Source organism: Mauremys reevesii, linkage group 16 (assembly GCF_016161935.1).
Source record: "Mauremys reevesii isolate NIE-2019 linkage group 16, ASM1616193v1, whole genome shotgun sequence".
NCBI classification, from domain to species: domain Eukaryota; kingdom Metazoa; phylum Chordata; order Testudines; family Geoemydidae; genus Mauremys; species Mauremys reevesii.
The window spans coordinates 8,730,944-9,015,497 of NC_052638.1; the positions used below are offsets into that span (position 1 = coordinate 8,730,944).

At 52.7% G+C, this 284,554-nt stretch overlaps 1 protein-coding gene and 9 long non-coding RNA genes across 26 annotated transcripts in view; 4 read left to right on the forward strand and 6 right to left on the reverse strand.

Annotated features, from left to right (window-relative positions):
• Positions 1 to 4,250, forward strand: part of LOC120384410 — an 18,433-nt gene extending 14,183 nt beyond the window's left edge. For both annotated transcript variants that reach the window (XR_005588870.1, XR_005588869.1), the window contains exon 3: positions 4,087 to 4,250. This is a non-coding gene — a long non-coding RNA (uncharacterized LOC120384410). The remainder of the gene's footprint in view (positions 1 to 4,086) is intronic.
• Positions 4,251 to 10,720: 6,470 nt separating this feature from the next.
• LOC120384412 lies at positions 10,721 to 11,434 on the forward strand. Its single transcript, XR_005588872.1, has 3 exons — positions 10,721 to 10,820; positions 10,959 to 11,025; positions 11,270 to 11,434. It is a non-coding gene; the product is annotated as an uncharacterized LOC120384412 (long non-coding RNA).
• Positions 11,435 to 61,847: 50,413 nt separating this feature from the next.
• On the reverse strand, positions 61,848 to 228,184 carry LOC120384367. The gene is made up of 8 exons (XM_039503036.1): positions 228,058 to 228,184; positions 226,614 to 226,704; positions 210,694 to 211,023; positions 203,569 to 203,892; positions 202,665 to 202,994; positions 63,122 to 63,232; positions 62,606 to 62,652; positions 61,848 to 62,011 (listed from the first exon to the last, which is right to left on the reverse strand). The coding sequence occupies exons 1-8, from the start codon at positions 228,058 to 228,060 to the stop codon at positions 61,853 to 61,855; spliced, it is 1,395 nt and encodes a 464-aa protein (XP_039358970.1). The 5' UTR covers positions 228,061 to 228,184; the 3' UTR covers positions 61,848 to 61,852.
• On the reverse strand, positions 107,736 to 114,073 carry LOC120384408. Its single transcript, XR_005588866.1, has 3 exons — positions 113,756 to 114,073; positions 109,207 to 109,396; positions 107,736 to 107,872 (listed from the first exon to the last, which is right to left on the reverse strand). It is a non-coding gene; the product is annotated as an uncharacterized LOC120384408 (long non-coding RNA).
• LOC120384382 lies at positions 117,164 to 121,222 on the reverse strand. 6 transcript variants are annotated; one of them, XR_005588814.1, is made up of 8 exons: positions 121,201 to 121,222; positions 119,906 to 120,270; positions 119,165 to 119,805; positions 118,805 to 118,894; positions 118,518 to 118,592; positions 118,168 to 118,283; positions 117,740 to 117,884; positions 117,164 to 117,521 (listed from the first exon to the last, which is right to left on the reverse strand). It is a non-coding gene; the product is annotated as an uncharacterized LOC120384382 (long non-coding RNA). The 6 variants fall into 6 exon arrangements; XR_005588813.1 differs by lacking the exon at positions 121,201 to 121,222 and adding an exon at positions 121,064 to 121,086; XR_005588811.1 differs by lacking the exon at positions 121,201 to 121,222 and adding an exon at positions 120,658 to 121,011 and having other exon boundaries at positions 119,016 to 119,805.
• Positions 176,860 to 186,296, forward strand: LOC120384404. The gene is made up of 3 exons (XR_005588859.1): positions 176,860 to 176,967; positions 180,862 to 181,008; positions 185,928 to 186,296. It is a non-coding gene; the product is annotated as an uncharacterized LOC120384404 (long non-coding RNA).
• Positions 184,878 to 188,577, reverse strand: LOC120384387. Its single transcript, XR_005588821.1, has 9 exons — positions 188,379 to 188,577; positions 187,623 to 187,989; positions 187,443 to 187,522; positions 186,879 to 187,051; positions 186,521 to 186,610; positions 186,235 to 186,308; positions 185,885 to 186,000; positions 185,454 to 185,596; positions 184,878 to 185,229 (listed from the first exon to the last, which is right to left on the reverse strand). It is a non-coding gene; the product is annotated as an uncharacterized LOC120384387 (long non-coding RNA).
• A 5,612-nt stretch (positions 228,185 to 233,796) lies between the features above and the next one.
• LOC120384411 lies at positions 233,797 to 235,287 on the forward strand. Its single transcript, XR_005588871.1, has 3 exons — positions 233,797 to 234,066; positions 234,816 to 234,882; positions 235,128 to 235,287. It is a non-coding gene; the product is annotated as an uncharacterized LOC120384411 (long non-coding RNA).
• Positions 235,288 to 244,690: 9,403 nt separating this feature from the next.
• On the reverse strand, positions 244,691 to 269,191 carry LOC120384381. 11 transcript variants are annotated; one of them, XR_005588800.1, is made up of 8 exons: positions 268,554 to 268,714; positions 267,827 to 268,191; positions 246,690 to 247,330; positions 246,328 to 246,417; positions 246,045 to 246,118; positions 245,697 to 245,812; positions 245,252 to 245,408; positions 244,691 to 245,042 (listed from the first exon to the last, which is right to left on the reverse strand). It is a non-coding gene; the product is annotated as an uncharacterized LOC120384381 (long non-coding RNA). The 11 variants fall into 11 exon arrangements; XR_005588799.1 differs by having other exon boundaries at positions 245,266 to 245,408; positions 268,554 to 268,713; XR_005588802.1 differs by lacking the exons at positions 244,691 to 245,042; positions 267,827 to 268,191; positions 268,554 to 268,714 and adding exons at positions 247,431 to 247,642; positions 247,705 to 247,795; positions 248,159 to 248,410 and having other exon boundaries at positions 245,049 to 245,408.
• LOC120384383 lies at positions 265,109 to 267,620 on the reverse strand. Its single transcript, XR_005588816.1, has 6 exons — positions 267,084 to 267,620; positions 266,726 to 266,815; positions 266,465 to 266,538; positions 266,115 to 266,230; positions 265,684 to 265,826; positions 265,109 to 265,460 (listed from the first exon to the last, which is right to left on the reverse strand). It is a non-coding gene; the product is annotated as an uncharacterized LOC120384383 (long non-coding RNA).
• Positions 269,192 to 284,554: the final 15,363 nt, after the last annotated feature.

Sequence of the window (284,554 nt, forward strand, 5' to 3'; positions counted from 1 at the left end):
GAAGCCATAATTTGCCCTAAACAGCTTTTACCATTGACTTTTACACACTCTATGAATTTTCCATTACCATTCCCATCCATAGCACTGGCACAATTTATGGGGCCACCCCCTACTGAACCCACAGTAACAGCATTGACATAAAAGGTGGCATTGTTGGGGTACATTTGGTTACCCCCAGACAACTGCTCAGAGTTATACAACATACCAACATTGTTACAAACTGGACTTTCAAGAGGATACAGTCTCTGCTGTTCTTCCATTGCTTGGAGTTGGAGTCTAGCTGTCTCCTGTTGCATCTGTCGAGTTTTCTCCTCAGCAGCCAGCAGCTCCAGACGCCTCTTACGAGCTTTTTCTTCTCTCTTAGCAACTTCTTTCTTTCTCTCATCAGCCTCTTTCTCCATTCGAATTTCTGCCAGTTCTTGCTCATAATCAAACTGCAGGCTGTCTCTCAAGGCTTGCAGTTTCCTTGCTTTTCCTGATGCTTTCTGTCTCATGGTCACTGATCTTTAACCAACAAAACTCTCAATCCCAAAGTTAAAATTTGGATAGCGTGGGGTTCTGACCCAAAGCTTAATTGACCTGGTTCTGTGGATCCAAGCACGACTACGCCACTGTGACGGAGCGATTCTGGCGGGACCCAACTGAGAGTGCCAAATCAGGACCAATTGCTTAAACAGGGCAGTAACAGCCCTAGGCTGGGGTTTTTCCACCTCTAAGGCAAGCCAAACCAGCCAGACAAAAGGGACTTTGGTCTCACCCCACTGGCTAACCACAAGTCACACAAGCAATTTCCTTAGACACTCCAGTCTCCCAGTATCACCACCAGTGCACTCGTCCTGGGGATAAATGGTTATGAAAACCAACACCCCAATAAAAGAAAAAGGTTCTCTCAATCTGGTATTGCAAATGACATTACAGAAGCGAAGAAGGTGCCAATATTCTTAACTGTTGTAGGGGCTAAAACCTACTCTCTGCTACGCAGCTTACTGCACCCTGTTAAGCCTGAGACTAAATCTTACAGTAACATTGTGGAAATCCTGGGGTCTCATTTCTCCCCAAAACCACTGGTAATTGCTGAAAGATATAGGTTCCACAAAAGAGACCAAAAGGAAGATGAAACAGTTGTACAATTTGTAGCCATTTTAAAAAAGCTAACAGAACACTGTGAATTTAAAGAGATGTTAAATGATGCCCTGCGTGACAGGTTAGTGTGTGGCCTCTGCAGTGAAGGTATACGGAAGCGCCTACTGACAGAGGCTCAGCTTACATTACAGAAGGCTGTTGATATTGCTGTCTCCATGGAACTGGCTACAAGGGAGGCACAATACATCGGTGCATCCCCTAGGGTGCAAAAAGTGTCACAAGAACTGACCCACAAAACGGTGCAGAGTCAAGAATGTTACCGCTGTGGTAAGCTGGGTCACCAGGCATCAGAATGCTGGTGTAAGGACCTGGTGTGTCAACACTGTGGCAAAAAGGGACACATTGAGTGTGCCTGTAAACAAAAGAAAAAGAGGCCTGTGGTCTGGCTGACAAAAAGAGGAACCTTGCATACCCTAGAGCAGACCCAGGATGATCAAGGTGACACCTCCTCACAAGAGGAAGTGCCACTGCATGTTTTGTCTTTGGCAGCGGGCTCACATGAATACTGGGTAACCCCCTTATTGGAGGGCAAACTATAGTACGCATGGAACTAGACACCGGTGCAGCTGTCTCGCTGGTTCCTGAGACTGTGTATAAGGAAAAGCTACAGCATCTTCCGCTTAAGGCAACAAAAACTGTTCTGAAGACGTATACAGGTGAAGCTGTGCCCATGTTGGGCACTATTGATGTTAAGGTGGAGCTCAATGGACAGGCAGCTAAATTGCCACTGTTTGTGGTGAGAGGTGACTACCCAGCCTTAATGGGTAGGTCTTGGCTTGGGAAGATTCAACTGAACTGGGCAGAAGTGCACCGGATGACTAAAGAAGAAACCAGTCTAACCCCTATTCTAAGGAAACATGCTGCTGTTTTTGGAGATGATTTTATGAAGGGAATCACTGTGACATTGAACATTAAACCTGACAGTCCACCAAAATATCTGAAAGCCCGAACTGTGCCATATGCCATCAGGCCAAAAGTTGAAGCAGACCTGGAGCGCCTGGTCACCAATGGAGTCCTAATACCAGTTACCCATAGCTCATGGGCCACTCCTATCGTTCCAATCGTGAAGAAAGATGGCTCTCTCCGGATTTGCGGTGATTTTAAAGTCACTGTCAACCCAGTGTTGTGTGCAGAGCAATACCCGCTTCCCCGCATCGATGACCTCTTCGCAGGCCTGGCTGGGGGACAAAAGTTCAGTAAGATTCATCACCTGCCCACAGCCAGCCCGTGTCACTCCCTGCCTCCAGCTAGCCCTGCCCCACGCCCCTATCTGCAGCCAGCCCCACATCCACTGGTGCCCTGCAGTTCCCAGGGCAGTAACCCTGCACACCTGCTTTAATGAGGGGGGGGGCAGGGAGCAGCTGGGACCCACACATGTGCACACCCTAGAGTGACCAGACAGCAAGTGTGAAAAATCGGGACGGGGGTGAGGGGTAATAGGAGCCTATATAAGAAAAAGACCCAAAAATTGAGACTGTCCCTGATCACCACCCACACATGTGAAACGGAGCTCATTTCTAGTTCAGCCCCATCTTTTTAAAAAAGAACTTTAGGTAGGGTTAAAATACATCTGTATTTTCCTGGACATGTCAGGCTTTTCGGTTCTTAATCACCTCCTGGGAAAATATGGACGTATGGTAACCCTATTGGTACAAAAAATACATGCTGTCGCACATCCCTTAAATCAGAACTTTTTATAGGGAACCCGTTGTTAAATCAGAACTTTTTATAGGGAACCTGTTGTTAAGATTTTGGCAGCTCATCACTGAGTGTATGTGAGGGGAAGACAGTCTCTCCCCAACAGTGGTGATGGCTGGGAGCTTGGAGCCTAAAGCAGGTGAACCAGGGAAGGGGGAAACTGCCCTGGCACGTTCTCCTTGTGCTTTGCACAAGCACAGGACCAGATCCTTCATCTTCAAGGTTACTATGGTTATGACCGGGGCTCTGTTTCTTGGCCCAGAGCCAAGTGTGGGGGTTCAGGGTGCTGTTTAGTGGCCTGTGATATCCAGAAGGTCAGATTAGATGATCTGTGGTCCCTTCTGGCCTTCAGTTCTAGGACTACAGCTCTAAATATGAGAATAAGTGTACACAGTGCTACCTATTTGACTCGATTGTTCTAACAGGTCCAGGGTGTAGGGTAGTAACTAAGCACGTGAGAGGGGTAATACACAACTTGTTTGTATCAGGGTATAAAAGAGGGGCCACAGAAGGTACATCTGGCCAAGGGGGGAGTCCCACTGCGGACTGAGCCGGTGTCTATGCAGAGTCTAGGGGGTGCTAGTACAAGTGCTTTGTCAACAACAAACATGGCCAAGTGCCTTTGCCACCGAATGAGTCTGTTGTGTTTCGGGCAGTTTGACTGAGGTCTGCTGGGGCAGCTACCTGGCCAGAGCCAGGACAACGTATGGGCCCACACAGCCAATGACAGGTGTCCTTTTATCAGAGCCCCCAGCGATCATGGAAGGGTGGAGTGATGGTTCTGGTATCTCCCATCTCCAGCTAACACTGAAATCCCTGCCTGGACTCCCCTGCACAGGAGGCGCTGGCTGTCAGTCCCCGGGTGGGTCTGCAGCGATCAGCCTAGACCACAAGATGGAGGACAGCACGGTGCCATGAAATGCAGCCAACAGGGTTAGTCCTGAGAGGGGCTGAGCACTTGCAGCTCTCACTGGTTTCAGAGGGAGATGCAGGAGCTCAGCACTGCTCAGAATTGGCCCATTGTGATGGAAGTGGAACATTCCACCGTAGGGATGGTAACCTAGACAAACAGAGGTGGGGACAGGCAGGGGGAACTAGGGATGTAAGTTTTCATAGGTGAGGGCTGCATAAATCCCACTCCATCCAAACCACAGGGAAAGGAGCGGTTCATGACCCATCAATTCTACCAAGAGGTAAGGAACTCTCCTCATAATGGAGAAATTAATAGATATGGTTTCTCTTCAGGTGAAAGAAATGCAGCTGATCTGATCTCCTGGGGATTGCAGATTATAAGCAGTCATATTACTGCAGAACAAACAAATGCATGTTGCCAGACCTGGAAAAATTTGCCTTCCTTATCTAGAATGGGAAGACAATCACTTATCACCATCAAGTTTCAAACCCACAATTCAGCAGACCACCACTCGCAAGGAGGTGAGCCTTTAAGATTCTCTTATTGCCAAATGTATCAGATCATGTAGAATCGTGTACATTTGTGGGCCTGCAAAACTGATCATAAGCAAACAAGTTACCTGTCAAATGCTGATCTCTACAGCCACAGCTGTGCTTTCCAGGAACTAGTTTGTGAAGCTGATTTGTCTTTTCAGGAGGAGAGTTACAGATGCTCAGGATTTGAGTACAAAGGAATAGGAATGGAGCTGAACAGATCCAACACCTGAAAGGACGATTGGATCTTGTAAGGGACGAAACCATGAAAAAGACCCTTCATTCAGTAAAGCAGCAGAATTGGCTCTGAGGAGAGGTAAGAAACATTTGGGAAGTCTAACAAATGACAGGTTTCAGAATGGTAGCTCCTTTAGGGACATGGGTATTTGGACAATAAAACTAGGACAAGGGCCAGATCCTCCTGGTGTAAATGAGCATGGCTCCATGAAAGACACTAGAAATACATAGATTTACAGCAGCTGAGGACCTGACCCAAACCTTTAACTGTGACATGGGTTTCAGCAAAGTGCTTGGAGAGTTTACTCTGACTCCAGGCCTGCAGCTGTGGTGCAAAGCGTGGTGGATCTAAGCATTCATTGCACAGTGGGTGAGGAAATTCCAGTTACTTCTGATTTATAGAGTGTCCCATCCACAGACACAATGATCGCAGAGGCAATGGTGCCTGGAACAGAATCAGGGGTTGGGGTAGGAGAGTGGAACATGCAGGAGACACGCAGGAGACAAGCTTCTGCACTGTGCAGCCAAGGCACCAGTTTGGGTCCTTCTTTTAACACCTATTTGTGTAGCTGTTGAAGCCATGTGTACTTCATAGGATCAGCTCAAATGATAGGACCCCTATTCATTTAGCACAAACATTTAGAAAGAGGGAGGAGAGAGAGAGATGAACAGTAGAAATAAAGTGTTCCTTAGTCTTGTTCACTCTTTTGTTGCTGCTAAAACCCCTGGGGAAGGGAAACCCTTCTGTTCCTCATGCTATGAGGGAGGAGGGGTCTAGGAATAAACCTACCCTCAACTTTGTTTAAAGAACCTCAAGGGACCTCAGCTTTTAAAGCCCCTTGCCCGAAGGGAAGGCAGGCAGTCTCCTGGCCATATCAAACCAAATTGACCAAAATGTAAGGTCACCCCACAATCTGCACCCACAACCTCCACTGTGAGTGCTAATGTACCACTGTGATCCTAGAGAAAGTTGTAGAGGAGGAGAATGGCCTCAAACTTGATTAGGACTGAGTCTTGGGAAGGTAGAGAAGAATTTATTAAGAGTGCTCAAGTGAATAGCACTGAATGTACAGGCTGGAGCCATGTGGCTTCGCAAGTCACTCAGGTTAAGGGAAGGGAAGAGGACAGACTTCCTGCCAAAAGTCTAAATATTTTAGCTTAGGCTGAATTTTCTGTAACTGTGCCCTAGCTAATGGATTTTAAGGGTGATGTTATTGTAGGCATCGGAAATTTGTTGCCCAGTGATATTTTAATAGGTAATAACATTTTTGCCATATTCATGCATATGAATGTTATAACCCGATCCCAGAGCAGATATGGATCAGATTCACCTGCTCTATCTGTGGTCAGCAGAGCTGGCTGCAGACGGGAGGGAAATGCCTTCAGTAGCATCCTGCCTTCTGAGGAGGAATTTGAAAATGCTGTGGTGCTTTGGGCTTCAGTGCAACTCAAAAGGAGTTTGTGAAAGTCCAACCAGCTGAGTCTTCTCTGGACCAAGCATTCATGTGGCAGCCTGTGACGGTGCTGCCCGTGGGAGCCAGCTGAGGTCACTCAATCAGGGTGAACTGCAAACCAAACGGGGCAGATAAACCCCAGAAGCTGGTGGTTATTCCAATACTTAGATTTACCAACCAGCACAAAACAGCTTCTACAGTACCTTACTGGTCACTTAGAAGTCCAAACCCCGCAGTTCCCTTAAAGTGCCCAGCCTCAGGCCTCCGTCCAGACACACCTGTCAGATATGATGATGATTCCTAAGAATCTTACTTCATCATATAAAAGAAAAGGTTCTTCCAATCCCAAAGGATCAGCCACATACCCAGGTCCAATTATAACTTAGATCTTACCCAAAATACACGCTATAGCCAATTCTTATTAACTAAGCTAAAATTTATTAAAAAAGAAAAGAGAGAGAGTGTTGGTTAAAAGATTAATCTACAGACAGACTTGAATTCAATTCTTGAGGTTCAGATACACAGCAGAGATGAGCTTGTAGTTGCCAAAAGTCCTTTTAGAAATAGTCCATAGGTTATAGTCCAATGTCCATATTCAGGGTGGCTCCAGTCAATGACTGGGGATCTCAATCCTTATGGCTTAAGGTCTCCCCCTCTTGAAACCCAAAGCAGATCTGAGATGAAGAAGGATCGTGTCCCAGGCTTTTTATACATTTCCAGCAGCCTTTCGGCCTGAGAAAACAATAGGCTCAACTCCTTCTCCCAAACATCCTGGCAATTGGCACAGAGTAATTTATCCATTAAACAGTTCAGATACAGGTTAGCACAACCTTCAAAGAGACACATAGACAATAACACTATTTCACTCAAGTATCATCATAAATGTTAATATTCCTTTTTTGATCTTTGAATTAAAACTATAGCAATAGACAAGACTTGTTTGCTGCCATCACAAGACCTGAGCAAACATCTCCCCTTCTACCTCTAACAATGCAGACTTGCATTTCAAAGCTCTAGTTATCTACATATCTTCCTAACCGTCCTCAAGGTTCACCCATGGGTCGGGTCAGTCTGTGAGTTAATTAACTCTTTCTGGCCCTGTCATCTTTCAATGAGATATTATATCACAGTCATAACGTCACACAGCCACATGTTCAAAATAAAGTGCAGTTCTCTGCATATGGAAGAATAGAGCTGAACTGTGTATCAGGGCTTACATACAAACTGCATCCCACAATGCTCTACGGGGTTAAATAACACAAGACTCGAAGCAGAGCATGGTGCTGATGGCACAAAGCCGTGGGGTAAAGACAATCAGCGCGGCTGGGCACCAGCAGCTCCTACTGGTTCCAGAGGGAGATGCAGGAGCTCAGCATGTGGCCAGTGACGGACAGAGGGACAGAGACTACCCTACAAAGACACAAATCAGACATTAGGAATGGAAATATACAAAAACCTGTAGGAGAACACTTCAACCTCCCTGGCCACACAATAGCAGATTTTAAGGTGGCTATCTTACAGCAAAAAAACTTTAGGACCAGACTCCAAAGAGAAACTGCTGAGCTCCAGTTCATCTGCAAATTTAACACCATCAGTTTAGGACTAAACAAAGACTGTGAATGGCTTGCCAATTACAGAACCAGTTTCTCCTCCCTTGGTTTTCACACCTCAGCTGCTGGAACAGGGCCCCATCCTCCCTGATTGATCTAACCTCGTTATCTCTAGCTTGCTTCTTGCTTGCTTATATATACACACCTGCCCCTGGAAATTTCCACTGCTTGCATCCAAAGAAGTGGGTATTCACCCACGAAAGCTCATGCTGCAAAACATCTGTTAGTCTATAAGGTGCCACAGGATTCTTTGTTGTGTATTTGGTTGTCATGGTTTTTGTTGCTATGGCAACTGAGTTAGATTATTATGGGTTAGCTCAACCGGTTTCAACTGGCTGAGTGAGCTCTCTGTATATCTGTAAATAAAATGGAGGTTTTGGTTAGCTGCCTGCTCTCTGGCCTCAAGTGATTGCTTCCTACACCGGCTGCCCCAAGGATTCAACAGCCTGGGTCTGAGTATGGGGACCAGGATGAAGGAGTAGAGTCTTCTGGGACCAACCTGCTTCCACTGCTAAAGAAGGGCATGAGAGGGAGAAAGGAGAATTGAATAAGGGAATTGAGCTGAGGTAAGTGGAAGGAGAGGCAAATGGCTAAGAGAAGGATTGTTAAGGGAGGGGAGGAGAGAAGTGGAAGGAATTAATTAAAAGAAACACCAGGGAACTGAGAAAGGGAAAGAGAAATAAAAGAGAAGACGCATGGAAGAGGAGAAGGAGAAAAGTGTCAGGGCAGAAGAGAAGGTGAAGATAAGAAAAAAGAGTGGAGAAAGACAAGAAGAGAAAGAAGGAGCACAGAAGAGGGGGTTGAGCATTTTGGGATTCAGCCCTGGCTGATGCTAAGGAAATCAGCTGATTGTCCTTGTTAAGATATGAACTAAGCAACCAGTTAGGACTATTAGGAGCTGAAAATGAGGATGCAGTCCAGTCAAGCCAAGCCACAGCATTCTTAGCAACGATGTTCAAAGCACGAAGACCTCCAGGAAGCTGAGTCATTTTGCAGTCCTCTGCAATACGTGTTGTGGTTTGAGGCTGCCCAAATTGACATAGGGACAGTCTCTAAAAAGCCACCAAAATTCCACTGCAACCACAAATTCCATGTCTGGTGTGAAACCAGTTCAGAAGGCTCCATTGCCTTCCTGGTAAATCAAACCCATGTTGATGTTGAGTGGGGTCTAAGACAAGAGAATTATTTGTCACTTTCTCTGCGGATCATGAAGCATGTCATGCATCCTCTACCGTAAATCCCTCTCCTGGTAAACTTATCCACAATGGGCGACGTGAGGGCAGACGACCATCTGGTGGATTAAACAAGCCTTTAATTAATGGTAGATGTGGCATATCAAGCAATTTCATCACAAGCTTTGCTGTGCTTTCCTATCTGGGAACACTGGACGGAGTAATACTGCAGAGAACCGGTACCCATGGCAGAGGAGTAGATTTAAGTGTGCCTGACATAATGCACATGGTGGAATTAAGTTGTACATCAGTCATGTTTGTGTGAGATGAGCGAGCCCACACTGGAGCTCAATACTCCGCTGCTGAGTAACAGGGTGCCAAGGCTGAAGTGAATAATGTTTGGGTGTCGGCGCCCCCTGTTGTTCTGGCCAGTTTTCCAAGCAGGTTCTTCCATGTTTTGACCTTAATCATTGTCTTTGTAAGATGATCATGGTGTATGAGAGTTCTATTGAATGTGACACCTAGATAGACAGGGTGTGGATCTTGCTTTATTCGCTGACCATTGAGAACTATGGTCAGCTTTCTGCCCACTTGTGCATGATGTAAGTGGAAGACACTCGACGCAGGCCTACTTCCATTTGGTATCAGGCACCACTGATGACAATAATTGGCCATAGCTGCCATGTTTGTGTTCCGAACACTCTCAAGTATGTCAAAGGTGTGTGACTGAGTGCTGAGGCATATGTTGTCCGCATAGACAAACTTGCGAGATCCAGCTTATGATAGGTCATTCGAATATAAGTTGAACAACGTTGGAGATAAAACTGATCCTTGAGGGAGGCTGATGTTTGCACATTTCAAAAAGAAATAGCTGAGAGCTCTCTCTTTGCAAGGGATTACTTTGCAACTGATCATATTTCTATTTTTTTCCTGATTTGACCATTGCAGTGTATTGTTTATCTGAAGCTCACAAAGAGGTTTGACACAGTTAAGAAAATATGAATGGAACTGATCATATCCACCGAGAGGGGATGGATGCACCTTCTCCTAGCACAGGAGTGGAAATCAGTGAATCTGTTTCTACTTTCAGGTGAAAGAAAGGCAGTGCTTACCAGTCAAGGGAGAAAGATTCCAAGACATGGCTGAATTTAAGAATGCAGTCAGGTAGGAAACGATAAGTGCAGATGCAAGAAAAGCATCTTATGACTCCAGTTTGGGAAAAGCCACTTCTACATCATTTATTAAACAATGTAGCTGGTTGCACCTCTGAAAATCACAGCCATGCAATGGAAAATCACTGACAAGGAGGTGAGCAGAGAAGAGCATGTGGAAGGCAAATGAAGCACATTTTGACTGATAGCTCTGCATAGCTAGTAAAACAAATAAAAATTATCTGAAACATTGATGTTTGCAGGTGATCATCACTGAAGATGTGAGGGGACCAGGTGACCACCCTTGCCAGGAGGAAATGAGTGAAAGTGACTGTCCTGGGGAAGAGGTAAGAAATGCCCAGGCTCAGAGCACCCACGTGGACATTAATGGACCTTATTAACTTGCAGGTAGAAGAACTGCTGCTGCTTCACTTGTCAAGGGAAGAATGTGAGAAGCAGGTGCAGACTTTGCTAACGCAATGTGCCTGGCCACCTGCTGAATACACAGAGGGGACAGAAGAGCATTCTGCAGCTATAGTCCTGGGAATGGAGAGCAACCCCCTGAGACAGTGCAGCCAGTTGCACTTTCCAGCTGTAAACATCCCTGCAGATCATGGGCCAAGGAGGTGAGTTTCAAGTTTCTCTTCTTACCAAATGAATCTTGTGCCAAAGCAGCAGTTGCAAACCCAGTCAGGAATAAATACCAAGTATTGATCATTCCAGCAGCAGATTGTACCTCTCCTGATAGGAGAGCAGAGGCTGTGGTGCTCTAGAAGGAATTAATGAAGCTGATCTGTCCATGTCGATAGGTGAGAAACACCATTTCTGTACCAGTCAAGTGGAAATGAATGGATCCTCTCCTACCTTCAGATGGGAGAGGCGCATCTGAACACTGAGGATATAAAAAACGTGAGTAAGCTCCTAGAAGAGCTGTGATGGTTCTTATTGAAAGGAAAAAAGTGAAATTAAGCACTGCTGCCAAGAGGTAAAGAACTCACCTTCTCTTGACTTTCAAGGTTAAGTTCCGGGATCTGGTTATTCTTTCAGATGAAAGAAATGAAATTCATCCTGCATGCCAGGAGAGAAATACTGCACGAGCAACCTGACTGGCCAGGTGAGTGACCCATTGCAAAGTGAAGAAAGCATTTTTCCTTGTAGATAAGGAATAGTTCAGGAACCTATGAAATCTGTTTGGAAGATTGCAGGTGACTGTACCTCTGGTCAACTCCCCACAGCCTCGGTGAATATTTCTATATTGGCTATTTGCCAAGGGAATAAGGTTGGGGAAAGCACCATAAAATGTAGGACACCCCAAGACTGATTATAAGTAATGCTGTGTCAAAAATTGATTGTTACAGCTGATGACACATCCCAAGATACATGAAGAGTTGAGGACCATAGCAAACAGGGATTCCTCTTTATCAGGAGGTAAGGAATATACAGTACCTGCGTATAGCATCCCAGTGCAAATCAAAGACTTTGGTTTTTCTTTCGGAGCCTATGTTATATGTCAAGAGGGGAATGCTGCCAACTAATTGAGAACAAAGCAATGTATGCAACCAGAGCTGCTGAGATGTAAGAGAAGCATCCCGTGAGTCTATTCATGGAAAAGGAGTGTAGCCACTTATCCCCAGGAAGTGTTAAATAACACAGCTGGTTGCATCTCTCCAAACAGCCACACTCAGACCGTTCCCGGCACAGAGGTGAGCATCTAAGGTTCCATTTTGCCACCTAAATTAAATGAAAAATGATCATTTCAGTGAAGAGCCCTCCAGACACCAAACAAATCTGTCAGATATTGATCGTTACAGCACATCGCACTTCTCCAGATGTCAGGAGAGCAGGGGGCTGTGCTTTTCAAGAAGCAGTTATGGAAACTGATCATCCCCTTTCGTGAGGTGAGAAATACACATTCTCAGAGAGTTCAAGTGACAATAATGGGTCTGGTCAGCCTTTCAGGTGGAAGAAATGCAGCTGAGCTGATCTTCCCAGACAGGAAGGCTTGGAAGTTGCAATCATGATAGCGATCCATTTTTGTTGACCAAAGAAAAAATGGAACTGGGTGCTGGCTCCAGGTCGGTAACATTGGTATTTAGACATCTCAGTAAATAAGAGGGCAACTGACCACAGTTGAGAGGTGAGCATTTGAACTGCTCTTGCCAGAGATTAGCTGTGCTACTGATTATATTTGTGCAGAATTGTTCATTGCACTTTCTTGTCCTTTAGAAGTGCAGGAAGAAGATTCATGAAGTGGATCATTCCTGTGACGAGGTAAGACATGCTCCATCTCATGGTAATAATCTAGAAGTCAGTGATTCTGGGTACATTTTCAGATTCTTCAGCCATTCAGAGGGGAATACGACAAAATCGATGACTGCCATTCTTGCGGAGATGTAAGGAAAGCCCCCCAAACCTGAAAATACCTTGTAATAATAAAGTATCTTTCAAATTCTGATCATTACAGCTGACTGGGCTTCAAGCTGTGGGAACAGTAGAAAGATTTATGCCAGGAAGATATACAAAAGGTAATTGTTCCTGTTGAGAGGTAAGAAATGCCTTGCAGCATTCCTTTGGAAATAAATGGATGAGACTATACTTTCAGGTACCAGAAATGCAGCTGATCTTCCCATTGGAGAGAAGAAATCTACAAGCAGTTGACAAACTGCACAGCTCAGCAAACTTCTGAAAAGAAATCAACTCAGTGACCGGATGGGGAGTAAGGAAAACAGGGACTTTCAACTGTAGTACAATGAAGCTGCTGGTGGATATGATGAGAAGGGATCTAGGATTAGCTGTTAGTGGATGAGTAATTGAGCTGTGTGACGGGTCTGGTACCCCAGCACCCCCTAGTGGCAGGGGCGAGCTGGGGGCCTAGAGCCACGCCACTCCCTTGTCCATCGGTCGGCCCCTGGTAGCCGGCGTATTACGGCCTAGCGGCCGGCATCCACAAACACAGCTACCCCTTCGGGCCGGGGTAGCGCGGCCAAGGGGCCGGCGTCCACAAAGACCCCCTTCGGGCCGGGGTAGCGCCGCCTAGGGGCCGGCGTCCACAAAGACCCCCTTCGGGCCGGGCTAGCGCCGCCTAGGGGCCGGCATCCACAAAGACCCCCTTCGGGGCGGGGTAGCGCCGCCTAGCGGCCGGCGTCCACAAAGACCCCCTTCGGGCCAGGGCAGCGCCGCCTAGCTGCCGGCGTCCACAAAGACCCCCTTCGGGCCGGGGCAGCGCCGCCTAGGGGCCGGCGTCCACAGACACCCCCTTCGGGCCGGGGCAGCGCCGCCTAGGGGCCGGCGTCCACAAAGACCCCCTTCGGGCCGGGGCAGCGCCGCCTAGGGGCCGGCATCCACAAAGACCCCCTTCGGGACGGGGCAGCGCTGCCTAGGAGCCGGCGTCCACAAAGACCCCCTTCGGGACGGGGCAGCGCCGCCTAGCGGCCGGGCGCCACAAAGGGCCGGGCGCCACAAAGACTCTTCGGGCCGGGTAGCGCCGCCAAGGGGCCGGGCGCCCACAGAGACCGCTTCGGGCCGGGTAGCGCCGCCAGGGGCCGGCGCCCACAGACACCCGCTGGCCGGGTAGCGCCGCCTAGGGCCGGCGCCCACAGACACCCCTTCGGCCGGGTAGCGCCGCCTAGGGGCCGGTGTCCACCGACACCCCCTTCGAGACGGGGTAGCGCCGGATAGGGGACGGCGTACACCGACACCCCCTTCGGGCCGGGGTAGCGCCGGATAGGGGCCGGTGTCCAGCGACACCCCCTTCGGGCCGGGGTAGCGCCGCCTAGGGGCCGGCGTCCACAAAGACCCCCTTCGGGCCGGGGTAGCGCCGCCAAGGGGCCGGCATCCAGAAAGACCCCCTTCGGGCCTGAGCAGCGCCGCCTAGAGGCCGGAGTCCACAGACACCCCCTTCGGGCCGGGGAAGCGCAGCCTAGGGGCCGGCGTCCACCGACACCCCCTTCGGGCCGGGGCAGCGCCGCCTAGGGGCCGGCGTCCACCGACACCCCCTTCGGGCCGGGGTAGCGCCGCCTAGGGGCCGGAGTCCACAGACACCCTTCGGCCGGGCAGCGCCGCCTAGGCCGGGCGTCCACAGACACTTCTTCGGCCGGGTAGCGCCGCCAGGGGCCGGCGCCCACAGACACCTCTTCGGCCGGGTAGCGCCGCTAGGCCGGCGCCCACAGACACCCTTCGGCCGGGTAGCGCCGCCTAGGGCCGGCGCCCACAGACACTCTTCGGCCGGGTAGCGCCGCCAGGGGCCGGCGCCCACAGACACCTTCGGCCGGGTAGCGCCGCCTAGGGGCCGGCGCCCACAGACACCCCCTTCGGGCCGGGGTAGCGCCGCCTAGGGGCCGGCGTCCACAAAGACCCCCTTCGAGCCGGGGAGCGCCGAGTAGGGTCCGGCGCCCACAAAGACCCCTTCGGCCGGGTAGCGCCGCCTAGGGGCCGGCGCCCACAGACACCCTTCGGCCGGGTAGCGCCGCCTAGGGGCCGGGCGCCCACAAAGACCCCTTCGGGCCGGGGTAGAGCCGCCAAGGGACCAGCGCCCACAAAGAGCCCTTCGGCCGGGTAGCGCCGCCAAGGCCGGCGCCCACCGACACCCTTCGGCCAGGGCAGTGCTACCTAGGGGCCGGCGTCCACAGACACCCGCTTCGGGCCGGGCCAGCGCCGCCTAGGGGCCGGCGTCCACAAAGACCCTCTTCGGGCCGGGGTAGCGCCGCCAAGGGGCCGGCGTCCACAAAGACCCCCTTCGGGCCGGGGTAGCGCCGCCTAGGGGCCGGCGTCCACCGACACCCCCTTCGGGCCGGGGTAGCGCCGCCAAGGGTCCGGCGTCCACAAAGACCCCCTTCGGGCCGGGGTAGCGCCGCCTAGGGGCCGGCGTCCACCGACACCCCATTCGGGCCGGGGTAGCGCCGCCAAGGGTCCGGCGTCCACAAAGACCCCCTTCGGGCCGTGGTAGCGCCGCCTAGGGGCCGGCGTCCACCGACACCCCCTTCGGGCCGGGGTAGCGCCGCCTAGGGGCCGACGTCCACCGACACCCCCTTCGGGCCGGGGTAGCGCCGGATAGGGGCCGGCGTCCACAGACACCCCCTTTGGGGCGGGGTAGCGCCGGATAGGGGCCGGCGTCCACATACACCCCCTTCGGGCCGGGGTAGCGCCGCCTAGGGGCCGGCGTCCACAGACACCCCCTTCGGGCCGGGGTAGCGCCGCCTAGGGGCCGGCGTCCACAAAGACCCCCCTTCGGGCCGGGGTAGCGCCAGCTAGGGGCCGGCGTCCACAAAGACCCCCTTCGGGCTGGGGTAGAGCCGCCAAGGGACCAACGTCCACAAAGACCCCCTTCATGCCGGGGTAACGCCGCCAAGGGACCGGCGTCCACAAAGACCCCCTTCGGGCCGGGGTAACGCCGCCAAGGGACCGGCGTCCACAAAGACCCCCTTCGGGCCGGGGCAGCACTGCCTAGGGGCCGGCGTCCACAGACACCCCCTTCGGGCCGGGGTAGCGCCGCCTAGGGGCCGGCGTCCACAGACACCCCCTTCGGGCCGGGGTAGCGCCGCCTAGGGGCCGGCGTCCACCGACACCCCCTTCGGGCCGGGGTAGCGCCGGATAGGGGCCGGCGTCCACCGACACCCCCTTCGGGCCGGGGTAGCGCCGGATAGGGGCCTGCGTCCAACGACACCCGTTTCGGGCCGGGGTAGCGCCGGATAGGGGCCGGCGTCCACCGACACACCCTTCGGGCCGGCGTAGCGCCGGATAGGGGCCGGCATCCACCGACATCCTCTTCGGGCCGGGTAGCGCCGCCAGGGGCCGGGCGCCCACAGACACCCCTTCGGCCGGGTAGCGCCAAGGGCCGGCGCCACAAAGACCCCTTCGGGCCGGGTAGCGCCGCCAGGGGCCGGCATCCACCGACCTCTTCGGGCCGGGTAGCGCCGCCAGCGCCCACAAAGACCCTCCGGCCGGGTAGCGCCGCCACGTGCCAGCGCCCACAAAGACCTCTTCGGCCGGGTAGCGCCGCCAAGGCACCGGGCGCCCACAAAGACCCCTTCGGGCCGGGTAGCGCCGCCAAGGGACCGGGCGCCCACAAAGACCTTCGGCCGGTGGTAACGCCGCCAAGGGGCCGGCGTCCACCGACACCCCCTTCGGGCCGGGGTAGCGCCGGATAGGGGCCGGCGTCCACCGACACCCCCTTCGGGCCGGGGCAGCGCTGCCTAGGGGCCGGCGTCCACAGACACCCCCTTCGGGCCGGGGCAGCGCCGCCTAGGGGCCGGCGTCCACAAAGACCCCCTTCGGGCCGGGGTAGCGCCGCCAAGGGGCCGGCGTCCACAAAGACCCCCTTCGGGCCGGGGTCGCGCCGCCAAGGGGCCGGGCGCCCACAAAGACCCCTTCGCCGGGTAGCGCCGCCAGGGGCCGGCCTCCACAAAGACCCCTTCGGGCCGGGTAGCGCCGCCTAGGGCCGGCGCCCACCGACACCCCTTCGGCCGGGTAGCGCCGCCAAGGGTCCGGCGCCCACAAAGACTCCTTCGGCCGGGTAGCGCCGCCTAGCCGGCGCCCACCGACACCCCATTCGGCCGGGTAGCGCCGCCAAGGGTCCGGCGCCCACAAAGACTTCTTCGGCCGGGTAGCGCCGCCAGGGGCCGGCGCCCACCGACACCCTTCGGGCCGGGTAGCGCCGCCAGGGGCCGGCGCCCACCGACACCCTTCTGGCCGGGTAGCGCCGCTTAGGGGCCGCGCCCACCGACACTTCTTCGGCCGGGTAGCGCCGCCAAGGACCAGCGCCCACAAAGACTTCTTCGGGCCGGGTAGCGCCGCCAAGGGACCGGCGCCCACACAGACCCTCTCCGGCCGGGGTAGCGCCGCCAAGGGGCCGGCGTCCACCGACACCCCCTTCGAGCCGGGGTAGCGCCGATAGGGGCCGGCGCCCACCGACACCTTCGCCGGGCAGTAGCGCCTAGGGGCCGGCGCCCACAGACACCCGCTGGCCGGGCCAGCGCCGCCTAGGGCCGGCGCCCACAAAGACCTCTTCGGCCGGGTAGCGCCGCCAAGGGGCCGGGCGCCCACAAAGACCCCTTCGGGCCGGGTAGCGCCGCCTAGGGGCCGGGCGCCCACCGACACCCTTTCGGGGCGCCGCCAAGGGGCCAGCGTCCACAAAGACACCTCTTCGGCCGGGTAGCGCCGCCAAGGGGCCGGGGACCACCGACACCCTTCTGGCCGGGTAGCGCCGATAGGGGCCGCGCCCACCGACACCCTTCGGGCCGGGTAGCGCCGGATAGGGGCCGCCTCCACCGACACCCCTTCGGCCGGGTAGCGCCGCCAGGGGCCGGCGCCCACCGACACCCCTTCGGGCCGGGGTAGCGCCGCCTAGTGGCCGGCGTCCACCGACACCCCCTTCGGGCCGGGGTAGCGCCGCCTAGGGGCAGAAGTCCACCGACACCCCATTCGTGCCGGGGTAGCGCCGCCAAGGGACCGGCGTCCACAAAGACCCCCTTCGGGCTGGGGTAACGCCGCCAAGGGACCGGCGTCCACCGACACTTCGGCCGGGTAGCGCCGATAGGGGCGGCGCCCACCGACACCCTTCGGGCCGGGTAGCGCTGCCAGGGGCGGCGCCCACCGACACCCCTTCGGGCGCGGTAGCGCCGCTAGGGCGGCGCCCACAAAGACCCCTTCGGGCGGGTAGCGCCGCCAAGGTGGCGCCCACAAAGACCCCTTCGGCCGGGTAGCGCGCCTAGGGCGGGCGCCCACAAAGACCCTTCGGGCGGTGTAGCGCCGCCAGGGGCCGCCTCCACAAAGACCCCCTTCGGGCGGGTAGCGCCGCCTAGGGCCGCGCCCACCGACACTCTTCGGGCCGGGTAGCGCCGATAGGGGCTGGCGCCCACCGACACCTTCGGGCCGGGTAGCGCCGCCTAGGGCCGCGCCCACCGACACCCCTTCGCCGGGTAGCGCCGCCAAGGGTCCGCGCCCACAAAGACCCCTTCGGGCCGGGTAGCGCCGCCTAGGGCCGGCGCCCACCGACACCCCTTCGGGCCGGGTAGCGCCGCCTAGGGGCCGGCGCCCACCGACACCCTTCTGGCCGGGTAGCGCCGATAGGGCCGCGCCCACCGACACCCTTCGGCCGGGTAGCGCCGATAGGCCGGCGCCCACCGACACCTTCGGGCCGGGTAGCGCCGATAGGGCCGGCGCCCACCGACACCTTCGGCCGGGTAGCGCCGCCAGGGGCCAGCGCCCACCGACACTTCTTCGGGCCGGGTAGCGCCGCCAGGGGCCGGCGCCCACCGACACCTCTTCGGGCCGGGTAGCGCCGATAGGCCGGCGTCCACAGACACCCGCTTCGGGCCGGGCCAGCGCCGCCAAGGGGCCGGCGTCCACCGACACCCCCTTCTGGCCGGGGTAGCGCCGCCAAGGGGCCGGCGTCCACAAAGACCCTTCGGCCGGGTAGCGCCGCCTAGGCCGGGCGCCACAAAGACGCCTTCGGCCGGGTAGCGCCGCCAGGGGCCGGCGCCCACAAAGACCCCTTCGGGCCGGGTAGCGCCGCCAGGGGCCGGCGCCCACCGACACCTTCGGGCCGGGTAGCGCCGATAGGGGCCGGCGCCCACCGACACTCTTCGGGCCGGGTAGCGCCGCCAGGGGCCGGCGCCCACCGACACCCCTTCGGGCCGGGTAGCGCCGCCAAGGGCCGGGCGCCACAAAGACGCCTTCGGCCGGGTAGCGCCGCTTAGGGGCCGGCGCCCACCGACACCCTTCGGGCCGGGTAGCGCCGCTAGGGGCCGGCGCCCACCGACACCTTCGGGCCGGGTAGCGCCGCCAGGGCCGGCGCCCACCGACACTCTTCGGGCCGGGTAGCGCCGCCAGGGGCCGGGCGCCCACCGACACTCTTCGGGCCGGGTAGCGCCGATAGGGGCCGGCGCCCACCGACACCCCTTCGGGCCGGGTAGCGCCGCCAGGGGCCGCGCCCACCGACACTCTTCGGGCCGGGGCAGCGCCGCCAAGGGGCCGGCCTCCACCGACACCCTTCGGGCCGGGGTAGCGCCGCCAAGGGGCCGGCGCCCACCGACACCCCTTCGGGCCGGGGTAGCGCCGCCTAGGGGCCGGGCGCCCACCGACACCTCTTCGGGCCGGGTAGCGCCGATAGGGCCGGCGCCCACCGACACCTTCGGGCCGGGTAGCGCCGATAGGGGCCGGCGCCCACCGACACCCTTCGGGCCGGGTAGCGCCGATAGGGGCCGGCGCCCACCGACACCCTTCGGCCGGGTAGCGCCGCCAAGGGGCCGGGCGCCCACCGACACCTTCGGGCCGGGTAGCGCCGCAAGGGCCGGGCGCACAAAGACACTCTTCGGCCGGGTAGCGCCAAGGGGCCGGCGTCCAGAAAGACCCGCTTCGGGCCGGGGTAGTGCCGCCAAGGGGCCGGCGTCCACCGACACCCCCTTCGGGCCGCGGCAGCGCCGCCTACTCTCCGGCGTCCACAAAGACCCTTCGGCCGGGTAGCGCCGCCAAGGCACCGGGCGCCCACAAAGACCCCTTCGGGCCGGGTAGCGCCGATAGGGGCCGGCGCCCACAAAGACCCTTCTTCGGGCCGGGTAGCGCCGCCAAGGGGCCGGGCGCCCACCGACACCCCTTCGGCCGGGTAGCGCCGCCAGGGGCCGGGCGCCCACAAAGACCCTCTTCGGGCCGGGTAGCGCCGCCTAGGGGCCGGCGCCCACCGACACCCTTCGGGCCGGGTAGCGCCGATAGGGGCCGGCGCCCACCGACACCTTCGGCCGGGTAGCGCCGATAGGGGCCGGCGCCCACCGACACCTCTTCGGGCCGGGTAGCGCCGATAGGGGCCGGCGCCCACCGACACCCTTCGGCCGGGTAGCGCCGCCAGGGGCCGCGCCCACCGACACTTCTTCGGCCGGGTAGCGCCGCCAAGGGGCCGGGCGCCCACCGGCACCTCTTCGGGCCGGGTAGCGCCGATAGGGGCCGGCGCCCACATACACTTCTTCGGCCGGGTAGCGCCGATAGGGGCCGGCGCCCACAGACCCCTTCGGGCCGGGTAGCGCCGCTTAGGGGCCGGGCGCCCACCGACACCCTTCGGCCGGGTAGCGCCGATAGGGGCCGGCGCCCACCGGCACTTCTTCGGCCGGGTAGCGCCGATAGGGGCCGGCGCCCACCGACACCTTCGGGCCGGGTAGCGCCGATAGGGGCCGGCGCCCACCGACACCCTTCGGCCGGGTAGCGCCGATAGGGGCCGGCGCCCACCGACACTCTTCGGGCCGGGTAGCGCCGCTTAGGCCGGCGCCCACAGACACTTCTTCGGGCCGGGTAGCGCCGCCAGGGGCCAGCGCCCACAAAGACCCTTCGGGCCGGGTAGCGCCGCCAAGGGGCCGGCGCCCACAAAGACCCCTTCGGCCGGGTAGCGCCGCCAAGGGGCCGGGCGCCCACAAAGACCCTTCGGGCCGGGTAGCGCCGCCAAGGGGCCGGCGCCCACCGACACTCTTCGGGCCGGGTAGCGCCGATAGGGGCCGGCGCCCACCGACACTCTTCGGGCCGGGTAGCGCCGCCTAGGCCGGGCGCCCACAGACACCCTTCGGCCGGGTAGCGCCGCCAGGGGCCGGCGCCCACAAAACCCCTTCGGCCGGGGTAGCGCCGCCAAGGGTCCGGCGTCCACAAAGACCCCCTTCGGGCCGGGGTAGCGCCGCCTAGGGGCCGGCGTCCACAAAGACCCCTTCGGCCGGGTAGCGCCGCCAGGGGCCGGCGCCCACAAAGACCCCTTCGGCCGGGTAGCGCCGCCTAGGGGCCGGCGTCCACCGACACCCCCTTCGGGCCGGGTAGCGCCGATAGGGCCGGCGCCCACCGACACTTCTTCGGCCGGGTAGCGCCGCCAGGGCCGCCCACAAACACTCTTCGGCCGGGTAGCGCCGCCTAGGGGCCGGGCGCCCACCGACACCTTCGGCCGGGTAGCGCCGCCTAGGGCCGGCGCCCACAAAGACCCTTCGGGCCGGGTAGCGCCGCCTAGGGGCCGGCGCCCACCGACACCCTTCGGGCCGGGTAGCGCCGCCAGGGGCCGGCGCCCACCGACACCCTTCGGCCGGGTAGCGCCGATAGGGCCGGGCGCCCACCGACACCTCTTCGGGCCGGGTAGCGCCGATAGGGGCCGGCGCCCACCGACACCCTTCGGGCCGGGTAGCGCCGCCAGGGGCCGGCGCCCACCGACACCTTCGGGCCGGGTAGCGCCGCCAGGGCCGGGCGCCCACCGACACCTTCGGGCCGGGGTAGCGCCGGATAGGGGCCGGCGCCCACCGACACCCCCTTCGGGCCGGGGTAGCGCCGCCAGGGGCCGGCGCCCACAGACACCTTCGGGCCGGGTAGCGCCGCCAGGGGCCGGCGCCCACAAACACCCTTCGCCGGGTAGCGCCGCCTAGGGGCCGGCGCCCACCGACACCCTTCGGGCCGGGTAGCGCCGCCTAGGGCCGGCGCCCACCGACACCCTTCGGGCCGGGTAGCGCCGCCAGGGGCCGGGCGCCCACCGACACCCTTCGGGCCGGGTAGCGCCGCCTAGGGGCCGGCGCCCACCGACCCCCTTCGGGCCGGGTAGCCGCCAAGGGGCCGGCGCCCACAAAGACCCTTCGGCCGGGTAGCGCCGATAGGGGCCGGCGTCAAAGACCCCTTCGGGCCGGGTAGCGCCGCCAAGGGGCCGGCGCCCACCGACACCCCTTCGGCCGGGTAGCGCCGATAGGCCGGGCGCCCACCGACACCCCTTCGGGCCGGGTAGCGCCGCCTAGGGGCCGGGCGCCCACAAAACCCCTTCGGGCCGGGTAGCGCCGCCAAGGGGCGCGCCCACAAAGACCCTTCGGGCCGGGTAGCGCCGCCAGGGGCCGGGCGCCCACAAAGACCCCTTTCGGCCGGGTAGCGCCGCCAGGGGCCGGCGCCACAAAGACCCCTTCGGGCCGGGTAGCGCCGCTAGGGGCCGGGCGCCCACCGACACTTCTTCGGGCCGGGTAGCGCCGATAGGGCCGGCGCCCACCGACACCCTTCGGCCGGGTAGCGCCGCCAGGGGCCGGCGCCCACCGACACTTCCGGCCGGGGTAGCGCCGCCAAGGGACCGGCGTCCACAACGACCCCCTTCGGGCCGGGGTAGCGCCAATAGGGGCCGGCGTCCACCGACACCCCCTTCGGGCCGGGGTAGCGCCGCCTAGGGGCCGGCACCCACCGACACCCCCTTCGGGCCGGGGTAGCGCCGCCAGGCCGGGCGCCCACAAAGACCTTCTTCGGGCCGGGTAGCGCCGCCAGGGGCCGGCGCCCACCGACACCTCTTCGGCCGGGTAGCGCCGCCAGGGGCCGGCGCCCACAAAGACCCTTCGGCCGGGTAGCGCCGATAGGGGCCGGCGCCCACCGACACCCTTCGGGCCGGGTAGCGCCGATAGGGGCCGCGCCCACCGACACTTCTTCGGGCCGGGTAGCGCCGCCTAGGGGCCGGCGCCCACCGGCCACTTCGGGCCGGGTAGCGCCGCCAGGCGCCGGCGCCCACAAAGACCCCTTCGGGCCGGGGTAGCGCCGCCAAGGGGCCGGCATCCACCGACACCCCCTTCGGGCCGGGGTACCGCCGGATAGGGGCCGGCGTCCACCGACACCCCCTTCGGGCCGGGGTAGCGCCGCCTAGGCGCCGGCGTCCACAAAGACCCCCTTCGGGCCGGGGTACCGCCGGATAGGGGCCGGCATCCACCGACACCCCCTTCGGGCCGGGGTAGCGCCGGATAGGGGCCGGCGTCCACCGACACCCCCTTCGGGCCGGGGTAGCGCCGCCTAGGCGCCGGCGTCCACAAAGACCTCCTTCGGGCCGGGTAGCGCCGATAGGGGCCGGCGCCCACCGACACCCCTTCGGGCCGGGTAGCGCCGCCAGGCGCCGGGCGCCACAAAGACCCCTTCGGGCCGGGTCGCGCCGGATAGGGGCCGGCGCCCACCGACACCCCCTTCGGGCCGGGTAGCGCCGCCACGGGGCGGCGTCCACCGACACCCCCTTCGGGCCGGGGTAGCGCCGCCAAGGGGCCGGCATCCACCGACACCCCCTTCGGGCCGGGGTAGCGCCGATAGGGCCGGCGCCCACCGACACTTCTTCGGCCGGGGTAGCGCCGGCTAGGCGCCGGCGTCCACACAGACCCCCTTCGGGCCGGGGTAGCGCCGGATAGGGGCCGGCATCCACCGACACCCCCTTCGGGCCGGGGTAGCGCCGGATAGGGGCCGGCGTCCACCGACACCCCCTTCGGGCCGGGGTAGCGCCGCCTAGGCGCCGGCGTCCACAAAGACCCCCTTCGGGCCGGGGTACCGCCGGATAGGGGCCGGCGTCCACCGACACCGCCTTCGGGCCGGGGTAGCGCCTGATAGGGGCCGGCGTCCACCGACACCCCCTTCGTGCCGGGGTAGCGCCGCCAAGGGGCCGGCGTCCACCGACACCCTTCGGCCGGGTAGCGCCGCCAGGCGCCGGGCGCCCACAAAGACCCCTTCGGGCCGGGTAGCGCCGATAGGGGCCGGCGCCCACCGGCACCTCTTCGGGCCGGGTAGCGCCGATAGGCGCCGGCGCCCACAAAGACCTTCGGGCCGGGTAGCGCCGATAGGGCCGGCGCCCACCGACACTTCTTCGGGCCGGGTAGCGCCGATAGGGCCGGGCGCCCACCGACACCCTTCGGCCGGGTAGCGCCGATAGGGGCCGGCATCCACCGGCCACCCCTTCGGGCCGGGTAGCGCCGATAGGGGCCGGCGCCCACCGACACCCCTTCGGCCGGGTAGCGCCGCCAGGCGCCGGGCGCCCAAAGACTTCTTCGGGCCGGGGTAGCGCCGGATAGGGGCCGGCGTCCACCGACACCCCCTTCGGGCCGGGGTAGCGCCGGATAGGGGCCGGCGTCCACCGACACCCCCTTCGGGCCGGGGTAGCGCCGCCAAGGGGCCGGCGTCCACCGACACCCCCTTCGGGCCGGGGTAGCGCCGCCAAGGGGCCGGCATCCACCGACACCCCCTTCGGGCCGGGGCAGCGCCGCCTAGGGGCCGGTGTCCACAGACACCCCCTTCGGGCCGGGGTAGCGCCGCCTAGGCGCCGGCGTCCACAAAGACCCTTCGCCGGGTACCGCCGATAGGGGCCGGCGCCCACCGACACTCTTCGGGCCGGGTAGCGCCGATAGGGGCCGGCGCCCACCGACACCCTTCGGGCCGGGTAGCGCCGCCGGGCGCCCACCGACACCCCTTCGGCCGGGTAGCGCCGCCAAGGGGCCGCGCCCACCGACACCCTTCGGCCGGGTAGCGCCGATAGGGCCGGCGCCCACCGACACTTCTTCGGGCCGGGTAGCGCCGCCAGGGGCCGGGCGCCCACCGACACCCTTCGGGCCGGGTAGCGCCGCCAGGGGCCGGCGCCCACCGACACCCTTCGGCCGGGTAGCGCCGCCAGGCGCCGGGCGCCCACAAAGACTCTTCGGCCGGGTAGCGCCGATAGGGGCCGGCGCCCACCGACACTTCTTCGGGCCGGGTAGCGCCGATAGGCCGGCGCCCACCGACACCCTTCGGCCGGGTAGCGCCGCCAAGGGGCCGGGCGCCCACCGGACACTCCTTCGGCCGGGTAGCGCCGCCAGGGGCCGGCGCCCACCGACACCCTTCGGGCCGGGTAGCGCCGCCAGGGGCCGGGCGCCCACCGACACCCTTCGGGCCGGGGTAGCGCCGGATAGGGGCCGGCGTCCACCGACACCCTCTTCGGGCCGGGGTAGCGCCGGATAGGGGCCGGCGTCCACCGACACCCCCTTCGGGCGGGGGGAGCGCCGCCTAGGCGCCGGGCGCCCACAGACACTTCTTCGGCCGGGTAGCGCCGCCAGGCGCCGGGCGCCCACAAAGACTTCTTCGGGCCGGGTAGCGCCGATAGGGGCCGCGCCCACCGACACCCTTCGGGCCGGGTAGCGCCGATAGGGGCCGGCGCCCACCGACACCCTTCGGCCGGGTAGCGCCGCTAGGCGCCGGCGCCCACAAAGACTTCTTCGGGCCGGGTAGCGCCGATAGGGGCCGGCGCCCACCGACACCTCTTCGGCCGGGTAGCGCCGCCAGGCGCCGGGCGCCCACAAAGACCCCTTCGGGCCGGGTAGCGCCGATAGGGGCCGGCGCCCACCGGCACCCCTTCGGCCGGGTAGCGCCGCCAGGCGCCGGGCGCCCACAAAGACCTCTTCGGGCCGGGTAGCGCCGATAGGGCCGGGCGCCCACCGACACCCCTTCGCCGGGTAGCGCCGATAGGGGCCGGCGCCCACCGACACTTCTTCGGCCGGGTAGCGCCGCCAAGGCCGGGCGCCCACCGACACTCTTCGGGCCGGGTAGCGCCGATAGGGGCCGGCGCCCACCGACACCCTTCGGCCGGGTAGCGCCGATAGGGGCCGGCGCCCACCGACACCCTTCGGGCCGGGTAGCGCCGCCAAGGGCCGGCATCCACCGGCCACCCTTCGGCCGGGTAGCGCCGATAGGGCCGGCGCCCACAGACACCTTCTTCGGCCGGGTAGCGCCGCCAGGCGCCGGCGCCCACAAAGACTCTTCGGGCCGGGTACCGCCGATAGGGGCCGGCGCCCACCGACACCTTCGGGCCGGGTAGCGCCGATAGGGCCGCGCCCACCGACACCCTTCGGGCCGGGTAGCGCCGCCAGGGGCCGGGCGCCCACAAAGACCCCTTCGGGCCGGGTAGCGCCGATAGGGGCCGGCGCCCACCGACACCCTTCGGCCGGGTAGCGCCGCCAGGCGCCGGGCGCCCACAAAGACTTCTTCGGGCCGGGTAGCGCCGATAGGGGCCGGCGCCCACCGACACTTCTTCGGGCCGGGTAGCGCCGATAGGGGCCGGCGCCCACCGACACCCTTCGGCCGGGTAGCGCCGCCAAGGCGCCGGGCGCCCACAAAGACCTTCTTCGGCCGGGTAGCGCCGATAGGGCCGGGCGCCCACCGACACTCTTCGGGCCGGGTAGCGCCGATAGGCCGGGCGCCCACCGACACCTCTTCGGGCCGGGTAGCGCCGCCAGGGGCCGGCGCCCACCGACACCCTTCGGCCGGGTAGCGCCGATAGGGCCGGCGCCCACCGACACCCTTCGGGCCGGGTAGCGCCGCCAAGGGGCCGCGCCCACCGACACCCCTTCGGCCGGGTAGCGCCGATAGGCCGGCGCCCACCGGCCACCCCTTCGGCCGGGTAGCGCCGCCAGGCGCCGGCGCCCACAAAGACTTCTTCGGGCCGGGTAGCGCCGATAGGGGCCGGCGCCCACCGACACCCCTTCGGGCCGGGTAGCGCCGCCAGGGCCGGCACACCCTTCGGCCGGGGTAGCGCCGCCAAGGGGCCGGCATCCACCGACACCCCCTTCGGCCGGGTAGCGCCGCTTAGGGGCCGCGCCCACCGACACTTCGGGCCGGGTAGCGCCGCCAGGCGCCGGCGCCCACAAAGACTTCTTCGGGCCGGGTAGCGCCGATAGGGGCCGGCGCCCACCGACACCCCTTCGGGCCGGGTAGCGCCGCCAAGGGCCGGCGCCACCGACACTCTTCGGGCCGGGTAGCGCCGATAGGGCCGGCGCCCACCGACACCCTTCGGGCCGGGTAGCGCCGCCAGGCGCCGGGCGCCCACAAAGACTTCTTCGGGCCGGGTAGCGCCGATAGGCCGGCGCCCACCGGCACCCCTTCGGCCGGGTAGCGCCGATAGGGGCCGGCGCCCACCGACACTCTTCGGGCCGGGTAGCGCCGCCAGGCGCCGGGCGCCCACAAAGACTCCTTCGGCCGGGTAGCGCCGATAGGGGCCGGCGCCCACCGACACCTTCGGCCGGGTAGCGCCGATAGCCGGGCGCCCACCGACACCTTCGGGCCGGGTAGCGCCGATAGGGGCCGGCGCCCACAAAGACCCTTCGGGCCGGGTAGCGCCGATAGGGGCCGGCGCCCACCGACACCCCTTCGGCCGGGTAGCGCCGCCAAGGGGCCGGGCGCCCACAAAGACTCTTCGGGCCGGGTAGCGCCGCATAGGGGCCGGCATCCACCGACACCCCTTCGGCCGGGTAGCGCCGATAGGGGCCGGCGCCCACCGACACTCTTCGGCCGGGTAGCGCCGCCAGGCGCCGGGCGCCCACAAAGACCTCTTCGGCCGGGTAGCGCCGATAGGGCCGGCGCCCACCGACACTCTTCGGGCCGGGTAGCGCCGATAGGGCCGGCGCCCACCGACACTTCTTCGGCCGGGTAGCGCCGATAGGCCGGGCGCCCACCGACACCCTTCGGCCGGGTAGCGCCGCCATAGGGGCCGCGCCCACCGGCACACCCTTCGGGCCGGGTAGCGCCGATAGGGGCCGGCGCCCACCGACACCCTTCGGCCGGGTAGCGCCGCCAGGCGCCGGGCGCCCACAAAGACCCTTCGGGCCGGGTACCGCCGATAGGGGCCGCGCCCACCGGCACCTCTTCGGGCCGGGTAGCGCCGATAGGGGCCGGGCGCCCACCGACACCTTCGGGCCGGGTAGCGCCGCCAAGGGGCCGGCGCCCACCGACACTTCTTCGGCCGGGTAGCGCGCCAGGGCCGGCGCCCACCGACCCTTCTTCGGGCCGCCGCAGGCCGCCGGCGCCCACCGACACCTTCGGGCCGGGTAGCGCCGATAGGGGCCGGCGCCCACCGACACTCTTCGGCCGGGTAGCGCCGCCAAGGGCCGGCGCCCACCGGCACCCTTCGGGCCGGGTAGCGCCGATAGGGGCCGGCGCCCACCGACACCCTTCGGCCGGGTAGCGCCGCCAGGGGCCGGGCGCCCACCGACACCCTTCGGCCGGGTAGCGCCGGATAGGCCGGCGCCCACCGACACCCCTTCGGGCCGGGTAGCGCCGATAGGGGCCGGCGCCCACCGACACCCTTCGGCCGGGTAGCGCCGCCAGGCGCCGGGCGCCCACAAAGACCCCTTCGGGCCGGGTAGCGCCGATAGGGGCCGCGCCCACCGACACTTCTTCGGGCCGGGTAGCGCCGATAGGCCGGGCGCCCACCGACACCCCTTCGGCCGGGTAGCGCCGCCAGGCGCCGGCGCCCACAAAGACTCTTCGGGCCGGGTAGCGCCGATAGGGCCGGCGCCCACCGACACCCCTTCGGGCCGGGTAGCGCCGATAGGGGCCGGGCGCCACCGGCCACCCCTTCGGGCCGGGTAGCGCCGATAGGGGCCGGCGCCCACCGACCCTTCGGGCCGGGTAGCGCCGCTTAGGGCCGGCGCCCACCGACACCTTCGGGCCGGGTAGCGCCGCCAGGGCCGCGCCCACCGACACCCTTCGGGCCGGGTAGCGCCGATAGGGGCCGGCATCCACCGACACCTCTTCGGCCGGGTAGCGCCGATAGGGGCCGCCCACCGGCACCCCTTCGGCCGGGTAGCGCCGCCAGGCGCCGGGCGCCCACAAAGACTCTTCGGGCCGGGTAGCGCCGATAGGGGCCGCGCCCACCGACACCCTTCGGGCCGGGTAGCGCCGATAGGGGCCGGCGCCCACCGACACCTTCGGGCCGGGTAGCGCCGATAGGGCCGGGCGCCCACCGGCACCCTTCGGCCGGGTAGCGCCGCCAGGGCCGGGCGCCCACAAAGACTCTTCGGGCCGGGTAGCGCCGATAGGGCCGGCGCCCACCGACACCTTCGGCCGGGTAGCGCCGCCATAGGGGCCGCGCCCACCGACACTTCTTCGGCCGGGTAGCGCCGATAGGGCCGGGCGCCCACCGACCCCTTCGGGCCGGGTAGCGCCGATAGGGGCCGGCGCCCACCGACACCCTTCGGGCCGGGTAGCGCCGATAGGGCCGGCGCCCACCGACACCCTTCGGGCCGGGTAGCGCCGATAGGGGCCGGCGCCCACCGACACTCTTCGGGCCGGGTAGCGCCGATAGGGGCCGGCGCCCACCGACACCCTTCGGCCGGGTAGCGCCGCCATAGGGGCCGGGCGCCCACCGACACTCTTCGGCCGGGTAGCGCCGATAGGGGCCGGCGCCCACCGACACCCTTCGGCCGGGTAGCGCCGATAGGGCCGGGCGCCCACCGACACCCTTCGGGCCGGGTAGCGCCGCCAAGGGGCCGGCGCCCACCGACACTTCTTCGGCCGGGTAGCGCCGCCAGGGGCCGGGCGTCCACAAAGACCCCTTCGGGCCGGGTAGCGCCGATAGGGGCCGGCGCCCACCGACACCTCTTCGGCCGGGTAGCGCCGATAGGGCCGGCGCCCACCGACACCCCTTCGGGCCGGGTAGCGCCGCCAGGGGCCGGCGCCCACCGACACTTCTTCGGGCCGGGTAGCGCCGATAGGGGCCGCATCCACCGACACCCTTCGGCCGGGTAGCGCCGATAGGGCCGGGCGCCCACCGGACACCCTTCGGCCGGGTAGCGCCGCCAGGCGCCGGGCGCCCACAAAGACTCTTCGCCGGGTAGCGCCGATAGGGGCCGGCGCCACCGGCACACCCTTCGGGCCGGGTAGCGCCGATAGGGCCGGGCGCCCACAAAGACCCTTCGGGCCGGGTAGCGCCGATAGGGGCCGGCGCCCACCGACACCCTTCGGGCCGGGTAGCGCCGATAGGGCCGGCGCCCACCGACACCCTCTTCGGCCGGGTAGCGCCGCCAGGGGCCGCGCCCACAAAGACACTTCGGGCCGGGTAGCGCCGCCAGGCGCCGGCGCCCACCGACACCCTTCGGCCGGGTAGCGCCGATAGGGGCCGGCGCCCACCGACACCCCTTCGGGCCGGGTAGCGCCGATAGGGCCGGGCGCCCACCGACACTCTTCGGCCGGGTAGCGCCGCCAAGGGGCCGGCGCCCACCGACACCCCTTCGGGCCGGGTAGCGCCGATAGGGGCCGGCGCCCACCGACACTTCTTCGGGCCGGGTAGCGCCGCCATAGGGGCCGGCGCCCACAGACACTCTTCGGCCGGGTAGCGCCGCCAGGCCGGGCGCCCACAAAGACTCTTCGGGCCGGGTAGCGCCGATAGGGGCCGGCGCCCACCGACACCTCTTCGGGCCGGGTAGCGCCGATAGGGGCCGGCGCCCACCGACACTTCTTCGGGCCGGGTAGCGCCGATAGGCCGGCGCCCACAAAGACTCTTCGGGCCGGGTAGCGCCGATAGGGGCCGGCGCCCACCGACACCCCTTCGGGCCGGGTAGCGCCGATAGGGCCGGGCGCCCACCGACACCCTTCGGGCCGGGTAGCGCCGATAGGGGCCGGCGCCCACAAAGACTTCTTCGGCCGGGTAGCGCCGATAGGGGCCGGCGCCCACCGACACTCTTCGGCCGGGTAGCGCCAAGGGGCCGGCGCCCACCGACACCCTTCGGGCCGGGTAGCGCCGATAGGGCCGGGCGCCCACCGACACTCTTCGGGCCGGGTAGCGCCGATAGGGCCGGGCGCCCACCGACACCCTTCGGGCCGGGTAGCGCCGATAGGGGCCGCGCCCACCGACACTTCTTCGGCCGGGTAGCGCCGATAGGGCCGGGCGCCCACCGACACTTCTTCGGGCCGGGTAGCGCCGATAGGCCGGCGCCCACCGACACTTCTTCGGGCCGGGTAGCGCCGATAGGGCCGGGCGCCCACCGACACTCTTCGGGCCGGGTAGCGCCGATAGGGCCGGCGCCCACCGACCCTTCGGGCCGGGTAGCGCCGATAGGGCCGGCGCCCACCGACACCCTTCGGGCCGGGTAGCGCCGATAGGGGCCGGCGCCCACCGGCACCCTTCGGCCGGGTAGCGCCGATAGGGGCCGGGCGCCCACCGACACTCTTCGGGCCGGGTAGCGCCGATAGGGGCCGGGCGCCCACAAAGACTTCTTCGGCCGGGTAGCGCCGATAGGCCGGGCGCCCACCGACACCCTTCGGGCCGGGTAGCGCCGATAGGGCCGGCGCCCACCGACACTTCTTCGGCCGGGTAGCGCCGCCAAGGCGCCGGCGCCCACCGACACCCTTCGGGCCGGGTAGCGCCGATAGGGGCCGGGCGCCCACCGACACCCTTCGGGCCGGGTAGCGCCGATAGGGGCCGGCGCCCACCGACACCCTTCGGGCCGGGTAGCGCCGATAGGGCCGGCGCCCACCGACACTCTTCGGCCGGGTAGCGCCGCCAGGCGCCGGGCGCCCACAAAGACACTTCTTCGGGCCGGGTAGCGCCGATAGGGGCCGGGCGCCCACCGACACCCCTTCGGGCCGGGTAGCGCCGATAGGGGCCGGCGCCCACCGACACCTTCTTCGGCCGGGTAGCGCCGCTTAGGGGCCGCGCCCACCGACACTTCTTCGGCCGGGTAGCGCCGCCAGGCGCCGGCGCCCACAAAGACTCCTTCGGGCCGGGTAGCGCCGATAGGGGCCGGCGCCCACCGACACCTCTTCGGGCCGGGTAGCGCCGATAGGGGCCGGCGCCCACCGACACCCTTCGGCCGGGTAGCGCCGCCAGGGGCCGGGCGCCCACCGACACCCTTCGGGCCGGGTAGCGCCGCCATAGGGGCCGGCGCCACCGGCACCCCTTCGGGCCGGGTAGCGCCGCTTAGGGGCCGGCGCCCACAGACCCCTTCGGCCGGGTAGCGCCGCCAGGCGCCGGGCGCCCACAAAGACTCTCCGGGCCGGGGTACCGCCGGATAGGGGCCGGCATCCACCGACACCCCCTTCGGGCCGGGGTAGCGCCGGATAGGGGCCGGCGTCCACCGACACCCCCTTCGGGCCGGGGTAGCGCAGCCTAGGCGCCGGCGTCCACAAAGAGCCTCTTCGGGCCGGGTAGCGCCGATAGGGGCCGGCGCCCACCGACACCCTTCGGGCCGGGTAGCGCTTCGGCCGGGTAGCGCCGATAGGGCCGCGCCCACCGACACTCTTCGGCCGGGTAGCGCCGCCAGGGGCCGGGCGCCCACAAAGACACCTTCGGCCGGGTAGCGCCGATAGGGGCCGGCGCCCACCGACACCCTTCGGGCCGGGTAGCGCCGATAGGGCCGGCGCCCACCGACACTTCTTCGGCCGGGTAGCGCCGCCAGGGCGCCGGGCGCCCACAAAGACACCTTCGGGCCGGGTAGCGCCGATAGGGGCCGGCGCCCACCGACACTCTTCGGGCCGGGTAGCGCCGATAGGGCCGCGCCCACCGACACCCTTCGGCCGGGTAGCGCCGCCAGGCGCCGGGCGCCCACAAAGACCCCTTCGGGCCGGGTAGCGCCGATAGGGGCCGGCGCCCACCGACACCCTTCGGGCCGGGTAGCGCCGATAGGCCGGGCGCCCACCGACACCCTTCGGCCGGGTAGCGCCGATAGGGGCCGGCATCCACCGACACCCTTCGGGCCGGGTAGCGCCGATAGGGGCCGGCGCCCACCGACACTTCTTCGGGCCGGGTAGCGCCGCCAGGCGCCGGGCGCCCACAAAGACTCTTCGGGCCGGGTAGCGCCGATAGGGGCCGGCGCCCACCGACACCTTCGGGCCGGGTAGCGCCGATAGGGGCCGGCGCCCACCGACACCCTTCGGCCGGGTAGCGCCGCCAAGGGGCCGGGCGCCCACCGACACTCTTCGGGCCGGGTAGCGCCGATAGGGGCCGCATCCACCGACACCCTTCGGCCGGGTAGCGCCGATAGGCCGGCGCCCACCGACACCCTTCGGCCGGGTAGCGCCGCCAGGCGCCGGCGCCCACAAAGACCTCTTCGGGCCGGGTAGCGCCGATAGGCCGGCGCCCACCGACACCCTTCGGGCCGGGTAGCGCCGATAGGGGCCGGGCGCCCACCGACACCCCTTCGGCCGGGTAGCGCCGCCAGGGGCCGGCGCCCACAAAGACTCTTCGGGCCGGGTAGCGCCGATAGGGGCCGCGCCCACCGACACCTCTTCGGCCGGGTAGCGCCGATAGGGGCCGCGCCCACCGACACCCCTTCGCCGGGTAGCGCCGATAGGGCCGGGCGCCCACCGACACTCTTCGGGCCGGGTAGCGCCGATAGGGGCCGGCGCCCACCGACACCTCTTCGGCCGGGTAGCGCCGATAGGGGCCGGGCGCCCACCGACACTTCTTCGGGCCGGGTAGCGCCGATAGGGGCCGGCGCCCACCGACACCCTTCGGCCGGGTAGCGCCGCCAAGGGGCCGGGCGCCCACCGACACCCTTCGGGCCGGGGTAGCGGCGGATAGGGGCCGGCATCCACCGACACCCCCTTCGGCCGGGGTAGCGCCGTCTAGGGGCCGGCGCCCACAGACACCTTCGGGCCGGGTAGCGCCGCCAGGCCGGGCGCCCACAAAGACTTCTTCGGCCGGGTAGCGCCGATAGGGGCCGGCGCCCACCGACACCCCTTCGGGCCGGGTAGCGCCGATAGGGGCCGGGCGCCCACCGACACCCTTCGGGCCGGGTAGCGCCGCCATAGGCCGCCCACCGACACCCTTCGGCCGGGTAGCGCCGATAGGGGCCGGCGCCCACCGACACCCTTCGGGCCGGGTAGCGCCGCCAGGGCCGGGCGCCCACAAAGACCTCTTCGGCCGGGTAGCCGCCATAGGGTCCGGCATCCACCGACACCCCCTTCGGGCCGGGGTAGCGCCGGATAGGGGCCGGCGCCCACCGACACCCCCTTCGGGCCGGGGTAGCGCCGCCTAGGCGCCGGCGTCCACAAAGACCCCCTTCGGGCCGGGGTACCGCCGGATAGGGGCCGGCGTCCACCGACACCGCCTTCGGGCCGGGGTAGCGCCTGATAGGGGCCGGCGTCCACCGACACCCCCTTCGTGCCGGGGTAGCGCCGCCAAGGGGCCGGCGTCCACCGACACTTCTTCGCCGGGTAGCGCCGCCATAGGGGCCGGCGCCCACCGACACCTTCGGCCGGGTAGCGCCGCCATAGGGGCCGGCGCCCACCGGACTTCTTCGGGCCGGGTAGCGCCGAAGGCCCGGCGCCCACCGGCCACCCTTCGGCCGGGTAGCGCCGATAGGGGCCGGCGCCCACCGACACTTCTTCGGCCGGGTAGCGCCGCCAGGCGCCGGGCGCCCACAAAGACCCCTTCGGGCCGGGTAGCGCCGATAGGGGCCGGCGCCCACCGACACCTCTTCGGCCGGGTAGCGCCGATAGGGCCGGCGCCCACCGACACCCCTTCGGGCCGGGTAGCGCCGATAGGGCCGGGCGCCCACCGACACTCTTCGGCCGGGTAGCGCCGCCAGGGGCCGGCGCCCACAAAGACCCTTCGGGCCGGGTAGCGCCGATAGGGGCCGGCGCCCACCGACACTTCTTCGGGCCGGGTAGCGCCGCCAGGCCGGGCGCCCACAAAGACTCTTCGGGCCGGGTAGCGCCGATAGGGCCGCGCCCACCGGACACCTTCGGGCCGGGTAGCGCCGCTTAGGGGCCGGCGCCCACCGACACCCCTTCGGCCGGGTAGCGCCGCCAGGCGCCGGGCGCCCACAAAGACCCTTCGGCCGGGTAGCGCCGGATAGGGGCCGGCATCCACCGGACACCTCTTCGGGCCGGGTAGCGCCGATAGGGGCCGGGCGCCCACCGACACTCTTCGGCCGGGTAGCGCCGCCAGGCGCCGGCGCCCACAAAGACCTCTTCGGGCCGGGTAGCGCCGATAGGGGCCGGCGCCCACCGACACCCTTCGGCCGGGTAGCGCCGATAGGGGCCGGCGCCCACCGACACCCCTTCGGCCGGGTAGCGCGCCGCCAGGCCGGGCGCCCACAAAGACCCTTCGGCCGGGTAGCGCCGATAGGGCCGGCGCCCACCGACACCCTTCGGGCCGGGTAGCGCCGATAGGGGCCGGCGCCCACCGACACCCCTTCGGGCCGGGTAGCGCCGCCAAGGGCGCCGGGCGCCCACAAAGACTTCTTCGCCGGGTAGCGCCGATAGGGGCCGGCGCCCACCGACACTTCTTCGGGCCGGGTAGCGCCGATAGGGGCCGCGCCCACCGGACACCCTTCGGGCCGGGTAGCGCCGCCAGGGGCCGGGCGCCCACAAAGACTCTTCGCCGGGTAGCGCCGCCAGGGGCCGGCGCCCACCGACACCCTTCGGGCCGGGTAGCGCCGATAGGCCGGCGCCCACCGACACTCTTCGGCCGGGTAGGGGCCGGGCGCCCACCGACACCCTTCGGCCGGGTAGCGCCAAGGGGCCGCGCCCACAAACACTCTTCGGCCGGGTAGCGCCGCTTAGGGCCGGGCGCCCACCGACACTTCTTCGGGCCGGGTAGCGCCGCCAGGGGCCGGCGCCCACAAAGACCCCTTCGGGCCGGGTAGCGCCGCCTAGGCCGGCGCCCACCGACACCCCTTCGGGCCGGGTAGCGCCGATAGGGGCCGGGCGCCCACCGACACCCTTCGGCCGGGTAGCGCCGATAGGGGCCGGCGCCCACCGACACTTCTTCGGGCCGGGTAGCGCCGCCAAGCCGGGCGCCCACAAAGACTCTTCGGGCCGGGTAGCGCGCCATAGGGGCCGCGCCCACCGACACCCCTTCGGGCCGGGGTAGCGCCGGATAGGGACCGGCGTCCACCGACACCCTTCGGGCCGGGTAGCGCCGCCATAGGGCCGGCGCCCACCGACTTCTTCGGGCCGGGTAGCGCCGATAGGGGCCGGCGCCACAAAGACACCCTTCGGCCGGGTAGCGCCGCCAAGGCCGGGCGCCCACCGACTCTTCGGGCCGGGTAGCGCCGCCAGGGGCCGGGCGCCCACCGACACCCCTTCGGGCCGGGTAGCGCCGATAGGGGCCGGCGCCCACCGACACCTTCGGCCGGGTAGCGCCGCCAAGGCCGGGCGCCCACAAAGACTCTTCGGCCGGGTAGCGCCGCCAAGGCCGGCGCCCACAAAGACCCTTCGGCCGGCCGGGTAGCGCCGCCAGGCCGGGCGCCCACAAAGACTCTTCGGGCCGGGTAGCGCCGCCTAGGGGCCGGCGCCCACCGACACTCTTCGGCCGGGTAGCGCCGATAGGGCCGGGCGCCCACCGACACCCTTCGGGCCGGGTAGCGCCCGATAGGGGCCGGCGCCCCCCTAGACCCCCTTCGCGCCGGGGTAGCGCCCCCACGGGCCCGGCGGCCACCGACACACCCTTCGGGCCGGGTAGCGCCGCCAAGGGGCCGCGCCCACAAAGACCTCTTCGGCCGGGTAGCGCCGATAGGGGCCGGGCGCCCACCGACACCTTCGGGCCGGGTAGCGCCGATAGGGGCCGGCGCCCACCGACACTTCTTCGGGCCGGGTAGCGCCGATAGGCCGGCGCCCACCGACACTTCTTCGGCCGGGTAGCGCCGCCAGGGGCCGGGCGCCCACAAAGACACCTTCGGCCGGGTAGCGCCGGCCGGGCCGGCGCCCACCGACCCCTTCGGGCCGGGTAGCGCCGCCAAGGGGCCGGGCGCCCACAGACACCCTTCGGGCCGGGTAGCGCCGCCAGGGGCCGGGCGCCCACAAAGACTCTTCGGGCCGGGTAGCGCTGATAGGGCCGGCGCCCACCGACACTCTTCGGGCCGGGTAGCGCCGATAGGGCCGGCGCCCACCGACACCCTTCGGCCGGGTAGCGCCGATAGGGCCGGCGCCCACCGGCACTTCTTCGGGCCGGGTAGCGCCGATAGGGCCGGGCGCCCACAAAGACCCCTTCGGGCCGGGTAGCGCCGCCAGGGGCCGGGCGCCCACCGACACCTCTTCGGGCCGGGTAGCGCCGATAGGGCCGGCGCCCACCGACACCTCTTCGGCCGGGTAGCGCCGCCAAGGGGCCGGCGCCCACAAAGACCCCTTCGGCCGGGTAGCGCCGCCAGGGGCCGCCCACAAAGACCCCTTCGGGCCGGGTAGCGCCGCCAGGGGCCGGCGCCCACCGACACCTCTTCGGGCCGGGTAGCGCCGGATAGGGCCGGCGCCCACCGACACTTCTTCGGCCGGGTAGCGCCGCCAAGGCCGGGCGCCCACAAAGACCCCTTCGGCCGGGTAGCGCCGCCATAGGGGCCGGCGCCCACCGACACCCTTCGGGCCGGGTAGCGCCGCCAGGGGCCGGCGCCCACCGACACCCCTTCGGCCGGGTAGCGCCGATAGGGCCGGCGCCCACCGACACTCTTCGGGCCGGGTAGCGCCGATAGGGGCCGGCGCCCACCGACACCCTTCGGCCGGGTAGCGCCGCCAGGGGCCGGCGCCCACAAAGACTTCTTCGGGCCGGGTAGCGCCGCCAGGGGCCGGCGCCCACCGACCCCTTCGGCCGGGTAGCGCGCCAGGGGCCGGCGCCCACCGACACCCTTCGGCCGGGTAGCGCCGCCAAGGGCCGGGCGCCCACAAAGACCCCTTCGGCCGGGTAGCGCCGCCAAGGGGCCGGGCGCCCACAAAGACCCCTTCGGGCCGGGTAGCGCCGCCAGGGGCCGGCGCCCACCGACACCCCTTCGGGCCGGGTAGCGCCGATAGGGGCCGGCGCCCACCGACACCCTTCGGGCCGGGTAGCGCCGCCATAGGGGCCGGGCGCCCACCGACACCCTTCGGGCCGGGTAGCGCCGATAGGGGCCGGCGCCCACCGACACTTCTTCGGCCGGGTAGCGCCGCCAGGGGCCGGCGCCCACAAAGACCCCTTCGGCCGGGTAGCGCCGCCAGGCCGGGCGCCCACAAAGACCCCTTCGGCCGGGTAGCGCCGCAAGGCCGGCGCCCACCGACACCCCTTCGGGCCGGGTAGCGCCGCCAGGGGCCGCGCCCACAAAGACCCCTTCGGCCGGGTAGCGCCGATAGGGCCGGCGCCCACCGACACCCTTCGGCCGGGTAGCGCCGCCAGGGGCCGGCGCCCACAAAGACCCTTCGGGCCGGGTAGCGCCGCCAGGGGCCGGCGCCCACAAAGACCCCTTCGGGCCGGGTAGCGCCGCCAAGGGGCCGGCGCCCACAAAGACCCTTCGGCCGGGTAGCGCCGCCAAGGGGCCGGGCGCCCACAAAGACCTTCTTCGGCCGGGTAGCGCCGCCAAGGGGCCGGCGCCCACAAAGACCCCTTCGGGCCGGGTAGCGCCGCCTAGGGGCCGGCGCCCACCGACACTTCTTCGGGCCGGGTAGCGCCGATAGGGCCGGCGCCCACCGACACCCTTCGGGCCGGGTAGCGCCGCCAGGGGCCGGGCGCCCACAAAGACTCTTCGGGCCGGGTAGCGCCGCCATAGGCCGGGCGCCCACCGACACTCTTCGGGCCGGGTAGCGCCGATAGGGGCCGGCGCCCACCGACACCTTCTTCGGCCGGGTAGCGCCGCCAAGGGCCGGGCGCCCACAAAGACCCCTTCGGCCGGGTAGCGCCGCCAAGGCCGGGCGCCCACCGACACTCTTCGGGCCGGGTAGCGCGCCGATAGGGCCGGCGCCCACCGACACCCCTTCGGCCGGGTAGCGCCGCCAAGGGGCCGGGCGCCCACAAAGACTCTTCGGCCGGGTAGCGCCGCCAAGGGGCCGGGCGCCCACCGACACCCTTCGGCCGGGTAGCGCCGATAGGGGCCGGCGCCCACCGACACCCCTTCGGCCGGGTAGCGCCGCCTAGGGGCCGCGCCCACCGACACCTCTTCGGGCCGGGTAGCGCCGCCAGGGGCCGCGCCCACAAAGACCCTTCGGGCCGGGTAGCGCCGCCAAGGCCGGGCGCCCACAAAGACCCCTTCGGGCCGGGTAGCGCCGCCAGGGCCGGCGCCCACAAAGACCCCTTCGGCCGGGTAGCGCCGCCTAGGGGCCGGCGCCCACCGACACTCTTCGGGCCGGGTAGCGCCGATAGGGGCCGCGCCCACCGACACCTTCGGGCCGGGTAGCGCCGATAGGGGCCGCGCCCACCGACACCCTTCGGGCCGGGTAGCGCCGCCAAGGGGCCGGCGCCCACCGACACTTCTTCGGGCCGGGTAGCGCCGCCAAGGGGCCGGGCGCCCACCGACACCCTTCGGCCGGGTAGCGCGCATAGGGGCCGCGCCCACCGACACTTCTTCGGGCCGGGTAGCGCCGATAGGGGCCGGCGCCCACCGACACCCCTTCGGGCCGGGTAGCGCCGATAGGGGCCGGCGCCCACAAAGACTTCTTCGGCCGGGTAGCGCCGCCAAGGCCGGCGCCCACAAAGACTCTTCGGCCGGGTAGCGCCGCCATAGGGGCCGGCGCCCACCGACACCTTCGGGCCGGGTAGCGCCGATAGGCCGGCGCCCACCGACACCCCTTCGGCCGGGTAGCGCCGCCAAGGGGCCGGGCGCCCACCGACACCCCTTCGGCCGGGTAGCGCCGCCAAGGCCGGGCGCCCACAAAGACCCTTCGGCCGGGTAGCGCCGATAGGGCCGGGCGCCCACCGACACCCTTCGGCCGGGTAGCGCCGCCAAGGGGCCGGGCGCCCACAAAGACCCCTTCGGGCCGGGTAGCGCCGATAGGGCCGGGCGCCCACAAAGACTTCTTCGGGCCGGGTAGCGCCGATAGGGGCCGGCGCCCACCGACACCCTTCGGGCCGGGTAGCGCCGATAGGCCGGGCGCCCACCGACACCCTTCGGCCGGGTAGCGCCGCCAGGGGCCGGCGCCCACAAAGACCCCTTCGGCCGGGTAGCGCCGATAGGGGCCGGCGCCCACACCGACACCTTCGGGCCGGGTAGCGCCGATAGGGCCGGCGCCCACCGACACTCTTCGGCCGGGTAGCGCCATAGGGGCCGGGCGCCACAAAGACCCCTTCGGCCGGGTAGCGCCGATAGGCCGGCGCCCACCGACACCCTTCGGCCGGGTAGCGCCGCCAGGGGCCGGCGCCCACCGACACCCTTCGGGCCGGGTAGCGCCGATAGGGGCCGGCGCCCACCGACACTTCTTCGCCGGGTAGCGCCAAGGGGCCGGGCGCCCACAAAGACCCCTTCGGCCGGGTAGCGCCGCTTAGGGCCGGCGCCCACCGACACTTCTTCGGCCGGGTAGCGCCGCCAAGGGGCCGGCGCCCACAAAGACCCTTCGGCCGGGTAGCGCCGCCAGGGGCCGGGCGCCCACAAAGACCTCTTCGGCCGGGTAGCGCCGATAGGGGCCGGCGCCCACCGACACCCTTCGGGCCGGGTAGCGCCGATAGGCCGGCGCCCACCGACACCTCTTCGGGCCGGGTAGCGCCGCCAAGGGGCCGGGCGCCCACAAAGACTCCTTCGGGCCGGGTAGCGCCGATAGGGGCCGGCGCCCACCGACACTCTTCGGGCCGGGTAGCGCCGATAGGGGCCGGCGCCCACCGACACTCTTCGGCCGGGTAGCGCCGCCAGGGCCGGGCGCCCACAAAGACACCCTTCGGCCGGGTAGCGCCGCCAGGGGCCGGGCGCCCACCGACACTCTTCGGGCCGGGTAGCGCCGATAGGGGCCGGCGCCCACCGACACCCTTCGGGCCGGGTAGCGCCGATAGGGGCCGCGCCCACCGACACCCCTTCGGCCGGGTAGCGCCGCCATAGGGGCCGGCGCCCACCGACACCCCTTCGGGCCGGGTAGCGCCGCCAGGGCCGGGCGCCCACCGACACCCTTCGGGCCGGGTAGCGCCGCCAAGGGGCCGGCGCCCACAAAGACCCCTTCGGGCCGGGTAGCGCCGCCAAGGCCGGGCGCCCACAAAGACTCCTTCGGGCCGGGTAGCGCCGCCAGGGGCCGGGCGCCCACAAAGACCCCTTCGGCCGGGTAGCGCCGCCATAGGGGCCGGCGCCCACCGACACCCCTTCGGGCCGGGTAGCGCCGATAGGGGCCGCGCCCACCGACACCTCTTCGGGCCGGGTAGCGCCATAGGGGCCGGGCGCCCACCGACACTTCGGGCCGGGTAGCGCCGATAGGGGCCGGCGCCCACCGACACCCCTTCGGCCGGGTAGCGCCGATAGGCCGGGCGCCCACAAAGACCCTTCGGGCCGGGTAGCGCCGATAGGCCGGCGCCCACCGACACTCTTCGGCCGGGTAGCGCCGATAGGGGCCGGCGCCCACCGACACCCTTCGGCCGGGTAGCGCCGCCAGGGGCCGGGCGCCCACAAAGACACTCCTTCGGGCCGGGTAGCGCGCCATAGGGGCCGGCGCCCACCGACACTCCTTCGGGCCGGGTAGCGCCGATAGGGGCCGGCGCCCACCGACACCCTTCGGGCCGGGTAGCGCCGCCAGGGCCGGCGCCCACAAAGACCCTTCGGCCGGGTAGCGCCGATAGGGCCGGCGCCCACCGACACCTTCGGCCGGGTAGCGCCGATAGGGCCGGGCGCCCACCGACACCCCTTCGGCCGGGTAGCGCCAAGGCGCCGGGCGCCCACAAAGACTCCTTCGGCCGGGTAGCGCCGCTTAGGGCCGGGCGCCCACCGACACCCTTCGGGCCGGGTAGCGCCGATAGGGGCCGGCGCCCACCGACACTCTTCGGCGGGTAGCCGCCAGGCGCCGGGCGCCCACAAAGACCCCTTCGGGCCGGGTAGCGCCGATAGGGGCCGGCGCCCACCGACACCCTTCGGGCCGGGTAGCGCCGCCAGGGGCCGGCGCCCACCGACACTCTTCGGCCGGGTAGCGCCGCCAAGGGGCCGGGCGCCCACAAAGACCCCTTCGGGCCGGGTAGCGCCAAGGGGCCGGGCGCCCACCGACACCCTTCGGGCCGGGTAGCGCCGATAGGGCCGGCGCCCACCGACACCCTTCGGCCGGGTAGCGCCGCCAGGGGCCGGGCGCCCACAAAGACTCTTCGGGCCGGGTAGCGCGATAGGGGCCGCGCCCACAAAGACCCTTCGGCCGGGTAGCGCCGCCATAGGGCCGGCGCCCACAAAGACCCCTTCGGCCGGGTAGCGCCGCCAAGGGGCCGGGCGCCCACAAAGACCCCTTCGGGCCGGGTAGCGCCGCCAAGGGGCCGGCGCCCACCGACACTTCTTCGGCCGGGTAGCGCCGCCAGGGGCCGGCGCCCACCGACACCTCTTCGGGCCGGGTAGCGCCGATAGGGCCGGGCGCCCACCGACACTCTTCGGCCGGGTAGCGCCGATAGGGGCCGGCGCCCACCGACACCCTTCGGGCCGGGTAGCGCCAAGGGGCCGGCGCCCACAAAGACCCCTTCGGGCCGGGTAGCGCCGCCAAGGGGCCGGGCGCCCACAAAGACTCCTTCGGCCGGGTAGCGCCGATAGGGGCCGGCGCCCACCGACACCCTTCGGGCCGGGTAGCGCCGATAGGCCGGCGCCCACCGACACCCCTTCGGCCGGGTAGCGCCGCCTAGGGCCGGCGCCCACCGACACCCTTCGGCCGGGTAGCGCCGCCAGGGGCCGGCGCCCACCGACACCCTTCGGGCCGGGTAGCGCCGCCAGGGCCGGGCGCCACCGACACCCTTCGGCCGGGTAGCGCCGCCAGGGCCGGGCGCCCACCGACCCCTTCGGCCGGGTAGCGCCGATAGGGGCCGGGCCCACCGACACCCTTCGGCCGGGTAGCGCCGATAGGGGCCGGGCGCCACAAAGACACCCTTCGGGCCGGGTAGCGCCGCCAAGGGGCCGGCGCCCACAAAGACTCTTCGGCCGGGTAGCGCCGATAGGGCCGGCGCCCACCGACACCCTTCGGCCGGGTAGCGCCGATAGGCCGGCGCCCACAAAGACACTCTTCGGGCCGGGTAGCGCCGATAGGCCGGCGCCCACCGACACCCTTCGGGCCGGGTAGCGCCGATAGGGGCCGGCGCCCACCGACACCCCTTCGGGCCGGGTAGCGCCGATAGGCCGGGCGCCCACCGGCACCCTTCGGGCCGGGTAGCGCCGCCATAGGGGCCGCGCCCACCGACACTTCTTCGGGCCGGGTAGCGCCGCCAGGGGCCGGCGCCCACAAAGACCCCTTCGGCCGGGTAGCGCCGCCAGGGCCGGCGCCCACAAAGACTCTTCGGGCCGGGTAGCGCCGCCAGGGGCCGGGCGCCCACAAAGACCTCTTCGGCCGGGTAGCGCCGATAGGGCCGGGCGCCCACCGACACCTTCGGCCGGGTAGCGCCGATAGGGGCCGGCGCCCACCGACACTTCTTCGGGCCGGGTAGCGCCGCCAAGGGGCCGGCGCCCACCGACACCTTCGGGCCGGGTAGCGCCGCCATAGGGGCCGGCGCCCACCGACACCCTTCGGCCGGGTAGCGCCGATAGGGGCCGGCGCCCACCGACACCTCTTCGGGCCGGGTAGCGCCGATAGGGGCCGGCGCCCACCGACACCCTTCGGCCGGGTAGCGCCGCTTAGGGGCCGGCGCCCACCGACACCCTTCGGGCCGGGTAGCGCCGCCAAGGGGCCGGGCGCCCACCGACACCCCTTCGGCCGGGTAGCGCCGATAGGGCCGGCGCCCACCGACACCCTTCGGGCCGGGTAGCGCCGATAGGGGCCGGGCGCCCACCGACACTTCTTCGGCCGGGTAGCGCCGCCAAGGGGCCGGCGCCCACAAAGACCCCTTCGGCCGGGTAGCGCCGCCCACGGCCCGGCGCCCACCGACACCCCCTTCGGGCCGGGGTAGCGCCGCCTACGGGCCGGCGTCCACCGACACCCCCTTCGGGCCGGGGTAGCGCCGGATAGCGGCCGGCGTCCACCGACACCCCCTTCGGGCCGGAGTAGCGCCGCCAAGGCCGGCGCCCACAAAGACTCTTCGGGCCGGGTAGCGATAGCCGCCGGCGCCCACAAAGACCCTTCGGCCGGGTAGCGCCGATAGGGCCGGGCGCCCACAAAGACCTCTTCGGCCGGGTAGCGCCGATAGGGGCCGGGCGCCCACCGGACACCCTTCGGGCCGGGTAGCGCCGATAGGGCCGCGCCCACCGGCACCCCTTCGGGCCGGGTAGCGCCGATAGGGGCCGGCGCCACCGACACTTCTTCGGCCGGGTAGCGCCGCCAGGGGCCGCGCCCACCGACACTCCTTCGGGCCGGGTAGCGCCGATAGGCCGGCGCCCACCGACACCTTCGGCCGGGTAGCGCCGCCAGGGGCCGGCGCCACAAAGACCCTTCGGGCCGGGTAGCGCCTAGGGGCCGGCGCCCACAAAGACCCTTCGGGCCGGGTAGCGCCGATAGGGGCCGCGCCCACCGACACCCTTCGGCCGGGTAGCGCCGATAGGGCCGGCGCCCACCGACACTTCTTCGGCCGGGTAGCGCCGCCAGGGGCCGGCGCCCACCGACACCCTTCGGCCGGGTAGCGCCGCCAAGGGGCCGCGCCCACCGACACCCTTCGGGCCGGGTAGCGCCGATAGGGGCCGGCGCCCACCGACACCCTTCGGCCGGGTAGCGCCGCCAAGGCCGGGCGCCCACAAAGACTTCTTCGGGCCGGGTAGCGCGCCATAGGGGCCGGCGCCCACCGGCACCCTTCGGGCCGGGTAGCGCCATAGGGGCCGGGCGCCCACAAAGACCCCTTCGGGCCGGGTAGCGCCGCAGGGGCCGGCGCCCACAAAGACTCTTCGGCCGGGTAGCGCCGATAGGGCCGCGCCCACCGACACTCTTCGGGCCGGGTAGCGCCGATAGGGGCCGCGCCCACCGACACCTTCGGCCGGGTAGCGCCGCCAAGGGGCCGGGCGCCCACAAAGACCCTTCGGGCCGGGTAGCGCCGCCAAGGGGCCGGCGCCCACAAAGACCCCCTTCGCCGGGTAGCGCCGCCATAGGGGCCGCCCACCGACACTCTTCGGCCGGGTAGCGCCGATAGGGCCGGGCGCCCACCGACACTCTTCGGCCGGGTAGCGCCGCCATAGGGGCCGGCGCCCACCGACACCCCTTCGGGCCGGGTAGCGCCGCTTAGGGCCGGGCGCCCACCGACACCTTCGGGCCGGGTAGCGCCGCTTAGGGGCCGGCGCCCACCGACACCCTTCGGGCCGGGTAGCGCCGCCAGGCCGGCGCCCACCGACACCCCTTCGGCCGGGTAGCGCCGATAGGGGCCGGCGCCCACCGACACTTCTTCGGGCCGGGTAGCGCCGCCAGGGGCCGGCGCCCACAAAGACCCCTTCGGCCGGGTAGCGCCGCCAGGGGCCGCGCCCACAAAGACCTCTTCGGGCCGGGTAGCGCCGATAGGGCCGGCGCCCACCGACACCCTTCGGCCGGGTAGCGCCGATAGGGGCCGGCGCCCACCGGCACACCTTCGGCCGGGTAGCGCCGCCAAGGCCGGGCGCCCACAAAGACCCCTTCGGCCGGGTAGCGCCAGGGGCCGGCGCCCAAAGACCCCTTCGGCCGGGTAGCGCCGGATAGGGCCGGCCCACCGACACCCTTCGGGCCGGGTAGCGCCGATAGGGGCCGGGCGCCCACCGACACCCTTCGGGCCGGGTAGCGCCGATAGGCCGGCGCCCACCGACACTCTTCGGGCCGGGTAGCGCCGATAGGGGCCGGCGCCCACCGACACCTCTTCGGGCCGGGTAGCGCCGATAGGGCCGGCGCCCACAAAGACCCTTCGGGCCGGGTAGCGCCGCTTAGGGGCCGGCGCCCACCGGCACCCTTCGGCCGGGTAGCGCCGATAGGCCGGGCGCCCACCGACACCTTCGGGCCGGGTAGCGCCGATAGGGCCGGCGCCCACCGACACCCTTCGGCCGGGTAGCGCCGCCAGGGCCGGCGCCCACCGACACCCTTCGGGCCGGGTAGCGCCGATAGGGGCCGGGCGCCCACCGACACCTTCGGGCCGGGTAGCGCCGCCAGGGCCGGGCGCCCACAAAGACTCTTCGGCCGGGTAGCGCCGCCAGGGGCCGGCGCCCACCGACACCCCTTCGGGCCGGGTAGCGCCGATAGGGGCCGCGCCCACCGACACCCTTCGGGCCGGGTAGCGCCGATAGGGGCCGGGCGCCCACCGACACCCCTTCGGGCCGGGTAGCGCCGATAGGGCCGGGCGCCCACCGACACCCTTCGGCCGGGTAGCGCCGATAGGGGCCGGCGCCCACCGACACCCCTTCGGCCGGGTAGCGCCGCCAGGCCGGGCGCCCACAAAGACCCTTCGGCCGGGTAGCGCCGATAGGGGCCGCGCCCACCGACACCCTTCGGGCCGGGTAGCGCCGATAGGGGCCGGCGCCCACCGACACTTCTTCGGCCGGGTAGCGCCGCCAGGGGCCGGGCGCCCACAAAGACCCCTTCGGGCCGGGTAGCGCCAAGGGGCCGGCGCCCACCGACACTTCTTCGGGCCGGGTAGCGCGATAGGGGCCGCGCCCACCGACACCCTTCGGGCCGGGGTAGCGCCCGATAGGGGCCGGGCGCCCACCGACACCCTTCGGGCCGGGTAGCGCCGATAGGCCGGCGCCCACCGACACCCTTCGGGCCGGGTAGCGCCGCCAGGCCGGGCCGCCCACCGACACCCCTTCGGGCCGGGTAGCGCCGATAGGGCCGGCGCCCACCGACACTTCTTCGGCCGGGTAGCGCCGCCAGGGGCCGGGCGCCACAAAGACACCTTCGGGCCGGGTAGCGCCGCCAAGGGCCGGCGCCCACAAAGACCCCTTCGGGCCGGGTAGCGCCGCCAAGGCCGGGCGCCACAAAGACTCTTCGGCCGGGTAGCGCCGCCAGGGGCCGGCGCCCACAAAGACCCTTCGGCCGGGTAGCGCCGCTAGGGGCCGGGCGCCCACCGGACACCTCTTCGGCCGGGTAGCGCCGCCTAGGCCGGGCGTCCACAAAGACCCTTCGGGCCGGGTAGCGCCGATAGGCCGGCGCCCACCGACACTCTTCGGCCGGGTAGCGCCGCTTAGGGGCCGGGCGCCCACCGACATCTCTTCGGGCCGGGTAGCGCCGCCAGGGGCCGGCGCCCACAAAGACCCTTCGGCCGGGTAGCGCCGCCTAGGGGCCGGGCGCCCACAAAGACACTTCGGCCGGGTAGCGCCGCCAGGGGCCGGGCGCCCACAAAGACTCCTTCGGGCCGGGTAGCGCCGATAGGGGCCGGCGCCCACAAAGACCCTTCGGCCGGGTAGCGCCGCCAGGGGCCGGGCGCCCACAAAGACTCTTCGGCCGGGTAGCGCCGCCAGGGGCCGGCGCCCACCGACACTCTTCGGGCCGGGTAGCGCCGATAGCGCCGGGCGCCCACCGACACTTCTTCGGCCGGGTAGCGCCGCCTAGGCCGGGCGCCCACCGACATCCTTCGGCCGGGCGGCGCCGCTAGGCCGGGCATCCACGGGCACCTTCGGGCAGGGCGGCGCCGCCAGCCGGGCGCCCACGGGCACCTCCGGGCGGGCGGCGCCGCCAGGCCGGGCGCCGCAGAGACCCGGGCGGGCGGGCGGTGCCGCTTAGGCCGGGCGCCGCGAGAGCCCGGGCGGGCGGCGGCGCGCCAGGCCGGGCGCCGCGAGAGCCCGGGCGGGCGGGCGGCGCCGCCAGGGGCGGCGCCGCGAGAGCCCGGGCGGGCGGCGCCGCCAGGGGCGGCGCCGCGAGAGCCCGGGCGGGCGGCGGCGCCGCCAAGGGGCCGGGCGCCGCGAGAGCCCGGGCGGGCGGGCGGCGCCGCCAAGGCCGGGCGCCGCGAGAGCCCGGGCGGGCGGGCGGCGCCGCGGCGCCGGGCGCCGCGAGAGCCCGGGCGGGCGGCGGCGCCGCCAAGGCCGCGCCGCGAGAGCCCGGGCGGGCGGGCGGGCGGCGCCGCCAAGGCCGGGCGCCGCGAGAGCTCTCGGGCGGCGGCGCTGGCGCTGCGCGCGAAAGCCTCCGGCGGGCGGCGCGGGCGCCGCTTAGCCGGGCGCCGCGAGAGCCCGGGCGGGGCGGCGGCGCCGCCAGGCCGGGCGCCGCGAGAGCCCGGGCGGGCGGCGGCGCGCTAGGCCGGGCGCCGCGAGAGTTTCTCGGGCGGGCGGCGCGCGCGCCGGGCGCCGCGGAGCCCGGGCGGGCGGGCGGCGCCGCTTAGGCCGGCGCCGCGAGAGCCCCGGGCGGGCGGCGGCGCCGCTTAGCCGGCGCCGCGAGAGGCCTCGGGCGGCGGCGCGCTTAGCCGGGCGCCATGAGAGTTTCTGGCGGGCGGCGCCGCCAAGGCCGGGCGCCGCGAGAGCCTCGGGCGGCGGCGCGCCAAGGCCGGGCGCCGCGAGAGCCTCCTCGGGCGGCGGCGCGCTTAGGCCGGCGCCGAGAGCTCCTCCGGGCGGGCGGCGCCGCCAGGGGCCGGGCGCCGCGAGACCTCTGGGGCGGGGTTTAAGAGGTGGGGTAGAGGGACTCAGGCCCGCCCTCTCCACCGAGCCCCGACCCAGGGCCCTGATTGTGGCAAGCTCTCCTTGCCCCCCGCTCGTCGGGGATCCGCCCGCAACACGCCGAGCGGTACTGCAGCTTTAAGGCTGTCAGTCCCGACAGTCACCCTGGGTCACTTCCTACCCTGTCTAGCCGGACCTCTGCGTTGTGGGAGCGGTTCCCCCGTAGGTCCCTCGCAGCAGGCGTCGCTCCCCGGGGTCTCCGGTACGTCCTCAGCTCGGCTGACGCCCCGGTCCAGGCTCACTGGCTCTCCTTCTGCAGGAGCTGACGGTCTGCGTCCTTCGCCCGGGTGGCCAGCCCAGACTGAGCAGACCTGCAGGCTTTTATACCAGTCTGCCAGTTGGAGCATGCCCAGCAGAGCTTCCTGGGCGTGGCTTCCTCTGCTAGCAAAGAAGGGTTAACCCCTTCTGTACCAGTGCGGGGCTGTCCCGCCCCGTTACACGCTGTTTCTAATTTTCCAGATGATAGTGGCCCAGCTGGCCATGAAAAGTAAAAAATGCTCCTGTTTTTACACTCTGGGTGCTGAACTATGCAGTTGGGTCTAACTCCGTCAGGTTATGGATCAGGGAAAACTGGCTGTTCTAACGGGGAAGCGCTGTAGCTGTCTCTGTCAGTTAGGTTTGCAGTGCATCTGCTTCTGCTGTGAATGGGGTTGAAACCCACCTGGCAAGAAAGACACAAAGGAGCTGGTTGTGAATAGAGAGAGAGGAACTGGAAGGAGAAGTTAGTGCAGGGGAAGAGGAAAGCCGTGTAAGAGGTTGTGTCTGTCCGGACTGATCAGTGGAGCTGGTTGTGACTGTCACAGGTCAGCACTATCTGGTTGTGTCTGTGTGTTAATGAAGGGGCTGATTGATACCTGTCTATGGAGGAAGAGCCTGTTGGACCCACCAAGGATAAAGCAGTGCAGCTGGTCAGAGCAGCCAGTAGGGAAACGATGCTGCTGCTGGCAGAACTGGTGAAGAAATAGCATTCACCTTGACAAGGCCGTTGGGGGATTCAAATTCGGATCTGTTCACCTGCTGGGGAAAAGAGAGCAGCTGGTTCTGTCTGCCAGGATGGAAGCAAGGAAGTGAGTTGTACCTTCTCAGAGGAAAGCACTGGAGACTGGCAAATAGTGGGACACAGACTGTATCTCAGGTGTGACTGGGGCAGGTGTGTAACCATAGCGACCAGTGGGTCCTTTCCCACCCTGGTCCTTGCTCGCATGCACAGGGTCAAACTGATCGCCATGGTTGGGGTCAGGAAGGAATTTTCCTCCAGGGCAGATTGGCCAGAGACCCTGGAGGTTTTTCGCCTTCCTCTGGGGCATCGAGCATGGACCAGCCCTTAGGGCCATTTAGAAACAGACAATAAAAAATAATAGAAAGTGAAATCTGTCACCTTTCATCATTGCCTCTGTGCTTCTTTAAAAAACAGCTGTTCTCCCCTCCCCCATACACATGACCCTTCCCCATCTCTCTGCACACAGGACCTTCCCTCCATGAGCAGTGCGTCACCCTCCCCCACCCCCTGCAATCACTTCAGCTCTCCCCACTTGTCTCCCTTGTTTTCTCTCCCTCTATTTATTCTATTTCCTCTTCCATTCCCCCCTTTCCTGGGGCTATTTCCATCAGATCTTTTCTTGTTTTTGTGTTTTTCTTTTTTCTGCTGTCTTTTGTTTTCCATCTTTTCTCTCTATTTACTCCCTGCAATGGGGAAGACTAGGCCAGAGGCCCCCTACTGGAGGCCTCAGGGTCCTGCCACATCCGTCCCAGGAAAGGAGCAGCGGAGCTAAGTCTTCCGAGCAGCCTAGAGAGACTGTACAGGGTGTGACCAATCAGGGAAAGGCTGCAGAAAGCAGCCAATCAGGGCTCAGGAGGGCCATATAAAAAGAGTTTCAGCTGCACAGTTAGTCTGTTCCTTGCTGCCGCTAGAGGAGTGTAGAGGGTTGGCTAAAGGGAATGGCTGCACCATGGACAACTCAGTGCTGGTTGGCAGTGAGGAAGAGCTACTGGGTCTGAATGTAGAAGAGCTCTGAGGTAAGGGTGAAGTACTGGTGAAGGCTGGGGCTGTGGAGAAGTGGCCCAGAGAAGTATCTGTGGTGTGTGGCTGCTGTTCTTAGGATCCCTGGGGTGGGACCTGGAGTAGTGGGTGGGCCTGGGTCCCCTCCCCTCCCATAAGCCACTGGGGAAGTAGGCTTATGGTTGAACTGTGATTGACATCCCCCCCCAGAAGGGGAACAGAACGGCTAAGAGTCCCAGCTGGGGCCAGAAGAGACCCAGTGGGTGAAAATGATTCCCTCCAGGGAGGGAGGACTTCCTGGGGATATGGCCTGATACTATTTGAAACCCGCAGACACACTTGACCAGGGGGTGCTCATGAGAGGTGGGTGCCCCCCTGTTATACTTTCCCTTCCCTCTTTCCCTTGCTGGTCTCTGGTTGCCTCCTCTTCTGGCCCAAAGCTTCCCAATCTCCTGCCCTGCTCCCTGGCTGTTTCTAATCAGCTCCAGGTGGTAACAAAGAAGGAAAATCAGATTCGGATACTGTATGAAGGAGTCTTCTAAAAACCCCTGTAGTAAAGGGATATTGACAAGCTCCCCACCAGGTGAAATGCCCCATAGTGCAGAGAGCTGGGCCAAGCCCTGTGCCCCAGGTGAACTTGCAAACCAGGGTTTAGCTCCCCACTGCTCACACACAGGCTGAGTTGTGCCCTGCACTGTAATGCAGAGGGGTGGCATTTCCCCTGGGTCTCTGTCACCCCCCTCAGACCCTACTGCAGTCAAACCCAGCCCCGCCCCTCAGACCCACTCAGAGGAAAGCTGGGTGACTGTGCCCAGCTGTGATGGGGAAGGAGCACAGGGTAAAGTTCTAGCCCCACTGAACTCAGTGGGGACGTTGCCGTTGCCTCCCATCGTGCTGGGATTTCACCCACAGCCTCGCTGCTCACAGGTCAGACAGAAGCATGGACACTCCTCTCAGTCCAATGCACCTGGGGGGTGTTTGTGTTAACCGAGAGATGAGCTGCTGTTGGAATGAGCTGCAGCTGGGAACGCCGGCAAAGTCTGACTAGGGGACTGGATGGTGGGGGTCAGCCAGGATCACATGATTGCAGGTGCTTGGAGAGACTCTCTATGGAGGTGGAGAGGGAGGTTGAGTCAGGTGCTTATCTAGGGGCGAGGTATCATGGTGGGAGGTAGGTTAGATCATGTCCAAATCCCACTGCCATTTGTCCTGCCTGCTCACTAATGTTCTCTGCCTGTTCCCATAAAGGTTCACAGGCAGCCTCTACCCATTCTCCTCCTAGTTATTTCTGTGTCACCAATTCGCCATTGTCTTCATGCCCAGATTTTCCTTTCCTTACAGCCAATGGGAAAGTTATAAACAAGGGAATATTGCAGCAGGACCCCTGTGGAGAGTTGGCTGGATGTGACCGAGTGAGCATCATATGAGTGCAAAGAAGCAAAACCCCACCAACATCCCCAGCAACTGTAGACAATAGACTACCCCGAACATGAGAAATAGGGCATGGTCCTGTGGCTCCAATTAACCACCGACCTTCTCAGAGGCTGCTGGTGCTGGGAGAGGTCTGGGGCCTATGTCAGACCCCACTCACACCACTGCTGGAAGCAAAAGCCGTGCTAAAGAGCTACAGATGGTACTAGCAGAGTGGCAGGAGCTGTACTAAAGACAGCTTCAGATCACTGTCTGGTCAAGTAACCCCTTGGAAAATAATGTACTGACTTTGGGGGAGCTTGGTGACCTCAGGGGAAAGGAGACAATAAGTGGGGAGGGGGTGATGATGATAAAACAGATACTACTGTGGTCCTGTCTAAAATAATTGTTACATTCTCTGGCTTTCCTGCCACTCTCTTCCCCCTACCCTTTCCCACTCCCAGTAAATCCTGTGGTGGTCAAAGTCACCCTGGCCCACCAGGCAGTCACTGACGCTGGGAATTTTTCCCCACAAAAAACTCTACTGAAAACCAACTGTTTTTGTTCTTTCTGTTTCACACTTTTTTAATGGACACTCTGAGCAGTTCACATCTCTGAGCTATTGTTTCTGCCTGCCTGCAGGCTCAGGATGACAGCTCTGCAGTAGGAAGGGCTTTTTCTGACACCACAAAGGCTAGAACTGTAGGCTGGGATTGTTGAAGGCTCCTGGGAGAACTGTGACCAGATGCCATCGGTGGCACTGTGGTGGCAGTGGCAGTGTTCAGTGTTGTCTGTTTCAGAAGTGAAATTGCAGTGAAGTCACCAACTGGGCCAAAGTAAATCCTAGGGCTGTGGAACAAAGGGCAGGAGGTGGCTGTCCTGCTCACAGAACTTCTTCCCATTCCCCATGGTGGCTCCTCTGCTTTTCTCCCCACACGCCTGCCCCTGCACATGCCAATGCAGTTTCTGAGTGTAACTGACCTGGGTTTCTCAGACTCACCATTGCTGCTTCTCCCTGGGACTAGAATGTGTTACAGTGGAATGACAACATCTCCTGTGATGCAATATTGGGGACAAGCTGCTGCTACACAGGACTGAGTCATTATTTCTTGGGACATGGTAGCTCTGGGGCAGGAGGGTCCCCTCTGAAATCCAGGTCTCAACCGGTGACTGACGTCAGCATAAGGAACACAAGCATCAAGGGAGGCAGGGCTCCCTATTGGTTAGGACTCCAGGATCCCGTTCCTGGCTCTCTGCTAGACTCTCTGTGGCTTTGGGCAAGTCACTTCTCCTTTCTGTGTCTCAGATTCTCCCATCTGTAAAATGGGGCTATTACTAGTGACCCCTCTGTGCCCCCTTAGTACACGGCTTTCCGCTCCTGTGACAGGACGTGGGGCTGGTGGGAGTGTTCTTAGCAGGGTTCACTTGTGCTGGGACCTCACTGTGCTATGAGCCCATTTTCACGTCAAATGCCCTCACGAATGGGCAGGTGGACATGGGGTGGGGCTTCTTTACACTACATGGAGACCCTGCTGGGAAGAGCAGTGACCCACCGAGCTGCCTTCAGGATCTTCAGTGGCTGGTCAAGTTGTGATCTTGGCTGCATGGCAGAACTTCCCAGGAGAGAACAGGAGCACTTGTGGCACCTTGGAGACTGGAGAGCGATTTTCAAAGAAATTCAGTTTGGGGAGAACCAAAGCAGAAACTTCCAGCTTCCAGGCTTCCCTCAGGGAAGGGTCTTGTCAATTCTTGTGAGCCCCTCCCCCACCTATCCCCGCTAGAGTGATCTCAGCTGTACGGGTGCTGTGTCGGGGCCCCTCACCAGAGTTCACTTCCCTCCACTGCAGCTTCAGCCAAGATCCCCCTCAATGATGCCTCTTGCTGGGAAGTCTCCTCAGTGCCCCCTCTTTGCAAAGCCCTCTGTGGAGAGGGTGACAGGACCCCTGAGCGGAGTTCTTGCCTCCAGGTAGGAGCCTTGTTCCCCTCAGTCTTGTTCTCTCCGTTCAGTGACATTATCTGACCAACTTGGGGCTCGTGTACAGTCCTGCTGAGGACCCAAAAGGTCATGGAGGGTTTCAGGTAGAAAGCTTGGGCAATGAGTTCTCCAGCCGTACGTCCCCTGTTTGCTGACAGAGGGTGGCAGAGTTCCTTCTCTGAGCAGGTTTCAGAGTAGCAGCCTTGTTAGTCTGTATCTGCAAAATGAACAGGAGCACTTGTGGCACCTTAGAGACGAACAAATTTATTTGAGCATAAGCTTTTGTGAGCTAAAACCCACTTCTGTGTGTTCCATTCTATGCATCCAGTGAACATATTTATACATACAGAGAACATGAAAAGGTGGGAGTAGCTATACCAACTGCAAGAGGCCAATCAATTGAGATGAGCTATCATCAGCAGGAGAGAGGGAAAAAGCTTTGAAGTGATAATCGAGATGACCCATAGAAGGTGTGAGGATATTTTAACATGAGGGGGAAATAGATTCAATTAGTGTAATGACCCAACCATTCCCAGTCTCTGTTCAGACCTAAGTTAATTGTATCTAATTTGCATATTCAAATTCAGCAGTCTCTCTTTGGAGTCTTTTTGAAGTTCTCTCTGTGGATGGAGTTCTGGGTAAACAGCTGGTGGAGCAGCTGTTGGCTGCTCTTTCCCCTCTTCATCAGTGGATGGAGGCGATGAGCCACGTAACAGCTGCGTGTCAGGCTGCCAGGCTCTCACATTGCCTGGGCTGGGAGCTGTGAGCTCTGCTACCAGCTCCAGAGTTCCAGTACCATGGTGACTGACACTAGTAAATCACAGACAACGTGGATGAGGCAGGTAATCTCTTACTGAACCAATTTTTCTGGCTTTCAAGCTCCACAGTCAGAGCTCTTCAGGTAACAAGAAGGTGGAAGGCTTGTCTCTTCCACCATCCGAACTTGGTTCAGTAAAAGATATTACCTCACGTATCTCGTCTGTGTCTCCTCCTGGGACCAACACAGCTACAACAACTCTCCTGAACTGGGCAAGTTAGAGTCTGTTACAGTGGCTGGATTGGTGCAGACAGCCTCAAAGAGAATTGTACAGGGACTTTTTGGGCTAGACCTGGTCAGAAAATGTTAAATTTTCTGCAAACTTTTAAAGGAATAAATGACTGTTTCTGTCAATTCTTTGGGGTTTTTATTTAAAAAGTCCCTAAACTTTTCAGTTTTCAAAAACTGATTTTTTTGGCTCTTGCAGTTCATTTTAAAATGCAACACCTCACTGACATTGTTTCCAAAATAACTTTCATCAGAAATGTTTTGAACAAAAGGTTTGACCAGCTCGACTGGAGATCAGGGTTCTCTCCTGCTTCATTTGAGCACAGGACCACTTGTAGCTTGGTGCTTGGTCTATTGTGAGGTCACTGGACCAGATCCACCAAGATATTTAGACTAAGTCCCAGCAGGGCCACCCAGAGGATTCAGGGGGCCTGGGGCAAAGCAATTTCAGGGGCCCCTTCCATAAAAAAAATTGCAATACTATATTCTCATGAGGGGGCCCCTGTGGGGCCCAGGGCAAATTGCCCCACTTGCTTTTCCCCACCCCCATGGGCAGCCCTGGGAAAAATAAACCTTCCGCATCTCGGCACAAACCCAGTTTTGAGAACTTCTTTACAAAGTATCACTGGTTCTCAGCATCAGCTAATGCTGAAAGGCACTAAAGCTCATTAAAGGGGTTGGACAAATATTTTCCGTCAACGTTTTTTGGATCAAAAACTAGAGGTTTTTAAAAAGCAGAAAAAAATCATGGACAATGTCTGCTTTCCTTCAAAATTTGTTGTGGTTTTTTTTAAATGAAAAGCTGAAATTAATCTGCCAAAACCTGAATATGGTTTGGGGTTTCAGAAGCGTGCGGCCAAATATTTGCTGCTTGCTGTGTTTGTTTAAAGAAACAATAAAAAATTTCTGCTTAAAAAAATCCAAAACTTTTGAACCACCTCAGCTTGCGACCAAACGTCTGAGCCCATCCAGTCAGATTTTTCCAGGTTTCTGATACTCTGCTGGCTTCCTTGACTCATATCTGTCTCCATAACTTTGGGTTCATTTAGGTTAGAACATAAGAACAGCCGTACTGGGTCAAACCAAAGGTCCATCCAGCCCAGTATCCTGTCTACCAACAATGGCCAATGCCAAGTGCCCCAGAGGGAGTGAACCTAACAGGTAATGATCAAGTGATCTCTCTCCTGCCATCCATCTCCACCCTCTGACAAACAGAGGCTAGGGACACCATTCCTTACCCATCCTGGCTAATAGCCATTAATGGACTTAACCTCCATGCATTTATCTGTTTCCTAGAGACTGGCTCCATGGGGGTCCCTCACAAACTGGAGATGGTTACTGTGGGTTTGTCTTTAGTATAGCTTATGTACATACTCCACGAACCGAGCATTTGAGCTTGTTCCAGAATCTGGGATGAGCCTATGTTGTGAAAACTGAAATGCTCAAAATAGCACATGCATGTGAATGGACACAGAGTGCTAAAATTAAATTAACCCAGGGGTTCTCAAACTGGGGGTTGGGACCCCTCAGGGGGTCAGGAGGTTATTACTGGGGGTTGCAAGCTGCCAGCCTCCACCTCAAACCTCACTTTGCCTCCAGCATTTATAATAGTGTTAAATTAAAAACACTTTTTTATATATTTATAAGGGGAGGTTGCACTCAGGCTAGCTATGTGAAAGGGGTCACCAGTACAAAAGTTTGAGAGCCACTGAATTAAGCCCTCTGAAGCCTCAGGGAATGCAGGGGATGGGGGTCTCCCTTGGTAGGGTTGGGAAGGAGGTAGGTGGTGTGGGATATTGCTCTTATGTGATTCCTCTTCCAGTGGCTAATATTAAATGAAGCCTACCCTCCCCTGACATGAATCTCCCTATGGCTCTGAAATTAAATACAGACTAGAATTTGGCATTTGAGAAGTGAAAGCGATGGTAGCCCTAATGGAAAAGCCTCAAACTGCTGAATGAGCTTTAGGGTAGGGAAGGCTGTGCCTCCCAAACAGTCTGGCTCTGCCCCCCGACTGCCCGCCCCCCTCAGAAGCCCCAACCCATCCTGCTCCTTGTCCCCTCCTTGTCCCCCAGAGACCAGCCCAGGACCCCACCCCTGCTCCCTGTCCCCTGACTGCCCTGACCTCTATCCACCCCCCCCCCCGCTGAGTTCTGTCAGACCCCCGCAATGCCCACGATCCAACCCCCCATTCCCTGTCCCCAGGACTCCCTGCCCTTTATCCAACCCCCCCAGCCCCTTACCCCTGGCTTCCCCCATACCTATGGAGCTTCAGCGCACCGCATCCAGGAGCGTCCCTGAACAGCTGTAGCTCCAGGCTGAGTGGAGGGAGCTCAGGCCCCACTGGAGCTTGCAGCCCCGCCCCCTTATCACACAGCTCTGAGCGGGGAGGAGCTCAGGCCCCACCGGAGCCACACTACAGCTGTTCAGGGATGGTCCTGGATGCACTGAGGCTCCGGGAGGGGGGTGGAAGTGGGGTCAGACCGGGGAGGGAGCCTCAGCTGTTCTCGTGGGAGCCCCTGTAGAGCCTGGGGCCTGGAGCAAATTGCCCCACATACCTCCCCTCCCCCTGGGCAGCCCTGGGCAGATGTCATCCTTTGCCTCCCTGCTGTGCCAAGATGCATCCAAATATGGCATCCCTGATCTCCCTTGCATGCTGGGAACCAGGGCCAGTGTGCACATGGGTGGGATCCGGCTGTCTGTACAGAGTTTATAAGCCTGACTTGTCCGGAGCCACTTTACCCTCACAAATGTTGTGGAGCGAGTGCCAGGCAAAGTTCCAACTGCCTTCAGTGAGATCAGGATTTCACCCATTATGCATCCAGGTCTGAGGCTTGGAGGGACAGGAGAAAGATCTATAATTCCAGGGTATTTGCTCAGATAGTTGAATCCATTTACCGTAGTGCCCAAAACTCCAGGAGTCAGTTTCCCCTGCCCCTGAGCTCTGCTTTTGTTCCATCTCCTTTTGGGCCGTCATCAGTACATGAACGGCAGATTGACAAGTAGCAGCAGCTGCTCAGGCCTGGTCTACACTACGCATTTATACTGAGTTTAGCAGCGTTAAACTGAATTAACCCTGCACCCGTCCACACAATGAAGCCCTTTATATCGATATAAAGGGCTCTTAAAACTGACTTCTATACTCCTCCCCGACAAGGGGAGTAGCGCTGAAATCGGTATTGCCATGTCAGATTAGGGTTAGTCTGGCCGCAATTCGATGGTATTGGCCTCCAGGCAGTATCCCACAGTGCACCATTGTGACTGCTCTGGAAAGCAATCTGAACTCGGATGCACTGGCCAGGTAGACAGGAAAAGCCCCGCAAACTTTGGAATTTCATTTCCTGTTTGCCCAGCATGGAGCTCTGATCAGCACGCGTGGCGATGCAGTCCCAAATCCAAAAAGAGCCCCAGCATGGACTGTACGGGAGATACTGGATCTGATCGCTGTATGGGGAGGCAAATCTGTTCTATTAGAACTCAGTTACAGAAGAGAAATGCCAAAGCATTTGAAAAAATCTCCAGGCACGGCAGGGACTCAGCACAGTGCTGCGTGACAAGCGTAACGGAAAGCCAAAGAATCAAATGGACGCTCACGGAGGGAGGGAGGGAGGGGGGACTGAGGACTCCAGCTATCCCACAGTCTCCGAAAAGCATTTGCATTCTTGGCTGAGCTCCCAATGCCTGATGAGTCAAAAACATTGTCCCAGCTGGTTCAGGGTATATGTTATCAATGTACCCCCCCCATCATCCCCCCATGAAAGAAAAGGGGAAAAATACTTTCTCTTCTTTTTTCAATGTCACCCTATGTCTACTGCATGCTGCTGGCAGACGGGGTGCTGCAGCGCTGAACAGCAGCACCCCTTCCCCTTCTTTTCCTGATGGCAGACGGTACAAAAGGCTTGAAAACGGTCCTCATCATCCTGTGAGTGCTCCTGGCTGGCCTCAGTGAGGTCGGCCGGGGGCGCCTGGGCAAAAATGGGAATGGCTCCCGGTCATTCCCGGCAGACAGTGCAAAAGGATTGAAATCCATCCTCATCATAGCAGCTGGAGGCTGAGCTCCATCAGCCTGCCCCGCTTTCGTGTCTAATGAAAGATTCTGTACTGCCTGGACTATCATAGCAGCGGGAGGCTGCCTCCCCATCATTTTATCTCACTAAAAAGTCAGTTTCTTATTCCTGCATTCTTTATTACTTCATCACACAAATGTGGGGACACTGCCACGGTAGCCCAGGAAGGGTGGGGGAGGAGGGAAGCAACAGGGGGAGGGGTTGTTGCAGGGGCACCCCCTAGAATGGCATGCAGCTCATCATTTCTGCGGGCTCTCTGGGGCTCTGACACGGAGCGGCTGTGCTCTCTGGTTCTCTAGTACACTTGCCCCATATTCTAGGCAGGAGTGATTCTATTTTTAGACAAAACATAAAGAAGGCAATGACCTGGGGAGTCATTCCCATTTTTGTCCATGCGCCCCTGGCCAGCCTCAGCGAGGCCAGCCAGGAGCACCCATGATAGCAGCAGACGGTACAAAGGAACTGATAACTGTCATCACCAATTGCAGATGATGCTATAGCTGGTAACCATCTCTGCTACCTTGCAAAGGCAAATGAATGCTGCTGTGTAGCAGTGCAGTACCGCGTCTGTCAGCAGCATCCAGTACACATACGGTGACAGTGACAAAAGGCTAAACAGGCTCCATGGTCGCTATGGCGTCTGCCAGGGCAATCCAGGGAAAAAGGGCGCGAAATGATTGTCTGTCGTTGCTTTCACGGAGGAAGGATTGAGTGACGACATTTACCCAGTATCACCCGCGACACTGTTTTGGGATCTCAACCCAGAATTCCAACGGGCGGGGGAGACTGGGGGAACTATGGGATAGCTACCCGCAGTGCAACGCCCCGGAAATCGACGCCAGCCTCGGTACATGGACGCACACCGCCGAATTACTGTGCTTAGTGTGGCCGCGTGCACTCGACTTTATACAATCTGTTTTACAAAACCAGTTTCTGTAAAATCAGAATAATCCTGTAGTGTCTAATTAGCTCTCTCTGAGGGTATGTCTACATCGCCCTAAAGTCTATATCTAAGCTTCAGCCCTGGCTGCATCGTCACTCTGAGCATCACCTCTGAGTCAGTTTTGTGCGTCCATCAGCAGCTGCTCCTGTCCCCCACCCTCCGCTCTTCCAGCTCCCGGCATCAACTGCCGCTGCAGGGTCCTAGTGCCCCCCAACCACTAGTGCCAGGGCAGGCTGACCCAGCCCCTGCCCTTCCGCCTCGGATGGACCCTGCCCTTTTCCAGCAGGACCCTCCACCAGCACACGGCCCCCCCACCTGCAGTCACCGCTCCTGCCCCACGCTGGGCAAGGGACGGCCCCCTCCCCCACGCCCAGTGAGGCTACAGTGAGAGGCAGCAGTAGGGGAGGAGGCACATACATGATGGCAGCCCCCCCACACACCCACCACAGGGGATTCCTTGACCTGAGAGGGGCCCTAGGAGCACGTGCAGTGACAGTGATGCGAGGTGAGAGTCCTCCTCTTTCCCCAGCCAGGGGCAGCCTGCCTGCACCCCAAACTCATCCCCCTACCCCACCCCTCTGCCCCAGCTCTGACCCCCCTCCTGCACCATGAACCCCTCATCCCCAGCCCCACCCCAGAGCCCTCACATTTTTACATTATATAATCGGCTTACAAGGCAGGAGTGTGTGGGGGTAGGACCCGTTCTGGGCACCACCAAAAATTACAAACCTGCCACCCCTGGTGCCAACTTGACCTAGGCATTTTCAAAACATGGTCCTGGGGGGGTGGATCCTGCTGAAGTCCCCTACAAGGCCTGTATCCTCATCCTCCTACTCCCAATAGATTACTGCTTGAACGAAGCCTATAGGGGAAATCACAAACATTTCTTCTTTTTACTTCTTCTACTGTATTTGCTGATCAGAGAATTAACCCAATAGGTTTTTTTAATGTTTATTTGCATGCAAAAATATTAGCAATTTAGCACTCAGAGCCCGTTGACATCTGTTCTCTAACAAAGAAAAGTGCAATTGAACAAATAACGTCAATCAAGTTTCATAAAATTGCTGGATAAGGAACAAAATGGCTCCATGGTCACAGCCTAAGCTATGTCGGTAAGAGAGAGAACGCGAATAGCCAACCAGCCTTAATTACAGCGGTAATATCACTGCACCGGTGTCAGTGCAAAGCAGAACCTGTGCCAGACGGGCAAAGCCTGCTCTCAAGCCTTCAGGCCCAGAGCCTCACAGGTTGTAGGTGCCTAACTCCCATTGATTTCTCTGGGCATTAGGTGCCTAAATACCTTTGAGGACCTGTGCTTAACGCCCTCCCAGTGCAGGGCGCTGCACGTGTAATGGGACAAGAGAGCTTGAGCCTGCCTTACTGCAAGAGCTGCTCTGCAGCCGTCGAGTTCCTCCTACCCAGCTACAGCAGCAAGTTGTACACTTAGCTACGTTCTCTCCTTTCACCGGAGTGCTACACAAACACGATGTCTCTGCCAGGGCCGGCTCCAGGGGTTTTGCTGCCCCAAGCAGCACCCCTCCCCCCCCCCAAAAGCCGCGACCGTGATCTGCGGTAATTCAGCGGGAGGTCCTTCGCTCCGAGCGGGAGTGAGGGACTTGCCGCCAAATACTTGAAAGTGCCGCCCCCCTCCGGAGTTGCCGCCCCAAGCACCTGCTCGATAAGCTGGTGCCAGGAGCCGGCCCTGGTCTCTGCCCACACGCGTACGCAGTGTTGCTGTAGCCACGTGGGTCCAAGGATATCAGTGAGACAAGGCGGGCGAGGTCTTGTCTTTTATTGGACTAAATTCTGTTGGTGAGAGACAAGCGTTAGAACTACACAGAGCTCCACTTCAGCCCGTGTTCCGGGGGAACCGTCCCGCTCTCTCAGCAGTCGAAGTTGGTCCAGTAAGACAATTGACTGATCCCTTAGAATCTGTGCTAACTGCTCCTGCTAAACTATCGGTTTGATCCTGTATTTTGCTGTGGCACTCGCAGTACCTTGCCCCGGCCTGAGGAAGAGCTCGGTGCAGCTGGAAAGCTCGTCTCTCTCACCAGCAGAAGTTGGTCCATATACGACCTCGCCCACTGGTACGTGGCCAAGCAGACAGTCAGTGCAAAGAGCAGCACCTCCTGGCACACTCGTTTAGGATCAATGCTACACACACTTCAGTAAAGGTGTTTGTTCTTCCCTGGCAATGAGTGCTGAGCCCAGCTCTGAACAGTCTCTGCCTCATTAACGTGCTGTGGAATGAGGATGTTCTCAGACGTGACTATCTGCCCACAGCCTGCTCCTTTTATACCCTGTGAACAGAGGCCATGTGCAGGGGTGCTGGGACTAGGGGTGCTGGGGGCATGGCAGCACCCCCTGGCTTGAAGTGGTTTCCATCACAAATGGGGTTTACAGTTTTGTTCAATGACTTTCAGCCTCCCCCCCACTAGACAAATTGTTCTGATGTCACTGATGACGTATGGGGGGTGGCATATGGGGTCACATGCCCCCCAGATTAGCTGCTTGGTTGTACTGAGCATGCTCAGTAACATCTGCTGAAGCCACTGCCCTCACTCTCTCTCTCTTTCTCCCCGCCACCCCCCCCCCCCCCCACGCCACTGTCAGCAGTTCCAGGTCATTTCAGCGATGACGAGGGTTGATATTTGTGTAAATGTTGTCGTCATCTGTCTCTATTGGCCGTATCTTCTCTTCTGTGTAAACCTCTTCCTCCGCTTGTGCGTCTCTTTCGTGGAAGTTAAAGTTAGCATAAATCGCATCGTCAGCTGGTGGAGGAGAAGACTGCAAAGCAAGAGGAAAATAAGTGAAGACCACTCGTTCCTTTCTGCTTTGCAAGGTCTAAAGTACATGGTTAGTGATGCCCATATCATACTATTATAATGCTAGACCATCTTCCACTGAGACAAGCACTGTAAAAGACTGTGCTGACTTTTTAGGCAGCTGTATTCTGAGTATGAAAGACCTCTAAAGTTCATGGAACAAATGCTGCATTCTCCAGTATTTTGAGGTTTCTGAAGCTGCATAAGATTCCCTCTTGCCTTGAACCTCCCAGTCCCACTGCCTAGAACCAATGCTGCATTCTCTGTTATCACTGAAGATCCTGTGCAATCACTAATTTATGTCCTCTTTATCTTTGCTCTAAGGATAATTAATTCTTGATTCCCCTCTAACTTTTTAAATGTCATACCACCCCGATCCTATTCAGGAACTAGTGCTGCATTTTGTGTTACTCTGAAGTTCTTGGAGCTGCAGTCTGTGAAAGGAGAACCGATTTCTTTATTACCTTGTGTTCCTGGAGTTGATGCTCAACACCCAGTTCCCCTATGCTCGAGAGAAAAATGAAATGAGGCTCTTATGATAAGCTCTCCAACTCACCATCTCCAGCTGATTCATCTCTGCCTCTGACCTGCTTTGAAGTGGTTCTGGAAAAAAAATGAAGTTGTGGCTAAGCTGGTTATTCTCTGATGAGCTTTGGGTCACTTAAATGAAGGAGTTAGTTGTCAGTCTAGTTAGTTCATAGCAGAGCAGTATCTACATCCCACACGTTCCCACCTGAGCAATTGCCAATAATTGGCGGCTTTGTTGGCAATCCAGCCAAAGGTGGAATAGACGTGGAGAGTGAATCCACCTTTCACACCTTGAGGTGCTTCCTCAGGTCAGGGAGGAGACATGGAATAGTCCTACCATTGCCCAGGCAGTATCTGTGCTTAGGTATGAGACTTCAGTAACTAAGGCTGCCAGTTCACCATCACTGCTGTACGTTCACTGGCAAAAATTCCCTGAATTACTCTTTATTCGGCTAAAGGAAGGACACAAAGAAGAATCTATCGGCATCCTATGAGCTCTCCTCATACAGAAATTGCTTACACTTATTGTCCAAGTAAATCTTACCTTTGGAGCACTGTCTCCATCTCCACAAAAGGATACTGAGCACCAGCAAGAAGACAAGTGTCCCAGCCACAGCTCCAAGAACAATGTAAACGCTCAGCTTTTGGTCATGTGCTGTTGAAAGAAACATTAATTCGCTGCTGTCCTACTAGACAGGGGCTACCGAGGCAGGGCAAGTTGAGTTATTGCACCTCTATCACCACGAGTTCTAGGGAAAGACAACATAGTTTGGGTCATGCATTACCACCTCTGCAGGAGTCCTGCTGGATGGGGGCAGGAGAAGATGCTGTGAGCTAGGTCACTAGACCACCACCACCCGACAAATCCAACGGCAGAACAGCTGACGGAGAAACAGCAAACTGGGTCACTGCTCCACCACTACTGGAAGAATAACCGACACCAACCTGGTGGATTCATTTGTCAGAAGATGATATTTGCAATGGGCTAGTCAGTTAGGATCAAGTAAGGACTAGCTTACACCCTCACCCAGAATCAAACTGGAACCTGTGCTGAGGTTCAACAAGATTTCCCTCATTTAAAAAAAAGACAGTGTTCTACAGTTATGGTCCAAAACACTGCAGCTTACAATAGTGGTGCTGCCGTGAGTGGGTTGTTAGGGCTGTCATCTAGACACGACTTGTTTTTGTCCAAGACTGAAAGCAGAATCAGCAATATACCGAGAGGCATTTCCGTCCCGCTCAAAACTGGGAAATACTGGGAATCTTCTTACGAGAGAGCCTGTCATGGTGAAACTGACTGTTCAATAGGGCACATCTATACTTAAAACACTGCATCAATAGGGATGAGAAGAGCTTCTGAACCTGGAGGTGCTTCTCTGAACCCTTTGTGATTCACCCATCACCAAGCCGCTCAGAGAATTCTGGTGGGCAGCAATGCTGTGCTGCTGAGCGAGGGACATCAGGGAAAGGGGAGGGTGGCAAGTACTTGGATGACCAAAAAAAAAAAAAGACGTGCCAGATCTGGAAAGCCACTGGGAATCACTGACTTCTCACTGCAAATCTCTCCATAACATTCCCTTCTCCTTCTGTTTGCCAGCAACTCCTGTGCCATCAATATCACCCCATGCAAAGTATTAGCATCTGCTCTTCCTTTCCTAGTCCTTATTCTTCCCTAGGAAATACAGTGAAGATCTGAGAGGACAATGCTGCTATTTACCATGGATGGTCACTCTGGTTCCATTGCCACCGCCATTTTTACCAAAGTCGCATCTGTAAATGGCTGGTGACTGGGGAGGTATTAAAATAAACGTCTCCCCCTCCAGTATTTTGTGTTCTTTTCCCAGCCTGGCCATTTAACATCCCCTGCTTCTCAGAGGTTAAAGTGATGCTTTCACTTAGTTCCATTCAGAGCTTTATGATGCCTGGCAAGACCAGCAAACCATCTCCCCAGACTCCCGAATCTTCACTCTGGAGAAGTTTCCTCCTGCAATATGGATCCTTATGTGAACCGGATCTGACATAAGAAGCAGCCCCAGGTTTCACCCATCCACAAATCAGATGGTAATTCATGTCTAACTACCCTGCTATCTCTCACAAATACCGTCCTGCAGGGCTCTAACTTGCAAGGAGTTTAGCGCTTCTAGGCAGGCATGGAGCACCCTCAGCTCCCACTGAAGGTGGAACTGAAGACACTCAACATCTTCCAGGAGATATGTGCTCTTGTTCTCACTCGCTCACCCCCATTTACCCAAGAAGATCACGTAGGAAATTCTGGCACTTACACTCGATGGTCACTTGGGTTCCTGTTCCATTCCCAGAGAGGTTCCTTGCTGTGATCCCCACCTCATACACGCAGGTTCCTGTATTAGATAAATCCACATTTTTCAAAGTCAGAGAGGCAAACCCATTGTCCAAATGCAGGATTATGATCACCTCACTCTCATTCACCAGCTGTTTCTTTAGTCCCTTGGTCCCATAGTTATACCATCGCACATACATGGGGCTGTGGTTATTGACTGTCTTGAATGTACAGTTAATGGTAAGTTGTGAGCCTTTTAAATCACTGACACTGGTTGGGGTTTGATTCACCATCAGGTCAGTAATTTCTGCAGAAAGAGAAACACAGATGATGGCATCTTCATTGAAAAACAGTTCCATGTGCCAGCAGACAAGGGCAGATGTACAAAATGAATCTCTCCAGTCCTGCTGTTTAGTTTCCCCTGCTTGTTAAGAGTTTAAACTGATGTTCTTTCGTTTGGCCCCATATCGAGCTGTATTGTGAATGTCAAGACTTTTCTGCTGTGTTTAGTGAGCAGGTAACCCCAGAAGCTTCAGTCTAGACAAACCTCCTCCAGCAGTGTGACTTCTTACCTGAACCTTGTGTACGCCTGACACGCCTGCCAAATTCCTCACATTCAAAACCTTCTTGAGACCTATTTCCCTCCACCAGCTTAACGCAGGGCAAGAGAGAGGGTGGCCAATTCTCCGTTACAGAAAAATGGAATTCATTGAAGGACATGAAATGGGCAGTTCTGAGAAGTGATGCACTTTTGCTGGCAATGGCAGGGGAGTGAGGATCGGGTGCAACCGTTACTCTGGGCAGGGCTGTGCTTACAGCGTAGCGAGAGAGTGTCAGCAAGTCTTTAGCACTGGTTTTACTGGTGGAAACTTCAGCAGCTCCAGGGCCAGGAGGCAGCTGAGCAGGGGTTTTGAGGATCTCCATGGCACCCAGATGTTGGATTGAAGGGCCTAAATCCCTGTGTGGATTTAGTCCTCTAATCTCTCTGTGTCTCCCTTCCCAATCTACTGTTAGCACGTCTGCCTGTTCTCCTCACTTTTGTCTGTCTTGTCTGTTTAGAGTGTAAATTCTTTGGCTCAGGGGCTCTTTCACTATGTCCATGTACAGTAGAGCTGACTGCAAATGTTCTGGCAAAACTTAGCTTAGACTGAAAATGCCAACGCGCTGAAGAGAACTGATTCACCAAATCTACTACAGATTTGAATCCACATTTGTGGATTTCCACCCCAACTTCGACAATCACCACCCAGCTATTAAACTCTCTGTGGAACACTCCCACACTAGCATCAACTTCCTGGACACCACCATCAGCTTCAGCAATGGAACCCTACAGACAACCCTAGACAAGAAACCCACAGATCACCACACCTCATGTCATAAACCCAGTAACCACCCCAAACAACCAAAAAAAAATCTGTAATCTACAGCCCAGCACTCATATAGCACAGAATATGCTCCTAGGAGAAAGTCTGGGATACACACCTTAATGCACTCAAAACCGCCTGCACCAAACAAGGACATCCTACTAGAGAAATATATTACATCATGGAATGGGTTGTCCAAATACCCTGAGAGAACATGCTTGAATACAGAAATAAAACCTCCTTTGACCACACATAAATTGCTACCTACCACACTACGCTGGAACCCCTACAGGGTATCACAAACAACTATGACCCATATGCGATGGGGACCACATCCTGAAACAAGTCTTTCCTGAACCCCCACTTCTGACCTTCAAACAACCCCCCAGCCTCTCCCAAGGCATCATGAGATGCAAGCTCCCCACAGACCAGGACACACCAATTCAAAGCAGCCCCAGATCCTGCCAGAACAACAGATGCAAAATCTGCAGACATAGATCCACTGCTACAATGATCAACACCCCCGACAACTCACCTTTCAAGATCCACGGATCCTACACAAGCCTATCACAACCTGTGGGGTACCTCATCCAGTGCACTAAATGCCCCAATAACGATGTGGCTGAAACTAGACAATCACTATGCTCTTGAATGAACTCACACAGGAAAATGATACAAGACATAACCACCCTGTCTCCTGTGGGGAACACGTCTCACAGGTCAGATACAGAGTGGTCCTCATCACTCAATCAGTTTCACACATACAGAATAGGAAGAGACTGTCTAGGAAGGAGCACGGCAGAAAGGGATCTAGGGGTTATCGTGGACCACAAGCTAAATATGAGTCAACAATGTGATGCTGTTGCAAAAAAAAGCAAATGTGATTCTGGGATGCATTAACAGGTGTGTTGTGAGCAAGACATGAGAAGTCATTCTTCCGCTCTACTCTGCACTAGTTAGGCCTCAGCTGGAGTATTGTGTCCAGTTCTGGGCACCGCATTTCAAGAAAGATGTGGAGAAATTGGAGAGGGTCCAGAGAAGAGCAACAAGAATGATTAAAGGTCTAGAGAACATGACCTACGAAGGAAGGCTGAAAGAACTGGGTTTGTTTAGTTTGGAAAAAAGAAGACTGAGAGGGGACATGATAGCAGTTTTCAGGTATCTAAAAGGGCATCATCAGGAGGAGGGAGAAAACTTGTTCACTGTAGCCTCTAAGGATAGAACAGGAACCAATGGGCTGAAACTGCAGCAAGGGAGGTTTAGGTTGGACATTAGGAAAAAGTTCCTAACTGTCAGGGTGGTTAAACACTGGAATAAATTGCCTAGGGAGGTTGTGGTATCTCCATCTCTGGAGATATTTAAGAGTAGGTTAGATAAATGTCTATCAGGGCTGGTCTAGACAGTATTCTGTCCTGCCATGAGGGCAGGGGACTGGACTTGACCTCTCGAGGTCCCTTCCAGTCCTAGAGTCTATGAATCATCCTCAAAGGAAGCCTGCACAACACTTTCTAAAGACGAGCCTGGGAGCTTAAATTCATAACTCTGCTAGACACTAAAAATCATGGACTGAACAGAGACACTGCATTTATGGCTTATTACAACAATCTGTAACCCCCTAACCCCCTCTTTTTGTCCTGTGACTGCAGAAGTGTTAACGGCCACCCTGCCTTGAATGGTCCCTTGAAATAGGTGTTGACTACTTATGCTAAATAAGCCATTCTACCTTGTAGTTACCGGTGACACTCAGAGTAAGGGCACATCTATACTTAAAACACTGCATCAGCCCAGCTGCACCACTGATGTAGTGATCATAACTAACTATGATGTAGATTTTTCACACCCCTGAGCAACGTAGTTATGGCGACATAGGTCTGTAGTGTAGACCAGACCTAAGTTTCCAAGAGCTGAAGAAGAGCCCTGTGTAAGCTTGAAAGCTTGTCTCTCTCTCTCTCTCTCTCTCACCGACAGAAGTTGATACAATAGATTGAAGATATTCCCTCACCCACCTGCTCTCTCAAGTTGCGTATAAGGGCTCACAAGTTTAGCCAATCAGAAACCTCCCCTCTCCCCCCATCTCAAAACAGTTTTTGAATATCTGTGGCTTGACCCTGCATTCCTTGTGCAGCCAAACCCCCCACAGCAATCAGTGCAATGCAGGATCAGGACCATTGTATGCACCACACAATGTCCCCCAGTTTTGCCCACAGCTCTGCCCTTTACACTTTGTGCTGCTCCACCTCCCCCAGCACCACCTGCCCCAGCTCCCTGGAACCAGGCCAGTGTCCTGAGCTCCCCCGGAGGGTTTTGTAGAACAGAGAAGGAAATGCTGGTATTTACCATTGATGGTCACTTGGGTTCCAGTCCCAGGATATATCACATCTTTTTCCCCAACCCCACATACGTAGGTTCCAGAATCAGTGACGTCGGGTTTCTTCACAGTGAGGGAAAAAGATCTCTTTCCTGTATCTGCTAATAATATGATTCGATCTGTTCCATTCACCTTGGCTGTTGCATTGTTTCTGGTTTTATTCCATGCAGCATACCACTTGATTGAATTATTGCTTGTGTTGAATGTACACTCGATGGTGAACTCTGACCCTTCCATTGCACAGATAGAGGGGGGTGTCTGATTCACCACAATGACAGCAGCAGTATTTTCTGCGGCTCCTGAAACACAAAGTTCAGTGTCACAATTTGAAATTATTGCAACAGGAGGAAGAATTAAATCAAACAAAATTGTTTGCAAATGATCCACTGCAGAATGTTTCCATTTCTCTACAAGGAAGCCAAGTGCACGAGCAGGAACTCCCTGCTGCAGGTCACGGTATGAAGTTCAGAGCGGTGAGTGGGGAGGGCTCAGACTGGGCAGTTTGCACAGGCCCTGCTGGCACTGTTAGCCGGCCTGCCCCACTGGCTCCAGCCTGCCGTACGGGCTCCATGGGGCCTCTCCCTAAGTGCCAGCCAGAGAGCACTGGGTGGCTCCTAGGGATCTAGAGAGGAGCCCAGATGCAGGGAATTGGGCCTGCAGGCCCCAAGGTGGAGTGTCTGCTCCAGGGAGGCAAATCTCAACAGCAATGGGCCAACCAAAGACTTGGGGGGAGGGTTCAAAGAAGGGAGATCGAGATGGGAGACAGGAGACAAAAGGAAGATGGAGGGGGAGAAGACTGAGGGAACGAGAGATCTGGGAGTGGAAAAGAGAGGATGGGCGAGAAAGAAAGTGACTGTGTGCAGAGCAGGGGAGAGGGATAGAAAGATGTAGGGCCCTAAGGAAGGGGAAGTAAAATAGACAAGAAAATGTGAGGAAAGTACGAGATGGAAGGAAAAGACAATGATCCTCGTTGTTGTTATTTATACTTTTTCCCATTGCACCTAGAGGCCTCAGCCACTGGTCCAGCCCCGTGTGTCAGGCCCGGTACGTACTGTCAGAGCCAGTCCCTGCCCTGAGGAGCTCACTGGCTCAGAGTGGGAGAAGAACAAGAGATACTGTAGAGGGGGAGTTTCCTTATTCCCTAGGCACAGGGGCCCCACCAGTCTCTTCCCAGTAGGGGGCCTGAGATGGGCCAGACAGAAAATTGGGGGGCTGAGCCCCCCATTGCCACAAGGCTCCACCCCTCTTTTTATCCCCTCTCCATGGCCAAGTCAGAGGCCGGGACCGGGCAGTGAAGGTGTTGGCTGCTGACAGCCAGTAAGAGCTGCTCTGGCAGGAGAACCTGGCTCCAGGGCCGGCAGATCCCTCGGGGAGCAGCAACCACAGGGGTGGGGCCCAGGAGCCTGGGCTGGAGTGGGTCAGTCTGGGCTGCTGTGGGGAGCCCTGGATCTACCACCTGCCCTGGGTGCTGCGCCCTGGCATGTGGGGATAGGGATCAGGGGCTGTTCTCGGGCACCCCAGTCCTCTGCCCAGGTGTATTTCTCTGCTGCTGCTGGAGCTGGGGCCCTCCCAGCAGCCTCTGCTCTCTCCACTCTGCCTTCAGAGCTGGGCAGCTGCAGAGTGGCAGCTGCTATAACAGGGCTAAGGCAAATTTTGGGGTGGTTATAGCCCTGGCAAGCGCTGCCCCCACCTGTGCACTAGACCACACTGTCTGCCCCTGCAATTATTATTATTTATAATTAAGCCGTGCTGCTAACGAGCACAACACTCTACAGAACAAAGAGCAGGACGATGTATTTCTGCCTTACAGAGCTGATGAAATACCTTCTATTCCATCAGTAACTAGGCAGGATGTAAACTAGCAATGTTACAGGTAAACTTTTTTTTATTCCGCGGGACTGGATAACTTGCACCCAAGAACATTAAAAGAATTGTCTGAGGAGCCTGCAGAACCATTTTGTTTTTAATAACTCTTAGCACAATGGGGATGTTCCAGAGGACAGGAACAAAAGCTAATGTTGTGCCAGTATTTTAAAAGGGTAAATGGGGTGACCTGGAAAACTATCAGCTGGTTAGTCTGACTTTAATCCCAGACAAACAAACTTGATATAGTTTTTTGATGACAAATTTGGTTGATAAAGGTAACTGTTGACATAACACTTAGGGCTTGTACACACTACCACTTACCGACCTAAGCACCGGTGTGGACAGCGCTATGTCGGCGGAAGAGCTTCTCCCACAGACACAGCTGCTGCCTCTCATGGAGGTGTATTTACAGTGCCAATGGGAGAGTGCTCTCCCCAGGGCCAGCTCCAGGCCCCAGCACGCCAAGTGCATGCTTGGGGCGGCATGCCACGGGGGGCTCTCTGCCGGTCACCGGGAGGGCGGCAGGCGGCTCCACTGGACCTCCCGCAGGCGTGCCTGCGGAGGGTCCGCTGGTCCCGCGGTTCCAGTGGACCTCCTGCAGGCATGCCTGCGGATGCTCCACCGGAGCCGCGGGACCAGCGGACCCTCCGCAGGCACGTCTGCGGGAGGTCCACCAGAGCCGTGGGACCGGTGACCGGCAGAGCGCCCCCCGCGGCGTGCCACCGTGCTTGGGGCAGCGAAATTGCTAGAGCCGCCCCTGGCTCTCCCAGTGGTATAGAGCATCTTCACCATACACGCTACATTAGTGCAGCAACATCTGGTGTTGACTAACCTTTAGACTTCGTGTGGCACCTTAGAGACTATCAAGAATTCTTAAAACTACACTACCCACCTGCTGAAGTAAAAAAACAGATTGACAGAGCCAGAAGAGTACCCAGAAGTCACCTATTACAAGACAGGCCCAACAAAGAAAATAACAGAACGCCATTAGCCATCCTCTTCAGCCCCAAACTAAAACCTCTCCAGCGCATTATCAAAGATCTACAACCTATCCTGAAGGACTATCCCTCACTCTCACAGATTTTGGGGGACAGACCTGTCCTTGCTTACAGACAGCCCCCCAACCTGAAGCAAATACTCACCAGCAACCACCCACCACACAACAAAAACACTAACCCAGGAACCTATCCTTGCAACAAAGCCCGTTGCCAACTCTGTCCACATATCTATTCAAGTGACACAATCATAGGACCAAATCACATCATTCACCTGCACATCTACCAACGATGGCACATATGCCATCATGTACCAGCAATGCCCTGCATAGAATCATAGAATCTCAGGGTTGGAAGGGACCTCAGGAGGTCATCTAGTCCAACCCCCTGCTCAAAGCAGGACCAACCCCAACGAAATCATCCCATCCAGGGCTTTGTCAAGCCTGACCTTAAAGACCTCTAAGGAAGGAGATTCCACCACCTCCCTAGGTAACACATTCCAGTTCCTCACCACCCTACTAGTGAAAAAGTTTTTCCTAATGTCCAACCTAAACCTCCCCCTCTGCAACTTGAGACCATTACTCCTTGTTCTTTCATCTTCTACCACTGAGAACAGTCTAGATCCATCCTCCTTGGAACCCCCTTTCAGGTAGTTGAAAGCAGCTATCAAATCCCCCCTCATTCTTCTCTTCTGCAGGCTAAACAATCCCAGTTCCCTCAGCCGCTCCTCATAAGTCATGTGCTCCAGCCCCCTAATCATTTTTGTTGCCCTCCACTGGACTCTCTCCAATTTATCCACATCCTTCTTGTAGTGTGGGGCCCAAAACTGGACACAGTACTCCAAATGAGGCCTCACCAGTGCTGAGTAGAGGGGAATGATCACATCCCTCAATCTGCTGGAAATGCCCCTACTTATACAACCCAAAATGCCATTAGCCTTCTTGGCAACAAGGGCACACTGCTGACTCATATTCAGCTTTTCATCCACCGTAACCCCTAGGTCCTTTTCTGCAGAACTGCTGCCCAGCCATTCGGTCCCTAGTCTGTAGCAGTGCATGGGATTCTTCTGTCCTAAGTGCAGGACTCTGCACTTGTCCTTGTTGAACCTCATCAGGTTTCTTTTGGCCCAATTCTCTAATTTGTCTAGGTCCCTCTGTATCCTATCCCTACCCTCCAGCGTATCAACCACTCCTCCCAGTTTAGTGTCATCTGCAAACTTGCTGAGGGTGCAGTCCACACCATCCTCCAGATCGTTAATGAAGATATTGAACAAAACCGGCCCCAGCACCGACCCTTGAGGCACTCCACTTGATACCGGCTGCCAACTAGACATGGAACCATTTATCACTACCTGTTGAGCCCGACCATCTAGCCATGTACATTGGCCAAACTGGACAGTCTCTGTGCAAAAGAATAAAAGGACACAAATCTGACATCAGGAATAAAAACATTCATAAACCAGTCGGAGAATACTTCAACCTCTCTGGCCATTCAGTAACAGATTTAAAGTTGGCAATTTTGCAACAGAAAAGCTTCAAAAACAGACTCCAATGAAAAACTGCTGAACTTGAATTAATATGCAAATTAGAAACTATCAACTTAGGCTTGAATAGAGACTAGGAATGGCTGAGCCATTACACACATTGAATCTATTTCCCCATGTTAAGTATCCTCACACCTCTTGTCAAACGGTCTGTAATGGGCCATCTTGATTATCACTACAAAAGTTTTTTCTCTTATTTAGTCTCTTAGAGTTGGTAGGACAACTTCTACCTTTTCATGCTTTCTGTATGTGTATATATGTCTCCTCACTATATGTTCCATTCTATGCATCTGATGAAGTGGGCTGTAGCCCATGAAAGCTTATGCTCAAATAAATTGGTTAGTCTCTGAGGTGCCACAAGTACTCCAGTTCTCTTTGCAGATACAGACTAACACGGCTGCTACTCTGAAACCTTAGACTTCTGTAAGGCCTTTGATATTCTGATTTCATATGGTGCTGTTCTAGTCCAGTTGCCTGCTCTCGTGGCAGGGCTAAGTATTATCTAGACCATCCCTGACAGGTGTTTGTCTAACCTGCTCTTAAAAATCTCCAGTGATGGTGATTCTACACCCTCCCTAGGCAATTTATTCCAGTGCTTAACCACCCTGACAGTTAGGAAGTTTTTCTTAATTTCCAACCTAAACTGCCCTTGCTGCAATTTAAGCCGATTGCTTCTTGTCCTATCCTCAGAGGTTAAGGAGAACAATTTTTCTCCCTCCTCCTTGTAACAACCTTTTATGTACTCGAAAACTGTTATCAGGTGTTCCCCCTGCCTCAGTCTTCTCTTCTCCAGACTAAACAAACCCAATTTTTTTCAAACTTCCCTCATAGGTCCAGTTTTCTCGACCGGTAATAATTTTTGTTGCTCTTCTCTGGACTTTATCTAATTTGTCCATATCTTTCCTGAAATGCAACGCCCAGAACTGGACACAATGCTCCAGCTGAGGCCTAATCAGCACGGAGTAGAGCGGAAGAATTACTTCTCGTGTCTTGCTTACAACACTCCGGCTAATACATCCCAGAATTATGTTTTCTTTTTTTTTTTTTGCAACAGTGTTGCACTGTTGACTCTCATTTAGTTTGTAATCCACTATGACCCCCAGATCCCTTTCCGCAGTGCTCCTTCCTAGGCAGTCATGTCCTGTTTTGTATGTGTGCAACTGATTGTTCCTTCCTAAGTGTCCTTATTGAATTTCATCCTATTTCTCCAGTTTGTCCACATCATTTTGAATTTTGATCCTATCCTCCAAAGCACTTGCAACCCCTTGCAGCTTGGTATCATCTGTAAACTTTATAAGTCTACTCTTGATGCCATTAGTTAAATCATTGATGAAGATATTGAACTGAACTGCACCCAGAACTGATCCCTGTGGGACCCCACTCGATGTGCCCTTGCACCTTGACTATGAACCACTGTTAACTACAGGGTTTTTTTCTCTCCTGCTGGTAATAGCTCACTTTAACTGATCACTCTTGTTAGAGTGTGTATGGTAACACCCACTGTTTCATGTTCTGTGTCTATATATATCTTCCTACTGTATTTTCCACTGCATGCATCCAATGAAGTGGGCTGTAGACCATGAAAGCTTATGCTCAAATAAATTTGTTAGTCTCTAAGGTGCCACAAATGCTCCTGTTCTTTTGGCAGATACAGACTAACACGGCTGCTACGCTGAAACCTGATAATAATTGCTCTCTGGGAGTGGATTTCCAATCAGTTATGTACCCGCCTTCTAGTAGCTTCATCTAGGTTGTATTTCCCTGGTTTGTTTATAAGAAGGTCATACGAGACAATATCAAAAGCCTTACTAAAGTCCAGATATACCAGCTCTACTGCTTCTCCCCTACTCACAAAGCTTGCTAACCTGTCAAAGAAAGCTATTGGGTTGGTTTGACAGGATTTGCTCTTGACAAATCTATGCTGACTGTTGTTTATCACCATATTATATTCTAGATATTTGCAAATAGAAACTGATTTTTAACCCTTAAACTCTTCAATATATAAAAAAATTGTTTGACAAGCGTGTGGTTCTAATCCAAAAACGCAGTTAACCTGTGGTAATGGGTATCCAGGCAGGACTACGCCACTGTGACCGGGGTCCCAGTGGGGAGCCAGCTGTGGTCACTCAATTAGGGTGAACTGCAAAGAATGGGGCAGCCTCAGCCGCAGCCGCGGTTTCAGCCCCCAACTCCTGCCCCCAACTCCCAGCCCTGCTCCTGGTTGCCAACCCAGCCACAGCCATGACTCTGCTCCCAGACACGGCCCCAGCCACAGCTCCGACCCCGGCCTAAGCTCCCAGCCCCGACTGCAGCTCGGCTCTCCGCTCCCTGCTGCGGCTCCCAACCACGGTTCCCGGAGAGGGCCCAGACACGTTCCATTACGGGGGAGGGGAGTGCAATGGGAAAAGTTTGGAGACCCGCCTTAGGGCGCTGGCAGGGGAAGTGGGATGGGAACCCAGGAGTTAGCTGCCAAAGGGGGCTGGGGCAAGGTGGAATCGTTCCCAATGGGGCTACTCAGCACGAGCAGGGGGGGCAGAATCTAGGGCAATCGTAAAACAGCTTCTTTACCAGCTTTGCTGACACAGCGGCCAACATCTCCACTGATTTGTTCCCACAGCCGGCAGTGGAGTTCTGCCAGCCGTGAATTCAGATCAGTCCATTGTTTTCTAAACTAGGCCCTGGTCTGTGCTACAAAAGCTTCGCTACTCTAACTACACCGGCAAACCCTCCTCGAGGAGACACAGCTCAGAGCAGGGGAACGGTGCTCTTGCTAGGATGCGTCCACCAGCTCCTTCAGCACAATAAGCTACCCTGGTCACAGCACTTTCCGGCTGGTAGAGCATCTACACTGGGGCTTTGGTTGATGCAGAACATCATAAAAATCACACCTCTCAGTGACAGCGCTGTGCCGGCAGGAGTTTCTAGTGTACACCTGGCATAAGAAGAAAATGCTGTAAATTGATTTTCAATGATGATGCTCAGATCAAAACCAATAACACAATCGTTACCTCTCTACGCCCTTTAATTCCACAGAAAGATTTGTTACAGTTCATCCCTCCTTCCGCCGAAACACTCGCTTCTCTGAAAGAGTCAAACCCCACAAACTCACCCATCCACGGAGACAGGAGAAGCAGCCAAAGCAGAGAGAGCCTTTCCAGCTGGGCTCTCATGTTCCTTAGAGAACCTTTCCCTGGGCAGCGCTGCCAGGAGCCTAACTGAGGAGGTGTCAGATCTGCTGCTAAAACAGCTGGTGCTCTTAGTTCTTGCAGCTCATTGGCTGAGGTAACCCCAGAGTCATTGCTGCACTCTCTCTCCCCGTCCCCCTTCTGTGCTGCCCCTTACGAACTCTCCTCTGCTCAACGGTATTTTTATCTGCTGATTCTTTGTTCCACGTATGAGTTTGCTGCCGGTATCCCCTGCCCAGTTCCCTATTCTGTAACACTGAATGTTCTCAGATCACATAGATCGTATCTGTAAAACTCTACACTAACCCGGCCTTCTCAAAGTTTGAAAGTATCAGACCAGCAATGGCCATGGCCCTGAATGTCCCTCGGCAAGGTCTGAGTCGTTTCTATTCCAGTTGTATCCTCTCGGACGGGGCATGGATCGGGGTCCAGAATAACAAATATACCATGTAAAATACAGGGGTCATTCCCAAAGAGTGGTGCAGTGGGGTTGTAGTACAAAGAGTGAGCAAAATGGAGGGGCTGTTTTAACTTTGCTTTGGAAAATCTCATCAGGTTCTATTCCCCTCTGCAAAACTAAACCCAAACCCAGCCATGGGTCACACCTGAGTCCTGTTTTATCTGAGCCCCCACAGATCAGGAAGGGTTTGGCTGGGCAGTTCTGCTGTTGGCCCATCAGTCCCTCATACTGACATGCTGCCTGCATATGGAAGGCCTTGGTAGCTGCAGTATTAAATCTGTGATTAAGAATGAAAATCCCTGATGCCTGATACATGCTGCCACATCCAGGAGATGGCAGACCCAGGTGCACAGATGTGATGTCCCTTCATACAAAATGATGCAACTTAACTCTGCACAGGAAATGACCCACACCTGGCAATCTAAGTTTAAAAAGAAGAGTGTGTTTTACTTAACCAGAAGAGCAGTGCAGCGTCCATTGATAATAAGCAATGCCCCAATGGAGGGTAAGCAAAGCAAGGAGCCACACCTGTGAAGGGAGGAAGAGAGCAGCTGTACCTGGTGTGATAAGGAATGTCCCTGGTGATTGTGTTTGGGAAGAAGGCAACACCGTTGGCCATACACGTCTAGGTGTGAGCAATGCAACAGGTCTCAGCTGGCACGAGGAGGCAAGGATGTATGTCACACCTGCCAAGAGGAAGGCAATGCAGCTGGGCAAAAGGAAATCTCATGGTCCTTCAGACAGACTAAGGCGAGATCTACACTAGTGGCTGTATTCCGTGTCTAGGCGAGTGGTTGTGCAATCACCCCCCATTGTCCCCCCAGAACCAAGTGTCTGCAGGCAAACAGAGAGCAAGGGAGCTAGGCCTCCTGAGGGGTGCGGTGTTCCTGCCTCCGGCAGTGGCCTGGACCCACTCCCATGCCAACTGGCAGCATAGACGAGGGTAAAGAGAGTGCACCAGGTCTCGAGTTTCAATCGTCCTCCAGCTCCCAATCCCACAATGCACTTTTCTGCCTGATCCTAACCCAATCTATAAAGGGCCGTGTCCCCCGTTTTCACCTGTAGACATGAACTGCGCTGAGCACATCAGAACAGCTTTCCGCTGCGCTCTTTGATCAGTACAGGTGAACATGGTTCCTGCTCCAAGAGCAGCCACCTGGCTCACAGGCCACGTGTGGGTGCTGCTGATCAGCGTGTGGCTGACTGCCCAGAGCAGCAGGAACATTCACCTGTATCAGGAATCTCCAGGGAGGCTGGAGCAGGTGGGCATTGAGCGTGCTGTGGAACACATCAAACACGAGGCTCCTGCAGCAGAGAGCAAAAGGCTCCAGCAGTTGCTACAGGAGAGCTCGTCATCATCCACGCCTCTTCTATGACGAGCTGGACCGGGTGCTATCAAGAGCTCCCAGTCCAGAGCTCACGACTCCATCCTCAGCCCTGTGGCCTCATTGGCTGACAGGATGCTGATGGGGGCCAGGGTGAGGAGGCAGCAGGAACTGCAGAGGATGCTCCAGAAGAGCCTGAGGAGGAGGAACATGTGATTCTGCACCGCTACCCAGAGAAGGTGATTGAGGAAGCCCCTCCACCCCCCACAACAAGCTCAAGGAGAACCTAGAACTGGTAAGTGTCAGTGGGACCCCCCCCCCCCACTCCCACCCCAATATCCCTCTCACTCTGATGCTACATTCCTGGTTGAAAACCAAACTCCACTTCAGTCCTTAAATGGCCCCTGAGCAAGACACAGCTAGAGATCAGTGATGTTATTGATTTACAATCAACCATTATTACACGTTTGGCAGAAGCTATCAAACAGATTATTAATGAACAATCCCAGTCCTGTGGCTGCACAGACTGGGTGAAGGGAGGGGGCGGGGTTAGAAGAGTTCCCGTTGAGAGTGGGACCGTTGTAGAAAACGTACAGTTGTTTGTCTAATAGCTGTTTCCTTTCACCTTTCATTTTCGGTGCTTCTCTTCTCCCCCCAATCTTACCATCCACTTACAAAGAGGGGCTGCACAGAACAGGGCTGGAGTCTGGGGGTTCGGTCCAGGGAGGGGAAGGGGACACTAGTTATCTGAGAAAAAGTTAGTCCCAGCAGTCCGCTCTCCCCTGGAAGATTTCAAAATTCTCCTACCCCTGTCCCTGGGGTCTGGCTTCTCCCCGCACTGAGCCATGCTGCACAAGTTCGGAAATGAGGGTGCGTAAGGGTTTTTTTTTGTTTTTTGGGGGGGATCCAAGAAGTGGGCGGGCAGAAAGGGAGAATCCACAGGACCTGGACACCAAATGATTTCGGGGACAACTAATGAGATAAAAGGAACAGGAATGAGGTCAAAGGGTCAAACGAAGGGCACCAGAGGCAAGACTGCTGGAGCTAGAGGAGGGCACATGTTGCTCCTGGCTGGCAAAGGGCACTGCAGCGCCCAGACAGCTCAGTGCTGGCAGGGCCTCGGGGAGCGAGAAAGGGCTCCTGGCTGGCTGCTGGGCCTGGACTTAGATCAGCTCTGAGGTGAGGGTGAAGCTTTGACAAAGTCTGGGGCCATGGGAAAGTGCCCAGGGAATTGAAATCCATGTAGTTAAAGGGACACGGGGGCACGTGGCTGCTCTTCTTAAGATCCCTGGACTGGAACCGAGAGTCGTGGGTGGGCCTGGGTCTCCCCTCCTCCTCCAATAGGCCACTGAGGAACTGCCTTACAATCAGACAGCGAGAAACCCCCAGAAGGGGAACTGAGCTACTTTGTGGCCCAGCTGGGGTCAGAGTAGAGCAAGAGCGCGAAACCTTTGCCTCCAGGGAGGAAGCCTTGGGGTCCGGCCTGATACCAGGGCTGGGACTATTTAAAGATCCCAGACACACCCAACCAGAAGGGGGCGCCCATGAGAGGTGGCTGCCACGCCGTTACACTCCGATGAACCCCTTCATGGAGCAGAAGGCTCACCATAGGGAAGGGGGCATTCCCCAATGGAGAGACTGATAGAACGGCTGAAACAAGTTTGGGGTCCATCTGCTATCGTGGCCACTGCACCTGTCTGAACCACCCCCTACTTTGGCCAATGCCCCAAAGGACCCAATCCCACACAGAGTGACCGGGAGGGTCTGCAGGACTCCCAGGACCACACCCTCCACTGGCACCCAAAACCCCTCACAGGGGGACCTTCATGAGCATCCATAAGGGGAACAACAAGCCTGTAGGAGTCCTGGAACCTCACCAGGTATCTGCCCCACAAACCGCATGCAGGAGACATCCCCATCTGTCTCCAAGATCAATTATTCCCCCGTTGTCATGGGGAGGGCAAGGAGGCAGAAGCAGAGACATTAACATTTGGCTGTTGTTCATGGATTCAGTCCCATTATGTTTTGTTGGTTTCCATCTCTTTCTGAAAATATTTTCTTTACGTGTTCCATGTAGTTCTTTTATTCAATGTTATCATTTCCTTGACCAGAGTGAGGTCCCTCCTTCCTAGCCATGATGAACATAAGATGTTTTCAGGCTCAGGATTGGGGCCCAGAATCCACAGCACATGAACTGGAATGGTGTAACGAGTTTGACACGAGTCTCATGAAAATTATTGTTTTTCTTACAGCCCCGGCTTCTGGAGTCAAGAGGATCTGTGTTGAGTTCAGCCTTCATTCTTAAAGAAAAAATAAGTTTCTGGCCCTCATGTGACCCTAGTGTACCCCAAAATTACTAACTTTTACATAATCTCATAGTTTTAAAGCCCATCTCATGAGTTTTGGTGAGCAGGACTCATGATTGTTGAATATTTGGGGTTGGCAATACTGTATCTTACTGCAAATGCTTTTCTGTCTGTCCCACACCCACTTCCCCTCCCCACATGGATTACAAAAGAGCCAAAGTCCCAAGAATGGGGAAAGTGCAGCTAGTGTGACGTGCTTACAGACCCCATCGTTATCTCCAAATGTAGCGGAACTCACAACACAGACAATGGGTAGAGAAATCTCTTTGCAGCTTGATTGATGTGCAGAAAAATGAAATGAAATTCAAGTACCAATACAGGCAGCTGCCACCACCCTGTGATTAAAAGACCCTTCCTAGCCCCACTTCCTAACCTTGACCAGTTTCAGTCTTAGTAGTAACTAGTGCTCCATAATAGCCACTAAGCGCACTTAGCACTGCCGACAAAGAACAGTTAGAAAAAATGGGTGCATGTCCCCACCCCCATTTCCCCGAAAGCAAATGGTGCTAAGGTGATTAAGAGTGACTGAGTACTGCTGATAAGAAGTGTGAACAGCTAAGAAAAAAGAATCGCACAATGATTGTACTACAACTCAGCCGCCATCCTCCACAGCCTAAAAAGGTGTTAACCCAGTGGAGTTGCCCTGTTAAAACTGTCTTTAATGTGTGAATTGTCACAGGAATGAACACGCTCCCAAAGCTCTGTAGCCCCCAGGTATGTGCCAATGTTCCCTCAGGAGCTCCTCCAGCAGCTGGACAGGGTGTGACGGTGTCCCCTTGGCACAGGCAAATGTCATGCAATCCTGTCTGTGTTCTGTGCACATCCAAACTTCTTGCTGAATGACCCGCCCTGGGAGCGAGTTATCAGTGACCCAGGGCTGTGGCAGAAGGAGGGTGCAGGTGGTGGTGGGGAGGGCCCAGGGCTGGGGCGGCAGGAGGAGTGTGTGGGGGGAATGGTGAGGGGGAAGGGGGAACCCAGAGCTGGGGCAGCAGGGGGTGTGTGCAGGGGGAAGAGACCAGGGCTGGGGCAGCAGGGGGATGCAGTGAGGAGCCCAGGGCTGGGTTGGGGGCAGCCAACATTTTTTTTGCTTGGGGCGGCAAAAAACCTAGAACCAGCCCTGCTGAAAGCAGAATCATCAATATACCGAGAGGCATTTCCATCCCGCTCAAAGTTGGGAAATACTGGAAATCTTCTTACGAGAGAGCCTGTCATGGTGAAACTGACTGTTCAATAGGGGTGAGAAGAGCTTCTGAACCGGGAGCTGCTTCTCCGAACCTCTGAACCCTTTGTGAGTCACCCATCGCCAAGTGGCTCAGAGAATTCTGGTGGGCAGCAATGCTGTGCTGCTGAGTGAGGGACATCAGGGAAAGGGGAGGGTTGCAAGTACTTGGATGACAAACAAACAAACAAAAGATGGTCAGGATCTGGAAAGCCACCGGGAATCACTGACTTCTCACTGGAAATCTCTCCTTAGCTTTGCCTTCTCCTTCTGTTTGCCAGCAACTCCTGTCCCATCAATATCATCCCATGCCAAGTATTGGCATTAGCTCTTCCTTTCCTCATCCTTATTCTTCCCTACGAAATACAGTGAAGATCTTAGAGGACAATGCTGCTATTTACCATGGATGGTCACTCTGGTTCCATTTCCACCGCCATTTTTACCAAAGTCACATCTGTAAATGGCTGTTGAGTGGGGAAGTATTAAAATAAACATCTCCCCCTCCAGTATTTTGTGTTCTTTTCCCAGCCTGGCCATTTAACATCCCCTGCTTCTCAGAGGTTAAAATGATGCTTTCACTTAGTTCCACTCATAGCTTTATGATGAGGGGACCAGGAAACCATCCCCTCACCTTTACATTTGGCTATAAAGGATCTAAAATGGAAACGGGGCAGGGGGGAGGCGGGCATGCGGCGCACTCAGGGGAGGAGGTGGAGGCGGAGCGGAGGCGGAGGTGAGCTGGGGCGGGGGGGGGGGTGCGGGTCAGGGACCTGACGGCGGGAGCACCCATGGAGTTGGCGCCTATGGTGGGCCCGACATGTTGGTTGAGGCTTCTAAGCACCATTGCGAAGCAAACACTAAATAATAACCCAGCATTTCCCAAACTGTGTTCCGCGGGACACTGGTGCTCCACACGATGGGAACAGGTGTTCCGTGAAAGAATCGTAATTTTAAAAAAGGGTTTTTAAATTTCATTTTGGCTCTTGCTCTTGATTTTTGTACTACTTTATATGCGCTTTCCAGTTAGAAATTGTTAGTTCAAGTTATTTTAAATGTGTATTTTTGCTTTGTTTTATAAAATAAAATATATAAGGTCTCACAGGCTTAGGCAATTAGAAACCTCCCCTCACACCCCATCTCAAAACAGCAGAGTCTTGTGGCACCTTATAGACTAACAGATGTTTTGGAGCATGAGCTTTCGTGGGTGAATACCCACTTTGTCGGATGCATGGTGGGGTGCATCCGACGAAGTGGGTATTCACCCACGAAAGCTCATGCTCCAAAACATCTGTTAGTCTATAAGGTGCCACAAGACTCATTGCTGCTTTTACAGATCCAGACTAACACAGCTCCCCCTCTGATACTTGATATCTCAAAATAGTTTTTGAATATCTGGGGCTTGACCCTGCATTCCTTGTGCAGCCAAACCCCCCACAGAAATCAGTGCAATGCAGGATCAGGACCATTGTACGCACCACAGAATGTCCCCCAGTTTTGCCCACAGCTCTGCCCTTTACACTTTGTGCTGCTCCATCTCCCCAAGAACCACCTGCCCCAGCTCCCTGGAACCAGGCCAGTGTCCTGAGCTCCCCTGGAGGGTTTTGTAGAACAGAGAAGGAAATGCTGGTATTTACCATCGATGGTCCCTTGGGTTCCAGTCCCAGGAGATTTCCCATCCCTATTCCCAACCCCGCATACGTAGGTTCCAGAATCAGTGACATTGGGTTTCTTCGCAGTGAGGGAAAGAGACCTCTTTTCTGGATCTGTTGGTAATATGATTTGATCTGTTCCATTGGACACCTTTCTGTTATATTGATTCTGGTTTTCTACGATTCAGCCAACCACTTGATTGCAGGGCCGGTGCAAGGATGTTTCACGGCCTAGGCGAAACTTCCACCTTGTGCCCTCCTCCATCCCCGATCCCACACCCTGAGGCGCCTTCCTCCCCCACCGCGGCAGCTCCCCCCTCCGCCCTGAGGTGCCCCCCCGCCCTGAGGCACCCCCCGCGCCCCAGCTCACCTCTGCTCCACCTTCACTTCTCCTGTCTCCCAGGTTTGCGGCGCCTAAGCTGATATGGTGTTTGTCTAACCTGCTCTTAAAAACCTCCTGTGATGGAGATTCCACAACCTCCCTAGGCAATTTATCCCAGTGCTTAACTGCCCTGGCAGTTGGAAAGTTTTTCCTAATGTCCAACTCAAACCTCCCTTGCTGTAATTTAAGCCCATTACTTCTTGTCCTATCCTCAGAGATAGAAGAACAATTTTTCTCCCTCCTCTTTGTAACAACCTTTTATGTACTTGAAAACTGTTATCATGTCCCCCCTCAGTCTTCTCTTCTCTAGATTAAACAAACCCATTTTTTTTTCAATTTCCCCTCATAGATCATGTTTTCTAGACCTTTAATCATTTTTGTTGCTCTTCTCTGAACTTGCTCCAGTTTGTCCACATCTTTCCTGAAATGTGGTGCCCAGAACTGGACATAATACTTCAGTTGAGGCCTAGTGGTGAAGAGCGGAAGAATTACTACTTGTGTCTTGCTCACAACACTCCTGCTAACACACCCCAGAATGATGTTTGCTTTTTTTGCAACAGCGTTACAATGTTGACTCATATTTAACTTGTGGTCCACTATGACCCCCCAGATCCCTTTCTGCAGTGCTCCTTCTTAGGCAGTCATTTTGTATGTGTGCAACTGATTGTTCCTTCCTACGTGGAGTACTTTGCATTTGTCCTTATTGAATTTCATCCTATTTACTTCAGATCATTTCCCCTGTTTGTCCAGACCATTTTGAATTTTAATCCTATCCTCCAAAGCACTTGCAACCCCTCCCACCTTGGTATCATCTGCAAACTATAAAAGTGTACTCTCCATGCCATTATAGAAAACATTGATGAAGATATTGAACAGAACTCGACCCAGAACTGATCCTTGCAGGACCCCACTCATTATGCCCTTCCAGCATGAATGTGAACCACTGATAACTACTCTCTGGGAATGATGTTCCAACCAGTTATGCACCCACCTTAAAATAGCTCCATCTAGGTTGTATTTCCCTGGTTTGTTTATGAGAAGGTCATGCGAGACAATATCAAAAGCCTTACTAAAGTCCAGTTATACCACATCTACTGCTTCTCCCCTATTCACAAGTCTCGGTAACCCATCAAAGAAAGCTATTAGGTTGGTTTAACATGATTTGTTCTTGACAAATCCATGCTGACTTTTACTTATCACCTTATTATCTTCTAGATGTTTGCAAATTGATTGCTTAATTATTTGCTCCATTATCTTTCTGGGTACTGAAGTTAAGCTGATTGGCCTGTAATTCCCCAAGTTGTCCTTATTCCCCTTTTTATAGATGGGCACTAGATTTGGTCTTTTCCAGTCCTCTGGAATCTCTCCCCTCTTCCATGACTTCCCCCAAGATAATTGCTAATGGCTCAGATAGCTCCTCAGTCAGCTCCTTGAATATTCTAGGATGTATTTCATCAGGCCCTGGTGACATGAAGGCATCTAACTTATCTAAGTAATTTTTGACTTGTTTTTTCCCTATTTTAGCCTCAGATTCTACCTAATTTTCACGAGCATTCACCTTGTGAGACGTCCAATCACTACTAATCTTTTTGGTGAAAACTGAAACCAAAAAGTCGTTTAGCACTTCTGCCGTTTCCACACTTTCTGTTACTGTTTTTCCCCTCTCATTGAGTAACGGGCCTATCCTGACCTTGGTCATCTTCTTGCTTCTAATGTGATTTAGCTCAAAGAAGTTCAAGACTTGATGCAATAATTACTAAGTGAAATTCTATGACTTGTGTTCTGCGGGAGGTCAGTGTAGATGTTCATAATGATCCCTCCCTGGCCTTAAAATCTATGAAAGCCTGAAACACAGGACATTATTCTGCTGCACCTTGTGCAGTCAGTTATACTGTCCAACGTGTGTGGCCTGGTCTACGCTTGGAGGGGGGTCAACCTAAGTTACACAACTTCAGCTACGAGAAAAGCGTAGCTGAAGTCCGACGTATCTTAGGTCGACTTACCTCACATCCTTACGGCGTGGGGTCGACTGCCGGCACTCCCCCGTCAACTCCACTTCTGCCTCTCACCGCAGGGGAGTACAGGAGTTGACGGCAGAGCAATCGGGGATCGATTTATTGCGTCTACACTAGATGTGATAAATCGATCCCTGATCGATCACTACCCGTCATGTAAAATTCAGCAATTCTGCTTTGTTTCCTTTTCACAGGTGCAAGTGATGACACAAGATGCAGGCTTGAGGGGAAGAGGGAGGGAGGGATGGTCAGGCACACGGTCCTTAAGAGAGACCATCAATTTTCACTAGCAGGTTAGATTCAAGGATCTTTTGTCCTTCCATTACCAACTTCTGCTTCTACATGGAATTAGATGTCCAGTCCACTAAGAGAATACAAGTCATTTCCAAAATATCTAGAGATGAGAGTTTACTTGCCATCCCCGTATTCTCGAGAGATTCACTGCACAACTGTCCTCATGCTCTGCAGATTCAGCTGTCCAGTCTTCCCTCTGAACCAGAGATATAGACTGTTTGTTTACTCAAAGAATCAACATGGAGACAGTCCTGTCCCAACACCATTGTCTCCCTGACAAGCTGGTTAATCTTAGATACGGTGTTTAAACATCCTAACAGTTTTTTTTCCATCTGAAATCTCCTCAAAGCTACCCACGGTGGATTTTTTCAAAGCAAATTCAGTGGATTCATTGTCATTTGAAAGACTTTGGCCACTAGGCACCAACACACTTTCCTCAGAAGAGAGACTGTTTACTATTAACAATGGCCCATTAAGAGTCAATGGAAACAATTGCTTTTCACCCCACTAGGCAGAGCTACTGACTTTTTACAGACTTCAAAGACTTCTTCTGTCTGCTCTACAAACAGAAAAGAGCTGGAGAAACAGTCCCCTCAAACAGACAAAGGGCTTGGGATATCCTTTCCCTTGTCCCTGCACACATGGCTGTTCACGGACCATTGCTTGGAGATTGAGGTAGCTCCCTTCATAGGCAAGTCATTACCCTTAACATACACAGGAAGATTTCCTTCACTGTCACAGTTCTCCACACTGGTAACAGGTAATGTCCAGGGATACTCACATTCCACTAACCTGGCCTTCCCAGACTGTCCAGTTAGACAGAGTCCCAACTGGAACCTTTAGGCCCGACTGGGAGGCAAATTGATAATAGTCAGAGCAGGGACACCTACAGTTAAGGATGCCGAAAGGTTTCCATTCTAACCCTTGACTTTTCAGTTGCTCAGAATTTTCCAACATTTTTGCTTATTGGGCTATTGCTTATCTGTGCAAAGGGGAAATTTTGGGGAAAGTTTAAGCCAAAACTAAGTTTTGATGATGAGAAATGTGAAGAAACACACTTTTCCCAGGATCAAACAAAAATTCAGTGCAATGTTTTCTTTAAAACCTCTGCAGCCAAAACACTTTGGGATAAACTGCCTCTGCAGCTGGTAGCTCTGGGGGTGATATAAAGGACCAAGGGCTCCCAGCCACAGCTGGAACCCCAGGGCCTTTAAATCTTGATTTAAAGGGCCTGGGTATTCAAAGACTTCGCCTCTTCCGGTTGAGGCCAATCCCCCGCTCAGGACTCCGGCGTAAGGTAAGTCCTTTAAGTTACTTTCACCCCTGGGTCCAGACATTCTCAGTGCAGTCAGCAGGCCCAGGGAAGCACTTGCAGAGGAAAGATTTCCTTCACTGTCACAATTCTCCACTCTGGTAACAGGTAAGGTACAGGGATACTCACGTTCCACTAACCTGGCCTTCCCAGACTGCTGATTAGACAAAGCCATCAGCTCAGAAGGCTGCCTTCCTCTCCCTGAACAGATAAACTGTTTCCACAAATAGTGTCTTATTACATCACTTTTACCTGGGTCAGGCTGACTTTCCCAAGCTTTACTAGCCAACAATTTATCACTCACCAAAACTACACCGCCTCCTTCCTCAGTTAGGGCTTTAACCTGATCACCAACTTTAATTTGCTCTAGAGAAACATCTTCCTGAGCCTTATTATCTAATGCCAGATTCGCTTCTGAGATACCAGACAGACACTCAGAAATGTCTTCCACGTATGCACAGCTTCTTGAATATTACTATTTCACTTGTGTCATCATAAATGTTAATATTCCTTTTTTGATCTTTGAATCAAACCCATAGCAATAGACAAGACTTGTCTGCTTACATCACAAGACCTGAGCAAACACCTCCCCTTCTATCTCTAACAATGCAGGCTTGTATTTCAAAGCTCTGTTCATTTACAGATCTTCCAAACAAGTCCTTAAAGTTTGGCTGGGGTCAGGTTAGTCTGTGAGTTAATTAACTCTTTCTGGCCCTATGTCACCTTTCATTGAGATATTATATTACACTCATAACATCACAGGGGCGCCCTGTCCATTGTCCAGGGCCGTGCACTCCAGTGTCTCTGCTCCATTCAGCACAAACCCCGTCTCGCAGGAGAAGGCGCAGGTGGAGTTATACGTGAAGTCTCCATGCCAGTGAGTGCAGTTTAATTGGCCCCCGCCCGGGGTGGCCAGCGCTGGGCACTTGACAGCTGCAGACAGTCAGAATACGAGCAAAGTAACGACAGTCAATGTAAGGACCCCCCTCTCGCCCTTGGAGGGGCCCTCTGCACCCAGCTCTCACCCTCACAGCAACCCCTTCCCTCCCCCCTCCCGCCCCCTGGAATTGCAAGAGTCCAGAGCTCCAGCCCTCCTCCCCCGTGTCACCTGTCACAGACAATCAGTGAGCCGCAGTTACCTGTGAGGGCAACCACCAGGTGCAGCCATGATAGTTGTAATAACGTTCCCCTAAATTACCAGTAGAGTGGCCTGCCAGCTACCCCTTTCCAGGCCTGGCTTCCATTGCCACCCACTTGGGCCATGGCAACCACCCGTTCCCACAGGTGGGAGAAGTGCTGGCCCTGGGCTTCCAAGCAATGGCAACGAGGGGCACAGGGATAAACTCGCTGCCTTCGTTCTTTCAATCCCACCCCAGGAGCTCGTGCCCAGTTCTAGGCGTGGAGCCTGCAGCATTCTGGGATAGCCCGGTGCTTGTCACAGCTGCCACGAACCCTGAGCTAATCCGGATGCAGCCGCAGCAGCCACATGGACAATGATGTCGTCCACAGCCAGGGCAACGGCCTCACAGCCCCAGCACAGCCCCAGCACTCAGTCACTCAGCCAGGTGCCTCCTTCACGCACAGGAAGTTCCTACTCCTCACCCCCTCTGCTCTTTCCACATGTGCCTATTTCTAGTTTGCCTGTGTCGCTGTGTCTTTCTGATTGTCAGCTTTTCAGGGGAGGGGCCATCTTCTATTGTACAAGTGTCCAACAGGACAGAGTCCCAACTGGAGCCTTTAGGCCCGACTGGGAGGCAAATTGATAATAGTCAGAGCAGGGACACCTACAGTTAAGGATGCCGAAAGGTTTCCATTCTAACCTTTGGTTTTTCAGTTGCTCAGAATTTTCCAACATTTTTGCTTATTGGGCTATTGCTTATCTGTGCAAAGGTGAAATTTTGGGGAAAGATTAAGCCAAAACTAAGTTTTGATGAGGAGAAATGTGAAGAAACACACTTTTGCCAGGAGCAAACAAAAATTCAGTGCCAGGTTTGCTTTAAAACCTCTGCAGCCAAAACACTTGGGGATAAACTGCTGAAATTTACAAGGGAACAGTTTTAACGGGAGAAATGTCTGTGAGGACTGGGTTAGATTCAGCTGGATTTAGTGACCTGTGACATTCACAGTGCAGCCATGCATCCCGGTTTTTACTGCCAGCATTTATAAACCAATATTTAGTGTGTGTATGGCCAACGTGACTGTGCTCCCTAAGCTCCTGGCTCACTCTGTGCCGCTGTCTCAGCTGTGCACTGAATGAGGAGCTCTAACAGGGGCCAGGGCATGTCACGGGCGATGCTCTGGAACTACTCCGTATGAGGCCAGTCAGGACCCTGGGGGAGCCTCCCCACTCTGAGCATATTGTCACCAGGGCAAGAAACTTCCACAGTTTCGACTTTCCTGGGTCTGACCTCAGAGCATTCAGCATCCCCTTCCTCACCGTGCACTTCCTGCAGTGAGTCTGCCTGGGCAGGGCTCCTGGGGAAGCCAAAGGGCCCTGCACCCCAACTCCGCTCTCAGCCAGCCATTAAAACGGAAGGTTTATTAGTCGACGGGAACACAGCGTAGAACAGAACTTGTTAGCGCAGAAAACAGTGACTTTCAGCCAAGTCCATCTTGGGGAGTCCTGGGCCAGATGCCTTGGACTCCCCTTCTTCCAGCCCCCCCAAGCAGACTGACAGCTTCCAGCAGCCTGACCTCAGATTCCCCCGTTGCTTCTCCTCCTTGTCTTTGTCTCGCTTCCCAAGCAAAGTTTCACCTGGTCGTCACCTGGTTGCACCCCCTCCTGGGTTTAAGGTTATGAAGGGGACCGGCCATAACATATGTACAGGCAGCTGGAGCAGCCTCACCTGCCCCAGAGGGTCTCATTCAAAGTCACACACCCCTATTCCCACCACTGTGGTATTGGTGCAGCACACAGGGAAAAGGAGGCACACACAGTATTCATGCAAAACAGTAAAACTCACATAGGCTTAACAGTAAGACTCACATAGGCTCACATAGAATCATAGAAGATTAGGCTTGGAAGAGACCTCAGGAGGTATCTAATCCAACCCCCTGCTCAAAGCAGGACCAACACCAACTAAATCATCCCAGCCAGGGCTTTGTCAAGCTGGGCCTTAAAAACCTCTAAGGATGGAGATTCCACCACCGCCCCAGGTAACCCATTCCAGTGCTTCACCACCCTCCTAGTGAAACAGTGTTTCCTAATAGCCAACTTAGACCTCCCCCACTGCAACTTGAGACCATTGTTTCTTGTTCTGTCATCTGCCACCACTGAGAACAGCCGAGCTCCATCCTCTTTGGAACCCCCCTTCAGGTAGTTGAAGGCTGCTATCAAATCCCCCCTCACTCTTCTCTTCTGCAGATTAAATAACCCCAGTTCCCTCAGCCTCTCCTCATAAGTCATGTGCCCCAGCCCCCTAATCATTTTCGTTGCCCTCCGTTGGACTCTCTCCAATTTGTCCTCATCCCTTCTGTAGTAGGGGGACCAAAACTGGACACAGTACTCCAGTGCCAATAGAGGGGAATAATCACTTCCCTCAATCTGCTGGCAGTGCTCCTATTAATACAGCCCAATATGCCGTTGGCCTTCTTGGCAACAAGGGCACACAGCTGACTCATATCCAGATTCTCATCCACTGTAATCCTCAGGTTGTTTTCTGCAGAACTGCTGTTTAATCAGTTGGTTCCCAGCCTGTAGCAGTGCATGGGATTCTTCCTTCCTAAGTGCAGGACTCTGCACTTGTCCTTGTTGAACCTCATTGGATTTCTTTTGGTCCAATCCTCCAATTTGCCTAGGTCACTCTGGACCCTATCCCTACTCTCCAGTGCATCTACCTCTCCCCCCAGCTTAACGTCATCTGTGAACTTGCTGAGGGTGCAATTCATCCCATCATCCAGAAAATTAATAAAGGTGTTGAACAAAACCAGTTCCAGGGCTGAAGTGAAAAAAATCAAGGAACCAGCCTCTTATCAGAATAGTAAGTTTTAGAAAGGAATAAATAAGTTTACGTTTATTTTCTTTTGTAACTTGTCTTTGTGCAATAGGGGAGTAATCAAATTTGGGTATTCTTGTGTGTACTAAGGTTTTTGCCCAGGGGAACATCCTGTGTTTTAAATCTGTTGTCTGTGAGATCAGCTTGTATGCTGTCTCTCAGAGGTTTTTTTCTTTTACCTTTCTTTTCTTTAATTAAAAGCCTTCTTTTTAAGAACCTGATTGATGTTTTCCCTGTTTTTTAGATCCAAGGGAATTGGATCTGGACTCACCAGGGACTTGGTGGAGGAGTCTCTCAAGGCTACCCAGGGAGGGGAAGGTTTTGAGGGGGAAGACAGAGTTTTCCAGATAACTCAGAAATCTGGATGGTGGCAGCGAGACCAGATCTAAGCTGGTAGTTAAGCTTAGAGGTATTCATGCAGGTCCCCACATCTGTACCCTAAAGTTCAGAGTGGGGGTGAGACCTATGACAAGTGTCCTGCCGCTGAACCCAGGTATCATTCACCCTGCCTCTTACACAATGCACCCTAGAACTTGCAATTGTTTTATATGATCTTTTATTGCATTCTTGGAGTAAAAGTACTGAACTGCCACACCTGAAGGAGCTGCATTGTTAGAAACCTCAAGGGGTGCAATTAATGAATACATTAATCCATGCAAAATATAACATTTAAGCCAAGCTATAGAAAAAGAAGAATTCAGCTGTGGACAGATGTAGCTATACAATGTTCAAGAGACCCATTAGAAGAGGGGCAGTGTGGCTACTTCTGCAGGGGAGACCTGGGTTCTGCTGCTGGACCCGGGGGGTGACCTTAGGTGAGCCACTTCCCCTCTCTTTCTCAGTTACCCCATCTGTAGAATGGGGATAATGATACTAACCTGCTTTGTAAAGAGCTTTGAGAGCTACTGATGGGGAGTACTAGACAAGAGGTAGGTGTTTATTATCATTTAAAGGATCAGGTTGAACAAGACACATTCAGGGCTCATTTATTCCAATTGCCCACAGCTGAGAGCTCTTCATGATCGGGGCCAAAATGCGTCTTATCAAATGTGATTATTTAGTCAATAAAATATTTGCTCTGTCCTATTAGGGCTCTTTCTATAGACACCCCACTCCTGTGCCAGAGACCTGCTCCTTTCCCACCTTGACTTGTTTTGGTCTGATGAAATGTTCTGGACCTAGCAAAAGTCTGTCTGTCACCCTGCCAGTCTTTCACAGGTAAGAATTACTCCACTGTCACATTAAAGAAACAAAGTGCATAGAAAGGGCGACTTAATGACAGCACCAAGGAAAATGACAGACTATTGTAGTGGTCCAGGTAGCCAGTAGAGGCAGCTCATTCAGTTCCACGAATGAGGTGGGTGGGATAAGACACACGTCCATAACCTCAAAGCTGCCAAATCCCCAAGTACACACCTGCCCATGTCCCACTGGGCCCTCTGCTCGCCAGGAGGAACCCTCCTACCAGGTCAAGGGTGCCGCTTTCTCCCCTGGACAATCTGCCTGCCCCATCAATGATGGCTTGAACTTTTAAATCCAAACACTTGGACTATTGTGAGTATCTGCAGCAGCAGAAACCCAGGAAACACAGGGGTTCAGAAGGGCCTTTGCCTTTCTGATTCGAAATCATCCATCAGATTGTTTGGCTTAAGGCTTTGGACGGCTCCTGTTCTTACTGATACCTTCACAAAGCCCGTGACTCTTGCTGGCCTCACTCTAGAGCAGGGTAGGTTTCAAGCAGTTAGAACATGCTGCGGAGGCCACAGTAATGGGCACGGTCTGGGAAATGCACAGTGCCACTCCAGCGTGCGGGGAAATCTGCTGCAGACCATTCACTACTAGAATTAAGCTTGTCGAGGCTGAGGTCTGTAGTCGCTCCTCAGTCAGTTCCTAGTCCTCTAAGTCAGAGTAGTTATGTGTGGCATCTGCTAGTATTTTTTTGACAGCTGCACATCAATGCCAGCCTTAGCATCTGAGTAGGCCTGCACAACAATTTTTGCTAGCCCCAGTTGTAAGGAACGGTTTACCATGCTCACACTGCTATGCACAGGGCTAGCTGAGGACGTGAGTGAGGGTTAGCTGGTTACACCCAAAACGTATCTGTTCCTGCACAACTCTGCCTCTTCCTACTTATCTGATCTTGGTTTTTATCATGTTTCCACCCTCAGGCCCTCTGCTCTACCCATGCTGCCAGCCTCTGCCTCTGGTTAGCTGGTTCCCACAAGCATCTTCGTGCTTTCTTCTGAATCGCCCCTTTGCCTAGAGTGCGCTCCCAGAACTGATCTGTGCAGATACAGGGGAATATGGAGTGCAAGTAGAGAGGGATTTTGCCTCTAAACACAGCACAGGTGGCACCACTGATGGAAGCCTGTGTCCAGTTCTGGGCACACACTTTTAAAAGGACTTTGCAAACTTGGAAAGGGCTCAGAAAAAAGCTATGAGGCTGATTTGTGGGCCAGGAAACCTGCCTTCTAGTAAGAATGAAAAAGATCTATTTATCTTATAGAGAGAAGGTTAAGAGGCAACTTGATTCATAGATGTGAAGGTCAGAAGTGACCATTATGACAATATGGTCTGACCTCCTGTGTATCACTCCAAAGGACTGAGACTCCATCACACCCCTTGGTCAGTTGTTCCAATGTTAATTATCCTCATGGGCCATTCCAGTCCAGCCTTTGGATCATGTTATACCTTTGTCTGCCCAGCAGAGGAGCTGGCTCTGCCATAGGCAGCTGCTGGCAGAAGCTGGAGCTGCCCCAGGGCCAGGATAGCCTGGAGTCCTACCCTCTATAGCCACATGAACTAGGGGTCCCTGGCTGTGATTTTGCACCCCCCAGCCCTGGGAATCCCTGGTGATCTTTAGCGACAAGTATCCCAGCCTAGCCTCAGAGTTGCTGTGGTTACATTTCCGAGGGTGTCTGCACAAGGAGCAGGGCTAGAAACCCAGTGTTGTTCAAGAGAGAAGCAGAGATTCTCCTTTCCATTTCCCCGAGGGCCAGCTGTCATTAATGTCCCGTGAGGCCGCAGCTGGGGAGTGTCATGTCATGGGGCTGTGACCATCTCCCTAGCTCCCTGCAGGCACCAGGCAGACAGGAGACAGGCAGACAGGCAGACAGGATACACGAATGCCCATTCCATGGTGCTCTGAGTGCACAAGGGGACCCAGTCCCCTGCCCCTGACTATGCCGCAGAAACACAGACCTCCCTTTCCATGTGTGACGGTGTATCCCATAAGGCTTCATGGGAATATGCTTATGAATGTATATATAATATAACTGGAATATGTTTTAGGCTACATATGCCATGTAACATCTACGTAAAGGTTACAAGCTACTGAATGCATTCCTCCTATTTGTAGGCAGGTGTCATTTTTGTACTTGAAGTTAGAAATATTGGCTGTGTACGTGCTTGATTTCTAAGTAGCCTTTGTAAAGCATTTGGTCGGCTTCTTGAAAAAGGAATGTGTAAATTAAGTGCTCAATCAAGAAGCACTTAAGGGACAATGGATCTTGGGAGGCTCCAATCCACATAAGAAGTCTACCTGAGGACGTTCAAGGTAGCAAGTAAGCCATGGCTGCCGCCTATAAAAACTGATTTCAGAGTAGCAGACGTGTTAGGCTGTATCCGCAAAAAGAACAGGAGTACTTGTGGCACCTTAGAGACTAACAAATTTATTTGAGCATAAGTTCAACGAAAGCCCATGAAAGCTTATGCTCAAATAAATGTGTTAGTCTCTAAGGTGCCACAAGTACTCCTGTTCTTTTTTTTGTAAAAACTGAGTCATGCATGGACATGTGACTTGCCCATGTGACTCCAAAACTCCATCTTGGAGTTGGACTTTGCATAGGAGGGAGGAGGGGGTCTCTACCCACAAGAGAAAGTCTATTTAAACCCCTGGGAGACTCCTCCATTTGGTCTTCAGCTGCTAAAGAGAGAGCCTCTCCACCCCCAAGGATACCTGAAAGAAACTGGAACAAAGGACAGTAACTACAGGGGGTGTGAGTGATTGCTGGACCCAGACTAGCAGGAGACTAGTCTGTAAAAGGAAGCTTACTGGGTGAGGTTTTTATCTGTATTCCGTTTTCTTAGACATAGACTTGTGTGTTCTATTTTATTTGGCTTGGTAATTCACTTTGTTCTGTCTGGTATTACTTGGAACCACTTAAATCCTACTTTCTGTACTTAATAAAATCACTGTTTACTTATTAATTAACTCTGAGTATGTATTAGTACCTGAAGGGGAGGGGGGAACAGCTGTACATCTCTCTCTATCAGTGTTATAGAGGGTGAACAATTGATGAGTTTACCCTGTATACGCTTTATACAGGGTAAAATGGATTTATTTGGGGTTTGGACCCCACTGGGAGTTGGGCATCTGAGTGTTAAAGACAGGAACACTTCTGTAAGCTGCTTTCAGCTAAGTCTGCAGCTTTGGGGCATGTGCTTCAGACCCTGGGTCTGTGTCGGAGCAGACGGGCATGTCTGGCTCAGCCAGACAGGGTGCTGGAGTCCCAGGCTGGCAGGAAAAGCAGGGGGAAAAGTCGTCTTGGCACATCAGTTGGCAGTTCCCAAGGGGGGTTCTGTGATCTAACCCGTCCCACCAGACATCCCAGGGCCAGGGATCCACTTCCCAGCTGGGAAGGCAAAGGCGAGCACAGAGACCTGGGCAACAAGTCGAGAAAGAAATTGTGAAAGCAGATAGTTGCCAAAGCAGCATTTCCTGCACGGCCTGTCTCATGCTGCTCCCTGGGGTTGGGGGGCAGTGAGGCAGGGGGCTCCCAAGAGGAGACAGCCCTAAGCCCTAGTAGCAGCAACAGCAGGATTCACCTCCCAACTCCCCCCTTGCTCGGCATTCCAGTCTCTGGACAGAGCAAACAGCGCAGGGAGAGGGCTCATGTAGAGAAGCAGGAGGGTTCTAAGGAGGGAAATGGGGTGAAAACAAGGGGAAGAAAAGGCAGAGTGACTATCACAAACACCACTGCAAGAGTGGTTCTGCTCTGGTGAAGAGTATGGGTCAATGGCCCCGCCGGGGCTGGGCTGCACACAGCTTGTGCAGTGCGAGAGCTGTTTATTTACCCTGTAACATTACAGAAATTGTCCAACTTCTCTAAGCATCTCTGTGCCGATGTCACTGCAGCCTCGCTGGGGGTTTGCTATATTGATTTCGAAACAGATCTAGTTAATGTGGTACAGAAGCTGTGTGTAGACAAGCCCCTACTCAGCTGGTCTGCTCCCCATGCACCTGTCTTTAGTGACTCAAACAAACATTAGCACTCTTTACATCTACTAGGCTGGAGCAAGAAGCGGGAGCGAAGGAGTGACCAGCCGCCCCATTGCTTCTTTTTATCATCAATGGAACCGTGTCCTAACCTGTCATCAGTGTCACCTGTGCAGACTCGTGCACAGCAGCTGGGTTGGCGAGATGTCCCTGAATGGGCCTCGTGTCGTGCGGAGAGCCTGTGTTACCTGGTGCGATGTGCAGAAAGAAAAGAACTCAGCTTGACTCAGGGCCATCCTTAGGCATAGGCAGAATAGGCAGCCGCCTAGGGCACCACTAGGTCTGGGGGCACCACTCTGCCGGGAGCCGGGACAGAGGGGAAGCAGTGGAGCATGTAAGAGCAGGCTGCTGGGTCCTAGCGAGAGCCGAATGCAGCACAGTCTGAGGGAGGGGATTGGCTGCTGGGGTCTCTGGGAAGGGGAGGGGGTTGGAGTTGGGGAAGGAGCTCACCTGTGAGTGTGACTCTTTCCCCCTGGCTGAGGTGAGGTGAGGCAGGCTCTGCGGCTCTGGAACCAGTATCCTTTGTTGTCCCCCATAACATCCATTCTTCTCCCCCCTGCCCCATGGAGCACCCCCTCCTTTCTCCCTCCTCCCCAGGAGCATCCCTCTCTCTCTCCTCCCTCCCCTCCCTCGGGGCTGGGTTGGGTGAGGTGCTGGGGGGTATGTGGGGGGAGGAGGCTGGCTGCCTGCTGAGGAATGAAAGTGAAAGTAACACTTCCTCACCAGGATTGGAATGTCACACAGGGCTGGGCTGGGGTTAGCCAGATGTGTGAAAAATCAGGACAGGGGGTTGGGGTAGGGTGAGCAGATATCCCTATTTTATAGGGCCAGGCCCAATTTTGTGGTCTTTTTCTTATATAGGCTCCTTTTACCCACCCCCACCCCCACCCCCAGTCCTGATTTTTCACACTTGCTGTCTGGTCACTCTAGGTGGGGGTAATTGGTGCCTATATAAGACAAAGCCCCAAATATCAGGACTGGCCCTATAAAATCAGGACATCTGGATCTGGGCACCCTAGCTGGGGAGCGCCTCTCCCCCGGGCTGGCAGCTGCCAGCGATCCATCTCATCCGGGGGGAGCTGCACTGGGCAGGATGAGCTGCTGTGGCTCCAGGGGTGACCTGTCCCTGAGGTCAGATGCTGTGCTAACTTCACCATGGTCCGTAAGGCTGGTGGTGGTTCCCATTGGTGTGTGATTGGACCTGAGGGTTTGCTGCTGCTGTTGCCATTCTGCACCCCAAGAGGTGGATTTTGGGGTCTACTGCAGCTGTTGGACCAGCAGGCTGGGGGGTGAGCCAAGCATGAAAGCAGTACTGTGTTGCCATTTAGATTGTCATTTAACAACTTTGTTTGCCCAAAATTCTTGCTAACAATCCTGAATCCAATTTCAATATTTTTTTTTAAAAAAAAATCAATATCTTAGCCAAAAAACAGAAAATTAAGTTGTTGACAATTATTAGTGACAGGTTTGGTTTGAGGCAGGGAATGGGCCAGTTTTCATCAGAGAAACAAAAAATGTTGACTGACTTTCCTATAGCCTGTTACTCCTGATAAGAGCCCTCCAACAACTGTAATGTGCTCATCTCCTTACTAGTGTATAAAGCAGGGGTCGGCAACCTACGGCACACGTGCCAGAGGTGGCAGGTGAGCTGATTTTTGATGGTACGCAGCGGCAGGCTGAGCGGCTCAGCCCATCACTGCTCTGGGGTTCCGGCTGCTGCCCTATTGGCAGCTGGGATACCAGCCGCCGGCCCCACTCAGCACCTGCTGCTGGCCTGGGGACCCCCAAGGAACCCCAGACTGGCAGCGGGCTGAGCAGGCCACTGAACCACTCAACCTGCTGTCAGCCTGGGGTTCCATTCATTCAGCCGGCAGCGGGCTGGGGGGTTGAGTGGCTCAGTCTGCTGCCAGTCTGGGGTGCCGGCAGCACTCAGCCTACTGCTACTCCGGGGTTCCGGCTGCCGGCCCCTTGCCAGTCAGGAGCCCAGCCGCCAGCCCCACTCTGCCTCCTGCCAGCCTGGGTGAGCAGAACCCCAGGCTGGTAGCGGGCTATGGGGGGTTGGCAGCCAGGATCCTGGGTGGCAGGAGTTGGTGGTCAGAACCCCAGACCAGCAGCGGGCTGAGCAGGGCCTGGGATCCTTGTCTAGGGTTCCAGCCACCAGTCCCGTTCAGCCTGCTGCCGGTCTGGGGTTTCATTTACTCAGCTGGCAGTGGCCTGAGCAGGACGTCAGATAATAATAGTTTATTTATATAATATAGACATAGAGAGAGACCTTCTACAAACATTAAAATGTATTACTGGCACGAGAAACCTTAAATTACAGTGAACCACACCACTTCTGAAAGGTTGCCGACCCCTGGTATAGATTGACCATATGTTGTACTAAGATTCTCCTGCTTTTTTTTTTTTCCTGTGAGTCAGTATAGCTTTTGCCAGCCCAGAAGTTGGGCAGCCAATGTTTTACATTTTCAATGTTTTCTCCAACTTTCATAAAGTAAATACATAGTTAATATGAGTTTAAAAGGCCAGGGACACTTCCTTGTGAAGAATCTGTACAGCAGATCGTGCTAGAGCTGTGAAAATGTCAGTTTTTGATGGAACTTTAGAGACAGTGATTGATCATGTATTTTATCATGTGAATGTGCTGCTATTGCCAATGTCTTTCCAAACAAAAATAAGGCACAATAGGACTTCTGTAACATTTCTGTGCTACCTTAATCTAGATGAAATGATTCTGTGCTGACTTCATTTTGGTCACTTTGTGCTTTACCTAGCAGTAAAACTAGGGTTATATTTTCCCACTGTTTGGAGACCCAGCTTATTAAACTGATTTTGCAGCCAAAAAAGCCAGAAAGATTGCTTTTAATTAAAAACAAATCTTTGTTTCAATACCTCTTCATATAAATTTCCAATAAAATTTTGACAAATTAAAAAAATTATATTATTTGCATCATTCTGTCAAATCAGAATTTTTTCTATAGGGATACTTCTTTAGTGCTAGTGCATCAGCATTACAGTGTGCTTAATTAAGTTAAACTGGTTTTAATAACGTGAATGTGGCAAGTTTTCCAATACTGTATGCTTATATTTGTGTTGCTAAGCGCAGATCAGGCGCAGGGGCACCAGTTTAATAATCTCGCCTAGGGCACCATAAATCCTAAGGACGGCCCTGGCTTGACTCAGTAGTCCAAGCCAGGTTTGCAAGGCTGGTGCAATGAAGTTTCCCTTTCAGACCACCAGATAACGGTCTGAGAACCTGCTGCTGGAGTTTGTGAGCAGAAAGAGCAGACAACTGGAGTTCTGCTAAGAAAGGAGCATTAGCCCCGGACCTGTGTGTACCCACATTGGCATTCACAAGGCGCTACGGCTGACAACGCAGGAGAAAACATCTTTTTACTTGTAACCTGAGCACATTTCACAGGGAAACAGCGACACAAGAAACACAGGACTCTGGGATGCCTGGCCTCCAGAATCACCATGCAATGCAGGCCTGAGCCTGGATGGCAAGATGTCCTGGGCAGTGCAGTATCCTCCAAAGAAAATGGTGGCACAGCTCCTAGGATGATACCCGATAAGGCAACATCCTCCAATGCCTCCAGCCAGGGGATGAGCATGGTGGGCTGGCTGGTCTCCCCCCATCTCTAAGCCCTGTGACTTCATGCACGTTGAGTATCCCTAACATGGTATAATGCCACAAAGAGTGGATTTCTCCTCCACATCACTCGACTATGGGATCCCCTTCCAATGGCCAGTCCATGCACCCTGCCCTACAATATCTGTATGGGACCCTTTGGACACACTGTTGAAGTTTGACAGGGGTGACAGCGGACAACCCTCGTCCAGCCTCAGGGCGGGTGCAAAGATGTTTCGCGCCCTAGTAGAAACTTCCACCTTGCACCCCCCCCAGCCCTGTGGCAACTCTCTGCTCCCCCCCACCCCGCCCTGAGGTGCCCCCTGCGGCAGCTTCCCTCAGCCTGGGGAGCCATGTGGCAACTCCCCGCCCCAGCTCACCTCTGCTCCGCCTCCTCCCCGAGCACACCATCACCGCTCCACTTCTCCCGCCTCCCAGGCTTGCGGCGCCAAACAGCTGTTTGGTGCCGCAAGCCTGGGAGGGAGAGAAGCAGAGCGGGGTGGCGTGCTCAGGGGAGGAGGCAGAGCAGGGGTGAGTTGGGGCAGGGAGCGGTTCCCCTGTGGGCCGGGCCCCCCCTTACTTGCTGCAGACAGCCCTCCCCTCGCCGCCCTGCTCCAGCTCCCTCCGCCTAAATGCCCATGACGACCGGGGCGGCCGAAGATCCGGCCGCTGCGGTCGCTGCCGAAGGACCCAAAATGCCGCCCCCCAAATGCTAGCGCCCTAGGCGACCGCCTCGGTCACTTAATGGGTTGCACTGGCCCTGTCCAGCCTCCAGACTCGGGTGGTCCCTGTGATTGTTGTGGAGCTTCCCAGGATGAAAACATCAAACCACTTACATTCAGCTGGAGCTCGATTACATTTTGCAATTAAAAACAAACCACCATGGGAGGATGGGGAAAGCAGCCAGAGACAATACTTGTACACGTAGAGCTGGTAAAGGCACAGATAACACAGAGATGAGTTGTGTAAACCCTAGAGAGAGACAAAGATTAGTGAGGGCTCCAGGCCAACCACCGGCTGCAAACACAGCATGAGAAGCCAAAGGCATTAAATGCTAAGCGTGGGGCTGTTCAAAGGGGCACGGTGCCCAACTTCCAATCAGCATCAGTGGCTCTGGGTTGCTCTGAGAATCCCACTGTACAATCAGGGGGGAGGAGGCAGGAGCAGCTGCTGGCACCCACCTGCACACTCCGGAGCTGCTGCTGTCCAGTTCCCCGACGCCAAGCACTGCACCGTGTCCAGCCCTTGCAGTTCAAACCCCTCCTGGCACTGGAACTTGCATGTGGAGTTGTAGCTAAATTCCCCCAGGGGATGACTGCAGTCAGGCCCGGGGTCAAGGTTTTTGCACCTCACAACTAAAAGGAAATACAGCAGCACGAGCAGCTGGGAGGATTTCAAGCACGCCTGCCTGTGGCTCCCGCTAGCTGCCAGGTCTCAGGCTCTCTGGAGCACAGCCTGCCCCAGCTCCTCGGCTTGAGAGCCACAGCATCCACACTGCTACGTGCAAAGCTCGGGCTTGAGCCCCCTGGCCCAGACCTGGCTAGCTGGGCCTGCACCCAGCTGCAGTGGAGACGTGCCGTGACGGCCCTGCAGGGGCTGAGCTCGGCAAGGCAGGAAGAAGAGCACGTGCTTTGTCTGGGGAGCAGAGCGAGCTGAGCAGCCTGTCTGAGAAGCTGCGTCTCGCAGTCGTGCACAAGCCGATGCCCCGCCCAGCTGAGAGACTTTCCGGGCCTGGCAGCTGCTGCAGACTCAACCCAGCAGGAGGCTCTGTCCCCAGCTGAGGCCTGGGCACCCTGCTCAGCCCTAAGGGAGCGGCGACTGTCTGAGCTGCTTGGGCAGCTCCAGCTGACAGGGGATGGGGGGCAGCTGTTGGTGCCACTAGGCCTGAGTAAACCAAAGTTGTGACTTTGGGCCTATGTGACCCAAAGTACCTTTATGTAAAGTGCTTTTGTTAGCCTTACTAAACTTTTGTAACCTTTTGTGTTATGTGCTAATTACTGCAGTGGTAAGGTTGCTTGATACTAGATGTAGCCAATATTAAATAAGATAGGCGGAAAGCAGGTGCTGTAATTAAAGTTATATGCATGAGAACGTAGCCCCCACGGTGGGAAAGTACAGATAACTGATCACAGAAAAGTTGCTAACGAGCTAAGGTGGTTTTTTGCCAAGTATGACTTAACTGCTTCATGTGATTGCTATTGCAAAGTGTATTTGCTGCATGGGAATGAAAGGTGGGGGGAGAGGAGGAGTGTGGGGGTAATGGGAATGCGTAGCTGAAGTTCTGTATAAAGAGAGGAAAACTGCTTGCATCGGGGTGCAGGATTTGAGAATGCTTTTCTCCCTGGCACCTATTTGGGCTTAAATAAACCTGGTTTTGCTTCTCCACCCTGGTGTGATAATTAGTGCGACGCACACCGGGCAACGAACCCTACTGTTGCTCCGCCTTGGGCTCTTTGAGCCGGCAACAGTTTTGGCGTCCCTGGGTGGGCTCGAGGCAAAATTGTGCCTTGCCCGGACTCCTCCAATGGCCGGTGGACGATGGTCAGAGCCGACGCCTAGCGCGCACCGGTGCCTTTACCGGGGGTCTCGGCAGAGACGCGTCAGGCTGACCTTGGAGGACACAACGGTGCAACGCGCTCAGATAGTGGAGAAGCAGCTGCGGGCGACGGTGGGGAACCGGTCTCGTGAATAAGGTAGGAACAGTCCAGTGCTGTTAACCTTTTGTTTGCCTGTTAAGACCTGGGGACGCCCAGTGTCTTCCCATAGGTATGGGGCAGGAACAGAGTACAGGCAGGGTATGGTGTACACCCTTAGAATGCATTCTGATGAATTGGAGAGTGTTTGAATCAGATCCATTGGCTAAGAGTAAACTGAAAAGGTTCTGTACAGTAGACTGGCCTCAGTATCAGCTAGAGAGCCAGGAAAGGTGGCCACCGGAAGGATCACTTAATTACAACACGATCCTTCAATTACTCCTGTTTTGTCAGCAAACAGGTAGCTTCTGAAGCTGTTTGTAAGTAGAGCTCTTGTAAAAAATCCCTCATCATATGCCCCAGAGCTGCACTGGGAGGAGAACTGTCCGTGGGAATGTCTGTCTCTGCTGGGTTCATGCCATTTGAATTTATTGACTGTGCAGCAAGATAAAATGCATCGTGGTAATAGGAAATAATGGTCTTGGTGTATGTGTGTGTGTGTGTATACCAGTGTGAGTGTCTCTCCTGTGTAAGTGCCCTGTAGGAAAGATCCATAGTTTATGTGCTGCTAGCGGGGACAGGGCACCCTCTGTGTGTGTGTAAGTGGAAAATGGGGGAGGGACAGTCTAAACATTTTTACCTCACCCCCTAAGGGTACCCCAGTATGTTACATGTACGTACATTATGGTCCTGAAACCTGCAGGTATTTAGAGAATTGGAATCTTTACACGCGTGAAAATCTATCTAAACAATGCCCATTAGAAGGTATCTTCAATCTAAATAAGATCATATATCTCAGAGGAGCTTTTAATCACAAAGAAAAGCCTCTGACACAGTGTGAGCAATTTGTCTAGGAACGGGTTAATTTGAAACTCGGCTAACCCCAGAGATAAGGAGAAAGCTGCTCTGTGTACAAGGTCAAAAATCAGTACAGACTATGTTAAGTACAGAAAAAAAAAAAAAAAAAAAAAGGATCGGGCCCAGGCGGCCAGGCAACAGACAGAGAGCTTGGAGAACAGGTTGGAAACTTTTAGGGTGTAGTGAAAAAAACAAAAACAAAAACAGAGTAAGTAAGTATACGCATGTGGGTTCGAATACTCAGAAGAATATTTGGAATGGTGATCCGAGTTGGTAAGTGGTTGTTGAAAGGACAAGCAAGTGATTTAAGGCACAGTGAAAAGTTAACTCTATAGTTGCTGGAGGGAACAGCAGTTGAATTTTGTAAATGTACTAAAGTAAAAAGTTCTTGGTGTCTTTGAAATGTTTGTAAATAAATTCAGGCAAAGAAATTATTAGATTGCAATCATTTGGCTATGAACAATTTTGTTAAATTAGCTGAAGAATGTATCCACTGCTATGTAATTAAAATTGTATTAGGCTCTAAGAGCACTGTGAGTGATGATGTTTTTTTCAGTGTTTACAAGCAGGAGTTACAAGTAAAAAGTGAGCCAGCAAGCATCTGTATTAATGCAAATTATCTAACTAATAAGATAGGAGCCACTAAAACAGGGGCTGCCTATAAAACACATACAAGACAATATGGGGTAATTCTCCTAAATTAACAAGAGTATTTGTATATTTTAAGTAATGATTGACTGCCCAGAAGGGGTAGACTTTTGTTTCTGTCTTTCAGATAATCAAAGAGAAAACTAATGCCAGCTGAACAGCATTCAACATATCATGCATTTACTGACAGAGTAACAATTATGTTTTGTGTTCTATGTTCTGTCTATGTTGTGTTTAATATTTTTTATGGGATGGTCTAATTTAAAATCAAGTGGCAGTGTTAAATTGAAATGCAGATACTTGTTTTGTTTTATTTAAAATACAAAGTGTTTGAATATATCAGAAAAATGTGATATACTAAAGTCTAATACATTTTCTTAAGTAAGAGAAAGAAACTTTATTAGCCAAATCTTTTAATTTAAAGTGGTTATTAAAATTTGCATACTAACAGTCTTTGAAAGCAAGGACATGGAAAGTTAACCCACTCCCCATATTGTACATGGGATCCTTCTGGCTACCTCAGACTTCTAGCCAGAGGGCTGGGGATGGTGGAAAGCTATTGGACTAGAGGTTGTATTGAGTGAACTCATCAAAGTGGGTGTGCTTGTCCTGGCCTGTTGTTCTAAAGCTCTGTAATAAGGTTATTTTAGTGAAAGGGTATATGTGGCATACATTAAATAAGACTAATGTACTGTGTATGTGTTTATTGTTAACAAAAGGTGTATAAGTAAAAGTTTCCTTTGTAGGTTAAGAAAAGAAGCCGAAAAGGTACAAAAAATGAGTTTACTGAGAAAGTAAATAGTTAACATACTCAGTTTCAAAATAAGACACTGACTCCGTTCAAGGACACAGCCAAGTTTTAGCTGTGAGCAAACAACCAAGAAAAGGGGGGGCTTGAATATACCCAAGCAGATGTAAAATCTGCAAAGACACTAATGCAATGTGTTAGGTTTTTTTCTCACAGGTAAAGAAGAAACAACCCAAAGATCCTAGCAGCCCTACCACTCCTAGGAACCAGAAGACTGGGTCTACATAAAGATCCATCAACAAAAGACTGCCTTGGCTCCACGCTGGAAAGGCCCTTTCCAAGTCCTGCTGTCTACCAACACTGCTGTGAAGTGCCAAAGACTGACTGCTTGGACCCAGGATTCTCACTGCAAAAAGACCCCTCCACATCAGAAGAATTTTCCTATTGATGATTAGCCTATTCTTTCTTCTAGTTCTACTGTGCTTCTGGACAGCAGGGAAAAAGCTCCCTTGTCCACTGACAGACCAACTGTGCCTTTAGACTTTTCTAGAAAAAGCACAGCTATTACAGGGTGATATGTGCTGGAAACCTCTCCCCTGTAGGATGCTAAACCACAATTGTTTTGGGAAAGAAGAAGAAACACTCACTCCACTGACATTGCCAAAGTCCAGGAATTCCTGATCAGAAAGGACATTGAGAACTGACCCTGGTGAAGAAACAAAGAATTACACACTGGCAGGAAGAAACTTGTGGGACCCATGTTTGGGAATGTGGTATTAATTGGATTTTGGGGTTTATTCTACAGGCTGCGCCCTGTGTTTTGGATAAATCCTTCAGTATGTATTGCCCTCCCTAATTGGATTTTAAATGACATTGCCTTTATTCAGTTTTCAGATTACTTTTACATACCCAGATTGCTCACAAGGGGCTGCCATTAGATTAGCACAACAAAGAGCCTGGGTTATTTCCTCTGGAAAAAGAGGAAATTGGGCAGATCCCTGTGGGCTGGGGCTAACAGTGTAACAGCCATTTGGAATATTCTTAAAGGCCAAAAACATGATAAGAAATTGGGCCGACCAGAAAGGGCCACTAGCCTTATTTCTGAAGTTCAGCTAACCCAAGTACAGGCTGGAGTTGGTGAGTTACATGTCATTTCCACCCTTAGTTCTATAACCCAGAAGTTACTGACAGAGATGGTATTGAATATCACTGAGGCTGGGAAGGTATTGCAGTGGGATCTAGTATGTTTAGAAATTCAGGATTTCCTGAATGACCAGCTGATGGCCATTCAGAGTGATCTTGAGCACCAGATTTGACCCACTGCCCTTACAGACACATCAGGAGTACCATCTGATCTGTGGTCATGGAGACATACTTGGACACTTTCTGAATGGAAGTGTGGACATTCACAGTGCTCCTTCCAAGCATATGGACCGGTTAGGGTGGGTGTGGCTTCCACATACCGAATCCTGCTGGATCCATGGGGAGGATGCATATGGGACTGAATTATTCACCGAGACATCTGGGAAATTAAACCACTTGGTATACCTACCTGATTTATAGTCAGTGCCCCAATCCCTTAGTTGTTAAATGAACATTCCACTCTTTTGTCCATGCATTCATTCCTGGGTTAGTAACTAAGCTCAAAAGAGCAGTTGTACATATATCTGTAAAGCTTCATTGTTTTTTGTTTTTAAAGTTTGAGAAAACTCGCCAAAAGTTTGTTGAGTATTCTCAAAGGGGGGGATTGTTGGTGCCACTAGGCCTGAGTAAACCAAAGTTGTGACTTTGGGCCTATGTGACCCAAAGTACCTTTATGTAAAGTGCTTTTGTTAGCCTTACTAAACTTTTGTAACCTTTTGTGTTATGTGCTAATTACTGCAGTGGTAAGGTTGCTTGATACTAGATGTAGCCAATATTAAATAAGATAGGCGGAAAGCAGGTGCTGTAATTAAAGTTATATGCATGAGAACGTAGCCCCCACGGTGGGAAAGTACAGATAACTGATCACAGAAAAGTTGCTAACGAGCTAAGGTGGTTTTTTGCCAAGTATGACTTAACTGCTTCATGTGATTGCTATTGCAAAGTGTATTTGCTGCATGGGAATGAAAGGTGGGGGGAGAGGAGGAGTGTGGGGGTAATGGGAATGCGTAGCTGAAGTTCTGTATAAAGAGAGGAAAACTGCTTGCATCGGGGTGCAGGATTTGAGAATGCTTTTCTCCCTGGCACCTATTTGGGCTTAAATAAACCTGGTTTTGCTTCTCCACCCTGGTGTGATAATTAGTGCGACGCACACCGGGCAACGAACCCTACTGTTGCTCCGCCTTGGGCTCTTTGAGCCGGCAACACAGCCTTACCCCTAAGGGAGGCAAACTGCCTGGGCTGGGCTGGGGCGGGAGTGCTAGAGCCGCAGGGCGGGCGGGCGCTTGGGAGGCTACACCCCCACCCCACTCTGCCTCCTTGGCCAGGGAGCCATGGCAAAGGCCCCTCCTCTGGCTGGGCTGGCCCCCCTCTTTGGTGAATCGAGGAGCAGCACTGAGGGGTGCCCAGGCCGTCGCCCCAGAGGACGTCTCTGGGGAGACCCTCCAGAAAGTAAATGCAGTGACTGTAGCAGGCCCTGCGACAGGGCTCCCCACGAGTGTCCCTGTTCGACTGCCCTCACCGTGTTCACACTCCGGCCCGTAGAAGCCAGGGTAGCAATCACAGGTGTAGTTCCCGATGGTCTCCACGCACTCGCCGCGCTGGCTGCAGGAGGAACGCTGGCAAGATGTGATTCCAGGGGCTACTTAGGCACTCCAATTCCTATATAAAAGAAAGGAAATGAAATAAATATTAGACCCACTCAGCTCTAATACTAACATGCTATGACATTTTGTGGCAAATCACTTAAGGGAGACAGGTTAGGTTTAAAATGTTAATGTTTGTTCTTACTTTGTTACTAACTCTGTGGAGCGAGCGACCCCGTCAGGACTCCTGGGCTCTATCTCAGCTCTGGGAGGGGAGTGGGGTCTAGTGGCTTACAGCGGGAGCAGCTACATCTGGGTTCTATATAAGAACGGCCAGACTGGGTCAGACCAAGGGTCCATCTAGCCCAGTGTCCTGTCCTCCGACAGTGGCCAATGCCAGGTGCCTCAGAGGGAATGAACAGAACAGGGAATCATCAAGTAATCCATGCCCTGTCGCCCACTCCCAGCTTCTGGCAAACAGAGGCTAGGGGCACACAGAACATGGGGTTCCTTCCCACCCTGACTAATACCTATTGATGGACCGGTCCTCCAGGAACTTCTCTAGTTCTTTTTGGAACCTTGTTATAGTTTTGGCCTTCACAACATCCTCTGGAAAGGAGTTCCACAGGTTGACTATGAAGCAATACTTTGTTTTAAATCTGCTGCCAATTAATTTCATTGGGTGGCCCCTAGTTCCTAGGTTATCTGAAGAAATAAATAACATTTCCTTACTGAATGTTCATGATTTTCAACCCCCCTAGTCGTCTCTTTTCCAAGCTGAAAAGTCCCAGTCTTTTTAATCTCTCTTCATGGGGAAGGTGTTCCATACCCCTAAGCATTTCTGTTGCCCTTTCCAAATCTAATATGTCTTTTTTGAGCTGGCGTGACCAAATGCACACAGTATTCAAGATGTGGGCAGACCATGGAGATTGAGGCAATATGGTATTTTCTGTCTTATTATCTATCCCTTTCTTAATAATTCCCAATATTCTGTTAGCTTTTTTGACAGCTGCTGCACACTGAATGGATGTTTTCAGAGAACTATCCACAATGACTCCATGATCTCTTTCTTGAGTGGTAACAGCTAATTTAGACCCCATCGTTTTGTATTTATAGTTGGAATTATAATTTCCAATGTGTGTTTCTTTGCATTTGTCAACATTGAATTTCATCTGCTATTAGGGTGACCAGATGTCCTGATATTAGAGGAACAGTCCCGATTTTGGGGTCTTTTTCTTATAGAGGTTCCTATTACTCCCCACCCCCTGTCTCGATTTTTCACACTTCCTGTCTGGTCACCCTATGTAAGGGGTTGTGTCTGGTCAGACTGATCAGTGGAGCTGGTTGTGACTGTCACAGGTCAGCACTATCTGGTTGTATCTGTGTGTTAATGAAGGGGCTGACTGATACCTGTCTATGGAGGAAGAGCCTGCTGGACCCACCAAGGATAAAGCAGTGCAGCTGGGCAGAGCAGCCAGTAGGGAAACGATGCTGCTGCTGGCAGAACTGGTGAAGAAATAGCATTCACCTTGACAGGGCTGTTGGAGGATTCAAATTCGGATCTGTTCACCTGCTGGGGAAGGAGAGCAGCTGGTTCTGTCTGCCAGGATGGAAGCAAGGAAGTGAGTTGTACCTTCTCAGAGGAAAGCACCAGAGACTGGCAAATAGTGGGACACAGACTGTACCTCAGGGTGTGACTGGGGCAGGATGTGTAACCATAGCGACCAGTGGGTCCTTTCCCATCCTGGTCCTTGCTCGCATGCACAGGGTCAAACTGATCACCATGGTTGGGGTCAGGAAGGAATTTTCCTCCAAGGCAGAATGGCCAGAGACCCTGGAGTTTTTTCGCCTTCCTCTGGGGCATCAAGCAGGGACCAGCCCTTAGGGCCATTTAGAAACAGACAATAAAAAACAATAGAAAGTGAAATCTGTCACCTTTCATCATTGCCTCTGTGCTTCTTTAAAAAACAGCTGTTCTCCCCCTCCCCCATACACATGACCCTTCCCCATCTCTCTGCACACGGGACCTTCCCTCCATGAGCGGTGTGTCACCCTCCCCCACCCCCTGCAATCCCTGCAGCTCTCCCCACTTGTTTCCCTTGGTTTCTCTCCCTGTATTTATTCTATTTCCTCTTCCATCCCCACTTTTTGGGGCTATTTCCATCAGATCTTTACTTGTTTTTGAGTTTTTCTTTTTTCTGCTGTCTTTTCTATCTTTTCTCTCCATTTACTTCCTGCAATGGGGCGGACTAGGCCCAGAGGCCCCCTGCTGGAGGCCTTAGGGTCCTGCCACATCCACCCCAGGAAAGGAGCAGTGTAGCTAAGTCTTCCGAGCAGCCTAGAGAGACTGTACAGGGTGTGACCAATCAGGGAAAGGCTGCAGAAAGCAGCCAATCAGGGTGCAGGAGGGCCATATAAAAGGAGTTTCAGCTGCAGTGTCAGTCTGTTCCTTGCTTAAGCTAAAGGAGTGTAGAGGGGCTCTTGGCTGGCTAAAGGCAATGGCTCGTTGGCAGTGAGGAAGAGCTCCTGGCTAGCTACTGGGTCTGAATGTAGAAGAGCCCTGAGGTAAGGGTGAAGTATTGGTGAAGGCTGGGGCTGTGGGGAAGTGGCCCAGAGAAGTATCTGTGGTGTGTGGCTGCTGTTCTTAGGATCCCTGGGGTGGGACCTGGAGTAGTGGGTGGGCCTGGGTCTCCTTTCCTCCCATAGGCCACTGGGGAACTGGGCTTACAGTTGAACTGTGATTGACACACACCCACACCCACACCCACACCCAGCCAGCCAGCCAGCGCCAGAAGAGACCCAGTGGGTGAACATGATTCCCTCCAGGGAGGGAGGACTTCCTGGGGGTGTGGCCTGATACTACTTGAAGCCTGCAGACACACTTGACCAGTGGGTGCTCGTGAGAGGTGGGTGCCCCCCCTGTTATACTTTCCCTTCCTGGTCTCTGGTTGCGTCCCCTTCTGGCCCAAAGCTTCCCAATCTCCTGCCCTGCTCCCAGGCTGTTTCTAATCAGCTCCAAGTGTTAACAAATAAGCAAAGTCTGATTCAGATACTGTAGGAAGGAGTCTTCTAAAAACCCCTGTAGTAAAGGGATATTGACACGCTCCCCATCAAGTGAAATGCCCCATGGTGCAGAGAGCTGGCCCAAGGCCTGTGCCCCAGGTAAACTTGCAGACCAGGGTTTAGCTCCCCACTGCTCACACACAGGCTGAGTTGTGCCCTGCACTGTAATGCAGAGGGGTGGCATTTCCCCTGGGTCTCTGTCACCCCCATCAGACCCTACTGCAGTCAAACCCAGCCCTGCCCCTCAGACCCACTCAGAGGAAAGCTGGGTGAATGTTCCCAGCTGTGATGGGGAAGGAGCACAGGGTAAAGTTCTAGCCCCACTGAAGTCAGTGGGGACATTGCCATTGACTCCAATAGTGCTGGGATTTCACCCACAGCCTCGCTGATCACAGGTCAAACAGAAGCATGGACACTCCTCTCAGTCCAATGCACATGGGGGGTGTTTGTGTTAACCGAGAGATGAGCTGCTGTTGGAATGAGCTGCAGCTGGGAATGCCGGCAAAGTCTGACTAGGGGACTGGATGGGGGAGTCAGCCAGGATCACATGATTGCAGGTGCTTGGAGAGACCCTCTATGGAGGTGGAGAGGGAGGTTGAGTCAGGTTCTTATCTAGGAGCGAGGTAGGTTAGATCATGTCCAAATCCCACTGCCATTTGTCCTGCCTGCTCAGTAATGTTCTCTGCCTGTTCCCATAAAGGTTCACAGGCAGCCTCTACCCATTCTCCTCCTAGTTATTTCTGCGTCACCAATTCGCCATTGTCGTCTTGTCCAGATTTTCCTTTCCTTACAGCCAGTGGGAAAGTTATAAACAAGGGAATATTGCAGCAGGACCCCTGTGGAGAGTTGGCTGGATGTGACCGAGTGAGCATCCTATGAGTGCAAGGCAACAAAACCCCACCAACATCCCCAGCAGCTGTAGACAATAGACTACCCCAAACATGAGAAGTAGGGCATGGTCCTGTGGCTCTAGTTAACCACCGACCTTCTCAGAGGCTGCTGGTGCTGGGAGAGGTCTAGGGCCTATGTCAGACCCTGCTCACTCCACTGCTGGAACCAAAAGCCGTGCTAAAGAGCTACAGACGGTACTAGCAGAGTGGCAGGAGCTGTACTAAAGACAGCATCAGATCAGTGTCTGGCCAAGTCACCCCTTGGAAAAGAACATGCTGACTTTGGGGAAGCTTGGTGACCTCATGGGGAAATGCGACAATAAGTAGGGAGTGGTGGCGGTGGTGATGATGATAAAAACAAATACTACTGCAGTCCTGTCTAAAAGAATTGCTCCATTCTCTGGCTTCCATGCCACTCTCTTTCCCCTGGCCCCCCACCACCCCAAAATAAATTGTGTGGTGGTCAAAGTCACCCTGGCCTACCAGGCAGTCACTGGTGATGCTGGGAATTTTTCCCCACAAAAAACTCTGCTGAAAACTGTTTTTGTTCTCTCTGTTTGACACTTTTTTAAATGGACACTGACAAAACGGAAACTTTTTCAAACAAGCAATGTTCTGTATGAAATGTCTTGATGGGGAAATGGGAGTGAGCTTTGAAATGCTGCAAGCTGAGGATCTTGCAGTAGCTATGGCTGTTTTAACAGGGGATGGCTTTAATTATGTCAATGATTAATAAGATAGTACAGTATCCCTTGTGCTGTTGCATTTTACTGTTTTTATGCTATTTCTCAATTTTTTAATTGTGATTGTCCAGCACAGTTTAGTACTAAAAATGCAAATGAAAATTGGGGAATTTTCTCACTTGTGAGATAAAAACACTGGTTGGCTGTTAAAATGCTCAGCAATGAAATAGTTAATGTAGACATTCTCAATTTGGTACAGAAATAACACGTCTGTTAAGATACACTGAGCAGCTCACATCTCTGAGCTGTGTCTGCCTGCAGGCTCAGGATGACTGCTCTGCAGCAGGAAGGGCTTCTTTACAATAGATGGAGACCCTGCTGGGAAGAGAAGTGACCCACCGAGCTGCCGTAAGGAGTCAGTGGCTGGTCAAGCTGTGATCTCAGCTTGAGTTCCTTCTCTGAGCAGTTTCTGTCTATGGAGTTCTGGATAAACAGCTGGTGGAGCAGCTGTTGGCTGCTCTTTCCCTTCTTCACCAGTGGATGGTGGTGATGAGCCACATAACATCTGCGTGTCAGGCTGCCAGGCTCACACAATGCCTGGGCTGGGAGCTGGGAGCTCTGCTACTAGCTCCAGAGTTCCAGTGCCCTGGTGACTGACACTCGTAAAACACAGACAAGGTGGGTAAAGCAGGTAATCTCTTACTGAACCAGGTTTCCTGCTTTCAGGCGCCACAGAGCTCCTCAGGTCACAAGAAGCTCCAAAGCTTGTCTCTTCCACCATCAGAACTTGGTCCAGTAAAAGAGATTACCTCACGTATCTTGTCTGTGTCTCCTCTTGGGACCAACCCAGCTACAACAACTCTCCTGAACTGGGTAAGTTAGATTCTGTTACAGTGGCTGGATTGGTGCAGACAGCCTGAAAGAAAATTGTACAGGGACTTGGGGGCTAGACCTGGTCAGAAAACGTTATTCCTTAAAAGTTTGTGGAAAATATTTAAATGACTGTTTCTGTGACTTCTTTGGGGTTTTATTTAAAAAGTCCCTTAACTTCTCAGTTTTTGAAAACTGATTTTTTGGCTCTCCTGCAAGTCATTTAAAATGCAACACCTCACTGACATGTTTCCAAAATTACTTTCATCAGAAAATTTTTGAACAAAGTTTGACCAGTTCCGCTGGAGATCAGGGTTCTCTCCTGCTTCATTTGAGCACTGGACCACTTGCAGCTTGGTGCTTGGTCTATTGTGAGGTCACTGGACCAGATCCACCAAGATATTTAGATTCCTAATTCCCAGGGATTTCCACAGGCGTTCAGGGCCTAAATACCTCTTGAGGCTACAGACTGTCCCATTCCGATTCTTCAGTCCTCTAAAGTGCTCCACCAAAACCAGGTTAGGAAAAATCTGCTATTTCAAGAGTGAAATACAAGCAAGAAAAACCTTGTCCCAGGTCACAAACCCTATTCTGTTCCCTCTTCAGGTGAGCTCACAATGCCCCAGCGATGTAGGACAGTGCAGTTAATCCTAGGTAACAGGCTGGGAAATGGACAGTGGTAAGGCTGATGGGAGAAAAGGACATTGTATCTCCAGTAACTTATCAGTATCTTAAGATGCAGGAGACTGGTTCCAGTGTCAGTCATGGGAGGCAGTGATCTGCCAGCAACAATTCTGCCTGTGGTCAAAGGTGACGGCTATTAAATGCCCAGTGATGTTATGAGCTGAAGTGTCACCACCTGGAATCTGCTCCCCTCCCGTGTGGCTGTTACATCCCAGCAGCAATCACAGGCCAGGGGTTAACTGACTTGGGCTCTAAGGTTGGCCAGTCAGAGAGTGATGTGACTCCCCCGAGAAGCTATTGAAGGGAGGTTGACACAGCCCATGCAGGAGGGGAGTTTTAGCAACAAGCAGGCTGTGGAGCAGAGACCCTGGAGGACTTTGCAGCACAAATGACATTTGTGGCTGCTGCTGGTGGTACCTCTTGTGGGGGGAGAGGCAGAAGTGATGGGCTTTCCCTGTGCTGAATTCAGGAAGGAGCAGGGACTGGCCAATAAAAAGGGCTATTAGTTGAATTTCCAAAATATCTCTGAAAAACCAGTTCTGTCCTGTCTCCAGAGGACCCTGCTTAATACTTGTGAAGTTTATTCAGGGCTCATGAAAAGGGGTTCCCTGACCCAGGTGGAGCTCAGGGCTCTGTAGGGAGGAGGGTGTATGGGGACCCGGGTGGAACCTCCAGGGCCAAGATGAAAGCCGTGATCCTCTGCAGAACAGGAAATGGGACACCTGTTTTATGGTTCCCGTCCTGAGGACTGGAGATGCCCCTGAGTGACTGGAGTCTGCAGGATAGAGTTACTGATGGTTCAATGACAGAAGGAGCAGCTGTCGGCAGAACATCAGGCCACGGGGGAGGAGAGGGGTGGTCAGATCCTGATGGTCAGGAGCTTTAGGGAGAGCTAGAGACACTGTGCGGAGACCTGGAAACCCTGGAGAAGATGAAATTCTATAGACTGACTGGCATTCAGGAGTGTGGGGCACTTGGGGAACATGGCTATAGGACTATGATATATGGAGTCTGTTCTGGATTGGCGGTGAGAGCAGTCCAGAGGGGGCCTCACACGTAATGGAAAGGCAGGTTTTTCTGAAGGGGGGTGTATGTCACTCAGTGGCTGGCACCAGGAATTGAAGTAGGTCCCGCACCCCTGTTGGACAAATGAAGGGGGCCAGGCAGCACCTGGGGCTCTCAGAGCCAGAGCGCAATTCCTGAGAGGGAGGGGCTATGAGGAGGATGGGGTAGGAAATGGCAGGAAGCATCTGCCAGAGTCCCCTGAGATGCAGAAAGAGTTTCTCAGCTCAATCTTGATTAGTTCTAGTTTGGGACTAACCTGTGTCAGAGCCTGGGTGTGGCAGTGAGCCCTTGGCAAGCTGGGGAGAAGCCCGGCCGTGCGACGGTTCCTGCTTCCTTCTTTCGAAGGAGTCTCATGTAGCCCTAGGCTGTGAGAGATGCTGCCTTCAGTCTGATCTCCCCTCCCCTGCCGGGGTCTCCATCACTCTCCCGACTCATGTGTCTCTTTCCCTCTGTCACTGGCCACATGGAACCAGTGGGAGCTGCAGGTGCCCAGCCTCTGTCTGTCCTGTGTCTTTGTGCCATCAGCCCCACTCTCTGGTGTCTGGTGTTTGACCCTGGCTAACGCTTGGGGATGCAGTGTGTGCGTGGAAGCTGGATGCACAGTTAAGCTCTGCCCCTCTCCATGTAGGTGGGGCTGTGATCACCAGTCACATGTTAGGATGTGGGGTTTTAACTGGTGGTTTTATACCCCTGCAGCCAGCTCCTCCTAGGCAGGGTGTGTACAGACCGTGGTGCAGTGTTCAGGCCAGGCTGAGATGGGCCGGAACCATCCCTCCACCTGTCTATGATCTCGTGGCAGGGGTGGAGTGGGGAAGGGTTACAAGAAAATAAACCCCTGATCTGACCTTCCTCCCCACTACCCTTGGTTTGGGTTCATTTTGCCAAATAGAAGCTGAAATGAGGAGATTGTTGCAAAACCAGGACTACAACCTTCCCCATTTTGCTCTTCTCTGGTGTTAGGTCCCCTCCTGCACCACTGTTTGTGAGTGACACCAGTTCACGTGGTATCTTTGCACAGGATATCGCATTTTCCCCCAACTGCCTTCCCAAGGTACGAGCCACTTGTATTGTCTTCACCTTGGAGATGCTGTCTCCCTGCAGGGAGAATCGGGCCCCGGTGGCTTTCAGGCGGCTGGGTTTATAGAGGTTTGAGACCCCACAACAACGTTTTGGGCATTGCCCTGTGGTTTAGGTTCAGCGTGCGGCTGGGAAGCTGATTGGGGAGGGGCAGGAAGTGGATGCAGAAGTAACATGTTGCTGGCCCCTCTCCCTCTTCTCATCTCCTCCAGCCACGTGCTGCTAATACTGACCCTGTCCTGTGTCCCCTGGTCGTGCTCTCAGTCCCCTGAGGCAGATCATGGAGACCTGATTTCCCAGAATGCCTGTAATGAGATCTATGGACCCCATGCTGGGCAATACAGGGGGAATGAGCTCTTGCAGGCCAACCCGGCACCGCCCTGAGAGGTGCCAGACTTGGAGGGGGGGTTAGAAGAGAGGAGGGCACAGCTGGAGCAGACTGCGGAGGACAGCTGAAGGCAAGAGCTTCCTGGATGCCTGATGGCCCCTCTGGAGCGAGGGGCAGCCAGAGCAGAACCCACCCTGGGGGACTATTCACTGCTAGCCTGTGAGCCCAGTTCAGGTGCCCAGGGAGCGGTGGCCCCACCATGCCAATGGAAGTGTTGCTCTGGGGTCACTGACTGCCCCTTTCAGAGCCGCTCTTTGAGGGGCTCTTAGGTACGGAGCAGTGGGGCAGAGCGCTTGGATGTGGCCGACCAAAGGCCTTGGCCTGGCCCCTGGGGGCATCCTGGGAGAGGAACATGGTAACAGTGTCGCTGTGCTTCCTGCTTTCCCCTCGACCGGTGCACCTGGCCATGTCCCCTCCCCATCCCTGGGGGCCGTGCACACGGCTTTTCCCTCTCTGGGACGATGGGCTGGTCCCTCCTGTGCTGGGTCCCTGCTGGAGTGGGAGAGTGACATGGGGGCCATGCTGGCACCGATGGGGGAGCAGTGCACCTGGGAGGGACTCTGCCCTGCTGCGGGGCTGGGAGCATGGGCATGGCCGGGGGGCACAGGACGGGTTTATAGAAAATTCAAAAAACAAAGGGAGACAAGTTCTCTCTGATTGATTTTATTATGTCTGTTCCTAAATAGCCCTAAGGGCTGGTCCCTGCTCGATGCCCCAGAGGAAGGCGAAAAACCTCCAGGGTCTCTGGCCAATCTGCCCTGGAGGAAAATTCCTTCCTGACCCCAAACATGGCGATCGGTTTCCCCCTGTGCATGCGAGCCAGGACCACAGTGGGGAAAGGACCCACTGGTCGCTATGGTTACACACCCTGTCCCAGGCCCCTCCAGGATAGTGTCTGTGTCCCAGCACTCACCCGTCTCCAGGGCTTTCTTCTTTGCTTCCATCCCAGCAGCAACTTTTGAACATTGTGTCTTGAATACTGTCCACGCTGCCCGTTTCCTTCATCTGAAAGAAAAACCAAAGCCACTGATGTCACTCAAGTGACAAGTAGATTCAGCACCTCCTAATAAAGACGAATCCCCTGACATCTGCCATCCCCCTCACATCCTCTTAGCTCCTGAGATGTGTGATCAGCTGTAACAAACCCTTTGGCATAACATAAGTTACAATCAGCACTACAAAATTGCTATGCTCATTTCTTAGACTTACCAAATGCTGCTTACCTCTCCTCAGAGCCAATCCTGTTGCTTTATTGAATGAAGGGTCTTTCATATTTTGAGATCCAATCGTCATTTCTGGTGTTGAATCTGTTCAGCTCCATTCCTATTCCTTTGTACTCAAATCCTGAGCATCTGTAACTCTCTCCTCCTGAAAAGACAAATCCATTTGGCAATAAGAGAATCCTAAATGCTCACCTCCTTGTCAGTGATGGTCTGCTGCATTGTGGGTTGGAAACTTGAAGGTGATAAGTGATTGTCTTCCCATTCTAGTCAAGGAAGGCAACTTTTTGCAGGTCTGGCAACATGCATTTGTTTGTTCTGCAGTAATATGACTGCTTATAATCCTCCCAGGAGATCAGATCAGCTGCATTTCTTTCACCTGAAGGGAAACCAGATCCATCAATTTCTCCATTATGAAGTGAGTTCCTTACCTCTTGGTAGCAGTGATGAGTTTTGCTTGTTTTCTTTTTGTAGATATCCCAGATCTTCTAGCAACTTCCTGAAGATTTCACACTCTCAACGTTCAAATCATCTGCATTTCTCTCATCTGAAAGTATGAGGATCTATTCATTTCCACTTGAATGTTAAAGAAAGGTGCTTTTTTTCCTCTTACCAACTGACATGCCTGGTTCAGCTAGTGGGATTTGCATTAATCCCTTCTAGAACACAACAGCCCTCTGGTCTCCTTCCATCTGGAGATGCAATTTGGCCTATTTATTTGGTCTGCAAGTGTTGCTTTAGCACCAGATTCATTTAGAACCAGGGAAATGTAAATGCTTACCTCCATGTCTGTGATGTTCTGCTGACTTGATTCAGATTTGCGACTAGCTGAACTACTTGAAGTGGCTTTTTTTGTCTGTGTGTTATTTCAAGGGAATAAAAAAAAAAGCATTTTGTCACTGGAGTCCTCAATGGATTGAGCAGTTGGCAAGTCCATGTTGCTTTATCTTGTGTCTGCTTTTGACACTCTCCCCATGACAAGTAAGGTCATCCACAGTTTTTCTCCCTGAAAGCAAAATCCACACCACTTAATGTACACATGGATGTTTGGAGACTGGTATTTCTTACCTTCTTGCCCAGGACAGCCATGCCACTAAGCCTCACTTCTCCCTGGTAGGAATGACCACCTGGTCTCTTCATATCTCAGAAGAGCAAAACCTGCAATCAGTGTTTGATAGAATTATTTATTACTACTTATTACCAGCTATGAAGAGTCATCAGTGGAGAAGGTTCCTTAGCATCCAGATCACTAGGCTTCTAGAGACCTTTCAGTGCTCACCTCATTGTCAGTCATGTTCCACTGCAAGGCTTTGATTCTTAGCGGTACAGCTAGCTACACTGGTTAAAACCTGAAGCTTATAAATGGCTGCTTGCCTTTTTCTGAACTAGAAGTAAAAGATGGTTTTCCCTCTGGCCAAGTATTGTTACCTGTCTGACTTTTTTTCTTAAATTCAGCAGCCTCTCATCCTCCCTTGAATCGTAAGACCTTCCTTTCACCTGAAAATAGAAACAGAGCCTTTCATTCCTGCCTCCATGCTGTGAGGAGGTGCGTTCCTTACCTCTTGATAGAAATGATCAGTTCCGCTTATTTCTTGACATCTGAAAAATAAGCAACAATGATCAATTAGGCACAAATAGAATCAGCTGGACAACTCCTCTCTGCAAATGGAAGAACAGGCTCAATGCTCATCATCACACTCTGGTTAGTTGCACTTGTTCTTTGAAATAACTTCCCTGTTACATCCTTGTAGGAACAAGCAATGGCCTTCTCTGGGAAGGAAAAAGGAACAAAGATCATCATCATTGGTTAGAATTACCAATTACTTTCCTTTCATCTGAACAGGTAGCTCCCATTTTTAGTGCTTTATTCAGTACCGCAATTTCTTGTGCTCTTTAGAGAGATGAAGATTTCCTCAGTTACCTTCCTTCCACCTGAATGGATGACCAGAACCATTGACTATTACAATACATCATTCCCATATTTCTTACCTCCTTAAAAGGATGGATCAGCTAATTCCTTCCTGTAAACTACAGCCATGTGTCATCCTTGCATCTTGAAATATGACCACCTGCAAAGATCAATGTTTGACAGACCATATTTTTGTCAGGCAACAAATGTAAATGAATTGTCATTGGATTCATTTTGTAATAGGGAATATAAATGCACACCTTCTGCGTGATGAATTGCTGGATTAGTTTCTCTCTTTCTCTCCATACAATCAGCTGTACTGTTAATCTAGTAGGTATAAGTGCTTTCCTTATTCTTGGCTAGAGCAAGTCAATACTTCTGTAACCTCAGAAGCTTTGGTTATGTATCTTGCTTTCTTCTTATGAAACTGCTTGTAGCCTTTGACAGCAAAGGCTAGATTCACTTTCTTCACCTGAAAGTACACTGAGATTGGTTAGTTTCCACTCCATTGCTAGGAGAAGGTGCATTCCTTACCTCTTGGTATGAACAGGATCTCTTACTACTTCTGACAGACAAGCGGCAGTGATCAAATCAACAGAAATAAGAGATCACTTTGCAGTTGGACCTGAAAGGTAAGAACCAAGCTGATACCAACTCTCAGCTATGGCCAGTTGTAACCTTTCCTTTTTGAATTGTACAAATACCTGCATTGTTAACCCTTAGTAGTTACAACTGGCTGCTTTGAGCATATCCTGACAAAGGCAATTGGGATTCTACATGATGCTAAAGAAATCCGTCTGGGTTCTTACCCCCATCCACTTCTGTGCTTCTCCTTTCTCTTCTCTTCTAGCCTCTTTGCCCACTCCTCTCTTTTTTTTCCTCTCTCCTCCCATTCCCCTTAGTTCCATGGTGTTTCTCATTAATTTCTTTGGGTTTTCCCCCCCACACACACCCTCTCCTCCCTTATCAATACTTCATCCCTCCCTCCCTGACTTGTTTCCTTCCTCCTTACAAGAATACTTTCCTTCATCCTTCTGTGTCTCACATTCCCTTTAGCAATGGAAGCAGGTTGGTCCCAAAGGCCCTGCTCCATCACCCTGGTCCCTGTACTCAGACCCACAGGTAGCAGCCATGTGCTCTAGGTGACAGCCTGGTGTGAAATGCTGCAGCCCCTGGGGGCTGACCCAACAATCACTGCATCACAACAGAGTCCCGGGTCATCACCAACTTGTCATTTGGGCAAAGTGACCTGTCTCATGCCCCTCCCCCCCAGGGGAGCTGTAGGGGGAAGGCTCTGGCTGACTCTAAACTCTCAAATGAGTCAAATTACACTCCAGATCTGGAGTCACCAGCTGGGGCTGTTTGTGACAGTGAATTCCAGGGTCATGAATGGCTCCTTTCCCTTACGCAGCCCTCACCTATAGGGTGACCCGATATCCCTATAAAATCAGGACAATTCTGATTTTTGGGTCTTTTTCTTATATAGGCTCCTATTTACCACCCCCTCCTCCCCGTGTCCGATTCTTCACACTTGCTGTCTGGTCACCCTACTCACCTGTCTCCATCTCTCTGTCTAGGTCACCACGCCTACGGTGGAATGTTCCACTTCCATCACAATGGGCCAGTTCTGAACAGTTCCTGCATCTCCCTCTGAAACCAGTGGGAGCTGCAGGTTGGGGTGACCAGATGTCCTGATTTTTATAGGGAAAGTCCTGATTTCTGGGTCTTTTTCTTATATAGGCTCCTATTTCCCCCACACACCCTGTCCCAATTTTTCTCACTTGCTGTCTGGTCACCATAGCTGCAGGTGCCCAGCCTCTCTCAGGACTAACCCTGTTGGCTGCATTTCATGGCACCGGGCTGTCCTCCATCTTGTGGTCTAGGCTGATTGCTGCAGACCCACCCAGGGACTGACAGCCAGTGACTCCTGTGCAGGGGAGTCCAGGCAGGGATTTCAGTGTTAGCTGGAGATGGGCAGATACCAGAACCATCACTCCACCCTTCCATGATCCCTGGGGGCTCTGATAAAAGGACACCTGTCATTGGCTGTGTGGGCCCATATGTTGTCCTGGCTCTGGCCAGGTAGCTGCCCCAGCAGACCTCAGTCAAACTGCCCAAAAGACAACAGACTCATTCGGTGTCAAAGGCACTTGGCCATGTTTGTTGTTGACAAAGCACTTGTACTAGCACCCCATAGACTCTGCATAGACACTAGGAGATGTACGCCCATGAGAATGGACCAGCTCAGTCAGCAGCGGGACTTTCCACTGCCCCCTTGGCCAGATGTGCCTTCTGTGACCCCTCTTTTATACCCTGATACACAACTTGTTTGTATCACCCCTCTCACGTGCTTAGTTTCCACCCTACACCCTGGACCTGTTGGTTCGAACCCTAGGAGGGGTCAGTGTGTCCCTGTACCATCTTTGGGGAGTGTATTTATTCTATAACGCTGTAGCAGGGTATTCTCGTACTACCCTTCTGGACTGTGTTTAGTGACTAGCTGGTGCCTAGTATTTATTAGGAGTGTCTCTGTTTTAGCAACACCTGCCCCATCCTTACCAAGTTCATGTACTGGACAGTGGCGTTGTAATCAGGGCCTGACTCTGGCTGATGTTTGGTTCAGGCCTCATCTAGTACCAGGCTCTGTGTTTCAGGCTCTTTCTGCTACAACCCCCATATCCAAACCACCCCAGGTTTGGCCTTGGTTTTCCCAGCAGATGAGTTTGCAAAACCAAGACCTGAACCATCTCCCCTTCTGTTCTGCTGTAGTGTTAGGGCCTCTCCAGCCTTGTTTGTGAGTGACACCCCCCCCGCCCCACCCCTGTAACTTGAGTTGCCTTGAACTACCTGATCTGTTGTTCACCCTGACCCCCAGGGCAGGAGCAACTCCCACGTGGAGACATTCTTGCCCTCCACTCAGCATCAAGCCCCAACCTTGCTGGCCTGAAGCTTTCAGGAGGTTGGGCTTATAGAGTTTGCCAGTGAGCAAAGAGTCAGAGCTGCAAACTAATTCCACTGCAACAATTTGTACTTCACTGGGTGGTTTGGGTTTAGTCTGATGGTGTAAGGACAATGTCTGTGAGAAGTAGAGACATGTCAATAGGAAGTGGAGATGAAATAGTTGTTTCGCCATGTTGTAGAGGGGAGGTTAGTGAGAGCTAGAACCGAAGGGAGAGGGAAAGACAGATCTCTCAATGGTCTCAGATTATCTCACTCAGAAACAATTCCATAAAACATAAGAAAGAAGATAGAAGTTAGCAAAAGACCACTTTTACCAGTTCAGGAGTGCCCTCATGTTCCTTATGACCAATTTATGGAAATATTGGACACTGAGATTGATGCATGGGGCATATTTATGTTGTTCCTTGCTGTGATCCCACCTCTCACAGGTAGGTTCCTGTGTCAGTTGTTTGCTTTCAGAGATGTGAAACCCTCTTCCAAATACCGAGCAGCTGTGACCACGTGTGGGTGCTGCTGATCCGTGTGTGGCTGGAGCACACATCCTCCCCGACTTTGTGCCCCCCGTGTGGGCATTTCTCAGCCGGCACGCTGGCAGTGACAGACCTGGGGCTGCACAGACTGGGCGAAGGGAGGGGGCGGGGTTAGAGTTCCCATTGAGAGTGGGACCGTTGTAGAAAACGTACAGTTGTTTGTCTAATAGCTGTTTTCTTTGTCCCTTCAGTTTCAGTGCTGCTCTTCTTCCCCTCGCTCCAATCTCACTACCCGCTTGCGAAGAGGAGCTGCACAGAACAGGGCTGGAGTCTGGGGGTTCGGTCCAGGTAGGGGAAGGGGACACTAGTTATCTGAGAAAGTTAGTCCCAGCAGTCCGCTCTCCCTTGGAAGATGACAAAATTCTCCTACCCCTGTCCCTGGGGTCTGGCTTCTCCCTGCACTGAGCCATGCTGCACAAGTTCGGAAATGAGGGTGCGTAGGGAAGCCGGTCTGGCAGCTGGATAAACACAGTGCGATGTCCCTTTGCTCGGGAGAGGTGAGGGGCTTGTGGGGCTGCTCTGAATCTCCAGGGAACCGTATAAAGGGGCAGTGTCTCTTTCTTTCCCTGTGCTTGTCCCTGGTGTTAGGCAGGCACAGAGGCAGGATTTTCTGGTGATGCTGGGGCAGGTGGTGGTCACAGTTCACATTTTCCTTTGCGGGGCAACTCCATGTGCTTGATGAGAATATAGTCAATTTCCAGTCGATTTGCCTCCCAGGCCTGTGAGCACATTTCAACAAATGTGTGGTGTAGCAGAAGCTGAAGCTGGGTCTTGATGGTCAAGGGCAGTACATATCTGCTTAATCCACCCTCACAGCCGATCAAACCCCTCCATTCAGTGACATGTAGAGGGGTGACCATTTGCAGAAACATCTCTCTGGCACAGAGTGCCGGATCTCCTCCACCGGATTGGGAAGCCATGTCCCTGTTCCATGCTCGTACCTTGACAACCTCTGTTTTCTCCAAATGTTGGCCGGCCTTTAAGGAAGAAATTGTGAGCTGGTAGCATTGCCCCTGGAATGAACTGCCCCTCCCCGGCCTTCTGAGAGTCTATGAAAATTCTAAATTTTTTAAAACCTTAGTACACGTATCTTACTACCAGTAGCCTCTGCTCCTTCCTCGTGGGCTGCGAAAGCTGTCTGGGAACCAAGGATGGTCTAACAGTCACATTCCTGGAATGCTGAAAAGTATCAATATTCTGGCCTCCTTCAGCAAATTATGATAAGGGGGAAGATTTCTTGTTTTTTTTCCACAGAAAAAAACTGTATAATGCTACCCTTGTCTTTGAAATGGCAGGACCTTCAGCTTCCTGGAGGGAAACCATTCTGCTCGAAGGGCAGGAGCGGCACCCCAGAGACAGCAGAGGCAGACGGAGCAGGACTCTGTAGCACCTGGTTATTGGCATGGACAGAAGGAATCAGGAGCAGTGATGGTGTCCCTTGTATAGGTATGTGGACAGAGTTGGCACCGGGGTTGGTAGCAGGGTTTGGTTCTTGGGATGGTATTTTTGTTGTGTGGTACGTAGTTGCTGATGAGTATTTGTTTCAGGTTGGGGGGCTGTCTGTAGGCGACTACTGGCCTGTCTCCCAAGGTCTGTGAGAGTGAGGGATCGTCCTTCAGGATAGGTTGTAGATCCTTGATGATGCACTGGAGAGGCTGGCTGAAGGTGATGGCTAGTGGCATTCTGTTACTTTCTTTGTTGGGCCTGTCTGGTAGTAGGTGACTTCTTGGCACCCTTCTGGCTCTGTCAATCTGTTTCTTCACTTCACCAGGTAGGTATTGCAGTTTTAAGAACACTTGATAGAGATTCTGTAGGTGTTTGTCTCTGTCTGAGGGATTGGAGCAAATTCAGTTGTATCTTAGAGCTTGGCTGTAGACAATGGATCATGTGATGTGGTCTGGATGGAAGCTGGAGGCATGTAGGTAAGAATAGCGGACAGTAGGTTTCCGGTATAGGGTGGTGCTTATGTGACCATCGCTTATTTAGCACTCTAATGTCCAGGAAGTGGATCTCTTGTGTGGACTGGTCCAGGCTGAGGTTGATGGTAGGGTGGAAATCATTGAAATCTTGGTGGTATTCCTTAAGGGCCTCCTTCCCGCAGGGCCGCCCAGAGGGGGGGGGCAAAGGGGGCAATTTGCCCCGGGCTCCGCAGGGGCCCCCAAGAGAAGAGCGGAGGCTCCCGCCTCCGCCCCTCTCCTGGAGCCTCAGCGCATCAAGCGCCGAGTCTCCGGGCGAGCCCGGGAGCCCCGCCCCGATCCGAGCCGCGTGGTGAGGGGGTGGGGCTGGGAGCTCCAATGGGGCCTGAGCCCCGCCCCGCTCAGAGCGGCGTGGGGAGGGGGCGTGGAGCTCACAGCCCCGCCCCCTCACCACGCGGCTTGGATCGGGGCGGGGCTCCCGGGCTCGGCCGGAGACGTGCTCGGGTAAGAGGCTGGGGCGAGGCGGGGGAAGCGGGACCCGCCGCCGAAGCGCAGCCCGGTCTTCGGCGGTGGGGGGGCCCCTTCTGTTCCGGGACCCGCCGCCGAAGTGCCCCGAAGGCCCGCAGCGGGGACCCCCCCCGCCGCCAAATTAACAGCGCAGACCGGGCTGCGCTTCGGCGGCAGGTCCCGCTTCGGCGGTAATTCGGTGGCGGGGGGCTCCCGCCGTGGGTCTTCGGGGCACTTTGGCGGCGGGTCCCGTAACGGAAGGGCCCCCCGCCGCCGAAGACCCCGGGCCCCCGGAATCCTCTGGGCGGCCCTGCCTTCCCGTGGGTCCAGGTGATGAAGATGTCATCAATGTAGTGCAAGTAGAGTAGGGGGTGTTAGGGGACAAGAGCTAAGGAAGCATTGTTCTAAGTCAGCCATAAAAATGTTGGCATACTGTGGGGCCATGCGGGTACCCATAGCAGTCCCGCTGACTTGAAGGTATACATTGTCCCCAAATCTAAAATAGTTGTGGGTGAGGACAGAGTCACAAAGTTCAGCCACCAGGTTTGCCATGATGGTATCCGGGATGCTGTTCCTGATGGCTTGTAGTCCGTCTTTGTGTGGAATGTTCGTTTAGAGGCTTCCACATCTATAGTGGCCAGGATGGTGTTTTCTGGAAGATCACCAAAGGATTGTCGTTTCCTCAGGAAGTCAGTGGTGTCTCGAAGATAGCTGGGAGTGCTGGTATAGGGGAAGACTGATAGAACGGGTGGCTAAAGAAGTTTGGGGTCCATCTGCTAACTTGCTGCCCCTGACTGGGAAGGGTCTGCAGGACTCCCAGGACCACACCCTCGACTAGCACCCAAAGCCTTACACATTCCAGTTAGTACTTTTATTAAATGTTATCATTTCCCTGACCTGAGCGAGATCCCTCCTTCCTAGCCATGATGAATATAAGATGTTTTCAGGCTCAGGATTGGGGCCCAGAATTCACAGCACGTGCACTGGAATGGTGTAACGAGTTTGACATGCATCTCATGAAAATTATTGTTTTCCTTACAGCCCCGGCTTCTGGAGTCAAGAGGATCTGTGTTGAGTTCAGCCTTGATTCTTAAAGAAAAAATAAGTTTCTGGCCCTCATGTGACCCCAGTGCACCCTAAAGACTCAAAAAGCAGAAGGCAAATAAAAACAACACAAAATGTACTAACTTTTACATAATCTCATCGTTTTTAAGCCAATCTCATGAGTTTTGGTGAGCAGGACTCATGATTGTTGAATATTTGGGGTTGGCAATACTGTATCTTACTGCAAATGCTTTTCTGTCTGTCCCACACCCACTGCCCCTCCCCACGTGGGTTAGGGAGTATCCAAAGTCCCAAGGATGGGGAAAGTGTAGCTAGTGTGATGTGCTTACAGACACCACACACACCCCCTCCGGCTACCTCCAAATGTAGCGGAACTCACAACACAGATAAATGTCTTTGCGGCTTGGTTGATGTGCAAAAATATGAACGCAATTCAAGTACCAATACAGGCAGCTGCCACCACCCTGTGATTAAAAGGCCCTTCCTAGCCCCCACTTCCCAACCTTGACCAGTTTCAGACTTAGTAGCGACTACTGCTCCGTAATAGCCACTAAGCGCACTTAGCACTGCCGACCAAGAATGGTTAAAAAAAATGGGTGCATGTCCCCACCCCCCACTTCCCCAAACCAAATGTAGCTAAGAGTGACGGAGTACTGCTGATAAGAGATGTGTGGACAGATAAGAAAAAGGAATCGCACAATGACTGTATTACAACTCAACCACCATCCTCCACAGCCTAAAAAGTTAACCCAGTGGAATTGCCCTGTTAAAACTCTTTAATGTGTGAATTGTCACAGGAATGAACACTCTCCTGAAGCTCTGTAGCCCCCGGGTATGTGCCAATGTTCCCTCGGGAGCTCCTCCAGCAGCTGGACGGGGGTGACGGTGTCCCCTAGGCACAGGCAGATGTCTTCGTTTGTCTCCCTGCTGTGCCAAGATGCATCCAGATATGGCATCCCTGATTTCCCTTGCATGCTGGGAACCCGGGCCAGTGTGCACAAGGGTGGGATCCGGCTGTCTGTACAGAGTTTATAAGCCTGACTTGTCCAGAGCCACTTTACCCTCACAAATGTTGTGGAGCGAGTGCCAGGCAAAGTTCCAACAGACTTCAGTGAGGTCAGGATTTCACCCGTTGTGCATCCAGGTCTGAGGCTTGGAGGGACAGGAGTAAGATCTATAATTCCAGGGTGTTTGCTCAGATATTTGAATCCATTTACCTTAGTGCCCAAAACTCCAGGAGTCTGTTTCCCCTGCCCCTGAGCTCTGCTTTTGTTCCATCTCCTTTTGGGCCATCGTCAGTACAGGAACAGGAGCCTGACAAGTAGCGGCGGCTGCTCAGAGGGCTAATTAGACATGGCCCTAAAGTCTATATCTAAGCTTCAGCCCTGGCTGCATCTTCACTCTGAGCATCACCTGAGTCAGTTTTGTCCCTCCATCAGCAGCTGCTCCTGCCCCCCTACTCTGCTCTGCCGGCTCCTGGCATCAACTGCCGCTGCAGGGTCCTAGCACCCCCCAACCACTGGTGCCAGGGCAGGCTGACCCAGGCTGATCCTGACCTTCTGCCTCAGATGGACCCTTCCCTTTTCTGGCGGGACCCTCCACCAGCACAGGGCCCCCCACCCGCAGTCACTGCTCCTGCCCCACGCTGGGCAAGGGACAGCCCCCTCCCCCACCCCTAGAGAGGCTACAGTGAGGGGCAGCAGCAGGGGAGGAGGCACACACATGATGGCAGACCCCTGCCCACACCCCCACAGGGGATTCGAGGGGGCTTCCTGGACCTGAGAGGGGCCCTAGGAACACGTGCAGTGACAGTGGTGCATGGTGAGTGTCCTCCTCTCTTTCCCCAGCTGGGGGCAGCCTGCCTGCACCCCAAACTCCTCATCCCTAGCTCTGCCCCATCCCAGAGCCTGCATCCCTTCCAGAGCTCTCACCCCCCCACACCCCAACCCTCTGCCTCAGCCCTGACCCCCCTCCTGCACCATGAACCCCTCATCCTCAGCCCCACCCCGCAGCCCTCACCCACGCACCCAACCCTCTGCCCTACCCCTGAGCCTCTCCCACACCCCAAACCCATCATCCCCATTCCCACCTCAGAGCCCTCACCCCCCACACCCTGAGCCCCTCCCACACCCCACACCGCAAACCCCTCATCCCCACAGCCCTCACATTTTTACATTATTTTAATGTTTAATATATATCAGCTTACAAGGCAGGGGTGGGGGTGGAGGGGGTGGGACTTGAATCCGTTCTGGGCACCACCAAAAATCACACAAACCTGCCGCCCCTGGTGCCAACTTGCCCTAGGCATTTGCAAAACATGGTCCTGGGGGGCTGGATCCCGCTGAAGTCCCCTCTGAGGCCTGTAGCTTCATCCTCCTACTCCCAATAGATTACTGCTTGAACGAAGCCTTTAGGGGAAATCACAAACATTTCTTCTTTTACGTCTACTACTGTATTTGCTGATCAGAACATTAACCCAATAGGGTTTTTTTAATGTTTATTTGCATACAGGAAATATTAGCAATTTAGCACTCAGAGCCCGTTGACGTCTGTTCTCCAACTAAGAAAAGTGCAATTGAACAAATAATGTCAATCAAGTTTCATAAAATTGCTGGATAAGGAACAAAATGGCTCCACGGACACAGCCTAAGCTATGTCGGTAAGAGAGAGAACGCGAATAGCCAACCAGCCTTAATTACAGCGGTAATATCACTGCACCGGTGTCAGTGCAAAGCAGAACCTGTGCCAGACGGGCAAAGCCTGCTCTCAAGCCTTCAGGCCCAGAGCCTCACAGGTTGTAGGTGCCTAACTCCCATTGATTTCTCTGGGCATTATGTGCCTAAATACCTTTGAGGATCTGTGCTTAACGCCCTCCCGGTGCAGGGCGCTGCACGTGTAACGGGACAGGAGATCTTGAGCCTGCCTTACTGCAAGAGCTGCTCTGCAGCCGCCGAGTTCCTCCTACCCAGCTGCAGCAGCAAGTTGTACACTTAGCTACGTGCTCTCCTTTCACCGGCGTGCTACACAATCGTGATGTCTCTGCCCACACGCGTACGCAGTGTTGCTGTAGCCACGTGGGTCCCAGGATATCAGCAAGACAAGGCAGGTGAGGTCTTGTCTTTTATTGGACTAAATTCTGTTGGTGAGAGACAAGCGTTAGAACTACACAGAGCTCCACTTCAGCCCGTGTTCCGGGGGAACCGTCCCGCTCTCTCAGCAGTCGAAGTTGGTCCAATAAGACAATTGACTGGTCCCTTAGAATCTGTGCTAACTGCTCCTGCTAAACTATCGGTTTGATCCTGTATTTCGCGGTGGCACTCGCAGTACCTTGCCCAGGCCTGAGGAAGAGCTCGGTGCAGCTGGAAAGCTCGTCTCTCTCACCAGCAGAAGTTGGTCCAGATACGACCTCGCCCACCGGTACGTGGCCAAGCAGACAGTCAGTGCAAAGAGCACCACCTCCTGGCACACTCGTTTAGGATCAATGCTACACACACTTCAGTAAAGGTGTTTGTTCTTCGCTGGCAATGAGTGCTGAGTCCAGCTCTGAACAGTCTCTGCCTCATTAACGTGCTGTGGAATGAGGATGTTCTCAGACGTGACTGTCTGCCCACACCCTGCTCCTTTTATACCCTGTGAAGAGAGGCCATGTGCAGGGGTGCTGGGGGTCTCTTAGAATTATAATGCCAGGAAGGATTTAAAGCAGGACTGGAGTGAGCGTAAGGTGGGTGCTAAAGGTGAGGGCTCATGCTGGAAAGGGGACTTTCTTTTAGAGTGGGGTGGGCAAACTTTTTAGCCTGAAGGCACCAGTGGGTATAGAAATTGTACGGTGAGCCATGAATGCTCATGAAAGTGGGGGTTGGTTGCAGGGGTGTGCTCTGGGCTGGGACTGAGGGGTTTGGAGGGTGGGAGGGGGATCAGGCCTGGGGCCAGAGTCAGAGGCACCAACTTTCTTCAGCGCCGGTGGGTGCCTGAACCCCCTACCCCTTTCCCTGCCCCTGGCCCCGCCACCATTCCAACCCCAACCCCATCCCCACCCCTGGCCCCACCCTAACTCTGCCCCCTCCCTGCCCCTATTGGATCCCTGCCCCAAATCCCTGCCCCAGCCCGTCTCTTTCGCAGCGCGCCTCTTCCCCGCTCCCTCCCTGCCCCGCAAATCAGCTGTTTCACGGCGCAAGCACTGCGAGGGAGGGGGGAGAAGCAGGAGGCAGAGGTGAGCTGGAACAGGGGGACGGGGCCATGGGGAGCTCCCGGTGGGTGCTGAGCACCCACCATTTTTTTTCCATGGGTGCTGCATCCCCGGAGCACCCACAGAGTTGGCACCTATGGCCAGAGTGCAGGGGGGGTTGAGGGCTCTGCCTGGGGGTGCAGGCTCTGTGGTGGAGTTGCTGATGAGGAGTTTGGGGTGCAGGAGGGTGCTCCAGGCTAGGATCGAGGGCTGGATTAAAAGTTCTGACAGGCCAGACATGGCCTTAGTTTGCCCACCCCTGTTTTAGACAATCAGCTGGATCTGCAGCAAGGTCTCCACACACTTGCAGCATGTTCATTTGCATTTGACTCTGTGTTACTTCTAAAGGTTGGCAGATCATAGCTCATGTGAGACCTTGGAAGCCAAAAAATCCTGCCACACCAGTAGGTCCAAGATGATGGTTACGGGCACCTCTGACCGAGAGCATTTAGAAAGTGTCTTGTTCACAGAATCCTGTTTAAATGTTATGGACCCAGATCCTCACCAGTTCTGACCCCGTGGAGGCTCTGACCCAATGTACAGTCAATGTACAGACCTGGGGCCTTAGACTGAGGGTGGCAAAGGGATATAATGTAGCGAGGTGCCCAGCTCCCTTGGCTTTCACTGAGAGTTTTGTGTCTAAAACTTGCACTGGAGCTTTTGGAAATATATATTTGGTAATTAGTAGTTTTCATCAGCGTTGATGAACTGCTGATTTCCTGCCAAACTCTCCCTCTTCAGATAGGCTGATACAGACACCGGTTCAGTTACACACACAAAAAAAACCCTGGCACAGCAGCAGCAAGGATTTACCCTTTGACTTTACTTCCTCTTTTCACGGTGACTCATAAACTTCACTTTCCCAGAGCAAGCAGCAGTAGTTTTTGCTGGGGAGGATCTGGCTTTTGCTAATGGCAAAAATAAGAATAATGCACTGTCCTGTCAATAACCAAAGTTGGCTATTTCCAATCTTGTGGCATTTGAGGCATTTTAAGAAGCCTGTAAGTGGAAGTATTTGGTGTGGTAAGAAGTATCTGCAGCACTGTATAGCAGAGTTTGGCAACTTTTCAGAAGTGCTGTGCCGAGTCTTCATTTAGTCACTCTAATTTAAGGTTTCGCGTGCCAGTCACACATTTTAAAGTTTTTAGAAGGTCTCTTTCTATAAGTCTATAATATATAACTAAACTATTGTTGTATGTGAAGTAAATAAGGTTTGTAAAATGTTTAAGAAGTTTCAATTAAAATTAAATTAAAATGCAGAGCCCCCCGGACCGGTGCCCAGGACCCGGGTGGCATGAGTGCCACTGAAAATCAGCTCGCGTGCCGCCTTCGGCACGCGTGCCATAGATTGCCTACCCCTGCTGTACAGTAATGGCCTAAACCATTAGCAGTAATTCTGCTGCAAGCTGTAGTGTTTAGGGCAACTGCTGTATATTTTGTACACAGCTTAGTCATTCAGTGTGGTGTCTCTCAACCTCCAACTGTCATAAGGGGGGACTAGACAGCGGAGGATAGATCACTTGAAATTGCCCTGTACTGTTCATTCCCTCTGAAGCATCTGGCATTGGTCAAAGACAGTATACTGGGCTAGATGGACCATTGATCTGACCCAGCATGGCCAGTCTTATCTATATCTTAAGGCACATGTACAGTCTTGGTATACATGGGTGAAAACCTTTATGACTTCAGCCAGGCTTGAATTTGGTCTCCACCCAGCATATGTGGTGTTCATGGTGGGTATTTAGTCACCCAATTCTTCTTCTGGAAGGACTGCCTCTGCAGATTTGCCCTGGGTGGATCTGCAGGGGCAATATACCCAATGAACAACAGTTACCACTGAATAACCCATCATTTGCATTCATGAAACTGATGTGGCTAAAGACCTACCCCACCTAAGGGGACCAAACCTAGTATTGGTGCAACCACAATGCAATTCGATAGCTGCCTTTCCTTTTGGGAGTTCAGTCTTGAAAATGGCTGTTGCCATGTATTAGTTACTCATGAATGGATGCAGGTATTAATAATCAGCAGAACATTTTGCAGGTGTTCACACGGTTGCTGTGTTGTCTCTTCTGGTTGTATCGTTATGGAAATCCATGAGTTGTGGTCTGCACAGGTTATATCTCATGCATCTGCAGTAGTCATAAAAATCAATGTGTTATGGGGAGACTTTCAAAGGAACTCGTGTTGATTTTTTGAGGTCTCTCCATTTTGGGGAGCCCAACAGACCCTTTGGGTTATTTTTTCTGAGGGTTTATATAAAATTATTATTATTATTATTGATTATCTGAAAGCACAATCTACTTGAACCACTAGAAATGATGGCTTTTTTTTAAATTACACATTTCCTTTTAAAATTTACAGTAAATTCTCACAAACACAAGGGGACAAATCCATTCCTGGCGTAAGTAGGTACAACTCCATTTAAATCAGTGCAATTGTACACGCTTAATCCTGGGCTAAACCGGCTGTAAAAGCTTTAGTTAATTTTTAAAATCTGCTGGCAAAGCAATTCATATTGTTGTTGTTTGGCTCTTAAGTGGGTGGAATCCAGGGAAGTTTAATTCCCTCCCAACAGAGAAGCCTGCTTTGTGCTTAGAAAGATTAAACAATCATGTCAGTCTCATTCATGAAAGTATGGCCTGGTCTACACTAGGCGTTTAAATCGGTTTTAGGAGCGTAAAACCAATTTAACGCCACAACCGTCCACACTAGGAGGCACCTTATATCGATTTTAATGGCTCTTTAAATCGGTTTCTGTACTCCTGCCCGACGAGAGGAGTAGCGCTAATATCGGTATTAACATATCGGAATAGGGATAGTGTGGCCGCAGTCGGCCATTGGCCTCCGGCGGTATCCCACAGTGCACCACTGACCGCTCTGGACAGCATTCTCAACTCGGATGCACTGGCCAGGTAGACAGGAAAAGCCCAACTTTTGAAATTCATTTCCTGCTTCCCCAGCGTGGAGAGCTCATCATCACAGGTGACCACGCACAGCTCATCAGCACAGTTAACAATGCAGTCTCCTGAGAATCGAAAAAGAGCCCCAGCATGGACCGCTCGGGAGGTACTGGATCTGATCGCTATATGGGGAGAGGATTCAGTGCTAACAGAACTGCGTTCCAAAAGACGAAATGAAAAAGTATTTGAAAGAATTTCTAAGGCTATGACGGCTAAAGGCCACAGCAGGGACTCCGTGCAGTGCAGAGTGAAAGTTAAGGAGCTCAGACAAGCCTACCAGAAAACCAAAGAAGCAAACGGAAGGTCCGGGGCAGGTCGAAAAACATGCCGCTTCTATGCTGAGCTGCATGCAATTTTAGGGGCTGAGTACCCCACCCCTGACCGTGGAGTCCGAGGTGGGGGTTGTAATCTCTGCCATGTCTGAGGATTATGCAGACGGGGAAGATGAAGAGGAAGAAGAAGAGGAAGACCTCGCAGAGAGCACACAGCACTCCGTGACCCCCAGCAGCCAGGAGCTTTTTATCACCCTGATGGAATTACCCTGCTCCCAGCCCTCACAAGCAACTATTCCAGAGAATGACGCCATGGAAGGGAGCTCTGGTGAGTGTACCTTTGCAAATAGCAAACAGTGTTTTTTAAGCAAGCCTTTTTTAATGATTGATTTGCCCTGAGGACTTGGGATGCAATAGTTACTTAGAAAAGTTTGTTAACATGTCCGGGGATTGAGAGGAAATCCTCCAGGGACATCTCGATGAAGCGCTCCTGTAGGTACTCCAGAAGCCTTTGCAGAAGGTTTCTGGACAAGGCATCCTTGTTCCGCCCACCATGGTAGGACACTTTACCATGCCATGCATGTAGCAAGTAATCAGGTATCATTGCGTGGCAAAGCATAGCAGCGTACGGTCCCGGTGACTGCTGGCATTCAAGAAGCATCCGCTCTTTATCTTGTTCTGTTATCCTCAGCAAAGTGATATCGTTCAGGATAACCTGGTTAAAAATCAGGAATTTAAGTAAGGGGGGTGGCCATTTTTCTACTGGGTTCGTGGAATGCAGCAGCTTAAAAACACTTTCCTGCAGGGAGGAGGAGTGAAATGCCGATGATCTTTTCTGTTTGGTCACCGCGATCTTCCCCAAGCTACCGGACAAGCAGTGGGTGGGGAGGGGAAGGTTGTTGATTAGCAGGAGCTAGCGTGGTATTAGCCATGCGTTGGGGGGGGAGGGGTAAATCACTGAGACAGTGGCTTACCATGGCCGCATGCAAGCTGAATCCTGATGCCTGGACCTGTGTCTGAGATCTGTAACCCCAGAGCTGCAAGCAGTCACTATTAAGATGAAAAATGCGACCTTGTAGGGAAATCACATGTGCTATGTAAGGTGAATAGTGCTTTTCACTGTGAAAGAGTATAACCATTGTTCTGTAAAATGTATCTTTCTAAATATTTATCTCCCTCATGCAGCTGCAAATTTTCCCTCCTCCATCCCAAAGGCTAGCACAGATAAGACGGAGGAAAAAGAAGACGCGAGATGAGATGTTCTCGGATATTATAGAAGTTACACGCAATGAAAGAGGTCATCTGAATGAGTGGAAGGACGTGGTTTCAAATTACAGGAAAGAGGCCAGTGAACGTGAGGACAGGAGGGACAACCGAGATGAGAGGTGGCGGCAGGAAGACCGGCAGGAAAATCAGCGGTTGCGGCAGGAAGATCAGCGGTGGCAGGATGCAACTCTGGGGCTGCTGCGTGATCAAACTGACATGCTCCGGCGTCTTGTGGAGCTTCAGGAACGGCAGCAGGATCACAGAGTGCCGCTGCAGCCCCTGTATAACCATCCTCCCCCCTCACCATGTTCCTTAGCCTCCTCACCCAGACGTGTAAGAACGGGGAGGCTCCGTGCACCCACCCACTCCACCCCCGTGGACAGCCCAACCAGAAGGATGCCGTTACTCTGAATTTTTTTTTTAATGGCCTTCTCCATCCCTCCTTTCCTCCTCCCAAACCACACCCTTACTTCTCTCCCTCTTTTTATAATGAATCAATAAAGAATTCATGCTTTTTAAATGAGAGTGACTTTATTTGCATACGTAAGCTGTACTCGAAGGGGGAGGGGGAGTTGCTTACAGGGACTGAGTCAATCAAGGGGGTTGGGTGTTCATCAACAAACACAGCAGTCACACTGTACCCTGGCCATTGATGAAGCTCGTTTTCAAAGCTTCTCTGATGCGCACCGCTTCCTGGTGTGCTCTTCTAATCTCCCTGGTGTCTGGCTGCGCGTAATCAGCGGCCAGGTGATTTGCCTCAGCCTCCCACCCTGCCATAAAGGCCTCCCCCTTACTCTCACAGAGATTGTGGAGAATACAGCAAGCAGCAATAACATAGGGGACATTGGTTTGGCTGAGGTCTGAGCGAGTCAGTAATGTGCGCCAGCGCGCCTTTAAACGGCCAAATGCACATTCCACCACCATTCTGCACTTGCTCAGCCTGTAATTGAACAGATCCTGACCACTGTCCAGGCTGCCTGTGTATGGCTTCATGAGCCATGGCATCAAGGGGTAGGCTGGGTCCCCCAGGATAACGACAGGCATTTCAACATCCCCAACTGTTATTTTCTGGTCTGGGAAGTAAGTCCCTTGCTGCAGCCGTTTAAACAGAGTAGTGCTTCTGAATACGCGAGCGTCATGAACCCTCCTGGCCATCCCGCGTGGATGTTTGTGAAACGTCCTTGTGATCCACCAGTGCTTGCAGCACCATTGAAAAGTACCCCTTCCGGTTTACGTACTGGGTGCCCTGGTGCTGCGGTGCCAAGATAGGGATATGGGTTCCATCTATCGCCCCCCCACAGTTAGGGAATCCCATTGCAGCAAAGCCATCCACTATGGCCTGCACGTTTCCCAGAGTCACAACCTTTCGTAGCAGCAGCTTAGTGATTGCTTTGGCTACTTGCATCACAGCAGCCCCCACAGTAGATTTTCCAACTCCAAATTGATTCCCGACTGACCGGTATCTGTCTGGCGTTGCAAGCTTCCACAGGGCTATCGCCACTCGCTTCTCTACTGTGAGGGCTGCTCTCATCTTGGTATTATGGCGTTTCAGGGCAGGGGCAAGCAAGTCACAAAGTTCCATGAAAGTGCCCTTACGCATGCGAAAGTTTCGCAGCCACTGGGAATCGTCCCACACCTGCAACACAATGCGGTCCCACCAGTCAGTGCTTGTTTCCCGGGCCCAAAATCGGCGTTCAATGGATAGAATCTGCCCCATTACCATCAGGATCTCCAAAGCGCCGGGGCCCGTGGTTTGAGATAATTCTGTGTCCACGTCCTCATCACTGTCATCGCCGCGCTGCCGTATCCGCCTCTTACTCGCCTCGGTTCGAAGGTCCTGGTTCAGCATATACTGCACGAGAGTGCGCGAAGTGTTTAAAACATCCACGATTGCGGTATGGAGCTGAGCAGGGTCCATGCTTGCTGTGCTATGGCGTCTGCACGGTTCACCAAGCAAAAAAGGCGCGAAACGGTTGTCTGCCGCTGTCAGGGAGGGAGGGGTGAGGCTGTACCCAGAACCACCCGCGAAAATGATTTTTGCCCCATCAGGCACTGGGATCTCAACCCGGAAATGCCAAGGGGCGGGGGAGGCTGCGGGAACTATGGGATAGCTACGGGATAGCTACCCACAGTGCAACGCTCCAGAAATCGACGCTAGCCTCGGACCATGGACGCACAACACCGATTTAATGTGTTTAGTGTGGCCGCGTGCACTCGATTTTATAAAATCTGTTTTACAAAACCGGTTTATGCTAATTCGGAATAGTCCCGTAGTGTAGACGTACCCTATGAGAAATTGCTCTTGAGCCTTATCAGCATTATTGTACATCTTCCAGGGTAGGGAGCATGGCTCTTCGGAGGCTTTTCCTTCCTCGTTCAGTACAGTTGGCATCTCCAGTGGAGGACAACGCTTCCCACAACAAGATGGCAACATTTTCCATACTTGGGTGGCTCAAGGGCTTGGCTCTTGGTCGCTGTTCAAATACAGTGCTGGTAAATAGCAACTAAAAATTCAATGAATTTCTGGTCTCGACTCAGTTCCTAGTGAACCACTGTCCACAGCACAACCTGTTTCCTGGCTGCAATTGCAGCTCATAGACCAAGAGTAGATGGGTTAGCAGAACTCTCCGTTTGCCCTCAGAATTGGTCTCTCCAGACCAGAGTTGAGACATGTTGATGGAGCAGGAAACGAGGAAATCTTGCACTGCTACCTGTTCTGTTCATAACTAGAGGACTTTGATCTCCAAGGACATCTTTCACTAAGAGCTAATTCATTTTCTCATGGAGACTTGCATTTAATGGACATGTGAAATGCTGGTCACCCCTCAGTTAATTCCCATTAGCTCTTCCCCCTAGCGCTGATGAGGTTTGACTTTTGCGTAGATGTCATTGTCATCTCTCTGTTTTGGCTGTATCTTCACTTCCGTGTAAACAACCTCTTCCTCCGCTTTTGCATCCTTTTTGTGGAAGTTCAAGTCAACGTAAGTCACCTCATCAGCTGGTGGAGGAGAAGACTGCAAAGCAAGAGGAAAATGAGTGAAGACTGCTCGTTCCTTTCTGCTTTGCAAGGTCTAAAGTAAATGGTTAGTGATGCCCATATCATACTATTATAATGCTAGACCATCTTCCACTGAGACAGGCACTGTAAAAGACTGTGCTGACTTTTTAGGCAGCTGTATTCTGAGTATGAAACACCTCTAAAGTTCATGGAACAAATGCTGCATTCTCCAGTATTTTGAGGTTTCTGAAGCTGCATAAGATTCCCTCTTGCCTTGAACCTCCCAGTCCCACTGCCTAGAACCAATGCTGCATTCTCTGTTATCACTGAAGATCCTGTGCAATCGTTAATTTATGTCCTCTTTATCTTTGCTCTAAGGATAATTAATTCTTGATTCCCCTCTAACTTTTTAAATGTCGTACCACCCCGATCCTATTCAGGACTAGTGCTGCATTTTGTGTTACTCTGAAGTTCTTGGAGCTGCAGTCTGTGAAAGGAGAACCGATTTCTTTATTACCTTGTGTTCCTGGAGTTGATGCTCAACACCCAGTTCCCCTGTGCTCGAGAGAAAAATGAAATGAGGCTCTTATGATAAGCTCTCCAACTCACCATCTCCAGCTGATTCATCTCTGCCTCTGACCTGCTTTGAAGTGGTTCTGGAAAAAAATGAAGTTGTGGCTAAGCTGGTTATTCTCTGATGACCTTTGGGTCACTTAAATGAAGGAGTTAGTTGTCAGTCTAGTTAGTTCATAGCGGAGCAGTATCTACATCCCACACGTTCCCACCTGAGCAATTGCCAATAATTGGCAGCTTTGTTGGCAATCCAGCCAAAGGTGGAATAGATGTGGAGAGTGAATCCACCTTTCACACCTTGAGGTGCTTCCTCAGGTCAGGGAGGAGACATGGAATAGTCCTACCATTGCCCAGGCAGTATCTGTGCTTAGGTATGAGACTTCAGTAACTAAGGATGCCAGTTCACCATCACTGCTGTACGTTCACTGGCAAAAATTCCCTGAATTACTCTTTATTTGGCTAAAGGAAGGACACAAAGAAGAATCTATCGGCATCCTACGAGCTCTCCTCCTACAGAAATTGCTTCCATTTATTGTCCAAGTAAATCTTACCTTTGGAGCACTGTCTCCATCTCCACAAAAGGATACTGAGCACCAGCAAGAAGAGAAGTGTCCCAGCCACAGCCCCAGGAACAATGTAAGAGCTCATCAGCTTTTGGTCATGTGCTGTTGAAAGAAACATTAATTCGCTGCTGTCCCACTAGACAGGGGCTACCGAGGCAGGGCAAGTTGAGTTATTGCACCCCTATCACCACTAGCTCTAGGGAAAGACAACATAGTTTGGGTCATGCATTACCACCTCTGCAGGAGTCCTGCTGGATAGGGGCAGGGGAAGATGCTGTGAGCGAGGTCACTAGACCACCACCACCACCCAAGGAGTCCTGTGGCAGAACAGCCGACGGAGAAACAGCAAACTGGGTCGCTGCTCCACCACAACTGGAAGAATAACCGACACCAACCTGGTGGATTCATTTGTCAGAAGATGGTATTTGCAATGGGCTCATCAGTTAGGATAAGTAAGGACTAGCTTACACCCTCACCCAGAATCAAACTGGAACTTGTGCTGAGGTTCAACAAGATTTCCCTCATTTAAAAAAAAGACAGTGTTCTACAGTTATGGTCCAAAACACTGCAGCTTACAATAGTGGTGCTGCCGTGAGTGGGTTGTTAGGGCTGTCATCTAGACACGACTTGTTTTTGTCCAAGACTGAAAGCAGAATCAGCAATATACCGAGAGGCATTTCCATCCCGCTCAAAGTTGGGAAATACTGGAAATCTTCTTACGAGAGAGCCTGTCATGGTGAAACTGACTGTTCAATAGGGGTGAGAAGAGCTTCTGAACTGGGAGCTGCTTCTCTGAACCCTTTGTGATTCACTCATCACCCAGTGGCTCAGAGAATTCTGGTGGGCAGCAATGCTGTGCTGCTGAGCGAGGGACATCAGGGAAAGGGGAGGGTGGCAAGTACTTGGATGACCAAAAAAAAAAAAAGACGTGCCAGATCTGGAAAGCCACTGGGAATCACTGACTTCTCACTGCAAATCTCTCCATAACATTCCCTTCTCCTTCTGTTTGCCAGCAACTCCTGTGCCATCAATATCACCCCATGCAAAGTATTAGCATCTGCTCTTCCTTTCCTAGTCCTTATTCTTCCCTAGGAAATACAGTGAAGATCTGAGAGGACAATGCTGCTATTTACCATGGATGGTCACTCTGGTTCCATTGCCACCGCCATTTTTACCAAAGTCACATCTGTAAATGGCCGGTGACTGGGGAGGTATTAAAATAAACGTCTCCCCCTCCAGTATTTTGTGTTCTTTTCCCAGCCTGGCCATTTAACATCCCCTGCTTCTCAGAGGTTAAAGTGATGCTTTCACTTAGTTCCATTCTTAGCTTTATGATGCCTGGCAAGACCAGCAAACCATCTCCCCAGCCGCCCGAACATTCAGTCTGGAGAAGTTGCCTCCTGCAATACGGATCCTTATGTGAACCGGATCTGACATAAGAAGCAGACTCAGGTTTCACCCATCCACAAATCAGACATGAATTCATGTCTAACTACCCTGCTATCTCTCACAGATTCCAGATTCCAGGCATGCAGGCAGGCTTTGAATGTACCAATGGGTGTGCATGCAACATGGGCAAGCAAACGTTTAGAGACTAATTTGAGGCCATGTGAAACATTTGGCTGTAAAGGATCTAAAATGGAAACATTGTTCCCCCTTAATACCAGCCTACAGGGCTCTATCTTGCAAGGAGTTTAGTGCTTCTGGGCAGGCGTGGAGCACCCTCAGCTCCCATTGAAGGTGGCACTGAAGACACTCAACACCTTCCGGGAGATGTGAGCTCTTGTTCTCACTCGCTCATCCCCATTTCCCCAAGAAGATCAGGAAGGGAATTCTGGCACTTACTGTCGATGGTCACTTGGGTTCCTGTTCCATTCCCAGAGGGGTTCCTTGCTGTGGTCCCCACCTCACACACGTAGGTTCCTGTATTAGATAAATTCACATTTTTCAAAGTGAGAGAGGCAAACCCATTATCCAAATGCAGGATTGTGATCACCTCGCTCTCATTCACCAGCTCTTTCTTTAGTCCCTCGGTCCCTTAGTTATACCATCGCACATACATGGGGCTGTGGTTATTGACTGTCTTGAACGTACAATTAATGGTAAGTTGTGAGCCTTCTAAATCACTGACACTGGTTGGGGTTTGATTCACCATCAGGTCGGTAATTTCTGCAGAAAGAGAAACACAGATGATGGCACCTTCATTGAGAAATAGTTCAATGTGCCAGCAGACAAGGGCAGATGTACAAAATGAATCTCTCCAGTCCTGCCATTTAGTTTCCCCTGCTTGTTAAGAGTTTAAACTGATGTTCTTTCGTTTGGCCCCATATCGAGCTGTATTGTGCATGTCAAGACTTTTCTGCTGTGTTTAGTGAGCAGGTAACCCCAGAAGGTTCAGTCTAGACAACCCCCCTCCAGCAATGTGACTTCTTAGCCGAACCTTGTGTACGCCTGACACACATGCCAAATTCCTCACATTCAGACCCTTCTTGAGACCTATTTCACTCCACCAGCCCAATGGAGGGCAAGAGAGAGGGTGGCCAATTCTCCTTCATTATAGAAAAATGGGATTCATTGAAGGACGTGAATTGGACAGTTCTGAGAAGTGATGCACTTTTGCTGGCAATGGCAGGGGAGCGAGGATCGGGTGCAACCGTTTTTGTGTGCAGGGCTGTGCTTACAGCATAGCGAGAGAGTGTCAGCAAGTCTTTAGCACTGGTTTTACTGGTGGAAACTTGAGCAGCTCCAGGGCCAGGCGGCAGCTGAGCAGGGGTCTTGAGGATCTCCATGGCACTCAGATGTTGGATTGAAGGGCCTAAATCCCTGTGTGGATTTAGTTCTTTAATCTCTCTGTGTCTCACTTCCCAATCTACTGTTAGTACGTCTGCCTGTTCTCCCCAGTTTTGTATGTCTTGTCTGTTTAGAGTGTACATTCTTTGGCTCAGGGGCTCTTACACTATGTCCTTGTACAGTAGAGCTGACTGCAAATGTTCTGGCAAAACTTGCCTTAGACTGAAAATGCCAATGCACTGAAGAGAATTAATTCACCAATCTACTACAGATTTGACTCCACATTTGTGGATTTCCACCCCAACTTCGACAATCACCACCCAGCTATTAAACTCTCTGTGGAACACTCCCACACTAGCATCAACTTCCTGGACACCACCATCTGCTTCAACAATGGAACCCTACAGACAGCTCTAGACAAGAAACCCACAGATCACCACACCTCATGTCATAAACCCAGTAACCACCCCAAACAACCAAAAAAATCTGTAATCTACAGCCCGGCACTCATATAGCACAGAATATGCTCCTAGGAGAAAGTCTGGGATACACACCTTAATGCACTCAAAACCGCCTGCACCAAACAAGGACATCCTACTGGGGAAGTATATTACATCATGGAATGGATTGTCCAAATACCCTGAGAAAACATGCTTGAATACAGAAATAAAACGTCCTCTGACCGCACATCAATTGCTACCTACCACACTACACTGGAACCCCTACGGGGTATCCTCAAACAGCTATGACTCATACTCGATGGGGACCACATCCTGAAACAAGTCTTTCCTGATCCCCCACTTCTGACCTTCAAACAACCCCCCAGCCTCTACAAGGGCATCATCAGAAGCAAGCTCCCCACAGACCAGGACACACCAATTCAAAGCAGCCTCAGATCCTGCCAGAACAACAGATGCAAAATCTGCAGATATACATCCACTGCTACAATGATCAACACCCCCCACAACTCACCTTTCAAGATCCACGGATCCTACACAAGCCTATCACAACCTGTGGGGGACGAGCACAAGTCCATGGGGCCGGATGCGCTGCATCCGAGGGTGCTAAAGGAGTTGGCCGATGAGATTGCAGAGCCATTGGCCATTATCTTTGAAAAATCATGGCGATTGGGGGAGGTCCCGGATGACTGGAAAAAAGCTAATGTAGTGCCCATCTTTAAAAAAGGGAAGAAGGAAGATCCAGGGAACTACAGGCCAGTCAGTCTCACCTCAGTCCCTGGAAAAATCATGGAACAGGTCCTCAAGGAATCAATCCTGAACCACTTAAAGGAGGGGAAAGTGATCAGGAACAGTCATGTAGCAATAAATGAAGCCAAGTCCGTCAGTCTGTTCCAGTGGAGCGCCCCGAACGGGGGTTTTCCACGTCCTTTTATTATAATGGGTTACATAAATCATCCTATTATGCGCATGTACTAACTCAATCCAACTCCTCGCCCCTTCTCCTGATAGGTGCTTCATGCACTGCGTGTTCCACTGGTAAACACCTGGTCGGCGCTTAATCAGTGTGTCTCCTGACCGAGTGTGGGGGGGTGGGAACCACTTCAGCCGCTCTAAATACGGGGGCGGTCTTCCTACCCCCTTAGTGCTTAAGAAGTGTAAAGTCCCTACATCCCCTCCTTTTCTGTTTTGTCGACCTGTGCCTGGTCCGCATGTTTCATGATTTTAATGCATACATGACGGCTTGGGGTGTAGGCAGGGGTTTGCGCTGACAGGGTGTAAAACACATCCTAATTATATTAGGAATACACTGAGCAAAGCAACAGAAACCAATCAAGCAGGCGATAACAATCAAAGCATATTGCAAAACAGTTCGGACCCATCCCATGGATGGCAGCCACGCCCAAAGGTCATCCCACCATGATGGGTTCCTGTCCTGCTGAATGTGTTGTGCTAATTCTTGGAGGTTGTCTATGTGTGCTTGAATCCGTTTAGAATTGTCTGTCAGATTAAAACAACACATGCCATATACCTCCTCACAACCCACATGGCTGAGCAATAGCAGGTAATCAATTGCCACTCTATTATCTAATATGGCATTGCGAAGCTCCTCCTATTCTTAATTCAGCAAGGCCAAGGCGGCAAACGTATAATTAATATTTTTCGCTAAGGCACATGCCAATCAACTAAGCTATTGGTGATTGGCTACCCATGGGGTAAAAAGGGACAAGGCACTCGCGGGTTTCACATAAGTGGCCTGGCCCCATAGGCTCATAAAAAAATATTGAATCTCGGTGGCATTTATAAAATTAGACATCCCCATTGCATGTGCAGCACTGCCTGGCGCCTTACATACTGGGACCAGGCAGGTGCCCAACAGGCCATGCATCTCAGGGGCCTGCTGTAAACAAAAGGAGGATTGATTGGCAAGGATCGCAAGGCGAGCCCATATATTATAATGCATGCGGCTATGCAATTCGGGTTCAGCCCTAGCCGGTAACACACAAAAACAACACAACAATATGGTAAAAGAATTAGCAATCAAACAGGCAAAAATAGCAGCAGTAAAACTTTCGGGGGTAGGCTCGGCCTTGTTATTCTCCAGCGTTTGCTGAGCCTGCTGCACCAGTCGCTTCATCTGCCCCCAGGTAACCTTTGGTGCCGTCTTTGTGGCTCGGCACGCTTGAAAGGTCTCGGTTAGGTTCAGATTGAAGTTGGGTATCGGGTTCTTGAGGCTTTGATGCCACGTCATCGTGCCACGGTCGCACGTTCTTGGCAGGGACCCACAACGGACCTGTGGGAGTAAGCACAGCGGCATGCCCCCGTCCCCAGGTTATCAATGGAACGGGGCCATACCAATTAGGGTCCGGGCTCTGCCTATATTTGACAGATGGGCGTGGGAGCGGGGTTTCCATCTTAAAATGTCGTTCAGTGGCTGTAAAATTCTGAAAGATATTTAAAGTATTTAGGGTAAACAATACTATCGCTAATTGATTTTGCTTGGTGCCCAGGGTTGGCCCATCATCCCCCACTGTTTTGTTTTGCTTTTTCAGGTACTCTTTAAGTGTACGAGTGGTTCGTTTCACAATGGCTTGACCAGTGGAATTGTACGGAATACCAAAGACGTGGTTAATTTGCCACTGCGTGCAAAAATCCGCAAATCTGTGAGAAACGTAGGCGGGGCCATTATCGATTTTTATCCGTCGGGGGCGGCCCATTACGGCCACCGCAGCAAGAACGTGATTAATTACATGTTTGGCCTGTTCGCCCCGTTGGGGGGTGGCCCAAATATAATGAGAATAGGTATCAATGGTAACATGTAAATATTTCCAAGGAAAAAAAGGGGGATAAAGCGTGACATCCATTTGCCAAATTTGGTTGGATTGAAGGCCGCGGGGGTTAACACCCAGTTCGGGATAATGATGAAGACTTGCACAATGATTACAGGTTTGAACAATACGTTGGGCCTGAATTAGGGGGATCATAAAATGCTTCGCCAAGGATTTAGCATTTTGATGAAAAAATGCATGACTATCAATGGGATCCGAAAAGAACAGAATGAGTTAACTAAAAAAATTAAAAATAAAACACTGGCCACAGTCAAGGACACCGCTTGCAGCTAAAACTTGGCGGACAGCCAAGAAAAAGGGGGGCTTGACTGGGCCCAAAAGCTATGAGAGCTGCAAAACCCGGCGAGGCACTAACGGAATGTGTTAGCTAAAAGGGGAAGGGCTCAGTCATGAATGGTAAGATGTGATCCAAATTTGCTTAACAAGTCTCTTCCCCATAGGGATACAGCAATATCCATGATATAGGGTTTAAGGAGAATCTTCTTTCCCCCTTCTCGCAGAGTTATAGCAATCCATCGGGTGCTTTGTTGAGCAGCCTGCAATCCGCCCACTCCCCAAATAGCTGGCACTTCGGATTTGTCCCAGGTGGACGGCCACTGCTGAGCGGAGATGACTGTAACGTCAGCTCCAGTATCCACCAACCCCTCAAGGGGGATACCGATAAGCGAGTTTCCTCATTAATTCCCACTGGGCTTCAGGATTATCTACCTGCCTCTGAATCGCCTCCTGTAGTCTGTTAATAAATTCCACATACGACTCTTGAGGGCCCTGGCGGGTGACGGTAAAGGATCGGGAGGGTTTCCCCGTCACCGGTACTTTAAACAGGGCCTTTAAAACACAACGCCCCACAACTTGAAGCGTTGCGAGAGGGATATTCGCAGCCTGCTCCCGTATGCTGGCAAACTGTCCCGCTCCATACAGCTGCTCGGGAGTATAGGCCCCCCCCGATGCCCGCCCCTGTTGTAATGCTTCCTGTTGAAATTCACTATCCCAAATAACATACTGCGCGGGGCTTAAGAGCATCCTACAAAGATCCTTCCAATCTTGGGGGAGCATGCTATATCCATTTGCAATCCCTTCTAACATGCCTCGGGTGAAGGTGGATTTCAATCCAGACTCAGTAACCGCTCGTCTCGCCTCTCGGAGAACGGAATAGGGGAGGGCTGTGATCTCAACTTCAGCCTCTCCCGCTGCGTTGCCAGGGCGATGTGTCACTGGGAACGCAGCCAATAACTCCCCCATCTCCTCGCTGCTTAATTCTCCCTTCTCCTTTTCCCTCTGTATCATTTCCTGAAAAGGGGACAGCCGAATAATCGGCCGTGAAGAGCCATCCGTACCCGGACATGCATCATGGCATTCGGGTACCGCCTCAGGCGGCTTGGGGGGCAAGATCCGAGGGTAAGGAGGGGGGGCCAAAGGCGCGGGGGCGAGAAGGATAGCCCTGGAGGACGCTCCAATCCCGATTGTCTCCAGAGCCTCCTTACATCGCTGCCAAAGCAGGAGCCACTGCACCGCGGCTCGAGGGTCCGCGTGCAGTGTCGCCCCTATCTTTATCCAATCATCTACCGACAGTGACCCGTGATCCGGGTACCAAGGACATTGGCGATTAATTTCAGCAAGTAGCTGTTCTAACTGACCCAGGGAGACTGGCCTGCCAGCCTGTTTTATGATAGCCTGCAGCTCTTTCGCATGAACTTTCTGCCGAGCTGACAGTTTCCCCCGACCCCCATACTCACGGAATGAAGCTTTTCCAGCGAGATTCGGTGCACCGAGGGCTATTCCAGCCGGTGAGCAGGGGGAATCACATCGGGGTCACCAGATGTAGCAATAAATGAAGCCAAGTCCGTCAGTCTGTTCCAGTGGAGCGCCCCGAACGGGGGTTTTCCACGTCCTTTTATTATAATGGGTTACATAAATCATCCTATTATGCGCATGTACTAACTCAATCCAACTCCTCGCCCCTTCTCCTGATAGGTGCTTCATGCACTGCGTGTTCCACTGGTAAACACCTGGTCGGCGCTTAATCAGTGTGTCTCCTGACCGAGTGTGGGGGGGTGGGAACCACTTCAGCCGCTCTAAATACGGGGGCGGTCTTCCTACCCCCATAGTGCTTAAGAAGTGTAAAGTCCCTACAGTCAGCATGGATTCACCAAGGGCAAGTCATGCCTGACTAACCTAATTGCCTTCTATGATGAGATAACCGGCTCTGTGGATGAGGGGAAAGCAGTGGATGTGCTATTTCTGGACTTTAGCAAAGCTTTTGATACATTCTCCCACAGTATTCTTGCCAGCAAGTTAAAGAAGTATGGGCTGGATGAATGGACGGTAAGGTGGATAGAAAACTGGCTAGATGGTCGGGCTCAACGGGTAGTGATCAATGGTTCCATGTCTAGTTGGCAGCCGGTATCAAGTGGAGTGCCCCAAGGGTCGGTGCTGGGGCCGGTTTTATTCAATATCTTCATTAACGATCTGGAGGATGGTGTGGACTGCACCCTTAGCAAGTTTGCAGATGACACTAAACTGGGAGGAGTGGTTGATACGCTGGAGGGTAGGGATAGGATACAGAGGGACCTAGACACATTAGAGGATTGGGCCAAAAGAAATATGATGAGGTTCAACAAGGACAAGTGCAGAGTCCGGCACTTAGGACGGAAGAATCCCATGCACTGCTACAGACTAGGGACCAAATGGCTGGGCAGCAGTTCTGCAGAAAAGGACCTAGCGGTTACGGTGGACGAAAAGCTGAATATAAGTCAATAGTGTGCCCTTGTTGCCAAGAAGGCTAATGGCATTTTGGGTTGTATAAGTAGGGGCATTTCCAGCAGATAGAGGAATGTCATCATTCCCCTCTACTCAGCACTGGTGAAGCCTCATTTGGAGTACTGTGTCCAGTTTTGGGCCCCACACTACAAGAAGGATGTGGATAAATTGGAGAGAGTCCAGCGGAGGGCCACAAAAATGATTAGGGGGCTGGAGCACATGACTTATGAGGAGAGGCTGAGGGAACTGGGATTGTTTAGTCTGCAGAAGAGAAGAATGAGGGGGGATTTGATAGCTGCTTTCAACTACCTGAAAGGGGGTTCCAAAGGGGATGGATCTAGACTGTTCTCAGTGGTAGAAGATGATAGAACAAGGAGTAATGGTCTCAAGTTGCAGAGGGGGAGGTTTAGGCTGGATATTAGGAAAAACTTTTTCACTAGTAGGGTGGTGAAGAACTGGAATGGGTTACCTAGGGAGGTAGTGGAATCTCCTTCCTTAGAGGTTTTTAAGGTCAGGCTTGACAAAGCCCTGGCTGGGATGATTTAGTTGGGTTTGGTCCTGCTTTGAGCAGGGGGTTGGACTAGATGACCTCCCTGAGGTCCCTTCCAACCCTGAGATTCTATGATTCATCCAGTGCACTAAATGCCCCAATAACAACGACGTGGATGAAACTAGACAATCACTATGCTCTTGAATGAACTCACACAGGAAAATGATACAAGACATAACCACCCTGTCTCCTGGGGGGAACGTGTCTCACAGGTCAGATACAGAGTGGACCTCATCACTCAATCAGTTTCACACATACAGAATGGGAAGAGACTGTCTAGGAAGGAGCACGGCAGAAAGGGATCTAGGGGTTATAGTGGACCACAAGCTAAATATGAGTCAACAGTGTGATGCTGTTGCAAAAAAAAGCAAACGTGATTCTGGGATGCAACAACAGGTGTGTTGTGAGCAAGACACGAGAAGTCATTCTTCCGCTCTACTCTGCTCTAGTTAGGCCTCAGCTGGAGTATTGTGTCCAGTTCTGGGCACCGCGTTTCAAGAAAGATGTGGAGAAATTGGAGAGGGTCCAGAGAAGAGCAACAAGAATGATTAAAGGTCTTGAGAACATGACCTATGAAGGAAGGCTGAAAGAACTGGGTTTGTTTAGTTTGGAAAAGAGAAGACTGAGAGGGGACATGATAGCAGTTTTCAGGTATCTAAAAGAGCGTCATCAGGAGGAGGGAGAAAACTTGTTCACTGTAGCCTCTAAGGATAGAACAGGAACCAATGGGCTTAAACTGCAGCAAGGGAGGTTTAGGTTGGACATCAGGAAAAACTTCCTAACTGTCAGGGTGGTTAAACACTGGAATAAATTGCCTAGGGAGGTTGTGGAATCTCCATCTCTGGAGATATTTAAGAGTAGGTTAGATAAATGTCTAGCCAGGATGGTCTAGACAGTATTTTGTCCTGCCATGAGGGTAGGGGACTGGACTCAACCTCTCGTCCCTCAAAGGAAGCCTGCACAACACTTTTAAAAGACGAGCCTGGGAGCTTAAATTCATAACTCTGCTAGACACTAAAAATCATGGACTGAACAGAGACACTGCATTTATGGCTTATTACAATAATCTGTAACCCACTAACTCCCTTTTTTTTCCCTGTGACTGCAGAAGTGTCAACGAGCCACTCTGCCTAGAACGGTCCCTTTAAATAGGTGTTGACTACTTATGCTAAATCAGCCATTCTACCTTGTAGTTACCGGTGACACTCAGAGTAAGGGCACATCTATACTTAAAACACTGCATCAGCCCAGCTGCACCACTGTCTACACAGGAGGTTAGGTTGGTGTAAATAACTAACTATGATGTAGATTTTTCACACCCCTGAGCAACGTAGTTATGGTGACATAGGTCTGTAGTATAGACCAGACCTAAGTTTCCAAGAGCTGAAGAAGAGCCCTGTGTAAGCTTGAAAGCTTGTCTCTCTCTCTCTCACTGACAGAAGTTGATACAATAGATTGAAGATATTTCCTCACCCACCTGCTCTCTCAAGTTGCATATAAGGGCTCATAGGCTTAGCCAATCAGAAACCTCTCCTCTCACCCCATCACAAAACAGTTTTTGAATATGTGGGGCTTGACCCTGCATTCCTTGTGCAGCCAACCCCCCCACAGAAATCAGCGCAATGCAGGATCAGGACCATTGTACGTACCCCAGAATGTCCCCCAGTTTTGCCCACAGCTCTGCCCTTTACGCTTTGTGCTGCTCGATCTCCCCCAGCACCACCTGCCCCAGCTCCCTGGAACCAGGCCAGTGTCCTGAGCTCCCCCGAAGGGTTTTGTAGAACAGAGAAGGAAATGCTGGTATTTACCATTGATGGTCACTTGGGTTCCAGTCCCAGGATATATCACATCTTTGCTCCCAACCCCACACATGTAGGTTCCAGAATCAGTGACGTCGGCTTTCTTCACAGTGAGGGAAAGAGACCTCTTTTCTTTATCTGCTGATAATATGATTCGATCTGTTCCATTCACCTTGGCTGTTACATTGTTTCTGGTTTTATTCCATTCAGCAAACCACTTGATTGAATTATTGCTTGTGTTGAATGTACACTTGATGGTGAACTCTGACCCTTCCATTGCACAGATAGAAGGGGGTGTCTGATTCACCACAATGACAGCAGCAGTATTTTCTGCAGCTCCTGAAACACAAATTCAGTGTCACTATTTGAAATTATTGCAACAGGAGGAAGAATTAAATCAAACAAAATTGTTTGCAAATGAGCCACTGCAGAATGTTTCCATTTCTCTACAAGGAAGCCAAGTGCACGAGCAGGAACTCCCTGCTGCAGGTCACGGCATGAAGTTCAGAGCGGTGAGTGCGGAGGGCTCAGACTGGGCAGTTTGCACAGGCCCTGCTGGCACTGTTAGCCGGCCTGCCCCACTGGCTCCAGCCTGCCGTACGGGCTCCAGGGGCCTCTCCCTAAGTGCCAGCGAGAGAGCACTGGGTGTCTCTTAGGGATCTAGAGAGAAGCCCAGATGCAGGGAATTGGCCTGCAGGCCCCAAGGTGGAGTGTCTGCTCCAGAGAGGCAAATCTCAACAACAATGTGCCAACCAAAGACTTGGGGGGAGGGTTCAAAGAAGGGAGATAGAGATGGGAGACAGGAGACAAAAGGAAGATGGAGGGGGAGAAGATTGAAGGAACGAGAGATCTGGGAGTGGAAAAGAGAGGATGGGCAAGAAAGAAAGTGACTGTGTGCAGAGCAGGGGAGAGGGATAGAAAGATGTAGGGCCCTAAGGAAGGGGAAGTAAAATAGACAAGAAAATGTGAGGAAAGTACGAGATGGAAGGAAAAGACAATGATTATCATTGTTGTTATTTATACTTTTTCCCATTGCACCTAGAGTCCTCAGCCACTAGTCCAGCCCCGTGTGTCAGGCCCGGTACGTACTGTCAGAGCCAGTCCCTGCCCTGAGGAGCTCACTGGCTCAGAGTGGGAGAAGAACAAGAGATGCTGTAGAGGGGGAGTTTCCTTATTCCCTAGGCACAGGGGCCCCACCAGTGTCTTCCCAGTAATGGGGGCTGAGATGGGCCAGACAGAAAATTGGGGGGCTGAGCCCCCCCCATTGCCACAAGGCTCCACTCCTTTTTGGAGGCCCTCTCCATGGCCAAGTTGGAGGCTGGGACTGGGCAGTGAAGGTGTTGGCTGCTGACAGCCAGTAAGAGCTGCCCTGGCAGGGGAACCTGGCTCCAGGGCCGGCAGATCCCTCAGGGAGCAGCAACCACAGGGGTGGGGCCCAGGAGCCTGGGCTGGAGTGGGTCAGTCTGGGCTGCTGTGGGGAGCCCTGGATCTACCACCTGCCCTGGGTGCTGCGCCCTGGGGTGTGGGGATAGGGATCAGGGGCTGTTCTCGGGCACCCCAGTCCTCTGCCCAGGTCTATTTCTCCACTGCCGGAGCTGGGGCCCTCCCAGCAGCGTCTGCTCTCTCCACTCTGCCTTCAGAGCTGGGCAGCTGCAGAGTGGCAGCTGCTATAACAGGGCTAAGGCAAATTTTGGGGTGGTTAGAGCCCCTGCAAGTGCAGCCCCCGCCTGTGCACTAGACCACACTGCCTGCCCCCAATATTATTATTATTTATAATTAAGCAGTGCTGCTAACACACACAACACTCTACAGAACAAAGAGCAGGACGATGTATTTCTGTCTTACAGTGCTGATGAAATACCTTCTATTCCATCAGTGACTAGGCAGGATGTAAACTAGCAATGTTTCGGGTAAACTTTTTTTTTATTCTGCAGGACTGGATAACTTGCACCCAAGAACATTAAAAGAATTGTCTGAGGAGCCTGCAGAACCATTTTGTTTTTAATAACTCTTGGCACAATGGGGATGTTTTCAGAGGACAAGAAAGAAAGCTAATGTTGTGCCAGTATTTTAAAAGGGTAAATGGGGTGACCTGGAAAACTATCAGCTGGTTAGTCTGACTTTAATCCCAGACAAACAAACTTGCTATAGTTTTTTGATGACAAATTTGGTTGATAAAGGTAACTGTTGACATAACACTTAGGCTTGTACACACTACCACTTACCGACCTGAGCACCGGTGTGGACAGCGCTATGTTGGCGGAAGAGCTTCTCCCACAGACACAGCTGCTGCCTCTCGTGGAGGTGTATTCATAGTGCCAATGGGAGAGCGCTCTCCCAGCGGCATAGAGCATCTTCACCACACACGCTACATTGGTGCAGCAACATCTGGTGTAGACTAACCTTTAGACTTCGTGTGGCACCTTAGAGACTATCAAGCATTCTTAAAACTACACTATCCACCTGCTGAAGTAAAAAAAAATTGACAGAGCCAGAAGAGTACCCAGAAGCCACCTACTACAAGACAGGCCCAACAAAGAAAATAACAGAACGCCATTAGCCATCCTCTTCAGCCCCCAACTAAAACCTCTCCAGCACATCATCAAAGATCTACAACCTATCCTGAAGGACGATCCATCACTCTCACAGATCTTGGGAGACAGACCTGTACTTGCTTACAGACAGCCCCCCAACCTGAAGCAAATACTCACCAGCAACCACCCACCACACAACAAAAACACTAACCCAGGAACCAATCCCTGCAACAAAGCCCGTTGCCAACTCTGTCCACATAGCTATTCAAGTGACACCATCATAGGACCTAATCACATCAGCCACGCCATCAGGGGCTCGTTCACCTGCACATCTACCAACGTGATATATGCCATCATGTACCAGCAATGCCCTGCTGCCATGTACACTGGCCAAACTGGACAGTCTCTGTGCAAAAGAATAAAAGGATACAAATCTGACATCAGGAATCATAACATTCATAAACCAGTCGGAAAACACTTCAACCACTCTGGCCATTCAGTAACAGATTTAAAGGTGGCAATTTTGCAACAGAAAAGCTTCAAAAACAGACTCCAATGAAAAACTGCTGAACTTGAATTAATATGCAAATTAGACACTATCAACTTAGGTTTGAATAGAGACTAGGAATGGCTGAGCCATTACACACATTGAATCTATTTCCCCATGTTAAGTGTCCTCACACCTCTTGTCAAACGGTCTGTAATGGGCCATCTTGATTATCACTACAAAAGTTTTTTCTCTTAATTAGTCTCTTAGAGTTGGTAGGACAAAGTCCACCTTTTCATGCTCTCCTCACTATATGTTCCATTCTATGCATCTGATGAAGTGGGCTGTAGCCCATGAAAGCTTATGCTCAAATAAATTGGTTAGTCTCTAAGGTGCCACAAGTACTCCTGTTCTTTTTGCAGATACAGACTAACATGGCTGCTACTCTGAAACCTTAGACTTCTATAAAGCCTTTGATATTCTGATTTCATATGGTGCTGTTCTTTTAATCAACATAGCATATAGAATCCTAGAATTATAGGACTGGAAAGAACCTAGTCCAGTCGCCTGCTCTCATGGCAGAGCTAAGTATTATCTAGACCATACCTGACAGGTGTTTGTCTAACCTGCTCTTAAAAATCTCCAGTGATGGTGATTCTACAACCTCTCTAGGCAATTTATTCCAGTGCTTAACCACCCTGACAGTTAGGAAGTTTTTCTTAATGTCCAACCTAAACTGCCCTTGCTGCAATTTAAGCCCATTGCTTCTTGTCCTAGCCTCAGAGGTTAAGGAGAACAATTTTTCTCCCTCCTCCTTGTAACAACCTTTTATGTACTCGAAAACTGTTATCAGGTGTCCCCCCTGCCTCAGTCTTCTCTTCTCCAGACTAAACAAACCCAATTTTTTTCAAACTTCCCTCATAGGTCCTGTTTTCTCGACCGGTAATAATTTTTGTTGCTCTTCTCTGGGCTTTATCAAATTTGTCCACATCTTTCCTGAAATGCAACGCCCAGAACTGGACACAATGCTCCAGTTGAAGCCTAATCAGCACGGAGTAGAGCGGAAGAATTACTTCTCGTGTCTTGCTTACTACACTCCAGCTAATACATCCCAGAATTATGTTTGGTTTTTTTTGCAACAGTGTTACACTGTTGACTCGCATTTAGTTTGTAATCCACTATGACCCCCAGATCCCTTTCCGCAGTGCTCCTTCCTAGGCAGTCATGTTCTGTTTTGTATGTGTGCAACTGATTGTTCCTTCCTAAGTGTCCTTATTGAATTTCATCCTGTTTCTCCAGTTTGTCCACATCATTTTGAATTTTGATCCTATCCTCCAAAGCACTTGCAACCCCTTGCAGCTTGGTATCATCTGTAAACTTTATAAGTCTACTCTTGATGCCATTAGTTAAATCATTGATGAAGATATTGAACAGAACTTCACCCAGAACTGATCCCTGTGGGACCCCACTCGATGTGCCCTTGCACCTTGACTATGAACCACTGTTAACTACAGGGTTTTTTTTCTCTCCTGCTGGTAATAGCTCACTTTAACTGATCACTCTCGTTAGAGTGTGTATGGTAACACCCACTGTTTCATGTTCTGTGTCTATATATATCTTCCTACTGTATTTTCTACTGCATGCATCCAATGAAGTGGGCTGTAGACCATGAAAGCTTTATGCTCAAATAAATTGGTTAGTCTCTAAGATGCCACAAATGCTCCTGTTCTTTTTGCAGATACAGACTAACACGGCTGCTACGCTGAAACCTGATAATAATTGCTCTCTGGGAATGGATTTCCAATCAGTGATGCACCTGCCTTGTAGTAGCTTCATCTAGGCTGTATTTCCCTGGTTTGTTTATGAGAAGGTCATGCAAGATAATATCAAAAGCCTTACTAAAGTCCAGATATACCAGCTCTACTGCTTCTCCCCTACTCACAATGCTTGCTAACCTGTCAAAGAAAGATATTGGGTTGGTTTGACATGATTTGCTCTTGACAAATCTATGCTGACAGTTGTTTATCACCATATTATATTCTAGATTTTTGCAAATTGAAACTGATTTTTAACCCTTAAACTCTCCAATATAAAAAAAATTGTTTGACAAGCGTGTGGTTCTAATCCAAAAACGCAATTAACCTGTGGTAATGTGTATCCAGGCAGGACTACGCCACTGTGACCGGGGTCCCAGTGGGGAGCCAGCTGTGGTCACTCAATTAAAGTGAACTGCAAAGAATGGGGCAGCCTCATCCCCAGCCGTAGCCATGGTTTCAGCCCCCAATTCCCAGCCCTGCTCCTGGCTGCCGCTCCGGCCACAGCCATGACTCTGTTCCCAGACACGGCCCCAGCCACAGCTCCGACCCCGGCCTCAGCTCCCAGCCCAAACTGCAGCTCGGCTTTCCGCTCCCATCTGTGGCTCCCAACCACGGTTCCTGGAGAGGGCCCAGACATGTTTCGTTACGGGGGAGGGGAGTGCAATGGGAAAAGTTTGGGGACCCGCCTTAGGGCACTGGCAGGGGAAGTGGGATGGGAACCCTGCAGTTAGCTGCCAAAGGGGGCTGGGGCAAGGTGCAATCGTTCCCAATGGGGCTACTCAGCACGAGCAGGGGGGGCAGAATCTAGGGCAATCATAAAACAGCTTCTTTGCCAGCTTTACTGACATGGTGGCCAACATCTTCACTGATTTGTTCTCATAGATGTCAGTGGAGTTCTGCCAGCCGTGAATTCAGATCAGTCCATTGTGTTCTAAACTATGACCTGGTCTGTGCTAGAAAAGCTTCGCTACTCTAACTACACCGGCAAACCTTCCTCGAGGAGACACAGCTCAGAGCAGGGGGACGGTGCTCTTGCTAGGACGTGTCCACCAGCTCCTTCAGCACAATAAGCTACCCTGACCACAGCACTTTCTGGCTGGTAGAGCATCTACACTGGGGCTTTTGCTGATGCAGAACATCATAAAAATCACACCTCTCAGTGACAGTGCTGTGCCGGCAGGAGTTTCTAGTGCACACCTGGCATAAGAAGAAAATGCTGTAAATTGATTTTCAATGATGATGCTCAGATCAAAACCAATAACACAGTCGTTACTTCTCTACGCCCTTTAATTCCACAGAAAGATTTGTTACAGTTCCTCCCTCCTTCCCCGAAACACTCGCTTCTCTCAAAGAATCAAACCCCACAAACTCACCCATCCACAGAGACAGGAGAAGCGGCCAAAGCAGAGAGAGCCTTTCCAGCTGGGCTCTCATGGTCCTTAGAGAACCTTTCCCTGGGCAGCGCTGCCAGGGGCCCTAATTGAGGAGGTGTCAGATCCACTGCTAAAACAGCCGGTGCTCTTAGTTCTTGCAGCTCATTGGCTGAGGTAACCCCAGAGCCATTGCTGCACTCTCTCTCCCCGTCCCCTTTCCGTGCTGCCCCTTACGAACTCTCCTCTGCTCAACGGTATTTTTATCTGCTGATTCTTTGTTCCACGTATGAGTTTGCTACCGGTATCCCCTGCCCAGTTCCCTATTCTGTAACACTGAATGTTCTCAGATCACACAGATCATATCTGTAAAACTCTACACTAACCCGGCCTTCTCAAAGTTTGAAAGTATCAGACCAGAATGTCCATGGCCCTGAATGTCCCTTGGCAAGATCTGAGTCGTTTCTATTCCAGTTGTATCCTCTCAGAGGGGGCGTGGATGGGGGTCCAGAATAACAAATATACCATGTAAAATACAGGGGTCATTCCCAAAGAGTGGTGCAGTGGGGTTGTAGTACAAAGAGTGAGCAAAATGGAGGGGCAGTTTTAACTTTGCTTTGGAAAATCTCATCAGGTTCTATTCCCTTCTGCAAAACTAAACCCAAACCCAGCCATGGGACACACCTGAGTCCTGTTTTATCTGAGCCCCCACAGATCAGGAAGGGTTTGGCTGGGCAGTTCTGCTGTTGGCCCATCAGTCCCTCATACTGACATGCTGCCTGCATATGGAAGGCCTTGGTAGCTGCAGAATTAAATCCATGATTAAGAATGAAAATCCCCGATGCCTGATACATGCCGCCACATCCAGGCGATGGCAGACCCAGGTGCACAGATGCGATGTCCCTTCATACAAAATGATGCCACTTAACTGTGCACAGGAAATGACCCACACCTGGCAATCTAAGTTTAAAAAGAAGAGTGTGTTTTACTTAACCAGAAGAGCAGTGAAGCGTCCATTGATAATAAGCAATGCCCCAGTGCAGGGTAAGCAAAGCACGGGGTCACACCTGTGAAGGGAGGAGGAGAGCAGCTGTAACGGGTGTGATAAGGAATGTCCCTGGCGATCATGTTTGGGAAGAAGGCAACACCATTGGCCATACACGTCTAGGTGTGAGCAATGCAACAGGTCTCAGCTGGCACGAGGAGGCAAGGAAGTACGTCACACCTGCCAAGAGGAAGGCAATGCAGCTGGGCAAAAGGAAATCTCATGGTCCTTCAGCCAGACTAAGGCGAGATCTACACTAGTGGCTGTATTCCGTGTCTAGGCGAGTGGTTGTGCAATCACCCCCTATTTTCCCCCCAGAACCAAGTGTCTGCAGGCAAACAGAGAGCGAGGGAGCTAGGCCACCTGAGGGGTGCGGTGTACATGCCTCCGGCGGTGGCCTGGTCCCGCTCTCATGCCAACTGGCAGCATGGACAGGGGTAAAGGGACTGTACCAGGTTTCGAGTTTCAATTGTCCTCCAGCTCCCAGGCCCACAATGCACTTTTCTGCCTGGTCCTTCCCCAATCTGTAAAGGGTCGTGTCCCCCGTTTTCACCAGTAGACATGAACTGCACTGACCACATCAGAACAGCTTTCCGCTGCGCTCTTTGATCAGTACCGGTGAATGTGGATCCTGCTCCAAGAGCTGCACAGAACAGGGCTGGAGTCTGGGGGTTCGGTCCAGGGAGGGGAAGGGGACACTAGTTATCTGAGAAAGTTAGTCCCAGCAGTCAGCTCTCCCTTGGAAGACGACAAAATTCTACTCTCCCTGGCCCTGGGGCAGTGTCCCTGTGCTTGTCCCTGGTGTTTTTGTTTTTGGGGGGGGATCCAAGAAGTGGGCGGGCAGCAAGGGAGAATCCACAGGACCTGGAAACCAAATGATTTCAGGGACAACTAATGAGATTAAAGGGACAGGAATGAGGTCAAAGGGTCAAACGTAGGGCACCAGAGGCAAGACTGCTGGAGCTAGAGGAGGGCACATGTTGCTCCTGGCTGGCAAAGGGCACTGCAGCGCCCAGACAGCTCAGTGCTGGCAGGGACTCGGGGAGCAAGAAAGGGCTCCTGGCTGGCTGCTGGGCCTGGACTTAGATGAGCTCTGAGGTGAGGGTGAAGCTTTGACAAAGTCTGGGGCCATGGGAAAGTGCCCAGGGAATTGAAATCCATGTAGTTAAAGGGACACGGGGGCACATGGCTGATCTTTTTAAGATCCCTGGACTGGAACCGAGAGTCGTGGGTGGGCCTGGGTCTCCCCTCCTCCTCCAATAGGCCACTGAGGAACTGCCTTACAATCAGACAGCGAGAAACCCCCAGAAGGGGAACTGAGCTACTTTGTGGCCCAGCTGGGGTCAGAGTAGACCAAGAGCGCGAAACCTTTGCCTCCAGGGAGGAAGCCTTGGGGTCCGGCCTGATACCAGGGCTGGGACTATTTAAAGATCACAGACACACCCAACCAGAAGGGGGCGCCCATGAGAGGTGGCTGCCACGCCGTTACACTCCGATGAACCCCTTCATGGAGCAGAAGGCTCACCATAGGGAAGGGGGCATTCCCTAATGGAGAGACTCATAGAACGGCTGAAACAAGTTTGGGGTCCATCTGCTACCGTGGCCACTGCACCTGTCTGAACCACCCCCTACTTTGGCAACTGCCCCAAAGGACCCAGTCCCACACAGAGTGACCGGGAGGGACTGCAGGACTCTCAGGACCACACCCTCCACTGGCACCCAAAACCCCTCACAGGGGGACCTTCATGAGCATCCATAAGGGGACCAACAAGCCTGTAGGAGTCCTGGAACCTCACCAGGTGTCTGCCCCACAAACCGCATGCAGGAGACATCCCCATCTGTCTCCAAGATCAATTATTCCCCCGTTGTCATGGGGAGGGCAAGGAGGCAGAAGCAGAGACATTAACATTTGGCTGTTGTTCATGGATTCAGTCCCATTATGTTTTGTTGGTTTCCATCTCTTTCTGAAAATATTTTCTTTACGTGTTCCACGTGGTCCTTTTATTCAATGTTATCATTTCCTTGACCAGAGTGAGGTCCCTCCTTCCTAGCCATGATGAACATAAGATGTTTTCAGGCTCAGGATTGGGGCCCAGAATCCACAGCACATGAACTGGAATGGTGTAACGAGTTTGACACGAGTCTCATGAAAATTATTGTTTTCCTTACAGCCCCGGCTTCTGGAGTCAAGAGGATCTGTGTTGAGTTCAGCCTTCATTCTTAAAGAAAAAATAAGTTTCTGGCCCTCATGTGACCCCAGTGTACCCCAAAATTACTAACGTTTACATAATCTCATTATTTTAAAGCCAATCTCATGAGTTTTGGTGAGCAGGACTCATGATTGTTGAATATTTGGGGTTGGCAATATTGTATCTTACTGCAAATGCTTTTCTGTCTGTCCCACACCCACTTCCCCTCCCTACATGGGTTACAAAACAGCCGAAGTCCCAAGAATGGGGAAAGTGCAGCTAGTGTGACGTGCTTACAGACCCCATCGTTATCTCCAAATGTAGCGGAACTCACAACACAGACAATGGGTAGAGAAATCTCTTTGCAGCTTGGTTGATGTGCAGAAAAATGAAATGAAATTCAAGTACCAATACAGGCAGCTGCCACCACCCTGTGATTAAAAGGCCCTTCCTAGCCCCACTTCCTAACCTTGACCAGTTTCAGACTTAGTAGTAACTAGTGCTCCGTAATAGCCACTAAGCACACTTAGCACTGCCGATAAAGAACAGTTAGAAAAAATGGGTGCATGTCCCCACCCCCACTTCCCCGAAAGCAAATGGTGCTAAGGTGATTAAGAGTGACTGAGTTCTGCTGATAAGAAGTGTGAACAGCTAAGAAAAAAGAATCGCACAATGATTGTACTACAACTCAGCCGCCATCCTCCACAGCCTAAAAAGGTGTTAACCCAGTGGAGTTGCCCTGTTAAAACTGTCTTTAATGTGTGAATGGTCACAGGAATGAACACGCTCCCAAAGCTCTGTAGCCCCCAGGTATGGGCCAATGTTCCCTCGGGAGCTCCTCCAGCAGCTGGACAGGGTGTGACGGTGTCCCCTTGGCACAGGCAAATGTCATCCAATCCTGTCTGTGTTCTGTGCACATCCAAACTTCCTGCTGAATGACCCGCCCTGGGAGCAAGCTACCAGTGACCTAGGGCTGTGGCAGAAGGAGGGTGCAGGTGGTGGTGGGGAGAGCCCAGGGCTGGGAGGGCAGGAGGTGTGTGGGGGGGGCAATGGTGAGGGGGATAGGGGGAGGCCAGAGCTGGGGCAGCAGGGGGTGTGTGCGGGGGGAAGAGACCAGGACTGGGGCAGCAGAAGGATGTGGCGAGGAGCCCAGGACTGAGTTGGGGGCAGCCAAATTTTTTTTTGCTTGGGGCGGCAAAAAACCTAGAACCAGCCCTGCTGAAAGCAGAATCATCAATATACTGAGAGGCATTTCCATCCCGCACAAAGTTGGGAAATACTGGAAATCTTCTTACGAGAGAGCCTGTCATGGTGAAACTGACTGTTCAATAGGGGTGAGAAGAGCTTCTGAACTGGGAGGTGCTTCTCTGAACCGCTGAACCCTTTGTGATTCACCCATCGCCAAGTGGCTCAGAGAATTCTGGTGGGCAGCAATGCTGTGCTGCTGAGCGAGGGACATCAGGGAAAGGGGAGGGTGGCAAGTACTTGGATGACAAACAAACAAACAAAAGATGGTCAGGATCTGGAAAGTCACTAGGAATCACTGACTTCTCACTGGAAATCTCTCCATAGCTTTGCCTTCTCCTTCTGTTTGCCAGCAACTCCTGTCCCATCAATATCATCCCATGCAAAGTATTGGCATTAGCTCTTCCTTTCCTCATCCTTATTCTTCCCTAGGAAATACAGTGAAGATCTGAGAGGACAATGCTGCTATTTACCATGGATGGTCACTCTGGTTCCATTTCCACCACCATTTTTACCAAAGTCACATCTGTAAATGGCTGTTGAGTGGGGAAGTATTAAAATAAACATCTCCCCCTCCAGTATTTTGTGTTCTTTTCCCAGCCTGGCCATTTAACATCCCCTGCTTCTCAGAGGTTAAAATGATGCTTTCACTTAGTTCCACTCATAGCTTTATGATGAGGGGACCAGGAAACCATCCCCTCACCTTTACATTTGGCTATAAAGGATCTAAAATGGAAACGGGGCGGGGGGGAAGCGGGCATGCGGCGCGCTCAGGGGAGGAGGTGGAGGCGGAGCGGAGGCGGAGGTGAGCTGGGGCGGGGGGGGGTGCGGGTCAGGGACCTGACGGCGGGAGCACCCATGGAGTTGGCGCCTATGGTGGGCCCGACATGTTGGTTGAGGCTTCTAAGCACCATTGCAAAGCAAACACTAAATAATAACCCAGCATTTCCCAAACTGTGTTCCGCGGGACACTGGTGCTCCACACGATGGGAACAGGTGTTCCGTGAAAGAATCGTAATTTTAAAAAAGGGGCTTTACATTTCATTTTGGCTCTTGCTCTTGATTTTTGTACTACTTTATATGCGCTTTCCAGTTAGAAATTGTTAGTTCAAGTTATTTTAAATGTGTATTTTTGCTTTGTTTTATAAAATAAAATATATAAGGTCTCACAGGCTTAGGCAATTAGAAACCTCCCCTCACACTCCATCTCAAAACAGCAAAGAGTCTTGTGGCACCTTATAGACTAACAGATGTTTTGGAGCATGAGCTTCCGTGGGTGAATACCCACTTTGTCGGATGCATGGTGGGGTGCATCCGATGAAGTGAGTATTCACCCACGAAACCTCTTGCTCCAAAACATCTGTTAGTCTATAAGGTGCCACAAGACTCTTTGCTGCTTTTACAGATCCAGACTAACACAGCTCCCCCTCTGGTACTTGATATCTCAAAATAGTTTTTGAATATCTGGGGTTTGACCCTGCATTCCTTGTGCAGCCAAACCCCCCACAGAAATCAGTGCAATGCAGGATCAGGACCATTGTATGTACCCCAGAATGTCCCCCAGTTTTGCCCACAGCTCTGCCCTTTACACTTTGTGCTGCTCCATCTCCCCCAGCACCACCTGCCCCAGCTCTCTGGAACCAGGCCAGTGTCCTGAGCTCCCCCGAAGGGTTTTGTAGGACAGAGAAGGAAATGCTGGTATTTACCATCGATGGTCACTTGGGTTCCAGTCCCCGGAGATGTCCCATCCCTATTCCCAACCCAACATACGTAGGTTCCAGAATCAGTGACATTGGGTTTCTTCACAGTGAGGGAAAGAGACCTCTTTTCTGGATCTGTTGGTAATATGATTTGATCTGTTCCACTGGACACCCTTTCTGTTACATTGATTCTGGTTTTCTACGATTCAGCCAACCACTTGATTGCAGGACCGGTGCAAGGATGTTTCACAGCCTAGGCGAAACTTCCACCTTGTGCCCTCCTCCGTCCCCGATCCCACACCCTGAGGCGCCTTCCTCCCCCACCGCGGCAGCTCCCCCCTCCGCCCTGAGGTGCCCCCCCGACCTGAGGCACCCCCCCCGCCCCAGCTCACCTCTGCTCCACCTTCACTTCTCCCGCCTCCCAGGTTTGCGGCGCCTAAGCTGATAAGGTGTTTGTCTAACCTGCTCTTAAAAACCTCCAGTGATGGAGATTCCACAACCTCCCTAGGCAATTTATTCCGGTGCTTAACTGCCCTGGCAGTTGGAAAGTTTTCCTAATGTCCAACTCAAACCTCCCTTGCTGTAATTTAAGCCCATTGCTTCTTGTCCTATCCTCAGAGATAGAAAAACAATTTTTCTCCCTCCTCCTTGTAACAACCTTTTATGTACTTGAAAACTGTTATCATGTCCCCCTCAGTCTTCTCTTCTCCAGATTAAACAAACCCATTTTTTTTCAATTTCCCCTCATAGATCATGTTTTCTAGACCTTTAATCATTTTTGTTGCTCTTCTCTGAACTTGCTCCAGTTTGTCCACATCTTTCCTGAAATGTGGTGCCCAGAACTGGACATAATACTTCAGTTGAGGCCTAATCAGCGTGGTGAAGAGCGGAAGAATTACTTCTCGTGTCTTGCTTACAACACTCCTGCTAACACACCCCAGAATGATGTTTGCTTTTTTTGCAACAGCGTTACAATGTTGACTCATATTTAACTTGTGGTCCACTATGACCCCCCAGATCCCTTTCTGCAGTACTCCTTCTTAGGCAGCCATTTTGTATGTGTGCAACTGATTGTTCCTTCCTATGTGGAGTACTTTGCATTTGTCCTTATTGAATTTCATCCTATTTACTTCAGAACATTTCCCCAGTTTGTCCAGACCATTTTGAATTTTAATCCTATCCTCCAAAGCACTTGCAACCCCTCCCACCTTGGTATCATCTGCAAACTATAAAAGTGTACTCTCCATGCCATTATAGAAAACATTGATGAAGATATTGAACAGAACTCGACCCAGAACTGATCCATGCAGGACCCCACTCGTTATGCCCTTCCAGCATGACTGTGAACCACTGATAACTACTCTCTGGGAATGATGTTCCAATCAGTTATGCACCCACCTTAAAATAGCTCCATCTAGGTTGTATTTCCCTGGTTTGTTTATGAGAAGGTCATGCGAGACAATATCAAAAGCCTTACTAAAGCCCAGTTATACCACATGTACTGCTTCTCCCCTATTCACAAGTCTCGGTAACCCATCAAAGAAAGCTATTAGGTTGGTTTAACACGATTTGTTCTTGACAAATCCATACTGACTGTTACTTATCACCTTATTATCTTCTAGATGTTTGCAAATTGATTGCTTAATTATTTGCTCCATTATCTTTCTGGGAACTGAAGTTAAGCTGATTGGCCTGTAATTCCCCAAGTTGTCCTTATTCCCCTTTTTATAGATGGGCACTATATTTGCTCTTTTCCAGTCCTCTGGAATCTCTCCCCTCTTCCATGACTTCTCCAAGATAATTGCTAATGGCTCAGATAGCTCCTCAGTCAGCTCCTTGAATATTCTAGGATGTATTTCATCAGGCCCTGGTGACATGAAGGCATCTAACTTATCTAAGTAATTTTTTACTTGTTTTTTCCCTATTATAGCCTCAGATCCTACCTAATTTTCACGAGCATTCACCTTGTGAGATGTCCAATCACTACAAACCTTTTTGGTGAAAACTGAAACCAAAAAGTCGTTTAGCACTTCTGCCGTTTCCACACTTTCTGTTACTGTTTTTCCCCTCTCATTGAGTAACGGGCCTATCCTGTCCTTGGTCATCTTCTTGCTTCTAACGTGATTTAGCTCAAAGAAGTTCTAGACTTGATGCAATAATTACTAAGTGAAATTCTATGACTTGTGTTCTGCAGGAGGTCAGTGTAGATGTTCATAATGATCCCTCCCTGGCCTTAAAATCTATGAAAGCCTGAAACACAGGACGTTATTCTGCTGCACCTTGTGCAGTCAGTTATACTGTCCAACATGTGTGGCCTGGTCTGCGCTTCGAGAGATTCACTGCACAACTGTCCTCATGCTCTGCAGATTCAGCTGTCCAGTCTTTCCTCTGAACCTAAATCATCCCAGCCAGGGCTTTGTCAAGCTGGGCCTTAAAAACCTCTAAGGACGGAGATTCCACCACCTCCCTAGTTAACCCATTCCAATGCTTCACCACCCCCCTAGTGAAATAGTGTTTCCTAATATCCAACCTAGACCTCCCCCACTGCAACTTGAGACCATTGCTCCTTGTTCTGTCATCTGCCACCACTGAGAACAGCCGAGCTCCATCCTCTTTGGAACCCCCCTTCTGGTAGTTGAAGGCTGCTATCAAATCCCCCCTCACTCTTCTCTTCTGCAGATTAAATAACCCCAGTTCCCTCAGCCTCTCCTCATAAGTCATGTGCCCCAGCCCCCTGATCATTTTTGTTGCCCTCTGTTGGACTCTCTCCAATTTGTCCTCATCCCTTCTGTAGTAGGGGGACCAAAACTGGACACAGTACTCCAGTGCCAAATAGAGGGGAATAATCACTTCCCTCAATCTGCTGGCAGTGCTCCTATTAATACAGCCCAATATGCCGTTGGCCTTCTTGGCAACAAGGGCACACAGCTGACTCATATCCAGATTCTCATCCACTGTAATCCTCAGGTTGTTTTCTGCAGAACTGCTGTTTAATCAGTTGGTTCCCAGCCTGTAGCAGTGCATGGGATTCTTCCTTCCTAAGTGCAGGACTCTGCACTTGTCCTTGTTGAACCTCATTGGATTTCTTTTGGCCCAATCCTCCAATTTGCCTAGGTCACTCTGGACCCTATCCCTACTCTCCAGTGCATCTACCTCTCCCCCCAGCTTAACGTCATCTGTGAACTTGCTGAGGGTGCAATTCATCCCATCATCCAGAAAATTAATAAAGGTGTTGAACAAAACCAGTTCCAGGGCTGAAGTGAAAAAAATCAAGGAACCAGCCTCTTATCAGAATAGTAAGTTTTAGAAAGGAATAAATAAGTTTATGTTTATTTTCTTTTGTTACTTGTCTTTGTGCAATTAGGGGAGTAATCAAATTTGGGTATTCTTGTGTGTACTAAGGTTTTTGCCCAGGGGAACATCCTGTGTTTTAAATCTATTGTCTGTGAGATCAGCTTGTATGCTGTCTCTCAGAGGTTTTTTTCTTTTACCTTTCTTTTCTTTAATTAAAAGCCTTCTTTTTAAGAACCTGATTGATGTTTTCCCTGTTTTTTAGATCCAAGGGAATTGAATCTGGACTCACCAGGGACTTGGTGGAGGAGTCTCTCAAGGCTACCCAGGGAGGGGAAGGTTTTGAGGGGGAAGACAGAGTTTTCCAGATAACTCAGAAATCTGGATGGTGGCAGCGAGACCAGATCTAAGCTGGTAGTTAAGCTTAGAGGTATTCATGCAGGTCTCCACATCTGTACCCTAAAGTTCAGAGTGGGGGTGAGACCTATGACAAGTGTCCTGCCGCTGAACCCAGGTATCATTCACCCTGCCTCTTACACAATGCACCCTAGAACTTGCAATTGTTTTATATGATCTTTTATTGCATTCTTGGAGTAAAAGTACTGAACTGCCACACCTGAAGGAGCTGCATTGTTAGAAACCTCAAGGGGTGCAATTAATGAATATATTAATCCATGCAAAATATAACATTTAAGCCAAGCTATAGAAAAAGAAGAATTCAACTGTGGACAGATGTAGCTATACAATGTTCAAGAGCCCCATTAGAAGAGGGGCAGTGTGGCTACTTCTGCAGGGGTGACCTGGGTTCTGCTGCTGGACCCGGGGGGTGACCTTAGGTGAGCCACTTCCCCTCTCTTTCTCAGTTACCCCATCTGTAGAATGGGGATAATGATACTAACCTGCTTTGTAAAGAGCTTTGAGAGCTACTGATGGGGAATACTAGACAAGAGGTAGGTGTTTATTATCATTTAAAGGGTCAGGTTGAACAAGACACATTCAGGGCTCATTTATTCCAATTGCCCACAGCTGAGAGCTCTTCATGATCGGGGCAAAATGCGTCTTATCAAATGTGATTATTTAGTCAATAAAATATTTGCTCTGTCCTATTAGGGCTCTTTTTATAGACACCCCACTCCTGTGCCAGAGACCTGCTCCTTTCCCACCTTGACTTGTTTTGGTCTGATGAAATGTTCTGGACCTAGCAAAAGTCTGTCTGTCACCCTGCCAGTCTTTCACAGGTAAGAATTACTCTACTGTCACATTAAAGAAACAAAGTGCATAGAAAGGGCGACTTAATGACAGCACCAAGGAAAATGACAGACTATTGTAGTGTTCCAGGCTGCCAGTAGAGGCAGCTCATTCAGTTCCACGAATAAGGTGGGTGGGATAAGACACACGTCCATAACCTCAAAGCTGCCAAATCCCCAAGTACACACCTGCCCATGTCCCACTGGGCCCTCTGCTCGCCAGGAGGAACCCTCCTACCAGGTCAAGGGTGCCGCTTTCTCCCCTGGACAATCTGCCTGCCTCATCAATGATGGCTTGTACTTTTAAATCCAAACACTTGGACTATTGTGAGTATCTGCAGCAGCAGAAACCCAGGAAACACAGGGGTTCAGAAGGGCCTTTCTGATTCGAAATCATCCATCAGATTGTTTGGCTTAAGGCTTTGGACGGCTCCTGTTCTTACTGATACCTTCACAAAGCCCGTGACTCTTGCTGGCCTCACTCTAGAGCAGGGTAGGTTTCAAGCAGTTAGAACATGCTGCGGAGGTCACAGCAATGGGCACGGTCTAGGAAATGCACAGTGCCGCCCCAGCGCGCGGGGAAATCTGCTGCAGACCATTCACTACTAGAATTAAGCTTGTCAAGGCTGAGGTCTGTAGTCGCTCCTCGGTCAGTTCCTAGTCCTCTAAGTCAGATTAGTTATGTGTGGCATCTGCTAGTATTTTTTTGACAGCTGCACATCAATGCCAGCCTTAGCATCTGAGTAGGCATGCACAACAATTTTTGCTAGCCCCAGTTGTAAGGAACTGTTTACCATGCTCACACTGCTATGCACAGGGCTAGCTGAGGACGTGAGTGAGGGTTAGCTGGTTACACCCAAAACGTATCTGTTCCTGCACAACTCTGCCTCTTCCTACTTATCTGATCTTGGTTTTTATCATGTTTCCACCCTCAGGCCCTCTGCTCTACCCATGCTGCCAGCCTCTGCCTCTGGTTAGCTGGTTCCCACAAGCATCTTCGTGCTTTCTTCTGAATCGCCCCTTTGCCTAGAGTGCGCTCCCAGAACTGATCTGTGCAGATACAGGGGAATATGGAGTGCAAGTAGAGAGGGATTTTGCCTCTAAACACAGCACAGGTGGCACCACTGATGGAAGCCTGTGTCCAGTTCTGGGCACACACTTTTAAAAGGGCTTTGCAAACTTGGAAAGGGCTCAGAAAAAAGCTATGTGGCTGATTTGTGGGCCAGGAAACCTGCCTTCTAGTAAGAATGAAAAAGATCTATTTATCTTATAGAGAGAAGGTTAAGAGGCAACTTGATTCATAGATGTGAAGGTCAGAAGTGACCATTATGACAATATGGTCTGACCTCCTGTGTATCACTCCAAAGGACTGAGACTCCACCACACCCCTTGGTCAGTTGTTCCAATGTTAATTATCCTCATGGGCCATTCCAGTCCAGCCTTTGGATCATGTTATACCTTTGTCTGCCCAGCAGAGGAGCTGGCTCTGCCATAGGCAGCTGCTGGCAGAAGCTGGAGCTGCCCCGGGGCCAGGATAGCCTGGAGTCCTACCCTCTATAGCCACATGAACTAGGGGTCCCTGGCTGTGATTTTGCACCCCCCAGCCCTGGGAATCCCTGGTGATCTTTAGCGACAAGCATCCCAGCCTAGCCTCAGAGTTGCTGTGGTTACATTTCCAAGGGTGTCTGCACAAGGAGCAGGGCTAGAAACCCAGTGTTGTTCAAGAGAGAAGCAGAGATTCTCCTTTCCATTTCCCCGAGGGCCAGCTGTCATTAATGTCCCGTGAGGCCGCAGCTGGGGAGTGTCATGTCATGGGGCTGTGACCATCTCCCTAGCTCCCTGCAGGCACCAGGCAGACAGGAGACACCCAGCCTGCACCAGCGTTACACGAATGCCCATTCCATGGTGCTCTGAGTGCACAAGGGGACCCAGTCCCCTGCCCCTGACTGTGCCGCAGAAACACAGACCTCCCTTTCCATGTGTGACGGTGTATCCCATAAGGCTTCATGGGAATATGCTTATGAATGTATATATAATATAACTGGAATATGTTTTATGCTACATATGCCATGTAACATCTATGTAAAGGTTACAAGCTACTGAATGCATTCCTCCTATTTGTAGGCAGGTGTCATTTTTGTACTTGAAGTTAGAAATATTGGCTGTGTACGTGCTTGATTTCTAAGTAGCCTTTGTAAAGCATTTGGTTGGCTTCTTGAGAAAGGAATGTGTAAATTAAGTGCTCAATCAAGAAGCACTTAAGGGACAATGGATCTTGGGAGGCTCCAATCCACATAAGAAGTCTACCTGAGGACGTTCAAGGTAGCAAGTAAGCCATGGCTGCTGCCTATAAAAACTGATTTCAGAGTAGCAGCCGTGTTAGGCTGTATCCGCAAAAAGAACAGGAGTACTTGTGGCACCTTAGAGACTAACAAATTTATTTGAGCATAAGTTCAACGAAAGCCCATGAAAGCTTATGCTCAAATAAATGTGTTAGTCTCTAAGGTGCCACAAGTACCCCTGTTCTTTTTTTTGTAAAAACGGAGTCTTTCATGGACATGTGACTTGCCCATGTGACTCCAAAACTCCATCTTGGAGTTGGACTTTGCATAGGAGGGAGGAGGGGGTCTCTACCCACAAGAGAAAGTCTACTTAAACCCCTGGGAGACCCCTCCATTTGGTCTTCAGCTGCTAAAGAGAGAGCCTCTCCACCCCCAAGGATACCTGAAAGAAACTGGAACAAAGGAAAGTAACTATAGGGGGTGTGAATGATTGCTGGACTTACTGGGTGAGGTTTTTATCTGTATTCCGTTTTCTTAGACATAGACTTGTGTGTTCTATTTTATTTGGCTTGGTAATTCACTTTGTTCACTTTGTTCTGTCTGGTATTACTTGAAACCACTTAAATCCTACTTTCTGTATTTAATAAAATCACTGTTTACTTATTAATTAACTCTGAGTATGTATTAATACCTGAAGGGGAGGGGGGAACAGCTGTGCATCTCTCTCTATCAGTGTTAGAGAGGGTGAACAATTCATGAGTTTACCCTGTATACGCTTTATACAGGGTAAAATGGATTTATTTGGGGTTTGGACCCCACTGGGAGTTGGGCATCTGAGTGTTAAAGACAGGAACACTTCTGTAAGCTGCTTTCAGCTAAGTCGGTAGCTTTGGAGCACGTGCTTCAGATCCTGGGTCTGTGTCGGAGCAGACGGGCATGTCTGGCTCAGCAAGACAGGGTGCTGGAGTCCCAGGCTGGCAGGAAAAGCAGGGGGAAAAGTCGTCTTGGCACATCAGTTGGCAGTTCCCAAGGGGGGTTCTGTGATCTAACCCGTCACACCAGACATCCCAGGGCCAGGGATCCACTTCTCAGCAGGGAAGGCGAAGGAGAGCACAGAGACCTGGGCAACAAGTCGAGAAAGAAATTGTGAAAGCAGCTAGTTGCCAAAGCAGCATTTCCTGCACGGCCTGTCTCATGCTGCTCCCTGGGGTTGGGGGGCAGTGAGGCAGGGGGCTCCCAAGAGGAGACAGCCCTAAGCCCTAGTAGCAGCAACAGCAGGATTCACCTCCCAACTCCCCCCTTGCTCGGCATCCCAGTCTCTGGAGAGTGCAAACGGCCCAGGGAGAGGGCTCATGTAGAGAAGCAGGAGGGCTCTAAGGAGGGAAATGGGGTGAAAACAAGTGGAAGAAAAGGCAGAGTGACTATCACAAACACCACTGCAAGAGTGGTTCTGCTCTGGTGAAGAGTATGGGTCAATGGCCCCGCCTGGGCTGGGCTGCACACAGCTTGTGCAGTGCGAGTGCTGTTTATTTACCCTGTAACATTACAGAAATTGTCCAACTTCTCTAAGCATCTCTGTGCCGATGTCACTGCAGCCTCGCTGGGGGTTTGCTACATTGATTTCGAAACAGATCTAGTTACTGTGGTACAGAAGCTGTGTGTAGACAAGCCCCTACTCAGCTGGTCTGCTCCCCATGCACCTGTCTTTAGTGACTCAAACAAACATTACCACTCTTTACATCTACTAGGCTGGAGCAAGAAGCGGGAGCGAAGGAGTGACCAGCCGCCCCATTGCTTCTTGTGCATCATCAATGGAACCGTGTCCTAACCTGTCATCAGTGTCACCTGTGCAGACTCGTGCACAGCAGCTGGGTTGGCGAGATGTCACTGAATGGGCCTCGTGTCATGCGGAGAGCCTGTGTTACCTGGTGCGATGTGCAGAAAGAAAAGAACTCAGCTTGACTCAGCAGTCCAAGCCAGGTTTGCAAGGCTGGTGCAATGAAGTTTCCCTTTCAGACCACCAGATAACGGTCTGAGAACCTGCTGCTGGAGTTTGTGAGCAGAAAGAGCAGACAACTGGAGTTCTGCTAAGAAAGGAGCATGAGCCCCGGACCTGTGTGTACCCACATTGGCATTCACAAGCCACTACGGCTGACAACGCAGGAGAAAACATCTTTTTACTTGTAACCTGAGCACATTTCACAGGGAAACAGCGACACAAGAAACACAGGACTCTGGGATGCCTGGCCTCCAGAATCACCATGCAATGCAGGCCTGAGCCTGGATGGCAAGATGTCCTGGGCAGTGCAGTATCCTCCAAAGAAAATGGTGCCACAGATCCTAGGATGATACCCGACAAGGCAACATCCTCCAATGCCTCCAGCCAGGGGATGAGCATGGTGGGCTGGCTGGTCTCCCCCCATCTTTAAGCCCTGTGACTTCATGCACGTTGAGTATCCCTAACATGGTATAATGCCACAAAGAGTGGATTTCTCCTCCACATCACTCGACTATGGGATCCCCTTCCAATGGCCAGTTCATGCACCCTGCAACTCTCTGCTCCCCCCTCCCCCGCCCTGAGGTGCCCCCTGTGGCAGCTTCCCTCAGCCTGGGGAGCCGTGTGGCTGCTCCCCGCCCCAGCTCACCTCTGCTCCGCCTCCTCCCCGAGCACACCATCACCACTCCACTTCTCCCGCCTCCCAGGCTTGTGGCGCCAAACAGCTGTTTGGTGCCGCAAGCCTGGGAGGGAGAGAAGCAGAGCGGGGCAGCGTGCTCAGGGGAGGAGGCAGAGCAGGGGTGAGCTGGGGCAGGGAGCGGTTCCCCTGTGTGCCAGGCCCCCCCTTACTTGCTGCAGACAGCCCTCCCCGCGCCACCCTGCCCCAGCTCCCTCCACCTAAATGCCCATGACGACCGGGGTGGCCGAAGATCCGGCTGCCGCAGTCGCCGCCGAAGGACCCAAAATGCCGCCCCCCAAATGCTAGCGCCCTAGGTGACTGCCTAGGTCACCTAATGGGTTGCACTGACCCTGTCCAGCCTCCAGACTCGGGTGGTCCCTGTGATTGTTGTGGAGCTTCCCAGGATGAAGACATCAAGCCAGTTACATTCAGCTGGAGCTCGACTACATTTTGCAATTAAAAACAAACCACCATGGGAGGATGGGGAAAGCAGCCAGAGACAATACTTGTACCTGTAGAGCTGGTAAAGGCACAGATAACACAGAGATGAGTTGTGTAAACCCCAGAGAGAGACAAAGATTAGTGAGGGCTCCAGGCCAACCGCCGGCTGCAAACACCGCATGAGAAGCCAAAGGCATTAAATGCTAAGCCTGGGGCTGTTCAAAGGGGCGCGGTGCCCAGCTTCCAATCAGCATCAGTGGCTCTGGGTTGCTCTGAGAATCCCACTGTACAATCAGTGGGGAGGAGGCAGGAGCAGCTGCTGGCACCCACCTGCACACTCCGGAGCTGCTGCTGTCCAGTTCCCCGACGCCAAGCACTGCACCGTGTCCAGCCCTTGCAGTTCAAACCCCTCCTGGCACTGGAACTTGCATGTGGAGTTGTAGCTAAATTCCCCCAGGGGATGACTGCAGTCAGGCCCAGGGTCAAGGTTTTTGCACCTCACAACTAAAAGGAAATACAGCAGCATGAGCAGCTGGGAGGATTTCAAGCACACCTGCCTGTGGCTTCCCCTAGCTGCCAGGTCTCAGGCTCTCTGGAGCACAGCCTGCCCCAGCTCCTCGGCTTGAGAGCCGCAGCATCCACACTGCTACGTGCAAAGCTCGGGCTTGAGCCCCCTGGCCCAGACCTGGCTAGCTGGGCCTGCACCCGGCTGCAATGGAGACGTGCCGTGACGGCCCTGCTGGGGCTGAGCTCGGCAAGGCAGGAAGAAGAGCACGTGCTTTGTCTGGGGAGCAGAGCGAGCTGAGCAGCCTGTCTGAGAAGCTGCGTCTGGCAGTCGGGCACAAGCCGATGCCCCGCCCAGCTGAGAGACTTTCCGGGCCTGGCAGCTGCTGCAGACTCAGCCCAGCAGGAGGCTCTGCCCCCAGTTGAGGCCTGGGCACCCTGCTCAGCCCTAAGGGAGAGGCGACTGTCTGTGCTGCTTGGGCAGCTCCAGCTGACAGGGGATGGGGGGCAGCCTTACCCCTAAGGGAGGCAAACTGCCTGGGCTGGGGCGGGCGTGCTAGAGCCGCAGGGCGGGCGGGCGCTTGGGAGGCTACACCCCCACCCCACTCTGCCTCCTTGGCCAGGGAGCCATGGCAAAGGCCCCTCCTCCGGCTGGGCTGGCCCCCCTCTTTGGTGAATCGAGGAGCAGCACTGAGGGTGCCCAGGCCGTCGCCCCAGAGGACGTCTCTGGGGAGACCCTCCAGAAAGTAAATGCAGTGACTGTAGCAGGCCCTGCGGCGGGGCTCCCCCCCAGTGTCCCTGTTCGACTGCCCTCACCGTGTTCACACTCCGGCCCGTAGAAGCCAGGGTAGCAATCACAGGTGTAGTTCCCGATGGTCTCCACGCACTCGCCGCGCTGGCTGCAGGAGGAACGCTGGCAAGATGTGATTCCAGGGGCTACTTAGGCACTCCAATTCCTATATAAAAGAAAGGAAATTAAATAAATATTAGACCCACTCAGCTCTAATACTAACATGCTATGACATCTTGTGGCAAGTCACTTAAGGGAGACAGGTTAGGTTTAAAATGTTAATGTTTGTTCTTACTTTGTTACTAACTCTGTGGAGCGAGCGACCCCGTCAGGACTCCTGGGCTCTATCTCAGCTCTGGGAGGGGAGTGGAGTCTAAGTGGCTTACAGCAGGAGCAGCTACATCTTGGTTCTATATAAGAACGGCCAGACTGGGTCAGACCAAGGGTCCATCTAGCCCAGTGTCCTGTCCTCCGACAGTGGCCAATGCCAGGTGCCTCAGAGGGAATGAACAGAACAGGGAATCATCAAGTAATCCATGCCCTGTCCCCCACTCCCAGCTTCTGGCAAACAGAAGCTAGGGCCATGCAGAACATGGGGTTCCTTCCCACCCTGACTAATACCTATTGATGGACCTGTCCTCCAGGAACTTCTCTAGTTCTTTTTGAACCTTGTTATAGTTTTGGCCTTCACAACATCCTCTGGCAAGGAGTTCCACAGGTTGACTATGAAGCAATACTTTGTTTTAAATCTGCTGCCAATTAATTTCATTGGGTGGCCCCTAGTTCCTATGTTATCTGAAGAAATAATTGACATTTCCTTACTGAATGTTCATGATTTTCAACCCCCCTAGTCGTCTCTTTTCCAAGCTGAAAAGTCCCAGTCTTTTTAATCTCTCCTCATGGGGAAGGTGTTCCATACCCCTAAGCATTTCTGTTGCCCTTTCCAAATCTAATATGTCTTTTTTGAGCTGGCGTGACCAAATGCACACAGTATTCAAGATGTGGGCAGACCATGGATTTAGATTGAGGCAACATGATATTTTCTGTCTTATTATCTATCCCTTTCTTAATAATTCCCAATATTCTGTTAGCTGTTTTGACTGCTGCTGCACACTGAATGGATGTTTTCAGAGAACTATCCACAATGACTCCACGATCTCTTTCTTGAGTGGTAACAGCTAATTTAGACCCCATCGTTTTGTATTTATAGTTGGAATTATATTTTCCAATGTGCGTTACTTTGCATTTGTCAACATTGAATTTCATCTGCTATTAGGGTGATCAGATGTCCCGATTTTAGAGGGACAGTCCCGATTTTGGGGTCTTTTTCTTATAGAGGCTCCTATTACTCCCCACCCCGTGTCGATTTTTCACATTTCCTGTCTGGTCACCCTATGTAAGGGGTTGTGTCTGGCCAGACTGATCAGTGGAGCTGGTTGTGACTGTCACAGGTCAGCACTATCTGGTTGTGTCTGTGTGTTAATGAAGGGGCTGATTGATACCTGTCTATGGAGGAAGAGCCTGCTGGACCCACCAAGGATAAAGCAGTGCAGCTGGTCAGAGCAGCCAGTAGGGAAACGATGCTGCTGCTGGCAGAACTGGTGAAGAAATAGCATTCACCTTGACAGGGCTGTTGGGGGATTCAAATTTGGATCTGTTCACCTGCTGGGGAAAAGAGAGCAGCTGGTTCTGTCTGCCAGGATGGAAGCAAGGACGTGAGTTGTACCTTCTCAGAGGAAAGCACTGGAGACTGGCAAATAGTGGGACACAGACTGTATCTCAGGGTGTGACTGGGGCAGGATGTGTAACCATAGCGACCAGTGGGTCCTTTCCCATCCTGGTCCTTGCTCGCATGCACAGGGTCAAACTGATCGCCATGGTTGGGGTCAGGAAGGAATTTTCCTCCAAGGCAGAATGGCCAGAGACCCTGGAGTTTTTTCGCCTTCCTCTGGGGCATCAAGCAGGGACCAGCCCTTAGGGCCATTTAGAAACAGACAATAAAAAACAATAGAAAGTGAAATCTGTCACCTTTCATCATTGCCTCTGTGCTTCTTTAAAAAACAGCTGTTCTCCCCCTCCCCCATACACATGACCCTTCCCCATCTCTCTGCACACGGGACCTTCCCTCCATGAGCAGTGTGTCACCCTCCCCCACCCCCTGCAATCCCTGCAGCTCTCCCCACTTGTTTCCCTTGGTTTCTCTCCCTGTATTTATTCTATTTCTTCTTCCATCCCCCCCTTTTTTGGGGCTATTTCCATCAGATCTTTACTTGTTTCTGAGTTTTTCTTTTTTCTGCTGTCTTTTCTATCTTTTCTCTCCATTTACTTCCTGCAATGGGGCGGACTAGGCCCAGAGGCCCCCTGCTGGAGGCCTCAGGGTCCTGCCACATCCGTCCCAGGAAAGGAGCAGTGGAGCTAAGTCTTCCGAGCAGCCTAGAGAGACTGTACAGGGTGTGACCAATCAGGGAAAGGCAGCAGAAAGCAGCCAATCAGGGTGCAGGAGGGCCATATAAAAGGAGTTTCAGCTGCAGTGTCAGTCCGTTCCTTGCTTAAGCTAAAGGAGTGTAGAGGGGCTCTTGGCTGGCTAAAGGCAATGGCTGGTTGGCAGTGAGGAAGAGCTCCTGGCTAGCTACTGGGTCTGAATGTAGAAGAGCCCTGAGGTAAGGGTGAAGTATTGGTGAAGGCTGGGGCTGTGGGGAAGTGGCCCAGAGAAGTATCTGTGGTGTGTGGCTGCTGTTCTTAGGATCCCTGGGGTGGGACCTGGAGTAGTGGGTGGGCCTGGGTCTCCTCTCCTCCCATAGGCCACTGGGGAACTGGACTTACAGTTGAACTGTGATTGACACCCCCCCTCCCAAGGGGGAACAGAACTGCTAAGACTCCCAGCTGGGGCCAGAAGAGACCCAGTGGGTGAAAATGATTCCCTCCAGGGAGGGAGGACTTCCTGGGGGTGTGGCCTGATACTATTTGAAGCTTGCAGACACACTTGACCAGGGGGTGCTCATGAGAGGCGGGTGCCCCCCTGTTATACATTCCCTTCCTGGTCTCTGGTTGCCTCCCCTTCTGGCCCAAAGCTTCCCAATCTCCTGCCCTGCTCCCAGGCTGTTTCTAATCAGCTCCAAGTGTTAACAAACAAGCAAAGTCTGATTCAGATACTGTAGGAAGGAGTCTTCTAAAAACTCCTGTAATAAAGGGATATTGACAAGCTCCCCACAGGTGAAATGCCCCATGGTGTAGAGAGCTGGGCCAAGCCCTGTGCCCCAGGTGAACTTGCAAACCAGGGTTTAGCTCCCCACTGCTCACACACAGGCTGAGTTGTGCCCTGCACTGTAATGCAGAGAGGTGGCATTTCCCCTGGGTCTCTGTCACCCCCATCAGACCCTACTGCAGTCAAACCCAGCCCTGCCCCTCAGACCCACTGTGACGGAGCGATTCTGGCGGGACCCAACTGAGAGTGCCAAATCAGGACCAATTGCTCAAACAGGGCAGTTACAGCCCCAGGCTGGGGTTTTTCCACCTCTAAGGCAAACCAAACCAGCCAGACAAAAGGGACTTTGGTCTCACCCCACTGGCTAACCACAAGTCACACAAGCAATTTCCTTAGACACTCCAGTCTCCCAGTATCACCACCAGTGCACTCGTCCTGGGGATAAATGGTTATGAAAACCAACACCCCAATAAAAGAAAAAGGTTCCCTCGATCCCAAAGGACCAAGCCCCAGACCCAGGTCAATATACACATTAGATCTTACCCACAAATCACGCTGTTGCCAATCCTTTAGAATCTAAAATCTAAAGGTTTATTTACAAAGGGAAAAAGGTAGAGAAGAGAGGTAGAATTGGTTAAATGGAATCAATTACATACAGTAATGGCAAAGTTTTTAGTTCAGGCTTGCAGCAGTGATGGAGTAAACTGCAGGTTCAATTTAAGTCTCTGGAGAACATCCCCCACTGGGATGGGTCCTTCAGTCCCTTGTGTAAAGCTTCAGTTTGTAGCAAAGTCCCTCCAGAGGTCAGAAGCAGGATTGAAGACCAGATGGAGATGAGGCATTAGGCTTATATAGACTTTTCCAGGTGTAAGAATCCCTTTGTCTTCACTGTGGAATTTTACAGCAAAATGGAGTCTAGAGTCACATGGGCCAGTCCCTGCATACTTTGCTGAGTCACAAGGCGTGTCTGCCTTCTCTCCATGGGTCAATTATGTAGCCGATGGCCCTTTAATGGGCCATCAATCCAGCTATGCCGGGCTAACATCAGCTTGTCTGGGAGGCTTCCCCCAGAAGCACAGCACAAACTTGAAATACTGACAGCATAGAGCCAACATTCATAACTTCAACTAAAAATGATACAGACATACAGACAGCATAATTATAACCAGCAACCCATAACCTGGTCTTAGACACCTTATATGACCCCCTTTACTTAGGATTTGGTGCCACTACAGGACCTTGGTTGCAACCTATGTTCTATATGGTCCAAATTTATATCAATAACGTCACACCCACTCAGAGGAAAGCTGGGTGAATGTTCCCAGCTGTGATGGGGAAGGAGCACAGGGTAAAGTTCTAGCCCCACTGAAGTCAGTGGGGACGTTGCCATTGACTCCCATAGTTCTGGGATTTCACCCACAGCCTCGCTGGTCACAGGTCAGACAGAAGCATGGACACTCCTCTCAGTCCAATGCACCTGGGGGGTGTTTGTGTTAACCAAGAGATGAGCTGCTGTCGGAATGACCTGCAGCTGGGAATGCCGGCAAAGTCTGACTAGGGGACTGGATGGGGGAGTCAGCCAGGATCACATGATTGCAGGTGCTTGGAGAGACCCTCTATGGAGGTGGAGAGGGAGGTTGACTCAGGTTCTTATCTAGGAGCGAGGTAGGTTAGATCATGTCCAAATCCCACTGCCATTTGTCCTGCCTGCTCACTAATGTTCTCTGCCTGTTCCCATAAAGGTTCACAGGCAGGCTCTACCCATTCTCCTCCTAGTTATTTCTGCGTCACCAATTCGCCATTGTCTTCTTGTCCAGATTTTCCTTTCCTTACAGCCAATGGGAAAGTTATAAACAAGGGAATATTGCAGCAGGACCCCTGTGGAGAGTTTGCTGGATGTGACTGAGTGAGCATCCTATGAGTGCAAGGCAACAAAACCCCACCAACATCCCCAGCAGCTGTAGACAATAGACTACCCCGAACATGAGAAGTAGGGCATGGTCCTGTGGCTCTAGTTAACCACCGACCTTCTCAGAGGCTGCTGGTGGAGCGAGAGGTCTGGGGCCTATGTCAGACCCTGCTCACTCCACTGCTGGAAGCAAAAGCCGTGCTAAAGAGCTACAGATGGTACTAGCAGAGTGGCAGGAGCTGTACTAAAGACAGCATCAGATCAGTGTCTGGCCAAGTCACCCCTTGGAAAAGAACATGCTGACTTTGGGGAAGTTTGGTGACCTCATGGGGAAATGCGACAATAAGTAGGGAGTGGTGGCGGTGGTGATGATGATAAAAACAAAGACTACTGCAGTCCTGTCTAAAAGAATTGCTCCGTTCTCTGGCTTCCACGCCACTCTCTTTCCCCTGGCCCCCCACCACCCCAAAATAAATCGTGTGGTGGTCAAAGTCACCCTGGCCCACCAGGCAGTCACTGGTGATGCTGGGAATTTTTCCCCACAAAAACTCTGCTGAAAACTGTTTTTGTTCTCTCTGTTTGACACTTTTTTAAATGGACACTGACAAAACGGAAACTTTTTCAAACAAGCAATGTTCTGTGTGAAATGTCTTGATGGGGAAATGGGAGTGAGCTTTGAAATGCTGCAAGCTGAGGAGCTTGCAGTAGCTATGGCTGTTTTAACAGGGGATGGCTTTAATTATGTCAATGATTAATAAGATAGTACAGTATCCCTTGTGCTGTTGCATTTTACTGTTTTTATGCTGTTTCTCAATTTTTTAATTGTGATTGTCCAGCACAGTTTAGTACTAAAAATGCAAATGAAAATTGGGGAATTTCTCACTTGTTCCCACTTGTGAGATAAAAACAGTGGTTTGCTGTTAAAATGCTCAGCAATGAAATAGTTAATGTAGACATTCTCAATTTGGTACAGAAATAACACGTCTGTTAAGATACACTGAGCAGCTCACATCTCTGAGCTGTGTCTGCCTGCAGGCTCAGGATGACAGCTCTGCAGCAGGAAGGGCTTCTTTACAATAGATGGAGTCCCTGCTGGGAAGAGAAGTGACCCACCGAGCTGCCTTAAGGAGTCAGTGGCTGGTCAAGCTGTGATCTCAGCTTGAGTTCCTTCTCTGAGCAGTTTCTGTCTATGGAGTTCTGGAAAAACAGCTGGTGGAGCAGCTGTTGGCTGCTCTTTCCCTTCTTCACCAGTGGATGGTGGCGATGAGCCACATAACATCTGCGTGTCAGGCTGCCAGGCTCACACAATGCCTGGGCTGGTAGCTGTGAGCTCTGCTACCAGCTCCAGAGTTCCAGTACCATGGTGACTGACACTCCTAAAACACAGACAAGGTGGGTGAAGCAGGTAATCTCTTACTGAACCAGGTTTCCTGCTTTCAGGCGCCACAGAGCTCCTCAGGTCACAAGAAGCTCCAAAGCTTGTCTCTTCCACCATCAGAACTTGGTCCAGTAAAAGAGATTACCTCACGCATCTTGTCTGTGTCTCCTCTTGGGACCAACCCAGCTACAACAACTCTCCTGAACTGGGTAAGTTAGATTCTGTTACAGTGGCTGGATTGGTGCAGACAGCCTGAAAGAAAATTGTACAGGGACTTGGGAGCTAGACCTGGTCAGAAAACGTTATTCCTTAAAAGTTTGTGGAAAATATTTAAATGACTGTTTCTGTGACTTCTTTGGGGTTTTATTTAAAAAGTCCCTTAACTTCTCAGGTTTTGAAAACTGATTTTTTTTTTGGCTCTCCTGCAAGTCATTTAAAATGCAACACCTCACTGACATGTTTCCAAAATTACTTTCATCAGAAAATTTTTGAACAAAGTTTGACCAGCTCCGCTGGAGATCAGGGTTCTCTCCTGCTTCATTTGAGCACTGGACCACTTGCAGCTTGGTGCTTGGTCTATTGTGAGGTCACTGGACCAGATCCACCAAGATATTTAGACTCCTAATTCCCAGGGATTTCCACAGGCGTTCAGGGCCTAAATACCTCTTGAGGCTACAGACTGTCCCATTCCGATTCTTCAGTCCTCTAAAGTGCTCCACCAAAACCAGGTTAGGAAAAATCTGCTATTTCAAGAGTGAAATACAAGCAAGAAAAACCTTGTCCCAGGTCACAAACCCTATTCTGTTCCCTGTTCAGGTGAGCTCACAATGCCCTAGCGATGTAGGACAGTGCAGTTAATCCTAGGTAACAGGCTGGGAAATGGACAGTGTTAAGGCTGATGGGAGAAAAGGACATTGTATCTCCAGTAACTTATCAGTATCTTAAGATGCAGGAGACTGGTTCCAGTGTCAGTCATGGGAGGCAGTGATCTGCCAGCAACAATTCTGCCTGTGGTCAAAGGTGACGACTATTAAATGCCCAGTGATGTTATGAGCTGAAGTGTCACCACCTGGAATCTGCTCCCCTCCCCTGTGGTTGTTACATCCCAGCAGCAATCACAGGCCAGGGGTTAACTGACTTGGGCTCCAAGGTTGGCCAGTCAGAGAGTGATGTGACTCCCCCCAGAAGCTATTGAAGGGAGGTTGACACAGCCCATGCAGGAGGGGAGTTTTAGCAACAAGCAGGCTGTGGAGCAGAGACCCTGGAGGACTTTGCAGCACAAATGACATTTGTGGCTGCTGCTGGTGGTACCTCTTGTGGGGGGAGAGGCAGAAGTGATGGGCTTTCCCTGTGCTGAATTCAGGAAGGAGCAGTGACTGGCCAATAAAAAGGGCTATTAGTTGAATTTCCAAAATGTCTCTGAAAAACCAGTTCTGTCCTGTCTCTGGAGGACCCTGCTTAATACTTGTGAAGTTTATTCAGGGCTCATGAAAAGGGGCTCCCTGACCCAGGCAGAGCTCAGGGCTCTGTAGGGAGGAGGGTGTATGGGGACCCAGGTGGAACGTCCAGGGCCAAGATGAAAGCCGTGATCCTCTGCAGAACAGGAAATGGGACACCTGTTTTATGATTCCCGTCCTGAGGACTGGAGATGCCCCTGAGTGACTGGAGTCTGCAGGATAGAGTTACTGATGGTTCAATGACAGAAGGAGCAGCTGTCGGCAGAACATCAGGCCACGGGGGAGGAGAGGGGTGGTCAGATCCTGATGGTCAGGAGCTTTAGGGAGAGCTAGAGACACTGTGCGGAGACCTGGAAACCCTGGAGAAGATGAAATTCTATAGACTGACTGGCATTCAGGAGTGTGGGGCACTTGGGGAACATGGCTATATGTGACCATGGAGTCTGTTCTGGATTGGCAGTGAGAGCAGTCCAGAGGGGGCCTCACACGTAATGGAAAGGCAGATTTTTCTGAAGGGGGGTGTATGTCACTCAGTGGCTGGCACCAGGAATTGAAGTAGGTCCCGCACCCCTGTTGGACAAATGAAGGGGGCCAGGCAGCACCTGGGGCTCTCAGAGCCAGAGCGCAATTCCTGAGAGGGAGGGGCTATGAGGAGGATGGGGTAGGAAATGGCAGGAAGCATCTGCCAGAGTCCCCTGAGATACAGAAAGAGTTTTTCAGCTCAATCTTGATTAGTTCTAGTTTGGGACTAACCTGTGTCCGAGCCTGGGTGTGGCAGTGAGCCCTTGGCAAGCTGGGGAGAAGCCCGGCCGTGCGACGGTTTCCTTCTTTCGAAAGAGTCTCATGTAGCCCTAGGCTGTGAGAGATGCTGCCTTCAATCCGATCTCCCCTCCCCTGCTGGGGTCTCCATCACTCTCCCGACTCATGTGTCTCTTTCCCTCTGTCACTGGCCACATGGAACCAGTGGGAGCTGCAGGTCTCCTGCTAGTCTGGGTCCAGCAATCACTCTGTCTGTCCTGTGTCTTTGTGCCATCAGCCCCACTCTCTGGTGTCTGGTGTTTGACCCTGGCTAACGCTTGGGGATGCAGTGTGTGTGTGGAAGCTGGATGCACAGTTAAGCTCTGCCCCTCTCCATGTAGGTGGGGCTGTGATCACCAGTCACATGTTACGATGTGGGGTTTTAACTGGTGGTTTTATACTCCTGCAGCCAGCTCCTCCTAGGCAGGGTGTGTACAGACCGTGGTGCAGTGTTCAGGCCAGGCTGAGATGGGTCGGAACCATCCCTCCACCTCTCTATGATCTCGTGGCAGGGGTGGGGTGGGGAAGGGTTACAAGAAAATAAACCCCTGATCTGACCTTCCTCCCCACTACCCTTGGTTTGGGTTCATTTTGCCAAATAGAAGCTGAAAGGAGGAGATTGTTGCAAACCAGGACCACGACCTTCCCCATTTTGCTCTTCTCTGGTGTTAGGACCCCTCCTGCACCACTGTTTGTGAGTGACACCAGTTCACGTGGTATCTTTGCACAGGATATCGCATTCTCCCCAACTGCCTTCCCAAGGTACGAGTCACTTGTATTGTCTTCACCTTGGAGATGCTGTCTCCCTGCAGGGAGAATCGGGCCCCGGTGGCTTTCAGGCGGCTGGGTTTATAGAGGTTTGAGACCCCACAACAACGTTTTGGGCATTGCCCTGTGGTTTAGGTTCAGCGTGCGGCTGGGAAGCTGATTGGGGAGGGGCAGGAAGTGGATGCAGACGTAACATGTTACTGGCCCCTCTCCCTCTTCTCATCCCCTCCAGCCACGTGCTGCTAATACTGACCCTGTCCTGTGTCCCCTGGTCGTGCTCCCAGTCCCCTGAGGCAGATCATGGAGATCTGATTTCCCAGAATGCCTGTAATGAGATCTATGGACCCCATGCTGGGCAATACAGGGGGAATGAGCTCTTGCAGCCCAACCTGGCACCGCCCTGAGAGGTGCCAGACTTGGATGGGGGGTTAGAAGAGAAGAGGGCACAGCTGGAGCAGACTGCAGAGGACAGCTGAAGGCAAGAGCTTCCTGGATGCCTGATGGTCCCCTCTGGAGTGAGGGGTAGCCAGAGCAGAACCCACCCTGGGGGACTATTCGCTGCTAGCCTGTGAGCCCAGTTCAGGAGCCCAGGGAGTGGTGGCCCCACCATGCCAATGGAAGAGTTGCTCTGGGGTCACTGACTGCCCCTTTCAGAGCCATCTTTGAGGGGATCTTAGGTCCGGAGCAGCGGGGCAGAGCGCTTGGATGTGGCCGACCGAAGGCCTTGGCCTGGCCCCTGGGGGCATCCTGGGAGAGGAACATGGTAACAGTGCCGCTGTGCTTCCTGCTTTCCCCTCGACCGGAGCACCTGGCCATGTCCCCTCCCCATCCCTGGGGGCCGTGCACACGGCTTTTCCCTCTCTGGGACGGTGGGCTGGTCCCTCCTGTGCTGGGTCCCTGCTGGAGTGGGACAGTGACATGGGGGCCATGCTGGCACGGATGGGGGAGCAGTGCACCTGGGAGGGACTCTGCCCTGCTGCGGGGCTGGGAGCATGGGCATGGCCGAGGGACACAGGACGGGTTTATAGAAAATTCAAAAAACAAAGGAAGACAAGTTCTCTCTGATGGATTTTATTATGTCTGTTCCTAAATGGCCCTAAGGGCTGGTCCCTGCTCGATGCCCCAGAGGAAGGCGAAAAACCTCCAGGGTCTCTGGCCAATCTGCCCTGGAGGAAAATTCCTTCCTGACCCCAAACATGGCGATCGGTTTCACCCTGTGCATGCGAGCCAGGACCACAGTGGGGAAAGGACCCACTGGTTGCTATGGTTACATACCCTGTCCCAGGCCCCTCCAGGATAGTGCCTGTGTCCCAGCACTAACCCGTCTCCAGGGCTTTCTTCTTTACTTCCATCCCAGCAGCAACCTTTGAACATTGTGTCTTGAATATTGTCCACGCTGGCTCTTTCCTTCATCTGAAAGAAAAACCAAAGCCACTGATGTCACTCAAGTGACAAGCAGGTTCACCACCTCCTAATAAAGATGAATCTCCTGACATCTGCCATCCCCCTCACATCCTCTTAGCTCCTGAGATGTGTGATCAGCTGTAACAAACCCTTTGGCACAACATAAGTTACAATCAGCACTACAAAATTGCTATGCTCATTTCTTAGACTTACCAAATGCTGCTTACCTCTCCTCAGAGCCAATCCTGTTGCTTTATTGAATGAAGGGACTTTCATATTTTGAGATCCAATCGTCCTTTCTGGTGTTGAATCTGTTCAGCTCCATTCCTATTCCTTTGTACTCAAATCCTGAGCATCTGTAACTCTCCTCCTGAAAAGACAAATCCATTTGGCAATAAGGGAATCCTAAATGCTCACCTCCTTGTCAGTGATGGTCTGCTGCATTGTGGGTTGGAAACTTGAAGGTGATAAGTGATTGTCTTCCCATTCTAGTCAAGGAAGGCAACTTTTTGCAGGTCTGGCAACATGCATTTGTTTGTTCTGCAGTAATATGACTGCTTATAGTCCTCAATCCCCAGGAGATCAGATCAGCTCCATTTCTTTCACCTGAAGGGAAACCAGATCCATCAATTTCTCCATTATGAAGTGAGTGCCTTACCTCTTGGTAGCAGTGACGAGTTTTGCTTGTTTCCTTTCTGTAGATATCCCAGATCTTCTAGCAACTTCCTGAAGATTTCACACTCTCAACGTTCAAATCATCTGCATTTCTCTCATCTGAAAGTATGAGGATCTATTCATTTCCACTTGAATGTTAAAGAAAGGTGCTTTTTTTCCTCTTACCAACTGACATGGCTGGTTCAGCTAGTGGGATTTGCATTAATCCCTTCTAGAACACAACAGCCCTCTGGTCTCCTTCCATCTGGAGATGCAATTTGGCCTATTTATTTGGTCTGCAAGTGTTGCTTTAGCACCAGATTCATTTAGAACCAGGGAAACTTAAATGCTTACCTCCATGTCTGTGATGTTCTGCTGACTTGATTCAGATTTGCGACTAGCTGAACTACTTGAAGTGGCTTTTTTGTCTGTGTGTTATTTCAAGGGAATAAAAAAAAAAACATTTTGTCACTGGAGTCCTCAATGGATTGAGCAGTTGGCAAGTCCATATTGCTTTATCTTGTGTCTGCTTTTGACACTCTCCCCATGACAAGTAAGGTCTTCCACAGTTTTTCTCCCTGAAAGCAAAATCCACACCACTTCATGTACACATGGATGTTTGGAGACTGGTATTTCTTACCTCCTTGCCCAGGACAGCCATGCCACTAAGCCTCACTTCTCCCTGGTAGGAATGGCCACCTGGTCTCTTCATATCTCAGAAGAGCAAAACCTGCAATCAATGTTTGATAGAATTATTTATTACTACTTATTACAGCTATGAAGAGTCATCAGTGGAGAAGGTTCCTTAGCATCCAGATCATTAGGCTTCTAGAGACCTTTCAGTGCTCACCTCCTTGTCAGTCATGTTCCACTGCAAGGCTTTGATTCTTAGCGGTACAGCTAGCTACACTGGTTAAAACCTGAAGGTTATAAATGGCTGCTTGCCTTTTTCTGAACTAGAAGTAAAATGCTCCTTCCCTCTGGCCAAGTATTGTTACCTGTCTGACTTTTTTTTTCTTAAATTCAGCAGCCTCTCATCCTCCCTTGAATGGTAAGACCTTCCTTTCACCTGAAAATAGAAACAGAGCCTTTCATTCCTGCCTCCATGCTGTGAGGAGGTGCGTTCCTTACCTCTTGATAGAAATGATCAGTTCCGCTTATTTCTTGACATCTGAAAAATAAGCAACAATGATCAATTAGGCACAAATAGAATCAGCTGGACAACTCCTCTCTGCAAATGCAAGAACAGGCTCAATGCTCATCATCACACTCTGGTTAGTTGCACTTGTTCTTTGAAATAACTTCCCTGTTACATCCTTGTAGGAACAAGCAATGGCCTTCTCTGGGAAGGAAAAAGGAACAAAGGTCATCATCATTGGTTAGAATTACCAATTACTTTCCTTTCATCTGAACAGGTTGCTCCCATTTTTAGTGCTTTATTCAGTACAGCAATTTCTTGTGCTCTTTAGAGAGATGAAGATTTCCTCAGTTACCTTCCTTCCACCTGAATGGATGACCAGAACCATTGACTATTTACAATACATCATTCCCATATTTCTTACCTCCTTAAAAGGATGGATCAGCTAATTCCTTCCTGTAAACTACAGCCATGTGTCATCCTTGCATCTTGAAATATGACCACCTGCAAAGATCAATGTTTGACAGACCTTATTTTTGTCAGGCAACAAATGTAAATGAATTGTCATTGGATTCATTTTGTAATAGGGAATATAAATGCACACCTTCTGCGTGATGAATTGCTGGATTAGTTTCTCTCTTTCTCTCCATACAATCAGCTGTACTGTTAATCTAGTAAGTATAAGTGCTTTCCTTATTCTTGGCTAGAGCAAGTCAATACTTCTGTAACCTCTCAGAAGCTTTGGTTATGTATCTTGCTTTCTTCTTATGAAACTGCTTGTAGCCTTTGACAGCAAAGGCTAGATTCACTTTCTTCACCTGAAAGTACACTGAGATTGGTTAGTTTCCACTCCATTGCTAGGAGAAGGTGCATTCCTTACCTCTTGATATGAACAGGATCTCTTACTACTTCTGACAGACAAGCGGCAGTGATCAAATCAACAGAAATAAGAGATCACGTTGCAGTTGGACCTGAAAGGTAAGAACCAAGCTGATACCAACTCTCAGCTATGGCCAGTTGTAACCTTTCCTTTTTGAATTGTACAAATACCTGCATTGTTAACCCTTAGTAGTTACAACTGGCTGCTTTGAGCATATCCTGACAAAGGCAATTGGGATTCTACATGATGCTAAAGAAATCCGTCTGGGTTCTTACCCCCATCCACTTCTGTGCTTCTCCTTTCTCTTCTCTTCTAGCCTCTTTGCCCACTCCTCTCTTTTTTTTCCTCTCTCCTCCCATTCCCCTTAGTTCCATGGTGTTTCTCATTAACTTCTTTGGGTTTCCCCCCCCACACACACACCCTCTCCTCCCTTATCAATACTTCATCCCTCCCTCCCTGACTTGTTTCCTTCCTCCTTACAAGAATACTTTCCTTCATCCTTCTGTGTCTCACGTTCCCTTTAGCAATGGAAGCAGGTTGGTCCCAAAGGCCCTGCTCCATCACCCTGGTCCCTGTACTCAGACCCACAGGCAGCAGCCATGTGCTCTGGGCGACAGCCTGGTGTGAAATGCTGTAGCCCCTGGGGGCTGACCCAACAATCACTGCATCACAACAGAGTCCCGGGTCATCACCACCTTGTCATTTGGGCAAAGTGACCTGTCTCATGCCCCTCCCCTCCAGGGGAGCTGTAGGGGGAAGGCCCTGGCTGACTCTAAACTCTCAAATGAGTCAAATTACACTCCAGATCTGGAGTCACCAGCTGGGGCTGTTTGTGACAGTGAATTCCAGGGTCATGAACGGCTCCTTTCCCTTACGCAGCCCTCACCTATAGGGTGACCCGATATCCCTATAAAATCAGGACAATTCTGATTTTGGGGTCTTTTTCTTATATAGGCTCCTATTTACCACCCCCTCCTCCCCGTGTCCGATTCTTCACACTTGCTCTCTGGTCACCCTATTCACCTGTCTCCATCTCTCTGTCTAGGTCACCATGCCTACGGTGGAATGTTCCACTTCCATCACAATGGGCCAGTTCTGAGCAGTGCTGAGCTCCTGCATCTCCCTCTGAAACCAGTGGGAGCTGCAGGTTGGGGTGACCAGATGTCCTGATTTTTATAGGGAAAGTCCTGATTTCTGGGTCTTTTTCTTATATAGGCTCCTATTTCCCCCACACACCCTGTCCCAATTTTTCTCACTTGCTGTCTGGTCACCGTAGCTGCAGGTGCCCAGCCTCTCTCAGGACTAACCCTGTTGGCTGCATTTCATGGGACCGGGCTGTCCTCCATCTTGTGGTCTAGGCTGATTGCTGCAGACCCACCCAGGGACTGACAGCCAGCGACTCCTGTACAGGGGAATCCAGGCAGGGATTTCAGTGTTAGCTGGAGATTGGCAGATACCAGAACCATCACTCCACCCTTCCATGATCGCTGGGGGCTCTGATAAAAGGGCACCTGTTATTGGCTGTGTGGGCCCATACGTTGTCCTGGCTCTGGCCAGGTAGCTGCCCCAGCAGACCTCAGTCAAACTGCCCAAAAGACAACAGACCCATTCGGTGGCAAAGGTGCTTGGCCAGGTTTGTTGTTGACAAAGCACTTGTACCAGCACCCCATAGACTCAGCATGGACACTAGGACATGTTCGCCCATGAGAATGGACCAGCTCAGTCAGCAGTGGGACTTTCCACTGCCCCCTTGGCCAGATGTGCCTTCTGTGACCCCTCTTTTATACCCTGATACAAACAAGTTGTGTATCACCCCTCTCACGTGCTTAGTTACCACCCTACAGTCTGGACGTGTTGGTTTGAACCATAGGAGGGGTCAGTGTGTCCCTGTACCGTCTTTGGGGAGTGTATTTATTCTTTAACTCTATAGCAGGGTATTCTCGTACTACCCTTCTGGACTGTGTTTAGTGACTAGCTGGTGCCTAGTATTTATTAGGAGTGTCTCTGTTTTAGCAACACCTGCCCCATCTTTACCAAGTTCATGTACTGGACAGTGGCATTGTAAGCAGGGCCTGGCTCTGGCTGATGTTTGGTTCAGGCGTCATCTGGTACCAGGCTCTGTGTTTCAGGCTCTTTCTGCTACAACCCCCATATCCAAACCACCCCAGGTTTGGCCTTGGTTTTCCCAGCAGATGAGTTTGTAAAACCAAGACCTGAACCATCTCCCCTTCTGTTCTGCAGTAGTGTTAGGGCCTCTCCAGCCTTGTTTGTGAGTGACCCCGCCCCACCCCTGTAACTTGAGTTGCCTTGAACTTCCTGATCTGTTGTTCACCTTGATCCCCAGCACAGGAGCAACTCTCCCATGGAGACAGTCTTGCCCTCCACTCAGCATCAAGCCCCAACCCTGCTGGCCTGAAGCTTTCAGGAGGTTGGGCTTATAGAGTTTGCCAGTGAGCAAAGAGTCAGCGCTGCAAACTAATTCCACCACAACAATTTGTACTTCACGGGGTGGTTTGGGGTTAGTCTGATGGTGTAAGGACAATGTCTGTGAGAAGTAGAGATGTGTCAATAGGAAGTGAAGATGAAATAGTTGTTTAGCCATGTTGTAGAGGGGAGGTTAATGAGAGCTAGAACTGAAGGCAAGGGAGAGAGAGAGAGAGAGAGACAGATCTCTCCATGGTCTTAGATTATCTCACTCAGAAACATAATTCCATAAAACATAATCAGGAAAGAAGATAGAAGTTAGCAGAACACCACTTCAGGATGTGCCCTCATGTTCCTTATGACCAATTTATGGAAATATTTTATTATAATTAGAGATATACCAATCTCCTGGAACTGGAAGGGACCTTGGAAGGTCATTGAGTCCAGCCCCCTGCCTTTACTAGCAGGACCAGTTTTTGTCCCAGATCCCTAAGTGGCCTCCTCAAGGATTGAACTCATAACCCTGGGTTTAGCAGGCTAATACTCAAACCACTGAGCTATCCCTCCCTGCTATTGGACACTGAGGTTGATGCATGGGGCATATTTATATCATTACCAAAATCCTTCTTGCTGAAAAGCCACGAGTCACTGGAAAACCTGATGACTGTTGCATGAACAAACTCCAGAAAGGAAGAGGGAAGACTGGACAAAGCGGTGGATAAAAGGAGGAAAAAATAAAAATAACTCAATTTAAACTCTCAAGGAAAACAACAATAAAACACACTCAGAACTATAACAGATTTTGGTTCTAGTACTTGTGACAGGTGGTAGCCTGTAACGGTTGAACTGCAGCCAGCAGCTCTTAGCATCTTAGCTCTTCTCCCATTCTCAGAGGCAGCTCAGGGAGACTAGAAAGGTGCAGAGGCTGAGCTCTGACATGGTGCTCAATGGACTCACCCTCTAAGTCTCTTATTAACTGGTGCTTACAACACTGGGCAGATAGCAAATTGCTGGCATTGACCAGTAATGGTCCCTTAGGTTCCAGTTCCTGTCCCAGACAGGTTCCTTGCTGTGGGTAGGTTCCTGTGTCAGTTGTTTGCTTTCTTCAGAGATGTGAAACCCTCTTCCACATACTGAGCAGTTGTGACCTAAGCCCCTTTCACTCATCAGCTCCTTTTCCTCCAGTTCCATTATGTTTGTGCCATTCCATGTCTCTGGGGTTGGGGTTTTCCAGGGTCCTTAATCTCCACTCCCTGCTGAGATCTGACCCTTCCGAATCCCTGACTTTGTCTAGGTGCTGATTTAACATGAGGTCTGTAATGTCTGAATCCTGACCTGAGACAGCAAGGAGAGGAAAGGGTGAACAGGCTTCCTTGGGAGGGAGGGAAGTACTAGACCCATTCCAAAGGCGGTGTGTGTGGGGGGGTGAGCTGTCCATTTTAGAAGCAGAAGTTGAAATCTGAGCATCACAGGGATGCACACTATTGCCAACTCTTGGTTTTAAAAAAAAAATCATGAATCCACCTCCCTAAAATCATGAGATTTGTCTTCATGTTTTTGACCCTTTGGGGGGTGGTGGTCACATTTTCAAGCTTTCCTCTGCAACCACGAGGGCTAGAAACCATTTTTTGTAAACAAAAGCAGAGATTCGCATGTAATCCTGTGACTCTAGGGGCTGGGCCTCTCACTTCATCCTGTTTGAGCTCCTTCCCATTCATGGGGAGGACCAGCACTAGCTCCCGTGGGCTGCACCCTGTCCCAGCTGGCTGCAGGATGAACTCAAACAATGGTTTTAGTTAGTTTCACTTGCAGCCTGAGGTGTACGTACCTGCAAGGCTGTCATCTGTCCTTTGCACCTTAAAAGAAAAGCAGTGGCCCCCTTAATCTCTGCCGCTGCCTTCCCTGGGCGTTAGTTCAAATGCCTGTAGTTACTGATTCACACGTTGTGATTCCCTCTGGGATGCTTTACCTTTGTTCGTTGCTGGTTTCCTCAAACTAAAATGGATCATTCAGACTGAAACACTCTCTATGTTTTGAAAAAGTGACCCAGTCCCTGTGCAGGACCCAGAGCAGGAACTCAAGTGGCTCAGAGAGCCTGGGTATGTGCTAGAAACTTGCAGACAAACCATTGTTTCTGTAACAATCTCCCTCACACTCTCCCCTCTCCCTCTGTGTGTTACTGGGGCATTGCACGTACCTTCTGCAGTAGGGACAGGGGATGTTAATGTATCCCTCTGTCATCAGCCCTTTGAACTCTCCCTCCTTGGAGAGCTGCACAGATACTACTTCAAACTGGATTCTCCAGGGGCTAATAGACAAAGGGGTTTTGGAGAAATAGCCTGGTTTTAAACTGGCTCAGGGCCTTTTTCCAGGCAATGGGCAGGACCCCGGATCCACAGAGGGCCCCAGCCCTGAGGGAAGGGTTGGAAGGACGGGGGCTTGTCCAGACCTGAAGCTGTGATGAACAAGGAGATCCCTGGGGTGGGGCCAGAGCCCATGTTAGGGTTGGGTGATCGCTGGGAAGCTCATTACCACCTGTGTTGGTTCTTTTGTTGTTTTTAATGGGTTTTTCCCTGAACTGTTTTGATTTAAGAAGAAATAGACTCCCCTAGTGTGACACCCCCTAGGCCACAAGCGGTGTCCCCGTCGCTCACTAGCCGGGAGACCTTTGACAGCGCTTTGCTAGTGAACAGTGAACCCCTCCAGGCTCTGTTCACGCTCAGCCACCAGCATCCAAAGTCAGGCCCAGCTGAATCCACGAATGCTACACCCAGCTAGTCATGAATAGACACAGGGCGGCACCCGCATATCCCTCAGTCCCAGCCTTGCACCCCAGAGCTGTGCATTGTGTACTGCTCAGGACCCCAACACCCGCGAAGGGTGTCAACTCATTAAACATCCGTCGTTCCACCAAGGGGTGATGAACATGCCCCAGCCTTTAACGTGCATAGAGATCCCCCGAACACTCCAGCCCAAAGCCAACTGGCTTAGAAAAACAATGAAACAAGCTTATTAACCAGCGAGAGATTTTAAGTGAGAGAGGCATAAAAGTCAGCACTGGTTAGAAAAGAAAAGATTGTGGTTGTATCCTAACTCCTAAACGTCACCAAGCTGAATAAGATTTGAAAGCAAAAAGGTCTCTCTCTCCCCGAAACTTTCCGCAGGCCGTACTGACTGGGAGGCTTTTTGGCCAAGACTCCTTCCTCCCCCATCCCCTCCCACACACACTTCAGTGATGGTTCTTTGTCTTTCACACACTCCTGCCACCATGTGTTGAGATGGGGAGGCCAGGATGTGGGGAAGCCATTGCCTCTTATTTTATACCCTCCTCCTTTCTGTGAGGATGACCTGCACCCCAGCAAGGGGAGGAGACAATCAGCCTGTGGTTTATGGGAGATTCGAAGCATCTTCCAGGTGAACTGTCAATCTTTTGTTCACACTGTCTTTGTATGTGAGGGATGATCTGCAAATCTTTTGTTTACAGGCCCCACTGCTGGCAAATGGTTGCTTCAATAGCTCATCGTTTTCTAACACCTGTGGTCAGCCCTTTGTTGACACTGGGAGCTAGTCTGTGGGCGTTCCCCAGAATTACAACATGTTTCAGTAACAAACATAAAGCACAAGTTGTACAATGCCGTAGCCAATACCGACGCACACATTTTAACAGGACAATTATGCTCAGCACATTAAGAGTTTTCAACTGATCCCTCACAAGGCACACTTTGTACAAAATATATCAGAACCCTATAAAAGTGGTGAACATGGGGTATAGGGTCTCACACACAGGCAGTGGTGCATAGTAACTTATAAGTGTAGCAATTACACCTATTAACGTCCTCTGAAAGGAGCAGGGCTTTTGCCGCCCCAAGCAGCTGGGGAAGCCGCGATCACAATCGGTGGCACTTGGGCAGCTCAGCCGCGCCGCTTTCTTCTTTGGCGGCAATTTAGCAGCAGGTCCTTCCCTCGGAGAGGGACCGAGGGACCCGCTGCCGAAGAGCCCGACATGCCGCCCCTTCCCTTTGGCCGCCCCACGCACCTGCTTGCTGAGCTGGGGCCTGAAGCCGGCCCTGAAAGGAGGCGAGCAGGTCTCCTTGGCCAACCTGTCGGTGGTGGGAAATATAGTGAAGGCAGGAAATTGCACAGCCTGGAACTACCCTGGTCAGAGGGGAGAGGGCTGCAGTCTCCGCCCAAGAGGTGACACTGGGGAGCTGGCAGCCTGGGAACAGGTGCCCTTGCTGGCCACTGAAGTCTAGGTGCAGTTGCCCAAACTGTGACTGTGCAGATGTTGTTGGTTGTTCTCAGGAGTAAAGTAACCCCAGGCTGAGGCCCGCTCTCTCCGCACTCCCCCAGCAGGGCTGTGTCTTTCTAATTCTTCTCTTTGGGGATTTCTACAGGCTGATTCTGTCTTCTGCAGCTCGGTTTCCTGTTGCCTTTTACAGCATCCTGCGCCCACTTCCAGTTTCTCTCGGCAGGGCTCTGAACACTGTGAAAAATTGAACCCAAATCACAGGGCAGAGCAAAAACTTTTGCTGCTCAACTTCTAAAGCTTCCTTTCTTCTCGGTGGGATCCTGCATGAACCCAGCCAGGGGCGGCTCTACAAAGTAGGCCCCCCCCAGCGCGCGCGCCGCGCGCCGCCCCCCCCCCCCCCCCCCGGTCCCTCCTTCCCGCCTCCCTGCATGGCATGGGGGGAGCTTGAGCCAGGCTCCTGGGAGCGCATGCCTGCGGCAGGGCGTCCGGGCCCCGACCGCGGATCGAGCGCGAGCCGCCGCCGCCGCGCCGCGCGGGCGGAGCCGCGGCCCGGGGACGGACGGACGCAGGCGCGCTCCGCCAGCGCTCCGGCTCCCGCCGGACTGCGTGCCGGCATGCCGCGGGGCGAGCCAGCAGCACCCAAGCAGCGCCCGCCCCCCGGCCGCCGCCCGCGCCGGCCCGCGCCCGCGCTGGAGCCGAGCTTGCTGGCCCCAGCCTTCCCAAAGCTTCATGGGATCAGGCCATCCCTGTGCAGGGCCCGGATTTTCTCCCCCCACATTACAAGTAGCCCCCATGCAACTTGTGTCCCAGGGCGTGTGGGTAAAGATGAAGCGCACTGCTCACAGGTACAGTGGGGGGGGGGGGTTTAATGCTAAAGAAGCATAAAATGATGCACAGCCCTAGTTTAGGTTTTCAAAAGTCTCATCAGTTTAGTGTCTGTTTTGTAAACTCAGCATTGGCTGGGCTCTTCGTCCCATTTTATCTGCCCACCCAAAGCTCATGAGGGGGGTGGGATGGTGCTGGATGTGCTGGTTCTGGGTTTGGCCTCTCTGTCCCCAGTGCTGACGTGCTGCCTGCACTCTCCAGAAGGAGCTGGCCGCCGCAGTATGAAATCTGCAGTTATGATCACAGATCCCCTGAAGTGAGCTGCCTGCCACCGCGTCCAGGCGATAAGTTACAGGTGCCAGACAAAGCTGGTCCCCCTCAGAGAGACTAAGTGTTGCATATTCGCTGACTGACCCGTAAAGGAAAGCGTTTGCTCTGTTGAACAAGAACAGCGCCGCACCCCGTGGGTAGATGAGCAGTGCCCCGGAATGCAAGGGGTCAAACTTGGGAAGGGAGGAAAATAACTGATTCCAGTCTCAAGTGATCAGCAGCCTCGGGCTAAGCCAGGACCCTTGTTACCCCATGGCCTGTTGCATCTAAACTCTGTGACAGAGTCCCTGGATGCTGCAGTGCTCAGGGGTAGCAGGTTGGAAATCCCTCAGCTGCTTCAGTCACGTTTTCCTGAATTCAGGATGAAGGGGGGGAATGGGGAGATGCTTTTTTAGTGGAAACGTAAAGGCTGGAGCACAGTTCTGCAGCAAGGCACGGGCAGGGGTGGAGTCTGTGACTATAGCAGCAGGAGATACACAGGGACCTGGTCATAGCCATGGTAACCTTGGAGAATTTTTTTGTCTGGGTGGGGGAGGGGTTGAGATTAATGGGAGCAGGATCTGGCCCAATATTTGTACAGAGCACAAGTTAATACAATCCTTGTGCCATGGGACCTGGCATCTGTGAAGCCACTTAGAATCATCGAATATTAGGGTTGGAAGGGACCTCAGGAAGTCATCTAGTCCCACCCCCTACTCAAAGCAGGACCAACCCCAACTAAATCATCCCAGCCAGGGCTTTGTCAAGCTGGGTCTTAAAAACCTCTAAGGAAGGAGATTCCTCCACCTCCCTGGCACCCATTCCAGTGCTTCACCACCCTCCTAGTGAAATAGTGTTTCCTAATATCCAACCTAGACCTTCCCCACTACAACTTGAGACCATTGCTCCTTGTTCTGTGATCTGCCACCATTGAGAACAACCAACCTCTATCCTCAAACACTGAAGTAGCAGAAATCTTTCTGGTTAGGATGCCGAAAGAATGGGATGGTGAATAATAGAAAAAAATTATAGTGCTCCTATATACATCCATGCTGCAGCCTCATCTGGAATATCAATTTCAGTCTGGATCACCTGCTCTGAAAAATAATATTGTGGGGTTCAGAGAATAGTGATGAGGGAGATCAAGGTCATTGAAAAATTGTACTAAGAAGAGAAATGGAGAAGACTGGGATTGTTTACCTGAGAAAGGTGATTTGAACAGGAGAGGACATGTAAAATACTAACTGGTCTAGAGAAGATAGATTGGAAAGTTCTGTTCTCTCTGTCATGCAACAAAAGAACAAGGAGAGATTCAACTCAATTAGAATTTGGGAAATTCAAACTGATAAAAGGAAATACTATAACATAATGTGTGATTAAACAGTGGATCTCACTGCCACAAGAAATCAGTGCGAGCAAGAGCACAGAAAGATTAAAAAAAGGACTGTGTATTTATAGGGACATCAAGAATAGCCAGAGTTATCGGAATTGTATTAAAACATTTTGGAAGTGCATAGCCTTAGCCTCGGGTATAAGACAATCTAACTACTAGAGCAGCATGTGTAAAACAATTAACAAAACCAGTTATAAAAACATGGTCCTTTATAGAGACTTCAATCCTGCAAATGCTTAAGCATGTGGTTAACTGTGCGCTGGTTGACTTCAGCAAGGGGCCATCTGAACCCACGGAACAGCAATTCCCACCAGATGTTTCCATTTCCTCTTTGACTGACAAGCAGCTGAACCAATTATAGGGAAGAGTTTTTGGCTCGTCTTCTGAGCATCTTCACTTCAAGGGTTCCATGAACCTCTAAAGTGATTGCTAGGTAGCACAAAGGGGAATCTTTAGGTAACATAAATGTTCATCTCATATTTTCTATTGGCTCGGATGCCACTGAGACTGCCTAACCCATCAGCGATCACCAGGTTCTGCTGCCTCAAAGAGGGGTGTCAGGGAGGAGTCTTTTTAATATGAACACCCGTGAACTCCCTTTCCAGTTATCCAGCATCCCCTCCCCTCCCTTCCATTCAGATCAAGGTTTATTTGCAGGTGCAGAATCTGGCAGGCAGGATGCTCAACACGGTGTTGGGTGGAACGCCTGGGTGTCAGGTGTCTGAGAGCTCCATCTCCAGGTGTACACTGCAACAGCTGATCCTCATATTGTCCGACTGACAGCAGCTGTGGGGAAAAATCAGACTCAGTAAGTTAGAACCTAAAGAATACTCCTGCAGTACGTGCATCACACTTGTCCAAGTGGTTGCACTAGCTCCGTGCATGCCAGCCTGCCAGAAATAAACAGGGCACATTGGACAGACACAGCGATAGGAAATGATCATCGGTGCTGTGAAAGGGAGACCTGAGAGGTAAAGGCCTTCAGGAACCGAAACTCTGTGCTTCTAATTCTGAGATGCCCGGATTTAATGTTAGACACAAACTAGAATGGACAGGCCAAGAAAACAGTCCCAGCCGGGTCTGAAACAGCTTCTCAATTTCAACGCACTGGCACGGGGAAGTTGCCCAGAAGGAAAAAGCAGAAGGACCTCGTGTGTAACTCAAGCTCTGTGGCTGACTCTGCACAGTGACTGCATTGCAGACGTTTCACTCACCCCTCTTTTCTGAGATCACGCACTCTGTAATAATAATCACAGCCAAGATTATAACAAGGGCCCCGAGAACCATTCGGATGATGAAAACAACGTGGGAGGCATTTCTCCTTTTATCTGAAATCAAGAAAAACCTGTCAGTGTGGGATGCAGAGACAGCGAGAGGGACAGATTTGCCTCTAAAGGAGGGACAGAGGCTGATGGATAAATAAAGGGGTGGCAGAGACAATTTAAAGATGAAAAACTGTTTCTCCCCCACCCTTAATATTCCACCCCCTTCTGTGTCACAGGCAGTTTCCTTGGCCTTCCTTTTTTGCAGCAGGTTCCTCTTCCTATGCCAGCTGCTGGGAGCTGTGGGGTCATCGGGCTGGGTTCAGCCCTCTGCCTAGGGGAGCCTTCCCATGAGGCCAGCCAGCCCGCTGACTCTGCCGCAGGAGTAGGGAATCCCTAGCAGAGCAAGATACTAGAGACCTGGATAGAGCTCTTACCGAGAGCAACGCTGCCCTAACTGACCCTATCTGTGGTTTCCTGCGCCTGCCAATCCAAAAGGATAAATGTGACTCCATACCTAGCCTAGGGGGATGGATCTGTGACTGCCAGCCGACTCGGGCTCTTGGGGCTGAAGCTGCGGGGCGGTTTCATTGCTGTGTAGACTTCCCGGCTCGAGCTGTGATCCAGGCTCTAGGGCCCTGCAGGGGTGGGGGGGCAGTGAGGGAGAACTATAAGCTGCACAGACTGAAGGCAACCTCATAAAAGTTCAGATCAGTCTGGATAATACTCAGATGAGCATCCAGAGTGTGAAGGAATATGCCCAATCTTTCGAGCTTTGTCCGTCTCTCCTGAGCTCGCATCTCACGTGCTCTCAAAAGGAGAAAAACCTACCATAATGTTAATGGTGTTATCTATGGTTATGGGGACGCTCAGAGAAATTTGTGGATTCCTGTGTTAGGCACTTAGACGTGAGTGAGAGGGAAACGTGAGCTCAATATAGTCACTGAGGCACATTAGAGCACAAGGGGGCGAATGGCAATGAGGAAATCAAAACTGGCTGACGTTGGAAAGATGCTGGAGGACAGTTACTGAGCCTGGAGTGCGGGATGGGATTCGGGTCCTTGGATCTCTGAGGTTTGCGCACTCTGTCAGCTGCTCCAGTAGAACAGAGGAGACAAAGGAACTGCGCACTGAGACCCCAACTCCATTTCTCTTGTTTTAGAGTTACAGGCAAATTGTCCTCAGACCGATGTGTCTGGAAACAAACTCGAATTCACATGTACAAACAAATCATTTCGTTTCTGTTCATACATTAAACCTGCCCCAGGTTGGCACTGCCAGCTGTGACTCGGAACTATCACGGGTGAATACTGGCCTGCTGGGCATCATAGCATTCACCAGGCACACCCCTGATCCTGTGCTAGGTGCTGTACATACACGTAGAGAGCCAGTCCCTGCCCTGAGGAGTTTAAAGTCTAAATAGACAAGACAGACAGACGCTGGGAGAGGAAATATTATCTCCATTTTACAGATGGAGGCACAGGGAGACTAAATGACTTGCCTCAGGTCATACAGGCGTCTGTGACAGACAGAAATAAAACGAAAACCTAATTTGTAGTCTCCTGCTCTAACCACTAGCATATACTGCCTTTCTGCTATGCCTCTGCTGTACCCGTCTGCAACAGGGCGCCTGCCCCATGGGCTGGGGAGCCTGGGCTGAGCCAACCCCAATTACAGGATAAGTCTCACCGGAGAGGAGTCAGGTGCTTCCAGTACAAAAGAAGCAGGAAGTTGCTGAGAAGGGGGCAAGCCCGGGAAATTGTGGCCATGTGTGTGGACACTGCAGCGAGTGAGACGGGTCCTGCAGGGTTCTGAGCCAGCAGGAGAGAAGCTCAAGAAGCTGGAGAAAGTGAGGAAATGTCTCTAGGCTGGGAGGCCTGGGAGAGGCCCTGGCCAAGCCCTGTGGGAAAGGCCTGTGGAGGGGGAGAAACACCAGGTAGGAGGTGCTGGGGAGCAGGAAGACAGACCCTCGGGGAGGTAGGGCCGTGCCCAGCTGAAACTGGGATGAAGACTCTGTGTTCTGTTTTTGAAAGAGTCTGTGTTGTTTTGGATTATCAGGAGCAGGGGCGGCTCCAGGCCCCAGCACGCCAAGCGCATAGAATCATAGAATCTCAGGGTTGGAAGGGACCTCAGGAGGTCATCTAGTCCAACCCCCTGCATGCTTGGGGTGGCAAGCCGCGGGGGGCACTTTGCCGGTCGCCGGGAGGGAGGCAGGCAGGGTGCCTTCAGTGGCATGCCTCCACCGAAGCCGCGGGACCAGCGGACCCTCCACAGGCACACCTGCGGGAGGTCCACCGGAGCTGCGGGACCGGCGACCGGCAGAGCGCCCCCCGCGGCATGCCGCCGTGCTTGGGGCGGCGAAATGTCTAGAGCCGCCCCTGATCAGGAGCGAGACGCTGCACTGGGGCCTGGAGGGCCAAGATGCCCCTGGGGACTCGATTTACTGGACTGCAGGAGGTGATGGTTTGAACGACCTTTAAACTGAGTAAGTTGTTAAAGGGCCCTGAAGGGGGGAAAACAGGTAAGGTGCTGAAAAGTGGCCTCTGGCCACAAGTTGGTGCTTGAGAGCCACTCGTGTTAGACTCTCCTGTTCTCAATCTCAGGGTGTCAATTGCAAATCTGCCACTTGAACCAAAAATCATCAGAACAATACACGCAATATGTATCACCGCTCCGCTTTCCCAGCAGCATGTGCTCACCCCGTTGCCGGTAGGGAGAATGGTGAGCTCAGACGCAGCAATAGGCATTAGAAATGTTGGGGATTTCAAATGTGCTTTTCCTCTTCACTTGGCAGATGGGAAGGATCCTTCAGAGCTAGAACCAGCTCAGTGGACGGCCGTCGGGAGTTACAGCAGAACCTCTCTGTACATATTGCCGTGCCCGCATATTGCAGATGGCCCCTAGGCACAGAATCCTAGAGCCACAGGGTTAGATGGGGCCACAATGATCGGCTAGTCTCCCCCCGGCAAGATGCAAGATTTGTTGTGTTTAAACCAGGGGGTCTCAAACTTCATTGCACCGCGACCCCCTTCTGACAACACAAATTACTACACGACCCCAGGAGGGGGGAACGAAGCCTGAGCCTGCCAGAGCCCCACTGGCCCAGGTGTCAGGGGAAGCCAAACCCAAGGGCTTCAGCCCCAGGCAGAGGGCCCGTAACCTGAGCCCTGCTGCCCAGGGCTGAAGCCCTCAGGTTTTGGCCCCAGGCGGTGGGGCTCAGGTTTTGGCCCCAGGCCCCAGCAGGTCTAAGCCAGCCCTAACGACCCCATTAAAATGGGGTTGTGACCCACTTTGGGGTCCTGTCCCAAAGTCTGAGAACTGCTAAACCATCCAAGACAGGTGCTCTCCAGCCTCCTTTTGCAAACTGCAGTGAAGGAGCTTCCACAACCTCCCCAGGCGTCTGTTCCATTCTCAGTTAGGAAGTTTTTCCTGAGATTTAATCTAAATCCACTGTGCTGTAGTTTGAACCCAGCCTCTTGTGCTGCCCTCTGGGGCAAGAGACAGCAACTTTTCTCCATCTTCTTTATGGCAGCCTTTCAAGGACTTGAAGAGCACTATCACGTCCACCCCCTTAATCTTCTCTTTTCCAAACTACACATACCCAGCCTTTGCTCATATGGCTGCATTCCATCCCTTCGATCCTCTTTGTCGCTTGCCTCTGGATCCTTTCCAGCTTTTCTACATACTTTCCATACAGGGATGTGTTCTGTGCATGGATGAAGATGTTCTCACAGAATAAGAAGCAACTTTTTAGCCATAACATTGGTTTAGCTCCAGATGCAGATGGACATTGGGGGCTGCTTCTTATCCCATCCAGTGCAGTTGTAGTGTGGTGCTGAGTCAGGTTCATCATCCTCCTTAGCGTTCTTATGACAGGCCAAGTCCTGCGAGGTTCTGAACACCCCTCTTCAGGGGTATTTGGGGGAAATTTTCAAAAGTGCCTATGTGACTTAGGAGCCTACGTCCTGTTAGCAAAAGTGACTGATTTCAATGGGAGTTAGGTGCTGAGATGCTTTTGAAAATCCCAACTACAAATTTTGATGCCTAAACACCTTTAGAAATCTGGCCCTGAGTGCCTAAGTCCCCTCTGAAAATTGGAGGCCCCTAAATCACTGAGGTACTGTGAACTATGAACCTTCAGTTGCTCACAGGCTGGAGCCCATATTTTTATGGGTTCTATACTGTACACACCTGAGAATTCAGACCCGCTTTTGCCAGAAACAGTCATTCATTCTCTGTCCTTTAGGCCTCCATTCGCTGTCTCTCACAACATGAAGATCAGATAGGAAAATACTGGTACTTACGAGTGATGGTCACTTGGGTTCCGGCTCCTGACGCAGACCAGTTCCTAGCTGTGCTCCCCACCTCACACATGTAGGTTCCTGTATCGGTTACATTCACGTTCTTCAGAGTGAACGAAGCAAAACCCTTTTCCAAATCCAGGGCTGCTGAGCCCCCGCCTCTTTCACTCATCATCTCCTTCTTCATTTCCCCAGTTCCGTTATGTTTATACCATTTCACATACAAGGTCTTGTGGTTTTTCAATTCCATGAATCTACACTCCATGGTGAGAACTGACCCTTCTGACTCATGGATACTGGCTGGGGTCTGATTCACCATCAGCTTGGGAATTTCTGCAGGAGAGAAAAAGACGATTGCACCTTGATGCAGGAGAATTTCAGTGGCAATGGCTGGTGACTGGGGATGTATTTAAAGAAATGTCTCCCACTCCAGTATTTTGTGTTCTTTTCCCAGCCTGGCCATTTAACATCCCCTGCTTATCAGAGGTTAAAGTGATGCTTTCACTTAGTTCCACTCATAGCTTTAGGATGCCTGGCAAGACCAGCAAACCATCCCTGCACCTCACCCCACCCCGAATGTTCAGTCTGGGCACGCAGGCAGGCATTGAACATACCAATGGGTGTGCGTGCAACATGGGCAAGCAAACATTTAGAGACTAATTTGAGGCCATGTGAAACATTTGGCTGTAAAGAATCTAAAATGGAAACATTGTTCCCCTTTAATACCGTCCTGCAGGGCTCTATCTTGCAAGCAGTTTAGTGCTTCTGGGCAGGCATGGAGCACCCTCAGCTCCCATTGAAGGTGGAACTGAAGACACTCAACACCTTCCAGAAGATCTGTGCTCTTGTTCTCACTCGCTCACCCCCATTTCCCCAAGAAGATCAGGTAGGAAATTCCAGCACTTACTCTCGATGGTCAGTTGGGTTCCTGTTCCATTCCCAGAGAGGTTCCTTGCTGTGATCCCCACCTCACACACGTAGGTTCCTGTATTAGATGAATTCACATTCTTCAAAGTGAGAGAGGCAAATCCATTGGCCAAATGCAGGGTTGTGATCACCTCTCTCTCATTCACCAGCTCTTTCTTTAGTCCCTCGGTCCCATAGTTATACCATCGCACATACATGGGGCTGTGGTTATTGACTGTCTTGAATGTACAATTCATGGTAAGTTCTGAGCCTTCTAAATCACTGACACTGGCTGGGGTTTGATTCACCATCAGGTCGGTAATTTCTGCAGAAAAAGAAACACAGATGATGGCACCTTCATTGAGAAACAGTTCAACATGCCAGCAGACAAGGGCAGATGTACAAAATGAATCTCTCCAGTCCTGCCATTTAGTTTCCCCTACTTGTTAAGAGTTTAATCTGATGTTGGTTCGTTTGGCCCCATATCGGGCTGTATAGTGCATGTCAAGACTTTTTTCTGCTCTGTTTAGTGAGCAGGTAACCTCAGATGCTTCAGTCTAGACAAACCTCCTCCAGCAATGTGACTACTTACCCAAACCTTGTGTACGCCTGACATACCTGTCAAATTCCTCACATTCAAAACCTTCTTGAGACCTATTTCCCTCCACCAGCCTAACACAGGGCAAGAGAGAGGGTGGCCAATTCTCCTTCGTTACAGAAAAATGGGATTCACTGAAGGACGTGGAATGGGCAGTTCTGAGAAGTGAGGCACTTCTGCTGGCAACGGCAGGGGAGTGAGGATCAGGTGCAACCGTTGTTCTGGGCAGGGCTGTGCTTACAGCATAGCGAGAGAGTGTCAGCAAGTCCTTAGCACTGGTTTTACTGCTGGAAACTTCAGCAGCTCCAGGGCCAGGAGGCAGCTGAGCAGGGGTTTTGAGGATCTCCATGGCCCCCAGATGTTGGATTGAAGGGCCTAAAGCCCTGTGTGGATTTAGTCCTTTAATCTCTGTCTCATTTCCCAATCTACTGTTAGGACATCTGCCCATTCTCCCTCCTTTTATCTGTCTTGTCTATTTAGCATGTCAGTTCTTTGGCACAGGGGCTCTCTCACTATGTCCATGTCAGGGCCGGCTCCAGACCCCAGTGCGCCAAGCGCGCGCTTGGGGCGACATTTTGCCGGCAGGGTTGCAGGCGGCTCCTGCAGACCTTCCGCAGTCATGCCTGCGGGAGGTCCACGGAGCCGCGGACCAGCGAACCTCCCGCAGGCATGACTGCGGAGGGTCCGCTAGTCCCGCGGCTCGGGTGGACCCCCCACAGGCATGACTGCGGAGGGTCCGCTGGTCCCGCGGCTCGGGGCGGATGGATTCCTAGAGCCGCCCCTGGTCCATGTACAGTAGAGCTGATTGCAAATGTTCTGGCAAAACTTACCTTAGACTGAAAATGCCAACACGCTGAAGAGAACTGATTCACCAAATCGACTACAGATTTGACTCCACTTTCATCAAAACGCACCCACGTTTCTGTTGGTGTTCCAAGAGCCACAGGGTTAAAAAAAAGAACTAACGTGCCTGGAGGATGGGTCCATCAATGGCTATTAGCCAGGATGGGCAGGGATGGGGATGGCAGAACCTGGGAATGGGTGACTTGGGATGGATCACTGGATGATTGCCTGTTCTGTTCTTTCCCTCTGGGGCACCTGACTCTGGCCACAGTCAGAAAACAGGATACTGGGCTAGATGGACCTTTGGTCTCACCCAGTGCGGCCGTTCTTATGTTCTTATGCCCCGGGAGCCCCAGCTCAGGGAGTCAGGAGTCGAGTCTCGGGGCGGATGGGCTCCCACTCTGCAGCAGAGCCAGATCTCTAGGGGCTCTTGCTGTCTGCTAGGCTCCCTGTCCGAGCCAGGGCTCCCGGCGCTTCCAGTGTCCCTGCCATGGAGCTGAAAGCCTGGAAGTTCCAGGACCAGCTCCCAGGGGTGCAGCTCTGGGGTAGCTCCGCCATGCAGACTGCCCCAGGCTGGAGATCCCATGGCTCCTAGAGGCCTGGGCTAGTGACTCCCCAGGCTACTCTGCTCCTGAGCAGGCAGCTGGTAACTGGCCTCTGGGACTCTGGAAGCCCTCGGGTCCTTGGCCCTGGTGCAGTCCTTGTCCGTCTGGGTTTGGAATGAAGCCAATTCTGAAATATGAAACGTCTCACAAGCTGAAACCACCAGCTCTAGTGTACAGGGCCTAGCACAGTGGGCCCGACATGTTGGTTGAGGCCTCTAAGCGCTATTGCAAAGCAAACACTAAAATAATAACCTATTACTGAGCCAACAACTTCATCCTGACTCTGCTCAACCCGTTGCGGGTTTGGGTTGGACTCTTCGGGGGCTAAACTAGAGGGATGCCCACGTTATTTTGCTTCTGTAGGCCAAGCACATTGCATGCACTAGGGACTCTTTGCATCCCTCTGTCACCAACAAGGTCCCTAGGTGCCACCCTCCCACCCCCCTCTATTTCAGGGACTCTCTAGCCCCCACCCTTGTGCCAGGAGCGCTGTGTGTGTCCCATTTCTCCCCACCCCATGCTACAGTCTCCAATTCTGCCACAAGCCAGGAGCTCTCTGTGCCCTAATTCTCTCCCTTTCCACCATTCCAGGGTCCCCCATTCTCCCTGCATGCTCAGGGCTTTGGCTGTACCCTCATTCCAGCATTATCCCCAGACCAGGTCCCCCATCCTCCCCATGCCAGGGGCTCTGTGTGCCTTCCCCACTGTTATTAGTTCTCCTCTTTCTGCCGGGACATCCAGAGTGTCAGCATGTTACACTCTACTGGGGAAAGGAGCAGTGATGAGAGAGGAATGTTTTTCTACTGGAAAGTGTTAATTGGTGCCACAAACTGGTTCTTTGATTTAGACAGTTACAGAAGTGTTTTGCTCCAAGCTGTTACTCTGCTAAACAGGGAGCAGGCACTCCATGTGTCCCCCACTTTCCCATTTGAGTTTTCTGGTTTCCCCAATATCAACAGAGTTCTGCCCAGTGATGCCTTCAATACTCCCTGAAATTTTGGAAGTGATGGGCTGTGGTGTTCCAAATTATTGTGTCACAGACAAAGAGAAATGCCATCAAGTTCAGTGCACTGTAGCTGTGTCAGTCCCAGGATATTAGAGACAAGAGGGGTGAGATAATATCTATTATTGGACCAACTTCTGTTGGTGAGAGAGATGAGCTTTTGAGCTCCATAGAGCTCATCCTCGGGTCTGGGAGAGGTACTCCCAACATCACAGCAAACTGCAACGCTTAAACTCCTGCACAGATTTCCACCCCAACTTCAACAACCGCAGCCAATAAACTCTCTCTCTTGCCTCTCAGAATGTTTCCCCTCCTTGGTGGGAGGTGGGTAAAATTAATATTTAAATATTTTTGTCAGCAAAACATGCAGCAGACAACCCTGGGCCTTTGCCGGCGTATGGAGGAGTTTGAGTTGGGGACCATGGAATTGAAAAAAGTCTTTTGTGGCAGTAATGATGCTGGGTCACAAGAGAGCTTGAAACATAAAAATCAGCTCTTGTGGGACCTGTTTGATAGCAAAGTTCAGGGCGCACTGGTAAGGAGCCCGATTTCAGGGCCTTTCTCAAGTGGATGCACCTACTCAGTTTTTCTTCAGTCTGGAAAAGGAACATGTGGCGCAGAAGATGATTGGCTGCCTCAAGACATCAACGGGCAGAGAGCTTTCAGATCCTGTGGGGATTAGGGACTTTGCTGTGAATTTTTTCTCGGACCTGTATGCAGCAGAACCAGTGTCCATCGGAGACTTGATGGTTCCTTAAGGCTCTTCCTAGGATCTCAATGTTGGATGTGGACAGATTTGAGCACAACCTGACACTCTCACAATTGACTTCTGCCCTAAATGGCTTTGCCCCAGGGAAGACCCCTGGTATTGATGGTTTGCTTCTTTAATTTTATAAGGCCTTTTGAACCCTTCTTGGGCCTGACTTACTCCAGGTGTTTCAGGAGAGCATCAAAGAGAAGATACTGCCACTCAGTTGTCATCGCGTGGTTCTTACCCTCTTGCCTAGGAAGGGGGACCTTGTGGAGGTGGAATAATTGTGGATCTGTGACCCTGCTTTGCTTAGACCATAAACTTGACAAAGACCTTGACAAATAAATGAAAATTGTGATTGGTTTGGTCATGCACCCTTATCAGACCTATTGCATCCCCAGCAGATCCATTTTTGATAGCCTTTTCCTATTGCCGGATGGAATTTCAGCCTCAAATGTATGATTTGCACATTGGGCTGATTCCCTTGATCGAGAGAAGGCTTTTGATCGTGTAGATCATAGATTTTTGTTTCATATCCTTTGTGCTTTTGGTTTTGGGCCCACGTTTGTCTCCTGCCTTCAGCTACAGTAGAACCTCAGGGTTATGGACACCTGAGTTATGAACTGATCATCAACCACATACCTCCTTTGGAACCGGAAGTACACAGTCAGGCAGCTAATTTGAGATGGGTCTCATGGATATCTTGGTTGCCAAACTCAATTTTCATTCAGTTCACTGGGTTTCCCAGTTTTTATCAGAGGTGGAATCAGCCCTTTCTAGGGGTGGGATTGCCCATCTGTTAGGTTCCTCCTTGAGCAAGCTGTTCCTCATTACACTAATGTTCCTCTTTTCTTGCATGTTGCTCCTGCTGTGGGTTGGGATTGACAAGCCTGGGAGTTTTCTTGCCTTCAGCAAGTCTTCTGAATTTAGTTTTAATAGCTCGGGACATAAGTCATCTTATATGCCCGTGGCAAAACTTTATCATTTTCCAATGCTTGTTGATTTATCCCAATATGGTATGGAGAAGACAGCTTCTGGTCGTATACTGTATTCATCCAGCCTCGTGAAGTGGCCACAAGTCTCCAATTGCAAAGAGGATGGGTGACCTCCAGTGGAGAATTCCTCACAGGGCTATTGACATACATGTGTTTATGCATCATTTGACTCTGTAGGCATCCGTGTCACGTCCTTATTGTATCACGGAGGAAACTGTTTTTCATGTATCTTTCTTGTTCCAGTTTGCAGCCATTATCTGTATTAGGGTATTTTTCAGTTATTGGCCATTGATTTTTTTTTTCTCCTACCATGTTTATTTTTACTGTTAAGTTCAGGTTCACAAGTAGATCGGTGATATGCCTTGCAAACTTTATTTTGGGTCAAGCAAAGATGGCCATTTTAAAAAGTAGATGATGATACTGGGGTTGCCAATATTCTTCGGGTTTTTAGATTTTTAGTGGTTTTATGCCTTTATTGGGAGGTTAGATAATATACACTTCTTAGCAATTTGGACCAATTTATTAATTGGCGGGCTATTGGAAATGCACTTTGTACTGTCTGGGATAGGCAGTTAGTTTTGAATCTGTAATTTATTTTCCTGTTTTTACTGTGTTTCTGCACTGATTGTATTAACATTTTAAAGGTCAAATTCTCTGTCCTTCTCCACCTTGCTGGTCTGTCCATGGAAATCAGGTAGGAAACACTGGGTGAGGATCACGACGCAATGGCTGTTTTGGGCAGGGCTCTGTTTATAGGATAGCTCAGTGGGTCTCAAACTTTTTTCTGGTGACCCCTTTCACATCACAAGCCTCTGAGTGTGAACCCCCCACAATAAGTTAAACAGACTGTTTAATATATTAAACACCATTATAAATGCTGGAGGCAAGGAGGGATTGGGTTGGAGGCTGACAGCTTGTGACCCCCCCCCCCCCAAATAATGACCTCATGACCCCCTGAGGGGTCCCATCTCCCAGTTTGAGAACGCCTGGGAGAGTGAGAGTGTTTCAACAATTCTTTAGCACAGATTTTACCAGTGGAAACCTCCAGGGATAGTTGGCAGCTGAGCAGGAGCTTTGAGGATCACAGTGGCACCTAACGGATGGACTAGGGCCTAAATCCCTTTGTGGATGTAGCCTTTAATCTCTCTCACTTCCCAATCTACTGTTAGTACCTCTGCCCATGTCTCCCACCCTTTGTCTGTTGTCTATTTCGATGGTAAATTCTTTGGCACATGGACTCTCACTAGGTACAGTGGAGCTGCTGGCAAATTTTCTGGGAAAACTTAGATTAGTTGGGAAAAGCCAAGGCACTGAAGCAAAAGGTTTCACCGAATCTATTACCAATTCAACTAAATGTTCACTGTGCTCTGTGTGCACCCCCACCCCCCCTTACCTCCTTCCCAGGTTCCCCCTTTCTCCCCCCATGCCAGGAGTTTGTGTGCACCCCCATTCCATCTGTACCCCCATTCCAGAGTCACCCATTCCCAACCCCAATGACAGGGGCTCTGTGACTGCCCTTCGGACCTTCCTCCACCATTATTATTTCTTCTCTTTCTGACTGGGAGATAAATCATTCAGGACACTCCATGGGGGGTGGGGGATGAGCAGAGATGAGACAGGAATGTTGTTCTACTGGAAAGAGTTAATTGGTGCCATCAATTTAGGGTGACCAGATGTCTGGACTTTATAGGGACAGTCCCAGTTTTCCAGGCTTTGTTTTTATACAGGCGCCTATTACCTCCCATCCCGATTTTTCACACTTGATATCTGGTCACTCTACATCAACTGGTTCTTTGATCCAGACAGTAACAGAGGTGGCTTTGCTGGAAGCTGTTGGTCTGCTAAACAGAGAGCAGGGGTTCCATGTGTCCCCCACTACTTCCCTTTGGGTTTTCAGATTCCCCAATATCAGTAGAGTTCTGCCCACTGATGACTATGATATTTCCTGAAATTTTGGAAGTGATTTGCAAGTCGTGTGCAAAAGTTATTGCATTATAGACAGAGATGCCATCAACTAGAGTGAAGGTCTCACAGGATCATCCAGTTAGGAACCACCCCTCACACCCCATCTCAAAACAATTGTTGAATATCTGGGGCTTGACCCTGCATTCCTTGTGCAACCAAACCCCCACAGAAATCAGTGCAATGCAGGATCAGGACCATTGTACGTACCCCAGAATGTCCCCCAGTTTTGCTCACAGCTCTGCCCTTTACGCTTTGTGCTGCTCCACCTGCCCCAGCACCACCTGCCCCAGCTCTCTGGAACCAGGCCAGTGTCCTGAGCTCCCCCAGAGGGTTTTGTAGAACAGAGAAGGAAATGCTGGTATTTACCATCGATGGTCACTTGGGTTCCAGTCCCAGGATATATCACATCTTTGCTCCCAAACCCACATACGTAGGTTCCAGAATCAGTGACGTCGGCTTTCTTCACAGTGAGGGAAAGAGACCTCTTTTCTCTATCTGTTGATACTATGATTCGATCTGTTACATTCACCTTGGCTGTTGCATTGTTTCTGGTTTTATTCCATTCAACAAACCACCTGGCTGAATTATTGCTTGTGTTGAATGTACACTCGATGGTGAACTCTGACCCTTCCATTGCACAGATAGAAGGGGGTCTCTGATTCACCACAAAGACAGCAGCAGTATTTTCTGCAGCTCCTGAAACACAAAGTTCAGTGTCAGTATTTGACATTATTGCAAAAGAGGAAGAATTAAATCAAACAAAATTGTTTGCAAATGATCCACTGCAGAATGTTTCCATTTCTCTTAACGGAAGCCAAGTGCACGAGCAGGAACTCCCTGCTGCAGGTCACGGCATGAAGTTCAGAGCGGTGAGTGGGGAGGGCTCAGACTGGGCAGTTTGCACAGGCCCTGCTGGCCCTGTTAGCCGGCCTGCCCCACTGGCTCCAGCCTGCCGTACGGGCTCCAGGGGCCTCTCCCTAAGTGCCAGCCAGAGAGCACTGGGTGGCTCCTAGGGGTCTAGAGAGAAGCCCAGATGCAGGGAATTGGGCCTGCAGGCCCCACGGTGGAGTGTCTGCTCCAGGGAGGCAAATCTCAACAACAATGGGCCAAGCAAAGACTTGGTGGGGGGGGGTCAAAGATGGGAGACAGGAGACAAAAGGAAGGTGGAGGGGGGAAAAGACTGAGAGAGTTGGGAGTGGAAAAGAGACGATGTGAGAAAGAAAGTGACTGTGTGCAGAGCAGGGGAGAGGGATAGAAAGTTGTAGGGGCCTAAGGAAAGGGGAAGTAAAATAGACAATGAAAAAGATGTGAGGAAAGTACGAGATGGAAGGAAAAGACGCTGATCCTCGTTGTTGTTATTTATACTTATCCCCATTGCACCTAGAGTCCTCACCCACTAGTCCAGCCCCGTGTGTCAGGCCCGGTACGTACTGTCAGAGCCAGTCCCTGCCCTGAGGAGCTCACTGGCTCAGAGTGGGAGAAGAACAAGAGATGCTGTAGAGGGGGAGTTTCCTTATTCCCTAGGCACAGGGGCCCCACCAGTCTCTTCCCAGTACGGGGGGCTGAGATGGGCCAGACAGAAAATTGGGGGGCTGAGCCCCCCATTGCCACAAGGCTCCACCCCTCTTTGTAGCCCCTCTCCATGGCCAAGTCGGAGGCCGGGACTGGGCAGTGAAGGTGTTGGCTGCTGACAGCCAGTAAGAGCTGCCCTGGCAGGGGAACCTGGCTCCAGGGCCGGCAGATCCCTCAGGGAGCAGCAACCACAGGGGTGGGGCCCAGGAGCCTGGGCTGGAGTGGGTCAGTCTGGGCTGCTGTGGGGAGCCCTGGATCTACCACCTGCCCTGGGTGCTGCGCCCTGGGGTGTGGGGATAGGGATCAGGGGCTGTTCTCAGGCACCCCAGTCCTCTGCCCAGGTGTATTTCTCCACTGCTTCCGGAGCTGGGAGCCCTCCCAGCAGCCTCTGCTCTCTCCATTCTGCCTTCAGAGCTGGGCAGCTGCAGAGTGGCAGCTGCTACAACAGGAGTAAGGAAAATTTTGGGGTGGTTATAGCCTCTGCAAGCGCTGCCCCCACCTGTGCACTAGACCACACTGCCTGCCCCCAATATTATTATTATTTATTATTATGCAGTGCTGCTAACCAGCACAACACTCTACAGAAGAAAGAGCAGGACGATTTATTCCTGTCTGTGCTGATGAAATACCTTCTATTCCATCAGTAACTAGGCAGGATGTAAACTAGCAATGTTACAGGTAAACTTTTTTTATTCTGCAGGACTGGATAACTTGCACACAAAAGCATATCAACGAATTGGCCGAGGAGCTTGCTGAACCGTTTAGTTTTTAATAACTCTTGGCACAATGGGGATGTTCCAGGGAACAGGAACAAAAGCTAATGTTGTGCCAGTATTTTAAAGGGGTAAATGGGGTGACCTGGAAAACTATCAGCTGGTTAGTCTGACTTTAATCCCAGACAAACAAACCTGATATATTTTTTGATGATGAATTTGGTTGATGAAGGTAACTATCGACACGATACACTTAGGGCTTCTACGCACTACCACTTATATTGGTATAACTTAAGTTGCTCGAGTGACTAAGCCACCCCCTGGAGCGATGCAAGTTACACCGACCTAAGCACCAGTTTGAACAGCGCTATGTCAGCTTCTCCCACAGACACGGCTGCTGCCTCTCATAGAGGTGTATTTATTGTGCCAATGGGAAAGCGCTCTCCCGTCGGCATAGAGCATCTTCACCACACATGCTACACTGGCGCAGCAACGTCTGGTGTAGACTAACCCTTAGACTTCTGTAAGGCCTCTGATATTCTGATTTTGTATGGTGCTGTTTTTTAATCAACATAGAATATAGACTTGTAGGACTGGAAAGGACCTAGTCCAGTCCCCTGCTCTCATGGCAGGGCTAAGTACATCTGTATTGAACAGTATAGAATCATCGAAGCACAGGACTGGAAGGGACTTCAATAGAATAGGTCACCTACTCCAGTGCTCTGCCCTCAAGGCAGGACTAAGTAATAGCCAGACCAGCCCTGGCAGGTGCTTGTCCAACCTGCTCTTAAAAATCTCCAGTGATGGAGATTCCACAACCTCCCCAGGCAATTTATCCCAGTGCTTAACCACCCTGACAGTTAGGAACTTTTTCCTAATATCCAACCCAAACCGCCCTTGCTGCAATTTAAGCCCATTGCTTCTTGTTCTATCCTTAGAGGTTAAGGCGAACAATTGTTCTCCCTCCTCCTTGTAACAATCTTTTATATACATGAAAACTGTTATCATGTCCCCCTGAAGTTAAGCTGATTGGCCTGTAATTCCCCAAGTTGTCCTTATTTCCCTTTTCATAGATGGGCACTAGATTTGCTTTTTTCCAGTCCTCTGGAATCCCTCCCCGCTTCCATGACTTTTTGAAGATAATCGCCAATGGCTCATTCACCTCCCCAGTCAGGTCCTTGGGTATTCTAGGATGTATTTCATCAGACCCTGGTGACTTGAAGGCATCTAACTTATCTAAGTAATTTTTAACTTGTTCTTTCCCTATTTTAGTCTCAGATCCGTCCTCATTTTCACTGACATTCACTTTGTGAGACGTCCAGTCACTACTAACCTTTTTGGTGAAAACTGAAACAAAAAGGTAATTTAGCACTTCTGCCACTTCCACACTTTTTCTGTTACTGTTCCCTCCCACCCCCCCTTCCCCCCCGCCCCATTGAATAACGGGCCTACCCTGTGCTTGGTCATCTTCTTGCTTCTAATGTGATTTAGCTCAATGAAGTTCTGGGCTTGATGCAGGAATTACTAAGCGAGATTCTGTGTCCTGTGTTATGCAGAAGGTCAGTGTAGATGTTCATAATGATCCCTGCCTGGCCTTAAAATCTATGAAAGCCAGAAACACAGGCCATTATTCTACTGCCAGGGCCAGCTCCAGACCCCAGCGCGCCAAGCGCGTGCTTGGGGCGGCGTCCCGCAGGAGCGCAGCAGGCGGCTCTGGTGGCCCTCCCGCAGACGTGCCTGCGGAGGGTCCGCTGGTCCCGCGGCTTCGGTGGAGCATCCGCAGGCATGCCTGCGGGAGGTCCACCAGAGCCGCTGGACCAGCGACCACTAGAGCGCCCCCCCACGGCCTCCTGCCCTGCTTGGGGTGGCAGAAATCCTAGAGCCGCCCCTGTCTGCTGCACCTTGTGCAGTCAATTATACTGTGCAAAGTGTGTGTAAAATAAAGCAATTCTGCTTTCTTTCCTTTGCACAGGTGCAAGTGATGACACAAGATGCAGGCGGAGGAGGGAAGGGGCGGTCAGGTGCACAGTCTTAAAGAGAGACCATCCATTTTCTCTAGCATGTTAGACTCAAGGTTCTTTTCTCCTTCCATTACCAGCCTCTGCTTCTACAGGGAATTAGATGTCAAGTCCACTAAGAGACTATAAGTCATATCCAAAATATCTAGAGTTCAGAGTTTGCCTGCCATCCCTATATTCTCGAGAGATTCACTGCACAACGGTCCTCCTGCTCTGCTGATTCAGCTGTGCAGTCTTCCCTCTGAACCAGAGATACAGACTGTTTACTCAAAGAATCAACCTGGAGACACTGCTGTCCCAACACCATTGTCTCCCCGACAAGTTGGTTAAGCTTATAGGGCTGTTTAAACTCTCTAATATTTTTTATTCCACCTGAAATCTCCTCAAAGCTCCCCACCATGGATTTTTTCAAAGCAAATTCAGTGGATTCATTTTCATTTGAAACTCTTTGGCCAGTAGGCACCAACACACTTTCCTCAGAAGAGAGACTGTTTACTATTAACAATGGCCCATTAAGAGTCCATGGAAACAATTCCTTTTCGCCCCTACAAGGCACAGCTACTGACTTTTTACAGACTTCAAAGTCTTCTTCTGTCTGCTCTACAAACAGAAAAGAGCTGGAGAAACAGTCCCCTTTAACAGACAAACGGCTTGGGATATCCTTTCCCTTGTCCCAGCATACATGGCTGTTCACGAACCATTGCTTAGAGATTGGGGTAGTTCCCTTCATAGGCAAGTCATTACCCCTAACAGTCACAGGAACATTTCCTTCACTGTCACAGTTCTCCACACTGGTAACAGGTAAGGTGTAGGGATACTCACATTCCACTAACCTGGCCTTCCCAGACTGTCCAGTTAGACAGAGTCCCAACTGGAACCATTAGGCCCGACTGGGAGGCAAATTGATAATAGTCAGAGCAGGGACACCTACAGTTAAGGATGCCTAAAGGTTTCCATTCTAACCCTTGGCTTTTCAGTTGCTCAGAGTTTTCCAAAATTTTTGCTTATTGGGCTATTGCTTATCTGTGCAAAGGGGAAATTTTGGGGAAAGATTAAGCCAAGTTTTGATGATGAGAAATGTGAATGTAAGCAGAGTCAGGATGAGATCTACCCTGACATCTGGTGGTACATTATGAGGATAGGGCAAAGGAATTTTAGGAATGTGCATTTGCATTGGTAAACCCACTCCACTTAGCATAACACACAGCAGCATGGGATGGTTATTTTCACACTGTGGAATCCCCAATTTCTTGGTTATTGGGGCAGGAAGGAGAAAAAAGTGCTGTTACCTTAATTATGTGAATGAGGAACTATGAGACTGCTTTATGACAGAAATGACTCAACCTATATTAAATAGTACTTGCTAGACAAGGGACATGGGTTACAAAACCCAGTGAAGGGAGAGAGGCTGGGGACTGGTGTGTGTACCTGATGGTATGGGCCCCTTTTGAGGGCCTGGAACACCAATTGCACTTCCTCCTCTCTCCACTGTTAAAGAGCAGAGCTAATTTTGAATCCTTTAGGAGTCCATCTGGAGGCTGCTGATCTGAATTCATATTGGGCCAAGGTGGCACTGGGGCTCAAGTTGAAACGACTAAGAGCTGAAATCACTAAAAGAGCTAAGCTTACTGAGCTGAGACACTGAGTAGGGGAGCCTGAAGATCGATCGCTAAGTGGCTGGCAGAGTGGAGCAGTCTGCAGCACGTTGGCGCAGCCCGTGGAACAGTGAGCAGTGTGGAGCGGTTTGTGGGGGACGGCTGATGTGGTTCACAGGTTGGCTGGAGGAGCGGCACAGCTGATGGAGTGGAGCCAGTCGTGGTGAAGGCTGCAGCAGAACTCCACGGAGAAGCGGGGCAGTCGGCCCTGGCCCACGTAAGGTGTCCCTTAACACCCTGTGTGTGCCCCCCCCCATTCCCACCCAGGCTGGGGGAGTGAAACTCTGCAGATAAACTTTTGAACTCTGGGGTGGCACTGACCAGAGACAGAGACTCTTGGGTTGTTGGACTTTGGGGTGATTGGACTTAAGACCCTAAGGGGGGAAAGGACAGTGCCAAATGTACTTGGAAGTGGGGTTTTTTTTGCTTATGGTTTGTGTATAGTCCTGTTTGTGGTGTCTCTCCAACGTGATGCCACATTGTTTCCCTCCTTTATTAAAAGGATTTTGCTACACTCGGACTCTGTGTTTGCGAGTGGGGAAGTATTGCCTCCTAGAGGCGCCCGGGGGGGTGGTAGGTAATTGTCCCAGGTCACTGGGTGGGGGCTCGAGCAGGTTTTGCATTGTGTTATTGAAACGGAACCCCTGGATACTGAACCTGGCCCTTGTTGCTGCCAACTCAGAGGGGCAGAAGGGTTACATTTTGGGGGCTCGTCCGGGATCCCTGGGTCAGTACCCCTCACAAGCACCTGTTGAGTGTTCCACTGTATTGGGAAACAATTGTCTTTATATTTTGAGGGAATTACTGTTTGTATAATGGCTAATATGTCAGATTTGTTGGGCCCCAGTCCTGCAGCCCCTAGCTCAGGGGCGGCAGCCTCAGCCAATGATTGGGCACAAGCACTGGGGCATATATTGGAAAAGATTGTGTTGGCCTATGCTACGTCAAACTCTTGTCGTAAGTTAAGGTTATTTGCTGGGGAAGAGGAGTTTGAACCCTGGTTGGAGCATACCACTGAAATGCTGCGGGAGTGGGCCGTACCTGATGTAGAAAAGCGAAGATGTCTAATAGACAGCCTTAGTGGCCCAGCATTAGATGTGCTTCGCACCCTGAAGCTCATTGACCCTAAGGTCAGTGTGAAGGACTGCCTAGAGGCCCTTGATAATACCTTTGGGAGCGTAGAGAGCCCTGAAGACAGTTACTGTAAATTCCTTGATTCCCGACAGCAAAGGAGTGAGAAAACTTCAGCCTATATACAGAGGCTGGAGAGACTGCTTCAGAAAGCTGTTATGAGGGGAGCAGTGACTGCTGAGCAGATGGATCAGACCAGACTGGCTCAAGTTGTAAGAGGGACTCGGTATCAGAACCCGATCCTACTTCATCTCCGACTAAGAGAACGGCAGGATCATCCCCCAAGTTACTCCCAGCTGATAAAGGAGGTCAGGGAAGAGGAAGAAAGGCAGGCTGCCAGCGAGTGTTGGGAAGCCCAAACATTGGAACCAGCCAGCACAACGCCACTGCAAATGGCCAGTGTACTGATGGTGAGCACTACAGAGGAACTTGCCCAACAAATGCAGGTCCTGACAGAACGGATAGCTGAGCTGCAAAGCACCGTTGACCGAGCAAAGATTTCCAGGAATAAGGAGCCTCAGACTGTGACAATGGAGAAGTCAGTATCTAGAGCCACTGTCCCATCCCGGCGAAGGGGGAAAGGACAATTCTTTTGCTACCGGTGTGGTCAGGATGGGCACAGTGCTGCTAACTGCCATAAGGAAGAGAACCCCTCCTTAGTGTATGAAAAGCTGAGGAGCAGTTGGGAGAGACCCAGTAGCTGCCAAAAGGTCTGGGGACAGAGACCACCTAGGCCTACAGGATTTGAAGATTCCCCCAGAAGAGACTGTCCAGCTGGGATCCCTGCAGGACTGATAGGGCCGCGAGCCGAGGTCATGGTGAGGATTGAAGGGGTGGAGTGTAAAGCCGTGCTTGACACTGGATCTCAAGTGACTATTATATTTCAGTCATTCTACCAGCAGATGCTTAGGCACCTGCCTATACAGCCACTGACTGGCATTGGTCTGTGTGGCCTCAGCATGGATGAATACCCCTACCAAGGGTATGTCATAGTGCACCTGGAGTTCCCAGAGGAGGTTGCTGGGGTAACGGAAAAGGTAGACACAGCTGCCTTAATATGCCCTGACCCTAAAGGGACCTCTGATGTGTCTGTGCTGATAGGGACCAACTCCAGTCTCTTCAAGGTGCTCGCGGATTACTGCAGACGACGGGCTGGGGACCAGTACCTGAGTACCCTGATGATCCATACGCTTTGTGCTGAAGCCTATAGGAAAATTGAGAGTGCTAAAGAGGAGACATCTGAGCTACCGATTGGGGCACTGAAGTACATGGGCACAACCCCCTTAGTAGTGCCCGCAAGGACGGAGCAAGAGGTGCTTGTCATGAGTACCAGGCTGAAAGACAGTAAAGGGGCATTAGCAATGATAGAGCAGCCAGTTGAAGGAGAGCTCCCGGAAGGAGTGCTGGTCCCCAGTGGAGTCATAACCCTACCTGCTGAAGCCCAGGAAAAAGTGACTATACTGATTGCTAATGAAACAAGTCGAGATGTTGTTGTGAAGCAAGGACAAAAGATAGCAGACCTCTTCGAGCCTGAATCAATTGTGAAACCCCAGTGCGAGACTCAAGTTCCAACAATAGACCCAGCAAAGTTTGACTTTGGAGATTCACCATTGTCAGAGGAGTGGAAAGATCGCCTGAGGAGGAAACTTTGTGAAAGACCCAAGGTGTTCTCACTGCATGAGTGGGATGTGGGATGTGCAAAAGGAGTAGAGCACAACATCAGACTACATGACTCCCGACCTTTCCAAGAGAGATCTAAGAGGCTTGCTCTCTCCGAGATGGAAGATGTGCGACAACATCTTCAAGAGCTGGCTGCGAATGGCATCATTACAGAGTCCCGCAGCTCATACGCCTCACCCATTGTGGTGGTCCATAAAAAGAATGGGAAAATCCGGATGTGTATTGACTACCGCACCCTGAACCGCCGTACAGTGGTTGATCAGTACACAATGCCTCGAGTCCAAGATGCTTTAGACTGTTTACTGGGAAGCCAGTGGTTCTCTGTGTTGGATCTTCGGAGTGGATACTACCAGATCCCTCTGGGTGAAGAAGATAAGGAGAAGACAGCCTTCATCTGCCCATTAGGGTTTTATCAGTTCGAACGCATGCCCCAAGGGATTTCTGGAGCACCTGCCACATTTCAACGTCTTATGGAGAAAGTTGTGGGAGACATGAATTTACTGCAAGTGTTAGTTTATTTGGATGACTTGATTGTGTTTGGAAGAACTTTGGAAGAGCATGAAGAAAGACTTCTTAAAGTGCTTGATAGGTTGGAGGATTATGGTTTGAAGCTTTCAATTGACAAATGCCAGTTCTGCAGGACCTCGGTGAAGTATGTGGGCCACATCGTGTCCCAAGAGGGTGTGAGTACTGATCCTGATAAAATAGAAGCACTCACTACATGGCCACGTCCAAACAACTACAGAGAACTCAAGACTTTCCTTGGGTTTAGTGGCTACTACCGCAGATTTGTAAAAAACTATGCTACAATTGTAAAACCCCTCAATGATCTTACCAGGGGATATCAGTTCAGCAAGAACAAATCTAAGACCAGGAATAAAAGGCCTTCCGTGCAGAGACACTATGGCCCCTTCGAACCCTTTGGGCCACGGTGGAATGAGAGATGTGAAAAGGCTTTTCGAGAAATCATTACTTGCCTAACTCATGCCCCTGTCCTAGTCTTTGCTGACCCAAGCAAGCCATTTATCCTGCATACAGATGCCAGTTTGGAGGGTCTGGGAGCAGTACTGTACCAGGAGGTGGAAGGCATGCATAAACCTGTAGCCTTTGCCAGCCGAGGACTGTCTGATAGTGAAACACGCTATCCCACCCACAAGCTGGAGTTCTTGGCCTTGAAATGGGCCATCACTGAGAAATTTCGAGACTACTTGTATGGTGCTCAGTTCCAGGTGTGGACAGACAACAACCCACTGACTTATGTGTTAACAAGTGCTAAACTGGATGCTACAGGGCAAAGATAGGTGGCCACTTTGGCTAGCTATGACTTCAGCATTCAATACCGATCAGGGAGAAGCAATGTAGATGCAGATGCATTGTCCAGGCGTCCACAAGCACCAGGAGTTGCTGTGATACCCACGGATGGAGTGAGAGCTATTTGCAGTGTGAGTCGCAGAGAGCCAGAGGCCCATGAGAGCCTTCATGGATGCGTTGCTGAAGCTTTGGGACTGCCCCCTGAATGCGTGCCTTCTGCTTCAGTGAACTATATTGCTTTGGACCAATCTCCCTTGCCTGTGCTCAATGCGGCTGACTGGCAGGAAGCCCAGCTGCAAGATATTGACATTCGTGATACACTACTTGCCAAAAGGGAGGGGCGAGGCCCAGCTGCAGTTGTCCCACCTACCCCAGAGGGCAAACTACTATTGAGAGAATGGACCAAGCTAAAACTGATTCAGGGAGTGCTACACCGCGTGACCACAGACCCTCTACAAAAGCAACGGAACCAACTAGTGCTGCCAAAAGAGTACAGAGCCCTGGCCATGAGGGCCCTGCATGATGACTTTGGACATTTAGGGATGGAGAGGACCCTGGAACTTATCCGAAGTAGGTTCTATTGGCCCCAGATGGCTGAAGATGTTCGCAGGAAATGTGAGACCTGCGCTCGATGTGTTCAAAGGAAAACTCTGCCCACGAGGGCTGCATATCTGAAGAACATTACCAGCAACAAACCTCTGGAGCTGGTTTGCATTGATTTCTTGTCTTTAGAAGTGGACAAGAGGAATATTGGGAACATTCTGGTCGTGACCGACCATTATACGCGATATGCGCAGGCATATCCCACAGGAGATCAGAGGGCCACCACTGTCGCTCAGGTACTTTGGGAAAAATATTTCTCAGTTTATGGATTCCCAGCCCGGATACACTCGGATCAGGGACGAGACTTTGAGAGTCACCTTCTGAAGGAGGTGCTGAGGATAGCAGGAATTAAAAAGTCGAGGACAACGCCTTATCACCCGCAGGGTGACCCTCAGCCAGAGAGGTTCAACCGAACCCTGTTAGATATGTTAGGGACTTTGCGGCCAGAGCAGAAGGCAACCTGGAGCCAACATGTTGCATTTCTGGTGCACGCCTACAACGCCACCAAGAACGATGCTACGGGAGTCACCCCATATCTCCTGATGTTTGGGCGAGAACCAAGATTACCCATAGACCTGTGCTTTGGTGTATCAGAGGATGGCGATAGCTATGAAACCCATCAGCAATATGTATCCCGACTACGAGAAAAGCTGCGGGATGCTTACCACTTAGCTACATCTGCAGCTCAGAAGAATGCAGAGTGTAACAAACATCGATATGATGCTAGAGTACGTCTGCAAGAGCTCCAGCCAGGGGACAGAGTCCTGCTGCGAAATTTGGGTATTGCTGGCAAACACAAGATAGCTGACAGATGGAAGGCAATACCTTACTTGGTGATGGAAAAGCTAGGAGACCTGCCGGTCTACAAGATCAAACCTGAAGAGGGTCCGGGGCAGACAAAGACCATGCATAGAAACCTTTTGCTCCCGGTGGGGGAATTGGTGGGCAGCCCTTATGAGATGGGCCACAACAGGGCAACTGGGCAGAACGCAGGTGCTGTACCAAAGCCACCTTCCAATGTGGACAGCCGGCCTCCTGCAGCTAACCTACCCCTACTCAGCACATCTGAGAGTGAGTCTGAGGAGGAAGACAAACCATGGTGTATCCTAGGATGAAGACAAGATTGCAGTCTCGATCAGCTGAATCAAAAGAGACTACCTCCTCTTCCGCCCTAAACCCTATGGCAGAAGTATTTAGGCCCATTCCTGACACTCCTGAGCCAGTGGTGGAACCCCCGTGTAATGACTTACACAGATTATTGGACAGTGGCGATATACAGATGGAAGATGTCCCAAGCACCTTCGATCCTCCACTGTTAGAACTAGAAATACAGGGGCCTATGCCAGTATCCGGGGGGAACTCACAGGAAACCTCCCCATCCATCACTCAAGAGGATGTCCCCCCTACCATAGCAACAGAGATTCTCCATAGGCGAGACAGGGTAATAAGACCAGTGAAACGGCTAACTTACGATGCACCTGGGGTGATTAGTGAGGAGCCAATACATTTAGCACACAGGTTTGTGAAAGCTAAAGTGGGCTATCTGAGGCCCTTTGGAGGGGACCAGTAAGTTGGTATAGTAGGGAATGTGATTTGTCGGGACGACAAATTCTCGGCTGGGGGGAGGATGTAAGCAGAGTCAGGATGAGATCTACCCTGACATCTGGTGGTACATTATGAGGAGTGGGCAAAGGAATTTTAGGAATGTGCATTTGCATTGGTAAACCCACTCCACTTAGCATAACACACAGCAGCATGGGATGGTTATTTTCACACTGTGGAATCCCCAATTTCTTGGTTATTGGGGCAGGAAGGAGAAAAAAGTGCTGTTACCTTAATTATGTGAATGAGGAACTATGAGACTGCTTTATGACAGAAATGACTCAACCTATATTAAATAGTACTTGCTAGACAAGGGACATGGGTTACAAAACCCAGTGAAGGGAGAGAGGCTGGGGACTGGTGTGTGTACCTGATGGTATGGGCCCCTTTTGAGGGCCTGGAACACCAATTGCACTTCCTCCTCTCTCCACTGTTAAAGAGCAGAGCTAATTTTGAATCCTTTAGGAGTCCATCTGGAGGCTGCTGATCTGAATTCATATTGGGCCAAGGTGGCACTGGGGCTCAAGTTGAAACGACTAAGAGCTGAAATCACTAAAAGAGCTAAGCTTACTGAGCTGAGACACTGAGGGTACGTCTACACTACGGGATTATTCCGAATTTGCATAAACCGGTTTTGTAAAACAGAATTTATAAAATCGGGTGGAGCGCGGCCATACTAAGCACATTAAATCGGTGGTGTGCGTCCATGGTCCGTGGCTAGCGTCGATTTCTGGAGCGTTGCACTGTGGGTAGCTATTCCCTAGCTATCCCATAGTTCCCGCAGCCTCGCCCGCCCCTTGGAACTTCCGGGTTGAGATCCCAGTGCCTGATGGGGCAAAAATCATTGTCGCGGGTGGTTCTGGGTAAATGTCGTCAGTCACTCCTTCGTCTGGGAAAGCAACGGCAGACAAGCATTTTGTGCCTTTTTCCCCTGGATTGCCCTGGCAGATGCCATAGCATGGCAATCATGGAGCTTGTTTTGCCGTTTGTGACTCTCACCGTATGTGTACTAGATGCCGCTCACAGAGGCGATTCAGCAGCGCTACACAGAAGCATGCTTTTGCTTTTGCATGACAGCAGAGATGGTTACTAGCCATATTGCACCATCCAAACCCTTCCATAAATTGGAACTGAGGATGATCATGGCTACCAGTCCTTTGTACCATTTGCTGCTAGTGCCCCTGGCCGATCAGCCAGGGGCGCAAAAGCCAAGATTGGTTACTAGCCATATTGCACCTTCCATCGTTTTGTACCATTAGCTGCTGTCATAAGTGCCCTGGCCGATCAGCCAGGGGCGCAAAGCAAAATTGGGAATGACTCCTGAGTCAATCCCTCCTGTTTGGTATCTAAAAATAGAATCAGTGCTGCCTAATATAGGCAAGTGTACTAGAGAACCACCGTATCATAGAACCAGAGAGCACAGCTGCTCTGTGTCAGAGCCTGCAGAAATTATGATCTGTATGCTATTCACAGGGGGTGCTCCTGTAACAACCCCACCTGTTGATTCCGTTCTTCCCCCAGCCTTTCTTGGCTACCGTAGCATTGTCCCCCCACTTGTGTGATGAATTAATAAAGAATGCAGGAATAAGACACACTGACTTGTTAGTGAGAAATGAGTGGAAGGCAGCCTCCAGCTGCTATGATAGTCCAGACAGGACATTAAGCAGTGTGTAGGAGAGAAGCCCAGCATCCCACTGCTAGTCCAGGGGCAACTGAATCTTTTCTTTACACATGAAGGGTGGGGGCTGATGGAGCTCAGCCCCCTGTTGCTATGATGAGGATGGTTACCAGCCATATTGCACCATCCATCCACCGGAAAAAAAATTAGGGCCAATAGGCTGATGATGAGGATGGATTTCCAGCTTATTGTACCATCAGCTGAGGCTGATGATGAGGATGGATTTCCATCTTTTTGTACCATCAGCCGCCCATGGCGGGGGGGGGGAGCAAGGATGCTGGTGTTGAGTGCTGCACTATCGCGTCTATCTGCAGCATTCAGTAAAGATAGGGTGACATGTAAAAGAGTCAGAGGATTGTTTTACCTTTCGCTTCTGGGGGTGGTTTCGGGGGGGGTGAGTAGATTGCCAAGCTATGCCCTGACCCGCGGACACTGTGTTTGACCCTAGAAGCATTTGGAGCTCAGCCAAGAATGCAAATACTTTTCGGAGGCTGCAGGAACTGTGGGATAGCTTCAGTCCTCCAGTCCATGAGCGCCCATTTGATTCTTTGGCTTTCCGTTACGCTTGTCACGCTGCAGTGCGCTGAGTCCCTGCTATGGCGTCTGTCTGGAGATTTTAAAAAAAGGATTCTGAATTTCATCTTCTGTAACGGAGCGCTGATAGAACGGATTTGCCTGCCCTTACAGCGATCACATCCGCATGGTCCATGCGGGAGCTCTTTTTATTTTGATTTCGACTGCATCGCCACCCATGCTGATCGGAGCTCCACGCTGGGCAAACAGGAAATATTCAAAAGTTCGCGGGCTTTTCCTGTTTACCTAACCACTGCTTCCGAGTTCAGATTGCGGTCCAGTGCGGTCTCTGGTGCACTGTGGATAGCTCCGGAGGCCAATACCGTCGATCAGCGTCACACTAACCCTAATCCGATATGTTAATACCGATACTAGCGTTACTCCTCTCGTTAGGGAGGAGTACAGAAACCGGTTTAAAGAGCCATTAAAATCGATATAAGGTGCCTCCTAGTGTGGACGGTTTTGGCGTTAAATCGGTTTTACGCTCCTAAAACCGATTTAAACGCCTAGTGTAGACCAGGCCTGAGTAGGGGAGCCTGAAGATCGATCGCTAAGCAGCTGGCAGAGCGGAGCAGTCTGCAGCACGTTGGCGCAGCCTGTGGAACAGTGAGCAGTGTGGAGCGGTTCGCGGGGACGGCTGATGCGGTTCACAGGTTGGCTGGAGGAGCGGCACAGCTGATGGAGTGGAGCCAGTCGTGGTGAAGGCTGCAGCAGAACTCCACGGAGAAGCGGGGCAGTCGGCCCTGGCCCACGTAAGGTGTCCTTTAACACCCTGTGTGTGCCCCCCCCCCATTCCCACCCAGGCTGGGGGAGTGAAACTCTGCAGATAAACTTTTGAACTCTGGGGTGGCACTGACCAGAGACAGAGACTCTTGGGTTGTTGGACTTTGGGGTGATTGGACTTAAGACCCTAAGGGGGAAAGGACAGTGCCAAATGTACTTGGAAGTGGGGTTTTTTTTGCTTATGGTTTGTGTATAATCCTGTTTGTGGTGTCTCTCCAACGTGATGCCACATTGTTTCCCTCCTTTATTAAAAGGATTTTGCTACACTCGGACTCTGTGCTTGCGAGTGGGGAAGTATTGCCTCCTAGAGGCGCCCGGGGGGGGTGGTAGGTAATTGTCCCAGGTCACTGGGTGGGGGCTCGAGCCGGTTTTGCATTGTGTTATTGAAACGGAACCCCTGGATACTGAACCCGGCCCTTGTTGCTGCCAACTCAGAGGGGCAGAAGGGTTACATGAAGAAACACACTTTTCCCAGTATAAAACAAAAATTAAGTGCAATGTTTTCTTTAAAACCCCTGAAGCCAAAACACTTCGAGATAAACCACCTCTGCAGCTGGTAGCTCCAGGGGTGATATAAAGGACTCAGGGCTCCCAGCCACAGCTGGAGCCCCGGGGCCTTTAAATTTTGATTTAAAGGGCCCAGGTATTTAAAGGCCCCGCCTCTTCTGGTTGAGGCCACACCCCCTGCTGGGGACTCTGGCGTACCCGTAAGTCCTTTAAGTTACTTTCACCCCTAGGTCCAGACATTCCCAGTGCAGTCAGCAGGCCCAGGGAGGCACTTGCAGAGGAGAGACCTGGCCTGGACCATGCCTGTGCAGAGGAGTTCATCGGCCCTTGGCCTGGGCGGAGCAGGAGTAACTGATGGTGCCACAACACCACTCCCCTCCCAGGGCTTTCCCAGGGATAGTCTGTGAATTCTCCCCTGGCAAGGTCAGCGGCAGGCCACCAGAGCTGCAGGAAGGCTTACCCCAGTTAATGAAGGCAAAGCACAGGAGTCGGATGACATTCCAGCCACATCCCCAAGCCTTTGGACTGGAACAGAGTCCTCCGGCGCTGCCCTGGGGGGTCAGAAAAACATGTCCATAAACCCCTCTGTGCTTCCCAGCAGGCAGGTCCAGGCATATTGGACACACTGAGCTGAACCAGACTCTGTTGGACACACCTGGCTGACACAGACAAGACCAGGGCTGTGAGACACAGCGCGTGGGTGTAAAACACAGTGCAGAACCCTCTGGCATCTTCCCAACAGGGGCTGAGCCCAGCCTTGCCCAGAGATCTGGGGGAACGGAGGGGCGCTCTGAACCGGTTACGCTAGGGTGGTGGTGTGGCAAGGGCTGCAGTGCTGGCTGCTCCTCTCAGCCGGGTCTCAGCTTCCCGGGGGTGGCTGGCTGGCTCCCCAGGCAGCCTCCCAGGCCGGAGAGGCTCCATGCTGTTTTTTGGCTGGCAGGGAGGCTCTGAATGAGCCCATCTCTGGTAGCCCATCTCCACTTTCCCAACCAATCCTCATGCTGGGGTTGCTGCTATTCTCTTCCCAGTGACCCCACAAAGCCCGGCTGTCCCAGCCACCTGTAGTGTAGGAGCTCTGGAGGGACGGCAGAAAGGAAGGGGAAAGCAGGGAAGAGCCCCCCCCTGCAGTTTTTAACCTTTAGCTCTGCTTCCCAGGTCAGGCTCTGGAGCTGATGTGCAGGGGATATTCATGGGTGCCTGGGGGAGAGAGATCCTCCCAGCCCAGGTGACTGGGTGAAAGCCCAATTGCACAGCAGTGGGAGTGGGGGCTCTCCTTATCCGCTCAGGGCTGGGCTGGGGGGTGGGGAGAGCTTCTCTCCCTGGCCACTCGGGGCTGGGCAACGGGGGGTTCTCCTTGGCCATTCAGTGCTGGGCAGTGTGGTGGGGGGTTCTCCCTGGGCAGCTCAGGGCTGGGTGTGGGTGCATGAGGGGACTCGCCTCAGCTCAGGGCTGGGCAGTGGGGGGGGGGCTCCCCTGACAGCTCAGGGCTGGGCAGTGGGGGGGCGGCTCCCCTGACAGCTCAGGGCTGGGCAGTGGGGCTCTGCTGGTTGAAGCTGGGTGGTCTCATTTCAATTAATCTTAGTCAGTTGAGCACAGGAGAGAACTCAACCCCCCTCACCACCTGGAGTTTCCTTCTGTGGGGGTCTGTGGGGCACTGTCAGGGCATCGTCCCTGCTGCCCGTGCAGGGTCCTGCTCTGGGGGCCATTTGGGGTCTCTGTTCCTGGCACTGTCCCCTGTCCCCACACTCAGGGGTGTCTGGGGCGGAGGGTGGGGGCTGTCGCTAAGGAGCCAGCTTGTAGCTCTCCCTTGTGAGCAGCAGCTCCTCTGCCTGCCTCACTGCTCCCTAAACACTGCGCAGGTGAAGCCAGCCATGTCCCCGGGTAGAAGAAGGTGCTAGACCTACCATCTCCAGTGCGACCTGCCGGCCTCCACTCTCCTCCCCTCTCGCTCAATCTCTGGACCGGAGACGACTTAAACCGTCCCTCTGCTTGGCTGTGTCTAGCACCACTTCCTTCTCAGCGTGCAGAACCTCACTGCATCCCTTCCCTATTCCTCCCCCCACACCGAGTCACAGCTTGAGGGGTCATTGGGACAGAGAGAGCGTGACTGTGAAGCCTGGTGGGTAGAGACTGGCCTGGGAGGTGGGAAATCCAGGACCCAGTCCCCCTGCTCCAATGATTTGGTGTTGATCCAGCATACGACAACTGAAACCGAGGGCTCCTCCATCAGACTATCCCTTAGCCCAGTGGTTAGGAAACCTGTCCTGAGAGGTGGGAGACCCCTGTGCAAATCCTTTCTCCCCCGCAAGCAAATGGAGGAATTGAACCTGGCGCTTAAGTCTGGGGTTTAGCTGCCTGTGATTTTCTTGGGGTACCCAGGACTGTGAGTCACCCTGTAGCCAGAGGGAGCATTGTCATGATGGCTGGGGTCAGCTCCCTAACCCCCCCAGCCCGTCAGCCACTCAAGCACTCTCCTAGGGTTAGGCCGGCCCTGTCTGCCTCACAGGTGCACCCCAGTCCCCTTGAAGCAATCCCCTGTGATATCCAGCCCCTGATGCTGCTACTCCCAGAAAGCCCAGAGCCTCTGACCCCAAAGGAGTAACATATCCCACTTTACCAGTTTCACCTTAAATCATTGCTCCTGTGAACCACACAGCACTTGTAGTGAAACAAGAGAAGGTTTATTTAAGAGAGAATACAGAGTCCACTAGAAACAAGAGAGCAGTTGAAACCAGTGGTTACAGTACAAAACAAAATCATAAAATGCAGACTAGGGCCACACTTATCAATAGTTCCCTTTCCTAGCTGGCAAAATACCCCCTCTCCCCCCCGCACCCTCCAAGTTCAGTCTGTTGCAGAATTCGCTAGTGTCACAGGAACCAAGCTCCAAACGTTCATGAAACACCCCCATTGAGCAAGATGTTTCCTCAGTGAATGGATTCAGGGGGCCTCTCCCCTTCAGTGTTACACTGAAAACGTCTTTTGTTTCTATTCCCAGGCAGGATGATCCCTTGTCTGTTGCAAGGTTTCTTTTTTTTTACTGCCAACTGGTTTTGATGGTTTGCAGTTGTCTTGGAGCTGGGAAGGGGGACGCGGGGTAAACGCTCTGCGGCGTCGGAGCGGGGAAAGGGAATCGGGGTAAAGGCTCTGTGGCGTTGGAGCCGGGAAGGGGGCCGCGGGGTAAACGCTCTGCGGCGTCGGAGCCGGGAAGGGGGACGCGGAATAAAGGCTCTGTGGCGTTGGAGCCAGGAAGGGGGGCGCAGGATAAAGGCTCTGCGACGTCGGGGCCGGGAAGGGGGACGCGGGATAAAGGCTCTGCGGCGTCGGAGCTGGGAAGGGGGACGCGGGGTGAACACTGCGGCGTCGGAGTCGGGAAGGGGGACGCGGGATAAAGGCTCTGCGGCGTCGGAGCCGGGAAGGGGAACGCAGGGTGAACACTCTGCGGCGTCGGAGCCGGGAAGGGGGACGCGGGGTATACACTCTGCGGCGTCGGAGCTGGGAGCAGAGCACTGGGGAACAGACTCTGCCGGCATGTAGAGCTCTGGATATGTTTGCTTGGAACTAACCCCAATAAACATCATGTTGCCAGCACTTCTGCTTTCTGCTCTTCTGCTTTCTGGTCTTCAGCTTCCTGTCTGCGTGACAAGAACCCAGGGAGAGGGTGAAGGGAAAGTGCTCTAACAGCTGGAACCCGGGGAGAGGGGGAAGGGAAAGTGCTCTAACAGCTGGAACCCAGGGAGAGGGGGAAGGGGGAGCCCTCCAACAGCCTCTTCCTCTCCCTGTGCTTCAGTTGCTGAATCTGTAAAATGGGAATAAGGACACTGAGCTCCTTTGCACAGCACCTGGAGATCTTCTGATGGAAAACACTGTATAGGAACCAGGTGTTATTACTCTAGGAGACTGGAGCCTAGTCAGACGCTGACTTAACAGAGCTCTCTCCCAGAATGGGGTCAAGTACCAGAGGGGTAGCCGTGTTAGTCTGGATATGTAAAAGCAGCAAAGAGTCCTGTGGCACCTTATAGACTAACAGACGTATTGGAGCATGAGCTTTCGTTGGTGAATACCCACTTTGTCAGATGCACGTCTTACTCTCCCAGAATGGAACGCACTGTCTGATATTGGGCTAATTACAGGGTGTTCATTTTAAGGATGGGTTGGATAACTATTGGCTTGTACTTGTGAGGAATGGGATACGTGGGTGTCCTTTTCTCCCACTTCCCGCAGCCATTAGAATGAAGGGTTCATGGTAGGACAGTGAATACATTCCCCCAAGTTTTCCAATTTCCTCTCTTCTCTGTCATTAAACCTTCACAAGTAGGTCCCATTGTCTCTGTCTCATCTAGGATTGCTCTGTGCTCTGTTGGAGTCTTTTGTTCTGTCCTGCTTCCAGGTGAAATAGTCCTGGAGGGATGTTTTTCCCCAGGAATTACTCTGCCCACTTCCAACCAAAAGCAAAATAAGAACACCCTTAGCTACACACAGTGCTGATTCCAAAGAATTGCCTTTGGCTCCAGAAGGATGAATACCAGACAGAAGGAGGAACCTGCAGTGCAGACCAGTAAAAACTATGAGCCACTTGGCCAATGTAAATCAAACCTAGATTTGTGTGCCAGACTCTAACCATCTTCCATTTGCAAAATGTTTGGGGTAGAATTGTACCTTTGAGTGGAGTAAATATACACCAACGGGGCTGGCCTGAGAGGCTGTGTTAATGCCCAGTAATTTGGTGGCATCAAATGCACATGGAGTGTGGGATTCTATACATTAAAATAAGCATCAACCAGACCTAATTTCTCTCTGTTCTGTCCCTAACAATTGTTGCTGAAGAAGAAGGTAGAGGTCACAGCTTTGCTTTCCAAGTTCCACCTCCACACAGAAAGCTGCTTCGCAACCTCACTCTGACCTCCCTTTGCAATAACTGAAGGCCTCTGTCACCACAGCTACAGCCGCAGAGCGAGGGACGGCCTTGCCCCATGGAGCACACAGGAGCATTAGCCACAGCACCTGTCCAGTCACAGTGCTGGGAACTGAACCCACAGCTCCTGGGACCTAGGGCCTGAACCCAAAGACAGCCTTCCTGCTGCTCTGTGCAGCATCTCTACAGGGGCCAGATCATCTCAGCCTCCACAGTCATCCCAGGAAACCTGCCTTGCATGCTGCAGGGCCCTTCTCTCCACCGAGCCAGCAGGGGCACCATTTCCGGTTTTGGTAGGTGAGGGCAACTTGAATTGTGATTCCAGGGGCTACTTAGGCACTCTAATTCTTATATAAAAGAAAGGAAATTAAATAAATATTAGACCCACTCAGCTCTAATACTAACGTGTTATGACATCTTGTGGCAAGTCACTTAAGGGAGACAGGTTAGGGTTAAAATTTTAATGTTTGTTCTTACTTTGTTACTAACTCTGTGGAGCGAGCGACCCCGTCAGGACTCCTGGGCTCTGTCTCAGCTCTGGGAGGGGAGTTGTGTCTAGTGAGTTACAAGTGGGGGCGTCTTCATCTGGGTTCTGAATAAGAACGGCCAGACTGGGTCAGACCAAGGGTCCATCTAGCCCAGTGCCCTGTCCTCCGACAATGGCCAGTGCCAGGTGCCTCAGAGGGAATGAACAGAACAGGTGACCCAGTGATCCATCCCCTGTCGCCCACTCCCAGCTTCTGGCAAACAGAGGCTAGGGCCATGCAGAACATGGGGTTGCATCCTTCCCACTCTGGCTAATAGCCATTGATGGACCTGTCCTCCAGGAACTTCTCTAGTTCCTTTTTGAACCTTGTTATAGTTTTGGCCTTCACAACATCCTCTGGTAAGGAGTTCCACAGGTTGACTATGAAGCAATACTTTGTTTTAAATCTGCTGCCTTTTAATTTCATTGGGTGGCCCCTAGTTCCTATGTTATCTGAAGAAATAAATAACATTTCCTTATTCAATGTTCATGATTTTCAGCCCCCCTAGTTGTCCCTTTTCCAAGCTGAAAAGTCCTAGTCTTCTTAATCTCTCCTCATAGGGAAGGTGTTCCATACCCCTAAGCATTTCTGTTGCCCTTTCCAAATCTAATATGTCTTTTTTGAGCTGGCGTGACCAAATGCACACAGTATTCAAGATGTGGGCAGACCATGGAGATTGAGGCAATATGGTATTTTCTGTCTTATTATCGATCCCTTTCTTAATAATTCCCAAAATCTTGTTAACTTTTTTTACAGCTGCTGCACATTGAGTGGATGTTTTCAGAGAACTATCCACAATGACTCCATGATCTCTTTCTTGAATGGTAACAGCTAATTTAGACCCCATCGTTTTGTATTTAGAGTTGGGATTATGTTTTCCAATGTGCATTACTTTGCATTTGTCAACATTGAATTTCATCTGCATTGTGTAGCCCAGTCACCCAGTTTTGTGAGAGCCCTTTGTAACTCTTTGAAGTCAGCTTTGGACTTAACTATCTTGAGTAGTTTTGTATCGCCTGCAAATGTTACCCCCATTTCCAGATCATTTATGAATATGTTAATCAGCACTGGTCCCAGTACAGACCCCTGGGCGATACTACATTTATTCCTGCTGTTTGTTTCCTATCTTATCTTATTGTTATCTTATCTTATATATCCTATATATTCCTATATCTTATATTATTGTTTCCTAGCTGTTTGTTTCCTATCCTATTCCTACTGTTTTTTTCCTATCTTTTACCTGGAGTAGCCACCATGTTTGTGTTCCGAACACTCTCAGATATGTCAAAGGCGTGCCGAGGCATATGTCATCCGCATAGACAAACTTGCGAGATCCAGCAATGGTAGGTCATTCGAATATAAGTTGAACAGTGTTGGAGATAAAACTGATCCTTGCGGGAGGCTGATGTTTGTACATTTCAAAAGGAAATGGTGTGACTGGCCATAGCTGAGAGCTCTCTACTTGCAAGGGATTACTGTGCAACTGATCATATTTTTATTTTCTCCTGATTTGACCATTGCAGTGTATTGTTTATCTGAAGCTCACAAAGAGATTTGACCCAGTCAAGACAAAATGAATGGAACAGATCATATCCACCGAGAGGCGATGGATGTACCTTCTCCTGGCACGGGAGTGGAAATCAGTGAATCTGTTTCTACTTTCAGGTGAAAGAAAGGCAGTGCTTACTGTGATGAAGTGGGGGATTTTCTTGTGTTTTCCTTGGTTTTCCAATGGTTTGCATGCAGAGGGAGTGTCCCTGGGTGTTACTGGTTTAATGATGTCAGGGGAGAGGGAGTTTGTTACCTCTCAAGGGAGGAAGATTCCAAGACATGGCTGAACTTAAGAATGCAGTCAGGCAGGAAATGATACCCGTGCAGATGCAAGAAAAGCATCTTATGACTCCAGTTTGGGAAAAAGCCAATTCTGCATCATTTATTAAACAATGTAGCTGGTGCACCTCTGAAAATCACAGCCAGGCAATGGAAAATCACTGACAAGGAGGTGAGCAGAGAAGAGCCTCTGGAAGCCAAATGAAGCACATTTTGACTGATGGCTCTGCATAGCTAGAAAAACAAATAAAAATTCTCTGAAACATTGATGTTTTCAGGTGATCATCATTCAAGATGTGAGGGGACCAGGTAACCACCCATGCCAGGAGGAAATGAGTGAAAGAGACTGTCCTGGGGAAGAAGTAAGAAATGCCCAGGCTCAGAGCACCCACGTGGATATTAATGGACCTTATTAACTTGCAGGTAGAAGAACTGCTGCTGCTTCACTTGCCAAGGGAAGAATGTGAGAAGCAGGTGCAGACTTTGCTAACGCAATGTGCCTGGCCACCTGTTGAATCCACAGAGGGGACAGAAGAGCATTCTGCAGCTATAGTCCTGGGAATGGAGAGCAGCCGCCTGAGACAGTGCAGCCAGTTGCACTTTCCAGCTGTAAACATCCCTGCAGATCATGGGCCAAGGAGGTGAGTTTCAAGTTTCTCTTGGTGTTCCATTCTATGCATCCGAAGAAGTGAGCTGTAGCTCACGAAAGCTCATGCTTAAATAAATTTGTTAGTCTTTAAGGTGCCACAAGTACTCCTGTTTTTTTTGCGGATACAGACTAACACGGCTGCTACTCTGAAACCTCTTATTACCAAATGAATCTTGTGCCAAAGCAGCAGTTGCAAACCCAATCAGGAATATATACCAAATATTGATCGTTCCACCAGCAGATCGTACCTCTCCTGATAGGAGAGCAGAGGCTGTGGTGCTCTAGAAGGAATTAATGAAGCTGATCTGTCCATTTCTGTACCAGTCAAGTGGAAATGAATGGATCCTCTCTTACCTTCCGATGGGAGAGGCCAGGGGCAGCTCTAGGGATTTTGCTGCCCCAAGCATGGCAGGCAGGCTGCCTCCAAAGCCACGGGACCAGTGGATCCTCCGCAGGCAAGCTGCCGAGGGCAGCCTGCCTGCCGCCTTCATGGCGCCAGCAGAGCGCCCCCTGCGGCTTGCCGCCCCAAGCACGCGCTTGGCCTGCTGGGGCCTGGAGCCACCCCTGGGAGAGGCGCATCTGAACACTGAGGATATAAAAAACTTGAGGAAGATCCAAGAAGAGCTGTGACGGTTCTCACTGAAAGGAAAAAAGTGAAATTAAGCACTGCTGCCAAGAGGTAAAGAACTCACCTTCTCTTGACTTTCAAGGTTAAGTTCCTGGATCTGGTTATTCTTTCAGATGCAAGAAATGAAATTCATCTTGCATGCCAGGAGAGGAATACTGTGCGAGCAACCTGACTGGCCAGGTGAGTGACCCGTTGTGAAGTGAAGAAAGTATTTTTCCTTGTAGATAAGGAATAGTTCAGGAACCTATGAAATCTGTTTGGAAGATTGCAGGTGACTGTATCTCTGGTCAGCTCCCCACAGCCTCAGTGAATATTTCTATATTGGTTATTTGCCAAGGGAATAAGGTTGGGGAAAGCACCATAAAACTGTAGGACACCCCAAGATTGACTATAAGTAATGCTGTGTCAAAAACTGATTGTTACAGCTGATGACACATCCCAAGATACGTGAAGAGTTGAGGACCATAGCAGACAACAGGGATTCCTCTTTATCAGGAGGTAAGGAATATACAGTACCTGTTTATAGCATCCCAGTGCAAATCAAAGACTTTGTTTTTTCTTTCGGAGCCTATGTTATATGTCAAGAGGGGAATGCTGCCAACTAATTGAGAACAAAGCAATGTATGCAACCAGAGCTGCTGAGATGTAAGAGAAGCATCCTGTGAGTCTATTCATGGAAAAGGAGAGTAGCCACTTATCCCCAGGAAGTGTTAAACAATGCAGCTGGTTGCATCTCTAGAAACACAGCCACACTCAGACCGTTCCCGGCACGGAGGTGAGCATCTAAGGTTCCATTTTGCCACCTAAATTAAATGAAAAATGATCATTTCAGTGAAGAGCCCTCCAGACACCAAACAAATCTGTCACATATTGATCGTTACAGCACATCGCACTTGTCCAGATGTCAGGAGAGCAGGGGGCTGTGCTTTTCAAGAAGCAGTTATGGACACTGATCATCCCCTTTCGTGAGGTGAGAAATACACATTCTCAGAGAGTTCAAGTGACAATAATGGGTCTGGTCAGTCTTTCAGGTGGAAGAAATGCAGCTGAGCTGATCTTCCCAGACAGGAAGGCTTGAGAGACACACAGGAGCTGGTTGTGAATAGAGAGAGAGGAACTGGAAGGAGAAGTTAGTGCAGGGGAAGAGGAAAGCAGTGTAAGAGGTTGTGTCTGTCTGGACTGATCAGTGGAGCTGGTTGTGACTGTCACAGGTCAGCACTATCTGGTTGTGTCTGTGTGTTAATGAAGGGGCTGATTGATACCTGTCTATGGAGGAAGAGCCTGTTGGACCCACCAAGGATGAAGCAGTGCAGCTGGTCAGAGCAGCCAGTAGGGAAACGATGCTGCTGCTGGCAGAACTGGTGAAGAAATAGCATTCACCTTGACAGGGCTGTTGGGGGATTCAAATTCGGATCTGTTCACCTGCTGGGGGAAGGAGAGCAGCTGGTTCCGTCTGCCAGGATGGAAGCAAGGAAGTGAGTTGTACCTTCTCAGAGGAAAGCACTGGAGACTGGCAAATAGTGGAACACAGACTGTATCTCAGGGTGTGACTGGGGCAGGATGTGTAACCATAGCGACCAGTGGGTCCTTTCCCATCCTGGTCCTTGCTCGCACGCACAGAGTCAGACTGATCACCATGGTTGCGTCAGGAAGGAATTTTCCTCCAGGGCAGATTGGCCAGAGACCCTGGAGGCTTTTCGCCTTCCTCTGGGGCATCGAGCAGGGACCAGCCCTTAGGGCCATTTAGAAACAGACAATACAAAATAATAGAAAGTGAAATCTGTCACCTTTCATCATTGCCTCTGTGCTTCTTTAAAAAAAGCTGTTCTCCCCTCCCCCATACACATGACCCTTCCCCATCTCTCTGCACACGGGACCTTCCCTCCATGAGCAGAGTGTCACCCTCCCCCACCCCCTGCAATCCCTGCAGCTCTCCCCACTTGTCTCCCTTGTTTTCTCTCCCTGTATTTATTCTATTTCCTCTTCCATCCCCCCTTTCCTGGGGCTATTTCCATCAGATATTTTCTTGTTTTTGTGTTTTTCTTTTTTTTGCTGTCTTTTCTATCTTTTCTCTCCATTTACTTTTTGCAATGGGGTGGACTAGGCCCAGAGGGCCCCTGCTGGAGGCCTCAGGGTCCTGCCACATCCGTCCCAGGAAAGGAGCAGTGGAGCTAAGTCTTCCAAGCAGCCTAGAGAGACTGTACAGGACACGACCAATCAGGGAAAGGCTGCAGAAAGCAGCCAATCAGGGCGCAGGAGGGCCATATAAAAGGAGTTTCAGCTGCAGTGTCAGTCTGTTCCTGGCTGAAGCTAGAGGAGTGTAGAGGGGCTCTTGGCTGGCCAAAGGGAATGGCTGCACCATGGACAACTCAGTGCTGGTGGTCACTGAGGAAGAGCTCCTGGCTAGCTACTGGGTCTGAATGTAGAAGAGCCCTGAGGTAAGGGTGAAGTACTGGTGAAGGCTGGGGCTGTGGGGAAGTGGCCCAGAGAAGTATCTGTGGTGTGTGGCTGCTGTTCTTAGGATCCCTGGGGTGGGACCTGGAGTAGTGGGTGGTCCTGGGTCCTCTCCCCTCCCATAGGCCACTGGGGAACTGGGCTTACAGTTGAACTGTGATTGAGACACCCCCCCCCAAGGGGGAACAGAACGGCTAAGAGTCCCACCTGGGGCCAGAAGAGACCCAGTGGGTTAAAATGATTCCCTCCAGGGAGGGAGGACTTCCTGGGGGTGTGGTCTGATACTATTTGAAATCTGCAGACACACTTGACCAGGGGGTGCTCATGAGAGGTGGGTGGCCCCCCCGTTATACTTTCCCTTCCCTCTTTCCCTTGCTGGTCTCTGGTTGCCCCCCCCCTTTTGGCCCAAAGCTTCCCAATCTCCTGCCCTGCTCCCTGGCTGTTTCTAATCAGCTCCAAGTGTTAACAAACAAGCAAAGTCTGATTCAGATACTGTAGGAAGGAGTCTTCTAAAAACCCCTGTAGTAAAGGGATATTGACAAGCTCCCCATCAAGTGAAATGCCCCATGGTGCAGAGAGCTGGGCCAAGCCCTGTGCCCCAGGTGAACTTGCAAACCAGGGTTTAGCTCCCCACTGCTCACACACAGGCTGAGTTGTGCCCTGCACTGTAATGCAGAGGGGTGGCATTTCCCCTGGGTCTCTGTCACCCCCATCAGACCCTACTGCAGTAAAACCCAGCTCTGCCCCTCAGACCCACTCAGAGGAAAGCTGGGTGAATGTTCCCAGCTGTGATGGGGAAGGAGCACAGGGTAAAGTTCTAGCCCCACTGAAGTCAGTGGGGACGTTGCCATTGACTCCCATAGTGCTGGGATTTCACCCACAGCCTCGCTGATCACAGGTCAAACAGTTCAATGCACATGGGGGGTGTTTGTGTTAACCAAGAGATGAACTGCTGTCGGAATGACCTGCGGCTGGGAATGCCGGCAAAGTCTGACTAGGGGACTGGATGGGGGAGTCAGCCAGGATCACATGACTGCAGGTGCTTGGAGAGACTCTCTATGGAGGTGGAGAGGGAGGCTGAGTAAGGTGCTTATCTAGGGGCGAGGTATCATGGTGGGAGGTAGGTTAGATCATGTCCAAATCCCACTGCCATTTGTCCTGCCTGCTCACTAATGTTCTCTGCCTGTTCCCATAAAGGTTCACAGGCAGCCTCTACCCATTCTTCTCCTAATTGTTTCTGTGTCACCAATTCGCCATTGTCTTCCTGCCCAGATTTTCCTTTCCGTACAGCCAATGGGAAAGTTATAAACAAGGGAATATTGCAGCAGGACCCCTGTGGAGAGTTGGCTGGATGTGACCGAGTGAGCATCGTATGAGTGCAAGGCAGCAAAAACCCCACCAACATCCCCAGCAGCTGTAGACAATAGACTACCCCAAACATGAGAAGTAGGGCATGGTCCTGTGGCTCCAGTTAACCACCGACCTTCTCAGAGGCTGCTGGTGGAGGGAGAGGTCTAGGGCCTATGTCAGACCCCACTCACACCACTGCTGGAAGCAAAAGCCGTGCTAAAGAGCTACAGATGGTACTAGCAGAGTGGCAGGAGCTGTACTAAAGACAGCATCACATCAGTGTCTGGCCAAGTCACCCCTTGGAAAAGAACATGCTGACTTTGGGGAAGCTTGGTGACCTCATGAGGAAATAGGACAATAAGTACTGGGGGGGGGTTGATGATGATGATTAAATACTACTGCGGTCCTGTCTAAAAGAATTGCTCTGTTCTCTGGTTTCCGTGCCACACTCTTCCCCCTGCCCTCCCTCCCCCCAAAAATAAATCCTGTGGTGGTCAAAGTCACCCTGGCCCACCAGGCAGTCACTGGTGATGCTGGGAATTTTTCCACACAAAAAACTCTGCGGGAAAACTGTTTTTGTTCTTTCTGTTTGACACATTTTTTAAGTGGACACTCTGACAAAAAGGAAACTTTTTCAAACAAGCAATGTTCTGTATGAAATGTCTTGATGGGGAAATGGGAGTGAGCTTTGAAATGCTGCAAGCTGAGGAGCTTGCAGTAGCTATGGCTATGTTTTAACAGGGGATGGCTTTAATTATGTCAATGATTAATAAGATCAGTACAGTATCCCTTGTGCTGTTGCATTTTACTTTTTTTATGCTGTTTCTCAATTTTTTAATTGTGATTGTCCAGCACAGTTTAGTACTAAAAATGCAAACTAAAATTGGGGAATTTTCTCACTTGTGAGATAAAAACACTGGTTGGCTGTTAAAATGCTCAGCAATGAAATAGTTAATGTAGACATTCTCAATTTGGTACAGAATTAACACTTCTGTTAAGATGCACTGAGCAGTTCACATCTCTGAGCTGTTTCTGCCTGCAGGCTCAGGATGACAGCTCTGCAGTAAGAAGGGCTTCTTTACAATAGATGGAGACCCTGCTGGGAAGAGAAGTGACCCACTGAGCTGCCTTAAGGAGTCTTCAGTGGCTGGTCAAGCTGTGATCTCGGCTGCGTGGCCCTTGCACGTGAACTTCCCTGGAGAGAACAGGAGCACTTGTGGCACCTTGGAGACTGGAAAGCGATTTCAAGGAAGTTCATTTTGGGGAGAACCAAAGCAGAAACTTCCAGCTTCCAGGCTTCCCTCAGGGAAGGGTCTTGTCAATTCGTGTCAGCCCTTCCCCCACCTATCCCCGCTATAGTGATCTCAGCTGTACGGGTGCTGTGTCGCGGCCCCTCACCAGAGTTCACTTCCCTCCACTGCAGCTTCAGCCAAGACCCCCCTCAATGTTGCCTCTTGTTGGGAAGTCTCCTCCGTGCCCCCTCTTTGCAAAGCCCTCTGTGGAGAGGGTGACAGGACCCCTGAGCGGAGTTCTTGCCTCCAGGTAGGAGCCTTGTTCCCCTCAGTCTTGTTCTCTCCGTTCAGTGACATTATCTGACCAACTTGGGGCTCGTGTACAGTCCTGCTGAGGACCCAAAAGGTCATGGAGGGTTTCAGGTAGAAAGCTTGGGCAGTGAGTTCTCCAGCTGTACGTCCCCTGTCCGCTGCTCTTTCCCCTGTTCACCAATGGATGGTGGCAATGAGCCATGTAACATCTGTGGTTCAGGCTGCCAGGCTCACACAATGCCTGGGCTGGGAGCTGTGAGCTCTGCTGAGGAGCAGTGGGCGCTGTCCGGGGTTCTCTGCTCGGTGTCCCCATCAGGCTCCCTCCTTATGACCCTTTGACCTCACTCCTGTCCCTGTTCTTTTATTAGTTGTCCCCCCCTTGGTGGTGGGTTTCCGTGGCCCTGATCCCTCCTTCCCTTGGGCTGGGGATCCGGGCTTCCGGGGCGGGCTCGCCCCTCCCCAATCTCCAATAACCACTTGTTAATAATACTTAATAAAACTTGTGTGGAACCCTGCTTTACTCTTCTATTCACCAGCTCCAGAGTTCCAGTACCATGGTGACTGACACTCGTAAAACACAGACAAGGTGGGTGAAGCAGGTAATCTCTTACTGAACCAGGTTTCCTGCTTTCAGGCGCCACAGAGCTCCTCAGGTCACAAGAAGCTCAAAAGCTTGTCTCTTCCACCATCAGAACTTGGTTCAGTAAAAGAGATTACCTCAGAATCTTGTCTGTGTCTTCTCCTGGGACCAACACAGCTACAACTCTCCTGAACTGGGCAAGTTAGATTCTGTTACAGTGGCTGGATTGGTACATAGAGGCTGAAAGAAAATTGTACAGGGACTTTGCGGCTAGACCTGGTCAGAAAATATTAAATATTTTCCACAAACTTTTAAAGGAATAAATGATTTTCTGTGAATTCTTTGGGGTTTTTATTTAAAAGTCCCTAAACTTTTTCAGTTTCAAAAAACTGAATTTTTGACCTCCCTGCAAATCATAAAAATGCAACCTCCTCACTGACATTGTTTCAAAAATACTTTCATCAGGAAATTTTGCAAAGTTTGACCAGCTCCACTGGAGATCAGGATTCTCTCCTGCCTCATTTGAGCACTGGACCACTTGCAGCTTGGTGCTTGGTCTATTGTGAGGTCACAGGACCAGATCCACCAAGATATTTAGACTCCTATTCCCAGTAATTTCCACAGGAGTTCAGGGCCTAAATACCTCTTGAGGCTACAGACTGTCCCACTCTGATTCTTCAGTTCTCCAAAATGCTCTGCCAAAACCAGGGTAGGAAAAATCTGCTTTTCAAGAGTGAAATACAAGCAAGAAAAACCTTGTCCCAGGTCACAAACCCTATTCTGTTCTGCTCACAATGCCCCAGTGATGTAGGACAGTGCAGTTAATCCTAGGTAACAGGCTGGGAAATGGACAGTGTTAAGGCTGATGGGAGAAAAGGACATTGTATCTCCAGTAACTTATCAGTATCTTAAGATGCAGGAGACTGGTTCCAGTGTCAGTCATGGGAGGCAGTGATCTGCCAGCAACAATTCTGCCTGTGGTCAAAGACAATGGCTATTAAATGCCCAGTGACGTTATGGGCTGAAGTGTCACCACTTTGAACCTGGAAACTGCTCCCCTCCCCTGTGGTTGTTACATCCCAGCAGCAATCACAGGCCAGGGGTTAACTGACTTGGGCTCTAAGGTTGGCCAGTCAGAGAGTGATGTGACTCCCCCCAGAAGCTATTGAAGGGAGGCTGACACAGCCCATGCAGGAGGGGAGTTTTAGCAACAAGCAGGCTGTGGAGCAGAGACCCTGGAGGACTTTGCAGCACAAATGACATTTGTGGCTGCTGCTGGTGGTACCTCTTGTGGGGGGAGAGGCAGAAGTGATGGGCTTTCCCTGTGCTGAATTCAGGAAGCAGCAGTGACTGGCCAATAAAAAGGGCTATTAGTTGAATTTCCAAAATAATGTCTCTGAAAAACCAGTTCTGTCCTGTCTCCAGAGGACCCTGCTTAATACTTGTGAAGTTTATTCAGGTCTCATGAAAAGGGGCTCCCTGATCGAGGCAGAGCTCAGGGCTCTGTAGGGAGGAGGGTGTATGGGGACCCAGGTGGAACCTCCAGGGCCACGGTGAAAGCCGTGATCCTCTGCAGAACAGGAAATGGGACACCTGTTTTATGGTTCCCGTCCTGAGGACTGGAGATGCCCCAGAATGACTGGAGGCTGCAGGATGGGGTTACTGATGGTTCAGTGACAGAAGGAGCAGCTGTCAGCAGAACATCAGGCCACTGGGGAGGAGAGGGGTGGCCAGATCCTGATGGTCAGGAGCTTTAGGGAGAGTTAGAGACACTGTGCGGAGACCTGGAAACCCTGGAGAAGATGAAATTCTATAGACTGCCTGGCATTAAGGAGTGTGGGGCACTTAGGGAACATGGCTATATGTGACCATGGAGTCTGTTCTGGATTGGCAGTGAGAGCACTCCAGAGAGGGCCCCTCACATAAGGGAAAGGCAACTTTTTCTGAAGGGGGGTGTGTGTCACTCGGTGGCTGGCACCAGTAGGTCCCACACCCCTGTTGGACGAATGAAGGGGGCCAGGCAGCACCTGGGGCTCTCAGGGCCAGAGGGCAATTCCCGAGAGGGAGGGGCTGTGAGGAGGATAGGGTAGGAAATGGCAGGAAGCATCTGCCAGAGTCCCCTGAGATGCAGAAAGTGAGCTGAGAAACTGGCTTGATTAGTTCTAGTTTGGGACTAAAGTGTGTCAGAGCCTGGGTGTGGCAGTGAGCCCTTGGCAAGCTGGGGAGAAGCCCGGCCATGCAACGGTTCCTGCTTCCTTCTTTGGAAGGAGTCTCATGTATCCCTAGGCTGTGAGAGACGCTGCCTTCAGTCTGATCTCCCCTCCCCTGCCGGGGTCTCTTCATCACTCCCCCGACCCATGTGTCTCTGTCCCTCTGTCACTGGCCACATGGAACCAGTGGGAGCTGCGGGTGCCCAGCCTCTGTCTGTCCTGTGCCTTGGTGCCATCAGCCCCACTCTCTGGTTTCTGGTATTTGACCCTGGCTGACGCCTGGGGATGCAGTGTGTGTGGAAGCCGGATGCACAGTTAAGCTCTGCCCTTCTCCATGAAGGGAGGCAGCAGACTTTGTTGTAGGTGGGGCTGTGATCACCAGCACTGCAGAATATGTCACATGTTGGGATCTGGGGATTTAACTGGTGGTTTTATACCCCTGCAGCCTGCTCCTCCTAGGCAGGGTGTGTACAGACCATGGTGCAGTGTTCAGGCCAGGCTGAGATGGGCTGGAACCATCCCTCCACCCCTCTCCATGATCTTGTGGGGGGAAGGGTTACAAGAAAATAAAATCTTGATCTGACCTTCCTCCCCCAACCCTTGGTTTGTGTTCGTTTTGCCAAATAGAAGCTGAAATGAGGAGATTGTTGCAAAACCAAGACCACGACCTTCCCCATTTTGTTCTTCTCTGGTGTTAGGTCCCTTCCTGCACCACTGTTTGTGAGTGACACCAGTTCACGTGTTATCTTTGCACAGGATATCGCATTCTCCCCAACTGCCTTCCCAAGGTACGAGTCACTTATATTGTCTTCACCTTGGAGATGCTGTCTCCCTGCAGGGAGAATCGGGCCCCGGTGGCTTTCAGGCGGCTGGGTTTATAGAGGTTTGAGACCCCACAACAACGTTTTGGGCATTGCCCTGTGGTTTAGGTTCAGCGTGCGGCTGGGAAGCTGATTGGGGAGGGCCAGGAAGTGGATGCAGAAGTAACATGTTACTGGCCCCTCTCCCTCTTCTCATCCCCTCCAGCCACGTGCTGCTAATACTGACCCTGTCCTGTGTCCCCTGGTCGTGCTCCCAGTCCCCTGAGGCAGATCATGGAGATCTGATTTCCCAGAATGCCTGTAATGAGATCTATGGACCCCATGCTGGGCAATACAGGGGGAATGAGTTCTTGCAGCCCAACCCGGCACCACCCTGAGAGGTGCCAGACTTGGAGGGCGGGTTAGAAGAGAAGAGGGCACAGCTGGAGCAGACTGCAGAGGACAGCTGAAGGCAAGAGCTTCCTGGATGCCTGATGGCCCCCTCTGGAGCGAGGGGCAGCCAGAGCAGAACCCACCCTGGGGGACTATTCGCTGCTAGCCTGTGAGCCCAGTTCAGGTGCCCAGGGAGCGGTGGCCCCACCATGCCAGTGGAACAGTTGCTCTGGGGTCACTGACTGCCCCTTTCAGAGCCGCTCTTTGAGGGGATCTTAGGTCCGGAGCAGCGGGGCAGAGCGCTTGGATGTGGCTGACCAAAAGCCTTGGCCTGGCCCCTCGGGGCATCCTGGGAGAGGAACATGGTAACAGTGCCGCTGTGCTTCCTGCTGTCCCCTCGACCGGTGCACCTGGCCATGTCCCCTCCCCATCCCTGGAGGCCGTGCACACGGCTTTTCCCTCTCTGGGACGGTGGGCTGGTCCCTCCTGTGCTGGGTCCCTGCTGGAGTGGGACAGTGACATGGGGGCCATGCTGGCACCGATGGGGGAGCAGTGCACCTGGGAGGGACTCTGCCCTGCTGCGGGGCTGGGAGCATGGGCATGGCCGAGGGGCACAGGACGGGTTTATAGAAAATTCAAAAAACAAAGGGAGACAAGTTCTCTTTGATGGATTTTATTATGTCTGTTCGTAAATGGTCCTAAGGGCTGGTCACTGCTCGATGCCCCAGAGGAAGGCGAAAAACCTCCAGGGTCTCTGGCCAATCTGCCCTGGAGGAAAATTCCTTCCTGACCCCAAACATGGCGATCGGTTTCACCCTGTGCATGCGAGCCAGGACCACAGTGGGGAAAGGACCCGCTGGTTGCTATGGTTACATACCCTGTCCCAGGCCCCTCCAGGATAGTGTCTGTGTCCCAGCACTAACCTGTCTCCAGGGCTTTCTTCTTTACTTCCATCCCAGCAGCAACCTTTGAACATTGTGTCTTGAATATTGTCCACGCTGGCTCTTTCCTTCATCAAGCAAAACCAAAGCCACTGATGTCACTCAGAAGTGACAAGCAGGTTCACCACCTCCTAATAAAGATGAATCCCCTGACATCTGCCATCCCCCTCACATCCTCTTAGCTCCTGAGATGTGTGATCAGCTGTAACAAACCCTTTGGCACAACATAAGTTACAATCAGCACTACAAAATTGCTATGCTCATTTCTTAGACTTACCAAATGCTGCTTACCTCTCCTCAGAGCCAATCCTGTTGCTTTATTGAATGAAGGGTCTTTCATATTTTGAGATCCAATCATCTTTTCAGGTGTTGGATCTGTTCAGCTCCATTCCTATTCCTTTGTACTCAAATCCTGAGCATCTGTAACTCTCCTCCTGAAAAGACAAATCCATTTGGTAATAAGAGAATCCTAAATGCTCACCTCCTTGTCAGTGATGGTCTGCTGAATTGTGGGTTTGAAACTTGAAGGTGATAAGTGATTGTCTTCCCATTCTAGTCAAGGAAGGCAGCTTTTTGCAGGTCTGGCAACATGCATTTGTTTGTTCTGCAGTAATATGACTGCTTATAATCCTCAATCCCCAGGAGATCAGATCAGCTGCATTTCTTTCACCTGAAGGGAAACCAGATCCATCAATTTCTCCATTATGAGGTGAGTTCCTTACCTCTTGGTAACAGTGACGAGTTTTGCTTGTTTCCTTTCTGTAGATATCCCAGATCTTCTAGCAACTTCCTGAAGATTTCACACCCTCAACGTTCAACTCATCTGCATTTCTCTCATCTGAAAGTATGAGGATCTATTAATTTCCACTTGAATGTTAAAGAAAGGTGCTTTTTTTTCTTACCAACTGATATGCCTGGTTCAGCTAGTCAGATTTGTATTAGTCCCTTCTAGAACACAACAGCCCTCTGGTCTCCTTGCATCTGGAGATGCAATGTGGCCTATTTATTTGGTCTGCAAGTGTTGCTTTAGCACCAGATTCATTTAGAACCAGGGAAACTTAAATGCTTACCTCCATGTCTGTGATGTTCTGCTGACTTGATTCAGATTTGCGACTAGCTGAACTATTTGAAGTGGCTTTTTTGTCTGTGTTATTTCAAGGGAATAAAAAAAAAGCATTTTGTCACTGGAGTCCTCAATGGATTGAGCAGTTGGCAAGTCCATATTGCTTTATCTTGTGTCTGCTTTTGACACTCTCCCCATGACAAGTAAGGTCTTCCACAGTTTTTCTCCCTGAAAGCAAAATCCACACCACTTCATGTACACATGGATGTTTGGAGACTGGTATTTCTTACCTCCTTGCCCAGGACAGCCATGCCACTAAGCCTCACTTCTCCCTGGTAGGAATGACCACCTGGTCTCTTCATATCTCAGAAGAGCAAAACCTGCAATCAATGTTTGACAGAATTATTTATTACTACTTATTACCAGCTATGAAGAGTCATCAGTGGAGAAGGTTCCTTAGCATCCAGATCATTAGGCTTCTAGAGACCTTTCAGTGCTCACCTACTTGTCAGTCATGTTCCACCGCAAGGCTTTGATTCTTAGCGGTACAGCTAGCTACACTGGTTAAAACCTGAAGCTTATAAATGGCTGCTTGCTTGCCTTTTTCTGAACTAGAAGTAAAATGCTCTTCCCTCTGGCCAAGTATTGTTACCTGTCTGACTTCTTTTTTCTTAAATTCAGCAGCCTCTCATCCTCCCTTGAATGGTAAGACCTTCCTTTCACCTGAAAATAGAAACAGAGCCTTTCATTCCTGCCTCCATGCTGTGAGGAGGTGCATTCCTTACCTCTTGATAGAAATGATCAGTTCCGCTTATTTCTTGACATCTGAAAAATAAGCAACAATGATCAATTAGGCACTAATAGAATCAGCTGGACAACTCCCCTCTGCAAATGCAAGAACAGGTTCAATGCTCATCTTCACACTCTGGTTAGTTGCACTTGTTCTTTGAAATAACTTCCCTGTTACATCCTTGTAGGAACAACCAATGACCTTCTCTGGGAAGGAAAAAGGAGCAGAGATCATCATCATTGGTTAGAATTACTAACTACTTTGCTTTCATCTGAACAGGTAGCTCCCATTTTTATTGCTTTATTCAGTACAGCAACTTCTTGTGCTCTTTAGAGATGAAGATTTCATCAGTTACCTTCCTTCCACCTGAATGGATGGCCAGAACCATTGACTATTACAATACACCATTCCCATATTTCTTACCTCCTTAAAAGGATGGATCAGCTAATTCCTTCCTGTAAACTACAGCCATGTGTCATCCTTGCATCTTGAAATATGACCTCCTGCAAAGATCAATGTTTGACAGACCATATTTTTGTTAGGCAACAAATGTAAATGAATTGTCATTGGATTCATTTTGTAATAGGGAATATAAATGCACACCTTCTGCATGATGAATTGCTGGATTAGTTTCTCTTTCTCTCCATACAATCAGCTGTATTGTTAATCTGGTAGGTATAAGTGGTTTCCTTATTCTTGGCTAGAGCAAGTCAATACTTCTGTAACCTCTCAGAAGCTTTGGTTATGTATCTTGCTTTATTCTTATGAAACTGCTTGTAGCCTTTGACAGCAAAGGATAGGTTCACTTTCTTCACCTGAAAGTACACTCAGATTGGTTAGTTTCCACTCCATTGCTAGAAGAAGGTGCATTCCTTACCTCTTGATAGGAACAGGTTCTCTTACTACTTCTGACAGACAAGCTGCAGTGATCAAATCAACAGAAAGAAGAGATTACGTTGCAGTTGGACCTGAAAGGTAAAAACCAAACTGATGCCAGCTCTCAGCTAAGGCCAGTTGTAAACTTTCCTTTTTGAGTTGTACAAATACCTGCATTGTTAACCCCTGGTAGTTACAACTGGCTGCTTTGAGCTTATCCTGACAAAGGCAATTGCGATCCTACCTGATGCTAAAGAAATCCGTCTGGGTTTTTACCCCCATCCATTTCTGTGCTTCTCCTTTCTCTTCTCTCTTTTTTTCCTCTCTTCTCCCATTCCCCTTACTTCCCTGGTGTTTCTCACTAACTTCTTTGGTTTTCTCCCCCCCTCCCCCCCACACCCTCTCCTTATCAATACTTCATCCATCCCTCCCCGCCTTGTTTCCTTCTTCCTTACAAGAATACTTTCCTTCATCCTTCTGTGTCTCACGTTCCCTTCTTTAGCAATGGAAGCAGGTTGGTCCCAGAAGGCCCTGCTCCATCACCCTGGTCTCTGTACTCAGACCCACAGGCAGCAGCCATGTGCTCTGGGCGACAGCCTGGTGTGAAATGCTGCAGCCCCTGGGGGCTGACCCAACAATCTCTGCATCACAACAGAGTTGCGGGTCATCACCACCTTGTCATTTGAGCAAAGTGACCTGTCTCATGCCCCTCCCCCTCCAAGGGAGCTGTAGGGGGAAGGCTCTTGCTGCCTCTAAACTCTCAAATGAGTCAAATTACACTCCAGATCTGGAGTCACCAGCTGGGGCTGTTTGTGACAGTGAATTCCAGGGTCATGAATAGCTCCTTTCTCTTATGCAGCCCTCACCTATAGGGTGACCCGATATCCCTATAAAATTGGGACAATCCTGATTTTTGGGTCTTTTTCTTATATAGGCTCCTATTTACCCCCCACTGCCCCCCCTGTCCGATTCTTCACACTTGATGTCTAGTCACCCTACTCACCTGTCTCCACCTCTCTGTCTAGGTCACCACGCCTATGGTGGAATGTTCCACTTGCATCACAATGGGCCAATTCTGAGCAGTGCTGAGCTCCTGCATCTCCCTCTGAAACCAGTGGGAGCTGCAGGTGGGGTGACCAGATGTCCTGATTGTTGGGTCTCTTTCTTATATTGGCTCCTATTACCCACCCCACACACACCCTGTCCTGATTTTTGTCACTTGCTGTCTGGTCACCCTAGCTGCAGGTGCCCAGCCTCTCTCAGGACTAACCCTGTTGGCTGCATTTCATGGCAGCTGGCCCTGCAGCCCTCAGTCAAACTGCCCAAAAGACAACAGACTTATTCGGCGCTTGGCCAGTTTTGTTGTTGACAAAGCACTTGTACCAGCACCCCCTAGACTCTGCATGGACACTAGGACATGTTCGCCCATGAGAATGGACCAGCTCAGTCAGCAGCGGGACTTTCCACTGCCCCCTTGGCCAGATGTACCTTCTGTGACCCCTCTTTTATACCCTGATACAAACAAGTTGTGTATCACCCCTCTCACGTGCTTAGTTACCACCCTACACCCTGGACCTGTTGGTTCGAACCGTAGGAGGGGTCAGTGTGTCCCTGTACCATCTCTGGGGAGTGTATTTATTCTATAACTCTGTAGCAGGGTATTCTCGTACTACCCTTCTGGACTGTGTTTAGTGACTAGCTAGTGCCTAGTATTTATTAGGAGTGTCTCTGTTTTAGCAACACCTGCCCCATCCTTACCAAGTTCATGTACTGGACAGTGATGTTGTAAGCAGGGCCTGACTCTGGCTGATGTTTGGTTCAGGCCTCATCTAGTACCAGGCTCTGTGTTTCAGGCTCCTTCTGCTACAACCTCCATATCCAAACCGCCCTAGGTTTGGGCTTGGTTTTCCCAGCAGATGAGTTTGTAAAACCAAGACCTGAACCATCTCCCCTTCTGTTCTGCTGTAGTGTTAGGGGCTCTCCAGCCTTGTTTGTGAGTGACCCCACCCCTGTAACTTGAGTTGCCTTGAACTCCCTGATCTGTTGTTCACCCTGACCCCCAGGGCAGGAGCAACTCCCACATGGAGACATTCTTGCCCTGCAGTTAGCATCAAGCCCCAACCCTGCTGGCCTGAAGCTTTCAGAAGGTTGGGTTCATAGAGTTTGCCAGTGAGCAAAGAGTCAGAGCTGCAAACTAATTCCAATGCAACAATTTGTACTTCACTGGGTGGTTTGGGTTCAGTCTGTGATGGTGTAAGGACAATGTCTGTGAGAAGTAGAGACGTGTCCACAGGAAGTGGAGATGAAATAGTTGTTTAGCCATGTTGTAGAGGGGAGGTTAATGAGAGCTAGAACTGCAGGGAAGGGAGAGGGAAAGACAGATCTCTCTATGGTCTCAGATTATCTCCCTCAGAAACATAATTCCATAAAACATAAGCAGGAAAGAAGACAGAAGTTAGCAGAACACCACTTCTACTAGTTCAGGATGTGCCCCAATATTCCTTATGACCGATTTATGGAAATATTGGACACTGAGGTTGATGCATGGGGCATATTTATATCATTACCAAAATCCTTCATGCAGAAAAGCAATGAGTCACTGGAAGACCTGATGACTGTTGCATGAACAAACTCCAGAAAGGAAGAGGGAAGACTGGTCAAAGGAAGGGGTGGATTAAAGGAGGAAAAAATAAAAATAACTCAATTTAAACTCATAAAGAAAAGAATAAAACACATTCAGAACGGTAACAGATTCTGATTCTAGCACTTGTGTCAGGTGTCAGCCTGTAACGGTTGAACTGCAGCCAGCAGCTCTTAGCATCTTAGCTCTTCTCCCGTTCTCAGAGGCAGCTGGAGCTCAGGGAGACGAGAAAGGTGCAGAGGCTGAGCTCTGACATGGTGCTCAGTGGACTCACCCTCTAAGTCCCTTGTTACCTGGGGCTTACAACACTGGGCAGGTAGCAAATTGCTGGCATTGCCCAGGGATGGTCCCTTGGGTTCCAGTTCCTGTCCCAGACAGGTTCCTTGCTGTGATCCCCCCTCACACACGTAGGTTCCTGGGTCAGTTGTTTGCTTTCTTCAGAGATGTGAAACCCTCTTCCAAATACTGAACAGCTGTGTCTTAAGTCCCTTTCACTCATCAGCTCCTTTTCCTCCAGTTCCATTATGTTTGTGCCATTCCACGTCTCTGGTGTTTGGGTTTTCCAGGGTCCTGAATCTCCACTCCCTGGTGAGATCTGACCCTTCCGAATCCCTGATCTTGGCTGGGCTCTGATTTAACATGAGGTCTGTAATGTCTGAATCCTGACGGAGACAGCAAGGAGAGGAAAGGGTGAACAGGCTTCCTTGGGATGGAGGGGAAGTACCAGACCCTCTCCAAAGGTGCGGGGGTAGGGGCAGGTGAGCTATCCATTCTAGGAAGAGAGGTTGAAATCTGAGCATCACAGGGAAGGACACTATTGCCAACCCTTGATTTAAAAAAAAATGATGAATCCACCTCCCCAAAATCATGCAACCAGGAGGGCTAGAAACCGTTTTTTGTAAACAAAAGCAGAGATTTGCATGTAATCCTGTGACTCTAGGGACTGGGCCTCTCACTTCATCCTGTTTGAGCTCCTTCCCATTCATGGGGAGGACCAGCACTAGCTCCCGTGAGCTGCACCCTGTCCCAGCTGGCTGCAGGATGAACTCAAACAATGGTTTTAGTTAGTTTCACTTGCAGCCTGAGGTGTACGTACCTGCAAGGCTGTCATCCATCCTTTGCACCTTAAAAGAAAAGCAGTGGCCCCCTTAATCTCTCTGCCACTGCCTTCCCTGGGCGTCAGTTCAAATGCCTGTAGTTACTGATTCACACGTTGTGATTTCCGCCGGGATGCTTTACCTTTGTTCGCTGTTGGTTTCCTCAAAGTAAAATGGATCATTCAGAGTGAAACACTCTCTGGGTTTTGAAAAAGTGACCCAGTCCAGTGTGCAGGACCCAGAGCGGGAACTGGAGTGGCTCAGAGAGCCTGGGTATGTGCTAGAAACTTGCAGACAAAACATTGTTTCTGTAACAATTTCCCTCTCCCTCTGTGTGTTACTGGGGCACTGCACGTACCTTCTGCAGTAGGGACAGAGGATGTTAATGTATCCCTCTGTCATCAGCCCTTTGAACTCTCCCCCCTCGGAGAGCTGCACAGATACTACTTCAAACTGGATTCTCCAGGGGCTAATAGACAAAGAGTTTTTGGAGAAATAGCCTGGTTTTAAACTGGCTCAGGGCCTTCTTCCAGGCAATGGGCAGGACCCCGGATCCACAGAGGGCCCCAGCCCCGGGGGAAGGGTGGGAAGGACAGGGGGCTTGTCCAGACCTGAAGCTGTGATGAACAAAGAAATCCCTGGGGTGGGGCCAGAGCCCATGTTAGGGTTGGGTGATCGCTGGGAAGCTCATTACCACCTGTGTTGGTTCTTTCATTGTTTTTAATGGGGTTTTCCCTGGAGTGTTTTTATGTAAGAAGAAATAGACTTGCGTAGTATGACACCCCCTAGGCCACAAGCGGTGTCCCCGTTGCTCACTAGCCTTGAGACCTTTGACAGCGCTTTGCTAGTGAACAGTGAACCCCTCCAGGCTCGGTTCACTCTCACCCACCAGCATCCAAAGTGAGGCCCAGCTGAATCCACAAATGCTACGCCCAGCTAGTCATAAATAGACACAGGGCGGCACCCGCATATCCCTGTCCCAGCCTTGCACCCCAGAGCTGTGCATCGTGTACTGCTCAGGGCCCCAACACCCGCGAAGGGTGTCAACTCATTAAACATCCGTCGTTCCACCAAGGGGTGATGAACATGCCCCAGCCTTTAACGGGCGTAGAGATCCCCTGAACACTCCAGCCCAAAGCCAACTGGCTTAGAAAAACAATGAAACAAGCTTATTAACCAGCAAGAGATTTTAAGTGAGAGAGGCATAAAAGTCAGCACTGGTTAGAAAAGAAAAGATTGTGGTTGTATCCTAACTCCTAAACGTTACCAAGCTGAATAAGCTCTCTCTCCCCGAAACTTTCCACAGGCCATACTGACTGGGAGGCTTTCCAGCCAAGACTCCTTCCTCCCCCACCTCCTCCCACACACACTTCAATGATGGTTCTTTGTCTTTCACACACTCTTGCCACCATGTGTTGAGATGGGGAGGCCAGGATGTGGGGAAGCCATTGTCTCTTATTTTATACCCTCCTCCTTTCGGTGAGGATGACCTGCACCCCAGCAAGGGGAGGAGACAATCAGCCTGTGGTTTATGGGAGATTTGAAGCATCTTCCAGGTGAACTGTCAATCTTTTGTTCACACTGTCTTTGTATGTGAGGGATGATCTGCAAATCTTTTGTTTACAGTCCCTACTGCTGGCAAATAGCTAATCGTTTTCTAACAGCTGTGGTCAGTCCTTTGTTGACACTGGGGAGCTAGTCTGTGGGTGTTCCCCAGAATTACAACATGTTTCAGTAACAAACATAAAGCACAAGTTGTACAATGCCATAGCCAATACCGACGCACACATTTTAACAGGACAATTATGCTCAGCAGATTGGAGTTTTCAACTGATCCCTCACAAGGCACACTTTGTACAAAATATCAGAACCCTATAAACGTGGTGAACATGGGGTATAGGGTCTCACTCACAGGCAGTGGTGCATAGTAACTTATAAGTGTAGCAATTACACCTATTAACGTCCTCTGAAAGGAGCAGGGCTTTTTGCCACCCCAAGCGGCGGGGGAAGCCGCGATCACAATCAGTGGCACTTGGGCAGCTCAGCCGCGCCGCTTTCTTCTTTGGCGGCAATTTGGCGGCAGGTCCTTCCCTCGGAGAGGGACCGAGGGACCCGCTGCCGAAGAGCCCGACATGCCGCCCCTTCCCCTTGGCCGCCCCAAGCACCTGCTTGCTGAGCTGGGGCCTGAAGCCTACCCTGAAAGGAGGCGAGCAGGTCTCCTTGGCCAACCTGTCTGTGGTGGGAAATATAGTGAAGGCAGGAAATTGCACAGCCTGGAACTACCCTGGTCAGAGGGGAGAGGGCTGCAGTCTCCGCCCAAGAGGTGACACTGGGGAGCTGGCAGCCTGGGAACAGGTGCCCTTGCTGGCCACTGAAGTCTAGGTGCAGTTGCCCAAACTGTGACTGTGCAGATGTTGTTGGTTGTTCTCAGGAATAAAGTAACCCCAGGCTGGGGCCACATTTATCAATAGTTCCCTTTCCTAGCCGGCAAAATAACCCCCACCCCCACCCCCAAGTTCAGTCTGTTGCAGAATTTGCTAGTGTCACAGGAAGCAGGCTCCAAACGTTCATGAAACACCCCCATTCAGGAAGATGTTCCTCAATGAATTGATTCAGGGGGCCTCTCCCCTTCAGTGTTACACTGAAAAAGTCTTTTGTTTCTATTCCCAGGCAGGATGATCCCTTGTCTGTTGCAAGGTTCCTTTTTTACTGCCAACTGGTTTCGATGGTTTGCAGTTGTCTCGGAGGGTTTGCCATTGAAAGTCTTGGGATGCGACTAGACAACTGAGCCTGACATTACGTCATTGGCTAACCAGGGAGAGGCCAATCACTTGAGATGGGCTATCATCAGCAGGACTAAAAAAACTTTTGAAGTGATAATCAAGATGGCCCATAGAAGATGTGACGATACTTAACATGGGGAAATAGATTCAATTAGTCATCCCAGGAAACCTGCCTTGCATGCTGCAGGGCCCTTCTCTCCACCTAGCCAGCAGGGGCACCATTTCAGATTTTGGTAGGTGGGGGCAACTTGAATTGTGATTCCAGAGGCTACTTAGGCACTCTAATTCCTATATAAAAGAAAGGAAATGAAATAAATATTAGACCCACTCAGCTCTAATACTAACATGTTATGACATCTTGTGGCAAGTCACTTAAGGGAGACAGGTTAGGTTTAAAATTTTAATGTATGTTCGTACTTTGTTATTAACTCTGTGGAGTGAGCGACCCCGTCAGGACTCCTGGGCTCTATCTCAGCTCTGGGAGGGGAGTGGAATCTAGTGGGGGCAGCTACACCTGGATTCTATATAAAAACGGCCACACTGGGTCAAACCAAAGGTTCCATCTAGCCCAGTGTCCTGTCCTCCAACAGTGATCAATGCCAGGTGCCCCAGAGGGAATGAACAGAACAGGTGACCCAGTGATCCATCCCCTGTCACCCACTCCCAGCTTCTGGCAAACAGAGGCTGGGGCCATGCAGAACATGGGGTTGCATCCCTGCCCACCCTGGCTAATAGCCATTGATGGACCTGTCCTCCAGGAACTTCTCTAGTTCTTTTTTGAACCTTGGTATAGTTTTGGCCTTCACAACATCCTCTGGCAAAGAGTTCCACAGGTTGACTATGAAGCAATACTTTGTTTTGTTTGTTTTAAATCTGCTGCCTATTAATTTCATTGGGTGGCCCCTAGTTCCTATGTTATCTGAAGAAATAAATAACATTTCCTTATTCAATGTTCATGATTTTCAACCCCCCAAGCTGAAAAGTCCCAGTCTTTTTAATCTCTCCTCATGGGGAAGGTGTTCCATACCCCTAATCATTTCTGTTGCCCTTTCCAAATCTAATATGTCTTTTTTGAGCTGGCGTGACCAAATGCACACAGTATTCAAGATGTGGACAGACCATCCACATTTAGAGTGAGGCAATATGATATTTTCTGTCTCATTATCTATCCCTTTCTCAATAATTCCCAATATTCTGTTAGCTTTTTGGATTGCTGCTGCACACTGAATGGATGTTTTCAGAGAACTATCCACAATGACTCCACGATCTCTTTCTTGAGTGGTAACAGCTAATTTAGACCCCATCGTTTTGTATTTAGAGTTGGGATTATATTTTCCAATGTGCATTACTTTGCATTTGCCAACATTGAATTTCATCTGCTATTAGGGTGACCAGATGTCCCGATTTTATAAGGACAGTCACGATTTTGGGGTCTTTTTCTTATAGAGGCTCCTATTGCCCTCCACCCCCATCTCGATTTTTCACACTTGCTGCCTGGTCACCCTATGTAAGAGGTTGTGTCTGGCCAGACTGATCAGTGGAGCTGGTTGTGACTGTCACAGGTCAGCACTATCTGGTTGTGTCTGTGTGTTAATGAAGGGGCTGATTGATACCTGTCTATGGAGGAAGAGCCTGTTGGACCCACCAAGGATAAAGCAGTGCAGCTGGTCAGAGCAGCCAGTAGGGAAACGATGCTGCTGCTGGCAGAACTGGTGAAGAAATAGCATTCACCTTGACAGGGCTGTTGGGGGATTCAAATTCGGATCTGTTCACCTGCTGGGGGAAGGAGAGCAGCTGGTTCTGTCTGCCAGGATGGAAGCAAGGAAGTGAGTTGTACCTTCTCAGAGGAAAGCACTGGAGACTGGCAAATAGTGGGACACAGACTGTACCTCAGGGTGTGACTGGGGCAGGTGTGTAACCATAGCGACCAGTGGGTCCTTTCCCATCCTGGTCCTTGCTCGCATGCACAGGGCCAAACTGATCGCCATGGTTGGGGTCAGGAAGGAATTTTCCTCCAGGGCAGATTGGCCAGAGACCCTGGAGGCAGGGCCGGCTCCAGGCACCAGCTGAGCAAGCTGGTGCTTGGGGCGGAATATTCTATGGGGCAGCATTCCGCCCAATCCTAGGGCAGCACGGCCATTTTTTTTTTGGTTTTTGGGTTTTTTTGGTTTGCCGCTCCGGCCGCCCTGTAGGGGGCGGCAGTGCGGAGGAGGGGAGCGCCCTGCAGCAAACTGGGCAGGGCAGCCCCTGTTCTTCCCTCTCCGCCGACTGGAGTGGAGTGGAGCCCTCCCGGCAGGCGGCACAGTGATCGGGACCGCGGGACAAGCGCCCTGCTGAAGCCCTGGCTGCCCCCCGGCTCCCTCCCCTTCCTCCCCGCTAGACTGGGTGCAGCACAGGGAGTCCCCCTGCACCCTGGCTCCGGCTGCCCGGCAGGGTTTTTTTTTGTTGTTTTTCCCCCCTGATTTGCCGCTCCGGCCATGCCCCAGGTTTTTTGTTTTGTTTTCTTTCCCTGCTTTGCCACTCCGGCTGTGCTGCAGGTCCCTCCTCCCTACCCCCGCTTTGCTGCTCCAGCCCCGCCACAGGTTTTTCTTTTGTTTTGTTTTTTTTTTCCCCCTCCTGCTTTGCCGCTCCGGCCATGCCCCAGGTTTTTTTGTTTTGTTTTGTTTTCTTTCCCTGCTTTGGCACTCCAGCTGCGCTGCAGGTCCCTCCCCTCCACTGCTCCGGCCGAAGCACAGGTTTTTTTGTTTGGTTGGTTTTTTCCCCTCCTGCTTTGCTGCTCTGCTCCTTCCCTCCCCCCCCCCCCCCACACACACACTTCTTTTTTTTTTTTTTTGCTTGGGGTGGCAAAAAAGCCAGAGCCAGCCCTGCCTGGATGTTTTTCGCCTTCCTCTGGGGCATTGAGCAGGGACCAGCCCTTAGAGCCACTTAGAAACAGACAATAAAAAACAATAGAAAGTGAAATCTGTCACCTTTCATCATTGCCTCTGTGCTTCTTTAAAAAAAAGCTGTTCTCCCCTCCCCCATACACATGACCCTTCCCCATCTCTCTGCACATGGGACCTTCCCTCCATGAGCAGTGCGTCACCCTCCCCCACCCCTTGCAATCATCACAGCTCTCCCAACTTGTTTCCCTTGGTTTCTCTCCCTGTATTTATTCTATTTCCTCTTCCAACCCCCTTTTTTGGGGCTATTTCCATCAGATCTTTTCTCGTCTTTTATGTTTTTCTTTTTTCTGCTGTCTTTGCTATCTTTTCTCTCCATTTACTTCCTGCAATGGGGCAGACTGGGCCCAGAGGCCCCCTGCTGCAGGCCTCAGGGTCCTGCCACATCCATCCCAGGAAAGGAGCAGCGGAGCTAAGTCTTCTGAGCAGCCTAGAGAGACCATACAGGGTGTGACCAATCAGGGAATGGCTGCAGTAAGCAGCCAATCAGTGCTCAGGAGGGCCATATAAAAGGAGTTTCAGCTGCAGTGTCAGTCTGTTTCTTGCTACAGTTAGAGGAGTGTAGAGGGGATCTTGACTGGCCAAAGGGAATGGCTGCACTATAGACAACTCAGTGCTGGCTGGCAGTGAGGAAGAGCTGCTGGCTAGCTACTGGGTCTGAACCTAGAAGACCCCTGAGGTAAGGGTGAAGTACTGGTGAAGGCTGGGGCTGTGGAGAAGTGGCCCAGGAAAGTTTCTGTGGTGTGTGGCTGCTGTTGTTAGGAACCAAGGGGTGGGACCTGGAGTAGTAGGTGGGCCTGGGTCCCCTCCCTTCCCATAGACCACTGGGGAATGAGGCTTGCAATTAAACTGTGATTGACACCCCTGCCCCCCCAGAAGAGGAACAGAACTGCTAAGAGGCCTAGCTGGGGCCAGAAGAGACCCAGTGGGTTAAAATGATTCCCTCCAGGGAGGGAGGACTTCCTTGGGGTCTGGCCTGATGCTATTTGAAACCTGCAGACACACTTGACCAGGGGGTGCTCATGAGAGGTGGGTGCCCCCCTGTTATACTTTCCCTTCCCTCTTTCCCTTGCTGGTCTCTGGTTGTCTCCCCTTCTGGCCCAAAGCTTCCCAATCTCCTGCCCTGCTCCCTGGCTGTTTCTAATCAGTTCCAGGTGGTAACAAAGAAGCAAAGTCTGATTCAGATACTGTAGGAAGGAGTCTTCTAAAAACCCCTGTAATAAAGGGATATTGACAAGCTCCCCACCAGGTGAAATGCCCCATGGTGCAGAGAGCTGGGCCAAGCCCTGTGCCCCAGGTAAACTTGCAGAGCAGGGTTTAGCTCCTCACTGTTCACACACAAGCTGAGTTGTGCCCTGCACTGTAATGCAGAGAGGTGGCATTTCCCCTGGGTCTCTGTCACCCCCCTCAGACCCTACTGCAGTCAAACCCAGCCCTGCCCCTCAGACCCACTCAGAGGAAAGCTGGGTGAATGTGCCCAGCTGTGATGGGGAAGGAGCACAGGGTAAAGTTCTAGCCCCACTGAAGTCAGTGGGGACGTTGCCATTGACTCCCATAGTGCTGGGATTTCACCCACAGCCTCGCTGATCACAGGTCAGACAGAAGCATGGACACTCCTCTCAGCCCAATGCACATGGGGGGTGTTTGTGTTAACCAAGGGATGAGCTGCTGTCGGAATGACCTGCAGCTGGGAACGCCGGCAAAGTCTGACTAGGGGACTGGATGGGGCAGTCAGCCAGGATCACATGACTGCAGGTGCTATGGAGGTGGAGAGGGAGGTTGAGTCAGGCACTTATCTAGGGGCAGGGTATCATGGTGGGAGGTAGGTTAGATCATGTCCAAATCCCACTGCCATTTGTCCTGCCTGCTCAGTAATGTTCTCTGCCTGTTCCCATAAAGGTTCAGAGGCAGCCTCTACCCGTTCTTCTCCTAGTTGTTGCTGTGTCACCAATTCCCCATTGTCTTCCTGCCCAGATTTTTCTTTCCTTACAGCCAATGGGAAAGCTATAAACAAGGGAATATTGCAGCAGGACCCCTGTGGAGAATTGGCTGGATGTGACCTAGTGAGCATCGTATGAGTGCAAGGCAGCAAAAACCCCACCAACATCCCCAGCAGCTGTAGACAATAGACTACCCCGAACATGAGAAGTAGGGCATGGTTCTCAGAGGCTGCTGGTGCTGGGTCCTATGTCAGACCCCGCTCACACCACTGCTGGAAGCAAAAACTGTGCTGAAGGGCTACAGACGGTATTAGCAGAGTGGCAGGAGCTGTACTAAAGACAGCATCAGATCAGTGTCTGGCCAAGTCACCCCTTGGAAAAGAACATACTGACTTTGGGGAAGCTTGGTGACCTGATGGGAAAATGGGACAATAAGTGTGGGGGGGGGAGGGGTGATGATGATTAAATACTACTGCAGTCCTGTCTAAAAGAATTGCTCCGTTCTCTGGCTTCTGTGCCACTCTCTTTCCCCTGCCCCCCCCCTCCCCCCAAATAAATCCTGTGGTGGTCGAAGTCACCCTGGCCCACCAGGCAGTCACTGGTGATGCTGGGAATTTTTCCACACAAAAAACTCTGCGGAAAACTGTTTTTGTTCTTTCTGTTTGACACATTTTTAAGTGGACACTCTGACAAAAAGGAAACTTTTTCAAACAAGCAATGTTCTGTGTGAAATGTCTTGATGGGGAAATGTGAGTGAGCTTTGAAATGCTGCAAGCTGAGGAGCTTGCAGTAGCTATGGCTGTTTTAACAGGGGATGGCTTTAATTATGTCAATGATTAATAAGATCAGTACAGTATCCCTTGTGCTGTTGCATTTTACTGTTTTTATGCTGTTTCTCAATTTTTTAATTGTGATTGTCCAGCACAGTTGAGTACTAAAAATGCAAATGAAAATTGGGGAATTTTCTCACTTGTTCCCACTTGTAAGATTAAAAACACTGGCTGTTAAAATGCTCAGCAATGAAATAGTTAATGTAGACATTCTCAATTTGGTGCAGAATTAAAACTTCTGTTAAGATGCACTGAGCAGTTCACATCTCTGAGCTGTGTCTGCCTGCAGGCTCAGGATGACAGCTCTGCAGTAAGAAGGGCTTCTTTACAATAGCTGGAGTCGCTGCTGGGAAGAGCAGTGACCCACCAAGCTGCCTTAAGGAGTCTTCAGTGGCTGGTCAAGCTGTGATCTCGGCTGCATGGCCCTTGCACGTGAGAACTTCCCTGGAGAGAACAGAAGCACTTGTGGCACCTTGGAGACTGGAGAGCGATTTCAAGGAAGTTCAGTTTTTGGGGAGAACCAAAGCAGAAACTTCCAGCTTCCAGGATTCCCTCAGGGAAGGGTCTTGTCAATTCTTGTGAGCCCCTCCCCCACCTATCCCCACTACAGTGATCTCAGCTGTACGGGTGCTGTGTCGGGGCCCCTCATCAGAGTTCACTTCCCTCCACTGCAGCTTCAGCCAAGACCCCCCTCAATGCCGCCTCTTGCTGGGAAGTCTCCTCCGTGCCCCCTCTTGGCAAAGCCCTCTGTGGAGAGGGTGAGAGGACCCCTGAGCGGAGTTCTTGCCACCAGGTAGGAGCCTTGTTCCCCTCAGTCTTGTTCTCTCCGTTCAGTCCATTATCTGACCAACTTGGGGCTCGTGTACAGTCCTGGTGAGGACCCAAAATGTCAGGGAGGGTTTCAGGTAGAAAGCTTGGGCAATGAGTTCTCCAGCTGTACGTCCCCTGTTTGCTGACAGAGGGCGGCAGAGTTCCTTCTCTGAGCAGTTTCTGTCTATGGTGTTCTGGGTAAACAGCTGGTGGAGCAGCTGTTGGCTGCTCTTTCCCCTCTTCACCAATGGATGGTGGCAATGAGCCACATAACATCTGCGTGTCAGGCTGCCAGGCTCACACAATGCCTGGGCTGGGAGCTGTGAGCTCTGCTACCAGCTCCAGAGTTCCAGTGCCATGGTGACTGACACTCGTAAAACACAGACAAGGTGGGTGAGGCAGGTAATCTCTTACTGAACCAGGTTTCCTGCTTTCAGACGCCACAGAGCTCCTCAGGTCACAAGAAGCTCAAAAGCTTGTCTCTTCCACCATTGGAACTTGGTCCAGTAAAAGAGATTACCTCAGAATCTTGTCTGTGTCTTCTCCTGGGACCAACACAGCTACACCTCTCCTGAACTGGGCAAGTTAGATTCTGTTACAATGGCTGGATTGGTGCATAGAGGCTGAAAGAAAATTGTACAGGGACTTTGGGGCTAGACCTGATCAGAAAATATTAAATATTTTCCACAAACTTTTAAAGGAATAAATGATTTTCTGTGAATTCTTTGGGGTTTTTATTTAAAAAGTCCCCTAAACTTTTTCAGTTTTCAAAAACTGAATTTTTGGCCCTCCTGCAAATCATTTAAAATGCAACACCTCACTGACATTGTTTCCAAAATTACTTTCATCAGGAAATTTTTGAGCAAAGTTTGACCAGCTCCACTGGAGATCAGGGTTCTCTCCTGCCTCATTTGAGCACTGGATCACTTGCAGCTTGGTGCTTGGTCTATTGTGAGGTCACTGGACCAGATCCACCAAGATATTTAGACTCCTAAATCCCAGTGATTTCCACAGGAGTTCAGGGCCTAAATACCTCTTGAGGCTACAGACTGTCCTACTCTGATTCTTCAGTCCTCCAAAGTGCTCTGCCAAAACCAGGGTAGGAAAAATCTGCTATTTCAAGAGTGAAATACAAGCAAGAAAAACCTTGTCCCAGGTCACAAACCCTATTCTATTCTGCTCACAATGCCCCAGTGATGTAGGACAGTGCAGTTAATCCTAGGTAACAGGCTGGGAAATGGACAGTGTTAAGGCTGATGGGAGAAAAGGACATTGATCTCCAGTAACTTATCAGTATCTTAAGATGCAGGAGACTGGTTCCAGTGTCAGTCATGGGAGGCAGTGATCTGCCAGCAACAATTCTGCCTGTGGTCAAAGACAATGGCTATTAAATGCCCAGTGACGTTATGGGCTGAAGTGTCACCACTTTGAACCTGGAAACTGCTCCCCTCCCGTGTGGCTGTTACATCCCAGCAGCAATCACAGGCCAGGGGTTAACTGACTTGGGCTCTAAGGTTGGCCAGTCAGAGTGATGTGACTCCCCCCAGAAGCTATTGAAGGGAGGCTGACACAGCCCATGCAGGAGGGGAGTTTTAGCAACAATCAGGCTGTGGAGCAGAGACCCTGGAGGACTTTGCAGCACAAATGACATTTGTGGCTGCTGCTGGTGGTACCTCTTGTGGGGGGAGAGGCAGAAGTGATGGGCTTTCCCTGTGCTGAATTCAGGAAGGAGCAGTGACTGCCCAATAAAAATGGCTATTAGTTGAATTTCCAAAATGTCTCTGGAAAAACCAGTTCTGTCCTCTCTCCAGAGGACCCTGCTTAATACTTGTGAAGTTTATTCAGGGCTCAAGAAAAGGGGCTCCCTGACCCAGACGGAGCTCAGGGCTCTGTAGGGAGGAGGGGGTATGGGGACCCGGGTGGAGTCTCCAGGGCCAAGGTGAAAGCCGTGATCCTCTGCAGAACAGGAAATGGGACACCTGTTTTATGGTTCCCATCCTGAGGACTGGAGATGCCCCAGAATGACTGGAGGCTCCAGGATGGGGTTACTGATGGTTCAGTGACAGAAGGATCAGCTGTCGGCAGAACATCAGGCCACTGGGGAGGAGAGGGGTGGCCAGATCCTGATGGTCAGGAGCTTTAGGGAGAGTTAGAGACACTGTGCGGAGACCTGGAAACCCTGGAGAAGATGAAATTCTATAGACTGCCTGGCATTAAGGAGTGTGGGGCACTTGGGGAACATGGCTATATGTGACCATGGAGTCTGTTCTGGATTGGCAGTGAGAGCAGTCCAGAGAGGGCCCCTTACATAAGGGAAAGGCAGGTTTTTCTGAAGGGGGGTGTATGTCACTCGGTGGCTGGCACCAGTAGGTCCCACACCCCTGTTGGACGAATGAAGGGGGCCAGGCAGCACCTGGGGCTCTCAGGGCCAGAGGGCAATTCCCGAGAGGGAGGAGCTGTGAGGAGGATGGGGTAGGAAATGGCAGGAAGCATCTGCCAGAGTCCCCTGAGATGCAGAAAGTGAGCTGAGAAACTGGCTTGATTAGTTCTAGTTTGGGACTAAAGTGTGTCAGAGCCTGGGTGTGGCAGTGAGCCCTTGGCAAGCTGGGGAGAAGCCCGGCCATGCAACGGTTCCTGCTTCCTTCTTTGGAAGGAGTCTCATGTATCCCTAGGCTGTGAGAGACGCTGCCTTCAGTCTGATCTCCCCTCCCCTGCCGGGGTCTCTTCATCACTCCCCCGACTCATGTGTCTCTGTCCCTCTGTCACTGGCCACATGGAACCAGTGGGAGCTGCGGGTGCCAAGCCTCTGTCTGTCCTGTGCCTTGGTGCCATCAGCCCCACTCTCTGGTGTCTGATATTTGACCCTGGCTGACGCCTGGGGATGCAGTGTGTGTGGAAGCCGGATGCACAGTTAAGCTCTGCCCTTCTCCATGAAGGGAGGCAGCAGACTTTGTTGTAGGTGGGGCTGTGATCACCAGCACTGCAGAATATGTCACATGTTGGGATCTGGGGATTTAAGTGGTGGTTTTATACCCCTGCAGCCAGCTTCTCCTAGGCAGGGTGTGTACAGACCATGGTGCAGTGTTCAGGCCAGGCTGAGATGGGCCGGAACCATCCCTCCACCCCTCTCCATGATCTTGTGGGGGGAAGGGTTACAAGAAAATAAAATCTTGATCTGACCTTCCTCCCCCAACCCTTGGTTTGTGTTCGTTTTGCCAAATAGAAGCTGAAATGAGGAGATTGTTGCAAAACCAAGACCACGACCTTCCCCATTTTGTTCTTCTCTGGTGTTAGGTCCCCTCCTGCACCACTGTTTGTGACTGACACCAGTTCACGTGGTATCTTTGCACAGGATATCGCATTCTCCCCAACTTTCAGGCGGCTGGGTTTATAGAGGTTTGAGACCCCACAACAACGTTTTGGGCATTGCCCTGTGGTTTAGGTTCAGAGTGCGGCTGGGAAGCTGATTGGGGAGGGCCAGGAAGTGGATGCAGAAGTAACATGTTTCTGGCCCCTCTCCCTCTTCTCATCCCCTCCAGCCACGTGCTGCTAATACTGACCCTGTCCTGTGTCCCCTGGTCGTGCTCCCAGTCCCCTGAGGCAGATCATGGAGACCTGATTTCCCAGAATGCCTGTAATGAGATCTATGGACCCCATGCTGGGCAATACAGGGGGAATGAGCTCTTGCAGCCCAACCCGGCACCACCCTGAGAGGTGCCAGACTTGGAGGGTGGGTTAGAAGAGAGGAGGGCACAGCTGGAGCAGACTGCGGAGGACAGCTGAAGGCAAGAGCTTCCTGGATGCCTGATGGCCCCTCTGGAGCGAGGGGCAGCCAGAGCAGAACCCACCCTGGGGGACTATTCGCTGCTAGCCTGTGAGCCCAGTTCAGGTGCCCAGGGAGTGGTGGCCCCACCATGCCAGTGGAACAGTTGCTCTGGGGTCACTGACTGCCCCTTTCAGAGCTGCTCTTTGAGGGGATCTTAGGTCCGGAGCAGCGGGGCAGAGCGCTTGGATGTGGCCGACCAAAAGCCTTGGCCTGGCCCCTGGGGGCATCCTGGGAGAGGAACATGGTAACAGTGCCGCTGTGCTTCCTGCTTTCCCCTCGACCGGTGCACCTGGCCATGTCCCCTCCCCATCCCTGGGGGCCGTGCACACGGCTTTTCCCTCTCTGGGACGGTGGGCTGGTCCCTCCTGTGCTGGGTCCCTGCTGGAGTGGGAGAGTGACATGGGGGCCATGCTGGCACCGATGGGGGAGCAGTGCACCTGGGAGGGACTCTGCCCTGCTGCGGGGCTGGGAGCATGGGCATGGCCGAGGGGCACAGGATGGGTTTATAGAAAATTCAAAAAACAAAGGGAGACAAGTTCTCTTTGATGGATTTTATTATGTCTGTTCGTAAATGGTCCTAAGGGCTGGTCACTGCTCGATGCCCCAGAGGAAGGCGAAAAACCTCCAGGGTCTCTGGCCAATCTGCCCTGGAGGAAAATTCCTTCCTGACCCCAAACATGGCGATCGGTTTCACCCTGTGCATGCGAGCCAGGACCACAGTGGGGAAAGGACCCGCTGGTTGCTATGGTTACATACCCTGTCCCAGGCCCCTCCAGGATAGTGTCTGTGTCCCAGCACTAACCTGTCTCCAGGGCTTTCTTCTTTGCTTCCATCCCAGCAGCAACCTTTGAACATTGTGTCTTGAATATTGTCCACGCTGGCTCTTTCCTTCATCAAGCAAAACCAAAGCCACTGATGTCACTCAGAAATGACAAGCAGGTTCACCACCTCCTAATAAAGACGAATCCCCTGACATCTGCCATCCCCCTCACATCCTCTTAGCTCCTGAGATGTGTGATCAGCTGTAACAAACCCTTTGGCACAACATAAGTTACAATCAGCACTACAAAATTGCTATGCTCATTTCTTAGACTTACCAAATGCTGCTTACCTCTCCTCAGAGCCAATCCTGTTGCTTTATTGAATGAAGGGTCTTTCATATTTTGAGATCCAATCGTCTTTTCAGGTGTTGGATCTGTTCAGCTCCATTCCTATTCCTTTGTACTCAAATCCTGAGCATCTGTAACTCTCCTCCTGAAAAGACAAATCCATTTGGTAATAAGAGAATCCTAAATGCTCATCTCCTTGTCAGTGATGGTCTGCTGAATTGTGGGTTTGAAACTTGAAGGTGATAAGTGATTGTCTTCCCATTCTAGTCAAGGAAGGCAACTTTTTGCAGGTCTGGCAACATGCATTTGTTTGTTCTGCAGTAATATGACTGCTTATAATCCTCAATTCCCAGGAGATCAGATCAGCTGCATTTCTTTCACCTGAAGGGAAACCAGATCCATCAATTTCTCCATTATGAGGTGAGTTCCTTACCTCTTGGTAACAGTGACGAGTTTTGTTTGTTTCCTTTCTGTAGATATCCCAGATCTTCTAGCAACTTCCTGAAGATTTCACACCCTCAACGTTCAACTCATCTGCATTTCTCTCATCTGAAAGTATGAGGATCTATTAATTTCCACTTGAATGTTAAAGAAAGGTGCTTTTTTTTTTCTTACCAACTGATATGCCTGGTTCAGCTAGTCAGATTTGCATTAGTCCCTTCTAGAACACAACACCCCTCTGGTCTCCTTGCATCTGGAGATGCAATGTGGCCTATTTATTTGGTCTGGAAGTGTTGCTTTAGCACCAGATTCATTTAGAACCAGGGAAACTTAAATGCTTACCTCCATGTCTGTGATGTTCTGCTGACTTGATTCAGATTTGCGACTAGCTGAACTATTTGAAGTGGCTTTTTTGTCTGTGTTATTTCAAGGGAATAAAAAAAAGCATTTTGTCACTGGAGTCCTCAATGGATTGAGCAGTTGGCAAGTCCATATTGCTTTATCTTGTGTCTGCTTTTGACACTCTAGCCAGTTTTTCTCCCTGAAAGCAAAATCCACACCACTTAATGTACACATGGATGTTTGGAGACTGGTATTTCTTACCTCCTTGCCTAGGACAGCCATGCCACTAAGCCTCATTTCTCCCTGGTAGGAATGACCACCTGGTCTCTTCATATCTCAGAAGAGCAAAACCTGCAATCAATGTTTGACAGAATTAGTTATTACTACTTATTACCAGCTATGAAGAGTCATCAGTGGAGAAGGTTCCTTAGCATCCAGATCATTAGGCTTCTAGAGACCTTTCAGTGCTCACCTACTTGTCAGTCATGTTCCACCGCAAGGCTTTGATTCTTAGCGGTACAGCTAGCTACACTGGTTAAAACCTGAAGCTTATAAATGGCTGCTTGCCTTTTTCTGAACTAGAAGTAAAATGCTCTTCCCTCTGGCCAAGTATTGTTACCTGTCTGACTTCTTTTTTCTTAAATTCAGCAGCCTCTCATCCTCCCTTGAATGGTAAGACCTTCCTTTCACCTGAAAATAGAAACAGAGCCTTTCATTCCTGCCTCCATGCTGTGAGGAGGTGTGTTCCTTACCTCTTGATAGAAATGATCAGTTCCGCTTATTTCTTGACATCTGAAAAATAAGCAACAATGATCAATTAGGCACAAATAGAATCAGCTGGACAACTCCCCTCTGCAAATGCAAGAACAGGCTCAATGCTCATCTTCACACTCTGGTTAGTTGCACTTGTTCTTTGAAATAACTTCCCTGTTACATCCTTGTAGGAACAACCAATGACCTTCTCTGGGAAGGAAAAAGGAGCAGAGATCATCATCATTGGTTAGAATTACTAACTACTTTGCTTTCATCTGAACAGGTAGCTCCCATTTTTATTGCTTTATTCAGTACAGCAACTTCTTGTGCTCTTTAGAGAGATGAAGATTTCCTCAGTTACCTTCCTTCCACCTGAATGGATGACCAGAACCATTGACTATTACAATACACCATTCCCATATTTCTTACCTCCTTAAAAGGATGGATCAGCTAATTCCTTCCTGTAAACTACAGCCATGTGTCATCCTTGCATCTTGAAATATGACCTTCTGCAAAGATCAATGTTTGACAGACCATATTTTTGTCAGGCAACAAATGTAAATGAATTGTCATTGGATTCATTTTGTAACAGGGAGTATAAATGCACACCTTCTGCGTGATGAATTGCTGGATTGGTTTCTCTTTCTCTCCATACAATCAGCTGTATTGTTAATCTGGTAGGTATAAGTGGTTTCCTTATTCTTGGCTAGAGCAAGTCAATACTTCTGTAACCTCTCAGAAGCTTTGGTTATGTATCTTGCTTTATTCTTATGAAACTGCTTGTAGCCTTTGACAGCAAAGGATAGATTCACTTTCTTCACCTGAAAGTACACTGAGATTGGTTAGTTTCCACTCCATTGCTAGGAGAAGGTGCATTCCTTACCTCTTGATAGGAACAGGTTCTCTTACTACTTCTGACAGACAAGCTGCAGTGATCAAATCAACAGAAAGAAGAGATTACGTTGCAGTTGGACCTGAAAGGTAAAAACCAAGCTGATGCCAGCTCTCAGCTAAGGCCAGTTGTAAACTTTCCTTTTTGAGTTGTACAAATACCTGCATTGTTAACCCCTGGTAGTTACAACTGGCTGCTTTGAGCTTATCCTGACAAAGGCAATTGCGATCCTACCTGATGCTAAAGAAATCCGTCTGGGTTTTTACCCCCATCCATTTCTGTGCTTCTCCTTTCTCTTCTCTCTTTTTTTCCTCTCTTCTCCCATTCCCCTTACTTCCCTGGTGTTTCTCACTAAGTTCTTTGGTTTTCTCACCCCCCCCCCACACACCCTCTCCTTATCAATACTTCATCCCTCCCTCCCCGCCTTGTTTCCTTCTTCCTTACAAGAATACTTTCCTTCATCCTTCTGTGTCTCACGTTCCCTTCTTTAGCAATGGAAGCAGGTTGGTCCCAGAAGGCCCTGCTCCATCACCCTGGTCTCTGTACTCAGACCCACAGGCAGCAGCCATGTGCTCTGGGCGACACCCTGGTGTGAAATGCTGCAGCCCCTGGGGGCTGACCCAACAATCTCTGCATCACAACAGAGTTGCGGGTCATCACCACCTTGTCATTTGGGCAAAGTGACCTGCTTCATCCCCTCCCCCCCCCCCCCACCAGGGGAACTGTAGGGGGAAGGCTCTGGCTGCTTCTAAACTCTCAAATGTGTCAAATTACACTCCAGATCTGGAGTCACCAGCTGGGGCTGTTTGTGACAGTGAATTCCAGGGTCATGAACGGCTCCTTTCTCTTATGCAGCCCTCACCTATAGGGTAACCCGATATCCCTATAAAATTGGGACAATCCTGATTTTTGGGTCTTTTTCTTATATAGGCTCCTATTTACCCCCCACTGCCACCCCCTGTCTGATTCTTCACACTTGATGTCTAGTCACCCTACTCACCTGTCTCCACCTCTCTGTCTAGGTCACCACGCCTACGGTGGAATGTTCCACTTCCATCACAATGGGCCAGTTCTCAGCAGTGCTGAGCTCCTGCATCTCCCTGTGAAACCAGTGGGAGCTGCAGGTGGGGTGACCAGATATCCTGATTGTTGGGTCTTTTTCTTATATTGGCTCCTATTACCCACCCCACACACATACCCTGTCCTGATTTTTGTCACTTGCTGTCTGGTCATCCTAGCTGCAGGTGCCCAGCCTCTCTCAGCACTAACCCTGTTGGCTGCATTTCATGGCAGCTGGCCCTGCAGCCCTCAGTCAAACTGCCCAAAAGACAACAGACTCATTCGGCGCTTGGCCAGGTTTGTTGTTGACAAAGCACTTGTACTAGCACCCCCTAGACTCTGCATGGACACTAGGACATGTACGCCCATGAGAATGGACCAGCTCAGTCAGCAGCGGGACTTTCCACTGCCCCCTTGGCCAGATGTACCTTCTGTGACCCCTCTTTTATACCCTGATACAAACAAGTTGTGTATCACCCCTCTCACGTGCTTAGTTACCACCCTACACCCTGGACTTGTTGGTTCGAACCGTAGGAGGGGTCAGTGTGTCCCTGTACCATCTCCGGGGAGTGTATTTATTCTATAACGCTGTAGCAGGGTATTCTCGTACTACCCTTCTGGACTGTGTTTAGTGACTAGCTAGTGCCTAGTATTTATTAGGAGTGTCTCTCTTTTAGCAACACCTGCCCCATCCTTACCAAGTTCATGTACTGGACAGTGGCATTGTTACCAGGGCCTGACTCTGGCTGATGTTTGGTTCAGGCCTCATCTAGTACCAGGCTCTGTTTCAGGCTCCTTCTGCTACAACCTCCATATCCAAACCACCCCAGGTTTGGCCTTGGTTTTCCCAGCAGATGAGTTTGTAAAACCAAGACCTGAACCATCTCCCCTTCTGTTCTGCTGTAGTGTTAGGGTCTCTCCAGCCTTGTTTGTGAGTGACCCCCTCACCCCACCCCTGTAACTTGAGTTGCCTTGAACTCCCTGATCTGTTGTTCACCCTGACCCCCAGGGCAGGAGCAACTCCCACGTGGAGACATTCTTGCCCTCCAGTTAGCATCAAGCCCCAACCCTGCTGGCCTGAAGCTTTCAGGAGGTTGGGCTTATAGAGTTTGCCAGTGAGCAAAGAGTCAGAGCTGCAAACTAATTCCACTGCAACAGTTTGTACTTCACTGGGTGGTTTGGGTTCAGTCTGTGATGGTGTAAGGACAATGTCTGTGAGAAGTAGAGACGAGTCCACAGGAAGTGTAGATGAAATAGTTGTTTAGCCATGTTGTAGAGGGGAGGTTAATGAGAGCTAGAACTGCAGGGAAGGGAGAGGGAAAGACAGATCTCTCAATGGTCTCAGATTATCTCCCTCAGAAACATAATTCCATAAAACATAAGCAGGACAGAAGACAGAAGTTAGCAGAACACCACTTCTACTAGTTCAGGATGTGCCCCAATGTTCCTTATGACCGATTTATGGAAATATTGGACACTGAGGTTGATGCATGGGGCATATTTATATCGTTACCAAAATCCTTCATGCAGAAAAGCAATGAGTCACTGGAAGACCTGATGACTGTTGCATGAACAAACTCCAGAAAGGAAGAGGAAAGACTGGTCAAAGGAAGGGGTGGATAAAAGGAGGAAAAAATAAAAATAACTCAATTTAAACTCATAAAGAAAAGAATAAAACACATTCAGAACGGTAACAGATTCTGATTCTAGCACTTGTGTCAGGTGTCAGCCTGTAATGGTTGAACTGCAGCCAGCAGCTCTTAGCACCTTAGCTCTTCTCCCGTTCTCAGAGGCAGCTGGAGCTCAGGGAGACTAGAAAGGTGCAGAGGCTGAGCTCTGACATGGTGCTCAGTGGACTCGCCCTCTAAGTCCCTTGTTACCTGGGGCTTACAACACTGGGCAGGTAGCAAATTGCTGGCATTGCTCAGTGATGGTCCCTTGGGTTCCAGTTCCTGTCCCAGACAGGTTCCTTGCTGTGATCCCCCCTCACACACGTAGGTTCCTGGGTCAGTTGTTTGCTTTCTTCAGAGATGTGAAACCCTCTTCCAAATACTGAACAGCTGTGTCTTAAGTCCCTTTCACTCATCAGCTCCTTTTCCTCCAGTTCCATTATGTTTGTGCCATTCCACGTCTCTGGTGTTTGGGTTTTCCAGGGTCCTGAATCTCCACTCCCTGGTGAGATCTGACCCTTCCGAATCCCTGATCTTGGCTGGGCTCTGATTTAACATGAGGTCTGTAATGTCTGAATCCTGACGGAGACAGCAAGGAGAGGAAAGGGTGAACAGGCTTCCTTGGGATGGAGGGGAAGTACCAGACCCTCTCCAAAGGTGTGGGGGTAGGGGCAGGTGAGCTATCCATTCTAGGAAGAGAGGTTGAAATCTGAGCATCACAGGGAAGGACACTATTGCCAACCCTTGATTTAAAAAAAATGATGAATCCACCTCCCCAAAATCATGCAACCAGGAGGGCTAGAAACCGTTTTTTGTAAACAAAAGCAGAGATTTGCATGTAATCCTGTGACTCTAGGGACTGGGCCTCTCACTTCATCCTGTTTGAGCTCCTTCCCATTCATGGGGAGGACCAGCACTAGCTCCCGTGAGCTGCACCCTGTCTCAGCTGGCTGCAGGATGAACTCAAACAATGGTTTTAGTCAGTTTCACTTGCAGCCTGAGGTGTACGTACCTGCAAGGCTGTCATCCATCCTTTGCACCTTAAAAGAAAAGCAGTGGCCCCCTTAATCTCTCTGCCGCTGCCTTCCCTGGGCGTCAGTTCAAATGCCTGTAGTTACTGATTCACACGTTGTGATTCCCGCCGGGATGCTTTACCTTTGTTCGCTGTTGGTTTCCTCAAAGTAAAATGGATCATTCAGAGTGAAACACTCTCTGGGTTTTGAAAAAGTGACCCAGTCCAGTGTGCAGGACCCAGAGCGGGAACTGGAGTGGCTCAGAGAGCCTGGGTATGTGCTAGAAACTTGCAGACAAAACATTGTTTCTGTAACAATTTCCCTCACACTCTCCCCTCTCCCTCTGTGTGTTACTGGGGCATTGCACGTACCTTCTGCAGTAGGGACAGAGGATGTTAATGTATCCCTCTGTCATCAGCCCTTTGAACTCTCCCCCCTCGGAGAGCTGCACAGATACTACTTCAAACTGGATTCTCCAGGGGCTAATAGACAAAGAGTTTTTGGAGAAATAGCCTGGTTTTAAACTGGCTCAGGGCCTTCTTCCAGGCAATGGGCAGGACCCCGGATTCACAGAGGGTCCCAGCCCCGGGGGAAGGGTGGGAAGGACAGGGGGCTTGTCCAGACCTGAAGCTGTGATGAACAAAGAAATCCCTGGGGTGGGGCCAGAGCCCATGTTAGGGTTGGGTGATCGCTGGGAAGCTCATTACCACCTGTGTTGGTTCTTTCATTGTTTTTAATGGGGTTTTCCCTGGAGTGTTTTTATGTAAGAAGAAATAGACTTGCGTAGTATGACACCCCCTAGGGCACAAGCGGTGTCCCCGTTGCTCACTAGCCTTGAGACCTTTGACAGCACTTTGCTAGTGAACAGTGAACCCCTCCAGGCTCGGTTCACTCTCACCCACCAGCATCCAAAGTGAGGCCCAGCTGAATCCACAAATGCTACGCCCAGCTAGTCATAAATAGACACAGGGCGGCACCCGCATATCCCTGTCCCAGCCTTGCACCCCAGAGCTGTGCATCGTGTACTGCTCAGGGCCCCAACACCCACGAAGGGTGTCAACTCATTAAACATCCGTCGTTCCACCAAGGGGTGATGAACATGCCCCAGCCTTTAACGGGCGTAGAGATCCCCTGAACACTCCAGCCCAAAGCAAACTGGCTTAGAAAAACAATGAAACAAGCTTATTAACCAGCGAGAGATTTTAAGTGAGAGAGGCATAAAAGTCAGCACTGGTTAGAAAAGAAAAGATTGTGGTTGTATCCTAACTCCTAAACGTTACCAAGCTGAATAAGCTCTCTCTCCCCAAAACTTTCCACAGGCCATACTGACTGGGAGGCTTTCCAGCCAAGACTCCTTCCTCCCCCACCTCCTCCCACACACACTTCAATGATGATTCTTTGTCTTTCACACACTCTTGCCACCATGTGTTGAGATGGGGAGGCCAGGATGTGGGGAAGCCATTGCCTCTTATTTTATACCCTCCTCCTTTCTGTGAGGATGACCTGCACCCCAGCAAGGGGAGGAGACAATCAGCCTGTGGTTTATGGGAGATTTGAAGCATCTTCCAGGTGAACTGTCAATCTTTTGTTCACACTGTCTTTGTATGTGAGGGATGATCTGCAAATCTTTTCTTTACAGTCCCTACTGCTGGCAAATAGCTCATCGTTTTCTAACAGCTGTGGTCAGTCCTCTGTTGACACTGGGAGCTAGTCTGTGGGTGTTCCCCAGAATTACAACATGTTTCAGTAACAAACATAAAGCACAAGTTGTACAATGCCGTAGCCAATACCGATGCACACATTTTAACAGGACAATTATGCTCAGCAGATTGGAGTTTTCAACTGATCCCTCACAAGGCACACTTTGTACAAAATATCAGAACCCTATAAACGTGGTGAACATGGGGTATAGGGTCTCACCCACAGGCAGTGGTGCATAGTAACTTATAAGTGTAGCAATTACACCTATTAACGTCCTCTGAAAGGAGCAGGGCTTTTTGCCACCCCAAGCGGCGGGGGAAGCCGCGATCACAATCGGTGGCACTTGGGCAGCTCAGCCGCGCCGCTTTCTTCTTTGGCGGCAATTTGGCGGCAGGTCCTTCCCTCGGAGAGGGACCGAGGGACCCGCTGCCGAAGAGCCCGACATGCCGCCCCTTCCCCTTGGCCGCCCCAAGCACCTGCTTGCTGAGCTGGGGCCTGAAGCCGGCCCTGAAAGGAGGCGAGCAGGTCTCCTTGGCCAACCTGTCTGTGGTGGGAAATATAGTGAAGGCAGGAAATTGCACAGCCTGGAACTACCCTGGTCAGAGGGGAGAGGGCTGCAGTCTCCGCCCAAGAGGTGACACTGGGGAGCTGGCAGCCTGGGAACAGATGCCCTTGCTGGCCACTGAAGTCTAGGTGCAGTTGCCCAAACTGTGACTGTGCAGACGTTGTTGGTTGTTCTCAGGAGTAAAGTAACCCCAGGCTGGGGCCACATTTATCAATAGTTCCCTTTTCTTGCCGGCAAAATAACCCCCACCCCCAAGTTCAGTCTGTTGCAGAATTTGCTAGTGTCACAGGAAGCAGGCTCCAAACGTTCATGAAACACCCCCATTCAGGAAGATGTTCCTCAATGAATTGATTCAGGGGGCCTCTCCCCTTCAGTGTTACACTGAAAAAGTCTTTTGTTTCTATTCCCAGGCAGGATGATCCCTTGTCTGTTGCAAGGTTCCTTTTTTACTGCCAACTGGTTTCGATGGTTTGCAGTTGTCTCGGAGGGTTTGCCATTGAAAGTCTTGGGATGCGACTAGACAACTGAGCCTGACATTACGTCATTGGCTAACCAGGGAGAGGCCAATCACTTGAGATGAGCTATCATCAGCAGGACTAAAAAAACTTTTGAAGTGATAATCAAGATGGCCCATAGAAGATGTGAGGATACTTAACATGGGGAAATAGATTCAATTAGTCATCCCAGGAAACCTGCCTTGCATGCTGCAGGGCCCTTCTCTCCACCTAGCCAGCAGGGGCACCATTTCAGATTTTGGTAGGTGGGGCCAACTTGAATTGTGATTCCAGAGGCTACTTAGGCACTCTAATTCCTATATAAAAGAAAGGAAATGAAATAAATATTAGACCCACTCAGCTCTAATACTAACATGTTATGACATCTTGTGGCAAGTCACTTAAGGGAGACAGGTTAGGTTTAAAATTTTAATGTATGTTCGTACTTTGTTATTAACTCTGTGGAGTGAGCGACCCCGTCAGGACTCCTGGGCTCTATCTCAGCTCTGGGAGGGGAGTGGAATCTAGTGGGGGCAGCTACACCTGGATTCTATATAAAAACGGCCACACTGGGTCAAACCAAAGGTTCCATCTAGCCCAGTGTCCTGTCCTCCAACAGTGATCAATGCCAGGTGCCCCAGAGGGAATGAACAGAACAGGTGACCCAGTGATCCATCCCCTGTCACCCACTCCCAGCTTCTGGCAAACAGAGGCTGGGGCCATGCAGAACATGGGGTTGCATCCCTGCCCACCCTGGCTAATAGCCATTGATGGACCTGTCCTCCAGGAACTTCTCTAGTTCTTTTTTGAACCTTGGTATAGTTTTGGCCTTCACAACATCCTCTGGCAAAGAGTTCCACAGGTTGACTATGAAGCAATACTTTGTTTTGTTTGTTTTAAATCTGCTGCCTATTAATTTCATTGGGTGGCCCCTAGTTCCTATGTTATCTGAAGAAATAAATAACATTTCCTTATTCAATGTTCATGATTTTCAACCCCCCAAGCTGAAAAGTCCCAGTCTTTTTAATCTCTCCTCATGGGGAAGGTGTTCCATACCCCTAATCATTTCTGTTGCCCTTTCCAAATCTAATATGTCTTTTTTGAGCTGGCGTGACCAAATGCACACAGTATTCAAGATGTGGACAGACCATCCACATTTAGAGTGAGGCAATATGATATTTTCTGTCTTATTATCTATCCCTTTCTTAATAATTCCCAATATTCTGTTAGCTTTTTGGATTGCTGCTGCACACTGAATGGATGTTTTCAGAGAACTATCCACAATGACTCCACGATCTCTTTCTTGAGTGGTAACAGCTAATTTAGACCCCATCGTTTTGTATTTAGAGTTGGGATTATATTTTCCAATGTGCATTACTTTGCATTTGTCAACATTGAATTTCATCTGCTATTAGGGTGACCAGATGTCCCGATTTTATAAGGACAGTCACGATTTTGGGGTCTTTTTCTTATAGAGGCTCCTATTGCCCTCCACCCCCATCTCGATTTTTCACACTTGCTGCCTGGTCACCCTATGTAAGAGGTTGTGTCTGGCCGGACTGATCAGTGGAGCTGGTTGTGACTGTCACAGGTCAGCACTATCTGGTTGTGTCTGTGTGTTAATGAAGGGGCTGATTGATACCTGTCTATGGAGGAAGAGCCTGTTGGACCCACCAAGGATAAAGCAGTGCAGCTGGTCAGAGCAGCCAGTAGGGAAATGATGCTGCTGCTGGCAGAACTGGTGAAGAAATAGCATTCACCTTGACAGGGCTGTTGGGGGATTCAAATTCGGATCTGTTCACCTGCTGGGGGAAGGAGAGCAGCTGGTTCTGTCTGCCAGGATGGAAGCAAGGAAGTGAGTTGTACCTTCTCAGAGGAAAGCACTGGAGACTGGCAAATAGTGGGACACAGACTGTATCTCAGGGTGTGACTGGGGCAGGTGTGTAACCATAGCGACCAGTGGGTCCTTTCCCATCCTGGTCCTTGCTCGCATGCACAGGGCCAAACTGATCGCCATGGTTGGGGTCAGGAAGGAATTTTCCTCCAGGGCAGATTGGCCAGAGACCCTGGAGGCAGGGCCGGCTCCAGGCACCAGCTGAGCAAGCTGGTGCTTGGGGCGGAATATTCTATGGGGCAGCATTCCGCCCAATCCTAGGGCAGCACGGCCATTTTTTTTTTGGTTTTTGGGTTTTTTTGGTTTGCCGCTCCGGCCGCCCTGTAGGGGGCGGCAGTGCGGAGGAGGGGAGCGCCCTGCAGCAAACTGGGCAGGGCAGCCCCTGTTCTTCCCTCTCCGCCGACTGGAGTGGAGTGGAGCCCTCCCGGCAGGCGGCACAGTAATCGGGACCGCGGGACAGGCGCCCTGCTGAAGCCCTGGCTACCCCCCGACTCCCTCCCCTTCCTCCCCGCTAGACTGGGTGCAGCACAGGGAGTCCCCCTGCACCCTGGCTCCGGCTGCCCGGCAGGGTTTTTTTTTTGTTGTTTTTCCCCCCTGATTTGCCGCTCCAGCCATGCCCCAGGTTTTTTGTTTTGTTTTCTTTCCCTGCTTTGCCACTCCGGCTGTGCTGCAGGTCCCTCCTCCCTACCCCCGCTTTGCTGCTCCAGCCACGCCACAGGTTTTTCTTTTGTTTTGTTTTTTTTTCCCCCTCCTGCTTTGCCGCTCCGGCCATGCCCCAGGTTTTTTTGTTTTGTTTTGTTTTCTTTCCCTGCTTTGGCACTCCAGCTGCGCTGCAGGTCCCTCCCCTCCACTGCTCCGGCCGTGGCACAGGTTTTTTTGTTTGGTTGGTTTTTTCCCCTCCTGCTTTGCTGCTCTGCTCCTCCCCCACACACACACTTCTTTTTTTTTTTTGCTTGGGGTGGCAAAAAAGCCAGAGCTGGCCCTGCCTGGAGGTTTTTCGCCTTCCTCTGGGGCATCGAGCAGGGACCAGCTCTTAGAGCCACTTAGAAACAGACAATAAAAAACAATAGAAAGTGAAATCTGTCACCTTTCATCATTGCCTCTGTGCTTCTTTAAAAAAAAGCTGTTCTCCCCTCCCCCATACACATGACCCTTCCCCATCTCCCTGCACATGGGACCTTCCCTCCATGAGCAGTGCGTCACCCTCCCCCACCCCTTGCAATCATCACAGCTCTCCCCACTTGTTTCCCTTCGTTTCTCTCCCTGTATTTATTCTATTTCCTCTTCCAACCCCCTTTTTTGGGGCTATTTCCATCAGATCTTTTCTCGTCTTTTGTGTTTTTCTTTTTTCTGCTGTCTTTGCTATCTTTTCTCTCCATTTACTTCCTGCAATGGGGCGGACTGGGCCCAGAGGCCCTCTGCTGCAGGCCTCAGGGTCCTGCCACATCCATCCCAGGAAAGGAGCAGCGGAGCTAAGTCTTCCGAGCAGCCTAGAGAGACCGTACAGGGTGTGACCAATCAGGGAATGGCTGCAGTAAGCAGCCAATCAGTGCTCAGGAGGGCCATATAAAAGGAGTTTCAGCTGCAGTGTCAGTCTGTTTCTTGCTACAGTTAGAGGAGTGTAGAGGGGATCTTGACTGGCTAAAGGGAATGGCTGCACTATAGACAACTCAGTGCTGGCTGGCAGTGAGGAAGAGCTGCTGGCTAGCTACTGGGTCTGAACCTAGAAGACCCCTGAGGTAAGGGTGAAGTACTGGTGACGGCTGGGGCTGTGGAGAAGTGGCCCAGGAAAGTTTCTGTGGTGTGTGGCTGCTGTTGTTAGGAACCCAGGGGTGGGACCTGGAGTAGTAGGTGGGCCTGGGTCCCCTCCCTTCCCATAGGCCACTGGGGAATGAGGCTTGCAATTAAACTGTGATTAACACCCCTTCCCCCCACCCAGAAGAGGAACAGAACTGCTAAGAGGCCTAGCTGGGGCCAGAAGAGACCCAGTGGGTTAAAATGATTCCCTCCAGGGAGGGAGGACTTCCTTGGGGTCTGGCCTGATGCTATTTGAAACCTGCAGACACACTTGACCAGGGGGTGCTCATGAGAGGTGGGTGCCCCCCTGTTATACTTTCCCTTCCCTCTTTCCCTTGCTGGTCTCTGGTTGTCTCCCCTTCTGGCCCAAAGCTTCCCAATCTCCTGCCCTGCTCCCTGGCTGTTTCTAATCAGCTCCAGGTGGTAACAAAGAAGCAAAGTCTGATTCAGATACTGTAGGAAGGAGTCTTCTAAAAACCCCTGTAGTAAAGGGATATTGACAAGCTCCCCACAGGTGAAATGCCCCATGGTGCAGAGAGCTGGGCCAAGCCCTGTGCCCCAGGTAAACTTGCAGAGCAGGGTTTAGCTCCTCACTGTTCACACACAAGCTGAGTTGTGCCCTGCACTGTAATGCAGAGAGGTGGCATTTCCCCTGGGTCTCTGTCACCCCCATCAGACCCTACTGCAGTCAAACCCAGCCCTGCCCCTCAGACCCACTCAGAGGAAAGCTGGGTGACTGTGCCCAGCTGTGATGGGGAAGGAGCACAGGGTAAAGTTCTAGCCCCACTGAACTCAGTGGGACGTTGCCATTGACTCCCATAGTGCTGGGATTTCACCCACAGCCTCGCTGATCACAGGTCAGACAGAAGCATGGACACTCCTCTCAGCCCAATGCACATGGGGTGTGTTTGTGTTAACCAAGGGATGAGCTGCTGTCGGACTGACCTGCAGCTGGGAACGCCGGCAAAGTCTGACTAGGGGACTGGATGGGGCAGTCAGCCAGGATCACATGACTGCAGGTGCTATGGAGGTGGAGAGGGAGGTTGAGTCAGGCACTTATCTAGGGGCAGGGTATCATGGTGGGAGGTAGGTTAGATCATGTCCAAATCCCACTGCCATTTGTCCTGCCTGCTCAGTAATGTTCTCTGCCGGTTCCCATAAAGGTTCAGAGGCAGCCTCTACCCGTTCTTCTCCTAGTTGTTGCTGTGTCACCAATTCCCCATTGTCTTCCTGCCCAGATTTTTCTTTCCTTACAGCCAATGGGAAAGCTATAAACAAGGGAATATTGCAGCAGGACCCCTGTGGAGAGTTGGCTGGATGTGACCTAGTGAGCATCGTATGAGTGCAAGGCAGCAAAAACCCCACCAACATCCCCAGCAGCTGTAGACAATAGATTACCCCGAACATGAGAAGTAGGGCATGGTTCTCAGAGGCTGCTGGTGCTGGGTCCTATGTCAGACCCCGCTCACACCACTGCTGGAAGCAAAAACTGTGCTGAAGGGCTACAGACGGTATTAGCAGAGTGGCAGGAGCTGTACTAAAGACAGCATCAGATCAGTGTCTGGCCAAGTCACCCCTTGGAAAAGAACATACTGACTTTGGGGAAGCTTGGTGACCTGATGGGAAAATGGGACAATAAGTGTGGGGGGGGGAGGGGTGATGATGATTAAATACTACTGCAGTCCTGTCTAAAAGAATTGCTCCGTTCTCTGGCTTCCGTGCCACTCTCTTTCCCCTGCCCCCCCCTCTCCCCCCAAATAAATCCTGTGGTGGTCGAAGTCACCCTGGCCCACCAGGCAGTCACTGGTGATGCTGGGAATTTTTCCACACAAAAAACTCTGCGGAAAACTGTTTTTGTTCTTTCTGTTTGATACATTTTTAACTGGACACTCTGACAAAAAGGCAACTTTTTCAAACAAGCAATGTTCTGTGTGAAATGTCTTGATGGGGAAATGTGAGTGAGCTTTGAAATGCTGCAAGCTGAGGAGCTTGCAGTAGCTATGGCTGTGTTTTAACAGGGTATGGCTTTAATTATGTCAATGATTAATAAGATCAGTACAGTATCCCTTGTGCTGTTGCATTTTACTGTTTTTATGCTGTTTCTCAATTTTTTAATTGTGATTGTCCAGCACAGTTGAGTACTAAAAATGCAAATGAAAATTGGGGAATTTTCTCACTTGTTCCCACTTGTAAGATAAAAACACTGGCTGTTAAAATGCTCAGCAATGAAATAGTTAATGTAGACATTCTCAATTTGGTGCAGAATTAAAACTTCTGTTAAGATGCACTGAGCAGTTCACATCTCTGAGCTGTGTCTGCCTGCAGGCTCAGGATGACAGCTCTGCAGTAAGAAGGGCTTCTTTACAATAGCTGGAGTCGCTGCTGGGAAGAGCAGTGACCCACCAAGCTGCCTTAAGGAGTCTTCAGTGGCTGGTCAAGCTGTGATCTCGGCTGCATGGCCCTTGCACGTGAGAACTTCCCTGGAGAGAACAGAAGCACTTGTGGCACCTTGGAGACTGGAGCGATTTCAAGTAAGTTCAGTATATTGGGAGAACCAAAGCAGAAACTTCCAGCTTCCAGGCTTCCCTCAGGGAAGGGTCTTGTCAATTCGTGTGAGCCCCTCCCCCACCTATCCCCGCTATAGTGATCTCAGCTGTACGGGTGCTGTGTCGGGGCCCCTCATCAGAGTTCACTTCCCTCCACTGCAGCTTCAGCCAAGATCCCCCTCAATGCCGCCTCTTGCTGGGAAGTCTCCTCAGTGCCCCCTCTTTGCAAAGCCCTCTGTGGAGATGGTGAGAGGACCCCTGAGCGGAGTTCTTGCCACCAGGTAGGAGCCTTGTTTCCCTCAGTCTTGTTCTCTCCGTTCAGTCCATTGTCTGACCAACTTGGGGCTCGTGTACAGTCCTGGTGAGGACCCAAAATGTCATGGAGGGTTTCAGGTAGAAAGCTTGGGCAATGAGTTCTCCAGCTGTACGTCCCCTGTTTGCTGACAGAGGGCGGCAGAGTTCCTTCTCTGAGCAGTTTCTGTCTATGGTGTTCTGGGTAAACAGCTGGTGGAGCAGCTGTTGGCTGCTCTTTCCCCTCTTCACCAATGGATGGTGGCGATGAGCCACGTAACATCTGCGTGTCAGGCTACCAGGCTCACACATTGCCTGGGCTGGGAGCTGTGAGCTCTGCTACCAGTGCCCTGGTGACTGACACTCGTAAAACACAGACAAGGTGGGTGAAGCAGGTAATCTCTTACTGAACCAGGTTTCCTGGCTTTCAAGCTCCACAGAGCTCCTCAGGTCACAAGAAGCTCAAAAGCTTGTCTCTTCCGCCATTGGAACTTGGTCCAGTAAAAGAGATTACCTCAGAATCTTGTCTGTGTCTTCTCCTGGGACCAACACAGCTACACCTCTCCTGAACTGGGCAAGTTAGATTCTGTTACAATGGCTGGATTGGTGCATAGAGGCTGAAAGAAAATTGTACAGGGACTTTGGGGCTAGACCTGGTCAGAAAATATTAAATATTTTCCACAAACTTTTAAAGGAATAAATGATTTTCTGTGAATTCTTTGGGGTTTTTATTTAAAAAGTCCCCTAAACTTTTTCAGTTTTCAAAAACTGAATTTTTGGCCCTCCTGCAAATCATTTAAAATGCAACACCTCACTGACATTGTTTCCAAAATTACTTTCATCAAGAAATTTTTGAGCAAAGTTTGACCAGCTCCACTGGAGATCAGGGTTCTCTCCTGCCTCATTTGAGCACTGGACCACTTCCAGCTTGGTGCTTGGTCTATTGTGAGGTCACTGGACCAGATCCACCAAGATATTTAGACTCCTAATTCCCAGGGATTTCCACAGGAGTCCAGGGCCTAAATACTTCTTGAGGATACAGACTGTCCTACTCTGATTCTTCAGTCCTCCAAAGTGCTCTGCCAAAACCAGGGTAGGAAAAATCTGCTATTTCAAGAGTGAAATACAAGCAAGAAAAACCTTGTCCCAGGTCACAAACCCTATTCTGTTCTGCTCACAATGCCCCAGTGATGTAGGACAGTGCAGTTAATCCTAGGTAACAGGCTGGGAAATGGACAGTGTTAAGGCTGATGGGAGAAAAGGACATTGTATCTCCAGTAACTTATCAGTATCTTAAGATGCAGGAGACTGGTTCCAGTGTCAGTCATGGGAGGCAGTGATCTGCCAGCAACAATTCTGCCTGTGGTCAAAGACAATGGCTATTAAATGCCCAGTGACGTTATGGGCTGAAGTGTCACCACTTTGAACCTGGAAACTGCTCCCCTCCCGTGTGGCTGTTACATCCCAGCAGCAATCACAGGCCAGGGGTTAACTGACTTGGGCTCTAAGGTTGGCCAGTCAGAGTGATGTGACTCCCCCCAGAAGCTATTGAAGGGAGGCTGACACAGCCCATGCAGGAGGGGAGTTTTAGCAACAATCAGGCTGTGGAGCAGAGACCCTGGAGGACTTTGCAGCACAAATGGCATTTGTAGCTGCTGGTGGTACCTCTTGTGGGGGGAGAGGCAGAAGTGATGGGCTTTCCCTGTGCTAAATTCAGGAAGGAGCAGTGACTGCCCAATAAAAACGGCTATTAGTTGAATTTCCAAAATAATGTCTCTGGAAAAAACAGTTCTGTCCTGTCTCCAGAGGACCCTGCTTAATACTTGTGAAGTTTATTCAGGTCTCATGAAAAGGGGCTCCCTGATCGAGGCAGAGCTCAGGGCTCTGTAGGGAGGAGGGTGTATGGGGACCCAGGTGGAACCTCCAGGGCCACGGTGAAAGCCGTGATCCTCTGCAGAACAGGAAATGGGACACCTGTTTTATGGTTCCCGTCCTGAGGACTGGAGATGCCCCAGAATGACTGGAGGCTGCAGGATGGGGTTACTGATGGTTCAGTGACAGAAGGAGCAGCTGTCAGCAGAACATCAGGCCACTGGGGAGGAGAGGGGTGGCCAGATCCTGATGGTCAGGAGCTTTAGGGAGAGTTAGAGACACTGTGCGGAGACCTGGAAACCCTGGAGAAGATGAAATTCTATAGACTGCCTGGCATTAAGGAGTGTGGGGCACTTGGGGAACATGGCTATATGTGACCATGGAGTCTGTTCTGGATTGGCAGTGAGAGCAGTCCAGAGAGGGCCCCTCACATAAGGGAAAGGCAGGTTTTTCTGAAGGGGGGTGTATGTCACTCGGTGGCTGGCACCAGTAGGTCCCACACCCCTGTTGGACGAATGAAGGGGGCCAGGCAGCACCTGGTGCTCTCAGGGCCAGAGGGCAATTCCCGAGAGGGAGGGGCTGTGAGGAGGATAGGGTAGGAAATGGCAGAAAGCATCTGCCAGAGTCCCCTGAGATGCAGAAAGTGAGCTGAGAAACTGGCTTGATTAGTTCTAGTTTGGGACTAAAGTGTGTCAGAGCCTGGGTGTGGCAGTGAGCCCTTGGCAAGCTGGGGAGAAGCCCGGCCATGCAACGGTTCCTGCTTCCTTCTTTGGAAGGAGTCTCATGTATCCCTAGGCTGTGAGAGACGCTGCCTTCAGTCTGATCTCCCCTCCCCTGCCGGGGTCTCTTCATCACTCCCCCGACCCATGTGTCTCTGTCCCTCTGTCACTGGCCACATGGAACCAGTGGGAGCTGCGGGTGCCCAGCCTCTGTCTGTCCTGTGCCTTGGTGCCTTCAGCCCCATTCTCTGGTGTCTGGTATTTGACCCTGGCTGACGCCTGGGGATGCAGTGTGTGTGGAAGCCGGATGCACAGTTAAGCTCTGCCCTTCTCCATGAAGGGAGGCAGCAGACTTTGTTGTAGGTGGGTCTGTGATCACCAGCACTGCAGAATATGTCACATGTTGGGATCTGGGGATTTAACTGGTGGTTTTATACCCCTGCAGGCTGCTCCTCCTAGGCAGGGTGTGTACAGACCATGGTGCAGTGTTCAGGCCAGGCTGGGATGGGCCGGAAACATCCCTCCACCCCTCTCCATGATCTTGTGGGGGGAAGGGTTACAAGAAAATAAAATCTTGATCTGACCTTCCTCCCCCAACCCTTGGTTTGTGTTCGTTTTGCCAAATAGAAGCTGAAATGAGGAGATTGTTGCAAAACCAAGACCACGACCTTCCCCATTTTGTTCTTCTCTGGTTAGGTCCCCTCCTGCACCACTGTTTGTGAGTGACACCAGTTCACGTGGTATCTTTGCACAGGATATCATTCTCCCCCAACCGTCTTCCCAAGGTACGAGCCACTTGTATTGTCTTCACCTTGGAGATGCTG

Excerpts from the sequence above, each read along its gene's own strand:
- LOC120384367 (XM_039503036.1), bottom strand. Across the intron at positions 63,233-202,664 it reads AACCCAAGTGACCATCACTC|CACATGACCAAAAGCTGAGC; the intron begins GTAAGTACCAGT and ends TTCTTTCAACAG. Across the intron at positions 62,653-63,121 it reads ATGGAGACAGTGCTCCAAAG|AACCACTTCAAAGCAGGTCA; the intron begins GTAAGATTTACT and ends TTTTTTTTCCAG.